The 288,358-nt window shown below is 43.2% G+C and overlaps 6 protein-coding genes across 16 annotated transcripts in view; 3 read left to right on the plus strand and 3 right to left on the minus strand.

Moving 5' to 3' along the window:
* Positions 1 to 1,889: 1,889 nt before the first annotated feature.
* Positions 1,890 to 38,037, minus strand: PARP11 (poly(ADP-ribose) polymerase family member 11). Of its 6 annotated transcripts, XM_075002887.1 has the most exons (12): positions 37,950 to 38,037; positions 35,944 to 36,121; positions 22,394 to 22,522; positions 22,173 to 22,293; positions 20,744 to 20,819; positions 17,888 to 17,960; positions 17,673 to 17,803; positions 10,531 to 10,682; positions 9,077 to 10,025; positions 7,161 to 7,253; positions 4,626 to 4,970; positions 1,890 to 3,005 (listed from the first exon to the last, which is right to left on the minus strand). In XM_075002887.1, the coding sequence occupies exons 2-9, from the start codon at positions 35,956 to 35,958 to the stop codon at positions 9,712 to 9,714; spliced, it is 1,011 nt and encodes a 336-aa protein (XP_074858988.1). In that variant the 5' UTR covers positions 35,959 to 36,121; positions 37,950 to 38,037; the 3' UTR covers positions 1,890 to 3,005; positions 4,626 to 4,970; positions 7,161 to 7,253; positions 9,077 to 9,711. The 6 variants fall into 6 exon arrangements, with proteins under 6 accessions (XP_074858988.1, XP_074859007.1, XP_074858979.1 ...); XM_075002906.1 differs by lacking the exon at positions 22,173 to 22,293; XM_075002878.1 differs by lacking the exon at positions 35,944 to 36,121 and having other exon boundaries at positions 37,950 to 38,018.
* A 9,057-nt stretch (positions 38,038 to 47,094) lies between these two features.
* Positions 47,095 to 116,155, minus strand: DYRK4 (dual specificity tyrosine phosphorylation regulated kinase 4). Its single transcript, XM_075002864.1, is given in 16 exon segments — positions 47,095 to 47,347; positions 47,349 to 47,409; positions 47,940 to 48,112; positions 49,819 to 49,948; positions 53,715 to 53,775; positions 54,928 to 55,100; positions 59,705 to 59,786; positions 63,098 to 63,236; positions 66,048 to 66,188; positions 68,023 to 68,159; positions 69,275 to 69,438; positions 72,545 to 72,686; positions 75,918 to 76,064; positions 79,833 to 79,916; positions 102,706 to 102,800; positions 116,095 to 116,155. Coding segments are annotated over 16 exon segments (1,986 nt in total). The 3' UTR covers positions 47,095 to 47,151.
* A 15,412-nt stretch (positions 116,156 to 131,567) lies between these two features.
* On the minus strand, positions 131,568 to 153,451 carry RAD51AP1 (RAD51 associated protein 1). 2 transcript variants are annotated; one of them, XR_012646586.1, is made up of 10 exons: positions 153,407 to 153,451; positions 144,923 to 144,972; positions 143,356 to 143,497; positions 140,777 to 140,886; positions 139,184 to 139,267; positions 137,740 to 137,892; positions 137,012 to 137,170; positions 134,196 to 134,351; positions 132,855 to 133,035; positions 131,568 to 132,765 (listed from the first exon to the last, which is right to left on the minus strand). XR_012646586.1 is itself a non-coding variant. In XM_075002982.1 (9 exons), the coding sequence occupies exons 1-9, from the start codon at positions 153,424 to 153,426 to the stop codon at positions 132,908 to 132,910; spliced, it is 1,002 nt and encodes a 333-aa protein (XP_074859083.1). In that variant the 5' UTR covers positions 153,427 to 153,451; the 3' UTR covers positions 131,568 to 132,907. The 2 variants fall into 2 exon arrangements, 1 of the variants encoding a protein (XP_074859083.1); XM_075002982.1 differs by having other exon boundaries at positions 131,568 to 133,035.
* A 133-nt stretch (positions 153,452 to 153,584) lies between these two features.
* On the plus strand, positions 153,585 to 194,840 carry FERRY3 (FERRY endosomal RAB5 effector complex subunit 3). Of its 5 annotated transcripts, none has more exons than XM_075002944.1 (15): positions 153,585 to 153,718; positions 155,556 to 155,815; positions 157,009 to 157,203; positions 157,480 to 157,625; positions 158,776 to 158,957; positions 162,869 to 162,968; positions 163,058 to 163,179; positions 169,570 to 169,676; positions 170,565 to 170,762; positions 174,014 to 174,142; positions 176,526 to 176,600; positions 182,246 to 182,448; positions 189,616 to 189,673; positions 192,412 to 192,479; positions 194,057 to 194,838. In XM_075002944.1, the coding sequence occupies exons 3-15, from the start codon at positions 157,026 to 157,028 to the stop codon at positions 194,147 to 194,149; spliced, it is 1,659 nt and encodes a 552-aa protein (XP_074859045.1). In that variant the 5' UTR covers positions 153,585 to 153,718; positions 155,556 to 155,815; positions 157,009 to 157,025; the 3' UTR covers positions 194,150 to 194,838. The 5 variants fall into 5 exon arrangements, with proteins under 5 accessions (XP_074859045.1, XP_074859062.1, XP_074859035.1 ...); XM_075002953.1 differs by having other exon boundaries at positions 153,633 to 153,718; positions 155,600 to 155,815; XM_075002961.1 differs by lacking the exon at positions 155,556 to 155,815 and having other exon boundaries at positions 153,614 to 153,718; positions 174,014 to 174,121; positions 194,057 to 194,840.
* A 37,226-nt stretch (positions 194,841 to 232,066) lies between these two features.
* Positions 232,067 to 241,103, plus strand: FGF6 (fibroblast growth factor 6). Its single transcript, XM_074983653.1, has 3 exons — positions 232,067 to 232,406; positions 233,283 to 233,386; positions 236,338 to 241,103. Exons 1-3 carry the CDS (start codon positions 232,067 to 232,069, stop codon positions 236,512 to 236,514), a joined length of 621 nt encoding a protein of 206 aa, XP_074839754.1. The 3' UTR covers positions 236,515 to 241,103.
* Positions 241,104 to 282,792: 41,689 nt separating this feature from the next.
* Positions 282,793 to 288,358, plus strand: part of FGF23 (fibroblast growth factor 23) — a 5,663-nt gene continuing 97 nt past the window's right edge. Inside the window, exons 1-3 of the mRNA XM_074983654.1 lie at positions 282,793 to 283,015; positions 285,626 to 285,729; positions 288,039 to 288,358. The exon at positions 288,039 to 288,358 is cut by the window's right edge and continues 97 nt beyond it. Coding sequence (XP_074839755.1) covers positions 282,793 to 283,015; positions 285,626 to 285,729; positions 288,039 to 288,358 — 647 coding nt within the window. The remainder of the gene's footprint in view (positions 283,016 to 285,625; positions 285,730 to 288,038) is intronic.

Genomic DNA, 288,358 nt, shown 5'->3' on the forward strand with positions numbered 1-288,358 from the left:
AGGAAGGTAGGTCTGACTCAGATCTGACTCCACCATATCACAATTCACCTACCCTGGTAAAACCACTTTTCTCCCTAGCTGAGTCTCCAGGAGCATCACTTCTCCACGAATGCAGGCCCTACCCATCCCATTATCCTAGGAAGGGCTTTTTTACATGGCAAAAAGCCTGCAGTAGTTTCTGTACACTAGCTGCTCACATGGTTACACTGACTGTATGCAAACAGGTACATGGACATAGCACAAAACAAAACAAAAAAGACAGACAGACAGATGACATGGAAGCAAGTCTCAGAGCCTGGGTCAATTGACTTGGGCTTGTACTATGCAGCTAAAAAGAGCTTCCTGCTTGAGATTTGGTGTCTGCCTCTCATGTCTTTCAGAAAAATAATATAGCAATATTAAAAAATGAATAACTACTATGAATATATACACACAAACACACACGCAATGCATATGATGAGGTGGCACAATTTTACATGCTTGCTTCAGGTGCAAAATTAGCTAGTCATGGCACTGTGCTGGAGCCTCACATTTTCCTGCTCCTCCCCTCCCACTCCAGCCCTTTCAGAGAGCTGCAAATTGTCCGATTTGTGCACAACCCCTGCTCCTCTCCCTCCCCCGCAAAGCTGGAACTGCTACTAACAGCCAACATGGTGTACCCTCTGCCATTTGGTACATGGGGCCTTGTAGGTTCACCGTGTTATTAGTAACACTAAAGGAATTCAGTGGATGGGAGTTCTGTAATGAGAGTCCCCTTATGCTTTTCAGCATATAATTGGAACCACTGGTGATCACCCCGGTCCAAAATAAAAACCCTCTCAGAATCCATTTTGATTTGTTGGGTAAGTAACAGATTATGAATACTAGTAAGTACTTATACTGGCCAAGGTTTTTCAAAAGTGAGTCGTGCGGAGGGCTCACCTTCTGAAAAATCATGCCTCTGCAGGATTGCTAAGGTGAAGACATCAGAATTGGGGTATCCAAAATCACTGGTTACATTTTAAAATCTTGGCCATCTTCTACTTTATTCTGATAAAACTCAGTGCATGCAGTACAAAAAAATAACAGCTCAAGATCCTGAATGTCACAATATCGGCATATAAGCAGAGTAGAGAACACCCTATTGCACACGTACAAGTAACTAGTATCCCTTTCATATCCCATTGCATTTTTGCTTTTGATTACTGAAAAGTTAAACAAGCCAGCCCTGTTTTTCAGAAATAGTGAGTGCTGTCAGTTCCCATCAACCAACTAGCACTGTGAGAGCTAGTTCTTCTGAAAATGGGGTGAGATGTGCCAATGCTTCAGCACTACTGAAGAAGGTAAGAGGGCTAGGGCTTAGAAAGACATACAAGATATGACCACGAGTTGTGCACCAGAAATTAAAGGGCCAAATTTGGAGGCGAGGATGAGTGTAAGTAGCCTATTGGTAATAGTGTAAGAGTCCACGGTAGTAAGCCTGAAGCAGCCTAAGCAGGCATGACACACTTGGTCCTTTCAGCCCATATAAGGTGTATGTTACATTAAATTTGATTTCCTCTAGCCTCACCTGAGAATCTGGCTCATAGTTTTTAGAGTTTTGTAGAAACAAGGTATTCTCCAGTGAAATCATGCCACCTAGTGCTTAAGTACATTTAATCAATTGCATAGAACAGCTGCAATCTTCTGAACATCTTGATAGATACTGGCAAAAATGGGTGGAAAAAGAGAGCTGTCACCATGCAGCAAAGTGGTCGTGCTCTAGGGATCAAACATCTGTAAACACATCTGACAAGCTGATACATGAGCAAGTTGGAACAAAATGTTTAATTTCTAATCTATGTAAAATTTTTGACTGAAAAAAAATGTTGATGAGAAAACAACTCATGAAAAAATGGGACAAGGTTTGGATAAATAAATTAATCTGAATTAGTCAGTCTATATACAGGAAAGGGGATACACATCTTCAATCTGTGTAACTTGTACAGAAAACTTTTATAAATTGCTGTACTGATGACATCTGATTCAATAAGAGCAATCATTTTGATACTGGGTAGTTCCTCTCTTGGAAGCGTTGCAGGAAGAGGTCAAAAGACTTACACATGTGATAGATGAGTCCATGCATTAGCCTGCTTGGCAGAAAATTATTATCACAAAAGTCCAGATTCCTAGAAATCCCTTGACCAGCTTATTTAATGCTCCAGTAAAGGATCTACATTTTAAACATGACAAATTAACTTTAATTTTTCACAGCTGTTGCTATTGCCTATTAGGGAAAAAAACACAGCATATGAAATCATGGTAAAGTATGAACTATCCCTGCAATGGAAAACTCTTCATGCCACGTGAATTAACAAGAGAAGCACAAGAAAAGATAGTCACCTAGAAATCTGAACACTGTTTTTAGCATACTTAGGACTTTCTAGTCAGTGAGCCAGAATCTTCAGCCAGGGTCTCTGAATATGAACTTGAACCTGAAAAAGTAATATGTAGTGCAATGTTAATATTTTATTATAACTTTGCTTTTAGGGTTTTTTTTTTAAATAAGATGTGATTTGGAAGATTCTGGAGTATCTTTGTTTAACTAGGCAGCACTGGAACTATTAAATAATATCAGAAGCACTCTTAAATCAGTCTTTAATGTAGGAAAACAACAATGAAAATATTTAATAAACTGATTTGGATTACAAAATGTTTTAAAAACCCCTAAAACCTTTTGTACAGTAATTAGTTAAAAATGGTACAAGACTGTGAAGTTAATTCAGACTGTTGCATAAACTGCTATTTCTTTTAGAGTCATAAAGAACATGGATTAACATACCCAGTAAATTTGTGTAAATCAACAGCTTAAAATCAAGACTTTTAAAATGTGCTTTACTTTGTGTCCTCTCCTGAAGTTATGGACTTTTTTTTTTTTCATCTTCTTTTATCTCCCAGCATTTCACGCTCAGTGTCCCCAGAGCTGTTCCTCAAAATACATGTATGCTTCTGAGTGCTCAAAAACACAGCTTGGTCCCATCCGAGTTCTTCAAAGCAAAATTACATAAACCACAGTAGATTAGACGGTTAATTTATTCCCCCTCTTAAAACTCAAAAAAGCAACATGTTCTCTCTTTCTGTGTCACCTACATTGTTACTTTCACATGGCTCAGATCCCCTTCCCTTGATGCCCAATCAGAGCATCTCAAGTTAGTGAAAAAACTCCCATTGGGAGCTGAGCTTATATACTTTTTCTTATTCATGTCTCAATTTGCATCTATACCCCTACAGATTCTTCCAACTAAACTAGACTAGCATTTGGTACAGTAGGTGTTATCAGTCATCCAGTAAGTGGTACTCTTCCCTCAAGGCCTGTACTGAACCCCAGATTCATTTTAGCAAACTATGAACTGCTAGCAGTGAGGTCCTTTTGCTAAAACATAAGCCTAAGGTCTTGCTGATGTATTATAATTAAGGATCTTGGAAGACTTTCCATAAGAAAAGAGGCATTTTGCACAAAATTTGATTTAAATAATTACGTATCACCTAGCTAAACTCCCCCTGAAGTTGGCATTGAAAACAGTATTGTTGCCTACATCAGTTTGCTGTAAAATACTGCAATGCAGGATTATTTGGCTGCTGTATTCTATTCCAGAAATGGAGGCAGGGCAGAGATAATAGAAGGTTCTCTCTGTTACTCGTCTATCTTACAGGACTTTACAAACGTTTACTGACAGCCTCACTAAAGTGGTATGGGACTTTTAAATGAGAGGTACTATACACTATATCAGGGAAATACTTTCTTTACAATGCATTGTGTTTGTAAAAGGACTTATGGGTCAGAGCAAAACTGACAATCTCACAAATGTCTTTGGTAGAGACTTTTTCAAACAGCCGCAAGAAGTTAATTAGATGGGTGTCTGTTATTGATAACATTACACGAGTGCCTAAGGACCAACCTCACCCATTGCACTACACAATATACATAACACAACATAATCTCATACAATATGTTCTCCAAACAATGTAATTCACAGATAGAAGAATTGGCCCTTCCAAAGACAGAAACATTTGGAATAGTAGCATCATGATTTTTCTGACTTCCCTAACATGGAACATGTTTTCTTCTCAGCAACTTTGATCGGTCAGTTATGACACAGTGCTAAAACAGGTATTATTAGTGAGAAGTCCTGTGGCACCTTGAAGACTGACATTTATTTGACCATAAGCTTTCATGGGAAAAATCTCACTTCATCAAAAGTGGGGTTTTGCCCCCAAAAGCTTATGCCCCAAAAAATCTTAGCCTTTAAGGTGCCACAGGACTCTTCATTTTTGCGCCTACTACCACAGCTCTGAGACTTGTCAATATCAGTACTGTAATTTTGCTTTAGGTGTGTTGCCCAGTACAGAACTCACAACAGAGGGTGAATGGGGGATGACAGCCTTCAATGCTCCCAGTTTTGGACTGCTGCAGAGGCCCAACAGGCACACAGTATAATTTAGACAACCCAGCATGGGAAGTTTACACCACTGCTGTTCAGAAGCTACACATTGTATTTTGGCCCTGCCTGCAGCACAGCTCTGACAGGAGGGCTTGCAAAGTTCCTGCCATGGGGGGATTCTCTGCTGGTGAAATCAGTCTCTTTACACTGCGCTGAACTCTTTACCTGACATGTAGAGGCCAGAGAAGAGGTGAGACCCACATCAGGCATCCTGCCTCTCAGTGCAGTGCTCCATCTCTACCACAGCATATTGGGTAGGAGGTGAGCATTCAGGAAGCCAGCACAGAAGGTGGCCTTGGAACAATGGAAAGGAGGGCTTTGTCGCACTTTTTTTTTCCTTTGTACTCCCTCCCCCGACATCTTCAGTTTACTTTCACATCAACTATTCCGAGCTTTGTTTCTTCAGTTTCTTCTATTAATCTTCCCCTCTGTCGTTCCCCCACACTTGTTGCTTTAGGTCACTTTTCTTTTACTAAACTTTCTTGTGTGTCACAACTCACACTGGAGCCCCTAATTAAAGGGGGAAAAAAAGGAATTATGTTGACAGGTAAACAGGAATTTAGATCTTCAGAGTGCTACATATTAATTTTTTTTCACTTGTAAAAATGTAAGACAGCCACATTGCATGACAAAGCTTTTAAGAAGTCAGTCTCACAGGTTAATAAGTATCGACCTGATATCAAAACATACCCAATGTTCTCTTTCTGAGACATAGCTAGTTGATTCTCCAAACTCTATTGGGGACTCAGATACTTCCTGAGACACATTCTAGTTGATCATCAAAAGTAGATAACTCCTGAGAAAATGGCCAGTTGTTAAATTATTGCCAAGATCACCTAAATAGTTAACACCCTTTTCACAATAACACAGTCTGTAACTGTACAGTAAACCCTTGAAATATGTGGCTTCAAGTTGTGCGTAACTCACTTTAACATGAGTTAAGCACAACTTGAAGCTGCTCTTCAGCAGTCAGCCTACCTAGCTCCCCACAGCTGCAGGCAGCTAAGAGCCCCTTCTCCTTGCCTTCCCCCAGCTGCATGGCTCTCAGCCTGGCAGTGGCACCACTGGGGGAAGGCAGGGCGAGGGCTTTTTGTGAATGAACTCCACTCATGAAGATTGATGAAGATCCCTTAAGCCAACCACCTGGCATGTGGTTTACTGGTATCTGCTAAAAAGGGACAGACAACTTTCCTCAAAACGGAATCTGTTCTGGCCCTGCCGTGAAATGTAACACTGGATTTAAAACACTATCTAGTTCCATAGTAACAGAGAGATAGCCGTACTAGTCTATATACTATTAAAACAAAAAGCAGTCCAATAGCACTTTAAAGACTAACAAAATAATTTATTAGGTGATGAGCTTTTGTGGGACAGACTCACTTCTTCAGACCAGTCAGAGCTCAGTAAATGGCTCACTCAGACACATTCTGGCAAACTGTAGAAGCTGCCACAATCCCCTGCAACATGGGATTTAAGGCCTTTGTCTACCAGAATGCCTTCTTGCAAGCAACCAGTCTGAAAACTAAGGAGAATTCATATAGACCTCTGGAATGAGATGGTGCCCCATTGATCTTTTTCTCGCATAGAATGACTGAGTTCTGATATTGGAGAACATAGCCATTTTGCAGGGCACCCCTGCTACAGGAGGCTGTCAGGTCTGGAGAAGAAAGTCAGCAGCAAGATGGAATGGACCATACTAACATCAGAAATTAGGAGCAAGAATATCCAAAAAGGCCCTAGAATCTCTGGCTGAATCCTTCAAACCATCACCTATAAAAGCTTCTCTGCTTTGGTCTTCAACTAAGATAGTGAACAGCTTGTGGGATGTCTCTTGGTAAGTCAAAAATTGGGCACCTAGTTAAAATACAAGACATTGGAAAGGCAAATGCTGGCAAACCAGTTGTCCCTGCTAAAGAGAGAATGAATACCTCCTCCTTTTTTAGTCTCTTTAGACCAACTACTGCTGCAGTCTCTTCTCTCTACCCTTCTTGGTTCTAATACTGGTTCCTTTTGCAATCATAGCTGGGTGCCTCCCAAGAATAAGAACTATGATCTTTCTCTCCCTCTCCACCCCTTCGTTCTTTTTCCAGAAAGGGGTAATCTTAGTAATTAGATTTTTGAACAAAGGCTACTAAATTGGAAAGAGTAGGAGTGTTGGCTTGAGTGAAGTTGATATTTTGTGAAAGCTTGGGAAAAAAGAGAGGGGTTTTACATCTTACCTCTGAATGACATGAGCTCAACTGTCATTTTTATTTGATCTGGAAGTAAGCCCCATCAGCCTAGATACAGGTTTCTTGCAAGGAGTTAGGCATCATGATTGTAGCCAGCATGATTATAAACGAGGGGAAGAACCACGGAAGTCAGAGCAGAGCAAGAAGTCTGACAAATGGTCCAGATGACTATGTTCCCAACACCAAACAGCCCCAAAGGCTCCCATACAAGAATTAATATATGGGACATGCTGTACCACACTGTTTCAATACCTAAGTGTTAGTTGTTAAGAGTCCAAGTACCATAATACCCTGCCAGCAGTGTTCCCTCTAAGCTGAGCGCTTCAGCAACCACCCGAGAGAGATCTGAATGCAACCCCAACGATTAGCAGAGTGCCCACAGCAGGCAGCATTTGTTTCTACTGGTGATGCACACCCACACATTCTTCGGTATACATAACAAAATTTATTAAGCATATGGGAATACTACCTGCCAGAGGAGCTACAGTATAAGTCTCTAAATGTCACCTCTGCAAAACAATGGCTAGCATCGGACAACGAAAGTCTGGATCTGAAGGACAGTCTGTATGAAAATACACAAGATAGAATGGGTCAGTGGTTACAGTTATTTCAGGCAAATGACAAATACGCCAACTTCTTTCTTGTAATTTATTTGATTTAGAACTAAGAACTAGCATGATTCAACATTGCTAGTGCTCGACACATTGCACAGTAGCTTTCTACATGAAGTTAACAGCCTCAGGATCAAGAGTTATCAATGCAGATGAAAAAGATTGTCCCAAGAAAGCTGGTAAGTATGGACACTGATGGAAAAGCTGAAACCTCCTTCAATGGCACTCTGGATTGGTGAGATTCAGATTTTTCCTACTCACTTTCCTTAAGTCTAAGTATAAAACAAGACATACAAGCTGCATCTCAACTACCTCTCCCTTTCAGAAGGGGCATGTAAACGCAGTGGATCAAAACTGCTAATGAGGCACTGATAAGAATAGCTAGTGCCTCATTTGTATAATGGCAGCCACTCGCCACGTCAAAAGTGCTGCTTTCAAAATGCAAACTAACCGCGTAGACGGGGTTCTTTTGAAAGGCAGCCCCGCTTTCGAAACCGCCCTTCTTCCTGAAAAAAATCAGGACGAAGGGTGCTTACGAAAGTGGAGTTTCCTTTCAAAGGAAACCCATCTACATGGCTAGTTTGCATTTCAAAAGCAGCACTTTTGACGTGGCGAGTGGCTGCCATTATACAAATGAGGCACTGGATATTTTTATCAGCACCTCATTAGCATTTTCAACCCACTGCATTTACATGCCCTTTCTGAAAGGGAGGAGTAGTGTAGACACAGCCACAGTGAATTAGATAAGCATAACTTAGCCAAAGGAGGGTAAACATAAATCATGTTGACCTTTTCAAGGTACTGTATGATGCCAATCAAATGCCTTCTAAAACCCAATATTTTGGTTACTGTTAGCCTAAAGGCCCCTAAACAATTCTGGGTTTTGCAAATGAGTGCGTGAACAAACACCAGGGTACAATTTTTTTAAAAATGTTGACTTGTTACAATTTTACAATGCCCAAACACATGTATTGTGGAATACTTTATAATAAGGACACCATACAATATTTGCCAGTAACTCTCTTTGATGAGAAGTTGGGAGGGATCAATACAATCTAACGATGATTTCTTCCGCTCATGAACATGCACTCACATTGGCATGGCTTAGCCGTTCCTCCACTGCTGCAACCCGTGCTACCACAGCTGAGCTATTATACTCCTGCTTGCTCAGGAATGTAAAGAAGAGCTTGGGATGCTCTCCCCGAGCTCACTGTACAGATGGAGCACTCATGTGTATGTGACCAAATCTGTGGATTAGTGAAGATCCACTGTTCTACATCATCAGCCATGTGTTGTTTTTGTGGTAACATCCAGTGATCATACTCTGAACACCTACTGTGTTAGGCACTGTAGAAGCACAAAGGGAGGGAATATGCTGAACAGCTGAAGATAAGTTGAGGATAAGTTTCCAAGAAACTTAAAAGAACACACCCAACTCACATACAGTGTGACTGCAAGAGTTCATGAACAGGCACTGATAAAGAACGCAGGGAGGAAAGGACACATATCTCTACTAGATGGGTCACAGTGCCAGGATATGCATGTGTAGCAGTGAGCCAGACCAGTAAGTCTGGTAGGGATGTGCAAAATCAACGTCTCAGGGGGTCACAGTCAACCCCCATACTCACGAGACGTGAGGAATAAGGTAGGTTGATGGGAGCAACTGTCCCGTCACCCTCGTTCAGTAGGGACAGCCAGGTAAACCATGCACAGACAGGTTGATTTTTGCTATGCAATTGCCAAAGCTAAAATTGCATATTGAAAGTCGACTTACTTTGCCTAGCATAGACATAGCTTTAGGTATGTGTGACAAGGCAAGAATCCAAGAGCAAGGATCCAAAGATGCAATCTCAGGAGGGAAGGGGGGGACAAAAACACAGCTGGTTGAGACTGATTCTAGACCTCTGCTTTCCCTAGGCAGATTGTTTTGTAGATCGAAACTCCACTCTAGAAGTAATGCATACTGCCGCATACAAATAACTACTAAACCCCCACATTTGTAAAAATATAAATAAAATCTTTATAAAAGATTATTTACCTGTACACATTGTATCATATGCATAAATATATTTTAGACATGGATAAACACATATTTATAAAATATATAGCAGTAAGAACTCTTTGGAGACATTAAAAGTCCAGATTAGTTAAGGCTCAACTCAGCCATATTAAAATTTGTTATAAGCCCTACATGTGAAAATCATCAAAGTTTATTTTCATGAACAATAAATGGACAACCAACCTCAAGTCAAAAGGATTTTACAGACATAAGCCAGATTTTCCTTCACATTTCCATCTCTGTTCACCACTGTGTACTTACTCAATTTTTTAGTTTTTATTTCCCTTGCAAAGATATACTGACCATCCATCACAACCACCCAAATATTCAGGTTTCTCTCCTGTCAAAATTTAACAGAACTCTATTAAGTATTCAGGGTAGATTTGGTTGCTGTCAAAGATAACAAAGATCTTTGGATTCCATGTACTATCCACACAGCTGTCAAATAAGTTCACAAAGCTCCCATCCTTTGAAGGTGGTCTCATATATTTGGAATCTCCAATGACGTAGTCTCCAGTCAAAACACGAGCAAGAAACATGACTTTATATGTTCTGAACACATGGTGTTGTAGATTGACACCATGGATTTGAAAAGTATCTCCATGCTTCATATCATCTTTGCAGAAACGACTAGAGTATGATGCATCTCTTGCAAAATAGGTCCCTTAAAAACAAACAGCAAAAATTATACCCAATGACAACAGTTGAAATCTAGAAGACCTGATTCTGATTCCATATTACATCAACATGGTCTAAGATCAGAATCAGGCCATATAACTCAGTTTTATATTCATAATCTATATTACTTATAAGAATTATACTAGTGCATTACTTCTCAAGCTTTTTTACTGTGAACCACATCTTAGTAGGGAGATAACTCCATGAACACTGGTCATAAGACTACCATTTTTCCCATCCTGCTGCATAACATCCAGCTGTGACGACTACAGGAATAGCTTACTTAATATATTTTAGCTATCTTTTTATCGCATTCAGCAGAAAGAAGAAAGCCAGATTAAACAGGTCTTCACAGACCATCAGCAAATGCCCAACAAATCTAAATGCATTTGTGAGATATTAATGATGCATTTAGAGAGAGAAGAGCAAAAAAAAAAATGCATTAGTCAAAAATTACTTAGACCGGGAATCAAGGAATTATTACCTCTTACCTTTTCCGTACACGGCAGCATGCATACCATTTATTCTCCAGTCAAAATTATGAATGCATATTGCATCTACAAATTCATTGCTGGTGCCATGAAACAGCATGTGTTCATTAATGGTAGGGACACCTCTTCTCTTCTTTAATTGAGCTTTCTTCCTACAGAAATGACCATAGTATTACAAAAGCTTTTGTAATTGAACTGGAGTGACACAGAAACTGAAAGGAAAAATGAAATTGCAACATCTGAATTTGAGATAAGAAACAGAATCAACTTTGGTTACTTAACAGTTTCTCACAGTTCTACCATCTAATATGACTTAAAAGGGAAGCCATCAGCTTTTTTTCTTTATTAAATCAAACATAAAACACGCTTTCTGAATATCTTGGACCTATCATTGTTGCAGGGAAAGCCTAACTCTACTCTAAATGAATAACACAAGAAAAAAAAATTACTTTGTTTCCACTGTGTTCATGTGACAGCATTTTCAACACAGTCAGCTTCCTTAATTGTCATTCATGCAGTAACAGGGAGGAAAACCTTTTGTTAAAACCATTAGGAAAATAAGGTTGTAAAACCACAAAAATTGCCAGTATGACTCAAAGGAATACACAGCTTCTAGACCAGTTAATGCATGTAATTAATGCAAAAGAAATTGATAAGATTAAAAAAGCCATGATTCAGCATATCTTTAATTGAACTGTTATAATAAATTAAATATATATTACTTTGTACCTATTTTGGATTATTTCTATATTTTCAACTATATTGATTTCAATTAGAATTCAGAATATGAAGTGTACAGTGCTCATTGTATTATAAATATGTGCACCGTAAAAAAGATAAACGGTATTGTTCAATTCACATCATAATAGTCCACTCAGTCCTACTTCTTGTTCAGACAACTGCTCAGACAAAGAAGTCTGTTTACAGGTGATAATGCTTCCCGCTTACAAAATCAAGGAAAGCAACAACAGGCTTTCAATGATACTGCTGCAGCCAACGCATGTGCCAGATATGCAAACATTTGTATGCCTCTTCATGCTTGGCCTTGTAGGCACTACGGTTTTACATTACTGTGTTTTTGAGTACAGTCAGGAAATAAAAATTCTACGTATGTAAGTTGTACTTTTCACAATAAGGAAACTGTACGACTGTACAGGTGAACTGAAAAATACTGCTTCTTTTTAGAGCAAATGTTTGTAATAAACAATAATATTAAAGTGAGCACTGTACAGTTTGTATTCTGTGTTGTAACTGAGATTAATATATTAGAAAATGTAGAAAATCATCAAAAATATTTAAAATACACTTAAATTGGTATTCTATTATTGTTTAACAGTGCAATTAAAACTAAGACTGTGACTATTTCTAATCATTTGACAGTCCTAGTAGCACCGAACAATTCTTTTTCCTTATTTTTAGTAGACTAGATTTCACACTGGCACTATGCCGGAAGGGAAAAAAAGCAAAGATCAAGATCACAGGGGTCACTGTGTTCCATTCTGAATATTGAAGACTATGAACAGCATTTTTTAAAACAAGGAAGTTTAATATTCAGTAACAAGCCCCTTTAGTTTAAAAATTCAAAGTTGCACACATCTAGAAGAAGCACGTTTACAATTTATGGAAGTTTATGTTAAAAAACTGATGAAAATTCTTCACAAATAACAAGCAGTCCTGTGGCACCTTGGAGAAGCTCATGACCTAATAAATTTGTTAGATCTCTAAAGCGCCATAGGACTGCTTGCTATTTGTGAAGTGACAGACTAACATAGTTACCTTCTGAGATTGATTAAAATACTATACCTTAAATAGAGTTTTGAAAACTATATTAAAATGTATGTTTGTATTTGACCATATAAAAAGATTAGTCAAGAAATTTTTCATACAAACAGCAACGAAGGGTCCTGTGGCACCTTATAGACTAACAGAAAAGCTTTGAGCATGAGCTTTCGTGAGCACAGACTCACTTCATCAGATGCTGGTCTTGGAAATCTGCAGGGCCAGGTATAACTATGCCAGAGCAAGGGTGGGGATAACAAGGTTAGCTCAGTCAGCAAGGGTGAGGCTTACTACCAGCACTTGATCTGGAGGTGTGAACACCAAGGGAGGGGAAGCTGCTTCTGTATTTAGCCAGCCATTCGCAGTCTTTGTTTAAGCCAGAGCTGAGGGCGTTGAACTTGCAGATGAATTGTAGCTCAGAAATTTCTCTTTGGAGTTTGGTCCTGAAATTTCTTTGCTGTAGGATAGCTACTTTTAAGTCTGCTACTGTGTGGCCTGGGAGATTGAAGTGCTCTCCTACAGGTTTTTGTATATTGCCATTTCTGATATCTGATTTGTGTGCGTTTATTCTTTTACGTAGAGACTGTCCAGTTTGTCCGATGTATATAGCAGAGGGGCATTGCTGGCACATGATTGCATAAATTATATTGGTAGATGTGCAGCTGAATGAACCCACGGTGGTGTGGCTGATCTGGTTAGGTCCTGTAATGGTGTTGCTGGTCTAGATATGTGGGCAGAGCTGGCAACAAGGTTTGTTGCATGGATGGGTCCCTGAGTTAGAGTGACTGTGGTGCAGTGCTGGCTTATTTATACCTGGCCCTGCAGATTTCCAAGACCAGCATCTGATGAAGTGAGTCTGTGCTCACAAAAGCTCATGCTCAAAACTTTTCTGTTAGTCTATAAGGTGCCACAGGACCCTTCGTTGCTGTTACAGATCCAGACTAACACGGCCACCCCTCCGATACTTTTCATACAAAGTACACCTCAGCTAATTTAGGCCATTAATTCTAAACTATTAGATCACTCCATATAATAATTTGTTTCCTAGGCCTGATCTACACAACAGATGGATTCCCCAGAGCCTGAGATGAAATAACATCTGTGTACCTGCCAGGAATGTCAATTTCCTGGATGTTAGGTTCCCTGCTGTGAAACTGAACAGTGTGCTGCACTCACATCTTGTCATGAGCCCCTGGACAGAGGTGAGGACACCAAGAGCCAATTTAATTACTTTGGTGGCTATTGGTCACCCTAACTTTAGTTGACCTAATTTTGTAGTCTAGATAAGACCATACACTGATTCTTCAAGTCAATAGGAGTTGTTTAGAAGACCTAAGACTGAGGTGCTTTATGATGCAGACCAGGCATTAAATGAGCAGAAAGAAAAAAAAAAGGTGAAAAACCATTACAATAACCTAGGGAAATAGGAAACTACCATAGTGATGTGGTGTTTAGTAGAAGCTAAGCAGGAGCTAAGCAATTAACTGAACAACTTCTTAGGATTTGATGTATGGATGCAAATCATTCAAGACCAAAATGTAGGTTTTCAGGTGGACTTCTGAAAAAAAAAATTTAAGTGTTTTGTATAGATATACTTAAACAATGCTTTTAAAAAAATCTAGGAGACATTGATGCAATTTAAGAATTACTGCCTCTCCAACATATAAAAGCAATTTATTTTGCTAAGAAATTTTCAGTACATACGACATCGTCAGAAAGTAGGTTTTTTTGTATTTTTTTTTTAAAAAGTCTGGGAGTGATAGGCCACACCACACCATCAGAAACTCAGTGCCAGTCTTAAAATTTGATGTTTGGCAGATGGCCAAGTAGACACCCTCTCTTAAAGGACAGATGTCACTGCCCCTCATTCTCCCAATCTATCTGCACTACCCACTGTCTTCTCTGGATTGAGTTTCAGCCTGCTAAGATTTCCACTGAAGATCCACTCTCAGCTAGACACTGTGAAAACCAGTTAATCATTCCAGCTGGGTCTGATGAAACGTATAAAGAACTAAGATTCATCAGAAGGCTGATGACTCTACATCCAAATGCACTGTCACCCTGATGGATTTATGAGTACATTTACAAGATGAATGACAGAACAGAACATTGCAGCATATGGCCTGAAAGGCATTTTAATAGTATATTTCAAACTGCACAAAAATTTAAAATTATCAATCACCTTAATCACTCTCAGCAGAGTGGGGATGTTAGACTGAAAAGGCAGAATAGAGCTATTGCAATTTACACACTGAATAATCTATGGTCTAAAAAGTTTCTGGATAGTACTTCTCAACAAGCTGCTAATCAATAGTCTTCACACATATAATTTTAATTGCCTACAACCAAATTTGGAGTTATGATGAAGTGAGCAACATTATGCAGGGGAAAATAAATAACTATCCAATTACATCCTCTCAAGAACAGGAGCTTCATTTAAACTACTTACATATTCAGTGAAACAGTGTATCTTGAAAAAGGGAAAGAAAATAAGATGTAATTCTTGTTCTCAAAAGACAAAAGCATAGGGCTGCAGATCATGGAGAAAGTGTCATGATGTGGAAAAAAAAAACTCACCAGACAGGTTTTTGGTTGAATAAACCCCTCCAAAAGCATGCAACCTTAACTCCACACATCTTCTATTTGCTCTACTCCTATGGAACATGAACCTTCATAACCCCAGCTCAAATACTGAAAAGAACCTTGCTGATTCTAAGATAATTCTTCCTATATACTATGCCCGCATAACTGTAACTCTGCTCATATGGATGCCACATGGACTCTGGCATTCCAAATTCTATTTTCTCTCCATTACAGATGTCACTGGATAATAATCCCTTGTTTGCAGTGATACTCCCACAGACTGGATCAGAAAGCCAAATACATTATTGCATCTGGGAAAGCAGCTGAGCCTCTAAGACCAAGGGCAGTATTATATATCCGCCCTCATGACTTTCAAACAAATCTTTAGATTCCCCCCCCACTAAAAAAATTAGGGCAATAATTTCTGGACTAAGATAATTTTCCTCATGCCCTTTACACTTCATTGTGTACAAAATTTTATGCTGTACATTACTTTGCGATTGAAACACAAAGTAATACTGCAATATGGTAATAATCAAACTGCATGCAATAACAGATTCCCATTCCTGAGTTCATGTTTCCAAAAGCAGGATAGTGGGAACTGCATAGCTTCAGAGTTCTCAAAGCATGCACTTTACTATACAGCGGTCCCTTACGCCTATCAATTCCTTTTTTCAGCTAAGAGGTAGAAAATCTAAGAGAAATCAAATCTGCATTGCAGACTCAGAAGTCATTGTGGATCCAGTATTGTTGTCTGACATTTTTATTCATATATGTACACCATAAACTGAAAAGCTTCAGTGACTCCTCTATAGAAATCCAGCTTAAAGGAATAAATTGTTACAAGAGGGAAACTGTTAGCTATACAAGCTTCAAAGCAGCAAGAATGGTACAAAAACACCAATCAAAGCAAGAAGTTTTTAATTGTAAATGTATTTGTATTCTTAAATACATTTCAAAACAATACATTAAGAGAAGATTAATGTTGCAAAAACTAATCCTTCAAAAGCCATGAAATGAGAAAATTAAGGCTAAAAATGCAACATTAAGACAGTTCTCTGTAAATATTCAATATAATTGGGCAATTATATGATCACAAGGTATTTCACAAACACAATACCATGCAATTTCATGTATTATCACTGTATGTTATAAGCCCATGTAGCAACTTAATTTTTTGTATTGCTTACTTACTGATTTCATTGCCACAATGCTCCAGTATACATTCATCCCAACATTTTTGTCAGTTCCCTCTCTAGAAAATTATGTTTGCCTTTGGCAATGCCAACACATGTCATACATGTTTGTAAAGTGCAAATATTAAAGAATGATCAAGGAGGTGGTGAGAGAAAAATCAGGCTCTCCTAATTCTTCCACCTCTCTACAGTACCTCATGTGAAAGAAAACAGGAACACTCAAGACAGCAACAGCTTCTCTAATATTGACAGTCAAAACTTAGATATGCTGCATAAAGCTGAATTTAAAAGGATACTTCACCCTACACTAAGATTCATAAAGAGAAGATGCTAAAGTAAAAACATCTCCTGATTTGTAAAATTTCTCATGCCACTACAAAAATCAACAAATATAAATCTGTGAATGCTCATTTTTACAAGGAGTCAGTTGTGTCAGGTTCACCTCATATACTTTCTGTAAATAATGGCTCTAGTCATTTCTACTAGCCAAATCACAACGAAAAGATTATAAGAGAACCTAATGTCACCCTTAAGAGCAAAGTATTTGCTTGTGATTGTACTCTTACTTTTCATATTACGCTGAAGGAGCTGGCTGGTGTGGCCATTCATTACCAGTTGGATGAGTAGTTGCTCTTTGAAGATTTGGTATATTAAAAATGATAATGAAAAACTTATGCAATACAGTACCAGCTTTTACCTATCAGGAAAAATGATCTTTCCAGCAACTTGGGATAGGGACATTCAACTACTATAATAATGAAGACGTTCACATCAAACCATTCATACAGTCACTCAAAACAAAAATATTTTTCAATGTCATTTTCCCTAAGACTTACAACTCCTTCAAAGTTCAAAGGCATTTGGACCCATCTCTAGAAAAAAAAACTGATACATTCCAAGAATGTTGAGCCTACACAAGTAAATGGCAAAGGCTGTGAACGCCAATCTACAATTTGTGCCATAGTGCTTTTCTGCGTACTTCAAAGCCAGTATCTTTCACAACTGGTACATCTGGAAATTAAAACATTGCTGAAGTAGCTTAAAGTCCACTTCTGGTCTCAAAAGGGATTTTTAAAAATGGCACCTTCTTACCCACACACCTTCTCCATGGAACTCCACTGAGTCATACCTACTGACTTCAATGACCAAAATAAAAATTGTATTGGAAACAAAGATTGCTTTGCATGCTTTTAGAAAAATTTGTTTAAATTTAAAATACTAAAAACATTGAAACTGTACCCCTAAATTCAGCTGAAATGCAATTTTTGTTGCAACATTGCTTTTCAGTTTTCTCCTGGCTTTTCAGGTTTTAAGCATTATATGATATTTTAGCTGACAGTTGTTACAGAAGTATCTTTAAATTCCAAACCCGTAAAAATTAGGAATGATGATACAGGACTATAAATACAAGATCAGGACAAATTAGGCAAAAGAAGAAAGATCATCTGTGAAAGGATGCAGCCACTACATAAGAATTCCAATAATTTTATAATTAGATGCATTTAAATATTTCTGCTGCATGCCTTTAAAATAGATGTTCTATTAGCAGACCTAGTACAATGTTTGTTTTAGAAACAATCTCACCTGCAGAAAAACTCCCACAAGTCTAGATTTTGAATTCTCTGAATTCTTTTAATTCGGTTGCTATCCATTGTTTTCCCAAAGAGACTAGAAACTTCATTATATTCATTTGTTTGTTTTTGCAAAGGAATAAGCTGGAAAAAGAGAGGTTCGTATAGTTTCACTGATTTCCATTGGGTTTTCATCATGTGCATATTCCATGTCATAACAGATCTTACCTGATATGGTTCCTCTGCATTTACATTCTCCCAGTGTGAAGGCATTGGAATAGCCTCATTTTCACAGATATAACTTCAAACACAAAAACAAACATTAAAACAATCACACCCAACAGTTTCTCTTCGTGAAAGAGGAGACCTATTCTGTACAGAGTTTGGTACTAATGAATTATTTGAAAAAGCACTTGAGGTTCTGAATGGAGATTCAAACTGTGGACAGGTATTTTTAATTGGCAAGGGGAAGTAAGCGGTCAGATTCCAGGTGGATCATTACTATATGAAAATCATGAAATAAATTTCTGTAGAAATAAATGCTTTTACTATGTCCAAACTAGTGGAATATTGGAAGGCATGTTATACTACAATTATTTAAACAAAAAAGCAGTCAAGTAGCACTTTAAAGACTAACAAAATAATTCATAAGGTGAGTTTTCATGGGACAGACCCACTTCTTCAGACCACAGCCAAATCAGAACAGACTCACTATTTAAGGCACAGAGAACCAAAAACAGTAATCAAGGTGGACAAATCAGAAAAAAAAAAAAAAAGATCAAGGTGAGCAAATCAGAGAGTAGAGGGGCAGAAGGATGGGGGGGGAAGTCAAGAATCAGATTAAGCCAAGTATGCTCGTTTGCATACTTGGCTTAATCTAATTCTTGACACCCCCCCCCCTTCTGCTCCTCTACTGTCTGATTTGCTCACCTTGATCTTTTTTTTTTTTTTCTGATTTGTCCACCTTGATTACTGTTTTTGGTTCTCTGTGCCTTAAATATTGAGTCTGTTCTGGTATGGCTGTGGTCTGAAGAAGTGGGTCTGTCCCACGAAAGCTCACCTAGTAAATTATTTTGTTGGTTTTTAAATTGCTACTTGACTGCTTTTTTGTTTTGATAGTATATAGACTAGCACAGCTCCCTCTCTGTTACTATTCAATATGCAAGGCACTACAATTATTTAGTAAAGCTCAGCAATATCAAGGATAACTCTTACTTAGTTGCTAAAATTAAGGGATCTAAATTTATATTTATGGGGAGCTTAAGTGGTCTGAAGTCAACAGGTTTGGAAAGCGGTCAGGATCCCAGAAACCATGACTAAACATGGATATAGATGCAAAATTTAGGTAAGCACATTTTAAAATTGAGGCCTGAACCTATTACTGTATGGTGAGTTGTAGTTTAAACAGTTAAACCATATATGAACATGTTAATACCAAACAACAGAAACTAGATTAGGCAATCTAATGAAAACTGAAGTGGTATAATAGCACAATAATAGAAGAAGACCAGTGTAACACATAGCATACTGTATACAATTATATCTTGGACCAAGAAATATAAAATATGCAACATGCATATGTGCAGTTCTACTAATAGCTGTGCTGCTCTATTATCCATAATATTTGAATATCCAGCAGCCTCTCTGTCCTGGGGCTGCCGGATATGCAAGAGTTTACTGTAACAGCACAGAACACTGAGAGCAAGGACTGGTGGCTGGAAACAAAGTTTATGGGACTGCAGGAAACTTGGCCACACCCATGATATGTGGTTGTCTAGCTAACTAAAATCATGCTGGATTAGAGCAGTTCAACCTGTACTACAGAATGTGAGCCAAAGACATACACACATAAAAGGGAAATGCTTCAGAGTTTCACACATGCACTCAATGACTGAACTGTATTGCTTAAAGGACAGTTGAACAATTAAAAACAGAAGCTTTTCTGGAATTTCTATGGACAAAGACTACTGTGTCTATATTACAGTTCCTAATGCTGGACACCTTCTGTCTGACACTGAACCTGGATTAAAATTTTGAGCTTCAAAGTTCAGAAAACATATTGGAAAACCATACATTTCTGCTAGTCACAACTGCGGAAATAGCACTGCATATGTCTGCTATTCTGTTTACTGAATAACCTCAGACACCAATATATCTCCGCAGTTTATGGCTAAAAACTGGCCAAAATGCAAGACCACAAGTGCTCAGAATTCAAGTTGACTGCACTCACAGGTCCAGATTCATGTTTGGATTCTGATTTGATGGTGATTTACATATACTTCAATGTAAAATACCAACTACAAAAGAAGCAGGTCAATAGTTAAAATTAGCCCTTAGTCTAGGTTGATTTATACAAATAATTTAATCTCGCACATAAATTTGTAAAATCAGTTACAACAGGAAATTAAAAGTAATGACCAACTTCCTCTTTCTTGCCACGTCTGGTTTTTCATGCTTCTCCAGTTTTAGGCTTTGATGCGGCAAGGTACAAGCATGTCAAGAGGATTAGTCACAGGATTGAAGTTCGGTGTATGCTTAAGAAGCTTATGGAATCATGGTCTTACTGTTTAATATATTTGGCACATTATTCTTTTTCCCAGATTACTAAATTTCTCTAAGACTATGTCTATACTAGACACAAAAGTTGACTGCAGATACACAATTTTAGCTCCGCCAATTGCGTAACTAAAATAAGACGTATCTACACTCAGTTAACTTGTCTGTCTTAACAGGGGAAAGTCAATGGGAGTGTTTCTTCCTTTGAACTTCTTTACTCTTCACCCCTTGCAAGGACCATAGGGGTTGACTGACTCCTCAGAGCTTCCTTTTGTGCACACACAAAATCAAACTCCAGAACATCAACCCAAAGATGTTCAATCTTCTGCAGTAATGTACAATAAGCCTAAAACACAGTGCCTTTTTACCACTCTTCCTCTCTCAGATCTCCTTGTTCAGTTACTTGCTCTAATGTGCCTCTGCATACTTAATTTGGGAGGGGTAAAGATGAAGAAATTTGTAAATGTTGGCTCATTTTACTAGAGGAATGAGGAATTAAACCACCAATGAACCACCTTTAGCTCTTACCTGAAAGCACTAATTGAAAAAGAAGCTCGTTTTATTGGCCGCTGTTTACCAGTAGTCAGATTGGTTTGTTTCATTGCTGTACATAAAATAAAAATCATGTGAGTTCCAAAAACATTCAATCTACAGAAATGAAGTATTTAAACATCATACTTTGTCCAGAAATTTTTTTTGAGGTGGGGGGGTGGTCGCTGATAGGAACTACTGTCTAACTAGTTAAGATTTAAGAGCAACCTTTCTAAACCCTATAGTCCAACACTACTTACTAATATATTAGCAGAGTTCCGACATACCATGGGAATCACTACTTAGTAAATACTTATGACAAACAACACATATTCACTAGTGCTGAAATCCTAGCACATTTAAGCCAATAGGAAAACTCACATTGATTTTAATAAGGCCAAGATTATGCTCTAGACTTCTACATCTAAATGTTAATTTTAATGGAGTACAGAAGCTAACATCTTTGTACCACATTTAAATATAAAAGTGATACTACATTAACACTAGGGTGAAAATTATCTTATATTTAATGACTGTGTTTAACATTTTAAATCAAGGTTTCAAGATTTAAACAGTTTATAAAATCTGTTTTTTGAAACGTAACCTCTAAGGAAGCTATTACAAAACGCACTTTATAAAATACAAAATTATGGATGAATGTACATGTTTTCATACAGTCCACCATTACAAAACTATGGACTGCTACCTGCAAAACTGAGGACCCACTTCACCGGAGCATAATGACAGGTCTTTGCTTAGTTTCATATGAAAATACAGATGAAATAGTAAGTGTGACATTTGAAATATTTTAAAATGAGACACTATTATATCACAGCTTTTTGCACAAGTAAAATGTATTTAAAATTAACTACACAGTGATTACACTGGAAACTAATAGTAACTTGCAAATAAGGCTTCCATACAATATGAATAAATGAGAGCTTTACCCAAGGTAATTTTCTAGTAAATTAGATTTGATATTTGGATGAATATAAAATAACAGGTTTGTTGAAGTACTTCTCAGTGAATTATATTATCACTGTATCAACATATCTTATATGGAGTTTGTGCAGAAAACAACTCTCTCTCTTCTGCAATACTTGCTGCTTGTATATTTGGAAGTGAAAAACTGTAAGTGTCCACATTTCTCTGAGCATATGGTACACAACCACTTAAATCTCAAGTGAGAAGAGACAGGGCAAATATCATTGTTACTGAACGGCGTATGCTACTTACGGTAACAAAGCTAGAAGACTGTAACTATCTCCATAAAATATTCAATGTACATTCATATACAGAAGGCCTTCCCAAGCATGCTTTTTTGGTATTACAATACTCGAGCTGATTGGAGGTCAACAGCATGCAAAATGTACTTGTCAATTCTCATCAAGAGACTCCTACAAATAAATCATTGTTAGAAACATACCTGAAAAGTCTAACTTGTAGTTAAATTTTGCAGTAGTAAACGAAAGAGATCCTTCGGGGTTCATTTTGAAGCTCCTTTCAATGTCTTCACTGCTAACTGAACACTGATTGTTTGAATCAGTCTTCAAAACAAACCAGAAATAATATTTAAAACCTGTTTAAATAGAATATATTTGATGCTGTGGAAGTGGTCATAGATAACATGATCCCCTATTTAGATACCTGAAACATATGCCATTTGCCACATTCAGCCAAGTAAAACCAGCCCCACTGGGTATCAGACGTATCCATCTCCTCCTCAGGAATCTCCATCTTTGGAGAGAATTCTTCTGATGTTCTTTGAAGCATTTCCTGAAATAGCCACAAAAACATCTTCTGTGAAAATCCATTATTTCTATTTACCTGTTATTTCAGAAACAACAGTTTCTCTTGATATTTTTAGTTCACATACAACTCTCATTTAAAAATGAAAGTTGATATTTGAAACTTATTGCATAGGACAAGAAAGGCATGTAACATGTAACCTTGGAGATCATTCTCACTTAGCTATCTAACTTAAATACTGCTCCATAAACAGACTTAAACCTTTCCCATCCATGCCCTTCTTACATTCCTGAAAAAAAACATACAGACCTTCAGAATGCCTGAAAAGTCTTAAGCAAAATAAGCAGTCATGTCATAAAAGGGAAGGTCTGGTTAAAAGATAGGAAACAAGGGATAGAAATAAATGGTCAGGTTTCAGAACGGAGAGAGGTATCCTCTCTAATTTAGAACTCTCTCATCCAGCAACATCCATAATTTGGTATGACCTTCCTTAGCTGGATGACCACTTATCATGGGTGTTGCCAAGTTTCCCTTAATTCTATAAAGTTGGTTTACAGCCACCAGTCCTGGCTCTCAGTGTTCTGTGCTGTTATTTATTGTAATTTACATCTAAATGCCTTCTAAGAGCCCAGTAAGCCGTGGAAGCATTTGTAATGCTTCTAGACAATACTGACCTCCTGCGGTCTCACAATTTCTCTTGTTCGGCCCTGGTCAGATCCTGAGGGTGCCAGATAAGAGAGGTTCAACCTGTAATGGTGTACTGGAGGGGTCTGTACCGCGGCCAACCCTATTCGACATATTTATAAGGAAGAGCGAGTTTGATGGTGATGGACAAGATGTGGAAAAACAAAGCGATTAGCTTAGGAACGAAGCTGAGTGTCTTGAAAATGTGTTTATTCAGCAACATGTTATACCGATGTGAGACATGGGTGATATGAAAGATTCAAAGAGACGGATATTGGCATTCGAGATGAGTTGTTATAGAAAGATCCTGAGAATAGGATGGATGCAGAAGGTCACCAATGAGGAATTATACAGGAAAATACAGCCAAAAGAAAACCTACTGCAGAACGTTGTACAACAGAAGTTACAGCTATTTGGGCATGTCTGCAGAATGAACGACGAATGAAAAATCAAGACCCTGGTATTTTCAGCATAATGGACGTTCAAATAGGAGAGGCAGACCCCACAGAGAATGGGTAGATGATATAGTACATTAACGCAGAGCCAGTCTACAGAAACTAAGGCACTCCATGCTGGACAGGGAAAGATGGAAGGAAATAGTGAGGGAGGCATCGGACGCCAACTGGCGTTGAGCCTATGATTGTTGATAAGGTAAAAACTGAGGTCTCAAAATTTGCAGATGATACTAAACTGCTCAAGATAATCAAGTCCAAAGCAGACTGTGAAGAGCTTCAAAAGGATTTCACAACACTAGAAGACTGGGAAACAAAACAGCAGATGAGATTTAATGTTGATAAATACATAGTAATGCATACTGCAAATATAATCCTAAATATATGTATAAAATGAAGGGGACAAAATTTTCTCTTATTACTCAAGAGAGAGATCTTAGAGTCATTGTGGATAGCTCTTGAAAATGTCCACTCAATGTGCAGCAGCACTCTAAAAAGCAAACAATGTTAGGAATCACTTAAAAAGGGTTTGAGAATAAAACAAAGACTATCTCATTGCTTCAATATAAATCCATGGTAGGCCCATATCTTGAATATTCCATGAAGATGTGGTCACCTTGTCACAAAATATATCCTGGCATGAGAAAAAGTTGAAAATAGGGCAATAAAAATCTTAGGGGTACGGAACAGCTCCCATATGAGAAGAGATTTTTAAGACAGACTTTTCCTCTTAAAAAAAGATTAGAATAAGTGGGGGGACATTATAGAGGTGTATAAAATCATGACTTGGTGGAGAAAGTAAATAAGGAAAAGTTATTTACTTGTACCCATAAAAAGAACTAGAGGTCACCAAATGATATTAATAAGTAGCAGGTTTAAAACAAACAAAAGGAAGTATTTATTCATACAACACACAGCTAACCTGTGGAACTCTTTGCCACAGGATGTTGTGAAGGCCAGGACTTTAACAAGGTTCAAAAGAGAGCTAGATAAATTCATGGAGGACAAGTCCATCAATTGCTATTAGTCAGGATGGGAAGTACAGTAAACTCTTTCATACCTAGCATTCTATCACCTGGAATGCTAAAATAGCCAGCATTTTAACTGTAAGTAAATTTTAGATAAATTTTTCATAAGTACTGTATAGCGAACAAATACAAATAAATGCAACAAACACAGTATACATTTATCATATACAATACTACTGTTGTTGGTAAATAAAGTACTCTGCATACATTTTTGTTTGTTTCTTAATATCTAATCTTGTTTTTCTTTAGTGCTATGCACTGCTAGGTATATCTCTCTATTATCCAGAATATTAGATTATCTGGCAACCTCCCAGTTCCGGAGCTGCCAGAGATAAAAGAATTTACTGTAAGAGCGCCCCAGCTTCTCTCAGAAGCTGGCAATGGGTGGCAGGGGCTGGGTCACTTAATTATCACCTCTTCTGTTCATTCCCTCTGAGGAACCCTGGAGTTTGCCACTGTCAGAAGACAGGATACTGGGAAGATGGACTTTTGGTCTGACGACACGGCCATTCTTATGCCAATAAACTCAAGCTTGGTGCAACCAAGGAGACAGAGCAAGTCCTGGAGTTGAAGATTCTAATTGAAACCCCATTCCAGTTATATTTGGATATTGCTAGCTCAAATGCCTCCAAAGGTCTTACCTGTTTCCCTATCAGACAAGAAAAGGGAAAGTTTCTTCAGTAGTCCCAACCACATAAGGTGCATCTACACTAGCAAGTACATTCGAAACCGAGATCGAAAGAGCGAGTTCTTTCAAAAGAACCCATGGAACGTCTACACATACATGGCGCTCTTTTGAAATTAACTTTGAAAGAACTCCTACCTTCTTTCAAAGTCAGTCCTCCCTTCCCGGGATGGGAAGAGCGCCCTCCTTCGACAGATTATTTCGGAAGTGCACATGTAGATGGTCTGCAGCCCACTCTTTTGAAAGAGCAGGTCCTCCATGGCTGCGATCAGCTGGCCAGGCAGCGCCGCTCCCAGCACAAGTGGAGCTCTATGGCTCCAGCATCTGGCCGCATTTCAGAACGCAGGCTCCCAGAAACCCTCAGGCAGGAAGCTGAGAGCATGCAGGCAGCAGGGAGCACACGCTACTGCACAGCCACTCCCTGACACAATGCTCCAGCCAGCGCCGAGCCCTCATCGGCACCATGGCCAGCGCCCCCAACCTCCGCCCACTCTAGGGACCCCCCCCCAAAGAAACCAAGCACTGGGCCCCCTCCCGGACCAACGCTGAGGTATGGGGACCTCCTTGCCCTCTGGGCAGATTAAGACATCCTGCACCAGACGGGGGCCCGGCCCAGGAATGCGGCAGCGTTCCAGAGCCTTGCCACAGGCCTCACCGACTAGGGTCACCCCACCTGGACGCCGGACTAGGTGAGGTCTAAGGTGAAGGAGCTGCGCCAGGGATACTGTAGGGCCCGGGACACAGATGGGCGGTCAGGAGCAGTGCCCACCAGCTGCCCCTACTGTAAAGACCAGGACCACCTCCTTGGACCCAAGGAGGCGGGACCCCTGGCCGTGCTGCTGAACACAACGGATCTGGCCTCAGAGCAGGAGACAGGGACAGAGGAGGACCATCCTGAATTTGCTTCTGGCACCAGGAGCCCAGGGAGACTGGACACCACCTCCAATGACGAGAGCTCAAAGGAGGGGGCCCTTGTCATTGACATCCCATCCAGGCCATCCAGCCGGGCCCCATCCATCCATACCTTGCCCGACTTCCTGAAGGGACCCACAGGTAGGTGGCCCACACACCAGCCACCCTGGGACTGAGAAGGGGGCATCCGCTCTTGCCCAGGGTTGCTGCAGCCCCCACCGCCGCTATGCCTGCCACCCTGGGGCCTGTGGACTCCAGACAGCCATGTTCCCCAGGCCCGGACGGGGCGGCGGGGGGGCAACCTGCGACGCTCAGCACCACGTGGGTGGGACAGCACCACAGACTGGTGGCTGTGGAGGGACCCAGGGGGGCAGCCTGTGCCCTTGGCACCCACGCAGGGAACCCCGGCACATGGGCATCACAGGGTACCCTGTGGTGGGGGGCACAAGGTTCAGTGCTTGGGATTCATGGCACCCCCACTCTCCCCTTTATTCTCCACAGCTCTCGTAGCCAGCGGCCGGACCAGCCCCACCTCCGAGAGCGAGGGGGAGCTACCTGGATCCCATGCTGTCCCCCCAAGGGCCCACCGCCGAGCTGTCCACCGGCGCCACCTGGGTGGGAAGGAGGATACAGGGGAGGCTGCCCACACTGCAGCACTGCGGAACCTTTCCAGCATGCTGAGGGAGTGGCTGGAGATGGAGCGACGGGCCTGGGACTGGGTGGTGGCCAACCTTGACACCCTGACCCTGGCCGTGGCCAGCCACCTGGCCCTGACCACTGCCCCATCTCCACCCACTCCCAAAGCCACCCCTCCTGCCCCCACCTCACCATCACCCCATCATCCACCTGCTCCCCCACTCCTACCTCCCCTGTCCCCTGCTCAGCCTCCCCCCTTCCAACCTCCCCTCACTCCCCAGTCTGCCCTCCGACCCCACCACCCGCAGTGAACCCCCCCCCCCCAAATGCCCAGCCTCGCTGCCCTGATCCCGACCCACCTGCCCCCAGCCGACCTTGTCCAGCTGGCCCACATGCTGCTGGCGAGGGCCAGGCAGGGGGAGGCCGCGGCTCCCACCCCCCAGCTCTCCCTGCACCGACTCTGCACAGCCCACAAAGGCCTCACCCCAGGTGTGCCCCTACCTGCCCATGGCACCAGCCCCAGCCCAGCCGATGGGATCCCCGGACATGGCGGGGGGTGAGGACGGGCGGGGGGTGGGGATCACGCCTGTTGAGCCCCCTGGAACACTAGACTGCCCCCATCCTGGAAGCCCGCCCGGGGCCTCTCCACCCCTGTAAATAGTTACCCCGTCCCCATCACCCATTCTGCCCCCTGTAAATAGTTACCCCCTGCCCCATCACCCATTCCGCTCCCCTGTGAATATTAATCAAGAAGACTTGGCTTTGTTATTTATATAAAATGTTTATTTTTGTGTTCCACCCCATGTCGCCTGTGCAGCATGTGTGGTGGTGGGTGTGCAGTGTGATGGTGTGTGTGTGTGCATGTGGGTGCGCATGTGCAGGATGGCGTGTGTGCGTGCGCGCACACGCATGCAGGGTGGGGGGGCTCACCATGCGCCCCACTCAAAAACCTGGCGCAGGAGCTCCCGGATCTGCACCTCGTCCTGCTGGGCCAGGCGGCGTGGGGCAGCAGGGGGCTGCTCGTACCCGTGTCCCGGCGGGTGGCCCACACCTGCATGTAGGGCTCATTCGTGGCCTCAACAAGGTTACGCAGGGTGCAGCAGGCCCCGACCACAGCTGGGGCGTTGGCCAGGCTCACCTTCAGCCTCGTGTGGAGGCAACTGAAACACCTCTTGAGGCAGCAGAATGCCTGCTCCATGGTATTGCAGCCCCAGTTCAGCTGCTCATTAAAACAGTCCTGCCTCAGCTGGGTGTGCCCCATGTATGGCCTCATGAGCCAGGGCTTCAAGGGGTTGGCCGCATCCACCATGATACATGGCGGCATTGCTGTGACCCCAACAGACAGCTCCTGCCAGGGGAGGAAGGACCCCTCGGCCATGCTGCGTCCCAGTCCCGAGTTCCTGAAAACCCTGGCATCATGGGCGTGCCCAGCCCAGCCCACACAGATGTCCTGGAACCGGCCATTGGCATCGACGAGCACCTACAGGACCACAGAATGGAAGCTCTTCCAGTTCACATAAGCTCCGTGACTGTGCTCCAGGGCCCTGAGGTGACGTGGGTGCCATCCAGGGCCCTGAAGCAGTTGGGGAAGCCCAGGTCCTGGAAGCCCCGCATGGCGCTGTCAAGGTCCCCAACGCAGAGTAGCTGCCGCAAGAGCACCCTGTTGATGGCACAGACGACCTTCAGGGCAGAGAGGGGGTGCACTTATGAGTGTGGTCTGGGCTGCATCCTGCACACCCCCCCACCACCACTCCCCACCCCTGCCCCGGCTGGGGATGCCCCCTGCCCCCCACATGCTGAGAGAGAGACCTGGCCATAGCTTACCTCGATGAGGACGGCCCCCACGGTGGCCTTGCCCACCCCAAGCTGGCAGCCGACAAATCGGTAACTGTCCGGGGTGACCAGCTTCCATAGGGCAATGGCCGCCCTTTTCTGCAGGGGGAGCGCCGGCCTCATGCAGGTGTCCCAGTGCTGGAGGACTGGGACAAGCCAGTTGCACAGCCCCAGGAATGTCCCCTTGATCATTCTGAAGTTCTGTAGCCACCAGTTGTCACCCCAGTCCTCCAGCACCAGCCGGTCCCACCAGTCGCTGCTTGTGGGGAAGCTTCACAGGCGGCGGGTGATCCAGGGGACCAGCTGGGGACATTGCACCCTGAGGACAGCCTCTGGGAGGGCGGCTAGCAGAGTGGTCACCTGGAGCCACTGGAGCACAGCTGCCAGGACTGTGGCCAGCCTCAATGCTGGGGTGCTGCTGCTTGGGGTCCATGAGGGCCCCGGATTCCTGCTCTGTGCTCTCTCTTTTCTCTGCCTGGAGACAGGCCTAGGGGGGCCCCTTTAAGGAGACGGTGAGCAGGAGCCCCAAAAAGGGCTCGCCCACCACGTGATCGTGCCCATGGCACTTCCTGCCCCTGCTCTTTCAAAAGAGCGCCCTGTGTGTGTGGACGCTCTGTTTCGAAATTGCGCTGGGGGGGCTTTCGAAATAACAGATCAAAACTTCGGTCCCCACTGACATCTGTGGACGCTTCATTTTAAAAGAGGATCTTTCGATGTTCTCTTTTGAAAGATGTTCTTTCGAAACAGAGCTGTAGTGTAGATGCACCCATTGAGCATTTCAACTAAAACCAGTCCCTTACACTGGGCAACAGATAGAATCGTAGAATCATAGAAGAGTAGGACTGGAAGGGACCTCGAGAGGCCATCGAGTCCAGCCCCCTGCCCTCATGGCAGGACCAAGCACTTTCTAGACCATGCCTGAAAGCCATCTATCTAACCTCTTCTTAAATAGCTCCAGTGATGGAGATTCTACCACCTCCCTTGGCAATTCGTTCCAGTGTTTGATCACCCTGACAGTTAGGAACTTTGTCCTAATGTCCAACCTGAACCTCCCCTGCTGCAATTTAAGTCCATTGCCTCTTGTTCTATCCTCAGAGGCAAGGAAGAGCAAGTTCCCTCCCTCTGCCTTATGACACCCTTTTAGATACCTGAAAACTGTCCCCCCTCAATCTTCTCTATTCCAAACTAAACAAGCCCAATTCTTCCAGCCTTTCTTCATAGGTCACGTTCTCTAGAACTTTGATCATTCTCGTTGCTCCCCTCTGGACCCTCTCCAACTTCTCCACATCATTCCTGAATTGCAGTGCCCAGAACTGGACACAATACTCCAGCTGAGGCCAAACCAGTGCAGAGTAGAGCAGGAGAATAACTTCTCGTGTCTTGTTCACAACACACCTGTTAATGCATCCTAGAATCATGCTTGCTTTTTTTTTGCAACAGCATCACACTGTTGACTCATATTTAGCTTGTGGTCCACTATAACCCCTAGATCCCTTTCTGCTGTACTCATTCCTAGGCAGTCCTTTCCCATTCTGTATGTGTGATACTGATTGTTCCTTCCTAAGTGGAGCACTTTGCATTTGTCCTTATTAAACTTCATCCTGTTTACCTCAGCTCATTTCTCCAGTTTATCCAGATCCTTTGGAATCTAACCCAAACCATATGGCACAAATATAACACATTCCCCTGAAAAAGTACTGCTGAACAAACAAATGGATGAATATATACCCAGGGTTTTAAAGAAAAAGGTTTTTTCAATATTTATATATATATTTTTACTGATTTTAAAAAAAATAAACCTATATTAAATCCACAATTATGACAACTTATGTTCAGGCATAAACTTCAAATTTACTATAATCTACTAAACTACTATTTTTATACAATTTAAATTAAGTAGTACACACCAGCTGCCAAGTTTTCAAGCAAGAAATTTGTGTTCAGTTGCCTACTGAACTAGTAGAACTCACTAGCTAAGTATCTGGAACCAGGGTCTGTTGAAGTGCTAAATCAACATTTGGCAGCAGTAAACTCTTCTGCAGGTACACAAAAATTATTTTCTTTCTGTTTATTCAACCAATTCAGTTCAATTGTTAGCTCATTGACAATTTAGGAGCCAGTGGATGTTGACAAACAAGGAAACCTTGTCCTCACCCCTTCTCATGAACAAAAATTAGGTGTGAGAGGATGAAATCCACTAGCTCTAAAATCCTGAAAGCCATGGTGACCAGACACAATATAATCAATCCACTAATGACAGGTAATATAGCCCTTTTTTTAAGTTTTAAATGAAAACGTGCTTTGATGAACTCTCTCCCTCATTTATCCAGAACACTATGGTAGTTTTATTTAATTTATAAATTGTATCAAAATGATGCTTTTGTGCATTTTCATTGACTCAATTTCCATTCAAACAAAGCTTGAAACAAAATCAATCAACAAGTAACAACTAATGCATCACTTACCATTTTCTAACAAAGAAAAAAATAGAGAATCTGAATACATGTAAATTGAGCCTTATAAATTGCCTAAGTAAATACGTATTGATACAACTTATCCTCCAATTTCACAAAAAGCAGCCAGATTTAGTGTAAAGGGTGTACATAGTTGAAGTAGTCAATAAATGTGATTAAATCTTTCTTTAAGAAAATAACTAAAAAGTACAAATACAAATCAAGACTAAAATTGTTAATTGAAATCAAGATTTCCGATTCGCTGACATAAATCAATCCACATAGTCAAGCAAGGTGAAAATTTTGACTAGTATCCAAAATTTAGTCCCATAAGGAGGCTAGTCAAAGTAATCTAAGCTTGACGCAGTTATCTCTGCCTTAGACTGCATCTACACTACAAGATAAATTTGAATTTATTAATATCAATTTTGCAATTCTGGAAATTTTAAGTTCGAATTTGACCATCCTCATCTCCCCATGTGCTCCTCAAAGTCAATTTATTGCTGTCACACTCAATTCATAAACATCCACTGTAGCAGCAGCTAATTGTGGGAACCTATCCCACAGTTCCCTCATCCCTGTAGCATTCTGGGTACACTTGCTGGTCTTTGAGATCATCTTCCCACATTGCATTTTCCTCATTCCCCTTCCATGGTAAGCAGATATCCATTCTTCCCGTTGGAAGGAAAGAAAAGTAGGGCATCCACAGAGATGACAAAAATGTTTACAGACACATCTTTTTTCTGCAGCTGAATTCTCAACTGGTCATCCACTGAGTGTCCCCTCTCCTGTGATTGCATCCGATCCCTGGAAATAACACAGGGATCCTGACTGTATTGTCAAAGTTAGAAGAAAAAGGATAGAATAGTCTAGGGAAAAAATTTTTGACTTCCCCTTTCATTACAAAGGCATTGCCACCATGGGAGATGGCGGTGAAATATCCCTGAAAAGCTTGAAGAGTGAGAAGATAGGAAAGATTTTCAAAAACCAGAGCCAGCTGGAATGTTGAAGTAGCTGAAGTAGTCCCCCCTAGTATCTTAGCCACCAGGAGAGATTTCCCCCCAGCGGTAGCAACTCCCCAAGTATTTTTCCCATCCTTGGAGCCCTAAAGCATGCAAACTAGGACATGGTGCTGCCTGGCAGCATGGTCAGCACCGAACAGCAGGTGTCCCCTTTTATTGGGATGGGGGCTACCCACGTGAGGTGGCTGAGCCTGGGAAAGACCCCAACTGCATGGCACCTGTGGTGGGGGAAAGGTTCACGCACAAATGTAAACCACTGAGAAGTTTCTCAGTGTCTTATGCAAGCACCCCCCACAACAGCCTTGCTGCCATGTGGGGAATGGCTGATGCGAGGCAGCACAGAAAAAAATAACTAGTGTAGGGATAGAACCACAAACTCCCTGATGTGGCTATTTGTAATGGATAGATGCACTCACAGCACTAATAGCAAAGAAAGACAGACATTTCTCATGCTCTCATACAAACATGAGCCCGCAGCCACAGGCCTGCTGCTCCCACTTTGAAATCCACCATCGTTCTGTTACCTAATTCCTGTGCACCTGTCGACCCGCGGGCAGAGCGAAGCACTGGGGGCATTGTGGATTACATACAGGACCTTCTGGAGGCTAATAAATATGATTTTAAGACACAGCACTTCCACACTGGCCTTCAACCAAACTTCTGAATTCAAGCTTGATGCTACACCCCTCAGGTAACAGCAATATTGTAATCTCAACATTAGTGCTCCCAGAATTGAGCTAGTGGTAATTAAAGTGAAGACAGTCACGTGGTAATATTGAGTTAACTGCCTTAAATTCAAATTTATCTTGCAATATAGACAAAGCCTTAGGGTCCAAAGAAAAGGTCAGAATCTTCCAGCCAAGCGCAAACAAAAAAATGCTGCCTCCAGCCATTGCTGCTACTTGGACACACAAAAGTGGATTGGATTCTTTCTGTTCCCCCAATCACTGGACTGTAAGCCAGTTATCACAAATAATAAGCACATTCATCGCTAAATCTTTGCATTGCAATGAAAGGCAACAGTTTAATAAAGCCTCAATAGCTTACACTGTTGACCACAGAGTGCTCCTAATCTGTGTATATGCGTAGAATAGGTGGAAATGGCTCCATCCTCTCCTTGAGAACTCTCACTTAGAGAGCCACTCAATGAATCCACCTTCCCACCCTCCCTCAATAGATACACAGGGCCTCTAGACAACTGGTAAGATGGCATGTATCAGCTACAAATAGGACACTAATGAACCCCAATTGTGTACCTCATTTTCTAAGATATATCCAGCACCATCACAAGGATGTTACAATGCTTTCAAGATGAGGTACAAATGACTTGGAGCAAGATCAAGAAATACTGGTTGAAAATGGAATATCCTCCAAGGAACTCACTGTCCTCCTGTTTCACAGGGTATATTTACACTACAGTATAAGGCTGTGCTGGTGCCTGTGCTCAAGGATAATCCCCTTGTGTCTTCACTGCATTAGTACTAACTCAAGATTTGGACTCATGGTCCCAGGACCCTGCAGCACTAGAGGGGACAACCCTGAAACAAGAAAGGACCCATATTCCAAGTTGGAGCCAAGTTGAGGATTCAAGCCCTCCTGCTTTGCAGCATAGATGCAGCCTTGCTTGACTCAGGTCCTGGGAGTCATCCAAAAGTATTCCACAACTCCAGTGGAAAACTTCCTTAGTCTTCTCTATCCCAACAATGTGCAATCCACTCTAATGAAAATAGAAGTCAAACTCCAATGCTAAATACAGCAGCTCAGGATTATATTAATCCATTTTGATCACTGATCTGTAAGTACACTATCAGACAGCCTCCTCAGTTTTCAACGGAGAGAGAACTAATCAAGACTTTTGTAATAATGTTTTCCGCTGGTGCATCATAGTCCTATAGTTAAAGCAGCCACTTTTCAGTGTGTAGCGCTAAGGACTGTGGGATATGATTGCTCTGATTCAGGTCCAGGCATTGCAGCATGGATGGCAGAGCAGTAACTAAAATAGCAAGAGCAGCCATTTTTTCCCCCAAAAAACTCAATCCAAGAGCCACGTTGCATGTGAATACACGACGGTCCTTAATAAATAAAGTCAAACCACACTTTTTGTAACCGCTGTTTTTAGTACAGTGCACACACAGATTTGTAATATGATACATGTTTACTGCAGGACATTCAAACTTTTTACATATTCTATTTCTTCACCCATTACATGGGTGTGTTTGTACCCCTAACTTCCTGACTTTTACTGCCAAACCTTCTCTCCCTCTGGATGACACTAGATTCTGAACAATTTTGTTTTTGAAATCACTGTACCACCTGCTCAGATACTATGAAAAAACACTTTCATATATTCATCATCCATGAACAGCTTTCGTTATTTCAGGATCTCTTGAGTTGCCACAAACCTAGCCACAGTTGGGCTACTTGGTAATTTCACCCATTTAGTCAATGTGTTCTTACATTACTCTGCTTTTTGTATCAGTTCCTCCAGAGCCTTTTTTCTGGCATCTCCAGCTAGCTACTGCTCAGAAAAAATACTGTGTTATTTGAGAAAATGCCTCTCAAGGTTGCATTTTTTCTTGTTGGCAAATTTCTCACTGCAAATGAGACATAGAGAGAACCTAGCCAAACTCAATATAAATGTGAAGGATTGGGACCATTCAGTTTGAAATTCCATTTTCATCTTTGATTTTCATCTTTTTGAAGCCACTGCTACCCCACTTCAATTATGCCTATTTTACTTTACATTTAATTTCAGTTTTTTTTCTTAAAATGCATGTTGCCCTTCACAGTGGGAATGTCACAAGCTTCCTTTTCCTTTTAAAAAAAAAAGACTTCATTAGCAACGCAATCAAAACACAGATACAGTATCATATCCCACAATGCACTGCATATCTTAAAGGGGGAATTATCCAACATGTTGAGATCATATATTGTTTGCTATTTAGACATGAGTTGTTCACTATTGGGCTTTTAGACATTCACCATTTACCATAAATAACCAGGAGGTTTCTTTTTGTTTGTTTTTTTAAAAACACTTTACAGTTATAGTGTTGGGAGCCATAAAGAAGTCCTTAAAGTGCTGCATGTGGCTCCAGAGCTGTAAATTGCAGACCTCTAACCTAGGTGCAACCATGGGTCAAAAAAATTCTTAATCCAGGGTAAAATTCTATGTAGGTATTCAAAACCAGGCTTCGCTAACACAGATCAGCTGATTTGAGTCCCACTAACCCTGTGTTTACATCTCATTGTAGATACAGCCACAGGGGACATCTTCATAGCCCTCTTATTTATCAGCTTGGTATGAAATGTCAAGGACCTGTATAATTCATCATTATGTTAAATCATCAAGTAGTATTGGTGGTAAAGACAACTTTTCTCTTACTTTCAGTTTGCTTCTTTGTCTCTGACAAATATTTGTTCCTTACAGACTGGATTAGGTAATTCCCTTTATCTGGGAGCTAACACGAGAAGAATGCTTTCTCCCAAAGTTCTTTACAATGTCCACCTCCTCACTGGGATGGACAACCAGGAGTACTTTGCCCCTGTCCTCCCAGCACCTTTCCATATCCATTTAAGGCCATTATTGGACTAGAAAGCCACAATAGGGAACACATCTTCATCCAGGCCCCAGACATGATGTGTACATCTGGGACAATGCAGATCACAAGACAAACTGCAAAAATAAAACACTCTCATGAAAGAGGAGAGTTACAGAAAGACCTCCAAGAGGAATTCACACTAACCTGGAGCTTAACCATCTAGATCTGCTTCTTTGTGAAAGCTTTCCTATCAAATTCTATATAACCAAGTCAAGAATCCAGCTGTTGTTTCCAGTCACCATGGTACAGAGACTGTCTTTTGGGTTTGTAGTTGTACAGCACCGAGCACAATGAGGGGGATCATGTCTGGGGTTCCTGGAACCTAACAAAATACAAATAAATAACAATAGCAGTTGATCTTTCCTCAGAAAATGGAGTAAGAGTGGGAGAACATAGTGTGAAGGAGGGTTTTTTTAATTTGTATAAGTGGTTTTGAATTGAGGTAAGGTATTTTGCTCAGTACACTGGAAATGTCTATGGTACATGAGCTGAAGTGAGAAGATTTTAAAAATCCCTTGGAAAGACACACTTCCTCCTCCACGAAAAAATAAACAAACAAACAGGTAAATAAAACCACACAAATGACTCAAAAACTAATAGCAAAAAATGTTTAAGTATATTAGAAGCAGAAAGTCTGCCTAAATCAGGTGGGCCACTGGAAGAAAGAAGTGCTAAAGAGGCGCTCAAGGATTGACATCACAGAGGTGCTACGTTAATTCTTTGCACTGACCTTTACTGCAGAGGATGTGAAGATTTCCACACCTGAACCTTTCTTTTTAGGAGACAAATCTGAGGAACTGTCTGAGATTGAGGTGTCAACAGAGGACGTTTCTGAACTGATACATTTAATTTAACCGTACTAGGTCACCGGGATCAGATGGTGTTCACCAAAGAGTTCTGAAAGAACTCAAATGTGAAATACACTATACACCACAGTCTTGCTATGACTTACATCACCTTTAATACTAGGAGAAAGGAGCTGTGTGACAATTTTTTTTAAAGGTTGCAGAGGCGATCCTAGAAATTACAGGATGTGAAGTTGAACTTCAGTTTCAACGAGTTTGTCTGGCACTATGGTTAGGAACAGAATTATCAGACACATAAATAAATGTGACTTGAAGAAGTCAACACAGCCTTTTATAAAGAGAAATCATGCCTTGCCAATCTAATTAGAATTGTTCAAGAGGTGATTTAGTCAAATAAAAGCTTACAATCTTGGAAATAACTAGGAAAGGGACAGATAAGACACAAAATAGCATAAAGCCTCTATAGAAATACAACGGATTCTGTGTGCAGTTCTCCTCATGCTGTCTCAAAATATAGAAGAATTGGAAAAGATATGGAGGACGACAACAAAAAAAGATTGGGGGTATGGAACAGTTGTCATAAAAGAGAAGGCTAAAAAGACAAGGACTGTTCAACTTGGACTAAGAGGAAATATGACACAGGTATGTAAAATCACGACCGGCATGGAGAAAATAAGGAAGCATTGCTTTAGAACCCCCCCCCCCCATAAAACAAGACGGGGGCTGAGGGAACTGTCACCCACTGAAGTTAATAAGTAGCAGCATTAAAAGGAACTATTGCTTCACACCATTCACAACCAACTTGTGGAACTGGCTGCCAGGCAATGCTGGGAGGACCACATTTACACCAAGGTCAGAAGCTTATGAAAAACAGGGCCAACAAGGACTCCTAGGACAAGAGGCTCAGGGACACAACCCCACGCTCTGGGCGCCCCCTAAGCTCCTGAGCGCCACATCCCAGGCCTGGCGTACCAACGCCGCTACTGCCTGCTACGCCTGGCGGAGGCAGGCTGCGGGGCTACCCGAGCCATTGCTCTGCAGAGTAGCCCTGGCGAGGCTTCCCCCGGCAGCTCTCCCTGCTTGCGGCGAGCGTCACTTCCGCCCTTTGCTGGCGTGGCACCGCGGGCGGGAGTGGTGGGGATAACTCCTGCCTCAGCTACCCCGCGGGCAGCACCGCCCCCACCGCGGCAAGCTACACTCGGCTCGGCTCTGCCCCGCCCCGCCGGGAGGGCGGAAACCCAGCGGCTGGTGAGAGGGACGTTTCTCGGGGGGGAGGGGGCGGTCCTGGAGCTGGGCCGGGAACAGGCGCTCGAGGGCGAGGGAGGACACCCCCATCGCACTCACCGCGTCCTCCGCTGCCCCCCACATGCCGCCGGCGCCGGCCGCTCCACCACGTCAGTCCCCAGGCTGGCCGCTTCCGTCAACGTCGGCGGCGCCGGGGGGCGGAGCTACAGCTGTGGGTAGGGAGGGCAGGGAGAGAGGCGAGGTCACAATACGGAGGGGGCGGGTCACATGCAAATATGAGTTCGGTAGGCGGGGCATTGTGGTGAAGGCCCCTCCTTCCACCCACATTGCCGCCGACCAGCCGGGTCCCCACCATCATTCCTCCATTCACCGCCTTCTGTCCCCACCGTCATTCCTCACCCTGGGGCTGTCCCCTCTTCCCATGGCCCCCTGTCCCCCTCACCCTGGGGCCGTTGCCCCTGCCCACAGCCCCTGCTTTTTGCTCACCCTATGGCTCTCCCCTTTCCCCACAACACCCTCTGGCCCACTTGCCCCTGCCCACAAGCCATCCTAACCTTATCCCTCTCACCTTGGGCTGGTTGCCCCGTCCTAAAGCTGCCCCCTGTCCGTCTCACCCTGAGCCAGCCACCCCTGCCCTCCAACACCCAGTCCCTCTCTCCTAAGCTGGTTGCCCTGCCTCACGACACCCTCCTTTCCCCAGCCCTCTCACACTGGGTTTGTCACTTCCGCCAAATATCCCTCCATACCTCTTACCCTGGGCTGGTCATCCCTGACCTATAACTTCCCCCACTGTTCTCACCCTGTGTCTGTCACTGCTGTCCTACAACCTGCCGTGCCTCGCATCCCTCTCACCCTGGACCAATCACCACTTTACCAAGACCCCCCATCCTTCTCACCCTGGGGCCTTCTGCCCTTGCCACATAACTCTCACTCCATCCCTCACTCAGGCCCATTCCCCTGCCCGCCTCATCCATCTCACTCTGGGGCCCACTGGCTTTGGCTCCACACCTTGGAGCCAGCCCGGAGCTCCTGTCCAGGCTCCAGAGACTGGTACTGGAGTTTTTCTGGCCAGGATGGCACTGGGTCCCTGCAGAGGTCCCTGGAGGAAGGGGGCCAGGGCCCGGTCTGCATCTGCAGCCAGGTCCACGCCTTCCGCCTCCAGGTTCTGCACAGACTCTTGTATGGTGCAGGTAGTCCAGCATGTAGTGGGTTGGCACACATCTCCCTCCAGCGCCTCCAAGGGTTCCAGTACAACTGTCAGCTTTTTTTCTCCAGCAAGAGGCCTTTCGCGAGACCTCTCAGAGCTGCTGGAATTCTACCAGGATCTCCTCCAGACCTGGAAGCTTTTCTTGGTGACCAGATCCTTTATGGCCACTGACGGGGGTGGACCTCCTCGCAGAGCGCCTTGCATGTGCCGGCGGTGAAGTCTCCCTCAGTGAGCTGAAGCCTGGTCCTGGCAGCAACCAGTCTGGTCAGAGACCTAGGGGACTATGAGAGCTGGGAGGATCCCCAAGCGCTCAGTTGCTGCATGGGGTTCTCCACCCTTCACATCCTGCCTGCGGATACTCCAGGAAGAATGGGAAGCTTTGCTGCCCCCTTTCTCACCTTCCTGCAGTGAAGCCTATGAGAGGGTATGCCTTGCTCCCCCCATCACTGCAACCCCTCTGGCCTGTGATTTGGGGCCCCTGTTGTATGAGACCCCTGGCCTCTTCCCCCTTTTAATAGCAGCCAGCCGCATGACTTGCAGCTGGTCTGCTTCTGAACCACACCCAGGAACCACGTGTACATGCTCATGCATCACACGCTCCACCTCCTCACCCTCAACTCTCACCTCAACACCAAGTGGCAGGACTATCTGTCCCTTCAAGAGGGCAAGGGACCCCGGTGGGCCAGCTTCTTCTCCATTCTGGTCGCGAGGCCCACCGGGGGCATCAGTTAGTGGCTCCTTCATGGAGCCGGGAGCGTGGGCATGTATGTGGTGCAGTTCACTCCCATTCCTGATGCCTGCCTCTCCTGTGGCATGAGGGGAAAACTTGGCACACACCTACCTTGAGTGTGTGAGGGTGCAGTCCCTGTTCCGGATCCTCCAGAACCTCCTCCTGACGTTTTGGCTGCACTTTTCCCCTCACCTGTTTATTTATGCACACTCCACTCATGGTCTACGAAGTCGTGAGACCTCCTCATCAACCTCTCCCTGTCCCTTGCTAAAGTGGCTATCTACAGCTCCAGGAAGAGGATGCTAGATGAGGGGGTGCTGTAGAACTGTGGGGCCTACTTCCGCTCCTCCCGCATGCCACGCATGCAGGTGGAGTTCCTCTGGCAGCATCCACTAGGTACCTGGATGGCTTTGAGGAGCCGTGGGTGCTGTCAGGCTTTCTGCTCGGTGTCCCCCTCTGGGTCCCTTGTTTTAAACTTGTGAACTGCACTCACACCTGTGTTTTCTCATTAGTTGTCCCAAGAACTCACTTGTGTCCTGGGTCCAGTAGCCTCTCCCACTAGGCTGGAAGAGGGACCTTAGCACTGGCTGGTCTTAATGATCCAAACAGTGGGATCCAAATAGTCACTGGGGCCCATTCTAATCTCTGCCAAAAATGTGCCATTTGCCTCTCACTTCCCACCCTTCCTTTAGGGTAAGCATTCTGTGCACTTTGCCATTTTCTATCCTGAAGGGGTTCCCATGTGTGTGTCTCCTCTGACAAATTTCTGGTACTATTGGAGCCGTTAAGTTGCTTTGCTTGAGCTGTGCTAAAGGGCATTTGTGTGGGATTTGTCTTTCCAAATCAGTATGAGAAAAGAGCTTCGAAGCTGAGCGTCTATACACACCCTACTTTGAACTTAAACTTTGAAGTAGGGCACTACGCCATCCACGAGAATGGAGTAAGGACTTCGAATTTGGGCTCCCTACTCCAAAGTTAACTTCAAAGTAAGGGAAAATGTCTGTAGACTCTCTGCTGGCTACTTTAACGTAGTGCCTAAATCCAAAATTAGCTCCTAGTGTAGACATACCCATAGAGGCAGTATCGGAGTCAGACCCAAGATTACAATGGAGTCCTGATTACTGACTCCCAGCTCATTCTAATTTATTAGACCTACCACCCTCCCAGATCTGGATTCCTGGCTCCTACACCTTTGGCAGTGTGAGTCAGTGCAATGGCATCCCTTCCTGACCAAGCCAGCCACAGCCCCATCTCAGTAGGGCACTCAGTCTAGTCTTGGTGCCCAGGAATCTGCAAAACCCATTCTGTTCTCAGGTCTCTCAGAGGACTGGAAGAAAAACCCAGGCCTAGCCATTCCACTGGGTGCTGGCAAAGGTCCCACCAGCTAGACAAACAGCATCAGGATGTGCTGACTGACAGTGCCTGGCCCAGGCAACTGTACCCTCTCAGTCTGTGAGTCCGTTGATCCCAGCTGGGGTGCTCGGCCCAGGCAGTTCACTAGCAGCTTGCAGGCAGGAGCTCTCTTCTCCAGCCTTCTTCAATTCCTGGCAGACACCTGCGCCTCTGCTTCCCAGCCTTTTGCTCCTTTCAGCTGATGTGAGGCTGCCAATATGCCATGGGTGGCCATGCCTGTATTAATCCTTTCGTTGCTGGACTGGTATGGGTTATGTGTGCCCCAAGAGAGAACCCCCCCCCACACTCCACTTACAAAGTCTTGACACTCATCTCAGTGCTAGGAGGCAGGAGAACATTGCCAAGCAGAAGTGAAAGCGGAAGAGGGGGAGAGCTGATTTTCCTGACTCTTGAAAGTTTTGCACGATTTCCAAACTGTTCCTGCTCCTTGATGGGACAACCCATATCCTAACAAAGTTAGAGGAGGAATGAGAAGGACTCAGATCTCAACCCCATCACTCCTGTGTGACCTACAGCCTGCTAGCTGGGTGGTCCTTGTGCAGACTATGGGAGTCCCGGGCTCAAATCCCTGATCTCCCTGAGTCAACCAGGGGATGTGGTTCTGGGTTTTCCTCCTGCTGGCTGTAGCCATGAATTCCATCCTGACCCCTTCACCTGGTTCCCTGTGCCCAAGAACAACACTCACCTGTGGGCAGAAGAGCAGACAGCAGGCAAAGGAGCAGGGCATCCATATGGTGCCCAGGTGTTTGCTGCCATGAACAGAGCAGTGATGAAAGAGCTGGCTGCGGGTACAGTAGGCAGTTTGGCAAATATTTGCCCTGAAGAGGTCATCTGAGGTTGCCCCTTATGAAGATGGGCGATTTCACAGCCCTGAGCATTGCAAAATCAACCTAGGCCATGTCTACACGAGCCCCAAACTTCGAAATGGCCACGCAAATTGCCATTTTGAAGTTTACTAATGAAGCACTGAAATACATATTCAGCGCTTCATTAGCATGCGGGCGGCCACGGCACTTCGAAATTGATGCGCCTCGCTGCCGCGCGGCTCGTCCCAACGGGGCTCCTTTTCGAAAGGACCCCACCTACTTTGAAGTCCCCTTATTCCCATGAGCAGATAGGAAAAAGGGGACTTCGAAGTAGGCGGGGTCCTTTCGAAAAGGAGCCCCGTTGGGACGAGCCGCGCGGCAGCGAGGCGCATCAATTTCGAAGTGCCGCGGCCGCCCGCATGCTAATGAAGCACTGAATATGCATTTCAGCGCTTCATTAGTAAACTTCGAAATGGCCATTTGCGTGGCCATTTTGCAGTTTGGGGCTAATGTAGACGTAGCCCTAGAGGCACATCTCTCTCCTCCAGTGTGCTCCTGCCTGCCTGCATGGTGGGGTAAGCCACTGTCTCACATATCCACAGCCCTCCGTTCTCAGTGCAAGTTAAGCCAGCCGATGTCTCTCCCTCAGCCACCTGGGCCTTGTCTTGGGGTAGGAGATAGAAACAGCTTTGGAGGGGAGTGAGTCTAATGGGTTAGAGTGGTAGAGTCAGGACTCCTGAGTTTTATCTCCAGCTCAGTGGTCAGGTGGATTAGAGCATGAGGTGCTGGAATTCAGAACTCTTGGATTCTCTTCCTGGAAGTAGTAAGCTTTACCCCTAAAACAGCAAAAGCAACTTTTTTAAAGTCAGGACTAAGCATGCTGCTTATGCAGCACACCTGTTCCTGCTTGCTTGTGGGGTAAGGTGCCAGTTCAAGATACGAACAGAGATTGTCCCCGTGTTACTTACTGCTCAGATTACTAGGCTGGCTAGAATAGAGTCATACCCCGAGATACACCCATTCAAGTTATGAGAATTCGACTTTACAAGGAGTTTCGTTTAATACCCCTACTTCAGCTTACGAGGCATTTCTTCGCACTTACGAGGACCGATTTGGAGGCTGGCAGCTCTGGTAGCCAAGCACCAAGGGGATGGAGTCAGCTGCATTGGTCTTGATGAAGAGGCTGTGCAGGGGGGTGGCGGCGCCCTGCGAGAGGGCGGCAGTCTGGTGCGGGGAGGTAGACTCGTCCGAGTCCCATCAGTAGATCACGCCACTCTGCAAAATGCAGATGCTGGGCGCGCAACCCATCCCAGCCCCGCTGCTGCCGCTCACCCCCCGGGCAGCTAGGGGGCCGCCACTGCCTGCCCTGTGCAGCTGTGCCTCAGGCTCCGTTCGCCGTCTGTGGTGCTCCCTCCCATTTAGCGTCTGGCTCGGTCGCCGCTGCCGCTGGCGGGACCTCTCCGCTGTGCAGCCCCACATGACAGAGGCATCACCCCTCGCCAGCTGGGGGCCCCCTGTGCCTGCCTAGCTCCCCACGTGGCCAGCCCCTGGCAGAGCCCCCTCCCCACTTAACCTAAGCTGCGCTCAAGCCGGGCCGCCTCCCCGTGACCTGCTTTGCCCTGCCTGCCCCTTGCACCAGATTTAATGGGATTTGGTGTTGCATTAGCGTAAATGGGTGTACATTTTGGCGCTCAGGAATGCATAACATTTTTTCCCATTGAAATTAATGGTAATTACATTTTTGACTTACGAGAATTCACCCTAAGAGAGGTTTTTCAGGAACGAATTACCCTTGTAAGGCCAGGGAAGACTGTAATACTTTACTGGTGGGTGGGACAGGGGAGGTACTGGTATAATATGGTTAAACAGAGAACATGAATAATTGCATTAAATTTTGCACCCCTCAAAATTCAAATGTGTAATCATTTCCAACACTAGATGGCCTCAGAGTATTAAATGAGGATCTAACAACCAGGGTGTAAAGGCATAAATAACTGCTGCTTTGTTTTATATGTAATAAGAGTTTAATGTTTTTAAATGATTTTGTGAGTAACATGACAATATATTCAGCAACATTAAGCAAATAATACATACTTTAATTTAAGATCAAATAGGAGAGAGAACAGGAGATCAGAACGCGGATTTCTAAGTTCTTTTCTTGGCTGTGGCATTGACTTTGCTGCGTGACTTTGGATAATAATACTTATGTAACCTAATGCAGATATTGTGGTGCTTAATTTGTAGCTGCAAAATGCCTTTGGTTCTTCAGTACAAGGTGCTACAGAAGGGCACAATACTAATATTACTCTAGACTGCAATTTTCATAATGCATTTTAAAGAAAAACTATAAAAAGACCAGATAATATAAGCTCTTTTGCATGAAGAATAGGAGGGCTACATGTTCATGACAGTCCATGCCCCCCGTTTTCTGTTCTTCAGGAGAACTTGTGGGCAGTAGCAGCGCCAGAAGGAAAGAGTTGTCTGTCTGCCTCTCCAGGAATTTATACCAAATGCTCATCACTGTGTTCTCGGAGCACTGATCTGATAGTTAACTAAAGGAAACACTGTCAGGAAAGAGTGATGGAGGTGGCCATGTTTGAAATGGGCTTGGAGGTTGATGACTTAACATGAAATATGTGGCAACAAGGAAGGGAAAATAAAAAAAACAAAAATGGAGCCATGCAACTGTGGTCATGTAGTCTCAACAAACACTCTTCCTTTGATGGGTGAGAAGATGGTAATATTGAATTCCAGTGTCAGATAGCTTTGTATGACACATTACCCTGGGCACTAAGAATGCTCCCGAGATATTCAACAGCAGGTGTACAGAGAAGATGTGATATACTAGTCTACATGCTTGAGAATATAATAAAGCTACTAGAAGATATTCTCTGCAAAATAGATTGTCTAAAGAATTCAGTTGTAGCAGTGACACCATGGGCCAAACTGTGTTTCTAGTTTCATTCTGGGAACTCAAGTGCAATCAAGAATGGCTGCATTCCCAATTTGCTTTGAATTGGAAGAAATACACAAATGTTTAACTCGGGGGGGGGGCAATATTTTAGATGAAAGTAATCTAAGCAACTAATTCACTAAGCACAATAGCCAGGGAGATAGGTTAATGACTGGGTGTAAATCTGATTTTGCCATGAAGTAAGTCAGCCTCTCTTTGAGGGCTCATTTACCTCGGTATTAACTTTGTCTTTCATCTAGTCTTCTGGTTTGGTATAAAAATGGAATGAATGAAATCAAATCCAAACAGCCTGAATTCCCCTTCTGCCATTGTGATAGTCTGTTTTTCAGTGTTTGATTGCAGACGTCTTGTGTAATAGTATTATAAGAGCTATCAGCACTGTCGAACAGGTATTCAGCTGAATACTCCTGGGCTTCTTATAGCTTCCAGTGTGAAGCAGGTACCGGATGGTAAACAGATAGTACTTTAAGTGGTTGCAGCAGTGAACTCTGTGTTTTCTCAGTCTCTGACATTCAATTTATTGTCATGCCTTTGGCGCCTGTTAGCAGTTCCTTGCACCTTTACACTTAGCATAAATGTTTTATAAGACACATCATATAGTCATACTATATCTTTCAGGACATTCTACTTGTCCTATACCTCTGTATTCAGTAGGACTGCTCACCTGATGTGGGGCCTACATAAATACACTAACACAGTCATCCTGTATTCTACAGAACGCTTTGCCTGGCATGGGCCTTTGTGAGGTCATTGATATGATCATTCCCATGTCCTGCAGGATTGTTTCCCTGCCTGTAAAGCCTTTGTGAGGTCACTGATAGTGTGACTGCAGCAGCCCACCCAATTGGTCTTGAGGCGGTTGGTACTCCCGGTATCCTGTGGGGCAGCGCTCCTATTATTCTTATTTGTATTTTACTAGCACCGATATCCCCAGGCAGGGAGAAGATCCCCATTGTGGTGGGTGCTGTACAGGCATGTCAAAAGATAGGTTAATGACTGGGTGTAAATCTGATTTTGCCATGAAGTAAGTCAGCCTCTCTTTGAGGGCTCATTTACCTCGGTATTAACTTTGTCTTTCATCTAGTCTTCTGGTTTGGTATAAAAATGGAATGGGGTCCCTGCAGAAGGGTGTAATGCACACCCTGGCTTGTTAGTCCTCTCTCCTGTTGCCCTCAATACAGAACTTTGATTTCTAATTCTGTTCAAAGGTGCTGCCCATGATATGTATTTGACACTCCCATCTAAGGCTATGTCTACACTGGAGAGTTTTGTTGACAAGACCCCGCAAAGTGTCCACATTTCCAAGGCATTCTGTTGACAGTAAATTGACAGTACGTGGCACTTCTGTCAGTAGTGTTCCGCTGCTTCCCCTTGAGGCAGAATGCCTCTGTCGACAGATTCTGTCAATAGGAAGCCGGTCTGGATATTCTGGGGGGCCCTCTCTTGACAGACAGAGCTTCTGGGACACCAGCCAGACCTGTCTGCTGTGCTTCTGTTTGGCCATTGTGTTGAGAGAGTGTCTGGACAATCTGACCACTGTCAACATAGCAGATCACTCTTTTGACCCACTTGGCAGTCTGGCCACGATCTGTCAACAGAAGTTTTGTCAGAAGATATCTTCCAAGAGAAACATCTGTCAACAGATCGTTCTAGTGTAGACATAGCCTAAGAGAGGAAGACACAATGGTTTTGATTCTCCTCTCATTTACACTAATATAAATCCACTAATATCTGCAGAATTAGTTCTGGTTTATATTGGTGTAAGAGAGGTGAGATTCAGACCCTGATCAGACCTTCAGATGTTTGTGGTTCTTCCAGGCTTTTAACTCTCAAGAAGCTGGAATCCTTGTGTGTCCAGTGTAACACCAAGAATAAGTCTCTATCCACCTCTAGAGTCTCCATTTTATTAAAAAATATTGTTGAGGGTTGTGAATCATCTCTGATCACAAGAACGCTGGTAATGTTCAATGTGTTTCCGCACACATTCTGCTTTGGTTAACTGGACTAATATGGGTTAAAAAGAGCACTTAAAAGGTCTACAGATGTGAACAGTCCATTTGTGGAGAGTTACAATTTAAGACAACGTTCTTGAAAATTGTATAGTTAAATGGTTACCTACAACACATACCAGGCAGGTATAGAAACTGAACCAATAACTGCTGTGTAGAATGTTACTTAATAGGTGGTAAGAACATTGAACTTTTGTGAAGAGCTGTTTCAGTGCTATGATCTGCTTTGTCGGTTTTGAAAGCTTTTTCCACAGGGTTTTCCAGTTCTTTCTCTGGACTAACTTGTTTGGTTGGGTTCTGCACTTTATTTTCCACTGTATCTGAGGAAGGCGCATAAAGGTTTAGTCTGTCATTTGCAGGTAGGATTTTAAGTCAGTTCACTTTTTACTTTATCAGCCATATCTTGACAGGTGTTTTCTTCTGTAAAAAATATAAAATAAAATGACTTTGTGCAATTGAAGTGTCTCAGCAGCTGACATGAAATCATCAAAGGGCCAACTGATTGTTTCCTCAGTATTCCAGAGGAGCAGAACCACCCAACCCCAAAACTTATTTTTCAGCCCTAAGAACTAAAGTGCTTTGTGAATGAATGGCAGATAACTGTCTCTAATTATTTTCCTATTAAGATAACTGTATGAAGGCTCTTTCTGCATGATCCTATTGGACTTTATTGTTACCATGGCGGCTTCAAATAAACCACAGGACCCCCGGGATAACTCTGTTTCTACAGAAGAAGCAGGGAGAAGGTGGTGTGGCCAATGAAGGATGCTGTGGCTTTGGTATGGCCAATGCATCTATAAACCATTCCGTTATTTTTCATTACTTCATCCTTTCTTTTTAACAAAGCCATTTGCTCATACATAAAGGCATCTAGAAATCATAACTGTCAACATGTTCAAAAGATGCATATTATTAAGACTAAAGAACTTAAAGCATTCAGACTATAGCACCTCCTTGTCCCGGCAGTGGGTGTTTATGTACATTCTCCTTCTTCTTCTCTGGTGTGAAGAAGGAGCTTTCACTTGCAGAGTGGGAGTTTTGCTTTGATTTCTGTAGTCTTGGTTCCTGGATCCATGCATGCTGCATTGCTTCATCTGGAGTCATGCGAAGGGTGGGTTCCCACCTTCGGATATATAAACAATAGGTAAGTATTGAACAAGATTAACAGAATTGGTTTGCTGTTTACATTCACCAGCAATAAAACAACTTGCAGCTGATCAGTGTCAGCTAACAAAGCAACCAGAGTCAATGACAAAACTCCCACTGATTTCAGTAAAGTCAGGATTTCAGCCCACAACACTTTGGGAAATGTTCGGACCTTGAATTGTATTCCGGATTACCTCTGGTGATGGGAATCTACTCCAACAACTAGCAAAAAATGCTGTAGAATAATTTTTGAAACCTCCCCATTTACAATGGCCCTGAACAATGTTTAGTTTTTCATACGTAGTAAATAGAAATAGTATAAAGAAAAAAATACCCAAGGTGCAAAAGGCAAAGACTGGTCAGAGGATAAAAAATTGCTGGGCAAATGGAACAAGAGTTACATTAAATGACTGATTTTCCTAACAGAGAGAGGTTACTAGGTGGTTGCCTCTGTAGTGGGATACAGACCAGCACGATTAACCATAATTAAGCAAATTTGTTACAACAGTGCCTAAGGATCAACCAAGAATGCAACCCTATTTTGCTAGGCATTGTGCCAAACAGAATAATAGATAGGCCCTGCCCCAAAGAGCTTACAATCTAACTAGACAAGACAGACACAGGGGGTAGAGTTTTATAAACATTTACTAACTAATCCTTTTGTCACCCAAATGAGTTATGAAAGTTTTATTATATCCAATTTAAAGTCAGGAAGACTAATGTGCAAAGAGATTGTGTTTAGGGATCTACTTAAACTGGGGAGAAATCACATTTTTTTGTGGGTTGGTACAGCATAAATAGCACATTTTGCAGATGCAGTCATATGTAATATTCTGTACCACCCTTACTTCTACGCTGCTCTAAGTGGTGTTGCTGCCTTTGAATCTGGACATCCGGCCAGCAGCTGCTACACTCTGGCCATCCAGCTCTGAAGGCAGCATAGAAGTTAGGGTGGCAATATTGTGATCCCTCCCCCCACAATAAGCTTATAACCCACTTTTGGGTCAGGACCCCCAATTTGAGAAATGCTACATACATTTATATATGCTTACCTTATACTATAGGATAAAAACACATGAATCTCTCTGGATTTCATGGGAGAGAACAGATTTCTCAGTCCATGATAAATTTTTATGGCTGCAAATTTGATAGACCTCTAGATATGTGTCCTGCCTAATCTTTAATGTACTCCATACTAAATAACTTTGCTGTGTAGACCTGCCCTGAGAGACTAACAAATGTTTTAGGTCATGAACTTTTGTGGGTAGCTAATAATTTTGTTAATCTCTAACGTGCCAGAGGACTGCTTGTTGTTCATATTGAGATGATTAGTTGCTGGGGCTTTTGTAAGTGGGGAAGGATGCTTTATGTGATTGTCATGAGGTTCATAAGCAGGAGACCTTATTTCTGTCTCTGCTACAGATTTCCTGTGTGACCTTGGGGAAATCAGTTAAATCTCTGCTTTGTCAGTTTCTCCTGTAAACTGTGAATAATACTTTCTTGTTGTGAGGCTAGTTCATTAATGTCTGTCAGGCACTCAAATGCTATAAGGATGGGCCTATAAAATATTTATAATGTGAAAAAACCTAAGATACAAAAATCTTTAAAGGCATAAGGGAAAAAAAACCCAGGAACTTAATGTCAGAAAGTCTGCAGAAAATGTAGAAGTAAAAAGGAACTTACATTAGGCAGCCTCTCAGAAAATCCAGGAATGCAGCATCATGGGTTTTTAATACCGTACTTAGATCCTTTGAATCTGGATGTCTCTTTTTCCCCCTGCTATTTGTTATAGTTCGAGGAAGCCCCCTGGAATCTTGAAAAATAAAATGTTTTTTAAAGTCATGTAAACATTTTGCACATCAATGGGTTAGTAGTAGTCAAAATATTACCCTCCGTGAGTGTAACCTTTATAGAGTTCTGCAAGGAGATTTAACTCTATAAAGAAAATAACTTACATATACATAAAAACTTTCATCCAAAAAGACCTCAAAGTTCTTCGCAAACCTCCATTTAAGAAATATCTACCTACCACAGAACTGCCTCAGGTGAAATATGACAACTGTTAAACAACACAGAAACACACTACACAGCTGCTTAAGACAGGAAATGAGAAATGCCATGTCCCACTGAAGCTCACTGAATCTTAGGTAGGTTGAATATATTTTCCCAATTGGTATTTAGCTAGAGAATCCTGAACCCTAGTCAGGGACAGGACTTGGAGGTAGCACAGAGAATTTGCTCTTTCACCAGGGCTTGGCAGGCTGGTTCTTGCTCACATGCTCAGGATCTAAGGAAGTGCAATAGGTGGGGATGAGAAGAAATTTTCTTGCTGGTCAGATTGGCAATGACTTTGGGGTTTCTCTGCTTCTTCTGCAACAGACAAGTGCAGGTCACTTGCCAGATTATTCAGTACATCTCCCTGAATCATTTCTCTGCCATCAGAAAGACCTCAGCCCTTCCTAGTCAGCGCCTGTGGTACAGAAGAGTCTAGTCTCTTGTGTGTGGTAATACTTTGGCCCCATTTTGGTTGTTTGGTTTAGAGTGCAGGTGCAGGGTTGGGGTGGAGACCTGTGATAAACAGGAGGTCAGACTAGCAGATCTGGTGATCTCTTCAGGCCTTAAACTCTATACTTCCTCCTTACTTAGGCCATGTCTACAATAGCAAGTCCTTTTGAAAGAAGGGGCTCTTTTCGAAACAGACTGCGAAGTGTCTACAGATAAAATTCGGTCTTCGAAAGTACTTTAGAAAGAACACGGTGCTCCTTTTGAAAGCACTCTTCTATTCCCGTTTGAAAGCACTCTTCTATTCCCGTTTGAAAGCACTCTTCTGTTCCCGTTTGAAAGCACTCTTCTATTCCCGTTTGAAAGCACTCTTCTATTCCCTTTCCAGGAAGAACGCCTTCTTTCGAAAGTCGCTTTCAAAAGAAAATGTGTTTAGACGCTCTGCAAGACACTCTTTCAAAGGAGCAGTCCTCCATGGCGCTGGCCAGCTGGAGCGTGGAGACGCCCCTGCCAGCACCATCGGTACTCTATGGTCTCTGTGTCTGGTCGCGTTTAAAGCCGCAGGGCCCCAGAAACCCAACAGTAGGAAGCTCAGAGTGCACTAGCAGCAGGGTGGAGAAGAGCCTCCTGCAGCACACCCTCCTGCCAACGCTGCAGCATGACAAGCCAACCCACTGCCCCCATGTCCAGCGGCCAGGAGCCTCATGCCCCCCAGGGCTCCCCTCCCGAGCCAGTGGAGGGCTCCTAGGAGCCCAGCCAGGGCTCCAAAAAGAGGGCCCTGTTGTGGACCTCCTCTGCCTCTATGGAGATGAAGAAGTCCTCCTCCAGACCAACAGCCAGCATAGGAATGCCACAGTTTTTGGACATCTCTCAATTGGCCTGACCATTCGGGGCCCCCCCGCATGCATGCCAGACGAAGTGTGGTAAAGATGAAAGAACGTAGGCAGGCCTTCTACAGGTCCAGAGATACAGCCATCCATCTGGGGGCACTGCACATCAGCTGCCCCCACTACAAGGAGCTAGACTGCCTCCTTGAGCCAAAGGAGGCAGTCCCATGGCAGTGGTGCTGGACACCACGGGGTCCAACTCACAGCCCAAGCGGGAGCCAGAGGACCAGTCGGGACTCTCGGGCCACACCACTGCCGAGGAGCCACAGCTGACATCCGAAGACGACAGACTGAAGGATGGGACCCTAATGGTAGCCATGTCATCTGGGCCATCGAGTGTCACACCCTCCAGCAGGGCCTCCCCTGTGCTCCTTGAGGGACCCTCAGGTAGGTACTGAGCATGTTGGACACCTCGGGGCATTGGGAGGGGTCATCTCCTGCCACAGCTGGTGATGGGCCAGCCATATGGCTGCCAGCCACTATCCAGATGCATTCTGGATGGATGCGCCCCCCAGGCTGCGCATGGCACTCAGCACCCACTCCCTTGAACAGCACCACAAGCCGTACACCCAGGGAGGGAGTGCAGGCAGGGCAGTTGGCACCCAGCATGTGCCCCACCCATGCAGGGGCACCTTAGTGCCCAGGATCGCCCAGGGCTGCCAGGCCATCAGATGGGGGGGTTGGGTGGGGCTGGCCATAGGGGGTGGGGGGCACAGCCCTTGGGGCCAGGTTGTGGGACTGCTGGATTTTCCCTCTCCCCTTCTGTCTCCACAGTTCCATCACCCGAAGCCCCTGCCCCTGGTGCCTGAAGGACTGGAGCATGCCTTACCTCCATGAGGATAGCCCCAACAGTCACCTTGCCCACCCTGAACTGGTGTCGCATGAGCCGGTGGCTATCCAGGTGGCCAGCTTGCATATTGCGATTGTGACCCTCTTCTCCGGGGGAGTGTGGGCCTTATACAGGTGTCCTGCTGCTGGAGGACGGGGGGCGAGCCAGTGACATAGCTCCAGAAATGACCCCTTGGTCACGCAGAAGTTCTGGAACCAGCGATCGTCCCACTCTCCCATCACAAGACAGTCCCACCACTCAGGGCTCATGGGATAGCTCCACAGGTGCTGAATCGCCCGGGGGATGGGGCACGGATGGTGCCCCATGGAGGGGGCCTGCATGACTGTAGTGAGAGGGGTTGGCTGCCAGATGAGGTAGAAGGTAGCAACAACCACACTGGCCAGCAGGCGGACCACAGCCTCAAGGATTTCCCTGTTGGGGGGCTGCTGGGGATCCTTGGCAGTTTCCACAATGGCTCCACTCCATGCATGGGGTCTGCTGTGCTGCGGACAGCCTGGCCCTCAGCGTCTGCAGGACAAGGGTGTTGGGGGCAGGGACATTTAAGAGAGTGGCTGGCTGCAGCCCCCAGAAGTGCTTGTCAGCCACGTGACCCCATTTGTGGGGTTTCCTGTTCCATTCTTTCGAAAGCGCCCCCCCATGCTATGTGGATACTGTCTTTCGAAAGAGCAGATCAGACTTTTGAAAGTGCAGATCAAAGGCTCGATCCGCATCTGGTGGATGTAAATAACTTCTGGAAGATCGCCTTTCGAAGGAACACTTTAGTGTAGACATAGCCTTCGGGAAACTCCTTGTTTATGTCAATGGGAGAAAGGTATGAATAAGAACTCCTGAACAAGGTCTTAAGAGAGAAATCCTCTTGGCATGTGGTTTGCCCTGCTGTGTGAATAATCTCTCTGCCATAGCTATTTGAAATTATACAGACTGTGATGCTATCAGTTTACACGGTATATTTTTCAAGAGCAAAGTGTAATCAGTTCTACTAACATACACTTTACACATATTTGTCTCCTAAGTGGTGTTACCTCCTTTTATGGCTTTAGTAATGAGAAAACAATTGTTTCAAAACAATTAAAACAAACACGACTGTCTCAGTCTCTCCTCTGTTATCTCTGCAGCGATATTTCTAGAGCACATCACTGGATTTTTGTATAGTCCTCAAATAATTTATTTCTCATGGATATTTGTTCCTAAAAGCAGTTTGAACTAAGTGGTGACCCAGGTAAGAAGGATCTGAGGTTCTTCTAACCCCATTCTCTGTCTGAACATCAAAGGCAATAGTGGAGAGCAGATTTAAAAATACAGAGAATGCTACACGAAGAAAGATAATAATGGGCACTTACCAAAGAATGTTCGTCTTCTTGATGCAGTCTGGATAAAATCAGATGGTGGGAGACCCAATACCTTCAAGACAGAAAATTAATACGAGGAGTTTCTTGAGCATCTGTAACAGCCTGGGCTAAAGATGGATGTGCTGTTCCTTCCCCTATATAAATGTGGTAATTTCAATGTGCCTCTCGCTGTAATACAGCATTTAAGGTCCGTGTACAAAGCTAAGAGATCAATTATTATTGGTTGAAAGTAGAATTAACCTTCTCCATTTTAAGCTGTCTTTTCACAGTAAATAAATTTTAGTGCTTGTTGTCTTCCATAAGGAATGCGTCAAAACAAAGTTGCTCTGTTTTTAATGGAGGCCTGACCTAACCAGATTTTTTTTCACAGTTGGGCTCATTCTGATCTAATAGCATCTGCAACACCTAGAACCCACTCTGAGACAGCTCTTGCCCCTGCACTGGAGGTTTCACCTGGGGACTCTAGAAACAGCACTGTCGATGGCAATTGCTATGAGAGACTGCAGAGAGGGACAGTAGAGCAGCTTTGCACCCGCTAATTCGCAGATTGCCTTGGGTCGGAAATCAGAAAGGGAGCTAGCATAGGATGCTGGACAGCAAAGTGAGATGCTCTCAATTGTCAGGCTCGTCTAGAAGACTTACTGCAACTCATTTTACCAGTTGTAACTTTTGTATCACATTTGCAGCTGGCCCCAAATAAAGTATGCTGTAGTACAAACAAAACCCACAAATGCATTAGGAAATTGGGAGAATATAAAATATTGTATATTGCTTTACTTCCCCGTAGACTCACAGGTACTTCTTTTGCCAGCGCCGCTCTGTACATTTCTGACAGAAATAGGGTAATGACTGAACAAACCAAAGATGTTCACCACCGGGAAATGATTTGCACGCAAAAAGGAAGCACAGCTTCACATGCTGCTTCTTCCTTCTCCCTGGGGAGCCTGGCTGTGACAAGCTTCCCTCTCACAGCCAGCCCACTTTGAAAATATTTTTCGGAGTCGCTTGATGTATCGTGCTGTTGCTAGGAGTGTAGGTTAGCAGACAGCTAGCCTGTCATTCAAAACCTCGTGTCAATGAAGCCCTGAGGAAGGAGCTGTTCAAACCATTCATCAAATTACAAAATGCTTTGTTTTGAAAAGCTGAAAGGATGGGGGAAACCGCACCTTGATATCATGACTGAAAAAAAAATCCCAGAAGCTACCTCCATGATGCAGGCAAGTTGTTCTACTTCATTCTCTCCTGGAAAAAGGGGATAGCCCGTATAAAGTTCAGCCATAATGCATCCCAGGCTCCACATATCAATAGGAGTAGCATAAGGATGGCCAAGGATCACTTCGGGGGAGCGATAAAATCGGCTCTGAACATACGTATACACTGCATCAGAAAAGAAAACCAAACACTAAGGAACATAGTGTTGTTAGGGCAGCAATTCATGTTACAGATTCATATATTTCAAATACTTCATCCAGTCCCATTTTAAATTGCATGTGATGGGTCTTTTCCCACATCTTTTGGGGACTATTTCACATGGCTATAATCTTGCTCTTATGAAATGTTTCCTGATAAAAATATTCAGCCAAATATCCTTATTTCCTTCCCTCCCATGCAATTATACCTGTTGAATCAGCCCAAATGATTCTTCCCCATCTATAGGCCCAGTTCTGCAATGGAATTTGCTAGCAAAAAGCATTCCCCACCTTCAGAGACTGGTGAATTCTGGTCTCACAAAAGCCAATGGCAAAACATGCATTGACTTCAATAAGGTCAGAATTTCATCCACTGTCTTAATTAAGTATCAGAGAGGTAGTTGTGTTGTCTGTAGTTTCGAGAACAACAAGAAGTCTTGTGGCACCTTATAGACTAACAGATATTTTGGAGCATAAGCTTTCATGGGCAAAGACCCACTTCATCAGATGCATGAGTTGGAGAAGTAGTTTCGAGGGGTATTTAAAGAATGGGGTCCCAGTAAAAGGGAGGGCCAGAGCTGACAAGGTCTATTCAGCAAGGTGGAAATGGCCCAGTGTCAAGAGTACTTATCAAAAGAGGAAAAAAAATAGTCAGATCAGACAGGGGGATATGAGCCATTGTCAGAGTCGAATTGGGAGATATTAACACCCAGAGCAGAGAAGCTGTTTTTGTAAGCTGCAGGCCACTCGCAGTCTCTGTTTAATCCTTGGTTAATGGAGTCAAATTTGCAGATAAATTGCAGCTCAGAGATTTCTCTCTCCATTTGATTTTTGAAATTTTGTTTCAGGACTGTCACCCTTAAATCTGCTACTGAGTGTCCAGGGAGATTTAAGTGTTCACCCACAGGCTTCTGTACATTACCGTTCCTGATGTCTGATTTATGTCCATTTATTCATTTACATAGAGACTGTCCAGTCTGGCCAGTGTAAATTGCAGTGGGGCATTGCTGGCTCATGATGGCATATATTATATTAGTAGATGTGCAGGTAAAGGAGCCCCTGATGGTATGGTTGATGTTAGGTCCTGTGATGATGTCACTGGCGTAGATGTGTGAGCAGAGTTGGCAGTGAGGACCATTGCAGGGGCTGGTTCCAGGCCTAGAGCCACTGGTTTGTGATTTGTAGTTGCTGGTGAGGATTTGTTTAAGGTTGGCAGGCTGTCTGTAGGCGAGGACAGGCCTGCCTCCCAAGGTCTGTGAGAGTGAAAGATCATTGTTCAGGATGGGTTGCAGATCACTGATGATGTGCTGGAGAGGTCTTAGATGGGGGGCTGTATGTGATGGTCAGTGGTGTTCTCTTGTTTTCCTTGTGAGGCCTGTCTTGTAGCAAGTGGCGTCTGGGTACCTGTCTGGCTCTGTCAATCTGTTTCCTCACTTCCTTAGGTGACTATTGTAGTTTGAGGAAAGCCTGGTAAAGGTCTTGTAGATCTTTGTCTCTGTCTGATGGATCAGAGCAAATATGGTTGTACCTCAGTGCCCGGCTGTAAACAATGGATCATGTAGTATGCCCTGGATGGAAGCTGGAGGCATGTAGATGAGCATAACTGTCCATGGGTTTTTGGTATAGGGTGGTATTTATGCGACCGTCACTTATCTGCACAGTAGTGTCCAGGAAGTGAATCTCTTGTGTGGACTGGTCCAGGCTTGTCAGCTCTGGCCCTCCCTTTTATTGGGACCCCATTCTTTAAATACCCCTCTGAAACTACCCCCCACACTCATGCATCTGATGAAGTGGGTCTTTGTCCCCGAAAGCTTATGCTCCAAAGTATCTGTTAGTCTATAAGGTGCCACAAGACTTCTCGTTGTTTTAATTAACACTCCACACACATACAGGGGCCTATGTTGTTCCTGCAGGCACACTAAATCACATTCCAGGATTGGGACCATAGTGAGTACACTAACCCTTTTAATTGGTTTTCAGCCAAACCAAATATAATTATGGTACATTAGCTCTGTCACCTTTCTCTCCTATATCAATTCCACTAGCCTGTTGGCCTTTTTATTAACTCTTTGCTCTTTCTTTGGCTCTTCGTTTAACTCCCTCCAGTTCAACACCTTACTGGGAACAAAATGCTTAAAAAACTTGTGCAGCATTATAGGTGCACTTTCCCACAACTACATAGGGAGCAATTGTCCATCATGTTTCTTTGTGTTCATGGCCAACATTACCCTGTTGGGCAGAATGTTTTTGTGTTTGGGAGGTGTTTTTGTGCCATATCATACTATGAACTAATGTCTAACTTTGCCTTGTACTACCTGTACTTAGGTGTCTTTCAGTACTGCTTCCTAAGAGTCTAAAAAATCTCTCATTTAAGCTAATAGGAAACAAATCATGCTCTACATTTCTTCCACTGAATAGTTATGTGAATTTCTTGTTATCTTGTACCCACATGGGGGACAAGCCTAAAATAACTAACCTCTCTTACAAAAGCAGATTGTGTAAATTTTAGGCCTGGTCCACACTGGGAGGAAAAATTGATTTTAGATACACAAATCCAGCTACGAGAATTGCATAGCTGCAATCAACTTATCTAAAATTTATTTTTGCCACCATCAAACAGTGGCAGGTCAATGGAAGAAACTCTCCCGTTGATGTCTCTTACCACTCACCACCACCAGGAGCGCTGGGGTCCATGGCAGTGCCATGACAGTTCAATTTAGCATGTCCCCTCAAGCACACTAAATTGAACCCCCAGAAAATCAACAGCCAGCACATCGATCTTCCCAAAAGTGTAGATGTAGCCTTATTGATTTAAACCTACCAATTCCAAATTTAGAGTAGGGTAGTTTGCTGAACTTACATATATTGTCTAAGTGGTGAATCATATTTAGTGGGAGGAAGAGAAGAACATAGAACATAATGACTATGTCTACACTAGCCCCAGAACTTCAAAAGGGGCATAATAATGAACTTAATCAAAAGATGCTAATGAGGTGCTGCCATGGATATGCAGTGTCTCATTAGCATAATGGCGGCTGTGGCACTTCGAATGTGCCACATTCAATCCCACGTAGCTTGTCTACATAGGGTAGGAATAAGGGGATTTCAAAGTGTGCAGGGTCCTTTCAAAAAGGACCCCATGTAGATAAGCAGCACACAATCAAAAATGGCACTTTCAAAGTGCTGTGGCTGCCATTATGCTAAGGAGGCGCAGCATTTAATGGAAGTGCCTCATTAGCATCTTTTGATTAGGTTCATTATCGTGCCCCTTTCGAAGTTCTGGGGCTAGTGTAGAAATAGCCAATTTGTTTTTTCCATGCTTACTGAAAAGGTTGTATATATTTCTGCCCCTTAACAAATGTTCCAGCCTTCCTTACATTTATATCTCTCTTCAATGACATGTTTATTCTTAGTGCTGTGAGTTCTTTGTCATCAATTCAGCTATAAGACACGTTTTATATTCAATTTCTTTTTAAGGAAAGGAAAGTTTTGTTGGTTTATTCTTTGTACATCCTTTTAAAACATGATCAAGAAAAATATTTAAAAAATCTCTTTAAAATGGCTATATGATCTCCAGCGCCCTGAACTATTTTCACTCTACTACATCTCAGGGAAAGGCTGGTTTTGGATCCAAAATGCATGAATTGTAACTGACACATAAAAAAGGATATCTGGGTTTGATTCTGTCAACCCCCTTGAAGTGGGTAAGCTCTGCTGAAGCCAGTGGGGATATTCACTTGGATCCATTTCAACTTTCTATACCTGCTAAGAGCAATTTCTGTATCGTTATCAATCATCAGCACCATAATTGGTAAATGAGACTCAGCAATGCAGGTGAAAGTGCTTATAGGTAACGTGATGAACTCCATTAACTTACTAGTTTAATAGATGCAGGTGTCATTGTCTTGGCTCAAACAATGAGAAGTCCTGTAGCACCTTGTAGACTAACAGATATATTGGAGCATAAGCTTTTATGGGCAAAGACCCACTTCACCAGATGGATTGCCCACGAAAGCTTGTGCTCCAAGGCTGTCTACACTTGCATTCCTCCTTCCAAAGAGGCTTGCAAATGAGGGAAACTGAAAATGCAAATGAACTACAGATTTACATATCTGATATCTCATTTGCATATTCTCTTCTGAAGGAAGAAAAGCAGTGTAGATGCAGCTCTTTTGAAAGTAAACCCCATCTTTAAAAGAACGTTTCTTCCCTTTTTTTAAATTCCTTTTTTGAAAGAGCTGCGTCCACACAGCTTTTCTTCTTTTGAAAGCAGCTCTTTTAAAAGAAGAATATGCATATGAGGTGCCAGATATGTAAATCTGCACCTCATTTGCATTTTCAGTTTTCTTCATTTGCATGCCTCTTTCGAAAGAGGAATGCAAGTGTAGACACAGCCCAATATATATATTATCCTATAAGGTGCCACAGGACTTCTTTTTGTTTTTGCAGATACTGTACAAACTAACATGGCTACCCCTCTGTCATAACTCAATGAAAGAAACCTTTCTTCTAATTATTAAAAATTAAGAAGTCTAATTAAGAAAATTACATCAACTTGACTTTACTGCAAACCTCTTTGGTGTTCGTAGCAGCTTGATCCAAAGTCAATAACTTTAACTGAATTTTGGCCTTTGTGGTATAGCAATATATTCTCCTAAAGAGAGGGGGGAGGGGAAAAGACAACACCCCAGTAGGTTAGTGATCTCTCTATAAACACTATAGTAAACACTATATATAATACAATGAGGTTGTGCTTAACTCTGTAATATTCATATAAAGCATTTTTGCTTGACTATTCATACACTTTACCGATACTAGAGGGCTATTTTGCCCATTTATTTGAAATAAGACAAAACTCTAAAAGAAAGTTATGAGATAGAGTAAGGGTTGAAAATAGGGATCCTGTTGGGGACAGGGGCCCTGGGGTTCTAGGTTCTGCAGCTCTGGGGCAGCCCCACCTTGCCAGGGCTTCAAGCTTCTCTGCTATGGAGCTGAGAGTCCCATAATTTCAGAAGTCCCCTTTCCAATCAGGGTTTGGCTTCTGGATTCACAATGAGCACTTGGAATTCCTGAGGACCCTCACTCAAGCTAAGGCTCTCAGAGCTTTCTGGATTTCTGCTGCAGTGATGGGATCCTGGAAACCGGAGAACAGGTTTCTGTGGGCTGGGGCTCTGGCAGCGTGAAACTGACAAGAATGTCAGTTTCAGTCAACAGCTGTTGGGGTCCCAAGGAAGAGATTTTGTTTCAGAAAATGCATGTACTGGTGTTTCCAAAAATATTTCTTTTTTCAGAAATTCCAGTTTGAAGGAAATTTTTTTAAAGTGCTGAAATCAATCAAAACATTGACATTTCTCATGAACAAGAATCTGCAGGTTTGACCAGCTCTGGTGCTATTCCAGGCCCACTGATGAGGCAGGGCAAAGGGGGTTGGCAATTTAAAGGAGCCCAGAGCCCTCTGGCTGCTGCAGCAGGAACTGTGGCTGGGGACAGCTTTGCCATTTTACATTGCCCGAGCAGGCTGAGGGGCTCCTGGTTACCCACTTCCAAATTACTGCATATGCTACAGGCTGCAGAGCAGCTCCGCCAGGCTGGTGGTGCACCCTGCTGGATGGTGCCAGGGCAGAAGGGGCCCCAGGCAGCCAAAGGGCAAGTTGGAACAGCAGTCCCCAGCTGCGTTGGGAAGGAAGAGCCAGGAGCAAGAGCTGGCCCACCTTGGGCAGCAATCGCTGCAGCTTTGTAACCACATGAGTAGGGGTGGGAGAGCTGGGCTGGGAATGGGAGGAAAGGAGCCAGGCTGGGCAGAAAAGGAGAAAGACAAGCTGGGCAGGGGGCCATTGGGAGGCAGAGCTACACAGGGAGTGGCTGGGGGTCAGGGAGGAAGGAGGCTGAGAGGAAAACCTCCAGACAGGTGGAGGTTGGGACTGCAAATGATCAGGGAGTCCTGTGACTGAGGAGTGGTCTGCAGGGTTTCTCTAGGTGTGTGTGGGAGGCATGGGTGGCTTCTGGCTTTGTCAGAGTGAAGGAAGCCCGTTGATAGCATTGTCCTGGTGCCTGGAATTCCTGTTGGTGGACCTGTGCTAATCTACCAAAAGTCATTTTTCTTACAGCTGCAGCATCCCACTTACTCATCATTCAAAACAATTACTACCCTGATTGCCCCCCATCACCACAAACAACCTGCCCATGTCTGTCTACTACAGAGCTGGATTTTACCATGGAAAGAGATTTGCTGAAACCAAAACCTTCCCTTTGAATTCTCTTCTGTTTAGTTACTGTTTTTCACTTCTCCTTGGAGAGATGGCTAAATTCTCCAGCTAGTTGTGTACTAATTTGACTTTTAACCTTTAGAAGACTGAACAGTTCGCAAACGGATATCTGCTGACGATAAACTAGTTTTCTGGGCCATTTCTACAGCCACTAGGATGCACTGTGCCTAGGAAGAAGGGTCTGACACTGTTGGATGTTAACAAAACTTTTGCTGCTTCTGGTTCTCCTTCAGCAGGAAATGGGCTTTCTAGGCAGCTAGCTAATTCTTCCACACTCACTAGCTGCTGCCTCCCTCATGCTGTGTCCTACCTCCTCACGCATCTACTGTGCCACATACAGAGAGACATGCAAATGCCATTGAGTTGTCAATAAAGTCTCTACAAGCTTGTCCTATTAGTAGGGCCCTACTAAATTCATAGTCAATTTTAATCAATTTCATGGTCACAGGATTACAAACATAACACACTCCATTATTTCAAATTTTTAAATCTGCTATTTCCTGGTGTTGTAACTGGGCCTAACCAGACCTAAAGGCTGATATGGAGGGGTCACAAGGTAATTGCAGGGAGATTTTAGAATAGCCACCCTTCCTTCTGCACTACTTCCTTGAGACCTGGGACCCCATCCAGCAGCTGCCACCCTCCAGCTGTCCAGCTCAGAAGGCAGCAGTGCAGAAGTAAGGCTGGCATGGTATCATACTGCCACCTTTCTGTGCTGCTGCTGGCAGAGTTCTGCCTTCAGACCTGGGCCTCTGGCCAGCAGCTGTTGCTCTCTGGCTACTCAGTTCTGAAGGCAATGCAAAAGTAAGGGTGGAAATACTGCAGCCCCCCCTACAACTGTGAGTTGCCTCCCAGCATAATCCTGTTGTGGACTGAGACCACCAGTTTGATAAATGCTGATCTCCCCCATGAAATCTACATAGTAGGGTAAAAGGACACAGAAGACTGCTTTTCATGAGAGAGATCTGATTTCACAATCAGAGATGCATTTTTCACAGCCATGACTTTGGCAGGGTCCTACCTATTGAGATAAAACTCTCATCTCAGGTCAGCAAAACAGACCTTCAACGATATTTTCTTCCCCATAAATATGCAACTATAGGTCCATTTTGTATTTTTGATAGCAGAATCTCATCCTCAGACCTTGTCTACACAGGCAGTTCATACATAGTAAGCTAGGTCATAAATCAACAGCATGGATTGCTAGGCTTGAACTGACCACGTAGACCCCTTTTAACAATGATGCAGCAAAGCACACCACAGAACTGTATTGTACAGAAACACGGGCCACCCTATGACTTTGCACAGCAGGTTGCTGCAGTGTACATTCACATCCTTGCTTGCCGCACAGTAAGTCTCTATAAATATAAAACCAGTTGGTTACGCTACTCTCTTAGGGAATGCCTGTCTGCACTTGAAAGCAGGGTATGCTTACCAGCTTGAGTGGACAAATATATCTGGACCAGCCTCTCTGAATACAAAAACCTCACGTGTCTGTAGTCCACACAGCTATGCTTCAATTTTTAGTATATCTGCTTGAGCTAGGAACCACGCACCCAGCTCCAAGTGTAGTTATACTATTAGAGGAATGTCAGGTTCTACCTGTGGCTATTGACTTTCAAAGATCCCTTCTGTGAAAGAGAATATGTATCTTACAAGAACTATACAAGGTGGCTTATAATGAGGTGACAGTACTTACAGGTTTCAGGTCACAGTGGATAATTTTTTCCCGGTAGAGCATTTGTAAACATTTCAGCACACACTGAGTGAATCGTCGAATCAGAGACAAACTAAAACCTTGGAACTTGTTCTTTTTGATCAGCTGATACAAATTTATTCTGTGGGGCAAGACACAGAAAGACCAGAGCACTTTGGATTTATGGTGTGAATAACACATTAGAAAGCCTCTTGGGGTTCCCCCCACATGAGAGAAGGAATCACCAAGAATAAAACAACCTGTATGTTTTCCTTCTTGGGAATGTTATAGTATATATAATAAGCATAAATATCTCCTTAATCCTCCAGCTCTAATGTATGTGTTTATTTATTGAACCATGTGTCACACATCCATGGATTTTCACCATGAACAATCATGGGCTCATTGGAAGAACAAGAAATAGACAAGTTTGGCCCAGTTCTCATTCTTTTAATTGACCTTGGCACCCTCCAAAAATTCTTTTGCATGTCAGTGCCTGTAGTCAGCAGTTGAAGAGAAAGCATCCTTGATAAAAATACCTGTATGGATTCTATTTTTCTTGTACTGTCCTCATCACCTTAGTATGAGGATGAGGACCTTTCAGTAGTGCATTAAGAGGTGTGACTAACTTCTGCCATATGTGGTGTGAAAGGAGCAGGAAGGGGAAAGCAAGATCACCACTAGGCAATGCTATGGCAAGAAAGAAGGTGGGAAGAGAATACCTTTGCAATGGTACTTCTGCACTAGGGCTGATGAGCAGATTTGTAATGAAGCAGTGATAAGCTCAGTTGTGTCAGTGTGCATTGGTCATGCAAAAAAACATTTCTCCCACTTCACTCTGCACAGGCTTGTAGTCTGTGTGCTTCACTTGGAGTTATGGATTCATACAACTCAAAGCAGCCCTCTCATAAAAGTATCATGGCTTATTTTTAGCAAAAACACACCAAATTCCCCAGTATTTCCTGAAATCATGTACTGCTCCAGGGTTGCTGGAAGATCAACCCAGGTTTACTCAGCATTTTGTCCAGAATCACTCAAAACATTGTGTACAAACTTGGGTCAGCTTCCAGGTTTGCAATTAAATTTCCTTTACCTGGTTGTAGTTTTGCATTTCCCTAGTTTGCATGTATGTAATTTTTTCATTGCTGGATATCAAGAATCATGTCTCCTGTTACCACGGTATCTGAGCACTTCACAATCTAAAATTTATCTTCATAATACCAGCGCAAGATAGGCCAGGGAAGTGTTATTGTCTCAGTTTTGCAGATGGGAACTGAAGTACTGAGATGCAAAGCGACTTGTCTATGGTCATGACAGATCATTCATGAAGCTATTTTTAAGTGTCCCTGACTGCTGCTGCCTCTGCATGGTAATTGGTGAATAGCTGTGTAGACGGCTGCGAGTAAGCCCTGCTCAGGGCCTTAGCCTCAGAATTCCAGGCGGACAGGAAATTTTCCCACCAGGATTCACGAACGTTATGCAACATAACGTACACTGTAATCACGGTGGGGACATTAGTTTCAGAAAGGTCCAAACTAGGCATCTGAATCTCACTTTTACACGACCAAAGCACATTTCACCAGGATTCTGCCTTGCTGAGTCTGTGATTGAAGTTTTCCTTGCTGCAGTCCAGGGCTCTTGTGTAGGGCTTCATAAGACAAGGGAGCAGAGGGTAAACATTTCCATGTCGCCAATCTTGATTTTCCAGTCTGGGAAAAAAGTCCAATGCAGGAGTTTTCTGTACAGACCAGAATTTCTGAAGAGGTGCATGAACCCTCCCCGGCCATCTCACGTTGATGTTGATGAAATAGCATTTGTGATCTACCAATTCCTGCAAAAGCATTGGGAAGCGTTCCTTTTGGTTTACATACTGAGAGGTCAGATGGTCCAGAGCCATGATGGGGATGTGCACGCCATCTCTTGCCCCACCACAGTTTGGAAACCCCGTGGCAACAAAGCCTTCCACTATGGCCTGTACATCTCCCAGGGTCATGGTCTTCCTTAGGAGAGTTCTTGATGTTTGGGGTAGGGGAATGATGTGTCAATTAATGCAGATATTGGTAAACTAAACACCACATGGTGGCTACGTCTACATGTGCATGCTACATCGAAGTAGCTTATTTCGATGTAGCGACATTGAAATAGTCTATTTCGATGAATAACGTCTACACGTCCTCCAGGGCTGGCAACGTCGACGTTCAACTTCGATGTTGGGCAGCACCACATAGAAATAGGTGCTGCGAGGGAACGTCTACACGCCAAAGTAGCACACATTGAAATAAGGGGGCCAGGAACAGCTGCAGACAGGGTCACAGTGCGGACTCAACAGCAAGCCGCTCCCTTAAAGGGCCCCTCCCAGACACAGTTGCACTAAACAACACAAGATCCACAGAGCTGACAACTGGTTGCAGACCCTGTGCATGCAGCATGGATCCCCAGCTGCAGCAGCAGCAGCCAGAAGCCCTGGGTTAAGGGTTGCTGCACATGGTGACCATAGAGCCACGCAGGGGCTGGAGAGAGAGTGTCTCTCAGCCCCTCAGCTGATGGCCACCATGGCAGACCCCGCTATTTTGATGTTGCGAGACGCGGATTGTCTACACGTGCCCTACTTCGACGTTCAACTTCGAAGTAGGGCGCTATTCCCATCCCCTCATGGGGTTAGCGACTTCAACGTCTCGCCGCCTAACGTCGATTTTAACTTCGAAATAGCGCCCAACACGTGTAGCCGTGACGGGCGCTATTTCGAAGTTGGCGCCGCTACTTCGAAGTAGCGTGCACGTGTAGACACGGCCGGTGTCAACCAGAAAAAAAACCCACAACCAACCAACTCAAAAACCTTACAAAGTTCTAGGGTTAGCTTGTTAGTTATCTTCAAGTTATCTTCATAACATACATGTATCTGTGATCCTATATCATTTGGTCCCTAACATATGTAGAAGAATATATGCCTTACCCGAGCAGTTCAAACGAAATGCAAAAGTGATTGCGAAAGTAAAAGAATTCCTTCATATGGACAACGTTGTGAGTATTGTCTTTGTCCTTCTTCCGAAGAGCATCAAGAATCTTCACTTCTACCAAAGCTTGGTTGTGAAACCTACATGCATGGGAAAAAATCACTTGATATGGCAAGAACCTGATTCATTCAGTCTAATTCTAAAAGGATTGCAACAACCAACAAGCTCTTGTTGCAGATACAAAACAAATGACTGTCATTAAAGAATCAGTAGTTACTGGTAATTACCATAAAGGGGAATCTGAACTATAAGAGTTATCTCCTAGGGTAAGTAGAGAGAAAAATGGTGTGGTAATTACTGGCAAATGCTGACTTCATAATGCTGACCACTGTCTAGCATGATTATTTTGAACTTGGATGGCAAAACAATATAATGAAAAAATGAGTAAAGTTTTTCAAATGATACATGTTTGAGCATCAAGGATGAAATCGTCGCCCCAGTGAAATCAATGGGTATCTTTCCATTTATTTGAACAGAGCCAGGATTTCACTCCAAGTCTAGCCAGGTCTTCAGTTTTATATAGTATCTTCACAAGACACTGAGGCAAGACGAAAGCATACAATGAAAGGGCCTAATTCAGCTCCCACGGAAGATAACAACTCTCATTGATTTCAATATTGCTGGCTCAAGCCCAAAGAATTTTAGTAGTAAAATTCTCTGGACCTGATTCAACATCACTGTTTAGTAGAACAAGCCTGGTCATTAGCAAGAAGGGAGGGAAAATTTGTAGGACCATGCCATATATAGAATTTCCTGTTCTATAGCCATATACCTTCCTTCTAAGTCCATATGCTGTCTCTGGCACTGAGAAGCTAGATGCTTCATAGAAAGGTAAAGCCCCCTCCCAACCTATTTTCTACTATGCAATGTTATATCAGTCAGAAGGTTTTCTGCATATCATTCCTTCTATCACATGTTCCTCTTATTCTCCTTTCCTAAAAACTTCTATCTTTTTGCTGAACAAGCTTGCCATTCCTTTGCTATTTTCCATTATTTTTTGCACTTCTGGATTTTTTCCAGAATGAAAGTGCCAATCTATGCTGCAAAGTCTTTGCCAGTCTAGCTACACTCATTTAGCTACACAGGCAGAGCCCCAAATACAACTCAGCTTATGCATGCAAAAGGAGCACTATTATTGATATAGCAACCACCCTACCCAAATTACATAAACATACGGACCAAAGGAGTCTTTTGTCAGTAGAGCTAAATCTACATGGGGGGGGGGAGGTTTGTCAGCATCACTATGGCAATCACATGTGTTTCTTTAATGCTGCTCGTATAGCTATGCTGACAAAACTTTGTAGTGCAGACCTCATCTAAGGGCTTGTCTACCTGAAGAAAACACCTGTAATGGGTACTGTGAAACAGCTATTCTGCACTAGTTCCTTGTGTGGACACTTTTATTCCATACTACAAATGCCTTTGCGTGGATTAAGATAATTCACGAAATTGTGTTGTTAGCACAGAAAAAGAATGCCCACATGGGGAGGTGATGTGGAATAGCTATTGTACTTTAAATTCTCACCCTTTCATACTAACTTCTCCATGTAAACAAGGCCTAAGCATTGGACAACTCTATAACAAAACTATTTGGGAGACCAATACTGGAACAGAATTCCATTTAGAAGTGTTACGAATTGGGATACAGCAGGAATTGTGGGGGATGCAGCAGGTCAGTATGTCTGTGAAGACGTAGTGGTCTTCCAATTTTATTGCCAACAAACTCATGCAAAATTTTTACAAGTGCATATATAAAATTGAATAAGCAAGTGTTCCATTTCTTACAGCATATGGAGATCATTATGTCTGAATTATCCATAATAAAGCAGGGGCTAATTACGCTCATGAATAGAATAGACTAGTATCAGCATATCAAGCATCTCTTTGACCTCTTGAAGTTATGCCATGCCATACCTTTTCTTGTTCCTTATTATTTTCACTGCTACTAGTTCATTGGTTTTATGATCCAAACATTTTGCTACTTGTCCAAATGACCCTTTTCCAATGACCTCCAGCACTTCATAGCGGTATGCAATATGGTCATGTAGGACCTGCAGTAGACAAGAAAACAAAATGCGAAGTTTTAGTGGAGATTGGTGTCTGTTTGTGAATTTATGGCTCATAAAATTGGTGGACTGGCAAAACCTGATGTCATATGCCCACAAGATAAGTTGAGAGGCCAAAGAATTGCAGTTTCCGATGTGGCACAGACATCTTGGGTGCATCTACACTAGCCAGCTCTTTTGAAGTAGCTGCCACAACGTCAAAATGGTACCCATCGCGTCTACCATGCCGTGCGCTATTTCAACATTGAAATTGACGTTAGGCAGTAAGACGTCAAAATTGCTATTCCTATCTGGAGATGGGAATAGCGCCCTACTTCGATGTTCAATGTCGAAGCAGGGCGTGTGTAGATGACCTGTGTCCCACTACATCAAAATAGCGGGGTCCTGCATGGCAGCCATCAGCTGAGGGGTTGAGAGATGCTCTGTCCAGCCCCTGCAGGGCTCTATGTCTAGCTGCATGTGGCAGCCCTTAGCCCAGGGCTTGTGGCTGCTGCTGCTGCTGCTGCAGCTGGGGGTCCATGCTGTGTGCTCAGGGTCCGCAACAGGTTGTTGGCTCTGTGGACCTCGTGCTGTGCAGGCCGAGCGTGTCTGGGAGGGGCCCTTTAAGGGAGTGGCTTGCTCTTGCCCCAGAAGGGCTAGTACAGCCTGTGACCCCGTCTGCAGGCTTTGCTGGCCCCTTATTTCGACGGAGAGCGCTTGTGTGTGTGGACGCTCCGCATTTCCTTCCAGGGCGGCTCCTTTCGACATTCCCCATCGCTGCTTCGACGTTGAATGTCAATGGCACCAGCCCTGGAGGACGTGTAGATGATACGCGTTGAAGTAGCCTATTTCGATGTTCTTACTTCGAAATAGGCTACTTTGATGTAGTGTGCTAGTGTAGATGTAGCCCTTGTGTCAAGGGAAGGTGAGTCTCCATTCAGAACTTCTCTTTTCAAATTCAGACAGGTTGTCTATAGTGATGCGCTTGCAATGTGGACATTAAATTGCTAACAAGTCATCTGAGATCATCCTTTATCTCCTACAGACTAGCTTAGCAGTGGACAGGTTGTCACTATAAATACTGTTGCACAGAATACCAGTACTATGATCTGTCCCCTTACCTTTATGTAAGTGCCATGTTCGTCATCATAACAATTATTATTCTGTGTTTCAGGTAACCCTTCAATCTTTTCAGCTTCCAGCCCAAGAAACCACAGCTCTTCATAGTTTAGAATTTCTTCGTGCTCATACACTGTTAACTTATTTCTAAAATATTTCAAGGCTTCTAAATTGAAAAAAAAATCCACAGTGAAAATGTGGAACACTTTGATCAAGCAGTTCAACTGTAATTTATACACTGAAAGTTGTCTTTAAACGTAAAGTGCTTAATTTGTTATTTTTATTCTCCTCCTCAACTGTCTTTTTTTTACTCTGCCCTGCTGTGTGACACTTCACACATCATTTATTCTCTTAAGCTAAGGCTACACGTGGCCAAAACCACACTTGAAATAGCGGGGGTATTTCGAGCACGTTATTTCATTCCTGCTATCCCTGGTTGTCAGAGGGATAGGGGGAAGTTTGAAGTAGCCTTTTATTTCAAACTCCAGTGCTGTGCACCCAGCACCGAGTTCAAAATAAGTTCCCCCCAAAATAACTCACACAATTTGCACAATGCAATGAAAGTTATTTTGAGATAGGGCTACAGTGTAGCCCTGGCTCAGGGGTTGGCAACCTGTGGCTGTGGAGGTGCGTGCGTCTCTTTAACAAGTCATTTGTGGCTCCAGACACTGATGCTGCTGGCTCCTCTGTGGCTTTTATGAGCCCCCCCCAGGCAAGAGCTGCCTGGGGAAGGCCTGGCCACAGTGCTGCCTCAGGTAGGCTCCTTGCTCCACTGGCAGGTTGCTAAGCCCGGGCTGTGAGAGAAGTCCGGAGGGTACGTGCTCCCGAGCTGCATATGGCTCTTTGAGTAATCAGATGCTCTGAGCTGCGGGAGTGCTATGTGCCACTCTGTGCATGAGTCCTTCCCGAGTGCTTCAAAGGAGAAGTGCGTAGCAGTGTCTATGGCATTGGTGGCTCTGGAGAGACAGCTACATTGGATTACAGTGGGGGAGGGGGTCGAGAAAGGGCTGGCAGTGCCTGGCTCTGGAGAAGGGGAGAGGGAACTGAGTTAAAGCAGGGGATTGGGCTGCTTATAAATTTTTTTTAAAGGGTACTTTATAAAAAAAAAGGTTGAGAAACCCTGGTGCGGAAGGTTGATGTGAACATTGCTCCTTCCCAGTTAATTAAGAGCCTATTCCCAGCCACAGCATTTTCCTTTTCCTCCTTTGCTCTCCAACCCAGGGTTGAAAGAAACTTAAAGTTTTTAATTGGTACAAATCGTTGTGTGTGCGCTGTTCTTAAAACAGCCATTACCAAAAGTTCAGTCTGACATTACTTATTAAGGATGTCTCGTATTCATGGGCATTGAGGCTCTTGAAGGATTGATTTTGGAACTGAATTTGAAAAAATGGCTCTTCTCGCTATTTTGCTTGCAGATATGAGCCATACGCTAAAGAATATCTAAAAAAAAGCATCTATCATAGTGGTCCTTAGGCCTGTTTACCATAACAGATCAATGTAGTTCAGTGGTTTTAGCATTGGCCTTGTAATCCCAGTGTTGTGAGCTCAATCATCGAGGAGGCTATTTAGGGGGTCTGGGACAAATAGATTAAAAAATAAAATCTGTCACTGATGGTTCTTGGGCCCGCTGGAATGTGGGATCTGATGAGCTCTAGAGGTCCCTCTCAGCTCTATGAGATATGTATGTCTTCATCTGTATGTTTAAAGTCAGATGTGCTCACCTCCTAAAATTAGCTTAATGCTTCCAGCCCAACAGCCGTTCATCTCTCAGGCAAAGGTCTCAGAAAACAAATGGACTTAGTCCTGACAGTGGCTCAACTTAGCATTAGTCCTCTACTGCTAATGCAGGATCTCTGGTGAGCTGTCAAATCAGTGAGCTGGTTTAGATGACTTAATTTTGCCTGGATATTGGTCTGAAGCCAGCCCTATTAGTTAAAGTAAAACCTCTCAGCTCTGAGGAACCCAGATTTGTTCCGGTCACCAAAGTGTCACAGTGTGTCCCTGTGTCAAGTCACTTCTTCAGCAAGTCCAACCTTAGAGAAAGCAAAAGGTCAAAGACTATGCAGCTTAGTTTTTCTAAAAGGGAATACAGCTTCAGATTTTTCTATGGACAGGTGCACATGGAATTATTCTGTAAGGAGGTTGAATTTCTCCTTGAAAGAACGTGGCAATTTTAGTTCCAAATGTCTCTTTTGTTTAGGTGCCACGTATGGCAGACTTCCTGAACATGAAGCGATCCGAATGTCAAAGCTGAATCTGTCCTTCTGATCAGAAGGGAGAATTTACTCCTAGTCATCAGATCCTGGACAATTGTTTTTTGTTTACGGCTATTTGTACATTTTTAATTATTTCAATTATTGTCTAGTAGTATCTACACACTGTTCATATAATGATGGCTCAGCAGTGAGTTTAGTTTGATGTGGGGATATATTTACTCTATTCTCTTACTTTCAATCAATGTTCATTGATTTACAGAAGAATAATGCCAGGTCTTTCTGCTACTCCTTGGTTAAGAGGAATATTTTTGCAAAGAAAGGAGACTAGCAATTACAGCTAGGTGATTTTTTTCTTTTTGGTAAATAGGTTGTTTACCATAAAATGCATTTGTCACTCAGACAGAATTATTTGAAATCTTGTGTGTATTTAGTGAATGATTTTAGCAAAATAAAAATGTAAAATATATTTTTAGAACGAGTTGGCAGTGATTGTTTTGACATTTTCAAAATGAAACATTTTAAAGCTTTTCATTTTGAAATGACATTCCTCTTGGAAATATAGCTGGATTTGTTTAAGAAACATTAATGGGTAATGAACACCTGGAATAAATAATGAAGTGAAACAACAGGAAAAACCCTGTTCATTTTGTTCAATACAATTCTAGCCCATGAGAGACCCTGGGCAAAAACTCAGAGAGGCTGTACTGACCTGTAGCTCACACTGCCATGGTTACATTTCTATTTTTAGTGTGTTCAATGAGAGCAGTGCAAACACAACCCCAGCTCCAAGTGTCAGCTTACCCTTACTGACTTGCCTATGGTCACACCACAGGGTCATACATCCTTTTGTCCCTTACGTATTGCATGTGTCTACTTCTTCCACAATTTTGCATAAGACAACTGTTAAATGATAATTAAAAATTCCTCTAACACATCCCTTCCTTCACACCGCCAAGAAAGACATTTTGGTGAACACTGACAGCAGGTCCCCTTCTCAGGGCGTTCTGTGTGTTACATCATTCCCTCCGACACACACGATTTTTGCTCAGACTGTACCTGGAGCTGTCAGTGGCAGCTTGAGACTGGTGTTGATTTCTTCTATTTCTGACTTATTGGGCTGGACTCTGGTAGTACTTTCAGGCAGGTTTTCTGCAAGGTTAAATCGGGAAAAATGGGGCTGACCTCGGGATCTGTTTTCCTGCCAAACAACAAAGATTTTCATTTTATTTTTTTGTATTTGAACTCATTCCCCACTCATCCCTGCCATTACAGAAAAAACTGCTGACGGCAGCCTGTGATGGAGTGGGGGGGTGCATGGGTGAGACTCAGGCTGGATGTGTGTGAGACAAGCAGAGCAGCTCTCAGCGGTTAAGGATGACCCTGGGGCTATAACCTGGGCTGGCAGGTAACACCTCTGCCCTGAACAAAGAGGAGGGAGGACCCGAGCGGCTTTGAATCAGAAGCAGCAGTTAGAGGCTGGAGGGGAGAGGGAGCTGGAAGGCAGCCAGCCTGGCCGGGGGGGAAACTACACTCCAGAGGGGCACCCCTCGGGCTCCTCTCTTCAGGACGGGTTGGAATGACTGCCTCTGACTGCTGCGCTGACTCTTCTGTAAGAAACCGGGCCTCTGTCACCTAATAAACTTCCTGTTCTACCTGCTGAGTGAGAGTCACTCCTGCCTGCGGACGGGGTACAGTGCATGGGGACCCCTGAACCCCATCACACAGCCCACTCAGAAGTAAGTTCTGGAGGCTTTGCACTTTTTTTTATCAATGTCAAAGTTAATATAACGCTCAAAGGAGGCCTGGAAGCCTTGAGACCCTAGTCCTCTATTTATCCACAAAACAGGTACTTCAGGGGCAACAACAGTGGAAACTTCCCTGACAATGTGCCTTCATTCTGACTTGGAGAGAGACACTTTTAGAGGAAAAGGGGTAATTCAGTTTCCAGGTCTATTCAGTATATAGGGTGCAGCTGCTGTGAACTGTCATAGCTTCACTGACGTCAATTAAGCTATGACAGTTTTGGAAGTTGAGGATCTGGTCCTGAGGAGATATTCAAGATGTTGGGAGGGATAGTTCAGTGGTTTCCTCATTGGCCTGTTAAACCCAGGGCTGTGAGTCCAATCCTTGAGGGGGCCATTTAGGGATCTAGAGTAAATAGGTTTAAGTCAATGAAAGGGGTGGTGCTTGGTCCTGCCAAGAGAGCAGGGGACTGGACTCAATAACCTCCTGAGGTCCCTTCCAGCTCTATGAGATGTATATGCCCACATATATTATATGTTCCATTTCTGACTTCTGTGATTCCAGGAGCCAAAGGGCACCTCTTCAGCTCTAAGCTTGAGCAAAAAGGTTTAGAAAAAAACCAGAAGAAAACTGATTTGAACCTCCATCCTAATGGGGCCCTGATTTACCAAAGCACTTAAAGGTTGATGGCACACTGGGAGCTTTATACCCCTGTAGAATTTCTAAGCCTTGCTTCAGAAGGGAGCCTGGTAGGGCTGCTGATGGTGGGGGCAGAAGGGCTAGCTGGCCCAGGGTCCAGCATTTCAAAGGGACTCAAAGCTCTGGCTGCTGCCAAAGTAGTAGTGGCAGCAGCTGGAGTGCCAAGGCTCCTTGAAGTGCTGCGGCAGTGCTGCTGTGCCACTCTGAGGGGCAGATGGGGAGGACAGTGACACAATATGAGCAGCAGTAAGAACTGACAGCTCTAGGCACTGCCCCTTCCACCCTTGACCCGGCCCCTTCTGGGGGTACAGAACTAGTCCCCCCCAGCCCCACTTTGCCCCAGGGCCTGCAGTGGCTGTCAGCCCCGCTGGAGTCTGATGCCTATGCATCTTCTTATAACACTGGCTTTTAGGTTTTTTTCTTAAAAGACCATCTCCCCAAAACCTTAGGTTAACAAATTAACCTGTGCACAGAAGGTGCCAAAAAAGAGACTGTAAATTCATAGAGTTGAAAGTCAAGCACTGACTGCAGTGGGACTCGAGCACATGTTGATATATGAACCGTTGGCTGCATCAGGCCACAGAATTTATTCTTTTTGATACTTCAAAGCATTTCAGGCAAGCAGCTGCTCTACCCCATTCTGTGTGCTGTTCCGTGCCCTCGAGTTCCACCCAACCCTTACACACACCTTTTGAACCAGGTAATCCATGGCAGTGGGCTGAGTAACCATTGCCTGGCAAGCTGCTTTGTAAAACTTGCATTTTCCCATCATTCCAGGGCATCACAGGCAAAATGCATTCTGGGGTAATTCTGATTCAGATCTGAAAATAGACCTTAACAGGGCTCAGCAGAACCTGCCAGATCTGCTGAGGCTCCACCATAGATTTGATATAGTAGCATCACAGATAGGAAGGAAAAAGGATCGACATTGTGGAGATCAGCAATGTCTGTGACCACTTTTAGATAACAGATCTGATTTACTGAAAATAAAAAAGAGAGACAAGACTTCAGAGAGCAGGTATCAAAGGAGGACAGGGGAGTTAGGAAAAATCAGGAAGAGAGAAGGAACTGATTGGATTTTTAAATGCCTACATTTGAGAAGACTTCAAGAGGTTGACGTAACTTTAGGTATTCATCAGAACTTACGGAGCGATCTCAAATTAACTGCTACACCTTTTAGTTATTCACCCATCTCTAATTCTTTTTTTAAATGGAACTGTTCTAATGAAAATGGAAACTTTTTTAAAACCCCCCTCAATAAATTATATTTACATACACACATTCAAACATCTACAGAGCTCACTAATTAGATTCACTAAAATGTAATACCTTTATGAGGAACAAATTGGTTAACACCAGACTAAAGTGTCCAACAATCAGACACACAAAGGCTACATCTACACTTGTGCTGGGCATGGTAGTCAGAGTGATGGGAGATTACTCATGAAGTGCTGCAGTGAATATGCAGCACTTCATTAGGCTAATTCTCCCCCACGGCAACTTCAAAGTGTCAGATATCAAAGTGCCAGCATGCCATGTAGCCACAGGCACTTCGAAGTGCCCGCAGTACTTCAAAGTGCCTTTACTCCCGAGATTTTGAGAAGTAAAGGCACTTCAAAGCAGTGCAGGCACTTCAAAGTGCCCGCGGCTACATGGCACGCTGGCACTTCGAAGTCTGACACTTTGAAGTTGCCATGGAGGAGAATTAGCCTGATGAAGTGCTGCATATGCATAGTAATCTCCCATCACCCTGATTACCATACCCCCTATAAAGAAGGGCGCAAGTGTAGACATAGCCGGAGTGGGCGAAGTAATATCTTCAGGACCTGAAGAAGAGTTCTGTGTGGCTCAAAAGCTTGTTTTTCTCACCAGCAGAAACTGGTCCAATAAAAGATATTACCTCAACCACCTTGTCTCGCTCATATCCTGAGACAGACATGGTTGCAACGACACACTGCATAAAGCAACGAGGTGTCCTTTAGCTCACCTGAAGCAATGGGTGCACATTCTGCAAGTTCTTTGTTATATGAGGAAGGCTGCTGTCTTGTGGATGAGGTCTGGCAGCATTTACAACAAATTTCTGCTTTGTTTGGCCTTCCAGATGAGGGAGTGAACTAACACTGCTATTGAATTTCTAAAGTCAAATAAATAAAAATTACATGGCAAACTAGCAAACACTTTAAAAAAGCTTCATTTGAAGGAGTAACTACAATAGCTTTTCTATGCTTTTAAAACTGATTTGTTGACATGTAAAATGTACGAGAACACAATTGTTAATAGATGAAGAGATATATTAAAGCAGCAGCCATAGCTTCCACTATAAGTTCATGGCATGTGTTCTCTTAGAACTACTTAGTTTTATTTTCTTGCAATGTATTTTTTTTTACTTTATTTTCTGTGTTGAAATTTTGCTACATGTAGGCTGTGTCTAGACTAGCCCCGAACTTGGAAGGACGCATGGTAATTAGGGTGTCGGGAGATTACTAATGAAGTGCTGTGGTGCATATGCAGCACTTCATTAGTCAAAATCTCCCCCACGGCAATTCAAAGCATGAAACTTCGAAGTGCTGGCTTGTGTGTAGCCGCGGGTCAGCCGCAGGTACTTTGAAGTGCCCGCACTCCTTCAAAGTCCCTTTACTCCTCAAAATTTTGCAAGAGTTCACGCTGCGAAGTTGCTGCAGGGGAGAATTTGACTAATGAAGTGCTGCCTATGCACCGCAGCACTTCATTAGCAATCTCCCAACACCCTAATTACCATGCCCACTTCAAAGTTTGGGGCTAGTCTAGACACAGCCATCCTCAGCCCCAAGATCATGTTTGTCTAGAAAACTGGAGCAAAATTCATTTAGCAATTTCTGAGTTAAAGAAAAAAAAAAAGTCCTGGCTCTAACCACCAGGAGGGAGAGAGGAGGTTTAGGGGAGAAGAGAGTGAGAGACAGAGAGAGAGAGACAGAAATGGAGACAGAGGGAACACATGCACATTAGGATATGAGAATGTGTCTATTATACTTCAGTGGTTAAAGCATTTACCGGGGAGGTGGGAGGATCTAGCCTCCCCACTCAAACGTCTCTTTCATTATTTGTCCAGAGTGCACTCTCTTCAACAGGAAAGACTGAGGGAGCCAAACATTAGGCTATCCCAGTGACTGGAGTAACCACTCAATATCTGGCTCATCTCTGTTCATATTCCCAGTTTTATGTGAACTCGCCTGAGGAGCCTGAGCCAATAGACAGCCTAGGAGAATACTTACAGGATTGAATCCCATATGCAACTCAAACAGTTGAATGCCTATTTTCCCCTACTGTGGGAATTGCTATGAGTTTTAGGTGGAAGATGGATGTCTGGAATCCCAGAAGGTGGCAGCAGAGCAAATGTTCAGCAGCCAAAATATAGGCATGTAATGTTATTGGATTGTAATATGAATGTACTAATAATTGGTATATGTTTGTACCAAATCTTGGACAGAGTGGGCCAAGTACAATGTCTATGAAAAGCTTATGATTTACTGATTCTGCTTATATGATTCAAATGTGTGTGTCATTTTTGTATTTGAAGATATCAGCATTGGCTATTGCTTCTGGGAGACACCAGCAGGAGGCTGGGTCAGTCTATTGTAAAAGGACTATTTGTTAAGTGAATATAAGTACTTGACTGACAATGCTCCTTGGATGGTACCAGTCACATCTGATGAGATCTTCTATGAGCATTCAGTTCAGCATGGCAGCAATGGCCGCTGCCTAAAAAGGACTAAGTCATGTATAGACAAGTAACTTTCTCATGTGACAAACTTCGGGTATATCTCTACTTACCAGAAGATTGAGCTGGTCAGGGTTCATCTTCTGGGGATTAATGTCACATGCGTAGTGGGGACATGTGAAATTGAACTATCAGGGCTTGACAGTCAACCCTTTGCTCCTCATTATCATGAGGAGTAAGGGAAGTTGACATGTGAGTTTCTCCCTTTAACCTCCCTCTGGGAGGATGGCCAGATAAGTCACTTCTAGATACATCAATTCCAGCTACACAATTGTCACAGCTACAATTGTGTATCTAAGGTTGGTTTTCAGGTCTAGTGTGGACCAGGCCTCCATCTTGGAACATATATTACACAGTGAGAACAATGGTAGTCCCTGTACATGGTTGACATTATAAAAAGGGCCCTGGAGGTTCTTCCATTTGTCTTCAATCCAGCTCATATCTCTGGAGCATCTTTGCTATGAACTGAAGCTTGAAAGGACTGATGACCTATCCTAACAGCGGACATATTCTAGAGGCTTGATTTAAGACAGCAGATTATTCCACCTCTGCTAAAAGCCTGTGCCAATAACTTTGCAATTGGTATATGTATTTGATTCCTTTAACAGCTTTCTTTCTTTCAATAAATAAATCAATCTTTAGATGTTAACTTCTAACAGATTGGCTAACAGTGTATTTTTGGGTACGGCCTGAATTATATATTAACCTGGGAATGTGGCAGATCCTTTGGGTCCTTTTACTTGATTTGATGAGATTGGTTTCCATAGCTTCTCATCTGTACAGAGTGTGGTATTGATGGTGACATGGGAAAACTAGAGTGTCTGAAGGGAATTGCTTGTATGACTTTTTGCTAGCCAGTGTGGTGAAAGAAGTGCTCTTCGTGACTAGTGTGGTGTTGCTTATAGAAGAGGACTCCCAGGGTACATCTTCACTAAGTGGAAGATAGATGCTGCCACAGTCAGTCTTATGGAATTCAATTTAGTGCATCTGGTAGGAACACAATCAAATCCACAGGGTGCTCCCACTGGCACCGATACTCCTGCTCCTTGTGAGCAGTAACGGATGTCAACCTGAGTGTTCACTTGTGTCAACCTTCCACAGTGGAGGCAGCATGGAAGCTTGGATCAAGGTACGTCGACTCCAGCTGCATATTTAACATAGCTGGAGTTGAGTACCTTAATTTGATCTTTCACATGAGTGTAGACTTGCCTCCAGTCTTGGGCTGTAAGTAGCCCTGACTCTAAGCAGTTCACCCTGATTTGATCCTCTCAGCAGTGGCCCAAGATACCTCATGTATTACAATGCACGGAGTGTGCGTAAGTGCTTACAGGAGTTCATGAGAATTTTGGGTATCACAGTGGAACCTAATACTGGGATTTCAGTGCCTAAAAAGGACTTAGGTGCCTAACAACTTTTATACATCAACATCTAGGCCCTTTTGTTATTGCATCACAAGAGCTCTAAACTCAGTTATTGATATCTGTGCAGCAATAACTTCTGTGGCTAGTAAAGACTACCACATTTGATATCCAAGTGCTTTGCATCCCTTCTATTATCTAAGTTTTCAGCACTGAAAACTTCTTCTTGTAGGTAGATTTCAGTGCTAAAATAAGCTCAGATCCTGTAAGAAATTGCCTCTGTGCTATCAGTTGCTGGAGCAGGACTATAGATTCTGCAATGAAATTTGTATGCTCCTGTAGAATGTCAAAGCCCTGAAGGAGGGAATCTTGTTCCAATGGAGCTTATAACTATGAGGGGGTTTTCCTGTATTTTCTTATAAAAAACAATGCAAGCTCCATAAATGGCTAAGTTGTCTCTTTCACAGGAACTATGACGGAAGAGAATGGAAAATCCCAAAGTAGAAACTCATGGAGTTACCCATGAGAACATCCCAGGGGAGGGCAGGAGTGTTTGTCCCTCAGTGCGCAGCAGGCAGACCTCAAAATAACACTGAATGACTAGTGAGAGCACAAATGTGCTAGACACTCCCTCAGCTGCAAAGGAAAGGAAGGTGGGGAGCAAAAGGAATATTCCTGTCCCCCACTGCTTGTGGAATCCCATCTGCTTAGATTTTTTGTATGTGAGGTGTTCTCCTGGACAACAAGCAGCTGAATGTTCTTTAATGTTGGTGGAAGATTGACATACCTGGTGGAAGACTCTGCTGGATCCCAGACAATTGTTCTCTTGAGCTGGCAGTTGAGACTGAGATAATGAATCTACTTGAGAAGACTGAAAAAGATTATTTGAAATTGTGTTCAATAAAAAGATTCTGAAAGGTTATGTTACAGTATTTTTAGTATCGTCAGCACAAGTAGCAATTTAATCCACAATAATAATACAAGGAGATGCATCTCTCCATTTATTCAGAATTATAAAATATCTTTCAGAAAATGGCACAGCCATTCAGATTAAGACTCACTGCTGTTAAAAATATAGCTCTGGAAGGTAGAAAGCAGCAAATAGTTTTTCATATACTGATGGGACTTTCACCTATCTTTGTAACAAAACAACATTAGATACTTTTGTTGAAAACATCTGTGTAACAACAGAAGTCAAATGTTGGTCAGATTCTGCCATTGGTTACACTGATGTAAAGCAGGACTCATTCTTTTGATAGAAGTAGAGCTTCTCGTGTAAATGAGGCAAGTTTCTGTCCCATGGCCTCCCTGTGATGGAAAGCCTATGAAAACTGGAAATGCAGCGACAACATGCCTCTTACTGGATTCAGCTATAACTTATGTCCATCTGGGCGGCTGATGCCAGGAGAGGGGCAGCCGAATCATTCCCTTTATACTATCTCCTTCCTTCTCCTCTCTCTTAAAAACTTTCTGCTATCTTTCTCTTCATTTTGTGTAACGGCAGGTTGATCCCATGTGACAGAAGTGAGACAGGGAATCTGAATACATGTTTATAGGCTGAATCCCCAATTTCCACTTGTCCCTGCTTGCACAAGGGCACCTTCTTCATACACATATTTTTCATTTGTGTGTCCAAGAAATAGGTGCAACCTTCCCTCAGCTCCACACAAAACACTCAGATTGCTGCACACTCAGTGAAATTATCTCGGGGGGAAAAGGAGAAAACAACCCAAGGAAATGACCTTTGTGCAAGCTCAGTGAGGGGGTCACAGACAGCAGTTGCAGCAGCTGGAGCTCCAGGCCCCTTTGAAGTGCTGGTAGTGCTGCTCTGCCACTCTGTGCAGCTGTGAGGGGCTCAACACTGAGGTCCCGGTGGCACTAAGGCCAACTGCCGTGGCCCAACCCCTTCTATCCTCAGCTCTGTCCCTTCCAGGGGCAAAAAGCCAGGCCTCCTCCCACTTTGCCTAGGGCCCACAGTGGCTGTCAGCTCCACTGCCTTTGTGTGGTGGTGCTACATAGGAAGGGGAGGAATGGAATCCACCAGATGGGCTTAAATGGGATCCATGCACCTCAGCCCCTCCCCTGCCCACCCTCCACCTGCAAACCATTGATTATTTGCCAACAGCAGACTCATCAACCACATCCCTGCTCTTGTCCCAGCTTTCTCCTCTTGCTCGGATCTTACAGTCACTTCTCTCCCCACGGAGAAGATAAGAGAATGAACATCGCGTGGGATTAACATGACATATACATAATGAAGTGAAAGAAGATAGTGCTATGTGGATATAAATTTCAAAGGCCAAAGAGGTTAAAGGTGTTCATGGATTTTCACTGGTAATATTACACATTGATAGAAGATTCTGGATAAGATTAAATAGACCATGGCTTTACTTGATTATTTAGCAAACTCCTGAAGGCATCTGCTCATATTGAAAGTTTATTGATTAAATACATCCACACAAACCCAGAAGAAATTAAAACAAGCATTTATACTGACACTGCAATTGAGTGATTATGTAAAACAAACCTCAGATGTTATTAAAGGCTCTTTTCTTTTGGACGTAAAGTGTCAGAGTCTCTGGCTGGGGCTACACGGAGATCTCCTGCTGGCAGCTTCATGCTAATGAGCAGTCTCGCAATTGCAAATGGCTAATCATTAGCACATTCCCACAGCTCATTATTATAGCTGCGTGAAATCTCACTGCCAGCAGAGGGTGCTGCCGACAGTAAATAGGCCATGTAGACGTGCCTCTGCTGGCAAATATCCCCTCTAGCACCAGCCCCATATGCCTGAAAAAAGAGGAATAAGATTTTTTCCTCAAGTAGGTTGATACTTTTTGTGTCTTTGTCCTTAAGGGTACTCTTGTTTGCTTTATAATTGTCTTTTACTGCTGAAATGACTGAAAAGCCTATGTTGGGATGGTCACAGATGTACTTGAGCCCTGAGGGACCTGGTACTTCTCTCTACCCATTCTGTACTTAGTGTTATCATGGCTGGCATCTGCCACAGGCTCTCATCTGCATCAAGGAGCCCTTCATTTATAAGGAGCATAATTATAGTTAGATCAAGAGCTGTCAGAGTGCCAAACAACTTATAAGATTTCTCTGATATGACCCGTGCCTTTATGTCCAGAGTTTCAGAAATTCTGTTAAATAAGAACATAAGAACGGCCATACTGGGTCAGACCAAAGGTCCATCGAGCTCAGTAGCCTGTCTGCTGACAGTCGCCAGTGCCAAGTGCCCCAGAGGGGGTGGACCGAATACAATAATCAAGCGATTTGTCTCCTGCCATCCATCTCCAGCCCCTGACAATCAGAGGCCAGGGACACCATTCCTACCCTTGGCTAATAGTCTTTTATGGACCTCACCTCCATGAATTTATCTAGCTCTTTCTTAAATTCTGTTATAGGCCTAGCCTTCACAGTCTCCTCTGGCAAGGAGTTCCACAGGTTAACTATGCACTGAGTGAAGAAGAACTTTCTTTTATTAGTGTTAAACCTCCTACCCATTAATTTCATTTGGTGTCCTCTAGTTCTTGTATTATGGGCACAAGTAAATAACTTCTCCTTATTCACTCTCTCCACACCTATCATAATTTTATATACCTCTATCATGTCCCCCCTCAGCCTCCTCTTTTCTAAACTGAAAAGTCCCGATCTTTTTAGCCTCTCCTCATATGGGACCTGTTCCAAGCCCCTAATCATTCTAGTTGTCATTTTCTGAACCTTTTAAATACACCTTGGAATGCTCAAAATAACCTCATGCTGATCTCAGGGCCAAGGACACTGCCTTGTGTGGTAATAAAGAGAAAAGGCCTTTGGTAGTGAAAGATGACGTTGTTCTGCCTCCAGATCTAGCTCTTCCTGCTAGTCTAGCATAGGCAGTCTGACCAGAGAAACTGGTGGGGAAAGCCATCTCCTCCTCTTCCTTAAATGCAGTATCAAAAGTCTCCTAGAGTCCTGTAAGACTGGAGGATAAGGTCATGGAGGATTAGCCTGGATGAATAGGAATGGTGTCTGTAGGCTCTATTTATCGGAAGCTGGAAATGGATAACAGGAGGGATCACTTGATGATTACCTGGTCTGTTCTTTGGGGGATCTGGCATTGGCCGCTGTCAGTAGACAGGGCACTGGACTAGGTGGACCTTTGGTCTGACCCAGTATGGCTATTCTTATAGGTACATATGATTCTATATTTCATTTTAAGTTGTTTCAAAACAGACTGTTTAAGTCCTAACCCTTATTTAGCCCCATTTACTTGAGGTGTTTTAAGCATATTGCAAAAACAAACAAGCAAACAAAATACCTACTAAATCACCACAATGAAGTGGGTTAATATCTTCTTCTTCTACAGATGGAGAAATTAAGGCACACAAGGGTCTGGTGCTTGCACAAGGCCACACAGCAATTCCACTGGAAGAGCCAGGGTTTGAATTTGGTGTTCTTGAAAGTAAGATAGCGTGCTCATCAGCTATTAGTTAGTACTGGCACTTGCACTTTAAAACCAGCTTGCAGGAACCATTATTACAGGTTGAACCTCTCTCATAATGAACTCTCTTGTCAGGCAATGTCTGTAATCCAGTATTAATTTTAGTTAGCTGAGCAATCACTTACCATGGGTGTGGCCAAGTTTCCCGCAGTCCCATAAAGTTTGTTCACTGCCACCAGTCCTGGGCTCTCAGTGTTCTGTGCGGTTATTTAGTTCTAATTTACCTCTTAAATGTCTTCTAAGAGCCCAGTGACTAGTGGAAGTGTTGGTAATGCTGCTAGATGATTTTGCTCTCCCTTAAGTCTGGCATATTTGCTTGTCTGGCACTGGATTAGAGAGGTTCCACCTCTATACATAGAGGCTGGGTCTACACTAGCAGCTGCCTTTCGAAAGGGGGATGCTAATGAGACACTTTGGGATATGCTAATGAGGCACTGAAATGAATATGTAGTGACTCATTAGCATACTGGCAGCTGTGGCACTTCATAAGTGCCACTTTCGATCACGCGCGGCTCATCTACACAGGATCCTTTTCGAAAGGACCCTGCACACTTCGAAAGCCCCTTATTCCTATTTGGTTATTCCTCTCATCAGCTGAGAGGAATAAGGAGACTTTGCAATGTGTGGTGTCCTTTTGAAAAGGACCCCCGTGTAGCCGCGCTGTGCTGTGGGTGTTCTAAAGCAGCGCTTTCGAAGCGCCAAAGCCGGAAGCATACTAATGCTGATGAGGCACTGAATATTCAATTTAGCACCTCATTAGTAATCTCGAAATGGCCATTAACATGGCTATTTTGAAGATCTGTGCCGGTGTAGACACAGCCCTACAGTTAGAAAGTTTTTTCTAATAGCTAACCGAAATCTTCCTTGCTGCACATTGTCAATATTGTCCCTACCTTCTGTGGACACAGAATACAATTAATCTATGTTCTCTTTGAAACAGGCTTTAATATATCTGAAAACTCTTATCAGTTCCCCCCTTCGATCTTCTTTTTCCAGGACTTAGCATGCCCATTTTGTTTGACCTTTCCTTAATAGGTCATGATTTTAAAGCTTTTATGATTTTTGTCGCTCCCTTCCTGATTCTCTCCAATCTGTCCATATCTTCCCTAATGTGTGGTGCCCAGAACTGAGCATAGCAGTCCAGCTGAGGCCTCAGCCATGCTGAGTAGAGCTGGCCAATAATTTCCTCCCATACCACATTACACTCACCTCATGATATTAGTCTTTTTCATAACTGCATCACATTACTGATTCATTCAATTTATGATCCATTATAACTGCCAGATCCTGTTTACCAAGACTACTACCTCACCAATTATTTCCCATTTTTAGTTGTGCATTTCATTTTTCCTTCCTAAGTGTAGTACTTTCCCACTAGTCTTTATTGAATTTCCCTGTGCTGAATTCAGACCAAATCTCCAATTTTTCACAGTTGTTTTGAAGTCTAATACTGTCCTCCAAAGTGCTTACAACACCTCCCAACTTGGTTTCATCTGTAAATTTTATAATCACACTATTCACTCCATTATCCAAGTCATTAATGAAAATAACAAATATTTCCAGACCAAGGACTGATACCTGCACAAGGCCAATGGACCTGGGACATAGACAGGAGGGAATGAAATTGCAACCTTTGGAGCTAAAGCCAGGTGTTCTACCACATGAGCTAAAAGCCAACTGGCTCTCAGCTAAGGCTACAGAGCAGAGACTTCACTCTCCGTTCTCAGTGGACTCAGTGCCTCTGGGGATACCTGCAAGACCCCATTAGATACATCCTCACAGCTTGATAGCAAAGCACTGATAAATCCTCTTTTAGTATGGTCTGTGCATTCACCTCATAATTTATTCAGTTTGCTTATGAAAAAATCATGTAAGACTGTTAAAAACCTTACTAAAACCATGATATAACACATCTACTGATTCCATACACCCACTAGGACAGTAATTCTGTCATAGAAGGAAATTAGGTTAGTTTGGGGTGATTTGTTCTTGACAAATCCATGCTGGCTATTCCTTATGCCATTATCTGCTAGGTGGTCACAAATTGATTGTTTAATTTGTTCCAATATGTTTCTAAGTATTGAAGTAAGGCATGCTGGTCTATAATTCCCCAGGTCCCCTTTTATTTTCCTTTTTGAAGATAAGTATTATGTTTGCGTTTCTCCGGTCCTCTGGGACATATGGGTACTCCATGAATCCTTGGAGATAATTGCCAAGGGTTTTGGGTAGTTCCTTAGGTACTGTAGGCTGAATTTTACCAGGCCCTCATGACTTGGTTACTTCTAAGTTATCTAAATATTTTAACATGTATTTTCACTGTTTTGGCTTGCACTCCTTCCACTGTATATTAAATAATAATCATGTGTTGTATCTTGACACCTTAACCTACGCAGCTAAGCCACAATAAAACTCTATTTTTGTACTTTAGCCTTACTGTATACTCCGCCTGCTATTCCTGCTGTTTCAAATAAAATCACATTGGTTTTCATCTAGCCACATTCAGTTATCTAAAGAGTGTCCTGGTGCTGTCCATCATTTCCTACATACTTTGTTATGGTCCTGAGACTTTTGTACTGGGTACTTAGATAAAAAGTGAAGAATAATTGCAAAATAATTGTACACAGTCTAAACAACAGGCTTCTTTTCTTTAGCCAACTTAATTTAGTAACTATGTTTTAAGCAGAATAATGAAATTTCTGCAAATGCAACAATTAAAATGTGATTCAATTCTAGTATAACCCTACCTCAACGTATTAGAATTACACAGCTCATATAAAATATACAGGTGTATTTAATATAAAATCCATTTTCTCCTCTTTTAAATGGGTGTTTTATTCACTAACACCTCTATCAAAACCAAATGGAGACTGTAAGAAGAAACAAAATATCAGAAAATAACAGACCCAGCAACGTATTTAAGAGCAGCAGCAAATGCCCTATCACTCAGTCACACAGAATGCATCAGGAATACAACTATTAAAATACAATTATTAAAATACAACTATTCTCCTCCACCTCATCAGTTATTTGGGGCAGCATAACTGCTAGAGCTGCTAAATGCATGATCGGCTTTTCATTACATTTCAAAAGGGATTTTCGAAACTTCATCTAGTCAGGGCACATAAAGATCTATTTCCTCTACGCTGCATCCCAGTCTGAAAAATGGATAAGCCTTCTGCTTAGATTCAGACTTAAATTCTCTTTCTAAAGCAGGTCAACAACTATTACTAGCTGCAGCAGAATTCTTTCAGGGGATACCCACTCCATTTCTTCACCTACCACTAGACCAACACAATTCTCCATATTTCTCATGGCAAATCAGTAACAAGGAAAGGCAAGTAGAACAGAGTTAACTGTTATATTTGCTGTCCACTTTTGTTTTTCACTGAAAATTCATCTAGGGCCTGTGGAACTGAAAGAAGCTTGTACCGGTGTTATTTATTTATAAAAGAAAAAAAATCATACACAGAGCACTTGTGAACCTGTCAATGTAGTTTCCTCACCAAGACTGCCTACCTGGAAAATGATTGTCAGTTAGTACATTCAGAATGGGCTTTCCAATTCAGTATTGTACTTTGTTTACTGAGACCATGTTATGGTATTGAATTAGTGGTCCAAGCTGGGGATTGCACAGCCTGCTATTTCAAGAGCAAGATGGGAATGGCTAAGTTATGGTCCCATCTCCTCTCTGCCTCCTTGGTGTGACATAAATCCTTGTGGGTTCACCAAGGGAGGAGTTCCTGTACTCCCTGAGAGAAAGGGTTGTAATTGCCAATGGTCTTTTATGTGCTGCAAAAATGGGGAAGGATCCTGGTACATTCCCCTCCTCTAATACACCCCAGTAATGGCTTGCCCCAGTATGCCTCTGATACTGTAAACAAAATAGAATGGCCTGGCTTTTGCTTAGAAACCAATTAATAAGAAAACATACATAAAATGCAATATTTCATTCATAGGGAGTATAGTTAAAAACTCCTGCCAACGATGCTAATGACGACCCCATTCTACTAACACCAACTGGGAATTTTCAAAATCCTAAACTCCAACTTTTTGTTTCTAATAATCCATTCACAAAAGTATACACTGCATATGTGTAATTATGTATTATCTTCAGTTGTTTAAAAACTCACACCTACTTTCTCTGCACCCTATTTTGAGGCTTGTCATTACTGTCTGCCTACTTCAGGCACCAACCTAAATCTCACTGACTTCCATGGGAGTTACACCTGTCCCTTGGGTTGTATTCTATGGGGCAGAGATCATAATGTCATTCTTTTTGGAAAGTGCTGTGCATATTTATGATGCTGTGTAATAAAATCATTAATAACAATCCTTTTCCAGTTGAAGGTTCTTGACATTGTCTGCTGGGCATCTGGATTACTGGGAATGGCAGAGGCACAATACAGAACTAAATGGCCATGAATGATTCAAAGAGAGCATTGCTTCTAGTACCAAAAGCAGCCATCATTCCCTTTCGGCTCCTGTTTTCAAAGAATGCACAAATTCCACTCCAGCCCATTATTCCTTATGTTGCTGATATACCACCTACCCTGTGTCTGCATGTGCCCCTTCCTTTCAAAAGAGGCATGTTAAAGACCAGGTTCGAAAGATGCTAATGAGGCGCTGCTATGAATATGCAGCACCTTATTAGCATAATTGTGGCCATGGAGATTCAAAAGTGTTGCTTTTTGAATTGTGCGCCGCCCGTGGAGTCGGGACCTTCTGAAAGGACACCCCAGTTTTCGAAAGCCCTTCTTCCGATTACCAGATAGGAAGAAGGGCTTTTGAAAAGTGGGGGGGTCCTTTTGGAAGGTCCCGTCTCCACGGGTGGGGCGCAATTTGAAAAGCTGCACTTTCAAATCGCTGTGGCCGCCATTATGCTAATAAGGTGCTGCATATTCATTGCAGCGCCTCATTAGCATCTTTCGAACTCGCTCATTAACATGCCCCTTTCAAAAGGAAGATGCATGTGTAGACCCAGAACTTGTGTCAGCCCTGAAGATCACAGGAACGGCCAGATATCACCTGTAATATCAAGCACTGGGCTTCTAAACCTAAAATATGCAGTCATCCTCTACAACTACTCTCCTGAACAGCTCTTATCTTTACCAATCTGCCCAGAATTATTTTCTAACATTACAGACAGAGAATAAGCAGGTGTCTCTCCACATCCTCAGAGGTCTAAGTAATCCCCATGGCTGGTACTATCCCCAATGTTTATTGTTGCATCCAAAGCTCCATCAGGTGTCTCCCGGGAATGTCACTCTCACACTACAGTGTAGGCATACCTCTCTTCTGTTTCTTCCACATCTCCTGTCAACAAAACCCCTACCAACATAACATTTTCATGTAAAAGGGAAACATCTCTCTAATTTATAATCCCAGTAGAACATGTGCTGTCATTATAGTAATCCATTGTTAATACCAGTGAGAACACACAGAAACTAGAAATAGCAGGTTTCAAAGAAATTGATAGAAAGACACAACAGGTGGGTTTAACTTAACATCTGCACACACAAATGTGTGCACAAAAACAAGCAGGCTTGTGCGTACACTAACATACTAAGTCTTTAGACTCCAGCTCTCATCTCTCCTTTGTGTACCAGTGATTTGTATGAGTAACTTCCATTAAGGCTACTCAGTAAAGAAATTGGCTGTTAATAAACAAATTCAGCATATATTTTAATGGTAAAAAATGAAGCGTGGATACTGGCTGCTCCCTGATGTAAAATATGTTGTGAGCCTATGTATGATTAAGATTGTGGTAAGTAATCACCTCACTGATATTATCTGCTAGAACATTTTTTTATGAACCACAATTTTGTGTATGGTATGTCATACCATAGACATCAGGCAGGGCAAGTGATCAAAAATATCACACGTTGATTTCCTCCCAATTTGTTTGGAACACATTAATTAGTTTCATTAGAATGATTTATAATACATCTCTACAGCCTTCTACAGAATCAAGAGCCTCGGCTTCCCTTCCAAAATTTTGACCCTTAACAGGTCTAGACATTGACAGTTCTCTCAAGGCGCTGTGTAGGAAATGAGCAATAAAGGCTCTGGAGATGTCTTTCAACTGTCTCTTATTACAAGGGATGTCTCTGTTCTATTAGCTTGATTTGTCACATAGACCATCCTGTTTTGCACATTTTATTATTTGAGATTATTCTTGATAGAACACACAATTTCCTTGTGTATATGCAATATTTCTCCAGTGGACTAGATAGATGTTTCAATCAAACTTGAAAAGACACAAATAACCAAATGCACAGGAGATTTTTGACTACCATATGGGTCATGTCAAGGCTTCTCTTCACTTCTGCAGCTGCAAATGTCATGACACCTACTATGAGAAGCAATACTGAAAAGAGGTCAGGTGACAGGAACCTGTTTGGAATAAAACTGAGTCTCACTCAAGCTTCATTACCATAGAAATAGTTTCCAGAAAGAACAAGCTATAAATGACCAACAGATTTTTAAATAAATATTTTACTGATACGTCAATGGGGTTCTTCACTATAATATCAGCACTGCACAGATATTAGGTTCTCTATTTTTCCCCATTTACTGAACAGTAAACTGAGGATGAGACAGGTCACATCACTTGCCTAGATAGCAGAAGGAATCTGCGAGATAATCCAAATAAAGCAAAGTTTCCTGACTATTTGAACTGTGCCTTAACACGATCATCCTTCATCTCCTGAGACTGTCCTCAAAAGATACATGCCAGAAACCGGACGGTAGCGAGAAAACAACCTTACTAATGCAACGACAGTAACACAGTCTATAACATAAGATGAAGGTGTAAGAAAGCCATCACTGCCATCAGAGAAATGTTATCTATAGGGGTACAAATAATGGCCTGTCCTCCAAGTGGAGGACATCTATTGGATGTCTATTACATGTTTGCAGTGTTGGTGTAACAGAATTGGTCCCAGGATACTAGAGAGACATAGGCCGTGTCTACACTAGCCCCAAACTTTGAAATGGCCATACAAATGGCCATTTCAAAGTTTACTAATGAAGCGCTGAAATACACATTCAGCGCCTCATTAGCATGCGGGCGGCCGCGGTACTTCGAAATTGACGTGGCTCGCCGCCGCATGGCTCATCCTGACGGGGCTCCTTTTTGAAAGCACCCCACCTACCTCGAAGTCCCCTTATTCTCATCTGCTCATAGGAATAAGGGGACTTCGAAGTAGGCGGGGTCCTTTCAAAAAGGAGCCCCGTCGGGACGAGCCGCACGGCGGCGAGCCGCGTCAATTTCGAAGTGCTGTGGCCGCCCGCATGCTAATGAGGCACTGAATATGTATTTCAGTGCTTCATTAGTAAACTTAGAAATGGCCATTTGCATGGCCATTTCGAAGTTTGGGGCTAGTGTAGACATAGCCATAGTGAGTGAGGTAATATCTTTTACTGGACGCACTTCTGTTGGTGAAAGAGGCAAACTTTCCAGCTAGAACTGAGGTTAGATAGATAGATAGATAGTCTTTGTGAAAGCCATAAGATCAATTTGAAATCATGTTGATGGATCCTAGACAATTTGGGAACCTGAAAAATCAATAATTTACCAGCAGCTTAAGCAGAACCCTTTTGAATTAATTTTAGTTAAAGATGTGGTACCTTTTTTTATTATTTGCCTCTTCCCAAATCCTTCTTCACAAACAATATGAAATAGATGCAATGATTAGCCCTTTAAAAAAGGCATACAAAACTGACTGAATACATGAAAAATGATGAAACTGTCTTCTTTCTCTCTTCTGTCATTTATTGTCTATGCCATACAATAGCTAGAGCAAAACATAATGCAAACGTGCATTGTAGAATAAAAGCTAAACAAAGGCCACTGCTGTTACCTTAGGCTGGATTCTTCTGTCTCTTCTCATTTGTAAACAACACTTATTGAAGAAACTCAGATCACAACAGTGTTTGTCACTCCTTTCTCCCCCCATGCTGGCAATTCTCCATGCTTTAAATCATGCTTCTCCATGATGTTTTTCACTTTTAATATTTAAATCCCATACTGATGTTGGTCTAATCCAAACCTGTCGAGCAGGCCCATCTTTACAAACAACAGTTTGACCACTTTAACAGTGGAGTTCCTTGGTATCAATTATATATTGCTTTACTACAGCACCTCAGCATTGCCACGTACAAAACATCCAGCCCAACTGCGAACCTTAGTATTTTTTGCTGATGTGCTAGGAAGTCTTTGAGGACTTATTGCCAGCACAACATGTTCATCAATTAGGCTCAGCATGATTGCAAGGCTGTCCCTTGGGATGCAAGGTGTATCATTTTCTTTCTTTCTTCCTTTCTTTCTTTCTTTCTTTCTAATAAAGGAAACATCCCTGGCTTTGGCTCTACTGCTGTAAACAAAAACTCTTAGATTCATAGTTTCAGATAAAATAATAAACTTCCTGCAGTAACCCATCTATCGCTTCCCACTTTTTCTTAAAACAGAAAATTGAAAAGACTGCTTTTCAGTTAGCTTCCATGTGCTTATGGTTTAATCTTCAACCAGCTCTGACAGCCTTTTAGGTTTTCCATTAGTAAAACAAATGCTCGCAGAGAGCACAAAGCTTAGGTTTGGAATACTTAAGAAACAGACTTCAGTTATCTTTTATTCAGTACTTATTGCAAATCTCTGTGATCTATTTTTATATTCTCAGCAGGACCCAGCAGGGAATAACTATCAACCTCTGTTCTTATTCTCCTTCTATTTTCCTTCTGAAGATAACAGAAAATTCTATAAGGCAATAACGCATGGACAAGATCTTTTAATAAAACAAAATAAGGATGCCAGCACACAAAGAATGTGACATTGAACTCTTTGCTGAGTTAGATTAAAAATAAAACATCCAAGTAATATTGGCAGTCTTTGTGAAATGTTGAACTTGGAACTGTCAAAATATTCCATTCAAAACTTATTTTTTAAAGAAATGGCTTTTTGTCAAAAATGAAAATGTTCTTAGATTTTTTTCCCAAAGGCTACATCTACATTACAGTGCACTTTTGAAAGGCACGAACCCGCCATAGGGAGCGGGGAGAGAGTCCGGAGAACAGGACAAGGGGATGGAGTCTGGAGGAGGGGGTCTGGGGTGGGAGTCCAGGGGAGGGGGGCTTAGGAGGGGGTCGACAGAGGGGGCTGGGCACACCCCATCACACCCTAACAAGAGTGCTTGCCCTTCCTCCCATGAAGGTCTTGTGCGCCATCAATGCCATGCTGCTGCACAGGGTGTTCCACATAGGGAACATAGATGCGGCAGTCATGGGATTTGCAATGCTTAGCTTTCTGAATTGCTTTGGTGCCTTGAACTAGATGCACATCCCCATCCACGCCCCAAAACACAGTGCCAGCACCTGCATAAATCAGAAGGGCAATTACTCGGTGCTGCTCCAGGCACTGGTGGACCCAAGGGGATACTTCTGTGATATTTATGGGGGCTGGGTCAGCCAGACACATGATGCCTGGATGTTCCAGAATTCTGGCCTCTGACACTGAATGGAGGCCGGGACATACATCCCACTGTGGGAGCAGCAGGTTGGGGACCTGCCCCAGAGTGGCTGGCAGAGTACTGGGCCTGGGCACATCCCTGGCTGAGCTCCTTCACCTTGCTGCATACTTGCTTAGGGGAGCAGGCAAGGGGTCTTTGGGCACATAGCCCTTTGTCCAAGGTGGGTGAATGCAGTTGCATTCCACCTCTTCACCTCCATTTCCTTCAGAACCTCCTCTTCTTTCCAGAGCCCGAGTAGGTATCTCAGCTCAAGCTCAGTTCAAGAGGGTGTCCTTTTTGTGGGGGGGCTGCCCAGGGCCCTGTGACGGCTCTAAGGAGGGGGCCCTAGGGCTCCTGGGGTGGCTGGCTGCTGGCCCTGGGTCACAATTGCTGCTCTGCAGCCACAGTGAGGGCATGTTGAGGGAGCTCGTGAGTTTGCTGCTCCTAGCACTATCTCAGCTTCCTGCCTTGGGGCTTCTGGGTCTCTGTGGCTTTAAACATGATCAGACGCAGCTACCATAGAGCCCCGTTGCCGCTAGCCAGGGTGTCTCCACGTGCCAGCTGGCCGGTGCCATGGAGAACTGCTCTTTCAAAAGAGTGGCCTGCAGAGCGTCTACACATTTCCTTTTAAAAGACTCTTTTAAAAGGGGTCACTCTTCCTATTACAAGATCGGAGGAATGCTTTAGAAAACGGCACCATGTTCTTTCAATTTCAGATCGAAAGAGCTCATTTTGTGTGTAGACACTCTGCTCACCCTTTCAAAAGAGGGCCAGATTTTCCAAATGTACTTGAAAGTGTAGATGCATCTAAAATGTTCTGATTTTCTGAAATTCAACACTCAAAACAGGAAAATTATTTGTTTAATTCCCCTGACGCTTTTCTTTTCTCTTCTTCCTCCCCACTTTTGCAATGGAAAACAATCCAAGAAAGGGGATTGGGGAAGGGTAAAAAAAAGAAAAATGGTGAGAATAGAGAGAGAAATGAAGGAAAATCCAAAATCAGAAATCCAAAAAATGACTATTTACTATTATAGAAACTGAAGTCCTCCAAAAATGATTTTTCAAGATTTTTTTACAGAACAAATTTATCATTTTTTTACAAGTGGAATCTCAAATCATAAGAAACAATTTAGAGCCTTAGAATCTAGTTACTTTGCATCACTCAAGAGTTACCAGTGAAAAATAACTAATGCAGAGACACATGCTTATTCCACATATCAATGCACATGCTGGTCCAGCTAAAGTCAATGGCTGCTCTGTGCCTCCAAAAGTAGTGTGTGGGGTTTGGAGATGGACAAGGAAAGTTCTTGGAAAAATGGTAAAAACCCAAATAATCCTAAACAATACAGTGTCTGTCCCAATACGGAGCTAAGTATTTCATCATAAAGACACAATTCAAATAAGTAGTTGAATTGATGGGCATTTTGATAGAATTTTTTGCTTTCCAGATTGTTGCAAGCTTGTGACTACCTTGAGCTTGAGAACAATCTGACCCTGTGCTGGTTGTGGAGGGAAGACAAAATGTTGGCTGGCCCAGAAGTTTTTGAGACTGCCTGTTAAAGAAAGTTGTTGTCCAGCAAGACTGAGCTAGTGACATCTGTGTCACAGAGGCAGCAATACACACGTCTTCAGATGAAAGAAAGAAAGCTTTCAAAAACCAGAACAGAATAATGTAAAATTTTCTTTTGCCTATTTGCTGTCAGAACTTGACAGCTGAAACTAGCTGAAACTGCTCTGTCTCTGCCAGAAAGAGCTGTGATATAATCCTCTAATTGCAGGCCCACACGGCACGGAAGAACATATCTGTATGTTAAAGTCCTCCTTAGCTTATTCCAGATGGAACAGTGATGATTCTCCAGAGCTGAGTATAAAAAAGAAGTAATCTAGGATGCATATATCATTGTGGAAAGAACCTTGGCAGAACAACACACTCACTAAATTGGAGAAGAAACTTGGTGTAATTTAGTGTAAGGTGGACCAATCACTAGGGCTTGAAGCAAACTGTCTCTATGGCCTTAATTCATGAATACCAGATTAAAGCTCTGTCTACACTGGTATGCTACATCGAAATAGCTTATTTCGATGTAGCAAAATCGAAATAAGCTATTTCGATGAATAGCGTCTACACATCCTCCAAGGCTGGTGCCGTCGATGTTGGACAGCACTACATCGAAGTAGGCGCTGCAGGGGAGCGTCTACACACCAAAGCGGACCAAATCGAAATAAGGGTGCCAGAAACAGCTGCAGACAGGGTCACAGGGTGAACTAGCACTTCCGGGGCAACAGCTAGCCGCTCCCTTAAGGGGCCCCTCCCAGACACACTCAGCCTGCACAGCACACGGTCTGCAGAGCCACAGGCACGCACACCCCGTGGAAGCAGCAGGGACCCCCAGCAGCAGCAGCAGCAGCAGCAGCAGCAGCCAGAGGCCCATACACCCTCCCCTGGAGGAGCAGTGGTTGCCCTGCTCAGTGCCATGCAGGAGGGAGCTGACCATCTTTTATTTGAGGAAGATGAGCTGTCCTCGGGGGATGAGGAAGCAGCCCCAGACCTTGCTGCCCTCCCAGCCCCCTCCCCCCCCCCCCCCCCCGCCACACACGCCGCCAGCTGTGGAGATACCGCACGAGCACGGACTGGTGGGAGCGGCTGGTGCTCGGCGAGTGGGACAATGACCGCTGGCTCCGGAACTTCCGAATGAGCCGGCAGAGATTCCTGGAGCTCTGCCAGTGGCTTACCCCTGCCTTACGGCACCAGGACACCCCCATGCAACGTGCCCTCACTGTAGAGAAAAGGGTCGGCATCACTGTCTGGAAGCTGGCCACTCCAGACAGCTACCGATCCATAGGGCAGCAGTTCGGCATGGGCAAGGCCACCGTCGGGGCTATCCTCATGGAGGTAAGAGGACCCACGGGGTGGAGGGAGCCTGGGGGGGGAGCCCTGGGGGCAGCCCGGGGCGGAGGGCCAGACACACCCTACACACCCCTCACCGGTGCTCTCTGATGTCCTTCCTCTGCAGGTTGTCCGTGAAAGCAATGCCCTGCTCCTCCACAGGCTCGTGCGGCTTGGGGACCCGGATGCTGCCATCATGGGGTTTGCCAGCCTGGGCTTCCCAAATTGCTTTGGGGCTCTGGATGGGACCCATATCCCCATCCATGCCCCGGAGCACAGCAGAGGACGCTTCCTCAATAGGAAGGGCTACCGTTCTGTGGTCCTCCAGGCCTTGGTGGACAGCAGGGGCCGCCTCTTGGACATTTATGTGGGCTGGCCTGGCAGCACCCATGACTCCCGGGTGTTCAGAAATTTGGGCCTGTGCCACCGGCTGGAGGTGGGGACCTACATCCCCCAGTGGGAGATCCCTGTGGGGGACACCACCATGCCCCTCTGCCTCGTCGCAGACGCGGCATACCCCCTCTGGCCCTGGCTCATGGACCCTTACACGGGCCATGTCACAGCCAGCCAGGAGCGGTTCCACACCCGCTTGAACCATGTGCGCCAGGTGGTCGAGTGCGGCCACCTCAAAGGGCGCTGGAGGTGTCTCCTCACCCGCCTGGATGCAGGCCTCACCAACATCCCCCAGGTTGTGGGCGCGTGCAGCACACTCCACAACCTGGTGGAGAGCAAGGGAGAGGCCTTTTTCCAGGGCTGGGCTGTGGAGGCTGGCAGGGCCGATGTCCAGCCACCCGCTGGCCCCAGTCGCCAGGTCGACCCTGAGGGGATCCGGGTCCGGGAGGCCCTGCGGGCCCATTCTGACCAGGCTGCAGGGTGAACGCTGGCAGGGCCAGCTGCAGGTGAGCCACCCACTACACCCCCCCATCCTCCACAACACACCCTGCCCCCACGCCCACACTACAGAGAACCCGAGAGCACCCCCCCAACTTCTGTACAATAAAAAAATGGAATTTTTTTAAACAAAACCTGCAATCCTTTGTATTATTAATAATATGAAAAACAGAAGAATAAGGGGGGAACTATGTACCTGGGGGGGGCAGTTACAAAACAGGGGTAGAACAAAAACTATTTACATCAACATGGGGGGAATGAGTCCAAAGGAGGGGGCCTTGGGGGGCAACGTCCTCGGCCACGCACCCCTATTGTCCTGCGCCTGGTGCTGGGGGGCGCAACCCACGTCTCGGCCGGAGGCCTGGTCGAGGCTGCGTGGGGGCCAGGAGAACCGGCAGGTACAGCTGGGCGGTGTTCAGAGGCCCATGGTCCCCTTCGGTGGCAGGCCCCAGGACAGCCAATGGTGGAGGGATGGCAGGCGGAGCGGCGGGTGGAGCAGCGGGCAGAATGGCAGGCAGAGCAGCAGGGGGGGCCAAGTGCTGCGCGATGGCATCGAACGTGCGCATGAAGGTCCCCCAAGCCTCCTGGCACCAGGCCAGCGCTCGCTCCTGGAGGTGGAGCCGCCGTCCTCCACCTGCAGGCGCCGCCTGGACACCTCCAGCTGACGCCGGAGGGTGGCGAGCAGCTGGGGGTCTGTGAGTGCCCGCAGATTGCCCTGATGCTGTCGGGCTCGTCCTGGGGCTGGTCTGTACTCCACTGAGGGGCTGGCCTGCTGCGATGGCCCCGGTGGGCTGTCCGGGACCACAGGTGGCGCGCCGGTGCTCTCCGGGCCCTCCGACGGTGCAGCTGTGGAACACAGGGGGGAAGAAGAGTGGAGACAGCCGTTAGTCTGGGCCCTGACCCATGGCCCTTGTCCCCCCACCCCTCTGCTGCTGGTTCCTCATCCCCATCCCCCGGAGATGCTGCTGCTGATGATGATGAGTGTCCAACCCCCCTCCCCCAGGGGACCCTAGGTTCCGCTCCCCCCATCCCCAGGGATGGGGCATGGCACTGTCGTGCTGGGGAGCAGGGGCTGATGCACTCTTCTGAGGGACATGCCACTGCTGTCCTTGGGGCCATGGTCATCTGGGTGTGTGGAGGGCCCTGGTCATGTCTCTTGTCCCCGCCCCTTAACCCCGTGGGTGTGCACCAGGGGGGTACATACCTGACGCTCCACTCCCATGGTCGGGGGACACCCATCGGGCGGACGCCCTGCTGGAGCTGCGGGAGGGGAGGGCGATCTGGAGCCCGCCGTCACTGGAGGACCCCTCCTCCTCCTCCTCCGGTGTCCCAGGGGTGGGCTCCTGGGGGGGCCACTGGGGTGCAGGGCTGGCCTCCGGGGTGGACTCCGTCTCCGGGGCCTGCTGAGGCTCGTCGGCCGATGTGTCAAGGGTGGCTGGGGGAGGAGGAGGTGTACCAGGGGCCCAGGATGGACCTGAGCTCCCTGTGAAAGGGGCAAGGTGGGGGGGGCGGCCCCAGATCGGCTGGCCGTGTCCCAGGCCCGGGCGTAACCCTGCTGCAGCTCCTTCACCTTACTCCTGACGTGGTCAGGAGTGCGGGCAGGGTGACCCCAGGCAGCCAGGCCCTTGGCCAGCCGAGCGAACGCATCCGCATTTCGCCTCTTGCTCCCCACTACCTGGAGCACCTCCTCCTCGCCCCAGAGCCCCAGCAGGTCTTGGATCTTGGCCTCCGTCCAGGAGAGGCCTCGCTGCCTCTTCCCCCTCTGGCTGGCAGGCTGGGAGCCCTGGCTCCCCTTTGGGGGGTGCTTTGTGGGCGCTTGGGGGGCTGGCTGGCTGCCATGGGGTGCAGCATGGTGGGTTGGGGCTGCAGAGAGACGTGCAGGCTGTGCATGTGGCTGTGCTGCTGCCTGCACGAGCTCTCAGCTTCCTGCACAGGAAATAGGGGGCGGGGAGCTTTAAGGGGCTGCTGCACGCAGCGACCATAGAGCTCGGGGCTGGAGAGAGCATCTCTCAACCCCTCAGCTGATGGCCGCCACGGAGGACCCCGCTATTTTGATGTTGCAGGACGCGGATCGTCTACATGTACCCTACTTCAACGTTCAAAGTCGAAGTAGGGCGCTATTCCCATCTCCTCATGAGAATAGCGACTTCAACGTCTCGCCGCCTTACGTCGATGTTAACTTCGAAATAGCGCTCGCCACGTGTAGACGCGGCGGGCGCTATTTCGAAGTTGGCATGGCTACTTTGAAATAGCTGGCTAGTGTAGACGCGGCTTAACAGTTCAAAAAGAAATCTAAACTCAAAACTATTAGGTGGTTCAAAAGGAGCTTTCCACAGTCTGGATAAGCTCACATTAACTTTTTGTGACACAAAACATTTTTAATGGGGTATTTTTAAAGTGTCAAGTCCTTCATGATTCTGACAGCAAGATTCTGTAGAGATCTTGGTGTACCTTTGACTGGCTCTTGTTAGGTTGCAACATCTGTGGAATGGATCCAGATGCAATTAATCTATAGTTTGAAAGATGAAAGTGATGAAAGTAGTTAAATAGATTTTCTGAGGGGCAACCCAAAGAGTTCGTTTGGACTTGCTTGTACCATACCACAAACTCCACCATTTGACAATGACCAAACACCATATATTGTTGTAACTGAAATCCAGTGCCAACAGGAAGATAATGGAAGCTTCTGAATAAGCACATCTGAAAATCCTATTACTTCATTGCCTAAATGTGAACTGAGCTCTTTTGAAAACCTAACTCTGTGTGACTTACCCACAGTCATACAGCAGCTTAGAGTCAGAGTTAGGAACAGAATCAAGAGCTCCTGATTCCCGGCCATCTCCATCCCTAAGGCCACTGTTTTCCAAACTTTTGAAAGCTGAGCTTACCCTTCATGAAGAACCTGGCAACCTTAATTTGTGTTGTTAAATTCCTGCCATCTTAATTTATACAGCTTCTGCACCCTGAGCAAGTCCAACAGACTCACTTGCACTTTGGGGAACACTGTCCTAAACAATCCTCTTCTGAGAAATTTCTCAAGAGATATTCTCTCTTGTACAGCACTCTCTAGCAGTCACAGTGTTGGTTCTGCAGATCATTTAGTATAGTGTTTCATAACAAAACAAAAAAGCAGTCATGTGGCACTTTATAGGCTAAGAAAATTGTTTTGTTAGTCTTTAAAGTGCCACATGACTGCTCTTTTGTTTTGTTAAGATACAGACTAACATGGCTACCTCTCTGTTACTATTTATAGCGTTTTATGTAATCAGAGTTCTCCGAATGCACTCTGCTTAACGGAGCGGCACTCATTTGCTTTCCTCCTCACCATTAGCCAGCTCATTCCACCATTAAAGATATGGCTAATAAAATGAAACTGCAGGTTTATTAACGATGCGTGTATAATACCTGAAGCCCACATTTTAGTAATTCATGGTTTATATAGCTAAGTATGCCTTGCTGTTTCATGTTTAGATAGTTTTCAAATATTCACGCAATGAGCAGCACAAAGTGTCAGGGCAAAATGCTCCTCACAGTTCTATGTAGATCTTTGCTTATATTCTGCAGTCTCTTTCTACTGGATGTCCCAGAGGTGAAATTGTGGTGCTGAGATACACCCTGCAGCTACAAAGAGAAAATTTTCTCATTAGATATAGAGAGAAAATGTTTGTACTAATCAAGCTAGGAATCACGCCCTTGATATCATATCTAATATTTAGTACAGATACATAAAAACATATAATTTTACAAAACTGTCTACCTCCTCCAAGCCATGAGACTTCTCTAAGTACAACTCCTCCAGTCATCACTCCAAAATCTCATATGTAGAGTTAGTGTAATTACAAATGACATATAATGTACATATTTTGGCAAACAGCTCAAAAGATGGGTAGACTTTGATCTGAGGGATACCAAGACCATGTTCCCACTTTCCAGTGACTGTATTACCGGACAAAAATATCTACTGCTGAAAAGCAGACAAGACCCATTGTCTACAGGTGGATGCTGAAGGTGTTCCTTTATTCTGAAAGCAAAGTTACTGCCAAAGCCTGGTAAATCACAAAGAAGATGGTGTCAATAGATACAGTCATATTTTGAGTGGGCTTCAAATCATACAAGTTGTATTGGTGCAGTGTTTCTTGTTACATGCTAAACATTGATTGCATAATGCTGCACTGGCCCCAAAGAGATAGTCTGAATGACCTAATTGGTATCTTCCATGCATACCTTCAATGACTCTGTTTCTCCTGTGAGTCAGGCCTGGAATGCTACGGTTTGCAGAGAGTAAGGCTTACATGGATTGCTTCTGTCTCAGAGAACCCAGCATAACTTAAAGCTTGTGACAAATTTCCTGTTATATTTTATGGCCACCTTGTGTTAAAGGCATTCCTCTTAGCACAACTGGCCTGCATCAGCTGGGCTGACTGATATTAACTTTATTTTTACTAATGATTTATTTTACAGTGCAATTGAGATCAGGGCCTCATAGTACCAGATGCTTACATATGCACAGTAAGACAATATTTACTAAATAGACAAAACAGGAAGCAAAGAAAGGCTACTGAGGCCCAGTAACTCCATGTTTTAAGTATTGCAGAGGATTTGGTACTAAGATAACTAGTCTTGAGGTACAGCCAGGGTGGGACTGAACGATTAAAAGGTTAACCGGTAGCAGTCTAAAATCAAGCAAATTGTTCACAGGAGTACTCTGTTCTGGTGTCACCATCTGCCTAATGTCACCTGGAAGAGCACAAACAAGGCATCTTTCAATTCCCACCACTTTGTTCCTTCAAACTGCTACCGTTCAATAATTCAGGAAATTTATGCAGTTTATCACTCTGTAACCAAATATTGGTAGGACAAACCATGCCCTAGTAGGCCTCAAAAAGTGTGGCTCTACTGTGGATCTCAGGAACTCTGCTGCTTTTAAACTTAGGGTATATATATTATGCCCAGCCAGAATATGGGAGGTTTTAAAGGGGTGCTGTCAATTTAAATATTACATAATTTAAACAAACATGTTTATATTAATATCACCTTAGTTTGTTAAAATAATTGTAAATAAATTGTGTATCACTATTTATTTTCTATTTCTTTTTACATTTGCCTCTGGCTGGAAAATAAAAAGAATTAAGTCAGTGCCATGTTTTCTCTGGTCAATTTAACTTGCAAGTTCTTAAAAATCCAGTTGATAACTCACTGAAACCAATGGAAGAACTCCCACCAACTTCAATAGATTTGGATCAGGACTTCAGTACTGGTGGGTTTCAAATACTAGAAAAGACAGCCTATTTCATCAGATTGAAAATGATACACAATTTCTATTTGTCTTTGGTTTTATAAAAATATTGGATTAAGACTGTGTAAAATCTTGGGCAAACTTGAGCTGCCAATGTCCTTCTAAACTCTGTATACTCCCAGAGAATCAGATTTTGCTCTAAATCACACCTGTTTAAATCCACAATAACTTCACTAAAGCCAAATGAGTTACTCTGGATTTAAACCAATGTAACTGAGAGTAGAACTGGCACACTGATCTCTCATTCTCTCTAGCCTTCTCAAGTAGGTACTTCTGATTTGTCTGCAGCAATATTCCTTTTTTAATTTTGTATATCTGGTAATTGTCTTCATTGACATAAGACTTTATCTGATTCTGTCTTTGTACTGCAGGGGTCTGGTATAGCAGAGACTGTAATGAGAACAGATCACAGTATTTTGTATCTGCATCTCTATGCATATATTTCAAAGTTGAACAAAATGAACAAAAATGTGCTGTTCTACTTTTGAGGCAATGTGCTTCTTCTGTATGGATAAGCAATAGAAGTAAGGCTCTTATAGCTGGTCATGTATCCCGTGAACTATCATGAATAGCTGTTATAATTCCATTGCTTACCAAAGATACTTGAATACCGTCTGTCTCATTTGATGGGTTTTGGTCTGCTTTTCCTTTGCATACTGAATGACACACATCTCCCTTAGGAGTCCTTCCTGTTGGATGGAACATCATGTGTAGGATAAATCCAACAACAATACAGAGGATAATAAATTCATTAGGACAATGTAAAATATTAGTGTACTCAAGTTACACAGAGAATTATATCAACCTCATTTCTCTGGTATGCCCTCATGTCTAAGAGGAGTTACCAGGGGATTTTATTACTGTAAATTTATTCTTCTACGCTCCAATCCCTCATTACTGTCTGCTAGTCCCTCTTGTCAAGTCCTGTCTCAAATGAGGTTGTAAGTTCTTCAGAGCCGACACAACATGTTTTTATTTATACTGGTTGAACCCTTCTAGTCCCGCATTCGCCAGTCTGGCAATGTCTGTGGTCTGGCACGATTTTAGTTAGCCAGACCACATTTGCATGTGCATGGCCAAGCTTCCTACCATAAAATTTTTTTTGGCAAATGTCATTGTAAAGCCTTTGGCCATTATCTTCGAAAACTCATGGCAATCAGGAGAGATCCCGGATGACTGGAAAAAGGCAAATACAGCACCCTTCTTTAAAAAGGAAAGGAATATCTGGGGAACTATAGACCAGTCAGCCTTACCTCAGTCCCTGGAAAAATAATGGAGGGGATCCTCAAGGAATCCATTTTTAAGCACTTGAGTGATGGGAAAGTGATGAAGAGTAGTCAATATGGATTCACTAAGGGCAATCATGCGTGACCAATCTGATTAGCTTCTATGATGAGGTGGCTAGCTCTGTGGACATGGGGAAATCAATGCATGTGATATACCTTGATTTTAGCAAAGCTTTTGATACAGTTTTCCGTAACATTCTTGCCCATAAGTTAAGGAAGTATGGATTGGATATACAGACTGCAAGATGGATAGAAAGCTGGCTAGATGGACAGACCTTGCAGGTAGTGGTCAATGGCTCAATGTCTGGTTGGCGGTCAGTTTCAAGTGGAGTGCCCCAAGGATCGGTTCTAGGGACAGTATTGTTCAATATCTTTATTAATGACCTGGAGGAGGGGGTGGATGTACCCTCAGCAAACTTGCAGATGACACTAAGCTAGGAGACAGGTAGATACGTTGGAGGGTAGGTATAGGGTCAAGAGTGACCTAGATAAATTTCAGGGTTGGGACAAAAGAATGAGGTTCACCAAGGAGAAGTGCAGAGTTCTGGACTTGGGATGGAAGAATTCCAAGCATTGTTATAGGCTGGGGACCCGTAGCAGTGCAGCAGAAAAGATCTGGGGATTACAGTGGAAGAGAGGCTGGATATAAGTCTACAGTGTGCCCTGGTAGCCAAGAAGGCTAACGGCATATTAAGGTGCATTAGGAGAAGCATTTCCAGCAGATCTAGAGAAGTTATTATTCCCCTCTATTTGGCACAGGTCAGACCTCATCTAGAGTATTGCATCCAGTTCTGGACCCCCCAGTACAGAAAAGATGTGGACGCACTGAGGTGGGTTCAGTGAAGGGCAACGAAGATGATTAGGGGGCTGGAGCACATGACCTATGAGGAGAGGCTCAGAGATCTGGGCTTATTTAATTTGCAGAAAAGAAGACTGGGGGACAATTTGATAGCAGTGTTCAGCTTCCTGAAGGGGGGCTCTAAAGAAGATGGAGAGAGGCTGTTCTCAGTAGTGATGGATGGCAGAACAAGGAGCAATGGTCTGAAGTTACAGAGGGCGAGGGAGAGGTGTAAGTTGGAGAGTAGGAAAAAACTATTTCACCAGGAGGTTTGTGAAGCACCGGAATGTGTTACCAAGACAGGTGGTGGAATCTCCATGCCTAGAGGTTTTTAAGTCCTGGCTTGACTTAGTCATGGGTGAGATGATTTAGTTGGGGTTGATCTTGCTTTAAGCAGGGGGCTGGACTAGATGACCTCCTGAGGTCCCTTTCTGCCCTAGAATTCTATGATTTGTTTGTTTACAGACACCAGTCCTGGATCTTGGTGTGCTGTGCTGTTTGTTAGCTCTGAATTACCCTTAAATATCTTCCAAGAGACCAGCAAGCAGTGGAAGTGTTGGTAATGCTGTTAAGTATAAACTTGTTTTTTTATACTCTTATTTACTTCCTTCTCTGTGCCAGGACAGTAAAATTGTGTAACAACACTAACTTTGTTATGAAGAGAGCTGATAAGCCTTGTCTAGGTGTAGGTTTATATAGGACATATCAGTACAGTCACATATTATTAAGCAGCAGTGCAACAGTTGTTCCATTTATTTGTGTAATTGAAATAAAAATGAAGAGAGACAGTCACTATACAATATTGACCTCCTGTGTTTCAGCAAATTCTCTGGTTTGGTATTACTCAGGTTGTGAGGGTGCCAGATTAGAGAGGTTCATCCAGGAGGAGGTAATAGTGAAACAATTAAGTTTTTAATAGTAAAAAGCAATCACAACTAACCAGTTGCTGAGCCATGGTTAGGGGTCAGCAACCAAACTACAGAGAAGAGCCATTTTTTTTTCAAAGTTGGTAAAAATTCAATAATTCAAGAGCTGCAATGCATGTGAATAGAGACTGTCTGTAATAAAAGTTAAACCATACTTTTTGTAACCCCTATTTTAAGAACAGCGCGTACACAATGATTTGCAATGCGATACATGTTTACTGCAGGACGTTCACAAACTTTTTACATATTCTATTTCCTCACACTTTCTACCACTGTCTTCCTGACTTTCACTCCCAAACCCACTTTAATTATGTTAATTTTACTTCATGTTTAATTTCAATTTTCTTTCTTAAAATGCATGTTTTCCTTTGCAGCAGAAATGCCCCAAGCTTCCTTTTCCTTTTTGAAATCAAGATTTTATTAGTAGCGTGATCAAAACACAGATACAGTATCATATCCCACAATGCACTGCACATATTAAATGGGGAGCTATCCAATAGTTTGAGATCAGATATTGTTTGCTATTTAGATATGAGTTATTCCTTGTTGGGCTTTTAGATGTTCACCATTTATTGAAAATAATGAGGGAGCTTTTTTTTTTTTTCACTTTACAGTTACAGTGTCTGGAGCTACAAAGAAATCCTTAAAGAGCCACATGTGGCTCTGGAGCCACATGTTGCAGACCCCTGACCAGAGCTGAGTGGTGGGGTTTTGTAGCGAGAAGCATTTTGAAAAAGTTACTGAATGAAGGTCAGATTTAACACTAGGAATGATATTTTCAAAAGAGTCTGGCTAAGTTACAAATCTAAAGCATGTGCAAAGCAGATAATTACATACTACTTCATAGTGAAAAGTGGGAAACTGCAAAGTGCACCTGCAAATACAGGAAAATGTTAATCCTTCATAGTCTATTAAAACTGCAGAACTGGGGGAAATTACAGTTCAGCTGACCAAATAAAACAAGAATTGCGTTTCTTGGAAATAATGTCATGGCTGGCATGCCATATGAGACCTGAGACATATGTCAAATGTAGTTTAAATTAATGGCTAGATACAATAATCAGATTTGAATATCCAGTTGGACTAATTATTACTAGGACATAGAATATATATGTACAGAAAAAGAAAGACATGCTATTCTCAGATGTTTTTTGTTTATAGCTAAAAATGAATTAATTGGGGAAACTAACATGCTTCTGTAATGTACGTTCAATATAAACAAATGTAGAGCAACACAGGCAATGGTTACACTGCAAGTTTTGCTGGCAAAACCCAGGTTTTGTCAACTAAGCTTGTGGAGCACGCACACACAAAAAGGGGTTTGTCAGCCATATCCAGACAAAATACAGCCCTTTTGCCTTCAGTGTTCTGTCTCAAAGCTTTGGCATAATGCAGCTGTCGACCAATTCTATTGACAAAAAAGCTGTGTGGATGCTCGGTGGGGGAACGGGCAGGGGCTTCTCTCGACAGACAGGGCATCCAGAACAATGGCAGCCCTGTCTGCTGTGATTCCAGATGCCTGTTTTGTTGAGAGAGCAGCCGGGGAGTCTGGCTGCTTTGTCGACAGAGCAGGGCGCTCTCTCAATTGGCTTTTGTGTGTGGTCACACGCTGTCAACAGAAGTTTTGTCAGGAAATCTCTCCCGACAGTGACTTCTGTTGACAGAGTGCTGTAGTGTTACCGGAGCCACAGTAAGGACCATGAGGACTTTGCAATTATGGATTCATTCAGTAATTTAAACAGGTAAGCAAAGTGGTGGAGGAAACAAAGGAAAAATAATTTGGGATATTTTCACCTACATTTAGTTTTGTAAAATATTTCTGATGCATTAAAAATTATGTCAAAAGCATTGACTGATCTAGGATCCAGCCCTTCAGTGATTTTTGAATCTAGCACTTTCAGCTTCAGCTTCATCCATAGCTTCTGTGTCTAAGGGCATGTCTCCACCTAAACCAGACCAGTTAAATCAACTGCTGATCATTCTCTCATTGACTCTGGTACTCCACCAGAACAAGAGGCGTAAGGGGAGTCAGCAGGAGAGTTTCTTCTGTTGATCCAGCCTGGTGTGGACCCTGCAGTAAGTAGATTTAAGCTATGTCAATTTGAGTTATGCTACTAATATAACTCAGATAGCATAGCTGAGATCTACTTGTCCCCATAGTTGGAGTTCATATTCAAATTCAACACATTAACACATGGTATGAACAAAGACAACAATTACCTCACGCATTACAAGGACTGCTTCCCTTCCTTTGATGCTCGTAATTATCTCAGGCCAGGTGCTTAACATCCCCCTCTTTCAGTGCCATGTACTCAATTTGTCAGTTTTTACTGCAATTTGTCTTGGACCTTTGTACTTATAGATGTCAGTCTGTACTGGAAATGCTATTAATCTGATGAAGTGGGTCTGTCCCATGAAAACTCATCACCGAATAAATCATTTTGTCTGTCTTTAAAGTGCTACATTTCTGCTGTTTTGTTTTGTTAGAACACAGACTAATACAGCTACCTCTCTGTTACTTGTCCCCACAGTGTAGATCTCCCCGAAGACATAAGAACATAAGAACGGCCATACTGGGTCAGACCAAAGGTCCATCCAGCCCAGTATCCCGTCTGCCGACAGTGGCCAATGCCAGGTGCCCCAGAGAAGGAGAACAGAAGACAATGATCAAGTGATTTATCTCCTGCCATCCATCTCCTGCCCTTGTACTGAAGGCTAGGGCACCATACTTTACCCTTGGCTAATAGCCATTTATGGACCTAACCTGCAAAAATTTATCGAGCTCTTTTTTAAACCCTAATAGAGTCCTGGCCTTCACAGTCTCCTCCGGCAAGGAGTTCCACAGGTTGACTGTGCACTGTGTGAAGAAAAATTTCCTTTTATTAGTTTTGAACCTACTACCCATCAATTTCATTTGGTGTCCCCTAGTTCTTGTATTATGGGAAAAGGTAAATAATTTTTCTATGTTCACTTTCTCCACACCATTCATGATTTTATATACCTCTATCATATCGCCCCTCAATCGCCTCTCTTCCAGACTGAAAAGTCCCAGTCTCTCTAGCCTCTCCCCATATGGGACCCTTTCCAAACCCCTAATCATCTTAGTCGCCCTTTTCTGTACCTTTTCTAATGCCAATATATCTTTTTTGAGGTGAGGAGACCACATCTGCACACAGTACTCAAGATGTGGGCGTACCATAGTTTTATATAGGGGAAGTATGATATCTTTTGTCTTATTATCTATCCCTTTTTTAAGACTTCTAATCTTGGGCTGAACCCATTGTCAGCTCCAAGCTAAATGACAATGAATAGCAAAGGAGAGACACTGGGGAAGTTTGGAGGCTATATCTTTTGCCTGACCAACTTCTGTTGGTGAGAGAGACAAGCTTTCAAGCCACTCAGAGCTCTTCTTCCTGTTTGGGAAAGATACTCAGGACTTGCCTATGGTTTATTCCCTACGGTGGCACAGGTGCACTATGGTAGATGTTGGTTGTGGACATTACCTATGTTGATGGGAGGTGTTCTTCTGCCAGTGTGGGTAATCAACCACCCCAAGAGTTGGTAGCTAGGGCCATCTAATGCTAACTACACAGGGATGTTGGTCAGTTTAAGCATGCCACTCAGAGGTGTGGATTTTTCACACCCCTGACTGACATACTTAAAACAACCTGATTTCCTAGTGTAGACCAGGTCTCAGCATGTGACAGCTAAATAAAAGGTGGAACAGATTGTTTAGCATAAATAGTTAACACATGTTCTAAGGAATGATTCAAGGTGAAGTGGCCTGTTAATGCCTCTACAATCATAAGACAAAAAAAGCAGGATCGGGGGTGAGGGGAGGTGTATGCAGTAGATCTGAGTAGCTCAAAATGTTGTCTTTTTTTGCCAACAGAATTCAGTCCAGTAAAGATATTACCTCATCCATCTTGCTGCCATAATATCCTGGAACCAGCTCAGCTTTTACAAAACTGCAAACAACAAATCATAGAGGTCCTTAATGATGCTGTGTTCTGTGCCCATTTCCTCATGAGCCTCACCCTTTAAAATAATATCATTTAGTTAAGGAGCAATATAATTAAAAACCAAACAGAAAGCTTCAACTGTAATAAAAGCACCATAATAGATATACTAAGGCATAAAATTACTAGGCGCACATAGGGCCTTTTCTTCATTGTGTATCTTTTCCATGAGGGTGGATGTGCACTCTGATTCTTATACTGCTGTCTCTTTTTCAAGGAGCATGTTAGTCTGGACTGGGATCGGGAAACTATCAGCCACTTGGGATGGTCTCTTGAGGAGCCTCAGCTTCTCCTGACTGACTTTTCTTGGTTTGCTCTCCAGCAAGTTGGTTCCTAGACTCTCACCTCCAATTAAGCCTGCCAGCCTTTCACCTTGTGGGCTGGCAGTCTGTTTCAGTCTCCTGGCAGCCCAGTGCCATGCCATGGCCACCTTGCTAGCCGAGGCCCTTCCCCTTCCCTTTTCTCACTGTACTCTTGCCTTTGTAGTTTTTTGCCTTGCTTGGCAGATCTGGATGGGGTGAAGCTGCTTGTTTGTAAACAAGAGATACTTTCCTCCCTGCCTCTCTGTTCTGTTTGAGATTTGTTGACCCCGTTACAGTAACATTCTAATAAGTACCCAACAAAGTTTCTTATTTTGACCATGCAAAAGAAAAAGTCACAAAAATGAGCAGTGCAATGGAATGTATGATGGAGGTGAGCCTGCCCCCCTGAATGGGAAAATAAAAAAGGAATTTGACTTCCCCATTGTGTCTTTCTTTCTCTGCCTTGGAAATCACCCAGGGAAAGTCTGGTGCCATAGCCAAATAACTTGGCTTGGTTTTAAAGACATGGAAAATTTTGTGACCAAAATTCTGTGGCAATACAAGCTAAATCTGAGCACATGGAGGGTCCCACACCTCCAGGATTACACATGGGGGAGATAGTAACAGAGAGGAAGCCGTGCTAGTCTATACACTATCAAAACAAAAAGCAGTCAAGTAGCACTTTAAAGACTAGCAAAATGGTTTATTAGGTGAGCTTTCGTGGGACAGACCCACTTCTTCAGACCACAGCCAGACCAGAACAGAGTCAATATTTAAGGCACAGAGAACCAAAAACAGTAAGCAAGGAGGACACTCTTTTTGGTTCTCTGTGCCTTAAATATTGAGTCTGTTCTGGTCTGGCTGTGGTCTGAAGAAGTGGGTCTGTCCCACGAAAGCTCACCTAATAAACCATTTTGCCAGTCTTTACAGTGCAATTTGACTGCTTTTTGTTTTGACATGGGGGAGATGTTCACCTTCCTTGCAAGTGCCAGGGTATAAAGCAGACCAGATGAACTAGTGATCTGATATGGCAAAGTCTATGTTTCTAACTGTTCTTGTCTAGAAGAATATGTTTACATTAAAGAACACTTTTACACAGGGAGTTACATTCCCCTGTCACTATGAAACTACTTCCCCTGAGAGAAAAACTGAAGTAAGCAAGGGACCGAATTTTCTCAGTCAATGTTGCACTATGAAACTCACTTGCAGAGATTTGAAATTCCACAAATCTGACTATTTGCAGAACAAAAACATAAAACTCTTTCTTTCCACAAGGCTGTTTCAGGGGAAGAAGGAATTAAACTGCACTGCCCCGGGCCTTTGTATTATGGTGCTAGCTGTTAGAGTCTCCAGCACTATGGTGAGGACAGCAAATACAAGCACTTAGATAGATTTAGACTCTTGCAAAAATTGATGGCATTTTTACAAAATGTGCAAATAAGCAGTAAATTAAAAAGCTTCCCAAAGTTTTAATATTTCCTTGAAATTGAAAAGTTTTTGTTTATCAAGTATTCCCTATCCATTGGCTGCTTTGTGGATTGCTAGATTAGTAAGGCTGCACATAACAACTAGTCTATTGATATTAAACCAGACTCTTATCACATGTACACTGTTTTATTCAATTGTAATGCCCGTGGAGTTACTCGTTATCTACACCAGTAGAAAAGAGAGGAGAATAAGACCTAGTGACTGGTTTTTTGCTTAGAATGAAAAATATATTGAGAAATTTGAAATGGGGGCAAAAGTAGAATTTCACATGAAGTGGACTCTGCAAAGAAATAAAAGAAAATAAAAAAGTGAATTTTGTTTCTCTAAGCCTTGATCTATATGCATTGAGAGAAAAACTCAGTGACAGAAGAAAGACAACAGACAGTTAATCCTGACCCACTTCTCTCCCCTCCCACCATTCACACAAAAGAGAATGAAGAGGCACATGGAAACTCTTGGTAAATTGCACATGACAGTGGCTCAAAACTGACAAGGAAGGCTATAAGCAAATGGCATTATTGGAGACGTACACCTAAAGGACTGCACCTTTCACATAGCAATCAATCACTTTTAAGGAGGATTTTGTATTGTTTGTAAACATACATTTTGTTTTGTTTTGTTTTATTACCTGCAAAGCATGTGAAGCCAAGGTACCGAAGAAGTAGCAGAAGTGCAAATTTCTAATCTCATTTACACTGATGAGATCATTTACATTGGTGGAGCAGTGTGTTTTAATCCTGATTGGAAACTACCACTTGTAAGGATGGGAGGGTACATCAGTCTGCATAGCGTCATTTCTTATGTTTGCTTCTGAGATTGCCACCAGTCAGGCTAGTTGTCTTATTGGAACAGAACTGAGACCACTAATTCACGTCACACAGTCATTGGCTTCAAAACAGCCATCAGTAGGAAACAACTTTGAATTATTACAGACCTGGGGCAAGTTTAAACCAGTTGCATGCAACTAAGAGGAGCCCTATCTGATTACCAGTTCCCTGAGGCATTCAATCCCACTATATCTACTCTGAGTGAGCTCTTTTCTGCAGCTTTATGAGGAACAAAGATATTCTCACAGTTTCTTTTCCTTCAGCTATTTTGTATGGAAAAGATCAAAAATATTAGGTCTATTTACTGTACTTATATATATTTTGCTGTATCCATCCGTCTGTCTGCGTAAGTTTCTATCATGTTTCTCCTGACACTGTGTGAGCCCCAGACGCCCCCCAACCCAGAGTGAGGCCCAGCTCAGCCTCCCAGTGGAGCCCCCTCCACACTGTGCCAGCCCCAACCCCTCCCTGGCCAGCATGGGGCTTGACCCAGCCCCCCCAATACAGCTCCCCTACCCTGCAAGCCCCGGTCCCTCCCCTGGCCAGCATGGGATCTGGCCCACACACTGTGGATGCACATTACAACAGTTTCTGTGTAGAACATTCTTCCAGCCCAACTTCTGCTTGCGAGCAGAACTGCAACCAGGCCTGTAGTATTTCCTAATAAACACTATAGAGTGCACCTTGTGGTCCCCAAACATTTTAAGTCATGTTCTCTCTTGCCACTAATAAATCTGCTTATGTCCTTGTGGTCAGGAGCCAGGGGTCAGGAGCTAGGGCCAGAAATAGGAATCTGGTTGTGACCAAAGCTGTGGCCAGAGCTGGAGCAGAGGTGGGACCAGAGCTGGACCATGGTTGGGAATGGAAGCGAGGGCCAGGGCTGGGAGCAGAGCCAGATTGTAACTGGGAGCCAGGGGGCACGACTAGAGGAGGGAGATGAAGGCTGAGGTCAGAACCAGGAGTAAGACCATGGTCAGGGCTGGGGATGAACGTAGACAGAGCTGGAGACAGAGGGGAGCTGGGTGGTGCCACCTCCCTGCCCCCTGTGGGACACACCTCTCTAGAGGGGTTACTTTATATTGTATAAGGAAGTGCACCCCACAGTTTCAGTGGATTTCAGTGGAAGTTAGGAATCTAAATTTCTTTGAGGATCTGGGCCTTAGGACCAACTTTTCAAATTACTTCAGTACTTTGGTGCCTAATAGAATTCTCAGATGGGCCTTGGCTTCTAACTGGCACCTGGACACATTTGAAAATTCCTCTAAGTGCCTGTCTGCACCTAAATAACTTTAAAAAAATGGTATTTAGGAGCTTAAGTCTCACTGAATGTCAATTGGATTAAGGTATGTGCTGCCATAGCGCCATAAGTGGGACACCTCTTACAGCAATGGAAGGGGTTTTTCCATCAGTGTAGCTCATCCATCTCTCCTAGAGGTGGTAGCTATGTCAATGGAAGAATTTTTCCATTGGCCCAAGTGCACCTGCCATGGGAGTTAGGTTGACCTAACTGCTACACTTAGGCTGCAAAATTTATCACAGCTCTGAGCAAGATAGCTAGGTCCATTTAATTTTTAAGTGCAGAACAGATCATAGACCATAGATTGTGTTGCAGGTCTTGTTATCAAACTGAACGCTCAAATGTGACTTGAACAAATATATATCAGGTACAAAATCCATTAAGAGGCAACATCTCAGCGTGATCAAAGCACTTAAGCATCTGCTTAAGTTTAAGCATGTGAATAATCCCACTCATTTAAATAGGATTACTAATGTGTTTCACAGTGATGCAGGTTTTTATATGCTGTGCTAAATTAAGTGCAGTTTCAGTTTACAGTATGTTGCACATGTGAATTTAATTGACTAGCGATAACTACTAAAATAGTAAATAAATGAACTATGCTTTTGAGGAGGAGGCATCTAAGACCTTCTTAAATTAGCACAGGAAATAAATGTCCTTTATCAAAAATATATCTCAGCATCACCAAAGAATTTATAACAGCATGGAAAGGTGTTAGAGGATTGAAGCCAGTGGACATTCTCACTTCAGGGAAACCATCAACTACATAAACAAAGGAGGAATGGACACAAACTAGACATTAGGAATCTGAATACACAAAGGTTGTGTCTACACTTGCATTCTTCTTTCGAAAGAGGCATGCAAATGAGGGAAATTGAAAATGCAAATGAGGTGCAGATTTACATCTGGCACCTCATTTGCATATTCTTCTTTCAAAAGAGCTTCTTTTGAAAGAAGAAAAACAGTTTAGACACTGCTCTTTCAAAAGTAAACCCCATCTCCAAAAAAACCCTTTTTCCCTTTTTTATGAGAAGAAGGATTCTTTTCAAGATGGGGTTTACGTTTGAGAGAGTAGTCTACACTGCTTTTCTTCTTTCGAAAGAAGAATACGCATATGAGGTGCCAGATATGTACATTTGCACCTCATTTGCATTTTCAATTTCCTTCATTTGCATACCTCTTTCAAAAAGAGGAATGCAAATGTAGACACAGCCAAACTGGTAAGTGAACTTTTCCATTTGGCAGGACACACTACTGACCAGCTTAATGGTGTGTGTTTTAAAACAAACAGATTTTAACTCCAGATTACAAAGGGAGACATCTGAATTGCAATTCATTTTCAAGTTTGATACCTATCACCATGGACTCAATAAAGATCTCAACTATCTTACGCATTACAAGGACAATTTCCCCACCATTGATATTTGTGATGATAGCAGGCATCCCACTTAACTTAATAGACACTTAGGCTGTGCCTACACTGGTACAAATCTTTGAAATAGCCATGCTAATGGCCATTTCGAAAATTACTAATGAGGCTCTGAACTCAATATTCAGCTTCTCATTAGCATTAGCACGCTTCTGGCCGTGGTGCTTTGAAAGTGCTGCTTTCGAATGCCCGCGGCTCGGCGCGGCTACACAGGTGTCCTTTTCAAAAGGACCCTGCACATTTCGAAATTCTCTTATTTCCTTCAGCTGGGGGGAATAAGAGGATTTCAAAATGTGCAGAGTCCTTTTGAAAAGGACCCCTGTGTAGCCGCACAGAGCCGCGGGTGTTTGAAAGCGGTGCTTTTGAAGCACTGAGGCCAGAAGCGTACTAATGCTAAAGAGACACTGAATATTCAGTTCAGAGCCTCATTAGTAATTTTCAAAATGGCCGTTAGCATAGCTATTTTGAAGATTTGTACCAGTGTAGACATGGTCTTATAGATCTGATATAGATCTAAAGAAGTGGGTCTGGCCCAGGAAAATTCATCACCTATAAATTATTTTGTTAGTCTTTAAAGTGCTACATGGCTGCGGCTTTGTTTTGTTTGAATACAGACTAACACGGCTACTTCTCCATTACTAATAGACACTTGTAGAGGATTTTTTGCTCTTCCCCCTTTCTTTCCCCCACATCTAGCTGATTCATCAGGTTTTTTCTATCAGGTTTTTTTTCAATCAATTCTATTTCTTTCACTTATCGAAACAAACCAGCATTCTTGTAGCACTTTAAAGACTAACAAAATAATATATTAGGTGATGAGCTTTCATGGGGCAGACCCACTTCTTCAGATTTGACAAAGTGGGTCTGTGCCACTAAAGCTCATCACCTAATAAATTATTTTGTTAGTCTTTAAAGTGCTACAGGACTGTTGCTTGTTTTGTTAGAATACAGACTAACATGGGTACCTCTCTGTTACCTCTCAGTTACCAGTTCTTTTCCAGATCTGAAGAAGTGGGTCTGTCCCACGACAGCCTAATAAATAACATTGTTAGTCTTTAAGGTGCTACAGGACTGCCTTTTTTGTTGCGGGGAAACAGGATTTGGCCAAGAGTGATGAAGCAGAGCCCTGCAAATCTGCAGATATACACTTTCATCCTCAGATATCCATGGACCATATTTGCAGATTGTGTATTGGATGTGGACACAATTTTTTGTGTCTGTGAAGGATTCTGTATATAAGTATGTAAGAGAAGGAAAGAAATAACGTTTTTAATCAATGCTGTGAAACCTCACTTAGAAAAGTTATTCATAGTAATTTAAATAAAACATTACATATGTAAAGTTTACTTTATTTGGCTCCAAATGAAAAATGAAAGGGAGGTTTGTATCAGCAGTTATGCTCCAGTTTTGCTAATTCTACTAAAATAGATCTTTTATAAATGGATTTTTTTATGACTTGAGGGAACCATAGTAATAAAACTCTCTCATGTATTTTTATATGGATAACAATTTCAGTGAGGATACTTTCTTATTTAAATATAAGGAAAGATGATTGTAATTTCAATGCTTACCATATGCACAGGAATTAATCTGACTCAAGTTGATATTGGTTTTTTCACAGTCTTGTTTCATATTGTGTACTACAGTCCTTGCTTCCTTTTCCTGTGTGAAGGGATGCCATGAGTGAGCTAAATTCTGCTACACTGCACAGGGTAATAATGTTAGCACAACAAGCAATAATGCTATATTTAAGATGTAGAACATTTGATCAGAAATTATCTCCTGGCAGACAGAAGCACACAGGCAGAATCGGAAATGTACCTAGAAGTCATTTAAAGGTACAATAGGCATGTCTGTTTACTGATGTGCAGGTCTGAATTTGGGTACGAAGCACTGCCATCTAGTGTTTCAATAGATGGGGAAGCTTGACTGGATTGGTAGGGTGCGGACAGATTTAGAATGAAAGAAGGAGCATACACAAAGGTAGGCCCTCTTTCCCAGCCTACTGGCTGGCCCAGGAAGGTGACTTGTTGGCCCAGGGTTTCTTGAACACCTCCCATTACCTTAATGACACTCTAACTAATCCAGGAGTGGCACCGAAGAGTTCTGAAGGGAGATGGCTTTCAAAGCTCTTTGGCTGGAAGGATATGTTAAAATTAAAGGAATTAAAACGGAGAAATGTGAGCAGGCCTCAGAGGAGATTCACACACATACTTTTCTCAAAATACATTCATTTCAGTAGAGGATATGCACCCGATTCTCATTTTGCACCAGTTCATATAATAAATTCAGAGAAGTTACTGGAGTTAGTAGATAGTACAAAACTGATAAAAGTGGATAGGAAGGTGTGGGCTTCCCTACCAACCACCCTTATCACAGAGGGACATACCCCTCCTGTTCACCCCTCCTCTCAGAACTGAGCAGAGGATAGAGACATTGAGAGCCCCAGGGTGAGTGTGAGTCAACCTTATGGCGAAAGCGGTGGCTCTGGAGGGAGCATAAAGTTGCAGGCTACAAAAAGAATCTCTGTTATGCTATATTATTGTAGCTATTACTTAACAGCGTAGTGCCTAAAATGTAACAACCAGCTCGCTGCAATACAGGCATGAAATCATCTTCAGTCCCTGCCCCAGAGACTAAAAAACAAATCTAAAATACAAGACTTACCAGATGAACACAAAACAGGTTAGGGCAAGAGACAAGAGATAACCAATATAACAGGATATGCACAATTCTGATCCAATAATTTTGTGTCTTCTTAATTTTTATTTCTTTTAAACTGTAGTTGCCTTTGGCTCAATCATTCCTGAAATGAGGCTGTAACATCCACAATCTGAGCCTCAGGAACCCACTGTTAGCTGTATATTGAAATATTGTTGAATCTTTCATCATTGCAGATGGAGGAAAGTTTTTCTCCTCAGCATGGCAGTTAAATCCAGTTTGTGCTAGCCAAGCTAATTTTACCACTTCTAACTCACACATTTACCTGAAACTGGTAAACTCAAAATATAGCACACTAGCTAAGAGCCACAGCTCTAGCCTTTACAGTTTGTGAGCCATGTTCAGTACAGTCCTGAGAGTTTAATGCTGGCTGTATAATCAGCAAGCCCCATTCTGGTATTAATAGCTAGGCAGGTAGCCCGAATGCACATTTGATTTCCAGCATCCTCTTCTTTTCTGTAGGATCACTGAATCCCTCTGTTGGCCAGGCGTAGAAATGACTGACCAACCATTTGGACCAACACAGACATCGGGACCTTGACACAACCGCAGCAACAAAGCAATCAGTTTCAGCTGTGAAATCCAGTAACGTGCAAGCAAAATTTGGAAAGTGAAAGGCACATACACCAACAGTGGCAAGAGATAGCTAAGTCACTTGAGTACTGGTACAATAGAGTCCACTGGGAAGTCAGAGAATGGAAACCAACTTTATATGATTACGGAGGAAAAGGTGGCATTCCCTGATCACTCAAGAAAATTCAAAGAAGAGAAAGAAAGCCTTGCAAGGTGCTTTGCTAAATTCTATGTAAGTTCAGTGGCTCAGACACCAGCAGAACTAATCAGTTTAGTGAAACTGTTAGATGCAACTGGAATCAATTCTTAAAACACATTTATTTTCTAGTGTTCCACTCTCACCTCTGTAAATCTTTCATCTACTCTCTCTCCCCATGATGCTACCATTTTTCCCAACTTGTCCACACAAAGTCATTGAACCCTTCTACTGAGCCTTAGGCAAAACACATTACAAGAATAATCAATAGCAGTAAAATGAGCAGTGTAACATGGCTAATAGCTACCAAAATAGGTTAAACATTTGTAAGTAGCCATGTGGATTGACAACGTTAATTTATTTCCAGATTTTTTTTTTGAAAGAGGGTGCTTCTATACATTTGTGTGAGAATGACTCTTCAGCCCATTGGGTAGAGCACTTAGCCAGGTGGAAAATCAAGTCTTCCTGGTCCAATGACTCATGATTTATTCGGAGTGCAATGGCTTTAGGGAGGAAGGACTGAGTCCACCCCACACGGGACTATCCCATAGCTCAGCGATTTGAGCAGTCACCAAAGGGCATGCCTACACTGCAACTGAAAACCTGTGATTGGCCTGTGCCAGTTGACTCAGGCTTGCAGGGATCAGGCTCGCAGCTAATTATTGTAGCACAGATATCTGGGATTAGGTTGGAGCTTGGGCTGTAGGACCATGTGACGTTTGGGGAGATGGGGAAGGATGTCCCAAGGCACAGGCTGCAGCACATACCAGAATATCTGCCCATGCAGTTAAACAACCCTACACCTGAGTCAGCCACAGGTGTCTAATTGCAGTGCAAACAGACTCCAAGAGGCAGCCAAGCCCTACTCAGATCCATTTTCCCTCTCAAGCAGAGGTAGAATTTGAACAAGAATCTCCCACTACTCAGGTGAGTTTCTTAACCACTGGGCTAAAAGTTTTGAGGGAAGTCCTCTTTTTTCCCTCCTCTCCCAGTTGTTATTTTGTGAAGTCATGAGGTAAAAAAGAGAAGGGGCAACATGGTATGTGCTGCCTGAGCGTGAATCACTGTTGGAGCTAGGCATTTGGATGCCTAGAGGGAGGCAATTGTGTGCATATAAAGAGGCTGTAACATTAACCTGGCTGTGTCTACACCACAGGATGAAGAATTTAAGGCAGTTAGCTCAATATTGCGCCATGATTGTCTTCACTTTAACTACCATTAGCTCAATTTTGAGGGCACTAATATTGAGATTACAATATTGCTGTTACCTGACTGGTGTAGCGTCAAGCTTGAATTCAGAAATTCAATTAAAGGCCAGTGTGGAAGCGCCACATCTTAAAATCAAATTTATTAGCCTCCACGAGTGTCTCATACGTATCCCACAAACCTATGCGATGCATGTGGTTCCCAGCTCCCTGCTACGAGCGGGAGCCGGGAAACTGACCAGGGCTGCTGCACTGTCAGTTTCTCTGGTCTCCCAAACTGCAGGGACCTGGAAAACTGACAGCACTGCTGCACCTGACTCCCAGGTCCTGACTACTAGCGGGAGCCAGGAAACTGACCAGGGCTGCTGCTCTGTCAGTTTCCCAGGACCCCCAAGCTGCAAGGACCTGGAAAACAGACGGCGCTGCTGCACCTGGCTCCCAGCTCAGAATGTAGGCAAGGCTGAGGGAACTGTGGGACTGGTTCCCACAATGTACTGCTGAAACAGTTGATGGTTGGTGATTTCAGTGGGGAATCAGTATGTTGAATTTGCTGGGAGCCTGTGGGAAGTGAGGGTACTCAAAATTGAACAAAAAAATCCAGCATTATATAACTGATATGAAAAAATTTGAATTTATCTTGTAGTGTAGATGTTGCCCATGTTGGCAAAGGCCCATCCACTTTTTGGCATTGTCCCAGACTTCTGCCCTGCTGCTTCTGACTCCTGGCCAGGCTGGAAGCTTGGCCCAAGTAAGGGCAACCTGGGTAATGGGGCAGCTATGGGAAGCTGTGGACCCTCCACCTGCCCAGGATGGGGGTCAGGGACTAAGAGCAGATGTTGGCCTGTGTCCCCACCCTCTGCCCAGAGCAGATGGAGCGTCTGCAGCTCTCCACAGCTGCCTGGGTGCCTTTTGCCATGGCTTGGCTGCAGCTCTTCAGCCATTTGGCCAAGTCAGAAGCCTTAGCGGCATCGGAGTATGAGCCACGTGGGCAGCTGTGAGGAACCACAGACACTCCATTTGCACTGGGCAGGGAGCTTAGGGGACAGGGACACAGGATGGGGGCTACTCTTGACTCCCTGACCTTTAAGAGGTGTAGGGGACCTAGGCTCGCTGTCCTACCTCTAGCTTGGCTGGGAGGTGAGGTCTTGGAGGGAAGTGGAGTGGCAAGTGTGGGACCAAAGAGAGGATGGGCTTCATGCCCCCTCCTTTCAGGAAGAATCTAGTGCCCCTGAACCAAGACATCTTTTGTTCTGTAAAATTTAATTGATAGTGAAATTAGGCATCTAGAGAGTTCAGCTGGGCTTTTGTGGATTGCAGAAGTCCAAACAACGGGACATGAGTGCCTAAAATGAGACTTAGGCACCTAACTCCTTCTGTGCAGGCAGGTCGGAGGGGCCAACATGCAGGAAGACTAAGCAAGTTAAGATGGTACATTCTGCACCACTGATGAACATGACCTGTTCTGTGGATTGGGATAAGTGTGACCATTACCCCTCCTGTCTCTCTCTAGAAGAATGTGTACCCCAGGATATGTGCACTGAGAAGTCCCTGAATTCCGTCAAATGCAGTGTCTGTGACCATGACTGGCTCTTAGATGGGAGGTTCACAGAAGACTAAAAAAATCTTCTTGCGTTATTCAACTTTGCATTCAGTCCGGCTTTTGGTTGTAGCTGCCAATTAATTTCTAGTTCTGGCACAGGAAAAGTAACATCACATTCAGATATAAAAGCAAATCAAACCTTCCTCTCTGAGACTGGCAAAAGACTGAAAATCAAGTGTTCTTACCTTTGCCTGTGTTAATTGTGTTTTTTTCCCTGATTTAATGATGACAGGGAGGACGCTAGATCTGCCTACTCTTAGTTTTTCAGGCTTGGAGGCAATTTTCTTCCTATCAAGTCATGAGAAAGAAAATTAATCAGTGGGACAGCACAATTAAATGTATTTTATGTTATGTCTGTGCTTAGGGGAAAACTATTTGAACACTCTGAAAAAAATGTTCTGTAGGGAAGCTACTCAGTTCACTGAAATATCGCAAGCATTATCTATTCACATATAATTTCACTGGAATTCGAATATAATTTTGTTCTTGCTATGCTTTGATGAAAAATAAGATGACTAATACGCCTGGCTAGTAAGTATTCATTCATGGAATGATTAAAAAGGATTTTTCCTGTAGGGAACAAAATTTCATTACAGAAAAAATGAGTGAAGGTGCATGGGATGGAGAGTGTTAGTGATATGTTATCATCAATGCTCTACAGCAATTTATTTGTAAGGAGGAAGTCAGGGAAACTCTCCATTGCCAAGAACCAGATTCTGATACCTTTACTTATGTAGTAACAGAGAGAAAGCCGTGCTAGTCTATATACTATCAAAACAAAAAAGCAGTAAAGTAGTAATTTAAAGACTAACAAAATAATTTATTAGGTGAGCTTTCGTGGGACAGACCCACTTCTATGTAGAATACACTCTGACTCCGGCTATTTCTACACTAGAAGCATCTGTCAACAGAAGTCATAAGTTGACAGGGAAACCTTGACAGAACTTCTGTCAACAGATTGCATCTATACACAACTTGCTCTGTCGACAGAGAACTGCCAGACTGTACTGCCCTCTGGTGCCAGAAAGCAGAATGGCAACTCTGCGAAAAGGGCTGCCTGACAACTGGAAGTCCTCTCTGTCGACAGAAGTGTCTACACTGCACTTCTGTTGCTAGTACCTTGTGGACAGATTGTTATGCCTCTGTAGTGCAGACCCAGCCTCCATGAATAGCACCAGCAAAGTTAATAAAATTATTTATGGAGCAAAGTGCTTTATCAGAATTTGATTATAAACATCTATTTTTGGATCTAAATGTTCTAACAAACCATCCAGGCAGGCTGATGCTTTCTGTTTCCTTTTAATGTGTTTCTACATCTTGCATTATCCTTTTGCTCTCACTCTGGCTACGTCTACACGTGCCCCAAACTTCGAAATGGCCATGCAAATGGCCATTTCGAAGTTTACTAACGAAGCGCTGAAATACATATTCAGCGCTTCATTAGCATGCGGGCGGCAGCGGCGCTTCGAAATTGAGGCGCCTTGCCGCTGCGCGGCGCGTCCAGACGGGGCTCCTTTTCGAAAGGGCCCCGCCTACTTCGAAGTCCCCTTGTTCCCATGAGCTCATGGGAATAAGGGGACTTCGAAGAAGGTGGCGTCCTTTCGAAAAGGAGCCCCGTCTGGATGCGCCGCGCGGGGGCAAGGCGCCTCAATTTCGAAGCGCCGCTGCCGCCCGCATGCTAATGAAGCGCTGAATATGCATTTCAGCACTTCATTAGTAAACTTCGAAATGGCCATGCAAATGGCCATTTCGAAGTTTGGGGCACGTGTAGACACGGCCTCTGTCTCTCTCTCTCAATCTCTGTCTATATCTCTATCTACATCATACCCTTCTGACTGACAACCTCCACCCAGGCCAACCAGGAGGTCCATAGAGGTTTTGGACTCAAGCACAAAGGGGCCTCAACTTTTGACACTTGTGAATTTTTTGCACATCCTTATCAGACAAAAATGTGACACTCTCTCTAAACTGAAATCTGCAAATTTAAGCAAATAAGGGATGTGATTTGGGAAAAGACATATTTTTAACTGATAAAGATTTTATCATATTAAAGGGTTAGGCATGTTCATAAATATTAATAAAAGTCTATTGGTTCTGAGGGCACAAGATTAGACCATGATGAATGTGTCCTCTCAGATCAGTTGATTATATAAACAAACCACTAATAGTGGCTGGTGCTGGATCAAGTACATGTTGAAAGGTAGATAACAGTTATATTTTAATGTTGTTATTATAACTATGGGCCTCGAAAGCTGCAAGTTGCCCAGGCCTCCCTGCTTCTCTGAGAAGACCTACTTCTATAGCATTCCAAGACCTCTTCTGGCTCATCCACAACTTCTAAAAGATTCGCGAAGAAAAAAACTGAGAGAGAGAGGGAGAGAGGGAGAGAGGGAGAGATCCTCTTTTTTCATAATGAGGCTATTTGCTATTGTGTTACCTAATTTGGTAATAAAAGTTACCAGGAAAAAGAAAGACTTGACAAATAATAGTATCATCTTTGGATCTAATAACAGTTAGAATGTTTCCCAGATTATTCTACAGTAAACTCTTTCATATCTGGCATTCTACTGTCCGGAGCTCTCAAATAATTGGCATTTTACCCATAAGTAAATTTTAGTTACATTTTCCATAAATACCGTATAGTGAAAGTAAATACTAATAAATACAGATAATACAGTATGTTTGCAGTGTACATTACTACTGTAGCTGGTAAATAAAGTACTCTGTGTACATTTTTGTTTCTTAATATCTAATCTTGTATTTGTTTAGTGTTATGCATTGCCAGATCTACCTCTCTGTTATCCACAATATTTGAATATTCAGAAACCTCCTGGTCCTGGGGCTTCTGGATATGAAAGAGCTTACTGTAATCATGAGCCTGATTTTGATTATAGACCATCAGGCAGAACTGAGGGACTAAGGTGCAAAATTGGTAGCAAATTCTGAGTCTTGTTTAAAGTGTATGTTAGGGACAGAATCCTGTAGTCGTTTAGTTCAGTAGTCCTACAACAGTGGACTGCAGGAATGGATCCTTATTCTGTATGAATTGCTGACCACTTTTTCTTCCTTGTTTAGTGACTTTAAGACTCAGAAAATCCAAAGCTGTAAAAATAGAGGTCTGGAACAGGTGTTGCTTTTCTGACCAGCTTAGTTTCTTCAGAGATGCCATTTAAAATGTCAGGGTATGCATCTTCTTCAAATATGAGAATGCCTCAGCTGAGTCAAGTGCATTACGTACATATTGACTGAGGAATGAATGATCTGAAATATACTGCTGTACTTATAAAATGTGATTTTAAAATTAAAGATTAAGAACACATTCTCTTTTCAGAAAGTAATATTTGTGGTGGCGGTCATGGCAGTTGTTCAAAGAATCATAAAAATGAAAGATGGAAAAGCCAATAATATCCTTTGTCCATCACTGTTGAACTAATATGTTTGTTTCCTACAGGAAATTATCTACAAGTTTTGGCCAATCTATGTGCCACAAATGGAAATCTGAACACTTCTTTTGGAAAATTATTACACGGTCTCATTTTTTTTTCCACCTGAGGTCACGGGGGGAAAGAATAGATGGCATGCTCTTCAAAATGGCTTTCCTTGTCCTATACCAGAAAACAAAACATCCAGTTTTGTCTCAGTACCAGAGAGGGAAGAAATCCTAAAAAGACTGAAAAAATAATGGTGCTTGAACACATTGGGGGTCTCTTACATGGGGTTCATATCATAACGATGTCATCACAGTTCAGCGGAACTGCACCTGTATTATCCCCTAGTAGTTCAGCAAGGGCACCCCTTTCCATTTCCAGCTCCCCTGTTGTTGTCTTTCTGGGAGGAGACCCATGCCTCCGTCCCTTCTGACCGTGCAGTCCCAGGCACCACAGTTGCCTACTTTCCCTGCCTTTTTGGTGGCAGATGTAAAATTGGTGCCTGGAACATTAGAACATAGTCCAAAACTGCTAAAGCTGCCTTCCTCACCTAGCAGTTGAAAAGCCTTAATGCTAATATCTATGCTTCAGCTGAAGTGTGCTGGCCAGGAAGCAGTGAGGAGACAGCTGTGGACTACTTGTTATAATTCACAACAGGTTTCTCCAGAAAGTAGTGGCCATTGCACATTTGACACGTTGTAGGATTGGGGTGGGGGAGGGGCTTGGTATGGAACTGCAGGATATTTTCAGATCCTTTCAGGTCTCCACATGAGAGACCATCTTTCTATGTATTGCCCAAATGAGGACAAAATAACTGACCTCCCTGTACATAGAGAGGTGAGGGCCATTAACTGGATGCTTTGAAAACATGTGTGCCCCGTTAAGGTCTCAAAAACCAGGGAGCCTCTTTCCACTGCAGCTGCAGACCAAGTCAGGGTGGAGGTGCTGACCTATCACCCCCCGCAGGCAACTGGAAGGGGGATATGAGAGTCCCTGCTGGTGCAGGAGAATGTGGACAAAGCAGAGCAGCTCTCACCTTCCCACTCCCAGCTGTGGTGAAATGCTGAGTTTGTCAGTGTCCCCTCTGGGCATTGCAGGCTGGGAATTAATTTTTCCCTCACCACTAGCTTGGTCAAGGCAAAGTGTGTGTTGAGGTGGTGGTGGTGAAGTCTCCTTTCCCACAGCGGGTTCCAGGGGAGGAGGGGAGGAGCTCAGACTATGATGTCGCTGCTCATTATGTCATTGTGGAGCCAATGTCTAGAGCAGGTAAGAGATGCAGTATTCAGATTAAATGGATTAGTAACAGATTTAAAGCAGATATTCTTTACGTTGGTGGAAACAGGAAGGACTTGGGGCTTTTATGACTGGTACAGCAGGGAGCAAACCCACTCTTCTTCATAGTCCCTCCCACCCAGTGGGTTGGCTGGGGACAGAGGTCAGAGGGAGGGCTGACAGAAGCCTCCTGGCTATACATTGGAATGGTTATGAGAAGTACCTGCCATGTACACTGGGGACTCCCCAACAGTTAAGAAGAAAGTTGTAGCCTAATTCAACCACATCTAATGCCTCCTGTCCCCCTTTCAGCAGAGGGAGATAATGAGGCTGCTAGAAACTTATAGCAAATTGCTGAATATTGTGGGTCAGGAGGGCAAAGACGTAGCATGTCAGAGATGGACTTGATTCAAATAGGGTTTTATTTTTCACTGCATTGATTTCTGCACAGTGCTGCCCTACACCAGCTGCAGTCCACTAATGCTACTTTGGAATTTCTGGACAGATTGTGGTCAAATGCAATAGACAGTTTGCTGCATAGATAATCAGAGAATTAATTGGCACACAATCTAATTTCTGTATGCTTGGGGTCTCCAGCGGCAGTTAGTACGCTGAGCCAAAGTACAACAAAGACAATAGAATTAATCAAACACAGAAACGAGATAAATACTGATGTGCTAGGAGAAACTGGTCAGTATTCTCCAGTTCTGAAGAAATGGGTCTGTCCCACAGAAGCTCGTCCTGTAATAAATAATATTGTTAGTCTTTAAGGTGCTACAGGACTGCTTGCTTTGTTTTGTGAAGACACAAACTAACATAGCTACCTCTCTGAGATTGGTCTTATTAAGGGATATTCTATAAAGCCCAGGATAGAGTATATCTGTTTCACTATGGGCAAAAGTGAAAGTGGAGTTCGAATGAGGGAGAATAATGTGATTATTGTGCCATTGTTTTAAAACGAATAAAAAGGTAGGATTTGTATTTACCTTATTAAATTGAGCAACACCGAAATTAAAGTAAATTATGCCTTTACTACTTACCACACCAATACAAAGAGAGGGTGCATAATAATGCAGTATGTTAAAGAGGGTGGCTAAATATACTACTGATACAGGCTGAAGCTCAGACCTCTTCACATTACTTATTGGATTGAGCATTACTGCACTGACAAACCAAGAGCCACTGAACTGAGAATAAATTCAGTCTTCCCAGAAATATTGAAAGATGAGGGAGTGATCCACATTATTGAAACTCACGTTGGATTAAGCATACATTGAGAACAAACACACAAGCCATCTGGTACCTAGAAATCAGGTTAGCTATTTAAATAAAGGAACATCCCACAACAAACATTTAAATAGTTACGGCTATGTTTGATTATAATGACCAATTTGTGGTCATGAACTATTTATGTTTCACAGAGACATCTATGTGATCTACTTTCAGCAAGATAGTGATAAACAAAAGTGTCTGGTCTCTATGGAAACTATAAACAGCTGATTTCCAAAATTTTTTGCATCTGCAAATGTCAAGGAATTCTGAAACTCTTAAGTCCATACTAATCTCAAGTGACTGGCAATGCAGAGAGAAGTACAGACTGTCAAAAGTATTCTGAAGCAGAATAATCTATTTGCAATTTTACAGAGCAAACCATTTGAACAGTGCTACATAGACAACCAGTTACTAGATAATCAAATTTGCATGAATATACTGTAATTTCCCTGAAACTAGAGCCTTATTGACCAAATTCCAAAAAAAATAAGGTATTGCTTGAAACAGATTCATGTAAAATATTTCACATGACCAAAGACATTTCATAGGGCCCTCACCAGACTTAAACATGACAGCTAAAATGGTAAGAAATAACGCAGTGAGCCTACAGGATAAATAAAATATCTCATCAACGCTAAGGAAAAAAATGTTACAAATTATTTCTGTCTGCTCAGGTTTCCTGGATAGGTTTCACTGACATTTCACAAACAAACAATTCATTCAGGGCTGAGATCACACATAAACATTAAGCTTTTTAGGATCATTTTGATAAAGCTATGAGCAAATGTAAACAAAGTTTTCTAATGTACATCCCAATATAATATTAAACAATGGCTATGTAAGTATTTATAGAGCTTGTTTTAATTGCTTATTATGTACCTATCACTGTAGCAGTTTATATGACCATTCAGCTTTATCTGTACTAATGTGTGTATAGGTATTGGTCTGTTTCTATTTATTTTTTATTAGTTATTTCATATTGCTACCTCTTGTTTATTTAAGCTAATCCTTTATTCAGCTTCTTAAAGAACACTAGAAAATAGGATAAGAACAAAAATCACAGCAGTGCTCATAAAGTATTGATAAATCCTAGTTCTCACTTCCTTTTAGGAACCCTCAGTTGTGATTGCAAGTCATAATTGCTGTTAACTATGTGTCAGCTCTCTTAGCACATCCATCTCTGTAGCATTTTAGCATCTTAGAAAAATAAACTTGCAGCAGAGTTTTGAATGCACTCAAACATTTGAATACATAACACACTTTTCAAATATTGAGGAGCTTGAATTTAGCCTAAATTCCTGTTCTCAGCTGCTCACTGCAGATCTCTTTTGCATATTTTGCACATGACCAGTGTGCAACTCCCACTGAAGTTAATCAGCGTTATCTGTGGGTGTGAATGGAGACTACGCAACAAAGTTCTGCAGCATAAGTAAGAATTAAGGAACATGGATAGTTACATCCAATGGAATTGTTTTAATTCTAGTGCCACAGACATTTTCCAGAAGCATTTGGATGCTACCAGCCACTCTCATGCTGCCTTCTGATACTTTCTGAGCATCCTATGAAGACCCAACACTGCTACTACCTTCCTGTCAATTTTTAAAAATAATCTATTTCTTTAATATACCAGCCACATTACTCTCTTTAATCTCCATTTTCAAATGTCCTAGATCTTGCTATACAAATTATGTCATTATTAAAATATTAGTAAGCATCTGCAAATTTTCCCACCATGATTCAATAGACGTTTCAGTTTTTAACAACTGTGGAGCCAAGCCATCAATCTTAATCTCCAACCTCTCCTCCATGGATCTTAATGCAGAAAGAAACGTCTTCCATGAGATCCCCAGAGAAACACCATTTTCAAAAATGGGGTCCCTGGGACTTGCCAAGCATGAAGGAGAATACGGAGTTGCACTGGGTGTACCCAGACATGCATCTCCATCCCACCAATCACCAGTACTTAACCTCAAATTGTGTTCAGTAGGCCTCTGCCGATTTTTCTCATCTGGTGATTTTCTCTTTTTCTGTGGCATTATCACTACACTCAAAGAGAGTTCAAAGTGAGAAATGTACAAGCCGATGACAAAGAAGAACTCCTGCAGGTAAGAAAACCCGCCGCATGGACAGTCACAGCACCACTGTCCTGCACTGTCCCCAAGATTTTGCCATTTTGAATCTAGTTTTTATAAGCATGCCTGGGATCAAGGCTAGTGCAGGGCCAGAGCAGATGCATGGTGTCGGTGGCAGTGGAATTCTGCAGCTTGTATCTATGATGTAGCAACATTCTATATGACCAATTGACATTCCTGTGGTCATAGTGACCAAACTACCTCCAGTGTTATGCAAATAGTTTCCAATTATATTGCTTTTATTTCACTTTCGGGAGATGGTAGCCAGATTTGCATATAGTTCTGAATGGAAGTGTTTTGCTGTGGGGAGGAATGGCTTACTGGTTTGGGCACTGGCCTGCTAAATCCCAGTTGTGAGCTCAGCCCTTGAGGGGCCCTTTTAGGGATGTGGGGCAAACAGATTTAAAAACTCTTTTCCCTTTGTCTCATTCATGCACTGAGACCCTAAGCTTTGCCTGTCTAATTGGCTCTACACATGGAACTGAACGCATTTCAGAGAATGCTACCATGGAGGCCCTGGACTTCAATCTTTAAGTTATGTAAGTTGCAGGATATTAAAGTGAAGTAATATCTTTTACTGGACCAACTTCTCTTCGGCTATGCCTAGACTGCAGGGTATTGTCAAAAGCTTTTCTCAAAAGAAATCTTCCAAAACAACTTCTGTTGACAGACTGCATCCAGACACCAAAGCACATCTGAAGAGCGATCTGCCCGAGTGAGCCTCTGTGCCCACCTCCCACTCCCTGGGTGTGTGATGAACAGGAGACTCACCCAAGGAACCCTCCTCAGTGTCTGACCAAGCCCAGGAGGTGTCCTTGCTGGCTGGGACCAGCTCCAGAAGGAAGGGGAGTCTCCCCGGCTCCTGCAACTGCAACTGCCCCCTACCCAGTTCGCCCTCCTCCTCTGTCATGTCCTTGCCTTGGCTGACAAGCAGGGGGGTGTTGAGACCCAAGTCCAGCATCAGGCTGGGAGGTGATGTGTGTCCCCTTCCCCAGGATGTGGTGCAGCTCGTTATAGTATGGGCAGGATGGGGGTTCTGAGCCCGAGCAGTCCAAAGTGTCCTGGGCCTGCATGCAGCCCTGGCGCAGCTCCTTTAATTTTGTGCAGACCTGCTCCAAGGTGCAGCGGGGGTCCCCTCGTTCCACCAGGGCCTTGGCCATGCAGATGTAGATGTCTGCATTTCTTCTCCTGGCCCAGGGGTCCTTTGACCAGGAGGGTGCCCGCTTCTTTGACAGTCTGGGTGGGTCCTGGGACCTCAGGGGCTGCTCCCTAGAAGTGCCAGGGGGGTCTTGAGAGGCCTGTGGCTCAGCCAAGGCTGCTCGTGCCAAGGCTGTGGAGAGCCATGCAGCATGCTGCTGCTCTCCTGACCAGCTTCTTGCCACAGGGCTTCTCCAGCCTCCACAGAACAACAGAATCCTAGGACTGGAAGGGACTTTAGGAGGTCTATTCCAGCCTCCTGCCTAGAGCAGGATCAACCCCTAACTAAATCATCCCTCCCAGGACTTTGTCAAGTTGGGACTTAAAACCTCTAGGGATGGAGATTCCACCTCCTCTCTAGGTAAAGCATTCCAGTGCTTCAGCACCCTCCTGGTGAAATAGTTCTTCCCAATATCCAACCTACACCACCCCCTTTGTAACTTTAGACCATTGCTCCTTGTTTTGCCATCTGTCACCACTGAGAACAGCCTCTCTCCAACCCCTTTAAAGCCCCCCTTCAGGAAATTGAAGGGTGCTATCAAATCACCCCTCACTCTTCTCTTCTGCAAACTAAATAAGCCCAAGTCCCTCAGCCTCTCCTCATAGGTCATGTGCTTTGTGCAGCTTTAAGAGGGCCCAGAGGCAGGAACCACAGAGCACTAACTGCTGTGGACAGGGTGTCCACTGGGACACCTGTGTGGTATGTATGCTGGAGGCCTCTTCTGTTGACAGAAGGCCCTCCATTACATCCACATATGCCTTCTGCTGAGACCGCTCTCTCGGAAGAGGCGTTCTTCCTCATGGTGAGCAGGGCATGGCTGTTGATGAAACCCCTTTGTTCTATTGACTTACTGTTGACAGAAAATGCTTGCAATGTGGCCACGGCCCAGGATTTGTCAAACAAATGGCCATTTTATTGACAAAACCCTGCAATCTAGACATAGGTTTTGTGAGAGACAATCTTTTGAGATTATAGGGCTGTGTAAGATTGAAAGCTTTTTTCCTCTTACCAGCAGAACTTTGGCCAACGTTGTCTGTGAGGATTAGTGTCAGTAATCAGAGGTTCTCTTGGTCTGTTTATAATAATGTGGATAGGGCTTTCAAACTATAGGAAACTGAACACTATTCTCCATTTATGCCCTCACCCCTTGCTTTTAATTAAAAAATTGGCATTAACGTTGAAAATCAAACTATATAAGTACTGGTATTTTTGTCAAAAACCAAACCACAGGATGTACAGAGCATCTATTGCAAATGAATCTAGAACACAAATAAACTGCATAAAACAAATGAAAGGAACTGAGGTTCCAGCTTCTACCTAACATTGCCAGTGGAATGACTGAGGCACAGAGATGTCAAATGACTTGCCTAAAAATTGAGTCCATTATTTCAAACCAAAAATTCCTCTTAGTCATTCCAAGGAAAAAATAAACAGACTCAGCTTCTTAAATCCATCAAAAAATCTTTTTTATTTTTATAAACAAATTTTACTGTAAAAGTATAATTGTATAAGTGAACAATTACAATTAAGTTATATTTTATTTCAAACAGCAACATACTTCACATAATTATATTATTTAAATAACATTCTGAACAATGGGTTCACCCTTTTAATGCGTTTACTCTCTATCTCATCCTGAAGAGAATGAAGAAGTTAAAAACTATCATCTATTTGCAACTGGTTTACTGATTCATTACCCAATCCTTTGAATTATTAGGTCAAATTTATCCCTGGTGTAAACTGGTACTGCTGTCTTTTGTGAGACTGTACCTGGGGAGACAAGAACTGATTCTGGTACAGGGAATCACTGCGTCGAAATGAAGGTCCAGTCTGTGTGGTTCAGTAATTATTATTCCAAAATTTTGTGAAAATCTATTTACTGTGAAAAAACCCCATAAACCCTTGATCTCGCAAACATTTAAGAATGCACTTAACTTCAGTGGGTTTTTAGATTTGTTTCATAAATAGTTCCACTGACTTCAAGAGACTAATCACAATTATAAGGTGATGCTTAACACATTTACAGAACTAGTGCCTAAGTTTGTAAGAAATTTTCAAAACGTACAAAAGCAGCCACTGCTACAAGCTTCAGCTGTTGACAAAATATATTTTATTTTAGGTTTATACAAATGCAGCTAAGCAGCACAATATACATTCTTAGCAATAAAATCCATAAAAATACAAATATTGGTAAGTTTTAACAATGATTTGAGAGTGAACTTTTCTGGGCTGGGAGGAACAATGATTTCGCTTTACTAAAGGGATTCTTTAACTGAACTATTAACAGAATGAATCTAAAAATTGGGAATACAAAACTGGAGCTTTAAGGTTACATTATGAAACCATTCTCTATATATTTAGATCCATATATGATATAAGACTTTTAGATTCTGTTTTTAATGCAATTTTAAAATTTTAGACTTATTTCATTTAAAAACAGGCTAGATCTCAAAAGTGTTTCAATTTTAAACATGCAATCCCTTTCTTTGTGCCCAATCCATTAAGGTGCTGAGCAATCTGAGGTCTTCTTGATTAAGCAAAATTACGCAACAGCAGCTGAAGATGCTCAGCATTTCACTGGTGGTCCATTGTAACTTGAAGGAGAAGGCAACAAACAGATGCACAACATCAACAGCATTTTTGCTCTGTGAATGAACAGTTTAATGAATAGTTTACTGTTCATTTGTTTGCAACCTCAATTAAAAAAAAAAACAAAAAAAACCCATCCACATACCAAATTCTTTCAAAGCTGTAGTCCTTCATGTGAGAGACACTTTCATAGACCATTCAACTGCTGGCAGCAGCCGGGTGGAGTGGTTTGACCCGTGCTAATCTGGACAGGCCAAGCCTGAGACCCTGAGTAGGTGATCTGACTGAAATTCCTCCCAGTGGGTTACTACTGAATCCTGAGGCAGCTGAAAGCATTCAAAATAAAACATTTATTATAAATTAACAGAAAAATTGTCACTAACTTACAATCACAACATTGCAGAAGAGCTAGGAAATAACCTCCTATAGACACTGCAGAGAAGCCTGAACAACACTGCAAGAAAGCACATATAGATCAGGTACACAGCTGGTGAGGACAAACTCAAGAGCCACAGCACAAAATTTGTGGGAGGCACTTTTAAACCCCTCCCTCACTTCACCTAACCTCAGAGTGACACTGACACATTTCACACTGCTACCACAGCATAGCATTTCTCAATATTTGAGCTGCTGTACACCTGCTAGCACTCTGCAGAGAATCAGCAGGACCCATGCTACTATATTCCTTCACCTTATTAACAACACTTTTACAACTCTCCTTCCTTAATTGCCATAAAGAGGCTAGGTACATGTAAAAACTGAGACCAAAGAGTCCATGGCCTAGCAATTTCCACTAGAGGCTGCTGCAATGCAAGAGGGCATCTTTAAGTCTTCCTGCATGGTCTGCTTTTCCTAAAACTGTAAGATACCATTCAGGGGCACCAACAGGCCAGGGTCAGGAGGTAAAAGCAGAAGATAAATATCCAGATGAGCACAGAAATAAGCAGTTAGGCAGAATAAGTAGTGAAAAAGGACCTGAGCAGCATGTGCAAGAAAAGCAAACCAAGCCGAAAGGATCCACTTGGAGAAGAAGTAAACTGATGACAAAGGTGAAATGAAAAGCAAGAGTCAGCAACAGTATGGTCTAACTTTCAAAAATGACAAATGCTTGTTATACTTAAAGCAGCTACCAACATACCAATACTTTTCCACTGTTATTCTGTAAAGAAGCGAACAGTGCAATGCAACAGAGCTGGACAACTGTTAAAAGATGTCCACAAGACAATTTCTTTATTGGCTTTTGGCCTGCTTTCTGGGAAAAAGTGTTAGCACTTTTGACCAATCAAGAGAAAAATTACTTGATCAGCTGGGAAGTGGGCAGGTTAAGTCTCTGAGAGAATGGTGACTTGAGGACACAGATGAGTGGGGTAGCTTATGTTTTGATGAGGTAACATTCATTCAGAAATACAAATACTTTAGAGAACACCTTTGAAAAAAAAAACATTTAAATCAGTATATTTGTCTGCAGCTACAGTACTGCACATACCTGGAGGTATCCATTTGGGCTTCTTCTTGTCTCTTGAAGGACTTGATGTATATAAAGGTGTTCCGACAGGTTCTGGAGAACTTGATGACTTCTGCATAGTTGACTGAGATTTTGCTTGAACTATCAGCGGAGAAGAAACTACTGGAGTCGCCTTAGCTGGAAAACAAAACAAACAAAAAAAGCTTTGAAACAAATGCTCTTTAATAACAAAATCACGCTGCATAAAATTACTGTGCAAGTGAGGATCATTCAATTCACAGAAATACAGAAGAATGTATTTTGAGAATCACATATTCCAATCAATTCAGATATATTTATTTGAATATGTTACAGCTTTATATTTATTTCCTAATTTGTAAACAGGCACTACTACTACTACTTTAACCTGTTACTGGCTTGGGACATATTGTTAGAACTGCATGAAGGGATAAGTTAAAACAAGTCTGCCATAAACTCTACAAAGGGAAGATATTTCCACACCACAACTAAAATGGTGTTGTAATATATGATTTAGCTTAAACACTGAAATTCAGTCACACTAGCAGAGCTGATGTATAGTTATTAAAAAATAGTTTTTTAAAAGGTTGTGCAGGTACAAATTGTGTTAGAGACACAAGCCGTGTCTACACATGCACGCTACTTCGAAGTATCGGCACTAACTTCGAAATAGCGCCCGTCACGGCTACACGTGTTGGGTGCTATTTCGAAGTTGAAATCGACATTAGGCGGCGAGACGTCGAAGCCGCTAACCCCATGAGGGGATGGGAATAGCGCCCTACTTCGAAGTTGAACGTCGAAGTAGGGCACGTGTAGACAATCCGCGTCCCACAACATCGAAATAGCGGGGTCCGCCATGGTGGCCATCAGCTGAGGGGTTGAGAGACGCTCTCTTTCCAGCCCCTGCGGGGCTCTATGGTCACCGTGTGCAGCAGCCCTTAGCCCAGGGCTTCTGGCTGCTGCTGCGGCAGCTGGGGATCCATGCTGCATGCACAGGGTCTGCAACCAGTTGTCGGCTCTGTGGATCTTGTGTTGTTTAGTGCAACTGTGTCTGGGAGGGGCCCTTTAAGGGAGCGGCTTGCTGTTGAGTCTGCCCTGTGATCCTGTCTGCAGCTGTGCCTGGCACCCTTATTTCGATGTGTGCTACTTTGGCGTGTAGATGTTCCCTCGCAGCGCCTATTTCAATGTGGTGCTGCGCAACGTCGATGTTGAACGTCGACGTTGCCAGCCCTGGCGGACGTGTAGACGTTATTCATCGAAATAGCCTATTTCGATGTCGCTACATCGAAATAAGCTACTTCGATGTAGGCTTCACGTGTAGACATAGCTTCAATGACTCAGTAAGTCAAGTATCAGAGGGGTAGCCGTGTTAGTCTGGATCTGTAGAGCAACGAAGGGTCCTGTGGCACCTTATAGACTAACAGAAAAGTTTAGAGCATGAGCTTTCGTGAGTTAACTCACTTCTTCAGACCAGCATCTTCGTTGCTCAGTAAGTCAAGCGTGATAAATGTCTAACTATGCCATGAATAACACTGGAGATAATTAAGACCTTGATTTACTGCAAGCAATCCATGTAGGTGCAGAGATGTGATCAAAGGTAAGGACCTAAACGTAAAATAATGTAAAAGCCTGAATTAATCATTGCTAAACTTGCTTGGGTTTTTTTCTTACAGGACAAAGTCAACTGAAAAAATAAATCACACTGTCTATTCATTTTTATTTTTCTCGTTTTACCTAACACTGAAATTTATTCTACCCAAAGATTAAATAATTATTTCTCATTTTTATGTTGTCCATTTGACAGCAGTGTGTGTACAGGCAGTTTTGTTATTACTCAAGATCAGGAAAACTGCCTGGCAAACTGACTATTTCTGCAAGTGTCTCAGAGAATGGTGAAGATTTAAAGGAAAAAAAAAAAGAAAAAGTGAATGTAAAACCACAAAAATCAGCAGGGTGATTCAAGCACAGGGATAGCACCTGAAATCTGTTTTCACTCACTTTTTGAAAATGACTTCTTTAGAATGTGACTAGGTCAGTGTGCAGTAGGAAACTTTTAGTATGTGGTAGCAGGGTATAGAAGGGTAGTTAACATTTGCACAATTGCATGTTGCAGATACAGACCCTGACTGCCTAATTGCTAAGGCTATGTCTACATGAGAAGCAAACAAGGCTGCCTGCTGAACTGGAAGTCCTGTCTGTTGACAAAAGGGCCCCAGAGTGTCTACATGGCTATTTTATTGACAGAACACTGTCGAGACAGGCATTGTACCTGAACAGGGAGCATTATAACAGTGCTGATGGATGTGCCAGGTTTTGCTGACAAATTGTCGACAAAGTGCATTTTGCATGTAGATGCTGCATGGTTTGTCCTGACAAAAGCCCAGTTTTGCCAGGAAAAGCATCTCATGTAGATGTAGCCTAAATGTTTGTGTAGACCAGCATTTATTAAACTTTCTGAGACCATGGAACACCAAAACATCTTTTAAGCTGAATTACTATGAAAATTTTCTTCAAACAGTAAATAAATAAATAAATAAAATTGACAGACGAAAAAACCAGACAAAACAAATCCCAAACAGCAACATACACAGCAAAAACAAAATGAAATAATTTAATCAGCTATCATAGCAATGAAGACATAACATTGTATCTGGCTTTAAAAACAGAAAATACATACCATTTGTGTATATCACAAAGGTGTCAGATACTCATGGCCTACCTGCGAGTTGTTCACCAAACACCAGTGTTCCGCAGAACATAGTTTAAGAAACACTGCTCTGGACAAGCCTTGTATTTGTTATAAACAATATGAAGCTTACCTGTAGCATTATTTCTGGATTTGGGGGCTCTCTTTTCTTTTTCTGTTTGGACTTTTAACTTATGTTGTTTCCTTTTATTTTTGTCAGTTTTCTTTTTCTTTGCAGCAAAGTCTTCATCATCTTCCTCACTGAAATCTGAATCGCCTTCTGATTCCTCATCTAAACAGAGAAAAAAAGATATGAGATTTAACTTCTCTCTATGCACATTCTGAACAGAAGGAAAACATGTTTGGAGCCCGTGGCTAAAACACACTGAAGGATGAATAAACTCAACTGACCACAACAAAAACCAACATTTAGCTTGGTCTCTTGATATGCATTTAAGTCATATAGTTAATGACCAATTTTAATGTTCCATCAAACAACCCATGTATAGAAGGCTGAAAATTAATACTTTCATGAATGTGTGTACTTCTCACATTATAATTAGACATACAGTAGACCCCCCCGACTTACATGGAGGTTGCATTCCTTCGCAACCCTGGATAAGTCAAATTTCACGTTTCTTTGGGGAGCCAGGAAACTGACCAGTTTCCTGTCTCTTGTGAGCTGCATGTTCAGTTTTACCGGCTTCCCTGAGTGGTGGGCAGCCCTGGAGCCAGGCATCAGCTCCCCACCTCCCTGAGTCGTGTTAAACCAAGATATGTGCAACTTGAGTACATGTATCTTGAGGTTCTATTGTACTCAAAATTTTCTCAATAGGAGAAAAGTTATAGCAGAAAATTTACCAGATGCAAACGCTGGCTCATAATTATCAGCATGGTCACCCTCATCACTGTCATCTGTCAATAACTTCTGTTGTGATACACCTTTAGATACGGCTCTTCTTTGCCTACTGCATTCTGTGGCAATGTCATTGCCTTCTGTGACCTGACTGGGGCCTGCAAGATAAACATTGGCCTTATTAACACAAGTTAATAAAGGGCCTGGTCGCATGCTTAATAAAAGTAAGAACTAAGTGTTTTGATGACCTGGATTTTTAATCTCCAGAACTGATTCTGAATATTTCTGATGATCATCACCAATTGCACACCACCTGAGCTTCAAATGTTTGTAATTCTCAATTTATATTATTTTTTTTTTTAAAAATCCTCTGATGAGTCTTCTGGGCTAGTAAAGTTACCAATGTTATTCTGGAATCAAACATACAGATGACAAAGGCTTACAACCATTCATACATATCTATGACACAGACAGACAGACACGCACTCTTCCATTCTACGATCAGTCCACTTTTCAAGCTTATTTTAGAATGCATAGCAAATGTTTTGAACACATTTGCACAACATTTCTGTCTTAAAAGTACCACTTGCTCCTAAGGGACTTGATTCTTGAGTGGGCTTAGTGCTGTAAGATGAGAAAAGAGAAGAGTCAAGGAACTGAAAGTTCTCAGATTTTCCAAGTAGATACACAGTGCCTTAAAACATTTGTGTGTGCACATGTAAGCATGTGGTTTATTTAATTTTCACTTCTTGGTGACAAATGGCTGGTTTAAAAAGATTATTTGGAAATCTGAACTTATTTCCTACCAATTTTAAGCCAGGATCCAAATTTAGGTCTAAACAAACTGAATATATCCTTCCGACCAATGCATATTTACACAACTTAGGCTATGTCTATACTAGCCCCAAACTTCGAAATGGCCATGCAAATGGCCATTTCGAAGTTTAAGTATGAAGCGCTGAAATACATATTCAGCGCCTCATTAGCATGCGGGCGGCTGCGGCACTTCAAAATTGACACGGCTCGTCGCCGTGCGGCTCGTTCAGACGGGGCTCCTTTTCGAAAGGACCCCGCCTACTTCGAAGTCCCCTTATTCCTATCTGCTCACAGGAATAAGGGGACTTCGAAGTAGGTGGGGTCCTTTCGAAAAGGAGCCCCATCAGGATGAGCCGCACGGCGGCGAGCCGCATCTATTTCGAAGTGCCGCAGCCGCCCGCATGCTAATGAGGCGCTGAATATGTATTTCAGCGCTTCATTAGTAAACTTAGAAATGGCCATTTGCATGGCCATTTCGAAGTTTGGGGCTAATGTAGACACAGCCTTAAAATAAATATAATTTTTATTTTTTTAATTCCATTTCTTCACTTTCCTAAAGAGAAATGTTTCAGAAACACTTCTTGCACGTAATAAATATGTTTGCACATAAAGACAGACACAAAAATAACTTACCTAAGAGACCACTATCTTCACTGCCACTGAAGAGAAGGGAACTATCTATATTTTCTAATTCAACAGCTACACATTTTTTAGTATCTATAGAAAAACAAAAAGCATAAAATATATGTTTAAAAATGAGCACTATGAAGAGTCAGGATATCAAGAAATTAAAATAATTTAGTCAAAATAATTTAAACTCTAGCAATTTCCTGATAAAACTCTTTTCAGTGAACCCTTCCATTATTCTTCCAATCACAGAAAAATGTCAATATATTCACTTTGACCAGAATTACAGTTGTCACACTGAGGGGTGCTGATACAGTTTATTATTTTTTTCTACTTTGCACTAATTTGAGCTGCTTTATGTTATATTCTCTATAAGGAAACATTAATAGGATAGTACAGTACAGTATAACAAGGACGATAGCAATATGGAGCATAAATGTAATTAAAACATTTTCTCAAACTTTTTTTTTTCATGTTAACTATATTTCACTCTGTCCACAAATTTTGGAAGTAGAGAAAATGCATTTAATGTTTAATAATAGTTCTTTGTAATTACAGACCTACAATGATATAGATTTTACTGTACACAACAGAGATTAAATTTGCAATTGTGAAATCAAGTCTCGAATTTATTTCCTTGCAAAGATTATCGTCTCATGTTAAGCATGGTCAGTGCACTCAACAATATCTATGACGCCCCATTAAAACAGCTTCTGCCCCATATTTTTCCAAAGTCTAAATCTGTAGATTTTGAGGACTGTGAAGCTCAAATGATTGAAGCCATCTGCCTGGGCCCAATTCTATTTTCATTTAAATTAATGGAAATTTTTCCACCGGAGTTGAATCAGATCCTATAAGAGAAAGTTAATACCGTGTCCGGAAAATGTAATCAACCCTAAGGCTTTATATTTAGGACTAGCACATTTACTGAGTGTTGCTCTGATCCTTAACTCAATTAAGTTTGTGTACTCTCACCTCACCTGCCGAAAGTATCAAAGAACAGCCAGCAATGTCCTCATATGGTGTTTGTGCGTGGGGACCTTCAGTTCCCCCTGCTCCTCCTAAAGGCCCTGGGAGATGGGAGGCTCAGGGCTGTGGTAGCCCCACATGGAGGGGGCATGTCCCCAAACAGCCCCTTTTACCTGTCTGGTGATTCTGTCTGTTTTCTGTTTGGTTTTATGAGAAGCAATACCATTCCAAGTACATCCAAACAAACACTTATGCTGCTTTAAGTTATAATAACAGGAAGCGGTATACCAAATTTGGTGTTCCTAGCTCTTACCATTTCGGAGGTGTTCAGACAAACAGACAAACACTCTAAAATACATAATAGATATTGGAAAACTAAAACCTAGTCTATATTACAAAGAAGTGATTATATTAGTTTTTTTTTTCAAAATAGCGAAGTTCTTCGCAATAGCACTATTTTGTAGGATAAAACTCTTCTCATCAAAGAAAAGTTCAAATCTCCTCAATTAATCTACTAAAAGAAAGGATACGATACTAGCAGTTAAAATGCAACTACAAAGGATGCAAAATACAAACAAAGAACAGCTTCAAATAGGAAAAGTTGAAATTCATTTTAACTCTAAAGATAACCTTTTTCCTGTGAATCTTGCTCTTCTGGGATGTCTGCAGATGGATCTGTCACTGACAATGCTAACGCAACTTCTAAATCTCTCTGGTAAAGTTTGTCATCTAAGGCTATCCTGGAACAAGTAAAAATGTTATCGGAAAAAAAAATCCTGTAAATTGGGTGATTATTATTTGTGAAACTGGAAGCATTGCAAAGCTACTTCTGAACAACTACTCATTAATGTAGTTGTACATCAGGATTTATGCAGGAAATAATAAAAATGGTACAATACATAATCTGTAATTTATTGTACAGCAGACCCTCAATTTACGCAAGGGTTACAGTCCCAGATACCCTCGCGTAACCCCAATTTTGTGTAAGTAGGGGTCGGCTTTTTCCATGGCAGAATGCGTGTCCTGCAGCTGGGGAAGCAGCAGGAGCACCTGGAGCTCCTTTTTGAACGGGTTGAGGTTGAGGGGGCAGTTGGGAAGTGTTAAGGGAGTCGGGACTGTGCGAGTGGTGCAGGGGAGTTAAGCCTCGGGTTAGGGCTGCAGGTGGAGGTTGAACTGGAGCCCTTGTGAGGAGGGTTTGAACTGGGGCCGGAAGCGCCACAGCTGCCGCTCCCCTGGGGCTCCAAGGCTGGGAGCGCCTGTGGCCGCCGTTTCCACAGGGCTCCAGGAGCGGAGTGCCCACAGCCACCACTTCCCTGGAGCTCCAGGCGGGGAGCACCCACAGCCACCACTTCTATGGGGCTCTGGGAGGGAAGCGCCCATGGCCACTGCTTCCCCAGGTTTGGCTGCAGCCGGGAGGAGACGTCCCCCTGGTTGGGGGTGAGCCGGAGCTGTGCACCGGTGGTGAGTGGGGAAGAGGGGGGCTGAGCCTGGGCCACATGGGGCTGGGGGTGTTGAGACAGGTCCAGAGGGGAGCGGGATTTTGAGTTGTGCTTAACTCAACTCATCTTGAAATTGTGCATTTCGAGGGTTTACTGTACAACAAATGATTTGCTAAAGCAGTGGCTTATGAATGCGGATGATACAACAGTAGCACTTCACACTTTTCAATACAGAATGCTTTATACCTTCGAATTGTTGTACATACATTAATTGTCAGTAACAGACTGGAAAAACTACACACTGTCGGAAATATCCTACTGGCATAGAATTCCAAAATGTTGTTTAAAGTAAGTATAATTAAGTTTTATCTGACTTTTATTAAGATTTACTTCTGAATTTCTGTCAAATAGGAGATGAACTTTTGTTGAAGCCCAAAGTTAGTTAACTGAACCTTCCACTGCCCTGCATCTTTAAGTTGTGGGGGAGAGTCTGTTGTCCAGCTTCCGAGGGAGAGGGACTGGCCCTGGCAGGGAGTGATGCGAGGCTCAGAAATTACTCCAAAAGCAACAGTGAGCCAGCAAGCCAACGGTGACTCATCTCCAGTGACCAGAAGAACTCGGGAGTTCAAAAGGGACAAGTCCAGCGGAGAAAGACCGTTTTCTCTAGACCAAATGGAGAAGTACCTAACCTCCTTTCCCTCGATATGGCAAAATGCCAGATTTGGTCAGGACCTGCTATGGGCACTGGCTACCTGCTCTTGTCTAGGAGGGCAGAGATGGAAAGTTTCCCTCAACACTCAATGGACCTAGGTGGGCAGGGGATTTTTTTCACCTTTCTTTCACAGCTGGATTGGCCTATGTGGAATGGGTTTTTCCCTCCCCTCCCCCACATTAAGTTGAAAGAGGGTTTTGTTATGGTGAGTAGAGAAAGGTGTTAGGCTATTATGTCACAACACATTGTGTAAATGTGGGGCAGATGTCCAGTGCAGATACTCCACAGGGAGGTATGGAATGATCAGATAAACAGCTGGGTAGAAAATTTAGAAAATGGTATTGATTAAAGGAGCAAAATGGGCAATGAGAGGTGTTTGAGGCTCCTATGACTGGCATGTCAGGAAGCAACTCCCCTTTTCTTATAGTCTACCATAACCCTTATTCAGCAGGAAGGGAGAATAGCAATGTTGCAGCAATGGCTTATCTAGGAGACCCAGATGAAAAAGTGGGGGGATGGCAGAAGCCACCACCCAGCAGATACTGAATGAATGTGGAGCGATGTGCACTGTACTCTTTCATGTGCCAGGCAGTCCCCGTTCATCTAATAATGACGTTGCAGCCTGATTAAAACTACATCAAGTGTCTCCCTTCCTCTTTGTATACTAAGATTATGGACCACACAGTGTTTTCATGTCCTGTATGGATGGGTGCCCTTGTACTACCTATATTAGTGACAAGTTTAACTAATTTAGGCCCCACACCTGCACTGAGACTATGTGGGCAGATCTATGCACCAGCATATACTTTCACTGAAATCAAAAGTGCTTCATTTGGGAGAAAGACTCCACCTACTCATATATGACTGAAGGATTGAAGTGCAAGCACTATTAGATTATCCTTCAGTCATTAACGAGCAAAAGAATTTCATAGTAAATCTCAGACTAATAGGCTGGACATTTTTGTAGTTACTGAAAACTAGGAACACTAAGAAATTGAGCGTTCTTGAGATGTAGCTCTCCTATTGCATACCGTTCACTACACATCAATACCTCTCACCTTTTGCCTGGTGTTTTCTTTGGCACTGTAGTCACCTCTTTGTGTGGCTTTCTCTGCTTTTCCCTTTTCTCTCTCTTTGTCTCTTTAACTACTACTCTAGATTTCTTGTTTGAAGGTGCAGGTATACATGCAAAGTCTTCATCTGTTTACCAAAACACGCACAAGTTAGAAGCCATTTTGCCCATACTGTGTTTCTATAATCACCAGGATAAAAGTCTCTCCTCAGAAAACTTATTTAAATCACAAATATAAAATATCCTAAAACATTTTCATTCTCATGGCCCTCATGTGAAAATACTAACCATTTTGCAGTCTTATAATCAGAAGAAAAAGAGATATAGTTGTAATGTGTTTTAGGACACTGTTGAACCAAAGGTAGTAGCTAGACATAGATCCTAACCATAGTGAGACCTTATCACAGTATTACAACATAATTTACTTGAACATCTATGTCAATTATCAATCTGGGGATAAAGTTTCAATGTGCTCTCAGAGTTGTAATTCACTCGAGAGCCAAGTTCTCTTGATAATTGAATATCATTCCATGTATCTCATTCTTACAGTTCCTGGTCTTTTGAAACCTTTTTCTTTTAATGATTCCCATTCTTAAATAAATCTCTTGTCCATGCATCGCACTGCTTTTTTACCAAGTATGTTTCTACAGTCCTCCAAGGAGCAAACTGGGAGGAAAGTCTGAATAGCAGGGATCTCAGAACAAAAGCAGTCCAAGAATTTTAAAATTCTGTCTTTAGCTCAAATGTTTCTAATTTTGATGCAAACAAGTTGCATTAAAATAAGCAGTATGAAATCTGAATGTGATAGAGGTGGAGAGATTTACTCAGTTAGTAGACAAAAAAAACCATGCCTTCCTGTCTGTTTTATATTATTGAAAAGTCTTGTTAATTAATGTTCTTCTTCCAAAAGGGGCCTCTTAAGTCATTGTTTTCTCCTAAATTCTAATGTTCTTGCAGGAAGGGTTTCTGCATAATTTTGAGATAACTCAGAACTGTTCCCATCTCCCTTGTTTTTCATTTTGACCCTCAGTACTTTGAATTACATCCACCATTCTTCTGGCTTATTGATTAGTTTTAAAGACTGATCTGCATAAGCATGCCAACCTTTAGCGGAAAGCATTTGTTTGAACTCTGTTCTTAAATGTAAGTGAACATTTCCCTTTGGCTGCAGGAAGAATTTCATGCTTGTATTCAAGGGCAGAATTTTGTTATCTTTTATGTATCCTTGATGATAGAGATTAAAGATTTTGTCATATTGGAACAACTTTGAGGGTGGATGGTTTGCACAATGTATGAGTCCAGGGAAACATAGAGAGGAGCAGGGGGGCTGAACTATCTTAATAATATGAACGGTGCAAAATATCACTGTAAACGTGAAATAGCCTTAAAAGATGAACTGTTCGCTAACGGGGCCTGAATTTGCTTCCAATGAAGCCAATAAGAGTTTTTTCACTGAATTCAAAGGAGGATAGGGCCAATATTCATTCAACATTTTAGATAAAGTTGTTGCAGAACCTGACACTTTTTGGTGTGGATAATAGTAGACCACTTACCATCATTTTCAAAATCCCCAAACTGTGAATAATCAACAATTTTCTTATTCCTGTGACAAATCAAAATAAATTATTAGTCAATCAACTAAAAAAATTAATTTTAGTTTGTCAACATTTCATATCAGCTTCTATTCAAATACGTAGTTAGTCATTGGTATTACATAAACTGTAAGCTCATTTCAACATGCTCAACCCTCCCCTCCGTACTACAGATTTAAAGTTCCATTTAAATTGGTTAACCGGTTAAACAATAGGCTAATCCACCACTTAACTAGTTAACCAAATAAAGTGTGTGTGTGTGGGGAGGGGCAGATTGGGATGCCAGCCCGTCCAGCCACCCCCACCACCCACAGCATGCCAGGGCCTGGGGCTGCTCCAGGTAGGCCGGCGCTTTCCTGCACGCTCAAGCTGTAAGTGCTTTGCCATCTACGGACAGATTGCTTGTGGCATGCAGGAGAAAGGACACAAAAGGGATAAGCAGCAGTGCCATATTAAGATCAAGGTGTTAACACAGGCATACCAGAAGGCACGCTGTTGTTCTGGTGCGATACCAAAGACACATCACTTCTACCTGGAGGTGGATGCCATCCTCGGCAGCAACCCCACATCCACCACTAAAAAGCCTACACACATTTTGGGGGACTGGAGACAGAAGCCAGCAGAGTTCACCCCAAGGATGAATCAGTGGATGAGGAAGCAGAGTTGGAGAAGGATGTGGGACATGCAACAAAATTTTCTGGTGGCATGGCAAGTCAGAACTTATTTTTGATTCCAGAGGGGTCTTGCCAGTCCTAGCACTCCAGCTCTGATGGCCCATGAAGTAGGAGATGCATACTAAAGGAAGCACACATTTTGCTTTGAAACTGCACAGTGCTACGAAATGGAGATCCCATTTACTTTTTTATAAGGTAATACAATGTGGGAACATTTACTCACTACAATTTACTATGTGGGAACATTTGCTCACTACAATTAAAGCTCAGGAGGGAAAAAGGCAAACATTGTCCCGCCAAGTGCATCACACATTACTAGGGCTCTTTGTCAAACTGCTTTTTAAAAATCACCCAAATTTAAATTGTCCTGAGATTTCCCTAATCATAATCAGCCAGCCAGCTAGCCAATGTACCGCAGTGCTCCATCGCGGGGGAGACTTCTTCCCTCCCTCCTTCACAAATATTATGAAGAACACAGCAGGTTGCTATGTCCGTCAGAATATTGTCCTCATAGAGATCTAACCTGCCAAAGGCACATTCAACAGCCATTAGGCATCTACTCAGCCAGTTGTTGAAAAGTTCCTTTTTGCTGTCTAGGTTCCTGGTGTAAAACTTCATGAGCTAGGGAAGTAAGTGGCAGGCAGGTCTCCCAGAATTCCTATGGACATATGCACATCCTCCATTGGAATCTTCTGCTTGGCAAGAAAAATCCCAGTGCTCAGCTTTCTATACAGTCCAGTGTGCCTAAAGATGAATGCATCATGAGCAAGAAAAATGTCTTGAACACAACCAAGCTACATATACTACTTTCATCAACCTGACCAAAGCATTTGACTCAGTCAATCGTAGCACCCTGTGGACCATCCTCTCAAAGATCAGCTGCCCCAAAAAATTCATTAGCATTTTAAGGTTGCTTCACAACAACATGACTGCCACAATATTGAGCAACAACTGATTGCAAAGTGACCCCTTTGAAGTCAAAACTGGTGTCAAGCAAGGCTGAATCATTGCCCCACCACTGTTCTGCATCTTCATCGCCATGACCCTTCACCTCTTTGATGGCAAGCTTCCAGATGGTGTGAAGATTGTCTATGGAATGAACGGGAAGCTTTCCAGTCTCAGGAGATTGAAGGGTAAAAGCAAGATCTCTACAACCTTGATTATGGAGCTCCAGTAAGGAGACGACAATATGTTTGTTACTCTTTCTCCCACAGCCATTTGGACCATCTTAAGTGCCTTCACTGAAGCACAGGAGAATCTTGGCCACACACTGAACATCAAAAAGACTAAAGTGCTCCACCAAACATCACCAATGGGACAATATCATGCACCTTTCATTGAAGTCAATGGAGAACTGCTGGAAAATGTGGAGCACTTCCCATACCTTGGAAGTCATCTCTCTGCTAAAGTCAACATTGATGTGGAAATCCAGCATTGTCTGAGCCATGCAAGCTCAGCTTTCACCCGCCTGAGATAAGGGTCTTTGAGAACCGGGACATCTATCCCAAAACAAAGCTCCTTGTATACCGTGCAGCGGTTGTTCCAACACTACTGTATGCATGTAAAACCTGGACAACATACAAGCCTCATTTGAAAGCACTTGAACAATATCATTAATGCTGCCTCAGGAGAGTCCTAAATATCTCTTGGGAGGACAGTCACACAAACAGTAGCATCCTGGAAGAGTCAAACACAATCAGCATTGAACCCATGATCATTCATCAACAACTTCATTGGACTTCTCATATGGTTGAGATGTCTGATCAATGCCTCTCAAAACAGATTCTGTTTCTGAATTGGAGAAAGGACTGACAAGCGCTGAGGGACAGCGGAAGCGATGTAAATGACGTGCTGAAGGCACACATGAAAAAGCGCTGCATCAGTGTCAACACTTGGGAGAACCTTGCCCAAGTCCATCCACAGTGGAGAACATTAATCCATGAGACGGTGGCACAATTTGAGAGGTCCTGCCGCAGTGCAGATGAGGAGAGGCAGAGAAGAAGAAAAGAGTGTCAGAACTGCCCTACGCCCCTCCAACAGCTACTAACAACTGCCTCTTCTGTGATAAGATCTGCAACTCCAAAACTGGGCTGATCAGCCATCAACTGACTCACAAATAGGAGGGTGACATAAAGACCTCCTACTTGTTATCGAGTGACTGCCAAAAAGCATCGTGAGCTTTCCCTAACCAGCCCACAAGGATGTCAGCGAAATAGCCCCACTATTCCACCAGCACCTGCAAGAGCATAGCAAAGTATGCAAGACCATGGAGAAATAGCTTTTTCAGTTGATATACTCTGTTGCAAGATAGTCTGGGCCCAAACTTGGGATGTATCATTTATTACCCACTGCAATTAAGGCCATCCATTGCTGCATATCCACCACATATTTCCTGCACATTATCCTGTGTCACAGACTTTCATTAAAGGAGGTAAGAAAGGGCCCTGTGCACTTACATCACAACCCCCCCGGATGGTCTTTCCAACTGCAAACTGAGTCAACTTCCACATGGCAATTTCCACTTGTTTTTCTTCTGTGAAATCAGCTTTCATTCTGGTGACCTTATGCCACAGACTGGGGACAAACTCTGTGCACAGTTCCAGGAAGATGGCTTTGCACAATTCTGCTGGCCACAACTTGTCATCTCAGACGTAAGTAACAATGTGGTGCCACAACTTAGTGCTTGTTTTCTGAGCCTGGTACTGACAATCTCTGCTCTCTCAGCGTCAGCAACAATCCTGAAATGTTTCTACAGCAAACTGCAGGGCAGGCATCAGAGATTCCTTTCAGATCTGCAGCTTATAAAATGCTGCAGCACCAGCTGCAGTGAGTTCATAATACTCATCACCAGACTGATCACCTGTTCGCGATGCATGATTTCGGGAAGAGATGTCAAGTGAACAGTTTACAGGGACTGTTAAAAACAAGTCTTGCAATGAAGTTGGAAGTGCATGAAACGATGGGATGGAAAAAACTACATCATGGGACAGTAAGCACAACTCCATGATTATGGCTAAGATTTTGTCACAGATATTTTTAGTCAAAGTCAGGGAGAGATTACAGAAGACCATGACTTGACCCTGACAAAAACATCTTTGAAAAAATGGGCCGGAAGAAGGGATTCCTGTCCCTCGTCACCTGGGCAGAGAGGGAGAGAATGTGTGTGTGTCAGCAGAGTCAGCCTAAATAAATGAACTAGGTAGCTGCTTAGGGTGACAGGCTTTAAGGGGTATCAAACTAGATAAAAATGATTTTTTTTCTGTTAAAAATATTAATGTTATCTCTTTTAGACAAAAGTATCAAATACTGTACTTGTAAAACAGTACGTCATTGCCATTCCAGAAGTTGAGTTATATTATTTGTTTCACATTCTGGAGCACAGCTCTGTATGTAAACACAGTTAAAATGTGTCACACCACAGTTTCCCAGGAATTGGGTCTGGAAGTTCAGTCACTCTTGTAGCTTAGTATTGGCCAGCCACAGTTGAGTCAGTAATTCTTGCCGCTTAGTGAAGGCCAGTCAGTGATCCAAAATACCTGTTATGCTGTGCTAGGAACTGTGATCCTCAAGATTATATGCCCCAAAAATTTGTATTGTGTTAGAATTGAAAAATTTGGTAACAGGTTTTAAGATACAAAAGGGGAATAATGGGTACCTGTAAGATTAAGATTGTATATTTATTATAAATTATTGGTAAAGTAACAGTAAAGCCCTGATTTTTGAACACATTACTGCTCAATGTTAACAACTATCACTAAAGCTGGGTCTAGGCTTGCCCCCAACTTTGAAGGGGACATGTTAATCAGAGCGACAGGAGATTACTAATGAAGTGCTGCGGTGAATACACAGCACTTCGTTAGGCTAATTCTTCCCCGCGGCAACTTCAAAGCATCAAACTTCGCAGTGCCGGCATGCGTGTTGCATCCCAAAGGGAGTAAAGGCACTTCGAAGTAGCGTGGGCACTTTGAAGTGCCCGTGGCTACACACGTGCCAGAACTTTGAAGTTTGACGCTTAGTAGTTGCAGCAGGGGAGAATTAGCCTAATGAAGTGCTGCATATTCACTGCAGCACTTCATTAGTAATCTCCTGTCGCCCTGATTAACATGCACCCTTCAAAGGTGGGGGCAGGTGTTGACAAGCTCTTAATGTGTACAATCGTCTCTAACTGCAATGATGTTTGATAATAATAGATCTTAATAATATGTTATAGATCTGGCCTTCTGTTTGATTTTTAAGCAGTTTTAAGTCAAAATGATAAAATTTACCAGATTCATGTTACTACTACGACATCATTGCATGCACACTAACTCACTCAGGCTACGTCTACACTAGCCCCAAACTTCGAAATGGCCATTCAAATGGCCATTTCGAAGTTTACTAATGAAGCGCTGAAATGCATATTCAGCGCTTCATTAGCATGCGGGCGGCAGCGGCGCTTTGAAATTGACGCGGCTCGCTGCTGCGCAGCTCGTCCAGACGGGGCTCCTTTTTGAAAGGACCCCACCTACTTCGAAGTCCCCTTATTCCCATGAGCTGATGGGAATAAGGGGACTTCGAAGTAGGCGGGGTCCTTTTGAAAAGGAGCCCCATTGGGATGAGCCGTGTGGCGGTGAGCCGCGTCAATTTCGAAGCGCCGCGGCCGCCCGCATACTAATGAAGCGCTGAATATGCCTTTCAGTGCTTCATTAGTAAACTTCGAAATGGCCATTTACATGGCCATTTCGAAGTTTGGGGCTAGTGTAGAGACGGACTAAGAAAGATTTCAATAGGTAGAGAGCTACATGCTCAATTGTCCTGTGGCACTGCAAATTCATGATTTTTCTCTTTCCATGCGCTTACTCCACTCTAATCATTTTTACAAATGATGTGTTTGTAACACACTAATAGATGCTTGCTGAGAAATGTGCACTACCAACAGACTTTGAACCAGAATCAGTATATATTCAGAGTTAGAAGCAACAGTTCATATGAGGCAAAAGACGAAAAAGTTCAGTGTCCAAAACAAAAATTCAGAGTAAACTTCTACTTTTCAGTCCGAGATACTGCAATCCGGACAGTTTAAGAATGATTTGAGCAGACAGAGCAGTTTCATTCAATATTTGGTTTCCTCAACGATATGCAGCTTGCAAAATAAGACTTCAAAACAGGCATTTGACCATGCTTGAAGCTGGAGTTGGCATCACAATGTGGAAAATCAGAAGACATTGATGCAGTAGATTTCTGCAGTGAACTGAAGGCTGTTTCACAATGGCCTCCAAGATGCCTTACATCTCAAGATGTAATGAAGTTTATTTCAGAACACAGACAGCTTTCACAAACACCTTCATTGCTCTTCGAAATCTCACGACTCTTTCAGATTCTGTTGCTAGTGATGGGCATAGATTTTCAAAGTTAAATAACAATATAAAGATATACCTTCATTCTTTCATGCTGAAAGAGACTTGTTGGATTGTCCACCATCTCACTAGAAGATGAAATGAATTCAAAACATTGTCTCAAATAACTTATTGCCAAATTTGCAAAAGAAAGAGCATGAAAAACAAAGTTTTAAATGTTTACACAAATCAATGGCCCAGTGCAAAAGGGTTATAATTTAAAACCAGACTGCATTCAGGATCAAAAATCAATTCCTTTGAAATGCAACTTGAAATTCAACTGTTTAAAATGCTGACTAGAAATGTGTAAAACTGAAAATAGCTAAAACTTTAAAGTGTCAGCTTCTGGGCAGTTTACTCTACGTGGTACAGTGAGGTCTCAGAGTACGTGAATCCAGAGTACACGACCCCACACTTAAGGGACTGACATCCAATTCATTTTTATACAGTAAACCCTCCAGATACGCCCAGATGCAGGGCGAGGATGTGATCCCCCTATCAAAGGGAAACAGAGTGCCGCTGGTGTGGGATGGAGTGGGGTGAGGTGGGGAGGTTCCAGCCACTGCCATGCACCCCAACTCCAGCCTCCATCGCAGCCCTGTCTCCAGCCTCAGCTACACGCCCTGTCTCCAGCTGCCACCATGTGCCTTGTCTCCAGCCTCCATTGTAACCCCCGGGCTCCAGCCTCTGCCGTGCAGCCCAGCTCCAGCTTCTACAGCAGCCCCATCTTCAGCCTCCACCATGCGCCTTGGCTCCAGCTGCTGCCACAGCCCCCGGCTTCAACTACTGCCACATGCCCTGGCTCCAGCCTTCGCTGCAGCCCCCACCTCCAATTACCGCCACATGCCCCAGCTCCTGTCACGTGCCCCACCTCCTGTTGCAGTCCCCGGCTCCAGCCACCGCCATGCGCCCCAGCCCCCACAGACCCAGCTCCAACCCCTGCGAACCCAGCTCAACTCCATCCCCCTGTCCCTACCTGCAGCCCAAAACCCATGCCAGGATTAACCCACCTCGCCCCTGTCCCACATCCCAACCCACTGCCCAAGCCACTGATTTATGTGAATTTTGGGGTACACAAGGGTTGCGTGGAACACAACCCTCGCATATCTTGCGCTATTACTTTATAGCTGTGTTAGGATTAGTGAGAAGTTGAAAGAAATCAATAAAATATTTTTATTTTTACATTGCTCATTTCAAAAGCCAGATAACTAAGGGGAAGATTTCACTCTAGAATTCTTATTTGTCTTCTCTATTGAATGAAGAGCAGGGTGCCAAAGTCATAGTTCACCCTAGGGTGCCAAAACCCTTGGGCCAGCTCTGTGTGGCGGGGCGTAGGGTGTGGGAAAAAGCTAACAGCTCTTCACCTTAGGAGGTGAAGTGGAAATTGTCACTGAGGTCTCTGGCACTCACTGATCCAGTGACCTGCATCATGTAATCATGAGCTTACCCTTGATGTGCGTGATCCATTCTTAAAGCTCCTAGTGGCAGAATGATCAGATAGCTACCAATTATGCAATACTAACTGCACAGCAAGATAGCAATCAAATAACACAGTACTCTCTGTCCATGCAAGAACACCAATGGTGGGCATGCTCTGCCAACATAAAGAGTGTTGTACAAACATGCATAAATTATTTAATTGAAATGGTTTTTGATCATCAATGTTGACAGAGGTAGCCCTGTTAGTCTGTATTCTAGCAAAACAACAAAGCAGTCATGTAGCACTTTACAGGCTAACAAAATGGTTTATTACATGACGAGCTTTCGTGGGACAGACCTCAGCTATAGATCTGAAGAAGTGGGTCCGTCCGACAAAACCTCATCACCTAATAAACCATTTTGTTAGTCTTTAAAGTGCTACTGGACTGCTAGTTTGTTTCGTTTTGATCATTAAGGTAACTTAAGTCAACTTAGCTCTACCGTGTAGACGTAGCCTTAGGAACAGACCCCTTCCTGAAGAGGCACAGGTCACAGCCAAGACAGCACAAACGCTGACAACCCACACAATCTCTCCCCAGGAGGACCGGACCCGCACTACCTGAATAAGGAGCTACTGTTGAGCGCACCCCAGTGATGCAATGGCGGGCTTACGCCAACAGCGGCTGGACCGACATAGGCGCGGTATGGACATGCCGATTCTCCCGTAACCCCCTGGGCCTTGGGCACTGCAAGGGAGCCGCCACCGGCGCAGGCCAAATGCTCCACTACAGAGGGGTCCGTTCCCGCCTCCCAGGTCGATGATCCTTCCCACCCCGGGAGACCGAGCCGTCCCGGCTCACGCATGCCCTGGCAGGCGCCCCCGCCTCCCCCACCCCTGTAACGGTCCGCGCTGGGGCAGCGCCACTGGCCCCTGCGCGCGATACTGGCTGGGGGAGTGTGGGGGAGGGAGCACCCACCGCCTCACCGGCCTCTCCATCGCGAGCTCCCCGGTCGGGCCGCCCTTTTCCCCGCGCGTGCGCGCGCCTCCCCAGCACATTCGCCACCTCCACGGGAAAAAAAAAAAAAAAAAAAGGCGGCGAATCTGCGGCGCCGGATCTGAAGGTGCGGTATCGTCCCGCTCCAGCGGCCGAGAAAGCGGATTGGCTGCTTAGGCCGCCTGCTGGGGCTGAGGTGCGGGAGGGGGCCGCAGCGCGCGCTGGGAGAGATCTGCGTCCCGTCACTCGCGCTGCCGGGGCTGCGGCCGTTGGCGAGACTGGCTTAAAGCTCGGGTGGGTAAGAGAGCCGGGGCCAATGGTGAGGGGGCACGCGGGGCCCCGAGCCAAGTGACACCCCCGCCCCCAGCCTGGGGAAGGGCCAGGACAGGCCCCGCCCCCTCCTCTTCTCCCCCGCCCATGGGCCCGATTGCCGGCAGCGGCGGGGGACGCAGCAAAGGGGCCCGGTCTCGCTGCGCATCCCCAGCCGCCTTTCCCGCAGTGCATGCGGGGCGGTGCCTGCGGCTGTGGCCGCCTGGTTCCGCTTCCCCGCCGCTACCAGGGAGTGCGGGGGCTGCAGCCCCGCTGCTGCTCGTTTCCTTTCCCGCCACCCCAGTTCCTCTGCTGGCCAGTCCTTCGCCCCACCCACTAGTGGCTCTTGGGGGGCAGGTGCACCCCCCGATGCGTGACACCTGCCGCCCAGGCACTGCAGGCTGCTGTGCCGCTTGCTTGGGTGCCAGTAGACGCTGGTCCTCCCCAAAGCCTCATGCTGCGGAGGTGTGCCGTGATCTCCTGTGGGTAGCGGCTGCCGGGCTAGGCATGGGTCTCCCACTTGCTACCTTGGGGCAGCACATAGCACCTGCGTTAACATTGTTTCGGCGTCAGGTTAAAGCTATCATTATACTCGGGCTTTTAGTGGTGTGTGTGTGTGTGCGTGATCCTTCTTTTGAGATGTTTCAGTAGGTCTTATGTCCTTACTGCGTTTTATATTTTTAAATCTCTTATATATGTTTAAAAATTTTTGTAAGGCGCTTTGAATATTTGAAATGGGGTGAGTAAAAATTTTAAATACATAAATAAATAAATAAATAGCACAGGTCATACTGGCCGGAGTATCTAGAAAATGAGGCACTCAGAACTAAACACTCATCATGATCCTTATGAACTAACTCAGGTTGACAAGGGCTCCTGGGAACAATGTTTTAAGGGTGAACCCTCAGACATCATTGACTCTGACTGTGGAGGAGTAATGGGGAGATTTTGTCCACTCCATCTCCTCTGCCCCCCAAAATGCCAGGGTGCAGCTTCCCACTGATACCAGGTTGGTGTCTGGTAGGTGATACACCAATTTTACTGCAGCCAGAGAAGTTCTCTCTTCGAGAGGTCCTTTCTATTCAGAGGGCTTGTCTACATTAGCTCCTTCCCTCAAAGGGGGCATGTAAATGAGAATAGCAGTGAGGTGCTGCACTGCATATGCAGTGCCTCATTAGCTTAATTCTTGCCATGTGAACTATGGAGTTGCAGACTTTGAAGCCATCAGCAAGCCATGTAGCCACAGGCTCTTTGAAGTACCTGTGCAACTTCAAAGTGCCCGTACTCACACAACGTTTTGGCGTGGCACTTCATTGCTATTCTCTGCTCGGGCTTGTTTACATGCCCCCTTCAAAGGTGGGGGCTAGTGTAGAAAAGCCCATAGAATTGCCAACCTTCTAATTGCAAAAAACCAAACATCTTTACTGCCCCCCATCCCTGAGGCCCTGCCCCTACTGGCTCCACACTGCACTCCCCCTCCCCCATTTGGTCACTATTTTCTGCTCCTACATTCTCATTCCTTTTCACTGAGGTGGGGCAGGAGGTTGCTGTGTGGGAGGTGTTGGGGTGTCTGACTGGGGCTGTGGCCTCTGGGGTGGGACTGGGGATCAGAGGTTTCATGTACAAGAGGTTGGAGTGTAGGCTGCTGGCTCTGTGAAGGAGTTTGTGTGCAGGAGGGAGCCTAGTGCGGTCATTGGAGTGTTGGAGGAGACTCAGGACTGGACGGGGTTGGCTGCAGGAGGAGGTTCAACGGATGGGCTCCAGGCAGTACTTGGGCATGGGCAGCTCCCAGGAGGCAGTGACATGTCCCTCTCCCTTATAGGCTGTAAGGTGGCTGGGGGATCTGCATGCTGTCCCCATCTGCAGGTGCTGCCTCTGCAGTTTCCATTGGCTGTGTTTCCTAGCCAATGAGTGCCGTGGAGCTGACACTGTGGGCACGCAGCGTGTGGAGTCCCCATGACTGATCCTGAGCCATATAAACATCAATTTTCATTCTAAAATTGATGCTTAACCCAAAAGATTCTGTCCACATTTTAAAATGAACATATCTGCATTAAGAGGCAGTGACATCCCAATTAAAAGGTATGTTCTTTTTCTACTTAAACCTACTAATGTATAGTATTGGAAGCAGTGTTTGCAACATGCCACTCATGGTAGATTGTACTATCCCAAGAGCATGTTTGCATTTAGGGGCCTACTGCAAGATTTTTTTAAAGTGGGTACTAAATCCATATTTAGTCACTAAAATCTGTAGAAGCCTCCAGGTGCCCAACACTTCTGAAAATCCAGGCACTTATTTAAGTACAGGTTGAACCTCTCAAGTTCGGGACCATCAAGACCTGACTGGTGCCAAACAAGAGAATTTGCTGGGTCACAGGAGGTCAATATTGTCTAGTATTATTACCAACACTTCAGCTGGGTTTACACTTGCCCCCAACTTCGAAGGGGGCCGTAGTAGTCAGGGTAATGGGAGATTGCTAATGAAGTGCTGTGGTAAATATGCAGCACTTCATTAGGCTAATTCTCCCCTGTGGCAACTTCAAAGTGTTAAAATTAGTAGTACCAGTATGTGTATACCCGGGGAGTAAAGGCACTTCGAAGTGCCCATGGCTACATGCATGCTGGCACTTTGAAGCTGCCGTGGGGGAGAATTAGCCTGATGAAGTGCTGCATATTCACCACAGCACTTCATTAGTAATCTCCCATCACCCTGATTACCATGACCCCTTCGAAGATGGGGGCAAGTGCAGACAAGCCCTTCTACTGCTTATTGGGCTCTTAGAAGGCATTTAGGAGTAAATTACAGCTAAATGACAGCACAGAATGGTGAGAGCCAGGACTGGTGGCTGGAAACAAACTTTATGAGATCTTAGGAAACTTGGCAACACCCAGGAAAGCAATTGTGTGGCTAACTAAAATTCTGTCAGATTACAGATGTTGCTGGACAAGAAAGTGCCAGACTAGAGAGGTTCAACCTGTACAGAAATGTGATTTTTTTTTTAAGGAGTCTAAGGGCAAATCTCCACTAAGGTGCTACATGAGCACAGCGCATCAATTAAGCTTTGCCAGTGTAACTCCTCTAGTGAAGACATGCTATGCTGATTTGAAGAGCGCTGTCCCATTGGCATAATGACTCCACCTCAGCAAAACGTAGAAGCTATGTCAGCAGAAATGCTTGAATATTTTAATTTTTGCTGAAATTATGTTTTGTATTTAATATTGTGAACACTGGGAATATATAAAAGATAAAACAAGCTGTTTTGCTGATTATGCAGAAAATTGACAGAAGAAGATGAAGACCAATAAAGGAAATACCTGCACTAGAGAGAGAGAGTTTTTGTATAAATTCAATGCTGGAAATCAGCGCTTTGTGCTTACAGTGCCTCTCAAATTTCCTGTGCAAGACAACGCTAGTCACTTGCATGGACGTCTAATGCTCCTGCACGATTTACCATGCTTCATAGAAAATGGTGAGCATTAAGTTTGTAAATTATCAGTGTCATATGTATTACGATGCTGTGACAGACTAAGCAAAAGGGTATTGAAAGATTATTAAAGAATTTTTAATAGTATTTAGCTATTTTTATGCTTTAACAACATATTAATGTATGTGGGAAAATGTGGTCAAGTAAACTTAGCTGTTTCAAAATATACAAAATATGCATACAGTTGTTGAAATTTTCCTTTATTCTTAATTACTCATAGTAAATTCTGGTTGATGGCACATTGTTTTCTTATTACAATAGACTTAAAGCAATCTCTTAGTCAGTTCATAGAGGAAGAGTGCATAAAAGATTATGATAGAGAAGCAGAGGTGGCACTGGAAGCTGTGAAATCAGGAGAAGTGGATATGCACCTGTTGGCAAATGCATGGGCTAAAGCTTACACAGAGGTGAGTCAGAGTCATGAATTTTCAGAGGTTTGCTGTGTGTGTTATCTTCAAAGTGTATGTAAACAGGATTGGAAGTTACACTGAAATTCAGTTTCACTGAGCAATCCATGTGGTAATAATTTGGCTCAGAACTCATTGTTCAAATTTTTAATTGTGTCAGTGGAGCTATCTGTGAAAAGACAATTTCCGTAAGGGCATGGCTATGCAGCCTGCTGGTTCAACAGGCAGTGATCAATCCAGTGGACGTCGGTTTGTCATGTCTAATATAGACTAGTATGGACATGATAAATTAACTGCTAAGTGCTCTCCCGTTGACTCTAATATTTCATCAGAATGAGAAGCTTAGGCAGAGTTGATGAGAGGGTGTCAGCTGTTAACTTAGCACATTGAAAACACCCCAGTAAGTAAATCTGAGATGTCAACTTCAGCTAACTGACTCCCACTGGATTGATCACTGCCTGTTGAACCAGTGAATTGGGTAGCCATGCCATTACTGAAGTTGTGTACATGTCAATGGCCCAGGGTAGTGTAGACAAGGTCTGAGTTTTCATAAATAGCTCTTTTGGCCAAATCCTGCCCATCATTTAAAGGTATAACCCTCATTGAAATCTATTGGATTGAACACACACAAACAGGGGCAGAATCATCGTAGTTCTTTGCCTAAGACTTTTTCTATCAGTGCTAATAAATTGACTCCTTTTTTACACGGCTAAGTAAAAGAAGAGACCTAATAGGAAATTTAACTTTTCTTTTTAAAGTGTTCTCACAGATAGGGAATGATAAATAATTTTTATTTTTTAGTTCTTCCTCATTTTCAGGTACAGAATGTTAGGTAAGTTTATTAGTTATACACATTTGAAGGGTGAGCAGTCCCTGTTCTGTTACCTCCATCATAGGGTTCTGGGGAGGAGAGTGGCTTTGATAGAAAGGAAGGAAAAACAGATGGCTGGAATGGGAAGATGGAGAAGAAAGAGAAAACATTGAAAATGAAAGTAGATGGAGAGAAGTCAAATGAGAGAATGAAAATGCTGTGTTGAGAATTGCACAAAATGACAAGCAGTATTCACTCTGTTACGGACTTTGGTTCCATATGCTAGTTTAAAAAATTCCACATCATACTTTAAAATATTTGTACTTTATTACTTTGTAGACAACATTAGAACATGCAACACCAGAAGAACCTAGCTGGGATGAAGATTTTGCAGATGTGTACCACGATCTGATCCATTCTCCAGCTTCTGAAACTCTGTTAAACCTGGAACACAACTATTTTGTTAGTATCTCAGAATTAATAAGCGAAAGAGATGTGGAACTCAAAAAATTACGCGAAAGGTATTTTTTTATTTTAGCTTTTTTATTCCTTTAAAAACTGTGCAGAATCAGCTAAAATACAAAAATGCAACTTTGAGTCTAATCAAAACCTAGAAAATGCTAAAGCAAAGGTAATCGGAATCACATTGATATGTTTGTTTCGCATACATTGTGGTGTACGTAATTTTTTATAGTTGCCAAATAGTCAGTGGGGCCACCGGATGATCATAGTGCTAAAGGAACAGTCAAGGAAGACAAGGACAGTGCATAGAAGCTAAATGAATACTTTTGCGTAGGTCTTCACTTCAGAGGGTATGTGGGAGATTCCCATACCTGCGCTGTTCTTTTTAAGTGACTGATCTGATGAATTGGCCCAGATTGAGCTGCTAGTAAATGAGGTTTTAGAACAAATTGATACATTTAACAGTAATAGGTTATTGGGAGCTGATGGTATTCACTCTAGAGTTCTGTAGGGACTCAAATAGGGTAAACCCATTCGATATGTGCTTATCTCATATTAGCGTGATTAGAGGGGGACCCAGGAAGCTCCAGCCAGAGGCAGCAACTGCTGTTGCACAGGTGAGTACGGAGGACATCCCTCTGTCAAAAGGAAACAGAGCTGGCACAGCCCACTGCTCCTCTGAGTGCTGGTGCCAGGGGGCAGGGTTGGGGGAACCCCTTGTTAACAGGGATCACCCTGTTAAAAGGCACCTGGCTAGTGGAGCAAAGCTCCCCTAGTTCAGCCACAGGCAGAAGCCACCACACGGGTGAGGGACGAGGAGATCCCCTTGTCAAGGGGGATCAGATTTTCCCCTGCATGCCATCTGCGGGAGGGTCAGGGAGCCCAACCACTGTCCCCAGCAGTGGCACTCGGGGGAAGAGCTGGCTGTGCCAGCTCTCTTCCCCTTTGACGGGGATCTCCTCCCTCCTTGCCTGTGTAGTGGCAGCTGCTGCCTGTGGCTGAGCTGGGGGAGCTGTGCTCCAGCAGCTTTTTAACATGGTGGTGGGGGGAAACGCTATTAACAAGGGACTCTCTGACCTCCACCCCAGCAATGGCACTCAGGGGAAGATCTGTTTCCCTGTGACAGGGGGATCTTCTCCCCTCTTGCCTGTGCAGCGCAGCTGCCTCTGGCTGAGCTGATGGAGCTTTGCTCCAGCAGCCCTTTTAACAGTTAGGATCCCGGTTTATCAAGGGGCCCCACCGAGCCCCCCTCCGCCCCCATGATGGCACTGAGTGTACCCCAGGCCAGCTGCGATCCCCCTTCACAGGGGAGTGCCTCCCCCATTCTGCTCTGGTGCCAGTGGCTGCTGCGATTGAGCTGGATCGCAGCCAGCCAGCCAGCAGCCTTTTAACACAAGGATCCCTCTTAACAAGGGTATCCCCACCCCCTGCCTCCTCAGCCGTAGCACCCAAGGGCAGAGCTGGCTGAGCAAAGTGCTCTGCCAGCTCTCTTCCCCCTTAACGGGGCAGCAGCAGCTGCTGGTGCTGAGCTTGTGGCCCCGACCCCTCAACTTGCGCAAATTTCAAGTTATGCCTGGCTTTTCAGGAACGTAATTCTCACGCAAGTTGAGGGTCTACTGTATACAATTGCAGAACCACTAACTTTAGTATATAACTGATTTGTTAAATAAGATTCTATACCAGATGGCTGGAAGATAGCTAATTTGATGCCAATATTTTAAAATGCTGCAGAGCTGAACTGAGTTATTACAGGCAATAAGTCTGTATTTAGCTCTAGAGAAGTTAGTTAAAACTATAATAAATAACAGAATTACTATACACAGATGAATATGCTATGTTGGGGAAGTGTTAGCATGGCTTTTCTAAAGGGAAATCATACCTCACCAATCTATTCGAGGTCTCTGGGCTCAGCAAACATTGGCAAGAGTGATCGTGTGTACAGCAAAGTTACGACATTTGCTTGTGCGACATTTGCAAATTCAATAATTTGTGAGCAGCCGCTGTTTCCCCGGGGCTCCATGCGGAGAGTGCTGGTGGCCGCCGCTTGCTCGGGGCTCTGAGCCTGCTGTATTTGTGAAATTCAACATTCACAAGAGTTCTCAACACCGAACCCTCGTGAATGTTGCGACCCTACTGTATATACTAAACTTGAACTTTCAGAAAGCCTTTCAAAAAGATCCCTTATCCAAGGCTCCCAAGCTAAGTTAAGTAGTCAGGGATAAGAAGGAAGGTCCTCTCATGAATCAGCATCTGGTTAAGACAAAGGATAGAAACAAATATTTAGTTTTCGCAGCAGTGTGCGTTAAATAGTGATGTCCCCAAAGATACTGCAGAGGGAGCAGTGCTGTTCATCATATTTATAAAGGGTCTAGCAGAAAAAAGGTAGCAAAGTTTGCAGATAATACAAAAGTACTTAGCATAGTTAAGTCCAAAGATGGCTGCAAAAAGTTACAACAGGATCTCACAGAATTGGGATCTGACTGGGAAAAATGGAAGATGAAATTCAGTGTTGGTAAATGCAAAGTAATACACGTTGGAAAATATGATCCCAACTTGCCATACAAAATGATGAGATCTGAATTAAACTTACTACTCAAGGAAGAGATCGCAAACTCATGTTAATAGTTCTCTGAAAAACATCTTTTCATTGTGCAATGACAGTCCAAACAGCAGAATGTTAAGGAATCATTAGGAAAGGGGTGGATAAGACAAAATATTATATAATGCCAATATAGAAATACATGGTATGCCCATACCTTAAAAACTGTGTGCAGTGCCGGTTGCCCCATCTAGAAAGATTAAAATTGGAAAAAGTACAGAGAAGGACATTAAAGATGATCAGTACTAGAGAACAGCTTCCATACAAGGAGAAATTAAAAAGACCAAGTCTGGTCAGTTTAGAAGAGAGACGACTAAGGGGCGATATGATGGCTATAAAATAGTGAATGGTGTGGAGAAGGAGAATTGAAATCCATTCATGTAGCCTCTGGTACTCATGCTACCTAGTGAAATGAATTGGTGGCAGATATAAAACTATAGGAAGACTTCTTCACACAATGCACAGCCAACTAGTGGAATTCATTGCCAGAGGATGTTGTGAAGGTCAAAATATAAATGGGTTTAGAAAAGAATTACAACAGGAGATAAGTTCATGGAGTGTGGGTCTGTGAGTAACTACTAGTCAACGTGGTTAGGAATGCAGCTCTGTAGTCTGAATATCCTTACATCTCTGGCTGCCAGAAGCTGGGAATGGAGGAAATGGGATAGATCACTCAGTCCTGTTCTGTTAATTTCCTCTGAAGTATCTGGAACTGCTGTTTGTCAGAAGATGGAATGCGGAAGTTGGTGGGCCATTGATGTGACTAAGTATGGCTGTCTTTATGGTCTTATATTTTTAAAAAGAATGCAGTACATCGACAGTGAGACATCTATTTATTTAGATTCTAGAAAACTCAAAGTTGACTCCTATACTAAAGCCCCAGTACCATTTAACATGCCTTAAGAATGCAAACCAACCACTTCCTCACATCAGAAGTGGGAGAAAAGACCTTCACTTCATTATAGTTTAGAATACATATTATTGGTACGTTGGAGTCTAAAAATTAGATGGCTGAAAAACTGCAAAAATTTTCTTTATCCACTAGGGAAAATATATGCAATGCTTTCTTTATAGCAAAAATAAAAGCTAAAGATTAAATACCAAGATGAATTAAAATCTGCTTGCTTTACACAAGTATTCCCAGTGAAGTTCCTTGCACTACTCGTATGGACATGTTATGTAGGTTTGGCTCTGGTTTTCGGATTTTTTTCCCTTCAAGTTTAATTTTATATTTAAACCTATCTTAAGTATGAAAATATTGATATTGTAGTTGATATCTGTAAGTAACTAAGCTTTCAACATTGGCAGAGATATCTAGAAAGTTTATTTAATGTGATATACATTGATCTAAATAATTGGCTTCTGTTTTAGACAGGGAGCAGAAATGGATAAGGTCATGCAAGAACTAGGAAAGTCACTAACAGATCAAGATGTGAATGCATTGGCTGCTCAGCATTTTGAATCTCAACAGGTAAATTAAATTGAGTGAATGGGAGTAAATCATGTAAAGAATTGTCTTAAAGGAACATGAATTGGTTGGAATGATATCTACTTTTTTAGGTTTTGGAGAATAAATGGACCAGTGAACTAAAACAATCCACAGCCATCCAAAAGCAGGAGTATCAGGAATGGGTGATAAAACTTTATGAAGATCTAAAAAATCCCAACAACAGCTCAATCAGGTATTTATCTCTGCTGGAAAGTTCCCACTCTAAATATTCTTTCTGTTGAACTACAGTATTTACAGGAGCTTTTTAGTAATTTTTTATCTAATAGTCATTTAAATTGAAACTATGTTTTGGAAGTCTGAATACTGCTGAAAGGGGAACCATCACACATTCTTTTTAGAAGACAGAAAATGTAAAACGCTTCCTATTGGGATTAAATGTGTTTAAGCTGTGTCCTCCTACTTTTCTTTTACTATTAAAAAAGTGTATTTCTAATATAATGCATTCTGAGGTCATTTATAGATGATTTGCAGTATTACAGAATGTGTAAGATTTATAAACACTTAATTCATACTACAGGTTTTGATTTAATATACTTTTAAGGAAATGAACTCCTTCTTGGATGGCTGTTACCTGGTAACTGGAAAAATTCCTAGTTCTTTGTGACTGCTGGTGTGCTAAGGTTGAAGAAACACTTTTCTGACTACAGGCTAGAATGTGCACTAGAGGCAAATTATTGCTCACCATCTTGCGGGAATTGGCTTCTATACCCCATGTGCAGTATACATGTTTGCAGGTTCATAACTGCTCCCTCAGCCAGGTACCAGAAAGGAGAATACAGTTTCAGGGATAGGTTAGTCTGGGGTAGGGAGGAACCAGCATGGAGTCACAAGTATTTGTATGCAAATAGGCATGGGCAGAAAGAAGAGGGGACTGTTGTGGAACATGAACTGTTGCTGCGCTTGAAAGATTATAGGGAATGTGATGTTCACTGAGATAACATGGCAGCATCTAACTGTTTCTAGCAAAGAAAGGAGAATGGAGATTGCATCCATTGGAGTGGAAGGGAAGACGACAGATAATGAAAACCAGAATACTTTATTATATCTCAATTTTTTTATTCCAAATTGACATGCAGAATATTGGAATACATGTTTAAAGTTTGTTCAGCAGTACTTGTCAGTTGTCAGGTCATTTCTATAATACATATTCGGGAATTTATTATTAAAAAAGCAAAGCTGAGCTACTATCTATTGTAGTGAGCAGAGATCAAAAAGGAAAAAATTGCAATGTTCTTATCAAGTTCTACCCTCCATCCTAGAATGTGTCTCACTACGTTGTCAGTATAAAATTAAGAAAGTTGACATCTAAACCCTCATAGGCTAAATTCACAGTTAACAGCTTGCTAAGGTAAATAGGCAGTTCATGATTTTCAGAGATAAAGTAAACCCTTGATTTAACGGAGTAATGGGGAGAGGGTTGTCTATTAAAGCCAAATGTCCATTAAATCCAAAGAGTTTAATTTATTCACCATAGCAACATCCCCAGCCAGGCTTCTCCCCCCACAGCTGCAGCTGCAGCTAGGACCACAGGAGTGGCTGGGACTAGTGCTGCAGCCTCTGGAGCTGCCACACGCTTTTCCCACCAGGGGTGGGGCACATATGTGGGCAAGTGGCACTCACATACACACCCCACCCCTCGTGGGAGGAGCATGTGGCAGCCCTTCCAGCCGTGGCTACAGTAGCTTCGTTATTACCAAAGACTGTTAAATCAGGGTCCATTGAATTGAGGGTTGACTGTACTGGGCCTGACTTGCCTCCTACATTGCTTTTACACCAGTAAAACTATAGAGACTTAGCAGAGTGTGATGGGTTGTTCAAACCATGCACTGGAACGGAGGGGGTTAAAGGGTAATAATGGTCTCTGATAACCCATCCCTCCACCCTGCAGAACCAGGGTTGAAAATACAGCAACCCAGCTCAGAAGGGGCAGGAGTAGTGCAGAGCAAATTGTTCTAGGTTTTTCCTAGAAAAAGGGCTAGAGATGCCTCCCTGAAAACACCAGGACTGTATGCTCAGCCTCATTGGGGCTGACAGTTGTTTTCCTTTCTGTTTTTCCTGATCTGCGACCAGAAATGTTGAGAGTGGTAGTAGGAAACACAACACAGAGGGCCCATACCCTTCCGACGGTTCACTGCTGACCTTCCTAGAGCCCTAGCTTACAGCTCAGTGAAGTGAGTGGGCCTGGGCTCCCATACCACTACCTCCCATGATGTCTGACTTTATGCTAACTACTAGGCCATCCAGCCCACCATGGACTTTACTACAACCAGTTTCTTCCAATCTAAAGTTGTGTAAGGTGACATGAAAATCATCTTGTGTGTAGGTCCTGTTTGCCAGTTCAGTAATTCCCCCCCATCCCACAACCATAAGTGTTAGACACAGTTTTTAAGATGCATTTGTTATTTTGACGTCTCAGTTTTGGGTACTCTGTTTCATAAAATCCTAGGGATGGAAGGGACCTTAGGAGGTCATCTAGTCCAGTTCCTTGCCTAAAGCAGGATCAACCCTAAGTAAATCATCCCAGCCAGGAAAAGCCACAGGACTGAGAAACCTCTAGGGGTGGAGATTCCACCACCTCTCTAGGTAAAGCATTCCAGTGCTTCACTGCCCTCCTGGTGAAATAGTTTTTCGTAATATCCAGCCTACATCTCTCCCTCTGTAATTTCAGACCACTACTCTTTGTTCTGCCATCCATCACTAATGAGAACAGTCTCTCTCAATCATCTTTAGAGCCCTCCTTCAGGAAGTTGAAGGCTGCTGTTAAATCACCCCTCACTCTTCTCTTCAGCAAACTAAGAAAGCCCAGATCCCTCAGCCTTTCCTCAGAGGTCATGTGCTCCTGCCCCCTAATCATTTTAGTTTCCCTCTGCTGAACCCACTCTAATGCATCCACATCCTTTCTGTACTGGGGTTGGGGGGCAGAACTGGACACAATACTCCAGATATGGCGTCACCAATGGCGAACAGAGGGAAATAATAACTTCTCTAGATCTGCTGGACATGCTTCTCCCGATGCACCACAATATGCCATTAGTCTTCTCGGCTGCAAGGGCACACTGTTGACTTGTATCCAGCCTCTTGTCCAGCAGAATGTTGTTGGAAATGGTATCAAAAGCATTGCTAAAGTCAAGTTATATCATATCCATTGACTTTCCCCATGTCCACGGAGCCAGCTATCTCATCAGAGAAGCTAATCAGATTGGTTAGGCATGACTTGTCCTTAGTGAATCCATTTTGACTACTCTTGATCACTTTCCACTCTTCCAAGTATTTCAAAGTGGATTCCTTGAAGATCCCCTCCATGATTTTTCTGGGTACTGAGTTAATGCTGACTGATCTAAAGTTCCCTGAATTGTTCTCTTTTCCTTTTTCAAAGATGGACATTACACTTGCCTTTTCCCAACCATCTAGGACCTCTCCTGATCTTCACAAGTTTTCAAAGGTAATAGCTAAAGGCTCTGCAGTGACATCTACAAATATCTTCAGTACCCTTGGATGTATTAAATCCAGACCCAGGGGTTTATGTGCGTCTAGTTTTTCTAAATAGCTCTTAATCTGTTCTTAACCCACTGAGGGCTGCCCACCTTCTTTCCATACTGCATTGCCTAATGCCATAGTCTGGGAGCTAACCTTGTTCGTGAAGAAAGAAGCAAAAAAAAATTGAGTACTTCAGGTTTGCCCACATCATATGTCACCAGGTTACCTCCCTGATCCTGTAATGGCCCCACATGCTCCCTGATAACTCTTATAGTTAAAATGTCTGTAAAAAACCTTCTTGTTACCCTTCACATCCCTTGCTAGCTGCAGTTCCAGTTGTGCTTTTGCCTTTCTGATTTACTTCCCTGCATTCTCCAGCCATATATTTATACTTCTCCTTAGTCATCTGTCCACATTTCCATTTCTTATATGCCTCCCTTTTGAGTTTAAGTTCACGAAGGATTTCCCTTGTAAGCCAAGCTGGTTGCCAACCATATTTGCTTTTCTCACTGCACATCAAGATGGTTTGTTCCTGTGCCTTCAATAAAACTTCTTTAAAATACTGCCAGTTGTCCTAAACTCCTTTCCTCTTCATACTAATTTCCCTGGGGATCCTGCTCATCAGTTCTCTCAGAGAGCTGGTTTGCTCTCCTGCAATCAAGGGTCTGTATTTTATTGCTTACCTTTCTTCCTTTTGTCAGGATGTTGAAATCTACCATCTCATAGTTGCTGCAGCCCAGGCTGCCCACCTACTTCTATTTTACCCCCTAGTTCTTCCCTGTTGGTGAGTAGCAGGTCAAGCTGAATATGTCCCCTGGTCATTTTCTTCAGCACCTGTACCAGGAAGTTATCCCCAACATTCTCCAAAATCTTCCTGGATTGTCTGTGTGCTGCTGTATTGGTCTCCTAACAAATGTCCAGATGCTTAAGTGTCCCATGAGAACCAGGGCCTATGATCTAGAAGCTTCTCTTGGTTGTCTGAAGAAATCCTCATCTACCTGATCTGGTGGTCTACAGCAGACACCAACTACGTCATCGCTTCTGTTGCTTGCGCCTCTAAGCTTAACCCAAAGACTCTCAGCTGACTTTTCTTCCTCCATATACTGGAGCTTTGAGCAATCATACTTCCCTCTCACATACATCTCAACTCCTCCTCCTCCTCCTTTTCTCCCCGCCTGTCCTTTCTGAACAGTTTATACCCTTCCATGACAGTGCTCTAGTTATGCGAGTCTCAGAGAGCTAGCCAAGTTAGTCTGTATCTGCAAAAACAACAAGAAGTCCTGTGGCACCTTATAAACTAACAGGTATTTTGGAGCATAAGCTTTCGTGGGCAAAGATCCGCTTCATCAGATGCAACGTGATATGCGAGTCATCCCACCAAGTCTTCATTATTCCAATCACTTCATACTTCTTTGACTGTGCCCGGGCCTCTAATTCTTCCTGTTTGTTTCCCAGGCTTCTTGCATTTGTGTACAAACACCTTAGATAGTTAGCTGATTGGCATACTTTCTCCTTTTGAACCAGGGGTGCTCCTTTGATGTTCCTTTCTCCTTCCCACTTACCTTGGCTCGTGTCATCAACCTCCAACAAACCCAGTTTAAAGCCCTCCTCGCTAGGTTTGCAAGCCTGCCTACAGACATGCTCTCTCTTCTCTTTGTTAGGTGGATCCTGTCCCTTCCTAGTAGCCTTGTTCCTGAAATAGAATCCCATGGTCGAAGAAACCAAATCCTTCTCTCCCCCAACTGTGCAACCCCATATTACTTTCGTAATTTGACAATCTCTACTTGGACCCCTTCCTTCAACAGGGAGGATGGACAAGAGCACCACTTGCACTCCATATTCCTTGTCTTTCTTCCCAAAGTTACATAATCTGCAGTTGTCCGCTCAAGGTTGTTCTTTGCTGTGTGATTTTTTTTTTTAAAAGACACTTCAGTTCTGTTTTCACCAAATGTTAGCTGCTGTAGTTGCAGAGTTGTCAGTTTATACTAGCTGAGTTTCTGACCCTTGTTCCTGTTTTTCAGAATGCCAAGGATTGTAGGCCCTTAGCAGTTCTGGAAATCAAGCACATCTCAAGTCAGGTTGTACCCAACTTAGTCCCCACTTTTGCAAATGCTTATGGATGGAGTAGTCATGTTGAGTTTGGTAGGATTACTCACAAGAGCTTTCAAAATTGAGATCTTTACTTACTTCCAAATACTTACAATGCTTACAAAAATTGTGATTTTTTTTTTAATTAAAAATTTAATTATGCTGAAACTTGTGGGGTTGCCTAGGAAGTACTAATACAGAATGCTGTCTTTTACTGGTTCAGCACCTTCCGACTGTGAGAGGAGAATATTTACTTATTAATATTTAATAATAAAGTTTAATAACTAACCTTAATTGATCTGGAAGATGTTTAAAAATTGAGAGAACACAAATTAAATCTGTTTAAAATAGTATGCACTGTTCAGTTTGATAATCAGATTACTTCTTTATCTTTCCTTTTTGAGAAGTTTGTCTTCATCTTCATCTAACATTACAGAAGCAAATATGGTTTGTTTATTTGTGGCTGAGTTGCACTGAGCCTGATGGATGACAACAGTGTTTGCAATTTGCTGGGGAATCCAGAAGGGGAGTTTAGGATTCTTAACGTCCCGCAAAAGAAATAGGGACTTTCATGTTATTCATTATGAATGAACTGTAGTGTATTTTTCTCTTTTAAAGGCACGATCAGAAGCTCTCCCACCAGATTGTAATTATTTTAAAGTAGGTCTAATTTGAAGCTCAGGTTCATTTTGATATCCCATTTTAAAATATCTACAAATGGATTTTTATAAAATCCAGAAACTTAAGGATTATTCACAAGATGCTCTGAACAGCTAGCTAGGTTAAGAAGAGAGATTCAACAATTATTTTTCTCAAATCTCTGCTCTTTATAGTGGAGTCTTTTCTGTCTGCTCAGATCAGGATAGGCCTATGATTTTTGGAATCTCTGGGTCTCGGCTCCATTGGATGAAGTTTTGGATGCCCTGACAAAAAGTTTTGGGAAAAAAAAATAATGCAAAACTACTAGAGCTTTTAAATTTATTTTCATTGATTTCAGTGAGGAAATTAAAGTTCAACCCAGTCAGCTGAGAGAATCTGTAGAAGGAAATGGAAGAATTTATGAAGAGCAGAGACAGTTAGAAGAAAGTTTTACGATTCATTTGGGTACGTATACTTTCATTATCCTATAGATGATCGTGTACTGAATTCTCAAGAAGACATTACGCTGAAGTATTACTCTACAAAATGATTTGTTGCTCCTACTTAAAACTGAGAATAAGTGATGAAACATTAAAATCCTTAGAATAAGGCATCATGAGCTGAACTGTTTAAACAATACTCTTGCATGTAGTTAACTAAGCAACTTTTTCTAGGAAAGATTTCATGGTGCAGTTGAAATGTTTTCTTTTATGTAGAGCCTGTTTCAGCTTCTGTTAAAGTCAGTGACAAAAGCTGAGAATTAGATCAAGTTCCAAAACAGAATTACCAAGACTGAAGTATTTAAAATGAACAGTTGTCGTTTGTTTATGTGATTTGTAGTTTTTTAATAGAATCTTTTTAATAGAATCTTAGGACTGGAAGGGACCTTGAAAGGTCATCTAGTCCAGTTCCTTGCATTTATGGCAGGACTAGTATTATCTAGGCCAGAGGTTCCCAACCTTTTCACTAGTGTGGACTCTGTCACCCCCCAAAAAACTGTTCAGATGCCCAATTGCCTCCCAAACTGTTTGCAGACCCCTCATCAAAGCCAATTGTAGCCACTATGTACCTTCATTAAATGAAAAAGAAAACCACAACATAGATTTTTTTGGACAGCAATTAGTAACATTATTGGAAGATATTTAATTTAAAAATAATAATAGATTGTAATTTTGCATTTATTTCAAACTTAAATAAAATGATCACAGAAAAATATATTTTAAATAAATTGCAACATTACAATATATATCTGAGCACTGGAAGGTTGACATCAGTGAATGCTCTAGGTATTATATAGTAACATATCTGAAGTTGTTAGTATTTGGTTCTCTTTGTGTTTTGCTTTTTACACAGGTGCCCAGTTGAAAACCATGCATAATTTGAGGTTATTGAGAGCTGATATACTGGACTTCTGTAAACACAAACGCAATCATCGAAGTGGAGTAAAACTTCACAGACTTCAAACTGCATTATCCCTCTACTCAACTTCTCTTTGTGGCCTGGTTTTATTAGTAGATAACCGAATCAGTTCATACAGTGGCATTAAAAGAGGTAAGTCATATCATTTGGTGCATCGTGAAAGTGAAAACCAAAGTTACCCTTGCAATCTTTACTCTTGCCCTCTAAACCTTCTCAGAAAGAAGCAGTTCGTATAAAATTTGATTGTAACACAAGTCCTCCATTTTTTTTTCTGACAGATCTCAATTTTTGTAGCTCAAATCTTGAATTTGCTTTATTTTATCTCTGTCCTCCATCATAGTACTAAAATAATCTTGTGTGTGTAGATCCCTCTCTCACTTGCCCATCACTCTGGAACTTTTTAGTAATAATACAGGTTGAACCTCTCTCATCCACACCATTGGGATCAGACTGGTGCCGAACAGAGAATTTGCCAGACCACAGGAGGTCAATATTGTCTAGCACATTACCAATGCTTAGGCTACTTACTGGGTTCCTTGAAGACATTTAGGGGTAAATTACAACTAAATAACAGCACAGAACACTGAGAGCCAGGACTGGTGGCTGTAAATAAACTTAATGAGACAACAGGAACCTTGGTCACACCCATGATAAGTGGTAGTCCAACTAACTAAAATCCTGCCGGATTATGGACGTTGAGAGTGTTTTGTATTAAACAGGCTCAGTCTGTACTTCGAGTGTGCTGAATGGCATATATCTTTACCAAGACCAAGGTTTTCACAGCTTGGTGCCTAAAGCTAGGCTTTAAAATCCATATTTAGTATCTCAAATAAATAGGCCTGACTTTCAGACATGTTGCATACGCCGAGTTAAAGTGAAAATCAGTTAAAGCTCTATGTACTTTCTACTCTAGCAAACAGTTGTGAGAGCACTCCTTTTAAATAGCTAACCTTGTATAGATGGTTAGCCACTGTGGGCAAGGCTACTGAAATTTTATTTGCCCTTGTTCCAATCTTGGCCACATGGGCTTCCTCTCAACCACATTACAGACCTCTCCCAGCTTCCTCCTGAAATTCAGTGCAAAATGTTTACATTTCAGATGTTTGTTTTGGCTGGAGCCACTTGTTACTGATTGGGTCTTCTGTCCCTGACATCCTGCCATAGCTTCTCTTTAAAAAAAATACTTCCAGTGAGAAGTAGAGTATTCCAAGAGAATAAAAACACAGTAGCAGCAGAAATTGCAGCATGATATCATTGACATTACTTATTTCTAAGCTTCTTGAGTTCTGAAAAGTGTGTTATCAATAATTATCTTTATTTTTTACATATTTGTTTATTGAAACAGACAAAAAATTGCCTAGTCTCATCCCTAGATATTTTTGACAACTAATAGAGTCCTAGCAAACAAAGCAGTTTCCACCATATACAACAGCAACTTATTAGACCTTAGAGAGAAGTGGGGTGGGGTGTAAGGGGGAAAATGTCTTCTGCTTGAAAACTGCTACTAAGAAAAATTCTTTCCCAAAAGCCCTCATAAAAGATTACCTGGTTGCATATTATGGAGGTCAACAAGATGTATAAAACAGATGAAAATGTTTATTACTGGGCTTTGCTTCCTTATTAGGCTGACAATATCAAGAGTGAACTCCACACATTTTGAAGATGTGTCCCCTTCAGTTTGCTTTTAATAATAAATAAAAATTCTGAACTTAGTGACTTTTATTTAGAGACAGATTAGAAGAAAATGCATGGGCACCAATCTTGCAACATAAATATGCAAGTGACCGGCAGAAGGACATTGAAGATAATGAGGCTTCATAGGTACCAGTCTGCCCATGCACTAAATATTATCGGATCAGGGCCATGTTATTTTTTAAGCCTTGTAACTTATTTGGATAACTTTGCTTATTTAGTCCCAGTATTGTAAGTATTTTATACATATGCTTCATAGGAACATATTGTGCCCTGCAAAAATTTCCAAATCCTTATCTGTGCTCATGTGAATTGCTGCAGTGGGACTACTTGTGTAAGTAAAGTTAAAGATTTTTGACTGGTTCTGAAAGACCAGCTATCTTTGATCCCACTCAGAAGAACTTACTATTAGTCTCTTACTCTGTGTTTGTGTCCATAGCAGCAGTTCTCAACAAGGGGTATGTGTAACCTGGGAGTACCCAGAGAACTTCTAGGGGCTGTATCAACTCATGTAAATATTTACCTAAAGTCTACTACAGGCTACAGGAAAAAGCACTTATGAAGTCAGTCCAAACTAAAATTTCATATAGAATATTTTGTTTGTTCTAATCTGTGTACTATACATACAATTTTAATTCAATTGAAATATAAATATGGTATGGTAAAAATGTGAAAGTCAACAATTTTTCCAGTAATAGTATGCTGTGACACTTTTTTCTATTTTTATGTCTGATTTTGTAAGGCTATGTCTTCGCTTCCAGGAAGATCGACGTGCTGTGGTTGATCTTTCAGAGTTCACTTTTCTGCTCTTGGTAGGGACGCATTAAATCAAACTAACAGGGTGCCTACATTGGCACCGGTACTCCTGCCCTTCATTGGGAGTAAAGGAAGCTGATAGGACCTTCTGCTTTAGTGTAGACCTGCCCTAAAGCTTTAAAGTGAAGTGAACCTTAGGAGTACATAGAACAAATCAGATTCTTGGAAGGGATACAATGGTCTGTAAAGGTTGAAAGTCACTGGTGTATAGCACCAAACAAAATGGGACCTTGATCTTGATTGCAGCCTTTGGGCACCTCTGGAAATTTTAATGTTAATTTTGAACACAAAATTGAACATTCATGTAGGGAGGTGCTTAATTTTATTCTGTTGCTCACAGAGAGACTCCTACCAACAGGGGTGCTTTTCTGTGATTATAAGGTCTGTATCTTTAGTGTCGGAGAACTAGGATGCTGATTCTGGCTTCCTAGATATCTTGTATATGAGATTTATCTCTGAATTCATTAATTCTGAAGCACATAATTTTTACACTAGTGGTTTATAACAGTTATTGGAAACTAACATTCCGATATATTTAAATATTTGCAGTAGGTACCAACAAAGAGGTCACAGCATTCAAATTTGTGTCTTACAAAATAAGAGGGAAAAAAACTACCTTATGCACACAGTATTTGTTGAGTTCAGGCAAGGTCTTTTAGGATTTCTTTGTATTCAGTATACAGAATCAGCCTTTGAAGACTTTCCTTTGTAAATAATCTGTTTAGTTCAAAAATGTTCTCTCCCTCCCTTTTAAAGCGGAGCATTGTAAATACAATGTTTGCTATTCTCTCTCACCAGCTGTCTAGAGTACTAGCACAAAATTATATAATAATCACAATAGCTGCAATTTATGTTTCAAATTTACTTTCTTTTAGATTTTGCAACAGTTTGCCAAGAATGCACAGATTTTCATTTTCCTGGGATTCAAGAGCAGCTTGAAATTGTGCAGCAAGTTGTACTTTATGCTAGAGCACAACGCAGCAGTAAGTCCAAAAGACAGCATGGTCAGTGGCAATCAAAATTATTTTTCTTGAAATAGAATACCCCTGTGACTAAATGCTTTGTGTATGTGTCTGTAAGGGCAAGTCATTTTTCTATGGATAGAATGGGAATGCACTGCCATAAAGCACCTTGGGATTAGGGGTTAGAGGGAAGGAGAAGAGTACTATATAAATAAATGATCACTTCTGTATCTTGAAACATAAAGGGTCTGCCAAGCTACAGTTTTCTTAACCTAAAACCTACAAAGTTTGGAATAAGGGTAAGAGATCTCAGAGAAGACAGAAGTATTAGGGGTTTCTGTGGTCTCTAATATGTTTACTTTGTCTCAGCGCTCTCTCTCCCTTTAATTCACGTTTTAGACACTCGTATGTAGGCAGAAAAACACTCACTTAACTAGATCCTTTCTCTTTTTGACACTTCAGAGATCTCTGAAAGACAGAATTAAATATCCACGTTCTAGGCAGAGAATAATTGTTTTCTTTGACATTTGTTTACTCTCTTGAACTGAATTAGTTTTAAAGGCATTGGCCCCAGTGTGGCACACTTATCTAACTATTATCAGTCCACCTGTTAATGTGTGGAGTAACGTTAATGTTCTCTTCCGGGGAGAATTGCTTTCTTATTTTCTAAGCTACTGATGAGCAAAGGTCAGGAGTTCAAATGTGCACTTTAATATAGTGCACATTGCCATATATCCTAAGCTTCTTACACTCATGATGTGTATCCTTTAGCTTTTAACAGCATTGTGTGTGTCCTCTTAGAGGGTAGGCTTGTGCCCTAAAAGAAAACACTAAAACAGTTAATATTTCCTCAGTGGTGTTCAGAAGCACACATAGGTTCTGCTAGATGCTTTGGCTCCATATTATTTTCTCCCCTCCAGTCAAGTGGAGGTATCTCCACGTTCATGAAGCCAAAATGAGAGGTTGGTTATACTTGAAATGCACCAGTAATTAATATGCTGTGTAATGAATAGGTCCATTCACCCCTCTTAAAGCTAAAGCTCCATTGTGTCTGTAAACTTTGGACAAACAATGTGGCATCAGGTAACAGAAAAAGACTTTAAAAAAAATCTTGTGATTCTGATGCCTAAAATGGCAGCTTGAGAGATAATGTGGTATGCCGTACTTTGTCCTTCTGTCCAGTTTAAGGCCTGACTATAGAAATAGATGTATTCTAGTCTGGTTTTGTTTGATTGTCTCTATCTGAAGTTTTAGAAGTTTTAGTTGGGGGTAGGAAATGACGAATATTTTGCTCACCATCACTGCGTAGTAAAAAAGAAAATTCCTTGACTGACCTAAGGACTGTGGGGGAGCACATCATTCACTCCTCTTCTTTGTATTTACAAGCAGCTAAGAGAGTTCATAAAATGACAGGAAATCTTCAACCACATGCTGTTGAAGCAGTAGTCATTCTTCTGTTTTCATTCAGAGAAGTACTTTTGTGGTTTAAGTGAGTCAGAAACGTGAGTAGGCTCACAAAAGTATATAGAGAAAGTATTTTTCTTTAGGAACCAGTATGTTGTAATGGACAATCTTATGAAAATAGTTGCCAGTATTTTCTTCGCATCCGGTTTCATGTGAACATCTCCATAGCTTTATGATATAAAGAAGTGACTTATTTCATTTAGTAAATCATTATATTGTTTTTTTATTTTTTTTACTCACCTTCACTGTTTTGTAGGAAATAATGGTAAATTGTTGGTTATGTATTAAGGGGCTGCTATAAAATTTTCATGTTTGCAAATTTAAAAAAAAATCAAATTATTGCTTTCCTTTTATCTGTAAGACTAATTAAGACAATAGGGAAATAATATAAAAAGGGTGAAGAGGGCAGCTTTAAGAACGTAGAGCAGTGGTTCTCAACCTATTTACCTTTATCTATGCAACTCTCTTTCTGTTATGTGGGCCACATCCACCCAGTGTACATACTATCTGTATGGGTCCAAAGATGTCACATGGGCCATAGTTGTGTACAGATTTGGCCACAGACAGGCCATGAGTTAAGAACTACCGGTCTAGAATGACTATATGGTCCTATCATGATGCTATGTGAGCTCCTTGCAAGTACAGTGAAATTATAATCTGCCTTCCTTACAAGGCTGTTGGGGAAAATAGTTTTAAGTTTATAGAATTCTGTTTCTACTATATTTGTGGTGCGTTTGATTTTTGGAGTGTGCCTAAATAAAGGACTGCTGCATGAAAGCTGAGTCAAAGGTATGATTTTGCATTTAGGGACTGATAGAGGGCTTACTTAAGTCCATTAACAGTTATTAATTTCACAGGGTTTTGGATTATAAAATGTCATGTGAAAACATTCAATCTCGTTTACCAAGAGTAATATAATAAATAGCTTACACAATATATTTAATGGTTATGTCACCTACAGATTCAGTAAACAGAAGTGGTGGAAATGAAGATAAGTCCAAGAATATTGAACGAAATCAATCAAATATTTTGCCTGGTGAGTACTGTTAGTGGGATTTCTATTTTTTTTAAGTGAGCTGTGCACCATAGATACATATTTTTAGTTCTGAATTCTGAGCATAAATTTGAAACTAGTCAACACTTGTCTTGAATTTGAGAGGAGGGATGTTCTTGTGGTTAAGGCACACGTCTTGTTCTCAGGATATCTGGTTTCTATTCTCAGGTTTGTTACTGACGCTGTGTCTACACTACAAAAATAATTTCGAAGTTGCTTGTCTACACACCCTACTTCGAATTTAAACTTTGAAGTAGGGCACTGCTCCATTCCTGGGAATGGAGTAAGGACTTTGAAGTTGGGCTCCCTACTTCAAAGTAAATTTGAAGTAAAGGAAAATGTGCATAGACTCTTTGCTGGCTACTTTAATGTAGTGCCTAACTTTGAAGTTAACTAGTGTAGATGCACCCTGAGAAAGTCACTTAACTTTATGCCTAAGGTTTGCTTTTCAAATTAAAAAACAAAACATCTTACAATATTTAAAGGAGTATTGCAGTATTTTCAGAAAACCATTTTCTTTTAAAATAGTTGGTTTTAACATTATTGATGTGGTTCAGAACAGCACTTAAGCATGTGCTTAACTTTACGCATGTGAGTAGTTCTTTGAGTGCTTGTTCATGTTGATTTTAATCAAGTGTATGGGCATGCATATGGTAGTTAAAAGTTTTTCCCCCAGCATCATCAATCTGGTCGGTCTGGGTGCCCTGTGGAATCACACCTTTGTGGTGCCTGTGATAGAATGTTGCCAACCCATTAACTCAGTTCCTCCTTAGCACCAGTGACCGTTGTGTGGGACTTACTTGTGTCATCAGAAGAGCCATTGTGCCATCTGTAAGAGCTTTCAGTACAGTCCTTAAAGGACAGATAGCAATGCCTGAAGGTACTGTTGCTAGGTAGAATGCAACCTCAAAGGCCAACCAGCATTGTCAGCCTGAGCATCAGTGCTGGATAATGACATGGATTGACTCGTGGTTCACATGCTGCATGCAGACACCACCCACAATCTCCAGTGCCACAGAAGAGACTACAGAGGGCTCACTCTCCCCTTGCCAGGCCTAAAGAGACGATTGTGAGACCCAAGTTAGGCCACACTAGTTTCGCTCCACTGGTGACAGTTGCACTGACTCCTCTCCACAGGGAAGGGTAGTTGACTCAGACCCTCCTTTCTCTCTGAGGCTGAGCTAGGAGCTGCGCCTCTGTTCAACAATTGAGGTGTTCAAGGTGGCTCCAGAACTGCTTCCTATCCCAACCATTCTCTCTTTCCAAGGTCATGTCACTGGCACCAGTGGCTCCCCGGTCTGCTTCAAGGAGAAAGTCCAGTATGATGGCCTATTGATCTCTGACTTTGGTGCACCATTCCTGGGCACCAGGACAGTCTGAGCAGCCATGCTGTTCCCTGAGCCCTTGGGATAAACCATGCCTAGAAGTACCACTCTTCTTTCATCATCTTTTGCAGACATGTTAACGGTCATAGTTGAACTCCTTATCACTCACAGATGAGCAGATGGTCCAATGTCTACTTGAAACTGGCACCCTTAGCTGGCACCGTGGCCTGCACATTGGCAGCTCCTTGTGCAATGGCCCTTTTGGGCTCCCTGGGCTTTCCCTCGAAGCCAAGGTTGCAGCTATGGGTTGCATTCCAAGGATGCCAGACATTCAAGCTTACTTTAAAGGGACAATATGTGTTATTGCTGACAGACAATTAGATAGTAATGTTCTATATCAACAAGTAGGGATGGGTACACTCCTCTCTCCTGTGCCAAAAAGCCCTTAAGCTGTGGTACTTCTGTGTAGAACATTTAATACACCTGAAAGCATTGTACCTCCTTGTGATACAGAATGAGCTGGTACACGACCCCAGCAGATTGCTTACACCCATGAGTGGACCCTGGGCTCAGACATCATGATTTCACTCTTCCAGAGATGAGGCTTTTCCCGGAAAAACCTATTTACCACATGGCACATCTTGTTGTGTCAGTAGTTCTGCTTCTTCCAAAATTACAGGTTGGGCTCCAGCACAGACATGTTCCTTCTCAGTTGGAGAGGTTTTCTTATACACCTATCTGCCCATACCGTTCATTCACAACATCCAGAGGGAATGAGGTAGACCATATTGGCAGCAAAAGACTGTCCCCATCAGCCGTGGCATGCATCCCTCTTGAATATGCTCATGGAAGCTTAGGTCATCCTGCCATTCTTCCTGGACCTTCTGGTGCAAGATCACAGCCATCTTTAACATCCAATGTCAAATTGCTTGATTTCACTGTGTGGAAGCTCCACAGATGGAACTTTGCTATTAGAACCAGGTTAGACAAGTCCTATTTAGCTGCAGAAAACTCTCTATGAGAATCACATACTTCACCAATGGGAGGAAATTTTCAATCTGTTTGGCACAGCACTGTTCGTGCTGGTCATGGGCCTCATTGTCACTTATTCTGGGCTGCCTCCTACATCTGAAGGATCAGGGGCTTTTGTTGCCATCATCAATAAGTGCGTACTTGACTGTCATCTTGGTCTTCTATCTGGGTGTGGAGGACAACTCACTGTTCACTAGCTCTGTGGTTATCCAGTTCATGAGAGGCTATAAATGCCCATCACCTGTCTCTGCTTGTGACTGATCCTCTCTAGGGTCAGGGAACCATCCTTTGTACCATTGGTGATATGTTCTCTGCTTTGCCTCTCTTACAAGGTGGTGTTCCTTGGCTAGGAGGATGTCTGAGCTCAGAGCCCTAATGTCAGAGCCTCCCTACACCATGTTTTATATGGATAAGGTTCATCTCAGACCTCATCTTTTCCTTCCAAAGGCTGTGTCACAATTTCACATTAACCAGGACAGCTTTCTTCTGGTGTTCTACCCTAACCCTCAGGTAGCTGACTCTCTGGATGTCCACAGAGTGCTTTATTCGTGAGTGATACAACCTGGCAGGGCTTCCTGAACTTCCACTCACTACACAATCCAGCAGGGCACTGGCTTCATCAACAGCATTCCTGACTAAGATTCCCACTCAAAATATCTGCAGAGCAGCAGTGTGGTCCTCCACCCATTGCTTTCACCACTCACTGTGCAATTCCCCAGCAGACCAAAGGTGATGCAGTCTTCTAACAAGCAGCGCTTCAATCAGTAGAAGGTTCTGACCACATTACCTGAGCTTGTGAGTCACCTGATTGAAATCAACACGATCAAGCACTTGAAGAAAATATAGTCATGCACCTTTTTGTAATTGTTCTTTGAGATCTGGTGTTCATGTCCATTCCAGTACTCACCCTTCTATCCAAGTAAGGGGCAAGAAGGAATTGAGGGGGTGGCAGAGCTTTTGGCCTTTATATTGGGCACCATGAATAGGCGACTCCAAAGGGCACCCAGACCAAACTGGTTGATAGTGCTATGGGAAGAATCTTCCAGCTACCACACACACATGCATGCACACACCTTAATGAAAAGGACATGAACAACACCTTTCAAACAACAACAGCAGTTAGAAGAAGGTGAGTAACTTCTACTGAAGTCAATAGGATTACTCTTAGTCCTAAAATTAAACATATACTTAAATGCTTTATTGAGCCAGGACTCTAGGGAAAAATATCTCTCATTGCTTCTCTGTGTTGTCCCATTAAAACAAAAAGTTTCAGGAGAAATGATTGAACTGTCTACATACAACTTGTGCACTGTTTAGACACAAATTTAGTTTAATCAGGGCAGTCCCTAATGTGGACGCTTTTTAAAATCAGTCAGTGGGTATCTTAAATTTGATTAGTTAAATTACAAGTGAAGTTAAGTTAATAGACATCCAAACTGATGTAAAGGTATCCATCCTGAGGATGTGACAAGTGCACTGATTTCTAAGCCAGTGCAATTAAGTGAATGTACAAAGCTCTGTAGATCTGCCCTATAGGGAGAATAGTATTTCTCCCTTTTTTTGTATAAGTGGTGTTGAAATTAGCCTACCAGAACCAAAGGGGGGCAGCTAAAAGCTTTGTTTCCCTTACCATGTCCGATCACAAGCATTTTTTTTTCTTTTTCATCCTTTATATCTGCATTTTGACACACACATACCACATTTCCCTTTGTGTTGCTCCACTTTTACTCTTCTATTCCAGTCTGTCTGCATACAATTCCTTCAACCACTTCTAAACATCTTTTGTGTTTTGTGTGAGCAGTGGTAGGAGAGGAACATTTAAGAGCTCCCCTCTTTTCTCTCTCCACTTTCCAGCTGGTGTACCATCTACATTTACACTTCCTACAGTATTCTTTTATATCAAAAGTATTTTGTTCATGAAAATCCCTGTCTTAATGAAGCTGTTTCTATATTAAACAGTTCTGCAACGAGACTCTCTCCTGAGATATCCCTCAACAACAATGGGACTTTACTGGATTGATATCTTAATTGGTGGTGGCTGTCCCCTGCATTTCCTAACACCTTCATCCCTGTTTTTTTGTGAGCTAATATCAGATCCAAAACACTATTGCCACTCAGTGCTTCCTCCAGTTTTGAGCTTAAATCCAAGTCTAAAAATACCTTTTGACATGTTGTTTTTAGGCACTCGTTAACGAAATCCCAGTATTTTAAAATCCCCCATTACGACACATTGTTTTTAATTTTGATGTGCTCTGATAACCTGCTTCATCTTCCTGTGCATTCCTCAGTTAGATAACCCACTATCCTTTCCCACAGACTTTTTGTAGCCTTTATTTTAACTCATCCATTTTGGGTACTTCCGCCTCCCACATCTGTCTGCACTTCACTGCTTGCGTATGTTTTTCACTGTTACACCTCCTCTTTATTTTTTTTTCCCCTCTGACGTTTTCTACCACATATAGATTGTATCTGTCTATATTGGCACTGGCATGCCTTATTACACCAGATCTCTGTGATGCCAACTAAATACAGTGGTAAAACATGGAAATGCGTCTTGGGTCAGTGTGAACAAGGAATGGGTGTCGCTGTTCTGCAGGCTTTTACATCTGTTAGTGTCTTTTTTTTTTTCTTATTTAGGACTTCTGATCTAGGTTTAAAGCACATATGTTGGCTTGTGTCTTTTAAAATAACTAAGGAAGTACAATAGTTGATCGTATTTGATAAAGGAGCATTACATACCACATCAGATTCAGGCCATTGGTACATGTTGTACCTCTGTGGTCTGGCAAGATTTGGACCCCGGGGACTGCTAGACCAGCGAGCCCCTGGACCACAGACACCCAGCAGCAGAGGTTGCCAGAGTCTGGGAGCGGAGCCAGTCCAGTGAGCGGACATGTAGGGCCACCAGCAGCTGGGTGTGGAGCTGGTCCGACTGGACTGGCAACCCACAGGGGGCAGTGGCAGCCAGCAAAGGCAGCAGGGCCCTGTGGCTGCAGAGGGGAGCTCAACAGGGAGGCAGCACTGGGTCCAGGCTGGAGCCCTTGCCTGTCCTGAGGCAGCATGAGCCAAAGCCCTAGGGGAGCAGGTGTTTGGAGCATTGGCAGTCATCAGGAGCGTGGGCCGCCTGAGGGCAGAAGCCTTGGACCTCCCCTCGTCTGGCAAATTCTCTCTCTTGGGACAAAGCTGGACCAGGGAGATGCAACCTGTATTTAGTCTAGATTACTAGCATGAACGAGATATTGTCTGTCTGTCTCTTTCATTATCCTGCAGGAGAATTTTACATCACACGCCATTCAAATCTATCTGAAATTCATGTTGCTTTTCATCTGTGTGTGGATGATAATGTACGATCTGGTAACATTACTGCTCGGGATCCTGCAATAATGGGCCTCAGAAATATTCTCAAAGTTTGCTGTACACATGATATTACTACAATTAGCATCCCTCTTCTACTGGTACATGATATGTCAGAGGTAAGTAAAACAGTAACAAGGCCACTCAGTAATTTACCTCTGTACTTGCACTCAGAAAGGTAATATGTAGCTCTGCTGGTTGTACTGAGAAAGCTCTATGGTAGCTGTGCCATATACTCAGTTTTCATGGGTGCTGGTTGAAAAAGAGCAGAGATGAAATGTTTAGAACAGTGTTTGTTAAACTTTTGAGACCAACAAACACCAAACAATAGTATTTTCAATAACAGAAAATATGTACTATCAATGTATTTTTCCGAACTCTCACAGTAGACCTGCAAGGAGTTGTTCTCTGGAACACAGTTTAAGAAACACTGGTTTAGAATATACTAGCACTGTTGACATCTGGGTTCTGTTTGTAGATAGTACAGGATGTTCTCCATCTTAATAAAAAGAAAGAAGAGGGAAAGCAACTTAACTTAAAACACCACTTTCAGCATTTCCTATTCTTTCTTCAGAAACTAATAATAAATGTGACTCTAGTCCTGCAAGGAATCACCAATAGGGATTCTTATATGTATGCAAAGGATTTGTGACTTCAGTGGCACTCCACACAGACATAGGATCTATGCAGATTCCTTTGTAGGACTGAGATCTATTACATTAGAAGATTTAATTGTGCAAAAGTTAGGAAATTGTCTGTTAATGTTGTACATACTTCAGCCTAAAAGTTTAGACCAAGACAGTTAACGCTGTTGAAAATTAAACTTTATGTCTGTCTAATAGAAATATTTTTTTCACTCTACAAACCTTAGGTGATCTATGCAAGCATAAGTCTATTCATGTGGATTTGTTAACAGAATTTGAATATTCAGTTTTAATTAGGGAGGAAGAGCTTCAGTTAATTACTGTGTTATGTTATGGATTTTCTTCTTCCACCGTTATTTAAAAACCCCTCTGTGATTTTACTCTAACCATAGATGTACACTACAGCTCCAGTTGACATTATTTGCATCACTCAGAGGTGTGGAAAAGTCCTCTCCCCTTTCAAGTGTGGCAGGTTTTATACTGTCCACACCAACACTATGTCAGCAAGGGAAACTTGCCAAAATCGAGTAATTATGTTGATAAGAAAGCCCTGTACCATTGGCATAGCATGTCTTCACCAGACGTGCTGCAGCAATGCATGTGCTTCAGTGTAGCTGTGCCAATGTAGCCTGTAGTATAGACTTGGTCCTTGTTTTCTAATGAGATCTTGGTTAAAACACGTTCTAAAGTGTGAAACTGAAGAATAAAAAGCTCTTTAGATTCTTAAATACTAATTTTTAATCTCCCTTTTTGTATTGGTTTTTTGGTCTAAGCATTTGCCAACTATGATATGACAAGCATAGTATATGTATATTTAGGTAAAATTATATATTCATCCTTGATATGCTTTTGTGAATTGAATTGGAACTGTTGGTAACAAACAATTTACTGCAGCTGGCTGATCTAATTTAAAACATGCGACTTCTGTAATACATTGTAGACGGAAAAGTGGAAAAATATCAGATTTCTGAAAGCTAATCTGAACTCCGTGCCTTTGGAAACCTTGTTTTTTAAAGTTGTGTTTACCACCTACGTATAAAATTTTTTGTAAAGCGGTTAACCAGGAGCACAGCTGCAGAGATGTTGAGATGTTTCATTGTGGCAGGCATTCATCAGGCGTTTTTTGTTGTTCTGCAAACAAATTTTTCCTCTTACAGATGGATTTTTATAGCTTAGCAATGGCATGAAGTTTATGAAAGTGAATGAAGGGTGACCATCTTTTTTTTACTGATATTGGGTCTGTGTAGAAAGCAAATATGACAAATGTTGGTTTTAGTGTTTTCACTTCTCTAATGGTTCTGGTCTATAACTAGTGCCAGTTGGCATAATGGCAATACAAATGTTGTTGTTGTTGTTGTTGTTTAAAAAGTACATAGTGTAGCTGTTGATGCATATACAACCATACTTGTTCTATATTCGATATAAATTGAGCTTTCTTCATACTACTCTCTGATGGCTAGGGGTTTACATTTCATTTCTAAAACCAACACAATATATATCTTCGTTTGGCAGCCTGACCGGAGGGGGCATTGCTGCTGTTTGTATCACAGTTCCGTAGAAAACTCCTCAGGAGTGACATCTGTGCACCTTTTGTGACCATTTCAGGAATACAAAACACCTGAAAAGTCCAAAAAGTGAAAATAGAAACTTGCAGTATGTAGCATAAACTGACTGTATAATTTTTGTACAACAGCAGATTATTTTGGGTATGTGTCATTGTACTGCCATATACATGAGGAGTGAAATTGTTATCATATAACTGCTACCAAATTGGCATTTAGTCAGAATATACTTATTATAGCCAAACCTACTGACCTTACTAAGGCAAGTTTATGGAGATTTCTTGGACTTTTGCCTGACTTAGAACTCTTCGAGACTTGAAGACTTGACCCTCTTTTTTTCAGCTCTTGTCGTGCCTCATATAAAAACTGGACCCCCATGTGAGATTCCCTACAGTGCAACTTGAACTGATGGGCAACTCATCCCATCAGTTCTTCAGTCTGGGATCCCCTTTACGCTGCTTTATTGGGACAGCAACTAGGGATGCTAACAGTTAATCAGAAAGCCTCATCTTAAATGCATGAGGCTTACCAGTTACAGTTAACCAGTGGGGGCTGGAGCAGCCCCCAGCTCTTGCGGGGGCAGCTGCACCAGCCCCTGGGTGAGGGAGAGGGAGAGTGCCGTGGCCAGAGCAGTTCTGGTATGTGGTGACCCCAGGAGCACTGCAGATGGAGGTGTACTCTAGCCTAGCTGGAGCAGCCACCCCGGCCCCTCTGCATTTAATCAGTTAACTGGTTAAACTTAAGGTTTAACCAGTAAACTAATTAAATGGGATGTTACATTCCTCCCTGGCCTTGCTCACACACAACCCCTCACATGTCAATTACTACCAGCTGAGTTACATGAATGCTCTTATTCATCCACTCCTGAAATATATGGCAGAGTGACACCAACAAAGGTGCATCTTGTATTGCTCCGTACCCTCCCAGAGAACAGAAGCTCATGGAAAGTTCATTTCATTAACTGAAAATATGCAAATCTTGTTATCTCAGATGGAGCTTCCCAAACACTTTACCTGAAACACACACTGGTTTAGACTTTAAAAAAAGATCAATAAAACAAGTTTATTAACTACAGAAATCTAAATTAAATGATTACAGGCAATGAAGCATAAAGTCAGACTTAGATATTAGTTTACCTTTTCTTTCTTTTTAACTAACTTATGAAGCATAGTAAATTCAAAACAGACTTCTCTTGGTAGTGTTACTAGCTGAACTCTTTCAGCTAGTTGCTTTGTTTCTCAGGTATTGTGGTTGGTCTGGTCAGCAACCTTTCTGAGGCGGAGTGCTGAAATTTGATCTTTTGTCCTTTTGTGCACAGCCTGAGTGCCGGTGCTGCTCTTTTCTGTGGATGCAGCAAGACAGGTTATTACTGTGCAGGCATTCACATTCTTAATACACTGCAGCACCTGCTGCCAGAATTCTTGTGGCATATTGTTCCATTTCTGAGCTGATACAAATATCTTGCCTTTATTCCTTCTGTGTCCAGGTTCCACAAACAGGAATTGCCTTACCCGCTGCCACTGAAATGCAGCCGCCTTGGGGGTGGAAGGCTGTAGTAAATGAGCAACACACACATCAAGGGCATGCAAGACTTTTCAGAGGGAAGTGAAGAGTACCACTTCCAGCTGAAATTGTTGTCAGGTTTTAGGGTGGCAGTTGCTCTAATTGAAATTCAGCCAGGGCATGGAGTCTGTGCACAGACACTTCCCACCCTTGCGCAGCCTCCAGGTTCTCATGGTTGCTCTGGGGCTGCCCAGATGGCTGTTGCAGAGACACCCCCCCCACACACCAGCCTGCGGTCAGGCTCCTCCCTCTAGCCATCTGCTAAATCCAGGCTGCCACTTCTCTCTGCCCCACTGAGAGACCCCCCACTATCCCACCTGGAAGACCTGTCCCAGACCCAGAACAGGCAGCCCTGCCTAATTCGCAAAGCTGCAGCCCCCCCAGCTGTGTCCCCTGCTCGGCTGCCTGGATGCTCTGGGCTGGGCATAGGCGGTCCCAGCTGTGAAGGAATTTGCTTGCTTGCCCTGCTGCTGCTGGATGGAGAAGGGGAGGGGGAGAGAGGTCAGGAACAAGGTTCCCACCTTCCCGCACACACACCACACCTTCCCCTCCTGCCATTGGCTCAACCGCCTCCAGCCTATCCCTTAGAGGTGAAGAACATGGAAGAGAGAGTCTGGGGGGAGGTGGGGTGGGGCTGATCTCCCTGCATGCAAGGGAAGAATCTGCTCACGTGCTAGTCTTGGCATGCATGCCAGTGTTTGCTGACCCCCTGCTCTGGGTAGAAAGAGAGAGTCTATTTAATGGCCTCTGCTCTTATTTCTTATAGCTCTCTCTTTCTTTGAAAATAATTTCTAGCTGAGGTTCAGGAGACACAGAGTTTGATTATTTGGGAACTTCCTGCTGTTCCATTGCCAAAATGCAAATTTTTCATTTATACCCTTTCTGCCAAAAATTGGCCTTTTAATCAGGTCATAGTTCAGCTGGTCTTGTTGACAGTTGGCTGAGATGTCACTTTGCCTTTGTCTCTGAAGAACTGTTTTGTGCCAGCCTTTTCTAAGCTTGAAGCATGTCTCAGGTAATATGTATACTAGCACTTATGTCGGCAAAACTGTTGTCTCTCAGGGACATGAAAAAACCTTTCTGAGCGACACAAGTTTTTTGGCATAAGTGCTCATTCGTCTAGCACTATGTAGGCAGGAGACCCTCACCTGCCAACGTAGATGCCATCACTCATTGAGCTGCTTTTATTATACAAGTGGGAGAGCTGTCTCCTGTGAACATAAGTCGGCTACATGAGCACTCTTATAGCAGTACAGCTGTATTGAATGCTTGTAAGTATAGACATAGGCACAGAAGAGTCTTACAACTGTATGTAAGTTGCCCCGCATTTTACCAGAAAAACAGTGTTCAGAAGATTATGAGCTTTCCAATGATACCTTACTAGGTATAGTTTGTACAAAATTTGGTGGTCTCTAAAAGCAGGGAACATAAGAGTACCAGCTGTTGCAACCTGCTTATCTTTACACGTGTGACTAATCCCACTAACATTTGTCTCTTTCTGCTGGAAACTTATGCGTATAGATAATGTTTGTAGCGTATTCTATAGGACAACAAAATTCAGTTGTCTTTGACCAGCAAGGGAAACAAATTCCTAGACAATGAGCATCCTATTAACAAATCCAGGGGGAATTTTGGTAGATTTTAGAGGACAAGACAAGGATTGGATCATTGGTTAATGACTGCAGGCCATAGTTCCCTAAAAAGTTCTTGTACCTCACTAAAGTGAGATATGTCCAAAACTCAGTCCAGAATTATAGTATCATTTTTACATCATATACACATAACACCTTGCCCCTCTGGTCTGAACAACCTAATGAACAGTAGAGGAATAGGTTGCATGTAAAAATACTCTGATAACATAGTGAAATCATGAGTAAATCTAGCTTTAAAATAACACTTTCAGGTTCTAATCCATATTTCAGTTTTGTGGGTTTAATTCATTGGCATTCTGCTCAATTATCTATTTCTGTGAGTGCCCCCAGGGCTTAACCTCTGTGCTCCTCTGACTCCATCCAAGAACTGGTGTTATATCCTGCTTCTTCCGTAGTCCTTTTTAAGATATCAACTGTTTTTGACCTTACTGGCTGCAGACCTACTGCTAATTTGCCTTCAGAGCAAAAAGGACTTTTCATTTTAGACACTAGTTTTTAACCCAGGACAAAAAACAGGGATCAAAACCACTAACAAATGCCTACTTTACATGTCATAGACAGCTGGTGTAGGCAGATAAATTACAATGAAGACCCAGTATTTCTTCCGGAAAGCTTGAAAAAAAAATATATTCTGTTGTCCAGCATTGTGCTATCTGATTCATATGTTGCGTAACCAAGGGCAAAGCAAACATGCTAAGGATTTGCATCACGAGGCGATTATTTTCAAATGTTTCAGTTTTACGTTCTTGATTCTCCTGTAAAGATGCTTTTTTGTCTGGTATTTGACAATCTGTCACTTACAGTCTGCAGAGTTTTCTAAGGGTGTATCACCCATAGGAATCATAAGAATTATTTTTAAATAATAAAATTAACACTTAATATTCTCCATCAGTGGCTGATAACAATTTTTAATCTCATTTGTAATCCATTCCTTGGATTAGATGCCAGGGTATGTCCTAAACTCATGTAATGTTCCCAATTTAGATTTCAAATGTATTTGACAAGTCCCTAACAACCACACCTCTTGGGAAATTTCATAGGTGCAATGTACCATACCTAATATCAGTATTTAGCAGAAACTCTCCATTTCCTCTCACATTTGTGTCACTTGAATTTACTGAATTTATTTTGTGATACGCATCCAACCACAGCACAAGACCTATCTGTCTTAGTATTCCAATGGCCGTAGTATAAGGTCCACAGCTAGAGGCTCTCAAAAAGAATACCACTAAATTATCAGTTACTGCACTTAGAGTAAGTATGTGTTCAACATCCTGACAATCCAAAGCAGTTTAATTGGACCCAAAACACAAAAACTGTGATTTTTTTTCAAAGCTGCTTATGATAACGGTGTCCATTGAGATGGAGAGCTGAGCATCCATCTTTTGAAAATTTCCATGTAAAAATGTATATTGTGCTGTTCACCCAGTCACCTCTTTTAGCATTTTAAATAAAGCAGTAGATAAGTTTTATGGTAATTCATAACAATAAACATTTCCAGAATACTTTGGAAAGCTAACTATTCTTTAAGACATTATTTGAAAAGAACAAGCCAGATCGTTAAACAGATTTAGCAAATGTGGTCGATAACTTGAGACATTCCAGAGAGAAAAGAGGACTTTCTGCTTTCTAGCAGAGAAAGTTGTGTTCAGAAAATGAGCGGACATGGAAGCTTATAATGCTAGAGACTGTAAAGACAACATGAAAGGAGTAAAAACTTTGGAATAAGATAAGCGCAAAAACATTAAAGACCTGATAGATAAACATTATCTTGCAAAAACTACAATTTGTTGTCTTGAGCCACTTGTTGCTGCTTTTGTTATATTTTATAAACTTCAACCAATTTAATTATTTTCTCTTTTAAGGAAATGACTATACCGTGGTGTTTAAGGAGAGCAGAGCTTGTGTTTAAGTGTGTCAAAGGTTAGTGCATGCTTTATTATTCTCTGTCACATTCACCATCATCAGAAATCGCTTAAAATTACATATTGCAAAAGAGATGGAAATTATAAGAACTCAAAATAATATTAGAAATAATTTTGAATCTTCTGGCACAACTTTAACATTAATCTACATGCTTTCTATGTTCTTTCCAGCTTAAAAGTGACAAAGACATGATGCTCTGTTAGAACAGAAGGGAAAAAAGTAATACTAACACACACTTGGCATATGAGGGCTTGGCTACACTTCAGCACTACAGCTGCCCTGCTGTAAGTGCTTCAGCATAGACGTGACCTGTGCTGACAGAATTCTCCCATTGACATCAGTAATCCAACTTCCCCAAGAGGTGGTAGCTAGCATGATAGAGTTCTCCTGGCCAAACAGTGCCAGCTGCACAAAGGATTAGTTTGATATACATATGTCTCAAGGATGTGGATTTTTTAATACCCCAAGAGACATAGTTTTACTGCTTTAAATTTCTAGCATAGGCCAGTTCTAACACTAGAAGATAGAGGTGAAAAAAGACATCAAGGCATCTGTCAGCCAGGGCGGGATTGTTCTTTCCCAGTATGTCTTTCAGTTTACTTTTTAAATGACCCACACTTCTTTTTGAAGGTGCAGCTACACTAGGAGATTAGGTTGTATTTGGTACTTTTGATTTTTAGCACCCGATTTTGGAAAGTCAAGGGTGAATGTCCATATTGGCACATGAATTCAATGGAGTGCATCCCCAGTAGAGTGGCAACTTGGACTTTGTCAGCAATGCACTGTAGGTACCTATCCCACAGTTCCTGCTGCCCGCTTTCATTGTGAGTTAAGCTCCCAGTGTCTGATGGGACAAAAAGTGCCACAGGTGGTGGTGAGTATGTATTGTCAGCCTCTCACAGTGCACTTCTCTCCTCCCTCTCCTTTTGGGAAGCAACAGCAAAAAGTGTTTTTGTGCCCTTTTTTCACTGGGTATCCATGCATACGCCATTGCAAGGCTAGCATAGAGCCCATCCAGCTACAAGCATTATGAGCACCTCACATATTGTGCTGTGGTATGTGCAGAGCCTAAGTAGCTTTCAAAGTGATGAAGACTCCGAGGGGGATATGGATATATATGAAAAGGAGACCCTGGAAAGGGGGAATGGGGAGATGCTGGCTGCACTCAGTGCTCTGTAGACCCTGGAGCACTGATTCTGGTGTCATGAAGTAAGTGGCAATAGTTCTGTGGAAGCTTGCAACACCCAACGGCAACAAGTCAGTGCACAATCAATTCAGAGTGGGCAAATCTACGGTGGGTTCTGCTGTCATCCAGGTAGCCAAGGCAATCAATACCCATCTGCTACAAAGTGACTCTGGGAGATGTGCAGGACATAGTGGATGGTTTTGCTATGATAGGATTCCCTAGCTGCCGTGGAATGATAGATGGAATGCACATCCCATCCAGCAGCAGAGCACCTTGTCACAGAGTACATACACTGCAAGGAGTACTTCTCCAGGGTGTTACAGGCATTAGTGGATGACAAGGGTCATTTCACTGACATCATGGTGGTATGGTGGGGAAAGGTGCATGATGTGTGCATCTTTAGGAACTCTGGTCTCTTCAGAAAGCTGCAGAATGGAAATATTTCCCCAGACCAGAAAATCACCATTGAAGATGCCAGTAGTGATCCTGGGAGATCCAGCTTTCCCCTTGCTCGTTTGGTTCATGAAGCCGTATACATGCAGCCTGGACCACAGTAAGGAACATTTCACCTACAGGCTAAGCAAGAATGGTAATAGAATGTGAATTTGTCCATTCAAAAGCCAGGTTCAGGAGCCTCGTGACTCACACCTCAGTGAAAGCAACAGTTCCCTCATGGTGGCAGCCTGCTGTGTGCTCCATAACTTCTGTAAGGTTGCGCCTATATGTGCTACTTCTTCTGGAAATGACATGGTAATGAGCAGCCTGGAGGATGCTCATGAGACATGGATGTAAATTTCCTGTGCCTCATGAGCGTATGGCCACGTGATTCAGAATCCAGAGGAAGATCATCTGAGCTCCAAAATACACATGCAGACGCGTGGCCCATGGGGATCTTCCAAAAGGAAGCCCTCCTTCCAGAAGCCCCGCTTCCTCAAAATTTTTCTTCGGGAAGATGACCGCAGGCCGCGCATCTGCACGTGTATTTTGGAGTCTGGAAGAGCTTTTTCTGGACTCTGAATCATGTGGCCCTATGCTCATGAGGCACTGGAAATTTACATCCACGCCTCATTAGAATCTTTTGGGCTGCTCATTACCATGCCGCTTCCAGAAGAAGTGGCATGTGTAGATGCAGCCTGGGAGTTGGGGGAAAATTTCATGCCAGGCTGGAGGGCCATCTGGCCACTAATTATGAGCAGTCAGACACCAGACCGAAAAGGAGGGCACAGTGAGGGGCACTGCTAATTAGGGAGGCTTTGAAAAACAGCTTTATGAGTGACCAGACAGCAGTATTCCAGGTGTGATCACACAAGAGTTATACAGAAAGGATAACCAGTTGTTGAAAGCAAGCTGTCAAAATAATACAGATCCTGTTAGTCTCTTCTAATGCCTACTACAACTCCACGTTGATCAACACTAGATTGTAATTTGTGCGACTCCACCAGATGGCTGAAATCAAACTATGTATGTAAACTTGCACTACACTCCAGTGAATGTTATTAAAAGGAAAACCTAATGCCTATAATGTATAAATGTGAATGTTCTCTGTTAGGTTTCATGATGGAAATGGCTTCATGGGATGGTGGAATTTCTCGGACCGTACAATTTCTGGTACCACAGGTAGGCTAAATTGAGAAATTAGCTTCTGATTATGACCTAGGAGATGAAAATAGAAGAGGGACCTGGGGATTCTGTTCCATGCTTTCCCTTGCCCTTCTATATAATCTTTAGAAAAATCAGTTAACCCTTCTCTGTCTTAGTCTAATCTATAAACTGGCAATAATACATACTTTAGAGGTGTTGTGACACAGTGTTTGGACTACTTTTTTTGCCAGCCTGAGACAGATGGTGTTATAGGTTGTCGTCATTATCTCTCTGTAATAACAGACATCAGATGACTGGAATCATAGAATTCACTGTTGTTTTTTTAGAGGCTCTACCTTTATCATGAATATAAAGATATGTTTTACCGCTAGTTTCTTTGGAAAGCATGGAGTATAATCTTAAATGACTTAATTTCAAACTTACAGTTGGTCTTCTCCAGAGTCTTTGAAAGTTCATGTATTAAGAGCCCAATCATGCTCCCACTGAATCAGTGGCATGGGATCAGGCCCCAAGAGGCTTGTGCTAGACCTACAAAGTGTGTTTGGTTATTACTACCAAAGTGTTTAGAATTCTGGATTATCTTCTGAAGCAGGAAGTGATCTAAAAGTTGTGATCATTGCTAAGTTTTGTTCATTTGTTCTGGCCCTGAAAGTTTATATTCATTCCAAATTTAACTGGCACATGGAGTATTAACTGGAAGCATATTCTTAAATTTGAAAAATTACTTGTCATGCACGCTAAGCTGTAAACCTGTAGACAGCAAGAACAACTACTAGGAAAATCCAATCTATTTCTGGAATTCAGAGTAAGAAACTTATCTGAAATGATGCAGAGCACTGTTCCAAGTCTACATGTGAAAGGCCCGTGAGTGGAGGTAGAAATCCTCTTTATTTATATTAGCAACATTATCTATTTAAAGGGCAGTATTCCCAAGTAGATCTTGTCCTACTAATTACTAGTATTAGGTTATAGCTAAGGCCTACTTCATTTGCAATATTGTGGAAATTATGGATACGGAAATATATTAAGCTTCCACCAGTTTTTATTTTAATTAGCTTATTGTGCACAGGCCACACTTTTGCATATACTTTGAGCACGCACTTGATACTGCAACAACATTCAATACCCGAAATTATGAAAGGTTAAAGTGATTAGATTGATTTCTGTATGAATTATATTCACACTTCTAGTTTTCTGAATGTTGCACTGATGACTTAAAAAATGAATTTAATATAGTTGCAGCAAAATGTCTGGTTACAAAAAATTACCAGGTATAATATAATACTCGAATGTTTATATCATTCCGGCAAGATTTTTTTAAACATGTCTGCCCTATCTTTTCCAAATTACTGCTGTTAACAAAGATCTAGTATTACTTTTGTATGATTTTTCCATGTCTTGTCAGCAACACAGACACAAGATCATCCCATGATCCAAGTAAAGGCCTAGTCATATCATGGGTGGCTGAAAACCTCATCTGAATAGTAGACCTGCTGCTACTGAGTAAAGTACTGGGGGGAGAGGCGAAATGATTTGACTTATTCAAATTGTAACAGACAGATCAATGTTTTCTGATGTCTTCATTTTTACAGACTATATCTGAGGAAATGTTTTATCAGCTGAGTAATATGCTCCCCCAGATCTTCCGAGTGTCCTCTACGCTGACTCTGACATCTAAGCACTAACCCCTCTGGAGTAATAAGATGTGTGCCACTGGAAGAAATGAGAGTACTGATTTAAATACTTAGAATTTCTCCTATATTTTTCACAAAATTTGATTATTTGAAAGTTGAATTTAATTGTAAGTTGCAAACAATAATTTATATGCATTTAGAAATTCATGTCAGGTTAATAAGAAAAATCAATGTTCTATCTTGATTAGATGGTTGCAAAAAAATTAAATATAGTCCATATCTTTCAGCAAGATTAAAATTAAAATATTTTACCTTTTTACACCTACAGGTACTGTAAATGTTTGTGTGTGAACTATATGTTATCTATAGAAACATAAAAATTGTCATACCTAAGCATTTGCAGTAGCGGGAGTAGATATCTATACATTTTGGAAACATTTTTGTTTTCTGAATTTGCCTAGTGCAAATTGGAAGAGTATGAATTTTGTCAGGCAAGCCTTAGAATAACTTAAATAATCTGGAAACACTGTAAAAGCAACTGTAATAAGGTCACCCTGACCGTGAGAATAAAATTAACACACACCCCCATAACAGTTACAAAATTAAAGGTAAAATAAAAAGAAAAATAACCATTAAACTTGCTGTATTGTGCAAATCATTCAGTAGATAATATACTCTTGTGACAGTGATTATAGGGTTCAAGTTCTGTTAAAACACAGAGTAAAGTAATTTCCATTTTCACAATGGGTTTTTTCTTTTTCATGTTCTGGTATTTTTAGTATGGCATCTCTTGTTGTTTAGTAAGAAGATTTGGCATTGGTGGGACTTCCACATAGGCAATTCAGTAACAGTGTCAGAGCTATACATAGCAGGTGGCAAAATACACCAGTATGGCAGATCTGCAATGAACTCTTCAGATTTCATTATCTTAGTTGGTAGTTCGCAGACTGTGGATCAGGTCCCCATTTTAGTGGGGTTGCCAGGGCTAGCTTAGATTTGCAACAGCCTGGCCCTGAAGGTGGAGCACAAGTAACAGACCTCTACCTGGAACTAAAACCATTTGGCTTTGCTCCCCACTGCCACAGTAAAGGGACTTGGATAGGCTCAGACTTCAGTCACCTATCTTGGAGTCATTTTTTTTTTTTTGTTGTAAGAGGGGCTCACAGTGCAGTGAAGATTGAGAACCCCTGAGCTAAGTAAATAAAAGGGAGAGGAGAGGCGTGGAAGATCACAGAACAAGAACATTAATTGAAGTAGTTTTTACCTCTGTAAAGATTATTCCTCTTCACTGAAAAGAGGTCTGCTCCCTCTATCCCAAATGGCAGAAGTTAGTGCCTGTTCAAGAATCAGTAACACTAAGATGTATGAAGGCAGAGGAGGCACTGATACTTATCCCTTTTGTACCCCGACACAAAAGCTGTACAAAAGAAAATAGTCACAGATTGTATAGATCGTGCTAACCTCAAAGAGGCTTGAATTTGCCTGATAAATATGAAGAACATAAATCTCTTCTTTTGGCAGGGAGGCGAAGTCACACCTGGATACACAAAAGAAGTTAGACACTCTTATGCTTATGTCACAATGCCTAATTTTTAGGTACCTAGAAAATCAGTGTGATTCACAAACTGAGGAGGAGGGAGCCTGGGGTCCCTATACAATGAATGGGAGAGAGAAGCATCTTGTGTTGTTCATGGTATTGGGCATGCAAGGCAGAGAGCTACCTATTTTAGACAAAGGGCAACATGGACATGAAAGATGTGCAAATCCAGGCTGCAAGGAAATTGCTCTCTGTGCTTGTCATTCTCAGCAAAGCACCCTCTCTGGGGCTACAGCTGCACAATGAACTTCAGGTGCAAGTCTTCTGCTTGCATGCACATATGCTAGCTTTCTTTTACTAGCAGTAGTATCAATAGCATCTTAGCCACAGTAGCAAGGGCAGAAGTGATGGAGGCACGGCTGAATTGGGCCAAATACATAGACGGATTTGAGGTGGACTTGTGAGCCTCTGCTGCAGCTACGCTGCTATTTATGCCTCTGCTAGCTCAATGATGGCTAATGCAAGTACGACTATATGAGCAGGACAATTACAGTCCCAGGCACGTACTATCAACAGTCTAGAAGTTAGGTGCCTACTATGCCATTTTTACAAGAGATCTTGAGTGCGTGAATGAGAGAGAGAGAGAGAGAGAGAGAGAGAGGACTAGCCTCAGAATACTTTTAGCCCTGTGGTTTGCATACTCATGTGGGATAGAAAAGATCTCCAGTTCCAGTTTCTCCCACCCCGTCTCCTGAGGAGAAGGGGTCATGGGGGATGTGAAAGATTCTCAGTTCAAGTTTCCCCCTCGCCCAAGGAGGAGAAGGGATTTGAACAAGGCTCTGCCACTTTGCGCATGCGTGCTCTAACCATCAGGCAATGTGCTATTCCATTGTGATGGTCCCGCAAGCTCAACTAGGGCATTTGTAGAGAAGGGGTGAAGGGAGAGCACTAGCACAAGAGTAACACTACAGTCCAGTAGTTATAGGACCCCGCCCCCTAGGATGTGGAGTATCCAGTTCCCCATTTCCAGTGACTATTTATCTGGCATGCAGCAGTATCCACAGATGAAACTGAGGGAGTCCCCACAGTAGAACATTCCATAGCCCTCTGCTTCTGAGCACTGCTCTTAGAGGTGACAGATCCTTCTTCACATCCATGCTGTCCTTCAGAGGGAGGGAGAAGCTCAAACCAGCAGCCTTCCACAGTCCTAATTACTGGGGTAAAAGTTGCAAGGAAGATGGTTCTCTTCCTCTCCTAGCTGTTTTGTGTGAATTCATCTTAGGTGTCCAATTTGATAGTCATGCTCAGAGGATACCTACCAGATCAGGCCCTGCATGTGCTTGAGGTGGTGGAACACCTGCTTTCCCATTTGTGAATCATTCTGGAGCTTAGGCAAGAGCTAGGTGTCTGCATGTCTAGCAGGAGGCAGCAGCGCACATATCCGGAGGCAGTAATGGAGGCACTGAGGGAACTTTTAGGTGCCTTTCGGGTTCAGCAGAAGGTTTGTCGATCACAGAGTTTAAAACTAGGACTCCTTTTGTGCACCAGGCCACACTGACTAATAGGCTTTTGCCTAGGTAGAAGCATTTCATAATCATTTTATGAGGCATTTTACCAAGGAGCTAAATAAAAGTACTGTGTGACATAAAAACAAGAACCAACAAATGGGTTTCCATAGCACTGTCATTCTCTCAGAGCTACAAAACCCCAGCACAGGGGAGCCAGTGGACATCTCCCTCAGAGGTGCTGAGTGCCATTTGTTCCATGCCAGCAATTTTTAAATCGGTTGTAAGTATTGCCCCTTAATTCAGTGTGCAAGATGTAAATTCATCCAGAAGAAGCTGGAATAATCCTGCTGGAGCTCATTTTACATTGCTGGCCTTAGCTGAAATCAAACTCAAGTCTCAGAAAAGCAAGTTCTCTAAACACTATCCCATTTAATAAAGATGCAGTATCGCAAGTATTCCCCTTAGGAGTTGTAAAGGATCCATCTGTACACTGTGTACTTTGTCAGTTTTTGCAGCCAAGGTATCCATTAACTAGAATTTAGAAGCACTATGAAAATCCTCGGGCATTTGCAGAGTCTGGCTTATCTTTGTGGGTGTCTGTAATCCTATAAAATGTCTGTCCAAACACTGCTCTGTTGCTATGCTGTACACCCAGAGTAATGCCACTGACCATAGTAGTTGCTCAGAACTTTTACAGCTGTAACTGAGCATGGCCTTCCTTTTAATCCTGGGCCCCCTTTCCCACCCTTGATTTTTACAAATCCCCTTTCCTTCAACAGGAACGCATAAAATAAAACCTGAAGCACTACCCCAGGATGTGTAGAAACATTTGGGCATAATTCATTGGTTGCTGATGGGTCTTCAGTACAAAGGTATAACTTGAAGGTTACTGACATTTAAGAGACAGTAATTTGTAGGACAATTACTATTTCTAATGCAAATTACAGTAAAGATTTTAAGTGGGCTTTTAATATAAACTACATTCACTGTACATTTTTTTTCCACTGAAACTCTAAGTTTGTCAAATGCTATTGACACTATATTGCCATTTTTCTTGCTGTTTTTCCTGCAATACAGCTGAAAAGAGAGCTGTTGATCAACAGTTTTTGCTGCCACTTTTCCTATTACATACAGCAAGAGTATAGAGCAAGAAAATACCGTTTGGGCCACCTTTTTGAGTCCACACGTTACAGACTTGTATTTCATTATGAGACAATCAGCAATAGACACAACCACAGCCTACAGACTGCAGTTGTCATTTGAGAGATCTTGTATGGGTTGGGAGAAGTTATCTAAGAATGAGAGGAAAATGACAATACTCATGAGGTTTGCTATTTGTATGTGCAATGCAACAATCCTTGGAAGGATGACAGTGCTGTTTTCTGTCTTTATGGCCTTAAAAACACTTTTTTAAATTGTGAGTTGGCAGGGAATGGCTGTGCTCTGCCTGAGTAATTACTAGTAGGTGAAACAAGTAAGGAATGTGACACTGCATGCTATTACTAGTTAAATTACAAGCGGTTTTATGGAAACAGAATTCAGGTTATTAAATTAATTTAAAAAAAAGTCTGTTTATTCTAGATGTAACTGACCTTCATCAGGAGAAGGAAAATAGTCTGTTGTCTTGAGTTACATGATCTGTAGCAGGTTGCTTGGACGATAACTGACACACAGGAAGAGAAGAATCATGCAGACTGTTGATACAACTTTTCTGATCCCGAAGAGGAGAACCTACAGTAAGAACAAAAGGCCAAAACAGAATACCATCACTAGGCTGGAAGTTGAGTCAAAGTATTCAAATATGCGCCCTTCTTCTGTTTGCTGACCTGTTTTACACTGGAGTAGTTCCAATGATTTCACTAGAGTTACTTTTGATTTATACTACCAGGAGAAGCATCAACCTGTAAATTTCTTTCGGTAACAGAATATGGTTGGCGAAGCATTTTTTCACGTATTTTTCACATGACTTATTACTTTGCCCTTTACATGACAGGTTGGCAGGACCAACCTAAAGGAAAACTGCTGAGAGACAGTATAGCCTAAATGAAGGCACTGGGGTTGAGAATTAAGATGTCCCAAGCTCTAATGACAGTACCATTAACACTTGTGTAAAATTGGACAAGTTACTAAAGCTCTGTCCCCCCAGCTTTTTCCTTGTGCACAATGAGGATATTAAAGTTTGTTCAGAATTTTGATTATATAAATTATGCAGGGTTACTATAGTTTCCTGCCTGTGACAGCCCACAACTCCTGGGCTTCAGTCTGACACTTTAAACATAAGAGGATGCCCCTTGTCTTGTGTCTCCCTCTGTGCCTCATTCATTGTTCATCTTGTGCACTAAATGTGGCCTCGTAATTAAAATACATACCACAATGCATATACATGAGTAAACGTAATTCTGACATTTTCTGACTTCTGAGAACTTGACTACAACCTTAATGCTCTTCTAAAATTTTTAATGAAGTTCTCATGTTGCTTTTTTTTTTTTAGCAGTGAACAGAATAAAGCAGAAATTTCATTACTGATAATGGTATTGTCCACTCACATAGGACATCAGCAGCATTGAAATCCTGGACCTTTAGATGCACAGCACAGACTGCTACATTGGAGATACAGGAGTGGTTGGTAGCACTAGTAAGCTGTTCTCCAAACTCTCAACAAGCTGTAGCAGAAACGAACTCAGCTGAAAAAAGGAAGAAACTGGATGACAAATGCAGGTGAACTTTGGCCAGAAGAAGCATGTGCTCTTTGTGATCACCTTCCCCAGCACCAAGCTGAGTGTCCTTTGGAAAATACATTTTATCAGGTTACAGTATTTGTCTAGTGTGTGCACATGCTCTCACTCTGAATCAGAGCCTGAAATCTCTTCTTGGCTCATACAGTCATATCTCTCAGAAGGCTCCACAAACATAGTGATTATAGGGCATAGCCTCCGATTTGTCTGTTATGTGTTGAGCTGGAAAGTGACTGAGAATTTTTTTTAGGCAACCACCCATATTCAAGGTTAAAAATGATGACCTCACAAAGCAGATGGCAATTTCTGTCATTAGGACTAAGCACCTGGTCCCAACTAATCTATTATTAAAAACATATGTGGGCACTTTATGCTAATAAATACAGGAAAGACTGAGTTTTGCTTTATGTAACAATTTTATGTAATCAAAAATAAGAGGATTGTGATGTCATTTCAGACTTTCCCACTAGGTCTAGCCTTTATTTAATAGTATGAACTTTTGCTCTCAGTTACATGTGCATAAATCCTAGGGAAAGCTACTGAACTAAAGTCTGAAGTTCATGGAGTTGTTCCAGAATTATTCAGATGAAGCCAAGATCAGAATTTGGAGTTATGTGCCATTTATGTGCTAAGTAGGAAAGGGTACAGAGTAACACTGGCTATCTGTCAGCTGAAAAGGACCATCAAAGCTATCTTGAAATCCCGGAACTGTTTAAAATTGAAAGAAGAGAAGGCTTATTTACACTGCTCCAAATTATGTTAAATAACTGCCAGTGATAGGTTTGAACAGAGGAAATTAAATTATGATAAATTAGAGGGAAAATAATTTACCACTGAAGAATATGGAACAGTATCCCAGTATGAAGTGATATCCATTATGTAATTTACAAATAAACTGGGGGGAAAAAAGCAGTCAAGACTCTGCATTAGGGAGAAAGCCTAATCTCTCTGGGAGGTCACAAGATAAGATCTATTTTTATCTTTATGATGTGTTCAACTCAAGTTAAATCACTCTCCTAGTGTTCACAAGGCCAATACTTGGGAGCTATGAAGAAAATGTTATGTGACTCAAAACCAACCCTGGCTTTTGTCTTATCTGTATAATAAATTGACATGGAATTGAACTCCTTTTTGGGTAGAATCTGTTGGATATTCTGTCTTTACACAACTGAACTGTTTTCATTCTATTTTGCCATTATTGTGCGTGTGAAACACTGCAGGTCAGATAGATACTAATAGCATTGCTCATTTTCTCACTTGGCTTCAGCTCACTACCCTGAGTCTTTTTACGTTTTTATGGCTTGTGTTCCCATGTGATTTATGCTAATTATGGCAGTACATTCTGTACTTTAACCACATGGCTGCAATTGGATGTCCAGGGTTAAGGGTGCTTTATGAGCTCTAATGAGATAGAAGAACAGCCATGTATTTGTCCCCACCAATAATGATGAAAACCAGGGGCTGGTAAAAATAGTAACAGGGCTTCAAGCCAAGCTACAGTTTTACTCAGCTGTTTCACCCCCCGACAAAATGTTTGGTTTCACTATGTTTTGATGTCCAACTTGGTGTCTTAAAAGGTCCTGTCTTTCAGAAAGTGCTGAGCACCCACTTATTTGATTTTTAAAGGGCAGCCTGCTTTGTGGTGTGGAATCAGACTAATCCATTCATCTTTACAGAACGGTACTAATACAGTCCATAGCTGTTACAGAGTGCTTTTTCTACCTAGATATCAAAGCGCTTTATAAAGGAGTTCAAAACAAAAAGGCAGTCCAGTAGCACTTTAAAGACTAACAAAATAATTTATTAGGTGAGCTTTTGTGGGACAGACCCACTTCTTCAGACCATAGCCAGACCAGAACAGACTCAATATTTGAGGCACAGAGAAACAAAAATTGTTATCAAGGTAGACAAATCAGAAAAAGTGTAATCAGGGTGGGCAAATCAGAACAGCAGGGGGCGGTGGAGGTGGGGAGTCAAGAGACAGATAAAGCAAAGTATGTAAAAGAGTCCTTATAATGGCTCACGTGTTAATGTGTCGAATTTGAATATAAAAGAGAGTTCCACACTTTCTCTCTGCAAGCGGTCATTAAAGTTCCTTTTCAGTAAAACACAGACTTTCAGGTCATTAACAGAATGGCCCACTCCATTAAAGTGCTGGCTGACAGGCTTGTGAATTAAGAGTTTTCTGATGTCTGTTTTGTGTCCATTTATTCTTTGTCAAACAGAGTGTACCATTTGTCCTATGTACATAGTATGTGGACATTGTTGGCACATGATGGCATATATGATGTTAGTTGAGGAACATGAGAATGTACCCATAATTCTGTGAGTTACCTGGTTAGGTCCAGTGATGATATCACCAGAATAGATATGTGGACAAAGCCACCCATGCCACCATGGATGTAGAGGCTCTGTACACTAATATTCTGCATGAAGATGGATTACAAGTGATCAGGAATATCATCCCTGACATCACCACAGCCAGTCTGGTGTCTGACCTCTGTAACTTTGTTCTCACCCACAATTAACATTAACAGGTGTGTTGTGAACAAGACACAAGAAGTCATTCTCCCACTCTACTCTGTGCTGGTTAGGCCTCAGCTGGAGTATTGTGTCCAGTTGTGGGCACCGCAGTTCAGGAAGGATGTGGAGAAATTGGAGAGGGTCCAGAGGAGAGCAACGAGAATGATCAAAGGTCTAGAGAACATGACCTATGAAGACAGGCTGAAAGAACTGGGCTTATTTAGTTTGGAAAAGAGGAGATTGAGGGGGGACATGATAGCAGTTTTCAGGTATCTAAAAGGGTGTCATAAGGCAGAGGGAGGGAGCTTGTTCTTCCTTGCCTCTGAGGATAGAACAAGAGGCAATGGACTTAAATTGCAGCAGGGGAGGTTCAGGTTGGACATTAGGAAAAAGTTCCTAACCGTCAGGGTGATCAAACACTGGAACGAATTGCCAAGGGAGGTGGTGGAATCTCCATCACTGGAGATATTTAAGAAGATGTTAGATAGATGGCTTTCAGGGATGGTCTAGAAAGTGCTTGGTCCTGCCATGAGGGCAGGGGGCTGGACTTGATGGCCTCTCAAGGTCCCTTCCAGTCCTACTCTTCTATGATTCTATGAATTATTTCCAATTTGGGGACAACTTATACCTCCAGATTAGTGGAACTTCTATGGGCACCCGCATGGCCCCACAATATGCTAATATATTTATGGCTGACCTGGAACAATGATTCCTCGGCTCTTGTCCCCTATTACCCCTCCTTTACTTACGATGCATCGATGACGTCGTTATGATTTGGACCCATAGTATAGAGACTCTAGAAGAATTCCACAGAGACTTGAGCAATGTGCACTCCACCATCAACTTATGCCTCGACCTCTCCACGCGAGAAGTACATTTCCTGGACACTACAGTACAAATCAATGATGGCCTGATCAGTACCATACTCTGCCAGAAACCCACTAACCGCTATACTTAACCTACATGCTTCTTGATTCCATCCTGCGCACACAACAAGATCTGTCGTTTACAGTGAAGCCCTTAGGTACAATCACATTTGCTCTGATTCTACTGACAGAGACCAAAAACTACAAGATCCCTACCAAATATTCATAAACCGGAAGTACCCACCAGCAGAAGTTAAAAAACAAATCGACAGGACCAGATGAATACCCAGAGACCAGCTACTTCAAGATAGGCTCAAAAAAAACAACAACAGGACACCACTGGTCATTACCTACAGCCCCCACATCAAACCACTGCAATACATTAAAGACCTACAACCTATCCTTAATCAGGATGCCACACTCCAGAAGGCCCTAGGTGACAGACCTGTTCTCTCCTACAGACAACCTCCCAACCTTATGAGGATTCTTACCAGCAACCACAGGCTATACCACAATAATACCAATCCTGGAACTTTTCCTTGCAACAAGCCTGTTGCCAACTTTGTCCACACATCTGTTCTGGAGATACCATCACTGGACCTAATCAGGTTAGTCACAGACTTATGGGCACATTCTCATGTTCCTCAGCTAACATCATATATGCCATCATGTGCCAACAATGCCCACATACTATGTACATAAGACAAATGGTAAACACTCTATGTACATAAGACAAATGGCAAACACTCTTCGACAAAGAATAAATGGACACAAAACGGCCATCAGAAAACTCTTAATTCACAAGCCTGTCAGCCAGCACTTTAATGGGGTGGGCCATTCTGTTAATGACCTGAAAGTCTGTGTTTTACTGAAAAGGAACTTTAACGACCGCTTGCAGAGAGAAAGTGCAGAACTCTCTTTTATATTCAAATTCAATACATTAACATGTGAGCCATTATAAGGACTCTTTTACACACTTTGCTTTGTCTGTCTCTTAACTCCCCCCAACCGCTCCCTGCTGTTCTGATTTGCCCACCCTGATTACACTTTTTCTGATTTGTCTACCTTGATAACAATTTTTGTTTCTCTGTGCCTTAAATATTGAGTCTGTTGTGATATGGCTGTGGTGTGAAGAAGTGGGTCTGTCCCACAAAAGCTCACCGCCTAATAAGTTATTTTGTTAGTCTTTAAAATGCTACTGGACTGCCTTTTTGTTTTGGTAGAATATAGACTAACACGGCTATCTCTCAGTTACTTTAAAGGACTTCAGTATCATTGGCCTAATTTTCACAAAAGGGAAAACTGGGGCATGAGGAGGAAAGTAACGTGGCATGGCAGAGCTAGGTATTGAAGTCACTTCATAGTTCGATGCCCCATGCAGTAGGGGACTGCTGCTGTACTTCCTCACTCTTCCCATGCACTGGGACCTGTAACTCCTCTGCCAGGTCCCACTTGCTCTGGTGTTTTCCGATGGACTTCTTGGGGTGCACCATGTGCATACAGACTTTCTCTGCATTCCTGCAGGAAACGTTCCGCCCCTGGGAAGGAGGGATGGGGTCATTAACAGAACGTATTTAAGTATGAAGCAAGGCATGCAGGTAGAGCTTGAGGGCAGAGGTTTTTCTAGGTGAATTGGTTAGCTCTTCCCTGCTAGGGTAGTCTCACCTGACACTCTAGAATAGAACTTGTGCATTGGTGGGCAATCTGTGGCCTACTTGAGCTCCACCAGTGTCCCCTCCCTTCCCTACTCCCTTCCTCCATGCACCTCTTGCACACTAGGGCCCTGCACTTCCTACATTTCCCCCTCCCTCGCTGCACTTCTGGAGTGTGAATCACCAGATTCATGTTCCATCCCCACTCCTCCCCCTGCCTCCCTGATCTGCAATGCCATGAATGAGATGTTCGTGTTTGTCCCAGCTCTGGGAGGGAGGGAAGCATGGATAGAGCATGAATCAGGTGATTTTTCTCATTCCAAAAGTGCTGGGACGTAGGGGGAGGAGTAGGAAGTGTGGGACTCCAGTGCCCCAGTGTGCAAGAGGCACATGGGGGAAAGGGGCAGACAGGGAGTCTGTGGGCCATAGGTGGGACCCAGTGGGCCATGGGCTGCTGCAGACCACTGAGATGAAGGAGGTCACTCATGCGGCCCACTCACTGTTTGTGGTTGCCCATCACTAAACTATGGGCTTGATCTCAAGACCATTTGTGATCTCTGTCTGTAACTTCAATGCGAGTTCAGGAATGGGCCCTTTAAGTATAAATTTAAGTGCCTTGAACTGGAAAGTTAGCAGACTTGAAGTGGGTTTGGTTGTCTCCCACATATCTTATTTTAAGTGGCTTGAATTGAACCATAATGGCTTTTGCCTGGCAAAAATTATAATCCTTCAAAGTGCTCTGTACTCTCTCACAAGGCGTATATAGTGATCACTTGCAGCTTGTTCCGAAGACAACTTTTAAAGCCAAGCAGAAATAGTAGCACTCAACCAAGAAGATGGCTTGCTTCCCTCTCACACTTATTGCACTTTACAAGTCAGGAAGATTCAGATTATTTCTGAAGCGGAAATCCTACCAGTACAAGCAGGCTAAATCTCCTTTTCGAGACATGGATCTTTCGGCACTCACCACAGACTGAGAAGTGAAAATTGCAGTGGGTCACTGGCACGTGTTTTCCTTCAAGCTTGACCAGCCTCACAAAAGGATGTGGATAGCTACTGTAGACTAGTTGTGGTTAAACCACTGTCTGACCACCGGTTTTTATCTTGGATGTGTTTTTATCCGTTTCAGGCCATTCTCCCTGCCCTTGGAAATGGTTCTTCCTTTCAAGCAGTGCCTTAATTATGGACATGTCTTTAAAGTTGATGTTACTACATGCAAAACAGCACACTCCACTGTCATGTAGATAACTAACCTTGCTAAGTGCTATTTATGAATCCTTCCTGTAAGTGATTTGAGCTGCAGATAAAAATACACTCTTGGAAATTGCTGTATCTTTTTTCTTAGGTTTACATATGTGCCAATTTTGCTGGATTTATAAACCTTAAATACAACTTAGAGAACATTGATGCTGCGCAAAGGAAAAGGGCATTTTGTTTACCCCAAGGACAACACATTTCCTGATTTTTACTTTTTAAATAAATTCTGGAATATGGTATTTTGCCATGCGGATTGGACCATTTATCCTTCATTTTTGCCTCCAGGCATGCACCGTATACGATACTTTGCAGGAAAGTGAAATTTTCCTCCCTGTTACTTGATACATGTATACTACTCTTCATCTGTAGAGAAGGGCTATCATTACCCCCTTTGGGAAACTGAGGCACAGATAGGTTACATGTCCAAGGACACAGAGCACAAACTATCAAAGAACTCCTACCTCCCGCTACAGCGTCCTATCCAATTTGTCATAGTGCACCTGGTCGGCTACATTCCAGAAGATTGGAAAAGGGTAAATATAGTACCTATCTCTAAAAAGGGAAATAAGGACGACTTAGGAAACTACAGACCAGTCAGCTTAATATCTGTGCCAGGAAACATAATGGAGCAAATGCTTAAGGAATCCATCTGCAAATATCGAGAAAATAATAAGATAAGTAGCAGTCAGTGTGGATTTGTAAAGAGCAAATCATGCCAATCCAATCTGATAGCTTTCTTTGATAGGAGAACAAGCCTTGTAGATAAGGGGGAAGTGGTAGATGTGGTATACCTAAAATTTAGTAAACCATTTGATACAGTCTTGTATGACCTTATCAGTAAGCTAGGGAAATACAATGTAGATGAGGCTACTGTAAGGGTGAGCGCATAACTAGTGGAATAACCATTCTCAGAGAGTACTTATCAGCAGTTCACAGTCATGCTGGAAGGGCACAACAAATGGGGTTATTTAGGGATCAGTTTTTGACCCGTTCTGTTTAATATCTTCAACACCAATGTAGATAATAGCATAGAGAGTACACTTATAAAGTTTGCTAAGGAGACCAAGCTGGGAGGGGTTGCAACTGCTTTGGAAGATAGAGTTATAATTCAAAATGATCTGGACAAACTGGAGAAAACTGAGGTAAATAGGATGAAGTTCAATAAGGACAAATGCAAAGTACTTTGCATAAGGAGAAACAAACAGTTTCACACATACAGAATAGGAAGTAACTGCCTGGAAGGCAGTACTACAGAAAGGGATCTTGGGGTTACAATGGACCACAAGCTAAATATGTCAACAGTGTGACGCTGTAGCAAACAAAGCAAACATCATTCTGGGATGCATTTACAAGAGTATTATAAATAAGAAACTGGAAGTAATTCTCGCATTCTACTCTGCTGACTAGATCTCACCTGGAGTATAATATCCATTTCTGGGCACCCCATTTCAGGAAAGATGTGGAGAAACTGGAGAAGGTTTAGAAAAGAGCAACAAGAATGATTAAAGGTCTGGAGAACATGACCTATGAGGGAAGACTGAAAGAACTGACTTTGTTTAGTCTGGAAAAGACTCAGAAGGGAAATTATAACATTTTTCAAGTACAAGATTGCCACAAGGGGGAGGGAGAAAAAGTATTCTCCTTAACCTCTGAGGACAGGACAAGAAGCAATGGGTTTAAATTGCAGCAAGGGAGGTTTAAGGTTGGGTATCAGGAAAAACTTCCTATCAGGATGGTTAAGCACTGGAATAAAATGCCTAGAGAAGTTGTGGAATTGTCATCATTGGATATATTTAAAGGCATGTTGGATAAACACCTATCAGGGATGATCTAGATCGTGCTTTATCCTGCTGTGAGTGCATGGGACTAGACTTGATGACCTCTTGCTGTCCCTTCCAATTTTAGTATTCTGTGATTCTATAATGCTACTGTACATCAGGGAATATTTCCTTCCTGACCAGTGCAGCCACCAATTAATGTCCTGAAGCATAAACAGTGATTGCCACTATTTAGGCATATTATTATGGGGAGGGATTTTCAATGCCACACAGGAGAGCTAGGCAAGTAATTTCCCTAGTCATAAAGTTCTCCATCCTTTTCTAAAACTTCTTTCACAATATTTGACTTTTTAACATCCTGAAATTCCTCAGGTTGACAAATGTTGTGTAAAATATCTCTGATATTTAGTATTTGTCCTGTATTTATCTATCATTCACGGCAAATTATTTTCCCTCAAATTAAGGAGCAGTGTAAAAAAGAGGAATAATTAAATTTCACTGCACCGATCATTATGTTAATTATTATTATTCCTTTATCTTGTAGTAGCACCTAGGGTGGTGAACTAGACACTGTGCAAGCATGTGGCAAGTGACATGTGCTGTACCAGAGCTTACATGTTCCAAAGTAATAGCAACTGGAATATTGAAAGGAAAGCCAACAGCCAAGAAAATGTTTCCTTCTTGTCTTCCCACCGTGGTCAGGTCTCAGTCCAAAGTTAACTCTCTCTGGTAACTAAACAAAATGTGGTTTTGAGTCTGAAGGGGAAGATTGCTTTACACATTTTTGCACATGGGCTGAGAAAACTTTAAAAGTGTTGAGATTTAGAGTGTCGAAGGCTGCCCATTGCGAGCATGTAATTATGAGCAAATGCTCTGCTACATTTGCAAGCATTCACTTAGCAGCTACAAAATCACATAACATTGACCTTGGCCTTGGTTCTGCAATTGGATCTGTACAGGACCCCTTTGACTTCAACGGGTTGGATTGCAGAATTGGCCCCAACATGTCAGGTGTGCAATAGATGTTAAGGGATATTTAGTTTTGAAGTCTTCAGTTGTGCAATTTATGGTGCTACAGATGCCAATGGATAACATTAAGGAAGAGGAAAAAATAGGCTGTATGTCAAACCAACCTTTCTGTGTGGGAGAGATATTAGGCGGTAAAATAGCCTCTCTATGAGGTGATCATCCTTTGGCTGGAATATTTAAAATCGGACTGGACAAAGCACTGAAAAAATGCATTGTAGGGAATAGTCCTGCCCATGGCAGGGCTGGATGGAGTTACAGTGTGACTTTCACCTCGGTCTTCTGTGTCTGTAGAAGCACGCTCTGAAACCACTCACTGATTTCACTTCAGTTCTGCTTCCAGACTTATAGTCACCATCTCCAACCATACAGTAGCCCACACTACTCTTTAATTTCCTCCCCTTTCTAGAAGGTTAGAATATGTGATCATTAGATGCAGTCAGAGCGCTCAGTGGCTCAGTCCACTCCTGTCAAGGGCCAGACCCAGTGAAGTTAATGGAAATGAAAAACTCCCACTGACTCCAGTGGGCTTTAGATCAGGCCCCAGGAGAAGAACACTGCATCCAGTTCACAGGAGGAGAGAATTTCAAGTCAGTAGTAACTCTTCCTAGAGTCTCTGTACAACACCAACACAGTTGCAAAGATTTCCACGGGAATTCGAATAATCACAATTGTTCAGGATCTCTTGCATCAGCCGCGCCAGTACTGTGGTGAATAGTATGCTTCATTTTTTCCAGTGCACAGAATGACCTTGGAGGGGAAAGTGCCACCTACTGAACCTGAGGCATCTACATCTTTTTGGAAGGGTGCCTAGTGAAATACTTCACCAGTCTGGCCATTCTTCTCTCAGAGCCTTCAGTTTGGTGGCTGTGACGTGTGGTGAGTTTTTAATCCACCCATGTGTGTCTCTACTGCAAGTACACAGTACACAGAGCATTTTTAAAATATGTGTTAAAAGGAGCTTACTATGGCTAAGTAAAAGGCAGCTGGAAATAACCTCTGTTTATCACGCAATAAATTTTAAAAGAAAAGATCAAAACACAGAACTGATATCAGTCTGAGTGCTGTCTCACAACCTCCATCAGGAGAACTAAAGGGAGTAGGCTAAGTTCATTAGGGTAAGGTCTGTCTTCTTCTCATAGATCGTACAGCAGGTTTCACAGCTCAGCCCTCAATCCCTTCTAAGTTCTGCCACAACAGTTAATAATAATTGTCATTATTATTATAGCACACTTGGGTACAACTGCCAAATGATAAATACCACAGCAAATATAAGAGAGTTCATGTTTTTTCAGAAAAAAAAGAATACATAGATTTTCAAAGCAAAATTAAAGGGCCCTTATTTTCACTCCCAGAGCCAGGGATCTGAGGCATCTCCAGCCCTGTCAACAAGAGCCCAACTGCGAGGCCACCAACCACACCACTAAATGAATTCTAGTCTGTGCATCTCTAACAACCCCCCTGCCAATCACACACCAGCATCAGGGTCTGACCATGTACAAGACTTGAATCTGCCACTACTTGAGCTACAGGACTGTAAAACTACCTCGAGTCCTCTGTCATAAACATTAATACAAAATGGAATATGACATTTAACACAATTTTGCTCCAAACTATATACATGTATGGGGGGGAGGGGTTGTCAACTGTTTCAATTGATTCAAATGGTAATGAAAGAGTCTGTTCGGGAGAATGCTTTAAATAAGTATCAAGAGCAATATTTTAGCAACCTTTATTTCATGTGGGGTGAATGAGCACAGTGGGCAGAGCAGGACCTTTTCAGACTGTTTCCAGAAAGTCTGTGTATGTATGTACTGTCCCCAGTTTGTTCTGTAAAGAGAAGCTCTGAGCAGGCTGCTGTGTTTCCACCTAGAGTGGAGACTCTGAAAAGCCAATGCACAAAATCTCACACACAATACATCTCTGCTGAATGCCACTAATCTGGCTGACTTCACTTTACAGTTAGACTCCTGCTCAAGTTCAGAGCTGTGTGTTTTAAACACGTAGTAGGGTGTAATTCAAGCCCTGCTGAAGTCAATGGGAGTTTTCTCATTGGCTGTGTCTACACTAGCATTCCTCTTTTAAAAGAGGCGTGCAAATGAGAGAAATCATAAAACGCAAATGAAGTGCAGATTTACATATCTGGCACCTCGCTTGCATATTCTTTCAAAAGAGCTTCTTTGAAAAGAAGAAAAGCAGTGTAGTTGCAGCTCTTTCGAAAGTAAGCCCGTCTTCGAAAGAACCCGTCTTCCTAAAAAAAAAGGGAAGAAGGTTCTTTCCAAGATAGGGATTATTTTCAAAAGAGCCACATCTACACTGCTTTTCTTCTTTTGAAAGAAGAATATGCAAATGAGGTGCCAGATATGTAAATCTACACCTCACTCGCATGCCTCTTTCAAAAGAGGAATGCTAGTGTAGAGGTAACCATTGACTTTACTAAAGCTGGGATTTCACTCATAGTATTTATCTTGGGTTACGTGGAGTTCAAATAAGAAAATAAGTGTGTATAAAATATGTAGGAATTATCAAATCTCTGCAACTCCCCCCCTTCATACAATACATTTAGCAGCACGGTTCAGTGACTAATGAGAATGTTTGGGTTTGATTCCTGGTGTTATCAGTAGCCTTGTGCGATCTTGGGAAAAATCAGCTCTCTGTGCATCTGTTTCCTTATTTGCAAAATAGGAGGAATGATTGTCATTTTGATAAAATGATTTGAGATCATTGGATGAAAAGAGTGATATGTGTGTACAGAATTACCATTTACACCATGGACTTACACTAGTGTAACCCAGAGGCACTGAGAAAGGGAGAGTGAAGTCTGCTCTGCAGCCACAGCTAAGAGGGGCAGTTGGCTATTAGTTTGTGCCATAGAGTCACACGACTTTCGCCTCTAAAGTTCCCATATTCAATCCCACGTTTCAGTGATCAGGGTCCATTGGCTTTACACTAGCATTGGGAAGATGGGTTTCCAAAGACCTTATCAATCACACCCCTTTTCTGGTAAACCGTATATACCCAAAGTCCCACTCCAGCAAAAGTATATGTGGGTAGCCATATGCAGATGAGTAACCCCATTGGTTTCTATGGGATTGCTCACATGGATAAAGTTACTCAATTGCTTCTGTTTTTACAGGATTTGAGCCTAAGTAGGAAGATGGGAAAGCTCTGACATGGATAAATATGGTGCAGTTTAAAAAAAAATCAATCTACTGCAGAAGGACTATACAACTAAACCGAATCAGATATTGTCCACTGCAGCAGCTGGAGTGCTCTACTTAGAGTATTATTCTTAGAGGAACAGTAATAAGTATCATACCTAAAGTTAGACACTTGTCTCTCAAGTCCATATTGCAATTAAAGGTATATAGTCTGTTTAGAAGTCTGTTAAAAATTCCTTAAAGTACTCGTTAGGTTATTAATGAGAAAAGCAATTAAAAGTAAGCATAACTGATGCCGTTTGTTTATCTATTGCATTTGCACACTCACTCCACCCCCCGAGCTTGGACTATGAAAACAAGTTTTACTTTTAATAATGAGTTTCTAGTCCACTTAACTTTCAGATTTTTCATGCAGCAACATTTGGTTGGCAAATATTACAGGGGGAATGTCTGGTTATTTAAAAAAATACTGTTCCATCTGGATTTATTTTTAAATTATGGAAGTTTTTTTGCACAAAACCGATTTTTAAGTAAATTTGACCTGAGTGAAGTTTTTGAATTGTTCCTAGTATGTTAACAGCTCTGTCTCAGAATCATCCAATTGCAAATGTTCAAAAATCATGACTATAATAATGTAATTTTAAATCCAATCTCGAGATTTCACGAGTAAATCTGGAAAGCAGTAAAGTAGCACTTTAAAGACTAACAACATAATTTATTAGGTGAGCTTTCATGGGACAGACCCACTTTTGTTAGTCTTTAAAGTGCTACTTTATTGCTTTTTTGTTTTGATAGTACATGGACTAGCAGGGCTTTCTCTCTGTTACTATTCAAGTAAATCTGGGTTCTTTTTATTGCTTTCTGTTTTCTCAGGCTTTAGAATTAATGATTTCAAGTTTTTGTCCACAACTATAAGGGCTAGAAACTTATTTACATGACAGGGGAGATTCTGAAGTAATGTGTGGTATGACTCTGAGCCTAGGCTTTAAGGAATTTACATAATATTGTAAGACTGACTATACAAATGTAAGCGATAACAGCATAGATTTTTAGAAGTTAGATTTGCTTTCATTTTTAAGACAAGGTAATTCTGTCAATGTGGAAGGAATAGCCACAGTGGATCAGATCCTTAGTGGCTATAAACGGATGTAGCTCCATTTAATTCAATGAAGCTATGCTGGTTTACAACTGAAGATCCAATAAACTTCACACACTGGGTAGGATGTTCAATAAATAGTGTTGAAAAATTATACCTAACAGAAAATTGTCAACATTCTGCATAAACTGTATACAAAATAACATCCTTCTGAGCAAGGGAGCTGTCAAAGAGCTTTTTACAACTGCAAATTCAATGTAAAAATATGCTGGGATACATCAAACAGTCATCCCAGATTTGCAGCCCAGTTTTGTTCTGAACAGAGATTTGGTAAAAGTAGTGTGGTACAAGCTTTATTATTAGGCATCTCCAGTTCCCTGGGAATGCCTGATAATAAAAAGTGCTGGTTATTTTAGCTGGGGCCAGCAGCCAGCACCGCTCTGCATCCCTGACCAGGCAAACAGGCACCTGGCCCTGCTCTGCTCCAGCCCCCACTAGCAGCAGGCCCCTGGCCCCACTCTGCCCTTCTGGCCAGCAGCCTGCCTGCTCCAAAGGCCCCATCTGGGCAGCTGGCTTGCTCTGCTGGCCCCAATCAGGTAACCAACTCCACAGCAGCCACAGCAGTTCTGCAGCTGCTGGCCCTGTGGCATGCCAGTTAACTGACTGTGGCTACGTCTACACGTGAAGCCAACATCGAAATAGCTTATTTCGATGTAGCAACATCAAAATAGGCTATTTCGATGAATAACGTCTACACGTCCTCCAGGGCTGGCAACGTCGATGTTCAACTTCGACGTTGCTCAGCCCAACATCGAAATAGGTGCTGCGAGGGTACGTCTACACGCCAAAGTAGCACACATCGAAATAAGGGTGCCAGGCACAGCTGCAGACAGGGTCACAGGGCGGACTCAACAGCAAGCCGCTCCCTTAAAGGGCCCCTCCCAGACACAGTTGCACTAAACACCACAAGATCCACAGAGCCGACAACTGGTTGTAGACCCTGTGCCTGCAGCATGGATCCCCAGCTGCCGCAGCAGCAGCCAGAAGCCCTGGGCTAAGGGCTGCTGCCCACAGTGACCATAGAGCCCCGCAGGGGCTGGAGAGAGAGCATCTCTCAACCCCCCAGCTGATGGCCGCCATGGAGGACCCGGCAATTTCGACGTTGCGGGACGCGGATCGTCTACACGGTCCCTACTTCGACGTTCAACGTCGAAGTAGGGCGCTATTCCGATCCCCTCATGAGGTTAGCGACTTCGACGTCTCGCCGCCTAACGTCGAAGTTAACTTCGAAATAGCGCCCGACGCGTGTAGCCGCGACGGGCGCTATTTCAAAGTTAGTGCCGCTACTTCGAAGTAGCGTGCATGTGTAGACACAGCTTGTGCCAATTATTCGGGTGCGGGATGACTGGGTTTTTACTGTATGCACTTGTTTTTGTTGGTTTATGCAAAAACATTCTCTGATTTTTCCTCTTCCTATTTGACAAAAAATTAAATAATACTTGCATTCCTGAGCCACCTTTGTGTGAGGGTCTCCAAAGGGAACCGAAACACTATCATGATTATACTCCTGTCTCTCTACCAATACGTCTGACCTACTGTTTACAGAAATCACTTCAGCCAGCACTGAAGTGCATCCACCTCTCAGGTGGAACAAGAGAGTTGACTGACTGCTTACAACACCACCACAAAACTGTTTAGGGGCCCACTTCAGGAAACTACTTAGGCACATACCTAACTGTAAGCACATGAGACTCCTCAGATTAAAGCCAGGCAGATCGTCAAGCACCTTCTTGAATCAGGCTTACAACTGCAAAGTCCTGTGTTCATTGCAGAGTTGACCCAGGCTCTTCTTGGGAATTGCCCTTAACCAGCTCCTGACCACACATAAAACCCTGAGTTTTCTGGTGCTTTCAGTCAGAGCTTAGTTTGCTTTGCTGGGGCTATAGGGTAAAGGCGGGCTAAGGTTTTCACTTGGCCTGATAACCAACCTATTTCACAGCGAGAAGATAGGTTAAATCACTTGAGCGCTGTTTATGGTCTTCCTCTGCCTTCCCACTATTCCCCATGCCCAGGTGAACAGAAAAGTTCTCCCATAATTTACCAGAAAAGCACAATAAAACCGCTCATCTCTGCACAGCAGAAAGGTCTGTGATATGTGCTCCTGTAAGTCCTAGTGACACACACAACTGCATGCAGCACCAGTGAAGACACAGCAAGTCAGCTCTGGGTTTTCACCAGGGCTGATCACACCAAGGTGAGGATCACCTACATGCCAATCAATTTACTTCACTTTGCCATGAAGATATACCGTGAGCATATAAAGCACAAGCAACAGAAGTTGGGAAGGGAATTTAGTGAAATAGAAAGCAATTGGTAGTTTTAATTAGGCCAGAACTCTGGGGAGTAGTCAGGACCTTGGTTTTGCATGTCATCCAAAAGACAGCGGTGTTTTGACAGAGGTCAGAAGAAGTGCAGCAGATGTATGAATTCACAGCAACTACCTTTTGCATTTGTAAAGAGGACAAGGTACTTGCAGCACAGTATAAAATGTCAGCACAAAAGTACCATGGCTCAAATTTTCAAAGCAATCTAAGAGATTGGGCTGCCTAATTCCACTGAAATAAATGGGAATTGGGCGTCAATATCCCCTTGTGGCTGCAGAAATTGCCATTTTCATATTGAAATGAAAACTCTGTACTCTGAGACCAAGATTTCCAGAAAAGGGCCAGTGGTTTCTAAATACTTAATCTGAGGCTCCTTGAAGCAGCTTGGTTTTCAGATAATGGGACTAATGGATCTGAAATGGAACACCCCAAATCACTATTCACTTTGAAGATCTTGGCCAGCATTGTGTCATGTCATAACAGAAGGCTACAGCTCTATTATTCCCGTATGTAGTGCTTACTATACAGCCACATCTGCGTTACCCAGAAGATTGATCCACTCAGGGTCAATTTTCTGGGGTTCCATTTCACAGGTCTGGTAGGAAAGTGCAAAATCAACCTACCAGGAGTCAGCAGTTGACCCCTGTACTCCTCACTATCATCAGGAGTAAAGAAGGTTTAAGTGAGAAATTCTCCCATCAACCTTCCTCAGTGAGGGCGGTCAGGTAAGTTGATTTCAGATAAATCAATTCTAGCTATGCAATTGCTGTGGCTAGAAGTGCATGTCTGAAATTGACTTATTTCCCTAGTGTAGACCTGGCTTTAGTTGGAGTGCTTGTTTTCATGAACAGTGCCACGAGTTGGCCTGCAGTGGAACTAATCTTTGTGGCAAAAATAAGTAAGACTTGCAGAATTGTAAGAGAATAATTGCATAATCATATTTTGTTAGTGAAAAGATATGCAAAACAGATTAGCCAGCAGCACAGAAAATTAAAACCGAGCAGCCAAAAAGACAATATAAAAAGTGCAAAGCAAATTAGGAAAACTAGGGATGAAGTAGTAACAGAGGGATAGCCATGCTAGTCTATATACTATAAAAACATAAAAGTAGTCCAGTAGCACTTTAAAGACTAACAAAATAATTTATTAGGTGATGAGCTTTCGTGGGGAAGACCCACTTCTTCAGATCATAGCCACACCAGAACAGACTCAATATTTAAGGCACAGAGAACCAAAGATAGTAATCAAGCTTGACACATCAGAAAAATTATTATGAAGGTGAGCAAATCAGAGAGCGGAGGGGTAGAGGGTGGGGGTGGGAGGAGTCAAGAATTAAATAAAGCAAAGTATGTAAAAGAGCCCCTGTAATGAGCGAGAAAATTGTCATCTCGGCCCAGCAAGAACTCCACAGGAAAAAGTTAAATAAGCGCAGGTCACATCCCAAAGAGAAACACAGTACAGAAAATAGCAACAGATGGTCAGAAAGTTCTTTCCAGATTGATCAGCCCTATGGATTTTATTTTGCCATGACATGATCATTTTTCATGCCATTATTTTTATTAATGCTTAGGAAAAGTTATGAATTGCAGCAGGTTTCCCCTCCGTTGCATTTGGCAAAGAAAGAAAAATGGCAGAGTGGAGAGGACAGCTGAGATTGCATATGGTGTATGTCAGTTTACTTCTGTGTAACCATTTTACTGCTGTAGGGGAATGCAGTAAAAGGTCAGTGTTGAGACCTTAGTGAAGCAAGTTCGGTGCACATTCCGGCTGTGAACATATGGGCACTCGGGCTGATCAAAAAGGGAGTTTCAGTGCTCTGCTGCATGCTTACCTTGACCCTGCTCCATACCACCCATCTTACGTGCATCAGACGAACTATTCTTGAATCCCACAAGGAATATACTTTCTGTCTAGGAGATACTTGAAATAACTGCATTTCGTCATCAGTGCTGCAGCCGGGAACTGGCCTAACCCTAGGGAGCCGTGTGCAATGGACACCATGGTAAACCACACTCAAAAAGTAGGGATGACAGATACCACGCCGGGAGATGCCTTATGAATGCATAAAATAGATAAGTGATAATATTTCTTAGTACTTAAACAGCAAATTCCACCATAGATCTCCAAGTGCTCTACAATGAAAGAAAGGCCGTATCACTGACCCCTTTCTGGAGACAGGGAAACTGAGACCCACATAGGTTAAGGTCACATAGCTAGTTAGCAACAGAGCCAGGAATAGAACAGCCAGGACTTCTATGCCATGCCCTGTCCCCTAGATTGCACTAAGGGTATATAGGAAAGATTAAAGGGAGGACAGCAAAGCGCTCTGCCAGAATGTCTCTAGGAGCTGGAGCAGAGCACACGTCAGGGCAGGAGCTGTCATCATTTTGCAGCATGGCTTGCACTTCTTACTCAGACGTAGGCCACCCTGAATACAGAAGTGCAAAGAGCCCCATTGCACTCTTCCCTTGCACGCTCATTCACACATGCCTGCCAAAATGTAGCCCTGTCTGAATTTAGATACTGAACGCACAAGGAAAGTAATGTAATATTATGTAGCCTTTAGAAAATATTATTTTCTGCCACTTCTTTAATCTCCTAGACCTGGTGAGGAGCATTCAAGGCAGAATTCTGTGCTAATAAAACAAGCAGCACCAGTTGTTAACTCTATTAGGCCTTTCAAAACTACAAATGAGGAGTGCCTGTCGCTTCAAGAGCTTTCAGCTGATTTAGAACATGCCCTCATAACATCACCTGATAAAAATAAGACACTGACTTTTTAATAGAACGAATTACTAAAGTTTTATATTTAACCAGAGTCAGAGTTGAGGCTATTACTGGTTTTCATAATATTTTAGGAATCTGATCCTGATCTTGCATATGCTAAAAGCCACCTCCAAAATACTTTGTGAATAGCTCCTGGGAAAGAAACAGCAAAATGGCTGTAGCCTTCAGCACAATGTGCTTCCTTTCTTTTCCACTGAGATTTGCTGCTGTCATGTCACTATAAGCATTTGAAATAGTAATTTAATTGCAGGCAGGAGCAGGGAGGCTCCTAGGTGGCTCATGTGCCACCTAGACGTATACGTCTGGCTCTTTATTCAACTGAAACACAATGGTATTTAGACTCTAAACCGGGGTGGGGAACCCCTGACCTGCAGTCCAGATCTGGACCACAGCTTGTCTGGATCTAGACCCTGGGTTTCAGGGGTGCAGAGCCGTGTGTGTCCTGGAGTGCTGCAAAGGTAATCTGAAACTCCTTCACTCACACCCCATAGCCCGACAGCTCCTGTGCCCTCTCTCATCCAGACCTCCATCTCACCCCATATCCCAAGCCCTCCACCCCCTCCCACCCAGCCTCCGTGCTCCTGCCCTCTCCCTCCCAGTCCCCTGTGCCCCACCCTGATCTCTTCCTTCCAGATCCCATACCCCAAACCCTCCTGCAGCCTCTCTCCCTCCTAGACTCACATCACCAGCCTGATCTGGGTCCTCCTCCCACCCAGACCCCCAAGCCACAACCCACTCCTACACCCCACTTCAGCCCAGGTCATTCACTCCCACCCCACTCCTGCATCATACCTTCCTACCAGATCCCCACTATTTCCAGCCTGCTCCTGCACCCTCCCTCTCACTCCTTACTTCTATGGCTCCAGACTGACTTGTCGACAGGTCAGTAGCCCCCAGCCTGTAAAAAGTTCATCACCCCTGCTCTAAAGTACCTATGTCATTTCTTAAAAGGGACCATAGGCTTCTAACTTGCTGAGGTGCTTCTGAAAATTTTACCCTCTATATATTGCAACTGATCTAGATGACAAGATGATCTACTCTGGGGCTGATCACTTCTTGCTTTAGGGCTTGTTTTGGGGGTGGAATTAGCAGAGAGCTTAATTGTATAGTACAGCTATACAAGGGTAACAACACAAAAATCACGTATCAGTTCAGATCATTACGTTTTTAGCAATAGGTTAAAATCAATACCCCTTTTGTATTTCTATTAAGCTTTTGCCTCATTTGAATGCATTGCTCTGCATTAGTTAATGTGTTTGATTCCATGCTCTTTCTGCCAGGTGGGAAGATCAAATGTTAATAGTTTGCATCATGGCAATAATGTGATGCCATAAACATTGGATATTTGGGATAGAATGGACATATTAAATTGCTGTGTTATATTTCCCCACCCTCACCACTCCACTAGTATGTTAGTGGTCTCTGTTTTATAGGCCCGGTTCAGTGTTGCCTGCTCTAATTTTCCATAAACCTAGCAAGTTACCTCAGGGCTTGATCCTGGAATACGAAGCACCTTTTGTGCATGAGCACTTCATAGAGACATACGCAACAGGAGCATGCTGGTAAGACACTAAATTTTACTTGCTGGCTCCAGTTTCTTGCCTTGCAAGAAGAGTGAAAACTAATGGAACATTAATGTTGGATTATCCACTTTTAAAACCTTCCTCAAAACCTCTGCCATGGGGCCTGCAAAAATGTAATGGCTAGGCCACCTATGTGCTGAGCTCACTGCCCGCGGTTCTCCCCAGTAGTCTCTCATTGCCTCCTTGTACTTCTCAGTCTGTCTGTATCCATCTATCACCTCTTGACAGATGCTTAGGTAGTATACACTTAACTCTTTTGCAGCAAAGATTCTCCTTCCATTCTGTGTTCATACAGCACCTATCACAACAGATTCTTGGCCACTGACAAGGCATCCCAAGCACTATGAAAATGCAAATAAATGAATAGCTGAAGTCAGCGTATGCTTAAATTAAATTTGCAACTTGAAATTTGTCCACGTGTGTACTTACTGCATGACAGCCTTAACTACCTATCCAAATCTAATAGTATGCATTTGGTTTTCTGCAGCCTTTGGTCCACTCCTGAACATCCTGGTCAAGCAATTTTATTGGCCTATATCATTTCACAAGTGGTTTTAACTTCTGCGTTTCTCAATGCTTAAATTTTCACTTGAGCAAAGGTTCTGTAACCCTAGTATTTTGGGCAGATATGCACAGAGTTTGTGAAGTATGGTGGAATGAAAGATGCTAAAGAAATTGCAAATATAAAACATCGTTGATTTGGTGTACAATCCAGTGAAGTGCCAAAATTCCCTCAGTTCCCATTAAAGGTTCCCATTTAACAAAGTCTTAGAGCACACAACTTTCAGCATGGTCAAAATCCCATTGAAGTCAATGCTTATGTTTTGCTGAATCAGGGTCAACATTAGAGACACGAGCTCAGAATTGTATGGAAATGAGCTCTTTTGTTTATTTTTTTACCAGTCTGTCAGTCAGTCTCCTTCCATATTTCAACAGGCATTTAGATAACCAGTCACATTGTCATTACTCTGTTAAGTACGTATGTGTTACCATGTCAAGAACTTAACTGAAGAAGAGAAAGGACATGACTGGCACATTTCCTTCATTCCCTAAGGCCCCAGTTCTGAAAGTTACCGAGCATGGACAGAACCCTGCTCACACACATAGCCCCACTAACTTTTTAAGTGCATCGGAAGGTGCTGCAAGATTTATCTTCTTATTTCTCATTAAAGTGTTCCCAGCTGAGAACATACTATTTGTTTATAAGGCTGTGTCTACACTTGCATTCTTCTTTTGAAATAGGTATGCAAATGAGGGAAATAAAAATGCAAATGAGATGCAGATTTGCATATCTGGCACCTCATTTGCATACTCTTGTTTCAAAATAGCTTCTTTTGAAAGAAGAAAACCACTGTAGACACTGCTGTTTTGAAAGCAAACCCCATCTTCAAAAGAATCCTTCTTCCCATAAAAAAAGGGAAGGATTCTTTCGAAGATAGGGTTTACTTTTGAAAGAGCAGTATCTACAATGGTTTTCCCTTTCGAAAGAAGCTATTTCAAAATAACAATATGCAAATGAGGCACCCAATATGCAAATCTGCACCTCATTTGCATTTTTGATTTCTCTCATTTGCATACCTCTTTCGAAAGAGGAATGCAAATATAGACACAGTCTCAGTGTTTCCTGAATTTCCCACAATTGCTATGTCTACACTGCCCCCGCCGCCCCCCCACTTTCGGAAGGCACATGTAAATGCAGCTGATCAAAAATGCTAATAAGGCACAGCTATGAATATTCAGTGCCTCATTTGCATAATGACAGCCACTCACCACGTCAAAAGTGCTGCTTTTGAAATGGAAATTAGTCATGTAGTCAGGGTTCCTTCAAAAGGAAGCCCTGCTTTTGACAGCACCCTTCTTCCTGTGTTTGCAGAATGCATAAGCTTTCTCCCTTTGTTCTTTTCATCAAAGATTGATGCAAAGCACAGTACATTAAGTGACTGTTGTTCAGTTGGCTCCCCCACCTCATTTGGGCCCTGAACCTGCACACACTGCATCTGCTTAAGTTGACCACTGAGAGTATTATGGTTAAAATTAAGAAAGTGTGTAAGCATTTGCAGGACTGAGGCTTTAGGCCCAAGTTCAGCCAGGTGCATAAGTACATGCCTAACTTTATGTGCATTGTGGGAGATGGCAATTTTCCACTACGTCTGAATACATTTTACTGATTTAAGTTAAATCTTATTGACTTTGTTTAACTTTTCTGCGGGGGGGGGCACTATATTCAAATACAATTGTTATGGAACTTTTCCAGGAGACTCACTAACATAAATGGGGAGAGAGAGAAAAATGTTAGGAACTTCAAAGAATTGTTTGGGACAACACACATGAAGTGCATTTCTCAGGAGGTACATAGGGGGCCTTTTGAAACTATGCCTTATGGGGAAAAAACATATCTACTGATTACCTCATCCTGGAAATTCCAGGTCAAAGACGCCTAAACTGTGTAAAGGAGAGACTAAACTTTTCCTGACTCTGCTAGTTCAGAACTGAGGCTGTTATAAACTTGTGACCATTTACGTTAAAGCCCCTGCTGGAAACGGTTGGGAGATCTCTGATAAGCTTATTAGCATGTGTGTAGCTTATTTTTTTGGTTTGAATGCTTTCTCTGTGATGCTTAAACCCTAGGATCAAACAAGGTTGCATATTGGTTTATGACAGTGGCACCTGCACTGATAGCCGTCTCTGAGGAGGAAGGCCAACAGACCCTGCTGGTGAATTCACAGTATAATCAGGGAGTTGTACTGCCTGAAAATGGCCTGGTCAAGAAGCTGGGAAACATGTGTCCTCAGCAAAGAGAGGTCATAGCCAGAGGAGATGGAAACATAAGCATGGGTGCCTGCTGGACTATATGGGGGAATACAGTTTGGGTGCCCTGAGCTGAGACACACCATGACCCACACATGCGCAAAATTACATAGCATTAGTTATGTTCAGGGGAACTTATCAGCTGCTTAACCACCTTCCTGTATTGGGGCCTTAGGTGATGTACTATCTTGAACGTAGCTTTCATCCGTGACTGATTCCACAACTTATATTGTTTTAATTAATCGGTGATCTGTAGTTTGCCTTCTACATGCCCTGCTCTTTCCTCTGCATCATATCGTAGACCTATTTAATTCCCACTTTATTTCCAGGATCAATTGTTCTCTCCTTACCGTATTTGAATATCCCCCTACCCTTTTGTCTATTAGTATCAGAAGGGTAGTCATGTTAGTTTGTAGCTTCACAATAACAAGCAATCCTGTAGCACCTTAGGCCACGGCCACACAGCAAAGTTATTTCAAGATAACCGCTGTTATTTCAAAATAGCTTTGCTGTCGACTACACTATGCACATGCTATTTCAAAATAAATTCCAAATAGTGGGTGCATTATTTTAAATTTTCTAAACCTATTGCAAGAGGAATAATTCCTATTTCAAAAGAACTAATTCGAAATAGGCACTGTTAAAACACAGGGGCTACGTCTTCACTAGCACACTACTTTGAAGTAGTGTATGTTGAAGCAGCGACATCGAAATATGCACCCTGCATGCCCTCACGGGTGCTCTTGTCCCCTCCCCACAGGTGGTGCGGAAGTTCAATGCCCTGCTGCTCCAGACAATCATCCAAGTCAGAGACCTGGACCCGGTCCTGGCGAGCTTCGCCACAATGGGGTTCCTGAACTGCTTCATGGCCCTCAGTGGGACCCACATCCCCATCCGCGCCCCGGACCACAGCAGAGAACAATATGTTAACTGGAAGGGCTACCACTCGGTGGTCCTTCAGGCCATGGTGGACAGCCAGGGCCAGTTCCAGGACATGTATGTGGGCTGGGCTAGCAGCACCCACGACACCCACGTGTTCTGGAACTTGGGCCTGTGTTGCCGGCTTGAGGCCGTGACCTACATTTCCCAGAGGGGATGAAGCAGCCTCGCCTGCCTGGACATGGGCCTTCCAAATATCCCCCAGTTTGTGACTACCTGCTGCATTCTCCACAATGGAGTGGAAAGCAAGGGGTAGGCCTTCATGCAGGGGTGGGCAGCTGAGGCCAGCACAGGCTACCCCTAGCCAGCCACCACCCTAGCTGTCAGGCTCACCAGAAGTGGGTCCGGGTCCAGGAGTCCCTGAGGCAATATTCTGATCAGGGGGCCCAGTGAGTGCCACCCTGGTGGGCTTCCTGCACACCACCCCCACCACCTGCACACTGTCACCCCCCCACCCACCCATGAGCACACGTGACACAGGGGTTTGGGAACAATAAAACTAAGTATGTTGGTAACTATTCAAACTGGTTGTGTATGATTCTGCAAAACAATGACTACAACTCTCTACATGAGGGGGGATAACTATATACATGGGAGGGCATGTGGATGGCCCAACCATTGGCCCATCACTCTGGGGTGGGGGTGGATAGGCACAACCCCTGCCGGGTTTGGGTCACAGGCCCCCCCTTGTCCTGGGTCCATGGCAAGGCCAGCTGGGAGTCAGGAGGACCAGAAGGTATGGCTGAGATGGGTCCTTGGCTTGGCAATTGGCCCCAGCAGGCTCCTGACCTAAGGGGCTGGCAGGAGGGCAGCAAGAGGTGGCAGCTGGGCCACCAACTCCTTGAAGGAGGCAGCCATCCTATTGAAGGTGGCCATGAAGTTCCCCCAGGACTCCTGGTGCCAGGCAGCCTCCCCTGCCTCCAAATGGAGGTGTCACTCTGAGATCTCCACCCGGTGCCAGAGGGTGGCGAAGAGGTGGGGGGCTCGACAGCCATTCATGCCTGGCTCCAGCAGGGGCAAGCCGGTCCCAGCACAGGTGGTGGGCCCAGTGGGCTGGCGCAGTCCAACGTCCCCAGGGGGCTGTCCAGCACCATGGATGTGGAGAGACTATCCTGTCCTGTCCTGTCCTGTCCCTCGGATGGTGCGGCTGCGGAAACAAAGGGGGAAGGGGAGGAGGGCCATGAGTACCGAGCGCAGCCCCGTGGCCCAGATCCCCCACGGGCACCGGGTCCCCCTCGCTTGTCTCCCATCTGTGGGTGCAGTGTCCCTGTGGGGGACCCTTTTGTGTGTTCTGCCATCTGACCCCCCGCAGGGGGAAGGGTGTGGCACTGTCCATGGCAGCAGGTGCTCACGGGCATTGGCAGCTGTGCCACTGTGCTGGGTCCATGGTCCAGCTGGGCCCTGGCAGGCCGGGGTCTGGCAGGGGTCAGGACCCCCTGGCTGTGTATGGTGTCCATGCCCCATGCCCCGAGGGTGTGCATCCTGTGGGGTACGTACCTGACAGTCCACCCCGTGGACACGGGACACCCATTGGGAGATGCCCAGCTGGAGCTACGAGAGGGGAGATCAATACAAGCTCCCCCTCCTCACTCAACCTCTCCACCTCAGGGGCTGGCTCCGGCTGCAGGCTTGTGGGGTGTGGGGCTGGCCTCCGGACTGGGTTCCTCCTCTGAGACCTGCTGAGGCTCCTCGGCCTCGGTGTCAGGGGTGGCTGTGGGAGACGAGGTGCCCCAGGGGCCCAGGATAGCCCTGAGCTCCAGGTAACAGGGGCAAGTGGTGGGAGCAGCCCCCAACTGGCTGGCCAAGTCCTGCGCCCAGGCGTAACCCTGCCGCAGCTCCTTCACCTTACTTCTGATGTGGTCAGGAGTGTGGGCAGAGTGACCCCGGATGGCCAGGCACTTGGCCAGCCATGTGAAGGCAGCCACATTGTGCTGCTTGCTTCTGATTACATGGAGCACCTCGTCCTTGCCCCAGAGCCCCAGCAGGTCCTTGAGCTCAGCCTTGGTCCATGAGGGACCCTGCTTCCTGCCGCCCTGGCTGGAGGCCTATGAACAATGGGGGCAGTCAGAGGGGGAGCCCGGGGACTGGTCGCCTGGCTGCTGGCTGGCCATAGTGTTTGGAAGCTGCAGGGGGTGTCAGTGGTGCATGCAGAGAGGCCCCATGTGATGTCTGCTGCCTGCACGCTCTCAGCTTCTTGCCACGGGGTTTCTTGATCCGTGTGGCTTTAAGAGCCAGAGCACAGAGATCACAGAGCCCTGCAGGGGCTGGACCGCACATCTCCACCTAACAGCTGATTGCCGCCATGGTGGAGCCCACTGTTTGGAAGTAGTGAGACGTGGATCATCTACACACATCCTACTTCGATGTTAGATGTCGACATAGGGCACTATTCCCATCTTCTCTAGGAACAGTGCTTTCGCTGTCTCCACGCCTAATGTTGATTTCAACTTCGAAGCAGGGCATGGTGTGTGTGGACGTGACGTGCGCTACTTCGAAGCTGGCCCTGCTACTTTGCAATAGCCGGCTAGCGTAGGCACAGCCGCAATACTGCTATTTTGAAATAAACCATAATGGCGTCCTATGGCACTATTTTGAAATAGGCAGTATGTGCTCTTTCCAGACGTTCTTATGTGTAGCTCTGTTATTTCAAAATAAGCTTATTTTGAAATTATGCTGATGTGTAAACGTAGCCTTAGAGACTAACGAATGTGTTAGGTCATGAGTTTTCATGTGCAAAACCTACTTTCTCAGATGAGAAATTAATAGGAAATACATAATCCAGAGGAGGCTACAGCATATAGCGGGGGTAGGGGAGGGGGAAAAGGGTTACCTGGCATTAGTAGGACCAGTTAATGAAGCAAATTAAGTAGGTTGTGCCTCATTCCTGCAAATATCAAAAAAATTCCCCACCTTTAATATGCCTTGTGAAACTACACTAGCCCTTCTTCTTGTTTGCAGTTTTATCAGTGCAAGCTCCCGTTCCCTCCTTCCAGATTCATGAAATTCAATACTTCCTCTTATTGCAACAGGATCACTGTTTTGTAATTCCCACAATTCTGCTTTTTCAAAATGCAGTAGCTCACTGCTGCTGAATTCTAGGGACGCATTCTTTATGATACTGAATATTTAATAGCCTGTGGGTACTTGCACCAAACTTACCTATTCATCTTTTTAGTTCTCTGTTATTTTGCAGCTTGCTTTTGATGAGATGCAGATGAAAAGGTAATTTCTAATCTTGTCCTCTGATTAAATGAAGAACCCATTTGTCCTCCCTGATTTATTTCCTTTGTTGTCCCCACAAACTAGGAAAAAGCCCCAGGAGAAATAATCCTGCAGTGTGTAGCAACTTGATAATAAATCAAGAATATTTTTATTCTGACTCTTCCTCAATGCTCGGGGAAGGCAGATCTGTCCAAATACTGCCTCTTTGTTATTGTATCCCAACCTACAGTGTGTAACTTCTACTATCCTTGGCAACCTGGCTGACAGGGTGTTGGAAGGTGGGAGGCAGCTGCCCTGGGGCCTTGCATTTCAAAGGGACATGGAGCTCCGGTTGCTGCTGCTGTTACTTTGGCTGTGGCAGCAGCCAGAGCTCTAGGACTCTTTGAAAGGCCACAGCTTGATGTGTGTGTGTGGGGGGGGGTAGTGTGGCTGACTGCCCCAAGCCCCATCCCTTCCACCTTTGGCCTCCCATCACCTTGCCGCCAGGATAACATTGGTTGTCGGCCCCACTGGACCTTGGTATGAGATTGTCACTCATTGGCTACAAATATTTTGTGTCAGTGTCACCATACGTCTTTCCTCCTTTGTAGGCATGGTACAGAACATCAATACAGACATGTGAAGTGCTGCTGCTGGTCTTAGTTATTCTCTCTAGACATTAGCTAAACTATATCTTCATTGTCTTTTTAGCTTAACATTGAGCTGGGAAGTATGGTCAGAGCAGGGGGAGTTAGGTGAATTTGAAGCTTTCATTTAACAAACTTCCTGCTCAGGACTCAAGAGGATGTTAACCTACCTGTTCCATCTGATCCAAAGTGCGCCCTGCTCTCCACAGATTGCGTTCCCGTGCTGTGCCAATCCACACGGTTCTTCTCTGTGCTCTCAGCCCTATCCAGGAGCTGAGGTCCTGCATTAGTTTTCCTCTTCCTTCACTCCTGCATGGCACTTCACACATCATAGGAAGCCCACCTGCCACAGTCTGAGCTGTATTCGTCTCCTCAGCTCCCTGAACTTGGGCTTCTCTCCCACCTCTCACACGTATGTCTCTGACTCCCATGGGAGTCCTATAATCCTGAACTCCCATAGTGATCCTCGGGTTAGCCTCTGCCCTGCTCGTTACATCTCTTGTCCTGGTGCACAGGAGTTACACACTATCCCTGTCCTCCAGTTCACAAAAGGAAGAGAAGCCAGTCAAACAGTGCAATGGTTGCTGTCACCACGGGAAGCTCAAGCTCATTGCTCTAGCCAACAGAGCTGACAAAAACACACACCTTTTTTTGAATAGCCCCGTGTCATCATCAGTTGGTGCTTTTTCTGTTTTCCTGGATGTATTTCTGGTGGTAGAAGAAAATGGTTTTTCAGATCATATCCTGGAGCTGACTAGTTCTCTGGTAACAAACCTACACTCTAGTTCATATACTTGTTGAAAAGGAACTCAGAAGTCAGCATTTACTCATGTAGATGCAGCTTCAGTACATTAATGAACTGTCTTCAAATTCCACTGGAGTAAATATTATCAGGAGATTTACACAAAGAACGAAGGAAAAGGAAAAAAAGGCAGATGCGCCTTTGGCCTAACCTGGCCTATTTTGATCAGCTGGGCCCTCCTTAGGTTTGTATCCCAAAGGTTTAGAAGTAGGGCATGCACACTGATGGTCCCTTCTGTCAGGAATTTGTTTCCCCTTGGACATTGAACTTTAGGACATGTTTAGCAAACTCTGTTTGTTCAGGCTCTCATTAAGAGGGTGGTTTGAGTGAATGTTTTCACGCATAAGCACACATGAAATGGTTAAAAAAAAATAGAAAAAAAAATCAAAAAAGGCACCCAAGGAACAGCTATGGTGTTATCCAGACACTGCCATTGACAGCATAAGCACCTGGGTGAGTCTGAGCTACATACTACAGAATCATATCAGGAGGACATGGAAGTTTCACATTTGCTGTAATTTAAGGAAAGAAAATTGGGATGTGTACATTTTTGCACAGCAGGTGCAACCTAACTGGAACAGAGGCTCATTTGTATTCAACTGGAAACTAACAGAAATGGTAAATGTTGGTGGAGTCTTGTTTTTTCTATTTCTCACTACGTTCCCAGTTCTGTTCTAGTTCTCCAGCTCTTCAGATACACACACTTGAGAGAGTTGGCAGATTTTATGTAAGGTGTGAAATCTTAGCTCTATTGTGCCTCTTGCCCTGGCAAAATTCATTGTGGGTTTTTAACATAGAAATGTATTTAGCTTTAACAAGAAACCCAATGCTTCAGAAACCTTCGTGTATGGCAGCAGTTCTCAAACTGTGGGTGGGGACTCCAAAGTGGATCACAATCCAATTTTAGTGAGGTTCCCAAGGCTGGCGCTAGATTTGCTGGGGTGCAGGCCCCAAGCCCAATCACAAGTGCTCTGGCTCCAGCACAAGAGTTAGGTCCGTAAAAGGCTATTAGCCAAGGGTCGGAATGGTGTCCTGGTGTCTGATTGTCAGAGGCTGGAGATGGATGGCAGGAGACAAATTGCTTCATCATTGTCTTTTGTCCACCCCCTCTGGGGCACCTGGCACTGGCCACTGTCAGCAGACAGGCTACTGGGCTGGATGGACCTTTGTTCTGACCCAGTATGGCTGTTCTTATGTTTTATGTGGTGGAATCTCCATCCTTCGAAGTTTTTAAATCCCAGCTTGACCAAGTCCTGGCTGGGATGATTCAGTTAGGGTTGATCCTGCTTTAGGCTGGGGACTGGACTCGATGGACTCCTGAGGTCTCTTCCAGCCCTAGAATTCTATGATATTAGCGATTGGGTTATAGAATGGAGTGTCCAGATTTTTTAGCAAAGCCATTGGAGTCCTGCTTTTTCTATGAATAATTCTCCCAGGAGCACAATTGTTCCTGCTGTGATTGGAAAGTGGAGACCAGCGTTCACTGTAAGCTGAGTATTTACCTGGGCACCCAGGAGAAAATCGACTGTGGCCCAGCTGATTAGCAGAGCACCCCCAGCCAGCATGTGTAACTATTGATGGTGCTCATCTACACATGCCTCAGGGCACATAACAACATGTGTTCTGTCCCTGGATGGAAAAAAGCTAGAGGGGACACTGGTGGAGATGTATCAAAAAACACTCCCAAATAAAGTTTCTTCCCGATCACTCTAACTCCTGTCTGCTTGGTCATATTACCACACGGGTGCTTACACAGTGTGGGTGCAATTCCTGCTGCTGGCTACTCTCTCTCCCTTTTCTGGGACGTTCGGTGTTTCGTTCTCATACTGTGTGAGTCCTTTCAAAATGGGCAAACCTAAGAGACAAGAAGAGGAGCAGAGTGGTGGAGTGATTTAGTGAACAAAGCAGTAGCCTGGGCGTCAGGAGATGTGGGTTGTGCCGTTGTGCTAGTGCATTGCCCTGGACAAAGAACTTCAACTCCATGTGCCTCTGTGTGGCAAAGAAAAGACTAGCTGTACTCTCTGTGCAAAGAGCTCTGAGGTGCTCAGGGGAGCTGTACCAAGTATAAGAAAGAGGGGTGTTAGCAGACCAGATGCACTAAAGATGCAACAAGCCAGTGAAAATGCACCTCCCTCCCTTTGACAGCCTTACACTGGCAAACAGATTCACCCTTCACAATTTCCTCTAGTATCCTCCTTTGGGTCTCATTCAAGCTCTGTTGCCGTTGAGATGAATCACTGAGTCAGTGTGCCTGCCAAGATGGCTATTCCCCCTTCCTGAGCTCCATTGACTGTCTTTGCCTCCCAGGCCCCAGGCTGCAGACACCTGCACCATACTAGCAATCTCTCCTGGAGAACTTCCCACCATCAGGTTCCTGTGCCAACCTCCCCTTTCATGCTTGGTTCGCTGCAAGTCACCTACACAACAGTTACTCAGTCAAGGGACCTAGACGAGCTGGACTACCTTAAGATTCCTTTGTGTTACTGGACTGAAAACAGATTTAATGGAGAACCTCAGAATCCCCCAAGTGAGGAGGAATCCTCCTCTGGCATAACCAGTCCTACGCAATCTGCTCCTGCCCCAGCTCTGTGGCAGGGAGCCTTCTGGGGTGGGCTGAGGCTGAGAGCTGAAGATTAGCACAGTGCACTCTGGGAATTCTCTGCCCATGCAAACTGGAGATACCCTGAGGGTACTCCAGCTGGTTGCAGGGGACAGTTCAGCCCATCAGCCAGCCTCCAGAACTGGGGCGGGGGCAGAAAGTTGGTGGAAAACCAACCATGTTTTCCCCCCTACAATAAGTGCATTGAGTGTTTCCCTGAAGCTCTTGAGGATTTGGATATGGAGAAGAAACAGCCAAGAGCAAAATCCACTTCAGACTTTAAGATCCCCAGGCACAAAGATAGGTTCATAAGTAAATATAATCAGCTGTATTTTAGAGATAATACAATGGAGCCTCAGGGACATTCAGTGATGTGGTGGGAGTCATAGTAAACCCATCCCCAGAAATGGAAGCTGCCTTACAGAGGCAGGTCTGCTGTTTGCTCTCAGGTGGTTCAGAGTGCAGTTCTTTGTGTTTGTTCCATCCTTAAAAATGAAACACAGATTCAGCCCTTATAAATCTTATTTTCTTCAAAAATTGCCTTGACCTGCCTGAACTATCCTACTGGCAAGTGAACATCCTGTGGAGAAAGTGGCCAGCAAGGTTGCCATTACTCCCTGGTCCATAGCTGGATTTGCACCTTCTTCTCTAAATAAGGCAGCTTGCATTATCCAACCAATTTGCTTCCCTTGCATTCAGCAACCCCTGCTGACCATCCAATGAAACTTCGTTCCAGTCTCTAACGGATGACAGCGTTCATCAAGCTTCAGCCAGCTGTAGCGAGCTGTTGTGACACACTGGTGCGCCGCAGGGTGGAACAGCTATAAAGATAGGTCCATCAAGTATATCGAGGCTGCCCACTAGACAGTGGGAGCTACAAAACATGGTCCCCACCACTAAGAGTTCTGCTGGCCTGTCTGTGTTCCCAACCCAACTGCTCTCAGGCTTTAGTTTCATGTCAGCAGTCTTCATCTGCCTTCCAAAAATAAGCCTCTGCCACCATGTGGAAGGGAGAAAAACAAGAAGGGCGGTATTTTTAGGGCCATTAATTCTGACCACGTGCCCGGGAGGTGAACCGGATGGCCATTGCACAAAGACTTCTCATCACTATGTCCTGCGAAGCCAGCATTCACAGGACGTTGCCTGCTTTTCTTCTCTTGGGTTTTCTGATTGGGATTGTTTCATCGTATCCAGCTGTAAGCAGAACTAATGGCACATTGCTGGAGAGAGGATGGGAATCTCTGTTGTCCAGGTCCATTGCTGGGATGTCAGGAGAGAAATCAGATGTGAACTGGGAGAGTGACTATTTGCTAGGAATCAAGAGGCAGCGGAGGCTTTACTGCAATGTGGGCATCGGGTTTCACCTTCAAATCCTCCCAGATGGAAGGATAAGCGGTGTTCATAATGAAAACCAATACAGTGAGTTGCATCCAGAAATGAAATAGAATAGATGTCACTTAATTGCAGCAATCTCTAGTAATTACCCTGCGTAGGACACAAATGTTACTGCTTGATATTATTAGTCTAAACTGTATCTGTTGCTTTTTAGAAGTCTCCAGGATTAATCAGTGCTAGAAACCTCCGGACTGAAACATGTCATGAATGCTTGGACAAAATTAGATGCAACTTATTTTTACTCTGTTTTACTTTACAGTGTAGAAAAAAAAAAACTAACCAATTTGCACATTTTTATGATGTATTTTTTTCAACTCATGCATTTTTGTTTAAACATGTGAATCTTGAGGTTTTCAATTCACTCAGCATACTAGCATGACTTCTGCATAGCAGTTTGCTAGCAGTTCAGGGACATGAAGGATTTGAAAGGGCACAACTAATCTGAATTTATTAGCACTGCTACTGTGTTTAATCTGCAAGACTAAGAAATGTATTTTATTTATTTGATTTTCTTGTAAAGTTCAATTTATAAAGCCATCCCCAGTGAAGAAATTATCGCAAGCTTCATGATGCAAACATTTCTTTTGGCAAGACTGAGAATGTTGACCAGTCCATAGCTATGATTTACCAATCAGAAATTATTCCCAAATTCTGCAGGACTTTGTAGTACAACAGGCATGAAACCAATAGGATTCTATAGCAAGTGAACAGGGTTTTATAAAAATTATTCTAAAAACCTACAGAATTTAATAAAGAATGTGATGCCCTATATATTTTGGGAATTCCACGCAGGGGTAATAGGGAGATTTAAAGTTCTGTAGGACATTCTCTTAAGGGTTTTAATAATTGTGTTTTTAATTTCTTTTGATTATGAAGAGTAAACTTTTTCTGTTTGTTTAGGTCTTTTAGAAATCTCAACTGTGGAACGAGGTGTTGTTAGCCTGTTTGGGGTGAGAAGTGCCCTCTTTATAGCAATGAATAACAAAGGAAGGTTATATGGAACGGTGAGTACAAGTGCAAGTTTATTTTTCAAGTCTTAAACAATGGCCATGATATTGTTATTAAGTAGCCTTGGGTATTTTTTCTCCATTTGAAAATGGAGATCACAAGTGGAGAAAACAATTTTTCAATTATTACAGCAAGTCTTCTGGGTATAAGGTCATCTGTGAGTGTGGCAATTGGCATGATGTCAATATATTGTTACCGAAAAGCATTCCAGCACGACGGTACAAGGGGCCCCTCAGAAATATGAACTTGTCAAAAAAGGGCCAATGATCAATAAAAGGCTTTTCTGCTTACATGTCTTGCAAACCCCTTCTAGCAAAGGAAAGCCCTGCTCACGAAAGAGCTCTGGTAGCAGGCAGGAGAGGGGAACACCTTCTTCTGGGTAGAAATCCCATTGTGGAGGACAGGCACCACTGATGGTTAAGATAAATCCCCATGAGATTCCTCTAGTGGAGTTGTCTTCAAATTACTTTACATAGAGAAAACCCAGGTGGCCTCAAGGAATAAGCAGGAAGTTTGTTCATCAGAATCCACAAATACTGACTGCCCCATGCACATTGGGAACTCTCCTAGAAACCTGGTTCATAGCACAACGCCCAAAGAAGGAAAGAAAAAAAAAACAACGCTCATTTCCACAACCAACATTGTTCTAACACTGTGGTTCCCAACCTGGGATCTGCAGACCCCTGGGGGTCCACATGGGTATTGCAGGGGATCTGTGAAAAAAATAAAAGTGATTATAGAGAATAAGTTTTAAATAAATCGCAAAATTACAATCAATTTTTAAATTAAATATCTTCCACTAATGTTATGAATTACTGTATGAAAATCTATGCTGTGGTTTCCTTTTTCATGTCATGAAAAGCTAAGATTGGCTTTAATGGGGGTCCGTGAGCAGTTGGGAGGGGGGATTGGGGCCGCTCAAGTGAAAAGGTTTAGAGCCACTGGTCTAACATCAATACACCACCCAAGAGTTGTGAAAAGTGTTAGTGATTGCTCAAAGCAGTTTAACTTTCACATCACCACCAGAAATGATCACTTTAAAGTGGCTGGCCCTGCAAGAAAATTGGGTAGTACAGAGCTGGGTGGTAATTTATCAAAAATGCTGATTCAGTAAAACCTAGATGTTTTGTGGGAGAGAGTCACTTCTGAGCAATTTTTCAACTCAAGGGTTTTTTTTGGAAGAAGGTTCAAGGTTGTCTAAAAAGTTTTGTTTAGACACTTATTATTCCAGTTTTCCCTTCTGAAAGCACTTTGTTTTGAAATGTAAGATAATTATAGATAAAAATATGATGAAATTGGAAACAAAATATTCCAGCTGACCTAAACCAAAGGGTTTTTTTCATTTCCAGTTTGTGAATATTTTTCAAATTTCAACTCCTTCTTCTGATCCAGAAACTGTTCTGAGATCTGAAAAATTTGGAGGTGAAGTGATGAGAAAACACTTCTCATGAAAGGTCCATCTCCAAATAAAGATAATTTGCTAGAAATGTTTTTTGTTCATAAACAACTAAGTTGTTTCCCTGGAAAAACTGTAATTTTAAGAACGCGTTTTTGGTTCTTTAATAAAATATCAAACAACGGCCAGATCCTGAAACCTTTACTGATATGAACGATTTTTATTTTTGTAAATAATCCCAGTAGGACAACTGGCGTCCACAAAGCAGCAGCTTACATCCAAACATGCATATCTTTAAGCATACAAACAGCAAATATGCTGGATTCAACCCTATTTAGGAATAGCTAAAACAGGTCTGCCCCCAGAGTCCTGTCTGCTTGTCCGCTTCACCCTTTTAAAACTGTTCCATTTTAACACACCTAAAAGCACCTTTTAAAAGACATTTTAGAAAATAATAATAGTTGTGTACTTTACAATTCAAAATGTACCATCTACGGCTAATAATTTGTTACAGAAATACATGCTCTTCTGATCAGAAACTCAAATCATGATTACAGCATCAGTGTTAGTGACGTTACATATGTAGGACACAATCTCAGAATCATTTTTGTTTGTCCTTCCGTACAATAACGCAGCCCCCTTTGCCAACAGAACATTTATATGCCATTTCACATATGTACTTACTACAGTGTGACTGTGTCTACGCTAGCTCCCTACTTCGAAGGCAGGATGGTAAGTAGGGTTACAGGAGATTATTAATGAAGTGCTGCACTGCATATACAGCACTTCATTAAGCTAATTCTCCCGCTGCAGCAACTTCAAAGTGTTAAACTTCAAAGTGCCAGCTTGCGTGTAGCCATGGCTCACCTGCTGGTACTTCCAAGTTGCCATATGCACTGCAGCACTTCATTACTAAACTCCCGACACTCTACTTATCATCCTCCCTTTGAAGTAGGGAGCTAGTGTAGACACAGCCTGTGTGAAGTAACAAAATGTTCCCCATATGAATATATAGGAGACAGTTCCTCAGATTTAAGTGATCCTGTCTGCAACCATATGACCACCTTAGAAAAATCGCACATTTAGAACCAGTTTGGGGTCTGATCCTGCAAAATGCTTATTAAAGCAAATAGTTCTCACACGGGGGTGGGGTGTTCATGTGAAGAAGGGTTGCAGAATTTCCACCAGGTAATGTTATTCCTCTGTTAATGTCAAAACTTTTGCAAAGGGATAGAAACAAATCCATGCCCTGTGCACAACAAATTAGTGTGAGGATGGTGTAAATCATTCTTGGCAGAGGGACTTCAGAAAGCAAGGATTTATTATGAATTAACTAGTTACTGGGTGACAAGAAGTAGATAGACCACTGTCTGAACAGGTGGCGTCAGCATGTACATGACACTGAAGAGGGCTAGAGGAGTTTGATTGTTGAACACAGACGCTATGGCACCACCTGTTGCATGCCGTAACAGGTTCTTCTGCTCTACGAGCAATGAGAACAAAAGTATTTCTGGTGACTTTGTTTTTTTTGCTTTTCCTCCTTTCCCCTAGGCAATTTTTCAAGATGAATGCAAATTCAAAGAAACACTGCTGCCCAATAACTATAATGCATATGAATCTAACGCTTACCAAGGAGCTTACATAGCACTCAGCAAACACGGGAGAGTGAAAAAAGGAAACAAAGTCTCTCCTGCAATGACAGTGACACATTTTTTGCCCAGAATATGAAAACAAATGCAACAGTTAAACCACAGGAGAAAAAAAAATCTATTTCATTTTGCACATGTGAATAAGCTCCCAGGTAAAGTAATTGATACTGTTTGTGGATATATGTATATTTGAGTAGAGAAGTTTGTGTAGATCCATTACACAATATATGCTGCTTCTCTTGTACTTAGAGTGCACTAATCTGTATAGGTGTGCACGCTTCAACTGGTGCTGTACAGGAAAAAATTACAACCCTGACTGAAGGGCAAGTGTCTGGACCTTGTAGAACAGTCACAGATACCTTTTTTGTTGTTATTTGATGTAAAGTTACCTCATATAGTAGCCTTTTGATTGAGCGTTCTTATTAAAACCTGTAATGGGCCAAATCCTCAGCTGGATGGATTTCAATGGAGCTACACCAGTTTACAAATTCAGAGGATCTGCCCCTGCACATATAAATAGGTCTGAATCCCAAAGTCTTCAGTCAGTTTAACTCATTAGGGTCTCAGTCCCACAAATGGTTCCACGTAAGCAAAGTTTTTGTGCCTAAAGAATCCCATGAAGTCAGTGGTGATCCAGTGAGGGTCTACGACTGCCCACGTGGACATCTCTGCAGGATCAGGAACAAAGTCAGTTTGCCTGAGCCCTGCTCTACACTTACATTTTTGATTGACCTCGTTATATTGCTCAAGGGACGTGAAAATTTCATTCCCCTGGGTGCCATGGTTTACCCAGCCTAGCCCCTGGTGAAGATGTGGCTAGGTTGATAGAAGATTTCTTCCATCACTTTACAATTGCCACTCAGAGAGGCGGATTCCGTACTGTGACAGAAAACCTTCTATCAGCACAGGAGGTGTGTATACTATAGTGCTTCAGCAACATAACTGCAGTTATGGCACTGCAGCACTCATGATATAGCCATGCCCTGAGTAAGGACTGATTTGTCCCACCCGCTGCCCTCCATAGGAGAGATCCTGAACAGTAAAATATATGTCTTGAGTTCAAGATTTTGAACGCTTCAGCAGTTAGGATTGTTCACATCACGACTCCTCATGCCCTCTTGTAGACACATGTTTGTGTTCACATCTAATTTATCCACACAAAGTGTGTATTACACACACTCACATACATGCACATTACGTCTCTGTAACTATATGTTTTGAATGCACCTGTCACAATGGCATCTGGGGGCCAAGATGCCCACACAGAGAGATACGGACATGCCAGGAGGTAAATATTTAAAGGCCGTTTAATTTCACCTTCACTAAAGTGATCTCAGAGTGCTGGAATTAGGCTGCAGTATTTAGCTTGTAAAATGTATGGTGTAGACAGTAGCTTTCCGCAAAGGGATATTTCAGAGAACATCTTTGTTTAAAACACTGACTGCCCCATCATTCTGGGGAGTTGTTCTTAATGTTCTTTTGTGTGATAGTTTTGGACAACGGGAAGGCTGCTGTGTTTGTGTGAGATCAGGGTAAGCAGAATAGCGCACTAGGTTATGCCTGAACTTTCTCTTATGGTAATGCCGTTTGGAGGGAGTTACATCATAATTCCAATTGGTAAAGATAAACATTTATTTACTTACAGGGACTCTTTGCAAATTTCATGTGTTGTGCCCCAAATCTCTCCTAAAATACACATGAAGGACAGACAACCCTGCCCAACTGTTTAGATAACCTTTTTTTCCAGAATACCAGTCATGCCACATTCTCTCTGCCTTTAAGGAGTATTTTAAGAGGCCTTAAGTCAATAGTTGCTATAAATGTAAGTTGCCAGAAGTCTTGAGATGCCTGTGCTGATGGGATGCTCCTAAATTTGAAACTAGACTCAGTGCAGCATCAGATTATGGGCATTTTCCACATAGAACCACCAGCTTGCTGCAGAAGAGTATGTCCAAGTGCAAGATAATCTCCCACCTGCAACCAAGATGCTGAATATCATCAGTTTGACATGCCATTCTATTTGCAGTGGGTGTATATTTGTGATGAATTTTGGCCTTTTGACCTCCTAAGTACACTGTAACAGCCAGGTCCTTGACTGATATAAATCAGCACCGCTCCATTACCAGTTATACCAATTTACACCAGTAGAGGATTTGGTCCAATGTGTGTCTCCATATGCATATGTAGATGCACACTTTTCAAGTTATCGTGAAAATAATTTTAATATCAAGAAACGTTTTCCAGTTACTTATGGGTGTTATACTTGAATTTTACTCCAAATGTAGACTTTCTCAAGTGCTCAAACATCTTTTGATCACAGTGTAAACAAAGAGATGAAAAGGAATGACATGATTTATACATTCATAACAAGGCAAGGGAAAAGAATGATTGAGTTGTTGAGTGCAGCAGCATGGAAAGAGAAATGAGGTTGCCATACTGTAGATATCTACCATGTTTGAAGCTATTTGCGTTGCATTTTTAAGAGGGAAGGAGCAGGATGTTTGAAGACGGGTCTGAACACTGCTTAGAGAACAGCGGGTAAGTTCCCCAGCTGGTGTAAATAGGCAGAGCGCCATTGAAGCCAGTGGATTTATAATGGGACACCAGCAGTGGAGCCAGTCTATTATGTTCCTGGCTGTCTTGAAAGTACATTTAAAGAGGGATAGAAGAGTTAGAGAGAAAAGAAATAATGTTTTGAATGTTGATACATTGGCAATATTTGATTACACTTTGGCTCAAATGTTAATACGCTGGGAACAAATTCTGTTCACAGTCACAGTAATATAAACCTAGAGTAACACCACTGAAGTCAGTGGTGTTAGATGAGTATACAACTGGCATACAAGACCAGATTCAGCCCCATTAATGGTGTGTCATCGGTGACATTACGGTACACACTTGGGCATGGAGTCTGTTCAAAATACATCAAAAAAGTTAGGGATGTGCTGACTTGGTCTGTGTAACAGACCCCCCTGCAGGAACAGTCCAGGTGGGTATTTGGTTTTCTGGGCCATTAAAGCTACTGAGAAGTGTGAACACTGCCTCTCTTTTGTAGAGTCAGTGCCAGTGAAAGCAGAACGTGTAGCAAAGATACTGCAGCAGAGGGAACGAAGATCAGTGTGAATGTGGTGGATTATGTCTCTTTCAGAAGAGCTGTCTTCTGCAGATGATGCCATAGCATGATGGGGTTGCATATTCCTCAGATAAGCAGACATTTGGAGGGATGTGTTGACTGTGATCCCTCTCTAATGTGTGGTTAAATTCATAGGAGCGGCTGTCTCAAATGATACATGCTTACTTGACATCTTCACATGTACCTTCAAGTCATGGTATTTTACATTACAACCAAAGCCAAGTTTCACTGTTAGCTCTGTAGAGCCAAAACAGCTGCAAGAGTGTGGGCCTCATTTCATTCTGCCTCATGCACTGCTTGCAAAATTGTCAGCTGAATTCCAATGGATTCCTCCTACTTCACTGATGATAATGAGTCAGAAAGTACAGCTTACTGTGCAGATCTCAGGGGAGTTTGCAGAGAAGGCAATTAGAGAAGCAAGCTATAAGTGATACACATGGCTATGTCTACAAAAGAGGGTTTTTCCAGAAAAATTAAGCTTTTGTTGGAAAAAACCCGTAGAGTGTCTACATGCAACATGTGCTTTGTCGACAGTTTGTCCAAAAAATAGGCACATCTGCTGGCAGTATTATATCCCTCTCTGTTCAGGTATAATGCTTTAGTTGACAGTTTTCTGTTGACAAAACAGCTGTGTATACATTCTGGGGCCCCTGCTGTCGACAGGCAGGGCTTCAGGTTCACCAAGCAGCCCTGTTTGCAGAGCTTCCAATCAGCTGTTCTGCCAGGAGAGGTCTGGGCCGTCTGTCTGCTCTTTGTCAACAAAGCGGCTTGCTCTTTCAATCCGCCTTTATGTACGGGCGCAATCTGTCGACAGAACTTTTGCTGGGAAATTCCTTCTGACAGTCACTTCTATGCGAAATGGCTATGTCTATACCCTAATTCCCTCAGTAACTTCTCATACAGTCTTACAAACCCTCCCTTGCATGAACAAGTCTTCATGGAAGCGAGTAGCACAATGAGCTAATTCCCTAAGTAAAACACTTAGAGGAATGATAGTATTTGCAACATGAGGGAAAATACAGAACCCCTTTTGTCATTATCAGAACATATCCACACATCAGCCCCTCTTAGCAAGTTATTTGTGACGTCAAAATACCCTGTGCATACGGGTGATTGGCCTACATGGCTCTTCCTTTGTACGTAGGTAACATATCTGTAGAAGAATCACATTACAAGGATTGCTTTGCTCCCATGGGCAAACCCCATAATAATTTTAGGAGCTGATCCAACATCCACAGATGTCAGGATCTCTCTCTCTTGGAGCTGGATCAGGACCTTTCTTATGTGAATAAGATGGCTCACATATATCCCAGAAAAGCAGAATCATCTTTGAATACCTCATTTCAATTCAATTCCAATATTCTATTTTGCACAGTAAAATGGTGCCAAAGTTCTAGCATTGTTTTCCTGCCACCAAAATATACCTCATCTTCTGACTCAGTGTGGACTTACAAATAAGATTGTACGTTTGTGGGAAACACGAAACTGTCCATCATTTATAAAATGCAATTGCTTCTATTTTTATATGTATGTGCTGTGCACAACAACATAATGTATTCATAAAATAAATTCTTTTGATACATGTCTTGTGTTTGGACTCCAACTCCCTATTAAACTGCTTTGTACTTATTTCAGAACTGCTCTAGTCAGAAGAAATGATGCCTACTGCTGGTTTCTAGTCACAGCTACAAACAGAGGCCAGGTCATTAGAGTTAATGCGGAGCTGTGGGCTTTTGCGTGGTTCATGTTTCCTCTCTGGGGAGCCAAGAGCAAATCCTATTTAGCAGCTGAGAAACTGGGAGCTTTGAGGGAAGAGTGGGACTCAGACCTCTCAAAAAAGGAAAAGGTGGAGTTTGGTCAAAGCTGTGCTGTCCTGGACAGGTGTGTAGATCCACAGAAAACTTTGGCTTAGGGGCTCTTCGTATAGGGAAATTCTGGTATGATTTGTCTATCCTTTATGCTCTTATATAATTTCATACAAACATTAATTTATTTCTTAATAGGAATGGCTAAAACCCCACAGTTTCTTTACATGCAATTAATCTAATTGGGAAGGCATTTTTTAAAAGAGAGTTACTTATTTTTAACTGACTCGGGAGGGGACAAAAGCACATGGCCACTGCTAAAGATTTTTAGCTGCAGGCTTTAGCTAAATGTAGCCCTGAGTCAGCTCAGGCTGTGACCTTCTCAGTCCTTACAAGTAAACAGTCAGACCAGGTGGGCATTGGCATAGGACACCTCCAAGGAAAAACCAGTATGCTGCAGGCAATAGTGGCTGGGATTTTAGCGGGGTTACAGGTACTTTTGAAAATCCTTCTCTCTCTCATTGATTTGGTAAGTGATGCCTCTTCTCCAGAGTCAGTATTAAATTACTCCTTAAATTAGGTGGGTCAGACACCCTGTCCCCCAGTTTTGAGTCCTGCCATTAAACAGATTGGTGAAAGTCAAGACACCCCATGAAAGGACATGAGTAGCCTAAAGCTGACATACTGTTCTGTGCACTTGGGAAGAGTCCTCACTTGAGCCAAAGGGTCGAGGTAATGGAAGAAGTTTGTCAGTAGAGGATGGTTGAGAGGGGCAAGGAAAAGGCTGGCAGGAAGGGCAAAGTAGCCTGACATCTCAGAAGGATGAACTCTTTTTCCCATCTCTCATCCCCACCTCCCTAGTGCCTTAGCAGCAGGTAAAGGCTTGGGGTAAAACCTTATGCTGTAATGAACAAATACTCCCAAAGCATATTGTAAATGAAGCACAAGGAGTTATTTTGCCATTGGTGCCCAGGAGGGTTGTTTGCAGCAAGGAATCCAGGGGGAGGGAAATCTGCCCCGTGACACCCCTCCCTGGAGGATGGCTTGTGGCCAACCAGTGAGCACGCCGTGGGAAGAAGATCCGAAACAGATCCTTTGGGATGAAAAGTGCTAAATGAAAACCAGATTGTTGTCACAGGCAGCAGAAAAATCATGGGTGAACCATGCACTTGATCTCTTTAGAGTCCTTCTACACCTCCAAATACCAGTTCTAAACAAGCATTTCAATTTCCACAACTCCCTGCACCTTGTTAACCTTAAATGCCTCCCACCAGCACTCTCAGCAATTTGACTCAACTTCGTACCTCAGCAGTGCTCTTCTGTACACCTTTCTTGGTCCTCTCCCAGCCCTGTAAAGCTGTGGGAAATTTGCTGAGGAAGGGGAGACTTTCACATGTCCAGTAGACCTCTCAAGTAAAATTGAATTAAAAAATAAACTCTAATAACCTAGAAGTGTCACCTTTTCTGATTTCCTACCTACACCCATTCTCTCCTGTGCCTTCATGCATTTCCAGCCTTTTTCCCTTTTATTGGCGTTCCACCTTTAAAATTTCCTTGTCCCCATCTGGAGCAAAGTAGCACACAATATCCCAGGTAAGTCTCTTCTAGCCTTCTGCCTTCCTCACCTCTTTTGTACTGCCCTCTGTGTTTCCTGGACTGAGTCCATTGGCCATAATCCATTCATTTACTCAGTCTCTAGCTTCTTTAATATCCTCTCACCCTTATGTGACAGCAGGTGGCATTCTCATTAGCTGTTTATTTTTGCATTCCCACGTGTCCCATGATGCTACTGAATTACATGAGGAACCTCCATTTTTAGAGTCTGGCTTATACATAGGGTTTTCCGTTGGGATTCCTGCAACATGTAGCAATTGGCTATGTTCATGGACCTTCTATATCTCAGGTTTCATCTTTGGGGCATACAGGTAGATTGTCCTTCTGTTGGCACACAAAATTAAGGTCTGGAGCGTACCTCATGGCCAACAGACCGAACTAGCACATGCAAACTAGACTGAGTTTCCTTTTTTTATTTCTTTTAATCCTAAACCAGAAGTTTCTGGCATTTTTAGACACCCATACCAATGCACCACTCTGACCCCAGGACCACGCCATCCAGTGCTCGTCACCTCTCCTACGACAGGGCATTCTCCAGCGCCCAGAATTTGGACTATGTTCACCATGGTGAAGCAAGGGTCTGGTTCGAGCTCTACAGCAGGTTGCAGTGCACACAACTGCCTGGGAAGGAGGTAGTGGTGGTGCACATGGACCCACAATGGTGGCACTGGGAACCTGCAGTCCCACTCACAAAGAGCTCTAGGACCAGCAGCTGGGGGATCTCTGGCCCAACCAACAGAACCAAGTTAATGCTGTGATGTCAGACTAAAGACAAACACCACGTTGAACTTCAAGTGAGTGTTACGATGCACAATGCCCATTTATACAGTCGAAACAAGAGCATTCTCAGCATGCTTCAGTGTAAGATACACATACCTGCACAGGTGGTCAAGCTAACCACATGCATGGTGGTATGTCGTGCACAGAGTACACTCTTCTTGCTGAAAACAGGGAAGCCAGATCACTTCTCACCCACAGAGAAATCATTTACAAATTGAAGTCACACAGCTGAAGAAGTTTGCAGCTAGACAGGGCACAGCACTGATGGAATCTACAAGGAAGCAAGACTACATTAGCTTGCCAGTTGGAATCTGATATGTGTTTTCTAGCAGCAGGGCCTGGGAACCCCAGTCCTGGACCAGGACCCCACTGTGACAGGTTCTGTACAAAGAGAACAAAATAAGTTCCTGTCCCCAGAAAGCTTCCAATCCAAGTATGAGAGAATTGGGTGGATGCAGGTGGACCAAAGGGGGAGCACAAGGAAACAATGAGTGTACCAGTCAGAATGACAGGCGGTATTTCTGTGAATACTGATAACGTCCAAAAAGATCTTAGTCTGGATTTTTGGACAGACTCTCACATGTTTCTGCCTAAGCCCACTGATGGAAAGAATGCAAAGGGGGTAGTTGACCCGAGCCCGAGGTCTGCAACCTGTGACTCGTTAAGGACTTCTTTTTGCCTCCAAATGCTATAACTGCAAAGTTAAAAAAAACCACACACCCGGATTATTTATTATTTTCAATAAATGGTGAACGTCTAAAAGCCCAAAAATGAACAACTCATATCTAAAACAGTAAACCATGTGATCTCAAAACATTGGATAACTCCCCCTTTAATATGTGCAGTGCATTGTGAGATATGATACTGGATCTGTGTTTTGAGCATGTCACTTATAAAAGGTCTTGATTTTGAAAAGGAAAAAGAAGCTTGGGGCATTCCCGCTGTGAAGAGCAACACGTATTTTAAGAAAGAAAACTGAAATTAAACATGAAGTAAAATTGGCATCATTAAAGTGGGGTTGGAATGGCTTCAAAATAGAGGAAAATTGAAGATGAAAACAGAATTTCAAACTGAATGGACCCAACCCTACACATTAATATTGAGTTTGGCTGGGCTCCCTTTATGTCTTATTTGCAATGAGAAATTCACCACCAACAAAAACATGCAACCTCAAGAGGCATTTTCTCATTAAACACATTATTTGTGCTGAACAGTAGCTAGCTGGAGATGCCAGAAAAAAGGCTGTGGAGGAGCTGCTATGAAAAGCAGAGCAAAGTAAGACCACGTTCACTAAATGGGTGAAATCATCAAGTAGTGTCACTGTGGCTAGGTTTGTGGCAAGTCAAGAGACTGTGAAACAAGGAAAGCTGCTCGCAGATGGGAGAATATATGAAAGAGTGCTTTATCAAAAGTATTGGAGCACATGTACCGTGATTTCAAAACCAAAGCTGTTCAGAATCTAGCGTTCTCGAGAGAGGCATAGGGCTCAGGATGGAGAGTCAGGAAGACAGTGGTACAAACACACACACAGAAAGTGTGAGGAAATAGAACATGTAAAAAATTTGTGAACATCCTGCAGTAAACATGTATCGCATTGCAAATCATTGTCTATGCGCTGCTCATAAAATAGGGGTTACAAAAAGGAGGGTTTGATGTTATTTATTAAGAAGCATCTTGTATTTACAGGCATCGCGGCTCCTGAATTAATTTATTTTTTTTGCTGAATTTAAAAAAATGGCTTTTTGCTATTTTGATTGCCAACCCCTGCCCTGGGCCTTTTTAAATTACTATCAGCTAACAAAGAGAGGCTAGCTCCCAGCCTTGAGCCTTCAGCCCAATGCTCCACCCTGCCCCTTCTGGGAGCATTGAGCTGGCCCCTTCCTTCCCATCTTGCCCAGGGGCATGGCAATTCTGTGCCCCACCCTCAGTTTCTGACTTGGCTGTACGTTTAGAAAGAGCAGAAGTGCTGAATGACGTTCAGATCAGCAGACTAGGAGCCAGGTGTTCTGAGTTCACAGCTGATTCATCTGGCCTTGGAGAATTCACTTTGGTGTATTTGTAGATTAACTTCTCTGATTAAAATCCTCTCTAAGTTTAGGCATAGATCAAAGGAAAAGCTTGTTGCTTTAGCAAATTGCCAGTGCCAATGCCCACGGGGGTCCAGGAGTTGAAGCATTTGTGCAGCACTGTGTTAGTTTTTCACTCTTTGAAAAACTGTCCTACTACCGTGTCTGGATCTTGTAATTCAAAAACTACCTGTCAAAATAACCATAAATTCACAGCAAACACTAAGCTGGTTCCTTTGGCAGAGGCTGAGGAGAAATTTTCTGTGGAAAGAAACTTCTTTTTCCTTCACAAAGTGTTAAGTCATGGATGTTTCCAAACCTGCCTTTATAATGGACACTTCATAAACCATAACTTCTGAGTCTCTCTCTTGAATATTTTCCTTTCCTCAATCTCTTCTGCAGTTACAATAGCAATTTGAATACAGACCATCACTCTCAGGACTACTGAGGAAGCGAGTAATATCCTAGCAGACTTCCTCCACTGTCAGTTGCTATTACAGAAAGATGCTGAATGAGAACTTTTGCATTGCTGGTGTCTAGAATTTGGTCACAGAACAAGAAGAGAGGCAGCTGACACTGGTGTGAAACACTGCGTCTCTGCTCTCTTACTTCCCTCGGCTCATCTTGAAAAGGTACAGAGTGTCCATTAGACATTTGCATACATCCTAGCAGCTATGAGGTTACTGAGGTCTAATCTTAGTTGGCATAGAAACAATCTTATAAAACATCGTGCATTAATATAGCAACTTTCATCTCAGGAGATCAAAACACTTTACAACTGATTAGGTGTCATGCTACAGTGACCCAAGGACCTCCTGATGCCGACTAATAGAGGGCAGAGAGGTACATAAGGGTTATGGAGATTCCTGGGTCTGATATTTGTATTTTAGTTCACCAAAACATATCATGTGAGTTCAATAAAGGAAGCCTACATCACACTGGTCATCATAATCCTTGTGAAATGTACGAGGGGGTAATCTAGAAGAAGAGGTATCTATGAAGATGTCTAGGTATAGGAAGTTACTTAGGTTAGAAGCAGGTCACCCGGAGGTACCAGGCCGTAACCTGGCAAGGGATGGGTTGACCGGTAGGAGGCACTTCACTACCACCTGCTTTCTCTCCTTGGTTGACCATTGTGTTTATCTTCATAATGAGTCGGATGTGAATTACGAGATTGCCTTCAGGAAGGAGAATTAACAGGAAGAGGTGAACAGCAGGGAAGCAGGAAGGAGACCCTGGTTTAGTGGTGAAGTACAAAGGGATTGGATTATCTCCAGTATGTCTCAGGATGCGGAAGGATCCTTCACGGGGGAGGCAAGCTGCCACGGGGCCTGGGTTTGGGAAAGGGCCTCATTCTGGTTGAAAAACACTGTAAGAAGGACTTTATTTTATATGCAACCCTTTGCGTCCAATATTTCTGTTTGCCACCATCTGACTCTCTGTGCTTTTTTAAGGAGATGTGTACTCGCTGTCTCAATGTATCTAAATGCCATGTGTTAAGTGGGGCTGCATTCTGAAGCATAACTAGGAAGATGTGTTCCTTTAGGAACAGCAGGCCTGGTAATTCTGAAAAGGGCTGGACACAATGAGAGGATGCTCAGAGGCCTGGGAGGTTAGGGTGTTCCTGTTGCTAGGCAAGAACAGAGGCTGCACAGGCTGAGCAGGAACGATTTGCATTGCTTGTGGCTGGCAGTGTCAAGGAACTGATTCCTGGCAAGTACAGACAAGGCTCCCTCGTGCAAAAGGCAGGTGGTAGTGAGGTGCCTCTCAGTGCTAGGCACCTACTGGAACCATCACAATAACCCTGCAATTTAGGTATTATCATGAACATTTCACAAGTGTGGAAACTGAGGCACAGAAAAGTAACTTGACTTGCTCCAGCCATGAAACAGACTCAGTGGCAGAGTCAGAAATAAAGCCCAGGAATCCTGGCTCCTGGTCCCCATTCTATATTCAAATAAAATGAAGGACTGAAGCAACAGAGAAAATCTCATGTGGTCAGGATTCAGAAAAGCACTCAACCTTGTGCTTAAACTACCCCATTCTTAGTTAGGTCCATAGCCAGTGATAAGCTTGCTGGACAAACCAGAAATACCACGTGGGATCAGAGGGAGAGTGTCTGACTGTTAAACAAATTAATCCCTCCTGTGTTTCAAGCTCCTCTCCTTAGTTCATGCTGGCTCCCGCACCTTGTACCTTTGCCTCTTCATTATGCATTCCACCTTTGGGTCCTGTTAAGTTGAAAGAAATGAGGTGGATGTTCCAAACCCAATTCTGAACACTACTAATTTCCATGTACAGAAAGAGTTATGAGCATCAGGCCACTTTCATCCTTTCCTCACTGGTCATGTCACACTCAAAAAAGAAGCCAGAAATCAACCCGGAGTAATTTCTTTCCCACACAGAGCACCCGAGAAGAATCTGTGGTATAGCCAAGTGAGTAAGGATTGAATAACCTGGCCTGAGGCTCCCAACATGGTGCGAGGACTTGCACTGAACTTTAGGACTATTACTTCAATAGATCAGACTCTGATCATTGTTTTAGCAGAATTCGATAGGTGGGGGGGAGGAGATGAGGGTCGGTTTGCATTTTTACGTAAGGCAGCATCAGTCCAGTAGCTCGCAAACTACCCTAACAAACCAGCGTTGGCTCACATGACCCTATGACAAATTGGTAGGCCCCATGATATGCCGTAAATGGAGTAGAAATCTGAAATGTGTACGTGCAGTGGCTGACCTGTTGTCCCACACTTACTCGACTCTCAAAACAGATATGCCCTCATCATAAAATTACATCGAAATGAAAGAAACTGGGTCCACATTAAAATGATTTTGCTAAAATATGCCACTGTTCCTACCACCGGGTCAGATCCGTGGTGTCGTAAGTCTAGCTGGCCCCTAATCTTCCTGTCAAAGCTGGTTTCCTCCAGAAAATGTGATTTTCGACTAAAGTACATTTTTGTGAAAAAAGCAGGTTTTCCATGGAAAATTCAGTGCATCAATAACAACTTAAATCATCCCAAACTAAAGACAGAAAAAGATTTTGGCTGAGAACCTAAATAACTCAGCTACAAATGGAGAGTGTTGTTGCTGGCTGGGCTCATGGGAGTTGTGGTCCCGATGCCTCATGTTCCCGTTCTTCTCTATCAACCAGGCTCCATATTGGAATTCAACTGCTGTGATGCACTGCAGCCATGACACTACCATGCGTCACCTCCCCTCACTGAGTGGGGAGACAGTGGTGCATCATAGGTGATATGGTACATGCAGCCAAGGGAGGAGAATAAGCAGGAGGCACCACAATGTCATTTCTGATTCAAAATATTTCCCATCTTCATGAAAATATTTTGGTTTTCACTCTTCTTCTGAAAACTTGACATTTTCCGACAAAGAAAACTCCTTTTTCTAAACCAGCTATAGGTGTGAGTAGCATACAGACTAATCATGTTTTACGGCTAATGTCTCTGACATGGTGGTTAAAAGGTTGGAAACCACTGGCCTCTTGGCTTCATCAACACGCCTGTCATGGGTGAAAACCAGAGAGAAGAGCGAAAAAATTCTGGACAAATAATCCTAATGTAGATAAGTCCAGTAAGAGAAATTTCAGCATTTAGGCTCCAATGCCACAGCATAAAATCATACATATAAGCAGGGCCACTGACCTCAGTGAAACAGATCAGGTGTAAAGTGTTAATCACATAAGTTAGCCTTTATTGGATTGAGTCCTAGGATACTAGAATGATCGATACCATGAACAAGATTTTTAAAAACGGATTTATGGAAGTTAGGCTAGCAAATCTACTTAAGCACCTAAATAAGTGACTTGATTTCCAAAAGAAAACAGAAAGATATGATCTGTACATTATTATTCCAGTAAAGTACATTATTTTATATATCCTTTCTATCCATTTATTTTATGCAATGGGGTTTAGATGACGTATTTTCAGTATAACAGATCAGAATTAGTAAGTTTTGCTTTTATTATAGCTTGAATTTCTGTAGAGAGCAAGGCTAATTACTGTGCACCCTTTATTGCTATTATCATTGCCCTCTGGTGGTTAGTTTGTTATTTAACAACTAGATGTCAGAGATTTAAATGTCTTTGATGCTACTGACTTGTAAAGAAAAGGAAAAGGAAACTGTGGGGAAAGGCTGGGAAAGAGAGGATGTCTAAGAAAATAATGTCAAATGGGAGATTATGATAACAAGTGTTTTGACCCTGTACCAAAAGGGACTGTCTTACTGTAAAGATAGCTGAAACAACCTTCAAGCCATTAGTGGTTATCTTTGAGACTTATAGATTTCCATCAAAATATATACAAAGAAATAATATATTCCACATAAAGAGAAAAGAGAGAACCTGAAGAAGGAGAGAATGGTCAATTTAACTTTGATACTGAGAGGAAATACCAGAACAAATTAAACAGTTTGTTCAAACACTCATATGCTGCCCTGTGACTAACACACATCACGACTAAACCAGTCAACTTTATGGATGCAGTTTCTGTTCTGTGTTCTGGAATTCTCCTGGACACAGATGAAACCTAAAAATCTGAGGCATGAACACATCTGAAACTCATAGGAGACTCTCTCATTCCTTCCTTTGCTCGAACTCAGAACAAAAAAGACAAAACAAAATGGTTTTCAGTTAAAGGTAACACTGCACAGCAGCCATCACTCTACACAACCCAGCATGAGGCAAAACCTGCCACACGTGAGCTACGTCTACACGGGGATGCTACATCGAAATAGCTTTTTTCGATGTAGCAAAATCGAAATAAGCTATTTCGATGACTAGCGTCTACACGTCCTCCAGGGCTGGTGCCGTCGACGTTCAACGTCAACGTTGGGCAGCACTACATCGAAGTAGGTGCTGCAGGGGAGCGTCTACACGCCAAAGCGGCCCACATCGAAATAAGGGTGCCAGGCACAGCTGCAGACAGGGTCACAGGGCAGACTCAACAGCAAGCCGCTCCCTTAAAGGGCCCCTCCCAGACACACTTGCACTAAACAGCACAAGATCCACAGAGCCGACAACTGGTTGCAGACCCTGTGCATGCAGCATGGATCCCCAGCCGCAGCAGCAGCAGCCAGAAGCCCTGGGCTAAGGGCTGCTGCGCACGGTGACCACAGAGCCCCGCAGGGGCTGGAGAGAGAGTGTCTCTCAACCCCTCAGCTGATGGTCGCCATGGCGGACCCCGCTATTTCGATGTTGCAGGATGCGGATTGTCTACATGTGCCCTACTTCGATGTTCAACGTCGAAGTAGGGCGCTATTCCCATCTCCTGTTGGGGATAGCGACTTCAATGTCTCACCACCTTACATCAATTTCAACTTAAAAATAGCACTTGCCACGTGTAGATGTGGCGGGCACTATTTCGAAGTTGGCATGGCTACGTCGAAGTAGCTGGCTCGTGTAGACACGGCTATTGTGGGTTAAGGGTATGTCTATACTAGACATAGAAGTCGACTGCTGATACACAATTTTAGCTGCACCTACTGAGTAGCTAAAATCAATTTATCTGTGATCACCTTCTATGTCTGTCCACATGGCGGAAGTTGACAGGAATAAGGGGGGTCATCATCGACCCCTGGCAGCATCATTTTGCACAAATCCCAGAAGATCGACCCTCAGGGGGTTGATCTCCCGCTGTAGTGTGGTTGTAGCCAGTGTGATTTCCTTTCATTTTCCTCATGCTTCTTGACCTTCATGTTGCTTTTCCTGTTGTCAATCATGACATTCCTCCCAAATCCCCGGGTCTTCTTGCCTTTGCTCCCATCTATCAGTGTCCTCTTTTTTAAGCTCCCCCAACACAACCTCCACAGACTCCCCCTTTCCTACTTCAGTAACATCCTTTATAGCCTCTCCCACATGACACCCCTTGAGTCCTCCTACCCACCTCATCCTGCCATACAATTTCCATTCTCACATGTGTCCTTCAAGCCAAAAAGTTTGCCCACCACTCATCTAGAATGACAGATGAGAGCCTCAAGGTAATATCTTTTATTGGACTATCTTCAGTTGGTGAGAGAGACATGCTTTCAAGCCTAAGGAGAGGTCCTCCATGGTGGGAAATGTGACATGTAAGGAGACCCTCATCTGACAAAGCATATGGGATTGCTCATATGATTGAAATTGAGCTTTTGCTCATGTACGTTGCTGCATAGGAAGCTGAATCACCAGCAAAACTTGTTACCTCATATAGATGTTGGAAGTCTCGCAACCAAAATAGTGTTCTAGTCCAATGCCAAATTTCCACCATTGTTACGTACCCTTTGGGGAAAAATATACTTTTCCTAATAGGAAAAAGTTTGTTCTCCCTACAACTCCTAACTCAAAAGAGAGCCAAAGGGATTTTGTTCAAATCTATTAAGCAAACACAAGGCCAGATCCTCATCTGGCTTGAAGTTGATCATCCAGGAGAAGCAGCTACCTGTCTCATTTCTCACGGGCCAGACAGTGACTGGGCACCCCCAGCCTCCCGCTCTAACCCAACGCCCTCCTTCCCCCTTCCCCAGAGCCAGGTACCTCCAGCTCCCTGCTGTAACCCAATCCTCCTTCCCTCCTCAAGAGCCTGGCACCCCCATCTCCCCACTTTAAACCAATCCCCTCTCCCATTCCCCAGAGCCAGGCACCCCCCCAAAGCCCTGCTCTAAATCAATGCCCTCCCCCTCCCCCACAGCTAGGCACCCTCCGCACAGGCTGAATGCAGCAACTTTATTAAAGCTGCTGGCACCTCAGGAGCAGGAGGAGCTGTGCAAGCCAGGACCTGAGCGAGGTGCACCAGTCGGAGCCTCACCCCGCACTGGCCAGAGCCACGAGCTGCAATGGTCGGAGCCACACCAGCTGGAGCAGCACCCCACATGAGCCGTACTGGCAGGAACTGCACTGGCCAGAGCTTAGGCCTGTGCGAGCCACACTGGGAAAACGGCAGCACTGCCAGAACTGCGGCCCAGATAAAAAGTCTCCGTGGGCCAGATTCTGGCCTGTGGGCTGGACACTTCTGCCCTAGCCCCACACCATGCAGGGCTGCAGCCCCAGCCCCATAGTGGGGACTCTGGGGGGGGTGGGGTGCTCCAGTCCCATGGGAGGTCCTGGGGGCCCCAGCCCCACACCTTACAGGGATCCGGCCCTGGTCCCATGACATGGTGGGGGTGTGGGGACAGGAGAGCTCTGCCCCCACACTGCATGAGGCTCTGGGCCCTGCCTTGCAGGGCTCTGGCCTCAGCAAATCTGGGGAGGTGGGGTCCAGACTCACCAGAGGTCTGGGGCAGGGCTCAGTCCCACACCATACAGGACTCTGGGCCCACTCTAGCCCCTCCTTTCCCACCTCAAGCTCTGACTCCAGCCCAGTCGTGCACCTGAGAGAGGCCAGGACTGGTGGTGGCGTCCCAGGTGGCTCAGAGCTGCATTTTAAAAATAGCAGTGGTGACGGTGGGTGAAAAAGGTAGCAGAATGCTGTTCCCTGGTGTTCCACCAGAAAAAAAAGCCCCGGAGAGAACCCAAACTTGACTCTCAGATCTCAGACTCAGTTAACAAGTCAAACCTAGCTCACTGATCTGGAAACACAAATAAATGCAGACGCTCATAGACAATTGATTGTGACAAGTATGAGTGTGGTAGCCGTGTTAGTCTGTATCTTCAAAAACAACAAGAAGTCCTGTGGCACCTTATAGACTAACAGATATTTTGGAGGATAAGCTTTCGTGGGCAAAGACCCGCTTCATCTGACGAAGTGGGTCTTTGCCCACAAAAGCTTATGCTCCCAAATATCTGTTTGTCTATAAGGTGTCACAGGACTTCCTGTTTTTCATATGCCATTGTTACTTTTCAGAGCAGAACTGCAATTTTAGATAACCATTGCGTGCCTTTGCCTCTTGATCAAATAGAGCGCATCTGCAGCTGTCTCTCTGCCAGATTGGAAAGGATATTGAGAAATAAAGACCTTTATGCCAGTCATAGGCTCCCTCAAATAATAATATATGCCAAAAGCCCACAAAGTAAAATCTCCTGTCATGCATTACAGTAAAAATGGAGTTGGACCCAAGAACTGTTTTTCTTATGGGGTCAGTATATTAAGATCTCCCTAAGTAATTCCTGCTGAACTATATGTAACACTCACTTTATTAAAATAGAGAGATTGCACCTCACTAGAAATGGGAAGTGCTACCGGCAGAACACTCCTGTATTTGATATTATGATGGGCAAACAGTAACATTCAAATATCAAAGCTACTACTATACTGTGACCTGCTCTCTGGTCTGAGCTCACTGGAAAACCACCATGTGCAAGGAAAGAAATGAATGCAGCAGGGATCAGGAGCAACTGGCTATAAAACTTGATTTAATTTCTATATACTTGGGTTTACTTTATTGGCAGATTTGATTAAAAGAATAAAGATTAACCATTAATCATCCACTCCAGGACAACAGTGCATGCATATCAGCTGTTACAAGGATGCTTACCAAGGCACACTACTGCTGGGAAGCCTGGGCAGTGTATCAGCATATATGAGGAGGACATGTACTGACCCTGCCTCCAAGAACCCCATCCCTCATTGTTAGTTAGAGTGAGTGCAGAGCTAACAACAGGCACCCCAGCAGCAGTACAAGCTTAAGACCGGAAAGAAACTCTGCCTGAGAAAGATACACATGAAAGATCAGAGATACACATCTCATAGAGCTGGAAAGGACCTCAGGAGGTCATTGAGTCCAGTCCCCTGCCCTCTTGGGAGGACCAAGCACCCTCCCATCCCCCACTTTTTTTTTTAAATAAATCTATTTGCACCAGATCACTAAATGGCCCCCTCTAGCTTGAGCTCACTATCCTAAGTTTAGCCTCTCAATGCTCAAACCACTGAGCTACCCTTCTGGGTCTGCAGCTTAGATTCCTATTTTGCAGCAGTCATGCTGAAAATTGACCATGGATTAGCGTTAGAAAGTTAACAGTGATTCAAAACCAGGCCCAATGCTCAGCTGGGGTGAGGCAGCACTTATTTCAACACAGCTACATAGAAGCTGGTTGGATATTTTGTTTAAAACAATTTTAAACCAAAATAAATGTTTGAATTACAAATCCCTTTTAACAAAATAGACTTTTGTTTTGCCATCCCAAAAGGAAAGACTAATGTTTGTAGAACAAAACCGCTGCTTTTCAAAAACTTTAAAAAATATTTCAAACGGGAACAAAAATTGTGGATTTTAGTTTGATTAAAGCTCAAAATATTTCAAGGAAAATGAAAACTATTTTTTTGTTCTGTGAAATGTAATACATGTCCCCAATCAGCTCTAGAAGCACACATATTTAAACCTCCTGTAGTTGTTATGGGAGAAACCAGGTGCTGAATCAGTACACCCATGATCAGGGGTCTGCAACCAAAATAGCAAGAAGAGCCATTTTTAAAAATTCACTTACAAAATCAAATACTTCAAGAGCCACAATGCATGTGAATACCAGTCAGTCCTTAATAAATAACATCAAACAGTACTTTTTGTCACCCTTCTTCTAAGAACAGCGCAGGCACAGTGATTTGTACCTGTAGAAAGTTTAAGTTGCTTTCATCCCTGGATTGGAAAGCAAATGAGGACAAGGAAAACACTGCGCCTGGGGACAGGCTCTTATGCAGGAAGGAACAATGTTAGAATCAACTGTACACACACACCCCATTCCAGGTTCCACCCTCCTCAGCCCCCAAACCCTGCCCATCTCCAGGATTTACCTGTTTCAGCCCTCAGCCCCCAAATCCATAGTCTTATCACCAAACTTTGCCCCTGCATCCCACAAACCTGGCCCCCATCTCCAGGCTTAACCCCTCTAAGCCCCAAAGCAACTAACCCACTCACAGCACTGGTGGGGAGCCTGCACAGGGCAGCCACGTGCACCCAGTGGGAAGAAGGCTGGCGTGAAGGTGTTCAGCTGGTGGGGATGAGCTGAGCCATGCCCACCAGAGAGATGTGGCTGCCCAGGTAGTGGGGCAAGTGAGGTTCTCTGCGGCTCCCTGCCCTGCTGCCGCTGAAATAATGGAAATAAATTCAGTTGGTTTAATGGCCGGATCCCTCCTGCTGGCCATTAAACCAATTAAATTTAGTTTTACTGTTTCAGTGGTGGCAGGGCAAAGAGCTGCAGGGGAGTCAGCAGAAGCAACATCCAGAGCTACAAATGACTCCTTGAAGAGCTGCATGTGCTTTGTGACCAGATGTCCCATTTTTAAAGGGACAGTCCTGCATTTGAGATCTCCCGCATGTGTCCTGACTTTTTTCTTAAAATGGGCAAATTGTCCTGTGTTTTCTGTCCCCCCCCATCAGCACTACTGGGTCCTGCTACTGGCAGGATCTCTGCTTGTCAGTTGCCCATCAGTGGTGAGTTCAGGGGTCCAAAGGCTAAAGATGGGGGTGGGTATGCAAGGCTGGTGGCGAAGCATACCAGTGCATGGAGATCCACTCCTCCCCTGGTGGTCCATCCAAAAGGCCCTCACTCCATTCCAGCTTGTGGCACACAAAGTCCCTCCCCTTTCCCCTTTTCAGTCTCCACCAGCTGCGCACGGTGAGCTGTGGTGGCTGGTGAATGCAGGCCAGTGCCAGGCAGCAACCATCTATGTGCCACCTCCACTGCCTCCCCATTGGCCCTTTATGTGCTCCCTTTTCACTGCCCGCAGGATCCTTCCTTCCCCCACTGCCTCTGGCTAGGCTGGCACCCTGAAGAAGCTCCAGACCCTCTGGCCCAGGGACCTGGTTAGGTGGAACAAAGCCCTGCATGTGCCAGAGCTCTGCACAGCACTGGCATGGGGAAGTCTCTCTGCTCCACAGCTAAATTCTGGAATGGCGTGGAGGGGAGAGGAACAGTTTCCGGCCTTTTAGTGCTCCAATCCTGCAGGCAGGTTCACTGGGCCTGGGTGCACAGCGCATCCTTAGAGCTTAACTCCTTCCTGCCTGCAGCCACGAGATGTCTGTGTTATGTCAGTGGCCAGCAGCAACTCAGAGGTGTTAGCTGCCTTTCAGCACTGGGCAGGCAGGAAAAGACAAGCTGCTTCCAGCCATAGGGGACAAGGGGTGAAAAGAAAAGCTCTGCAAGGACCTAGCCAGGTCATCCACTCGCTGCCCCCCCACTCCCAATTTGCTCCTGGAAGCAGCTCCCAGCTCTACCCTCCTACACAATGCCAAAAAGCTGCTGCTGGACACGTTCTGGTGTGAACCCTGGCAGAAATCTGGGGCAGGAGGCATGTGACCCTGTGTGTTCTCCTCTGCCTCTATGTGTTGCCTTAGGAAGATGTGGCACCAGATACCAGGAGAGGCAGGTCCATCACAAGCGCCTAGCCTGGCATGGAGGGCAGAGAGTGCTGGGCAGGTTGATCTTCTTTATGTGAGCAAGCTGTGGTGGGGAGAGAGAGAGAGAGAGAGAGAGAGAGAGACTGTGTGTGTGTGTGTGTGTGTGTGACCTCTCCCTCTGTGAATCTTAAAGCTAAGTAAATATAAAGAATCCAACATTTGCATTGCATAGTTCTGACTGACTGTTGTTGAACTCACCTGAAGATGCATAATTTTACCAGGTGTCACATATTCAGTATAGGGAAATACGGTCACCCTAGGCATGCGGCTCCGGAGCCACAGGTTGTAGACCCCTGCCCATTGTCAACATGCCCATCCAATGGCAACGAGCCTGTATGTCTGAGTTACTGTGCGTAACCCTCACTATCAGAGCAAGCCACGAGCAGCAGAGTACTGAGTGGAGAAATCTGCAGGGGGGCCCTTATTTCAGCCAATGCTTTGCAAATCTGTGCAGAAATCCATTTCTGCAATGGAAAACCTGAAACTGGGTTAAGGGTCACAGTGAACTTTTTCAGCAAACCTCAAGCAAGTTTGCAATGACCCTGGATTGAGTTTTAAGCAAAACTTCGCCAATTTTCTATCAAATCAATCAACTCTGTGCATCCCTTGAGCTTCCATCATAGAGTTATCTACGCAAAAAAGTTCCAGCTTTTGAGCAAAACTGAGCTGGTGATAGGTCTTATGTGGAAAGCCCTTGTAGGTATTGTCCATCCCAGTTTATAGGCCCATTAAGGAGATCATTAAAATTAAGGACACTGAGTGTCACTGAAGACTTTAGTGAAATCGGCTTTGTTTAGGGGTGTGTGCGTGTGTGTGTGTGTGTGTGAGCACACGCGCGTGCTATTCTGTGCCTATGAGGGGCCAGTGAGTGTCATGGATTTACAAGTCTCTTGGTCTATTCATTGTGGTTTTGGGATCACACAACTAGTTTGAGAACCATTTTTTGTGTCATTTAAATCCATCAGTTTTACTCCCAAGAGATCTCATTACAGATAAATAAAGGGTATCGCTAAAGGTCAGGTATGTGTGTCGGATAGAAAAAACCCTAAGCACGTGTGGCTGCCTTATTGGCTGTGCCTCCACTGAAACTAAATAACTGCAGCTGGCCTGAGCCAGCGAACAGGGGCACGTGGGGCTCAGGCTAAGGAGCTATTTGGCTGTAGTGTAGTCATTTGGGCTGGAGCCTTGGACCCGCACTTAGTCAGAGTCCTGTGTGCCCAAGTCAGCTGTTTAGGGCCAGCCCTAGATGTCTACCTGCAGTGCAGACATACTCACTCACTGCATTCAAGTGCTATGTCATTCTATCTCTGCCGCACCAGAATTATGGGACCCCCTCAGAATCTAGATAGACTGGGACGGAGGGTACGTCTGAATGAGTGCATAATTTGTCATTAAAATTCTCATCTGCCCTCCCACCCCCACCCTTTCTGTCACACAATTTTTAAAAGTGTATTTTGTCACTGAAGTTAATCCTCTCGGCATCTTTCCCTCACTCTCTTCCCCCTGCAGGGCACAAGCACAATAATGTTCACATGAAACCCATGAAGCTGGAGTAAGTTTGGAATTAGGTATGACAAGTCCACGGTCTCCTCCCCCCAGACCTGGGCTAGGTAAACCATCCAAGGTTACCGTGTTTGCCCCTGTTAATCATTAGCCCCGTGTGCACTGCCGCACGCTGGCATCTGGTGCTTTGGAAGATGACGGTAAAAGGAATGTGTTTACAGTCAGGCCTGGGCCTGTGCCCCAAGGTTGTCCGTACTACATGCAAGAGCCGATGAGGTGGAATACTTAAAACTGACCTGGAGGGAGAAGAGGAAATGGAAACAAAGATAGTGGCAAAGAAGTGGTGGCCTCATTGAAGGCAGAATGAGAGAACATTTATACCAGTACACACACCAGCCTTGAAATTATCCTAAGGTTACCACAGTTGACCTTTCAGGAAAAGAGGACACCCCTGAAAGGGAGCGTATCTGTGTCAGTATCTACCCCCTGACATCCTGTAGATACTATAGCACATTAACACAATACGAGTTGGCAGACACTGATGTAGATACACTTCCTCTCAAGGGTGACCTCTTTTTTGAAAGGTCATATATGGTAATTCTTTATTATGCTAGTACTCATGCACAGGTGTTGCTGAGGTCACAATTAGCACATGGGGTAAACAAGAACCACTTAGAAGAGAACTTGGTCAAAGGAAACTTTAATCCTGACGACAACGCACAGGGTGGAAAGAATCCTGTTTGTTTCCGAGTACGATGCTGAGTTTATGGAGCAAGCAGTTAGAAACTTGGGGTCACTTGCTTTGTAACTTCTGTGGGCTGAGCTCACATTGCACATAACAGGGGTTCCTTGTGTTCCTCCATTTCCCCCTTTCCTCTTCTCCCAAGCTCTGTGTGTACCGCCTTCCCACCCGCTCTTCTTTCAAGGGACTTCCACCCATACCTTCCATTCTATTCTTCCCACAGTTCCAGGTGCATGGTGGGTCCTACAAAGCAGGGTCTCCCAAATGCCTCTTCCCCCAGTCGTCTTGTGGGCCCTCATTCCAAGGTCGGCTAGCCTCCATCCACATATCCAGGATTTGTATGTGTCCTCTTTCCTTTTTCCCCCCCACCCAGTGTCCTCCCTGGAAGTTTTCTGTGTCCTTTATTCCCTCTCCTACAAACCCGGGCTTCCCATTTCTCCTCCCCACCCACCCCGCACCCCATGGGGTTGTATGCATCCTGTCCCCTTAGCACTCATAATTTGTCTGTGAGCTAAATCTGTCATGGATTTAGGATGTTAACACATTATATCCCTTGGCAGGATGAGCAGGGTTATTGCTATTTTGGAAGGCACTAATAATGAGTGTCATCAACCCTTTATTCGATCTATAGATGATTGCTGAGGGGCTTGAAGCTATGACTGGCCTAAACAGATGGCAGGGGCTCCATTTGTCCCTTATTCTCCTTCCACTCAACTGGTTTCCCCATTTTTCCCAAAAATCAATAGGGTTCTGGCTACCTATGCATTGAACCATCCCTGAAATTTGGGAATTGTTCAGATATGGCTGAGACAGAGATGGCAATTGCCTACCGTATCTTTGGGATATCTATAATCCACTGTTTAAACCCCTCCAGTGTATCCAAAACCTACAACCTATACTGGAACACGATCCCTCACTCTCAGGCTATGTCTAGGTTACAGGGATTTGACAGAAGTTTTTGCCAGAAGATACCTTCCAACAAAACGCCTGTCGACAGATTGCTGCCAAACTGCCAACTGGATCACAAGAGCGATACGCTGTCTTAACAGAGACTGGCCAGACTGCCCAGCTGCTCTATTGGCAAAATGGCCAGCTGGAAACACAGCGGACAGGGCTGCCTGGTGTCCTAGAAGCCCTGTCTGTTGACAGAGGGCCCCTGGAACATCCAGACCAGCTTTCTGTTGACAGACTTCTGTTGACAGAGGCATAATTCCTTGTGGGGAGCAGGGTACAGCTGTTGATGAAAGTGCTGCGTTCTGTCCATTTACTGTTGACAGAACGCCCTTGGGAATCTGAATGCCCTATGGGTTTTGTTGGCAAAATGGCTGTTTTGCTGACAAAAGCCACTAGTATAGACATAGCTTCACAGATCTTGGGTGAGGAGCCAGTCCTTTCCTACAGAGAGCAGCCCAACTTCAAGAAAATACTAGCCAGCAGCCACACACCATACTACAGAAACACTAACCTATCCCTGCAACAGACTCCATTGCCAACTCTGCCCACAAGCAATACAATCACAGGACATAACCACATCAGCCAGACTGTCAGATGCTCCTACACCGGCACATCCTCTAATGTGATACATACCATTGGCTGCCAGCAATGCCCCTGTGCCATGTACATCAGAGAAACTGGACATTCTCTGCACCAAGGGATGAATGGACATAAATCCAACATCAGGAACTGGAACACACATAAACTGTAGGGGAACACGTTAAGCTCCCTGGACATTCAATAATAGATTTTAAAAGTAGCCACTCTTCTACAAAATAATTTTACCACAAGAGTATAGAGGGAGACATAGGAGTTGGAATTCATTTGCAAATGTGATACATTTAACCTTGGCCCGAATGGAGAGCTCAACCATCTTATGCATTACAAAGGCAGTTTTCCCACCTTTGATATTTGCAGGAATGGAACACATCCTACTTAATTTGCTACATCAATTGGTCCTACTAGTGATAAGTATCCCTTTTACCCACTTCCTTCCACCCACTCTCCCTGCTATATAAACCATTTATTCTATTTTTTCCTACTTCAGTCATCTGAAGAAGTGGGTCTTACCCATGAAAGCTCATGACATAATAAATGTGTTAGTCTCTATGGTGCCATAGGACTGCTTGGCTACGTCTACACATGAAGCCAACATCGAAATAGCTTATTTCGATGTAGCAACATTGAAATAGGCTATTTCGATGAATAACGTCTACACGTCCTCCAGGGCTGGCAACGTCGATGTTCAACTTCGACGTTGCGCGGCACCACATCGAAATAGGCGCTGCGAGGGTACGTCTACACGCCAAAGTAGCACACATCGAAATAAGGGTGCCAGGCACAGCTGCAGACAGGGTCACAGGGCGGACTCAACAGCAAGCCGCTCCCTTAAAGGGCCCCTCCCAGACACAGTTGCACTAAACAACACAAGACACACAGAGCCTACAACTGGTTGCAGACCCTGTGCCTGCAGCATGGATCCCCAGCTGCCGCAGCAGCAGCCAGAAGCCCTGGGCTAAGGGCTGCTGCCCACGGTGACCATAGAGCCCCGCAGGGGCTGGAGAGAGAGCATCTCTCAACCCCCCAGCTGATGGCCGCCATGGAGGACCCGGCAATTTCGACGTTGTGGGATGCGGATCGTCTACACGGTCCCTACTTCGACGTTGAACGTCGAAGTAGGGCGCTATTCCGATCCCCTCATGAGGTTAGCGACTTCGATGTCTCGCCGCCTAACATCGAAGTTAACTTCGAAATAGCGCCCGATGCGTGTAGCCATGACGGGCGCTATTTCGAAGTTAGTGCCGCTACTTCGAAGTAGCGTGCACGTGTAGACACAGCTCTTATTTGTGAAGCTAAAGACTGACAAAACTATCCTGAGACTATTTATTTATCACTGTGGGCCCAGGCTCATGTGTAATTCCATGAGGGTGGGTAATCACAGCTTCACCAGGAACCAAGAACATTGGAGAGGGATGGGGATTAGGCAAATTCAGTCCAATCGTAAGACCTCCAGAGTGGTAGCAACACCTTGAAAGGTTCACATGTACTAGTTCAAGTGATAGTTCAAAGAAAGACTGTCTGGATAAACAGTCTGAGTTTAAACTGACCCAGAGCCTTCATTCTAATTCTGCATAAGGCAGGACTCCAGGCTAAGGCTAGAGCCACACTACCACAGAAAATCGACCTGCTCAGGGTTGATCTTCTGGAGTTTTGTTTCAGGCATGCACAAAATGGTGCTTTCCAGGATCAGTCAATCCCAGAACTCCTCATGAGCAGCGACAATTAAGGAAGGTTAACAGGAGAAACACTCCCATTAACCTTATTCTGTGTAGGCAGACACTGAAGTGGGCTGCAATTGGCATAGCTAAAATTGCATGTTGGCAGTCAGCTTCTGCATTGAGTGTAGACATAGCCTGAGGGGAACTCCCCACCCCTCAGAGGAGGTATACATATATATCTTAGAGCTAGAAGGGATCCTGGGAGGTCATCTAGTCCAGTCCCCTGCCCTCTTGGCAGGATCAAGCACTGTCCCTGACATCTGTTTCCCCAAATTGGCCTTCACAGGGATTGATCTTACGGCCCTGGTTTAAGCAGGTCAATGCTCAAACCACTAAGCCATCCCTCCTCCTTGTGAACAAGTGCTCTACTCACCATAGGATGGATGGTGCCTCCTGCAAATTTTGGGGAAGAGCTCTCTGGCAGTTGTCTCTCAGTCTGTGGCTTTTGTCTCTCTCCATGAACTGCAGCTTCTTCTCTGTGACTTGGCCCTCTAGCCAGATTACCAGGCTATCAAAGTCCTCAGCACAACCACTACTCTCCACAGCCTGGTCTGTGCTAGTTCCCCAGTGGCTGAAAGGGGAAGCCAAGCTCACCCTCTGCTCCAGATTCCAGCTCAGGTGCCCCTTCTTCAGCAGCCAAGGTCCATGCTATCCCAGACATTGTTGCTTCTCCCCTGAGCCCAAATATCCTCCTCCCAAGTACTAACAGTAGGCTACCCTCAATAGCCCCATCATACCTCCCTTCACCCAGCAAGTAAATGCAGATTACTTCCCTACAGCCTCTAGCAGCTCTTGGGCTTTACCTGTTCCTGTCTGAGTCTAGTCTGATTAATCTCTGCTCCCTCACTCCTTTGCCAGGTGCAGCCTGGCCAGTTAATTGGCCTGCTTGCCACTTCAGGCCCTGGTGGGGTAGCTAGCCCCTCACAGAAGGGTTGGAACAGTGTTTGCTTATGGAGGCCCCATATAAAGGGTTTAGCATGTGTATAGGTATGTCTACGTGCTTTCTCTATAATGATTTTGCCCGAAGAATAAATGCTTGGTTAGAAAGAGCAGGGTGGTAGCTTATAAGCTGCCAAGTCCTGCCAATGCTGGGGGAGGGGGCTATTTAGACCTGTGCAAAATGAGTGCAACACAAAAAAATGCAACCCCCACTTTGCCTTGGTAACATTTAACATTCCCTTTGTCCACAGCCAAATGGCTACACGAGATACAAGACAATGGTATATTTGACTGGTAACTTCACTGAGAGGACATAAACATGGAACCCTTGCACACAGCCATTGCTATGAGAGACTTCACAGGCTAGACCAGCACATTAAGGGGAGTGAGAATAAGTAGTCCTAGTAGACCCAGCTGATCTCCAGCCAGCTCATGTTGATTGGATGTCCTAACTGTGCATTTCCAAGACTTCGGCCTGGTAATAACTCTGACATTTCCTGGGTACATAACACTTGACCTGGGGATACTTACAGCCTCTGCATAATGTGCTTTTCCCTACACCTACACACTCTCAATCTTAACTCCATTTTAACGCAGATTTTGCTTATTGATTTATTCATTACAGACACAAGCAAATGTTCACCATCATTTTATATATTGAAAGACTTTAAAAATTTACTTTACTTGAAATTGTTTGTGCTGCTTACTTTGTGCAGTTCTTTTACTTTTGGCGAAAAGGAGCCCACTTCGTATTTTTCCCTTTAGTGTACTTCATTTACAGGGTCCCAGACGTTAGGCTAAAGCTGTCATGTTTGGGTTGCAAACATTACCAGGATACCTTTTAATATTTCTTTCTTTAAAGCTATTTCATCTGGATTGAAAAATTAAAATATTGTTTCTTCCCATACATAACAAGACCATATTTTGGCCTTGCTTTTTGAAAGCCAAATGTGCAGCTCAAATGGTCTTTTTTAAAAGAGTCATCTACCTGTCAGAAGAGAGACAGAAAATTCTTCATCTGCAGCCTCAGGTAGAACATATAATGCTGGGAGTTGGCGGGGGGATGAGGGAAGCTTGTGAGATTACGAAGAGTTTCAAGCATCCATTTGTAACAATCACTTGATCAAATGTCACAGCTGGAACTTGGCAGCTAATATGTGATACTAATTATGGACTCAGGTTTTCAGTGTCAACAAATGAAGGTTACAAAGCAAAACTGTTTTTAAAATGTCTTGATTTTTACAACCTGTGCTTTCAGCTTCAGGGCAGCCATTCTTTGTTGATTACCTCCTAGACACTGGATGTGCTCGGCACTACACAAGACACAAAATGAGGCAGTTCTTTGCTGGAAGTGATCACCACTCTTCCCTTGTAAGGTCATGCATTGTCATTGCTAACATTGTTTCAAAGAAGTACTAGGCTGCAGCAGATGACTGACTCCAGTCTTTTAATCTCTCCTCCCATGAAGCCAATCCAAACTCCTTTGTCTTTTGTGTTGTCCTTTTCTGATTCCAATATATCTCCAATATCACAGAAACCAAGTTGTGGGCATACAATTGATTTGTAGTGGCATTATGATTTTCTTTCATACCACTTTCCTAACGGATCCAAGCATTGCTGGCTATTTTATTTTGACTGCCATTGCATGGTAACAGACGCTCCCTACACTTTTGTCATGTTGTTCGTTTCTGCTCTCCTTCCTTCCTTGTTTTCCCCAGCAGTGTCCCACCACCTTCCTCTGGAGTCAGGCCCCCTGATGGGGTGGGGGGCAAAGGAGGCTCTTTCAAATGGCCCCAGAGCGTCAGCCTCTGCTGCTGTTACTTCAGCAGCAACAGCGGCTTGAGCTCCAGGCCTCTTTGAAATGTCACGGCAGTGCTGTTCTGCTGCTCCATGCGGCTGGGGCTGGGCGGGGGGCAGCACCCCAAACTGAGCAGCACTAAGGGTTAACTGCCCTAAGCTACACCCTGTCTGCCCTTGGCCCCACCCCTTCCACGGACACAAAGGCAGGCCCCCGCCCACTGTGTTCCAGGGCCCATGGTGGCTGTCAGCCCCTTTGTCTACAGTCTCAGACCTTCAGCGGGCCTTTACCACCCCATGAGCAGTAGCCTCTCTTGAGCCAAAGCCTGATTCTTTGTGGCAGAGCCTTTGAGTTCTTTATGCTGCCTGCTCGATCATTCCTTCCTCCTTGCAGACTTCTCTTACCCCGTCCCGCTCTACCTCTGCCTTTGTTTCATCTTCCCACCTCACTCAGCCACCTCTTCAGCTCTTCTGCCAACTTCCCTTCCCCACCAGCTCCTCATTCTCTCCATGCCTCCCTGCTTCACATATATCCTATTCTCCTTTATCCATTCTGTCTTCCTTCCACTCCAATCTTATCCTCTAGTTCCCCAACCTCCCCTGCTTTTATCTGCTGCTCTCTCAAATTAAATCTCATTGCCCCTTTCTCACTTATTGCTGCCTTCCACCAAAGGGGTTTCCCTATATCTCCAGGGGTTTTCCAGTCTCATCTCCTCTGTCATCCCAATCCCATCACATTCAGCTGCAGTTAGACAGTCGTGGCTCATCATCTACTCAGTGCCAAGGAGACACCACCACTGCTTGCCTCAGTGACAGATGGCATTTTCTCATGGATCCTCATTTATGGAAGCCACCTCTCCGGGGCCCCTCTGGGCAGATCAGTTCCGTTGTTTGGGCTGAGAAGGTGACTGCACTGACAATGATAGCCAAGACTGAATTCACATTTTCCACTTTCTTCATCTGAGTATCTTATTTTCCACCTACGCAATCTTAAACTCTTTGGTGTTTCATCACCCCTTGCTGATTGTGGTTCATCACTACCTCCTCTAACTGGTCTCCATGGAAGTACCCACTGAGGCTGGCCTCCCCATGTGCATGTCAATGATCTCCTGCCTTTCCTTTCACTGCTTTAGCCAGACTGCAATTCAGGGCTAAGATCTGGAGCTGAAGAGAAGTGACCCTGTCTCCTTTCTTGCTCATGCATAAACAAGCCATGCTACCTCAACACTTTCTAAGGAGTAACTCAGAGGACAAAGTTACTATATACTGCTCCTTCAACCACCTGGATCCCCAGACTTATTTGTTCTCTTCCTCCTCACAGCCCCTAATGCTGCTACAAACAGTGGTGTTTTGCCCACTGCCTTTAAGTACGTTTCTCTGATTAAAATGTATACCATTCCCCTTTTTGGAAAGATTAGTGACGTACCCCTAAAGTGCAAAATTAGTGGCTTTTGTGAAACAGTGAGAAACATGTCTTATTTCCATATTTGCCATCATATGCCTCTTCATATATTTTTGAGAGACTCCTTCTGCAATCCCATGTCTCATTCCTACTCTTCCCTCCTTTGCAAGCACCTAGACTCTTCTTACTTACACTTCTCCACCCACCTATCTTGGCTTCTTTTTCCAGTCTTTCCTGGCTAGGTGTGTAGCCTTTGCTTCCCTAATTCACCCTACGATGATCTTAATTCATAGCAGCGTCTTTTCCTTGCCACTTTTCATTTTGCTCATTTCTTTTTTTTTTCGCTCATTCCTTGCCCATTCTGTGCCTTGTCGACTTGGACAAGCCCCATAAAAATGGGCACCTCTCTTTCCCAAACACTTGGTCCTGCCTTGCTAGCTCATGCTCCTTTTACGTCCACTAAAAGAAGAAATTCACTGCCATTCTAACTTCACTTCACAACTGCATATGGCAGGCTGTTCAGCAACAGAAAGGTCTTTAGCAGTGGTGGGAAAAATTCTATGTTCAAAAGCTAATATTTACCAAAATGAATAATAAAAGTTGGGAAAACAAAATATTTTGTATGATCATAAAGCTGATTTCCATACTTCAGAGGAGGTGAAACACATGAGAAAAAGCTCTTCCAAAATCTAGCATCTCTGCCGCTTCACTAATGGTTCTATCTGGGAGTCTTAACTCAGTTCAGTAGCCTTAATGGTAACACATTAAATAATCACTGCTGCAGCTAACCACTGTCTCTTGAGATGAAAAGGGGCCATATATATAAGACCGTTAAACAATGAAAGTTTCCTTTAACCCTGAACAACTCACTTAGGATAAATGCAGCTATTTCCAGGCCTGAACATTAGCCAGTGTAGGAGAATTGGGGGACCTATTCATATGGGATTTGTTTGAACGATTGCAATGAAATAAAAGGACCAGGCAGATTTGAGAGGCATTAAGGGATTTGAGCATGCTTTGAAAAGCAGTAAAAATAATTGACGCTACTTGTACTTTGTACCACAGGAACACTTTAGACTGCCATTTTAATTTTTTAACATTACACAAGGTTTATAAAGTACTTGCAGACTTCCCTATGTGGGATATAGAGGATATGATAAATATCCTCATTGTTAAAAGAAGAACAGAATAATTTAAAGGAATTCCTCATATAAGTGCTTATTTGCTACTGTTAACTGCCTTAAAATACAAACACTCTATACATTCCTCTGTCTCCTAAAGTCAGGATGGATAAAAATTGATGGCTTTTAAAAATTAAATCTAATTCTTACATTAGATACAGTGTTTTTTAAAAATGAAACTATTTAAAATTATAATTGACATTGACAACCATATTAAGGTAATTTTAATAGGTTATAATCACTTAAATACAAAGAATATTGAGCAGTACATTTCCTGCCAAGTTGTAAAGAAGGACCACTGAACAGGTGGAAGTCAAGCTGGTCACCTTAGTGAAGTGATAAACCAGCTTTTGACAGCAGTAGCCTCTTCTGCAAGTATAGTGGAAATATTTTCTTGCTTTCCATTTGTTCCATTCAATGACTAGGTAAGTAAGAAACTAACTCAGAGTTGAAATAGCAGAAGAACTTGTTTTCTTCTTCCAGCATATGAATAATACTAGGTGCCAGGATGAGATCTAAGGTGAAATCTGCTAGTTCTAAAATCCTGAAAGACCAGGACCCTGGCTACACTAACCCCCGCCTTTCGAGAAGGGTATGCTAATGAGCCACTTCAGCAGATGCTAATAAGTCACTGCCATGACTAAACAGAGCCTCATTATCATAATGGCAGCCGCACGCATTTCCATGTGTGGGAAGAAGGGGCTTTTGAAGTCCAGGGGGTCCTTTCGAAAGGCCCCTGTCTACACCAGCAGCATGCATTTCGAAAGCCGCACTTTCGAAACGTACATGGCCACCATTATGCTAATGAAGCACTGCATATTCATAGCAGTGCCTCATTGGCATTTGCCCAAGTGGCTCATTTGCATACCCCTTCTGAAAGGCAGAGGCTGGTGTAGCCATTGCCCAGGTGACTAGAAATAATCAGTTCAATTTACTAATTATAGATCGCACTTTTGTTTAATAAGTCAGTTCATTTTTTTTCTTTGTGCATCAAGCACAATGAAGGAAGTTGGATTGAGTAAGAAACTGTTTTACTACAGGTTGAACCTCTCTAATCCAGCAGCGGCTGTAATCTGTCACGATTTTAATTAGCTGGATGACAATTTACCAGGGGTGTGGCCAAGTTTCCCATGGTTCCATAAAGTTTGTTTCCAGCCACCAATCCTGGCTCTCAGTGTTCTGTGCTGTTATTTAGCTGCAATTCACCCCTAAATGTCTTCTAAGAGCCCAGCAAGCAGTGGAAGTGTTGGTAGTGTGCCAGACAATATTGACCTCCCATAATCTGGCAAATTTTCTTATCTGGCACTGGTCAGCTCCTGAGGAGGCTGGATTAGAGAGGTTCAACCTGTACATTAATTTTAATTTCCATCCAAATAAAGATTGACATAATCAGGTAAAAAATGAATTCAATAAATAAGAAATGCATCCACCATTTAAAACATGATAAAAAGCTATATAAAGCTTAAGTAAGTTTTCAGACGTCCAGTGTATCATCCTGGTTGGCAATACAAAATACCAGCTTTAGTGTAAAGGCTATAGTTAGTAGCAAACTATCATTTTTAATAGGTACCTAGCAATGACAATCAACTCCTCTTTAGAAAAATTTAAAAAATACAAATATGCAATAATTAAAATCAGTTATTTAAAGCAAGGTTTCTTGCTTGCTTATTCATATCACTTTAACGTAAATCAATATATTCGGCCCCCAAGACACTGATACATCTAGCTCCTCTACAGCCTACAGCGTCTGCTATTTCATACTGGGATATTACAACCCATAATTCACAAAACAGGCTGCTAGGTAAAAGTGTCTTAGAATGCATTCCTATTATTCTCTCTCTGAAATCACACAAGCCTAACTACCTTTTCCTCTTTGTCCCTCCCTGTTTGCTCTGTTGGGGGGAAAGGGGACAGGTTTCAGTCAAACAATGACTGGCATTAGGAATCATCAAGTAAGCAAGAGAGGTGAAGCTACTGGTACAGAATAAGGGGGTGTAGGAACAGAGCAGAGATCTGGGAGGCAGAAGGATGCATGATGTTCTACAATGAGATGTAGGTGAAGTCATAGTTCTTTACAGCCTTTCATTTTAATGTTCCTGTTTCTATGTAATACAAATCAGAGCCTCAATGAAGCAACAAGCTAGTGGGCAGCCATACCTGAATCTTAGGAAGAGTAAGAATTGTTCAGAGGAGTGCAATGAAAATGATTAGTAGCCTGGAGAGATTTGCCCATGAGAAACTGAATTGTTTGGGACTGTTAGAGGAGAAAAATTAAAAGGAGACCTAACAAGATTTATGGAAAAATAGTGAATAGTAGAGAGGTCAATTGTGACACCATTTACCCTCTCGGCAAGAACAAAAGGACACACACACTTAAATTATATTAAGCAGCAATATATTTAAAACTTAAAGGGGAAAAATAAAAAAGCATCATTAAGCCATGAAGTTCTCCTTCACAAGTTACTGAGTCTCATCTTGAAGACAGTGGGAACCACAAATAAATCAGCACAAGTGACAATTCATGCTACTTCAAAGTTAAGCATGTAACTACTGACACCCTCTAGTCTGAACTCTTTGGCCTTCCTGTTTTAGGGCCTGATCCAGCTCCCTCTGACATCACATGTGAGTTTTGTTAATAAATCCAGCATAAGCGGGACTAAGCCCCTTCCTCCCAACTGGCAGCACACCATACCTGTGCATCACAAAAGTGTGCCTGAGGGATTTATCGCGCAGGTTGGTTGCTTTGTTATCTATTTCCCTTCTCATGTAGTACATTGCTGGCGATGTTCCTTTTTTGGTGGAATTTTGAAAGTGAATGGAAGAGTTTAAAACCACTGGTACAAAGAAACAACCGGGCACAACAGAAAGTTTGTGCAACTGCTCCATCTGACAGCAGCCCCATGACATTAAAAGAAAAGACGAGAAATGCTCAGGAAGCCCTGCCATCCTGCATTATGCAGGCAAAATGGGTCAAGCTGCTTGTTCCCAGCAAAGCGGGCTGTGTGTCTGACTCAGCTGACCCAGCTGATTTACAATTTTTGAAGCCAAAAATAGACTTTCATAGTGGCTACAAGTCCATGGTTAAGGGCAAAAAGGGGAGAAGAACTAAAATGCTAGATAATGCCTTTGGCACCCACATCACAGAAATTACTGGTACATGCAGCTGTCCCAACCCTAGTGGGCTGTGCTTACTTGATTTGCTTCATGTAGGTGAGCCTAGCCAGGATGTTTGCTTTAGTCAAGGGCTGTGTGACAAAGATGGGTCATCCAAATAAGGTCAGGACAGGATGTGTTTAACAATACTTCAGCTGAAAGCTGTGGCAAGAGAGTGCATGTGTACACATACACAAAAATACGGTTCAGTCGTCACGTCGTTATTCTTGGAATAACTGCTGTAGAAATCCCTCAATTTCCACTATCTACCATGTGATCTCCCCAGAGTTAGCTGTTATAAAGCTTGGCGGGGGTGTGGGGGAGGAAGGGGTGGAAATAACAGAGGCTGGAGTCTCTGAACTCTTGGAGACACACAGTGCAGTGGGGACTATTCAAAAGGGCCCAAAAATCTTTTAAACACCTTTTTTTTTGGATATGAACCCAAAACAGCAACACACTATGGGCTCTATGGGGCCCACCTCTCCTATATATGTGCTTGGGATTGGAGGAAAGTGCCTCTTCCCCACCAAAAGGGTGCAGATAATGCTGCTCCCAGAACACAAGGGAACAGGAAAAGTTTAACTAGCACCACCAAAGATGCAGCTCACATGCAACTCCCCTCCCAGACAGGGAGGCCCTTGGGGAAGCACATGCAACACCTCACCCTGCTGCCCAGGAATGCTTTGCTTTGCGTTATGGCCTTTGTTTCTCATGAAACAACACTAGTGCAGATGCTTCCAAACTTCCAAAGATGGCTGGTATCACCTTAATAATCAAGCATATTTTTACTTGCAGAGAGATTCCTGAAAGGTCATTTCATTATATACATTGAAGAGATCTTGTTATGTTCATGTTTATCGGTTATGTGCACAAACAGAGGCAGACAGACCAAATTGCAGTTTCTTACAGTTGTTTGCTAAAAAGCATAAGGGACTTTTTAATCTTCCAGGATCTGAGCTCAGAGTGGCTCACGGCACTGGTGGTTGAAGTTACAATAATGACAGGAGGGAGCTGTTTACACTGGTGGTGGCAGCAACCACCTCCTGAGCAAACCACAAACTGGAGTATTGGCAGGTAACAAGTGAGAAATTCATTGCCAGCTGTATATTACACCCAAACAACCACACTGTGATTGCAAATCTAAACATTCTGTTAGGAAATGCCAAATTAAGAATACCCATGAAATCCATAACTCACCCTCGTGTGTGTGCATTACGATAGTCTTTAACTACATGATTACATTGTTTTCTCCCCAGGACCCTGCCTCATTCAGTACACAGGATGTTGGTGCTCATTTACTGAATAGATACAGTAGGGTTGCTACATTCACAGGGGTTCCGTATTCAGAACCCTCACAAATGTTGATTTTCGTGAATACAGGGCCCTGAAACCCTGAGGAAGCGGCAGCTGCTGGCACTCCCTGCCCAGAGCCCTGGGGAAGTTGCAGCAGTCAGTGCTCCCTACCTGAAGCCCCAGGGAAGTGGTGGCTGCTGGCACTCCCTCGCCAGCCCCAGGGAAGCAGCATTCGCTTATGTCACAACCTTACTGTATTCAGTATTTTGTTTTCTCCTCTTTGGTCAGTGTGTGGCCACAGGTTCATCACTACAGTATCTAAGCATTTCACAAACAATTATCTTCAGCCCACCACTTGATTGAGTGGGAATTATCCCCATTTTACAGCTGTGAAATGGAGGCACAGAAAATTTAAGGTTGAATGTGTCCACTAATTTGGCAGGCCCAACGTGTAGCCTCTGATTTTAAGAGTAGATAGAATTGTATAGCTCTTCCTATGTTCAAAGCCCAGATCCCACTGACTTCAGTTGCAAGTTCTCAGCACTTCCGCTAATTAAATATCAGGGTCTCAGACAGGACACAGGAAAAATTAAGAATGTGATCACGTGTGAAAAATTTTGTTTTAGCTGACTTTCCCAGTATAACATAGGAACTCTGTGGTAAAGGAAAGAATAGAATCCAGTTTTCCAGGGTAGCATTCAACTCTCTTAACCATACAGCCATCCTGTCTCTTTCTGCAATCTCCTGTCTTATTCAGGAGACACCTTCTAGCTTCTGCAACAAATAAATCAGTAATCCTACAGTCAGGTTCACTATACAGCCTTGATTCATTCCCATCATGCTGAAACTTTCAATAAAAATGCAACCCACTGCAGAAACCTGACTTGGACAGTTTCAGTCTGAACAGTTAGTTTGCATATTTTTAAGTAATTGAAAACAGGGTCTTATAATAGGAATTCTAGTACAGAAACCAAATGTTTATATAGAACTATCACCTCTGAATAGAATATTGATTTGTTGGTTGACACTTGTAGTAATCAAACTAACTTTAAACACACTACAGTAATAAACATAAAAGTTTAAACAGCACCAAGCACAATAGGGTTACATCTACACTAGGCAAAGTAAATCAATCACAGATACTCAACTCGAGCTATGACAATTGCGTAGCTAAAATCAACTTATCTGCTCACGGCTAATTTGGCTGTCCATAATGGGGAAGGTCAACGGGAGAATTTCTCACATCAACCTCCCTTACTCCTTGTATCTCGCAAGGAGTACAGGGCTCAACTGCAACCCTGGAAGGTCAATGTTGTACATCCGTACTGGACACACAAAATCAAACCCTGGAAGATTGACCCTGAGCAGTTCGATCTTCCGGGGTAATGTAGACACAGCCTGAGGTACTCCCCTAATTGGCTTGTAGGCATTCCATAGTACGAGTGTTAAATAATAAAAAGCTGCTCTTAACAATACAACACCAATGGAAACCTGCTATAAGAACAGTCAGAAACCCATCTGTGATCACTCAGTCCCTGAACTCTACTCTCTTCCTAAACACTGAAGGAAAATACCTCTGCCTGCAAAATACTACTTAACTCTTTTAATTTATCAGCTTGAAGAGGCCCTTCCCTGTGTATTGTTATTAGTCTAAAATACAAAACAATGAATGACAAGAGACTGTTAGGGGTTTGTACCTAGTTAGGAGGAAGATGCCCATGACAATATTGGGTTCGTTCCTATTTAAAATCATGAGTAGTGAACTACAAAATGAAGGAAAAGGCACATATGAAATTTGTAGATGATCTACCTAATTAAGAGGGGAGGAAATACAAGCAAAGGCTAAAGAACAGCTACAAAGAGTCACAAGCATGGGTGGAAATACTAGCAAACGGGGAAAATCATGCAGCGGTTGGGTCACACAATTGACGTAAAGGTCACTTGGTGATCTAAGAGAAGACCCAATCATCTTTCAGCGAAGAAAGCACCTTGTGTGTGCACCTCACAGGGTCAGAGTGGATATCAAAGTGAGCTTCTGCTGACTGATTGCAACTGAAATACAGAAGAGCTGGCTCTGGGTAAGGTAAGGTAATTTCTTATGACGATATACGCATCTGCACAGCAGAATAGAGTTGGTGGAGCTGATGTGCTTCTTCAGCCTAACAATTCTATATAACGTATTTTCGTAACAAGGAGCCGACTGCCCAGTGGAAAATTTGAGGTGTTTGGTGTAAGAACATTTTTAATAAAGGGTTTTTCCTGCTGTATTAGAATGTTATTCATTGCCTCTTTCATCTGTATCATTGAAGTGTAGCACACTCCAGAGTAACAGGCTTTGCCTTCTGTTAGTTTGTAAACACCGTGAGAACGGCATTTCTCACTACACTTTGGGCAGATCTACACTTGAGGTGGGTGTGTGAGTCATCAAGCCGGAGTGCTAGATATAGTGGTGGAGCTGGGGAAGTACAGGCAGCAGTGAGTGGCAGCACAAGGTAACTGTAATATGTCTTGATATAATTGTCATTGCTACAAAGTCAGGCAGCCAAATTCAGCCTGATGTGCATGAATATAACTCCTACATACTTCGTGGAAGTCCCACTTGTTTATTCCAAGACTAGACTGGGTTTAATTGTGTAGTTTTTTTTTTCCTTAAGTAAGGGAAGATACAATATTGTCCTCTGTCACTTTCTTCATCCACCTTCTGTCTGTGAATTTGAAAGCCACTGTACCGCTCTTCTGTCTCTTTCTTCTTTTAGCTGTGGCATCATGGTTCTATTTTGAGGACCCCTTCCACCACCACCGCTTGCCCTTAGAGGCATATTTACACTATCCCAGTCTCCTGAGTACCTTTGAGTAGATGATGTGTTTATTACTAAAAATACTTCTGTACTCACTTCGGTGTTTCCACCAATCACTTAATGAGTCTTGAAGCTAAGTACCTGTTAGTAGTTAGTAGGCATCCTTCAGTCTGAATAGACTATGGATCGCGCCCTTTAAAGTTTCAATTGAGGACTTCATTTACAGCGTCTATTGTGACTATGAAGACCCACACGAGAGTGACACTCCTTGCTGCATCTCTTGCAGATGTAGTGGGTGTCTGGCAAGTCCTTATTGTGCTTTCTGTGCGCTCGCTTCTCCTCTGCTAGCTGTCTGATCCTCATCTCGCCCTTCTGAAGGCCCTTGTGTAACCCCTGACTCCATCTGCTGCGGTCGTCTGCTAGTTCTTCCCCATTGTCCAGCTGGATGTCTACCTCTCTGAGGTCTCTCTTGCAGACATCTTTGTAGCGCAACTGGGGGCGTCCGGGAGGTCTTTTGCCAGAGGCTAGCTCACCATACAGGATGTCTTTTGGAATCCTTCCATCATTCATCCTGTGGACGTGGCCAAGCCAGTGGAGCCGACGCTGCTTGAGGAGGGTGTGCATAGTTGGGATTCCAGCTTGCTCGAGGACGGCGGTGTTGGTCACTCTGTCCTTCCATGATATTCCAAGGATGCGCCTGAGGCAGCGCAAGTGGAAGACGTTCAGCCTCTTTTCCTGGCGGGCATACAGGGTCCAAGTCTCGCTGCCATAAAGGAGGGTGTTGAGGATGCAGGCTCTGTAGACTTGCATTTTGATGTGAGTGTATAGCTTGTTGTTATTCCACACTCTCTTGCTGAGTCTGGACAGAGTTGTGGCCGCTTTTCCAATCCTCCTATTTAGCTCAGTGTCCAAGGACAGGGTGTCAGTGATGGTGGACCCAAGGTAAACGAACTCGTGGACGACCTCTAACGTATAGTTGTCAATGCTGATTGATAGGGATTCAGCAACATCCTGACCGAGTACGTTTGTCTTCTTTAGGCTGATGGTAAGCCCAAAGTCCTTGCACGCTTTGGAGAACTGATCCAGCACTTTTTGAAGCTGGTCTTCTGTGTGAGACACTACAGCAGCATCGTCTGCAAACAGCATGTCTCTGATGAGGACTTCTCGCACCTTAGACTTAGCTTTCAGCCTTGCAAGGTTAAACAGTTTCCCATCAGATCTTGTGTGCAGCAAGATGCCCTCTGTTGAAGATCCAAAGGCATGCTTCAGGAGGAGTGTGAAGAAGATCCCGAACAGTGTCGGAGCAAGCACGCATCCTTGTTTGACGCCGCTCCTCATTCTGAAAGCATCCAATAATGCGCCGTCATATTGGATGGTTCCTTTCATGTCTTTGTGGAATGACTGGATCATCTTGAGTAACCGTGGAGGACAACCTATCTTGAGGAGCAGTTTGAACAGACCATCCCTGCTGACCAAGTCAAAGGCCTTGGTCAGGTTGATGAAGGCTATGTAGAGTGGCTTTCCCTGCTCCCTGCACTTCTCCTGCAGCTGCCTTAGAGAGAAGACCATGTCAATGGTAGACCTCTCTGTGCGGAATCCGCACTGCGATTCGGGGTACACCCTCTCAGCAATCTTCTGGAGTCTGCCAAGGATGACGTGAGCGAACAGTTTACCAGTGACGCTTAGGAGGGAGATTCCACGGTAGTTGTTGCAGTCGCTTCTGTCTCCTTTTTCTTATACAAAGTTACAATGTTAGCATCACGCATATCCTGTGGAACCTCACCCTCTTTCCAGCACAGGCACAGTAGCTCATGTAGGGGTTCCAGGAGTGTGTCCGCGGCACATTTGATTACCTCTGGTGGTATACCAAACTGACCAGGGGCCTTTCCTGCTGCAATGCTGTCGATGGCTCTCTTCAGTTCATCCACAGTCGGTTCTTGATCCAGTTCGTCCATTACTGGTAGGAGCTCGACGGCATCGAGGGCTGCATCAACCACAACGTTCTCGCGTGAGTACAGCTTGGAGTAGTGCTCAACCCAGCGCTCCATCTGTACGTTCTCGTGTGAGTACAGCTCGGAGTAGTGCTCAACCCAGCGCTCCATCTGTTTGGCTTTGTCAGCGATGACTTCACCAGATTTGGATTTCAGAGGTGCCATCTTGTTCTGGGTGGGTCCTAATGCCTTCCTCATACCCTCGTACATTCCTCTGAGATTACCAAAGTTGGCACAGGTCTGGATGCTGCTGCATAGCTGGAGCCAGTGGTTGTTGGCACAGTGCCTGGCTGTCTGCTGTACAGTTCTTCTGGCCTCTCTAAGTGCTTGCTGGATACTCTGGCTCAGTGAGCGTTTGTACTGCAGGAGTGCAGGGAGCTTCTTTTCAACGACTGGAATCATCGCATCGGAGTTAGCTTTGAACCAGTCGTTTGTGTTTCTAGCTCTTCTTCCAAACACCAACAAGGCCGTGTTGTAAACTGTATCCCTCAGATGTTGCCATTAGGATGTCGCATCGACGCCCCCAGGGCCCCTGCGCAGATTTTCCTGGAGGGTCTCTCTGAGCTTTTCAGCTTTCTCCGAGTTTGCCGTCTTTCTGGCGTAAATGCGGGGCCTTCCAGCAGGTTTAGAGCGGTACAGCTTCTTGGGTCTCAGCTTGAGCTTGGAGCAAACTAGCGAGTGATCTGTATCACAGTCAGCACTATGATAGCTGCGTGTCAGAAGGACGTTTCTGAGGTTATTACGCCTAGTGATGACCACGTCTAGTTGATGCCAGTGCTTCGAGCGTGGGTGTCTCCACGACACTCTGTGCTGGGGCTTCGTTCGGAAGAATGTGTTTGTGATGCACAGATTGTGGCACGTGCACAGTTCAAGGAGATGCTGTCCATTGTCTTTCATTTTTCCCACACAGAAGTGTCCTAAGCAGGAAGGCCATGAGGCCCAATCAGCTCCAACTCTGGCATTGAAGTCACCCAAGATGTACAGTTGTTCACGAGCAGGTATTTGCACTACAGCAGCACTAAGCACGTCATAGAACTTGTCTTTTACTTCTGGTGTGGCGTACAGGGTTGGAGCATAAGCGCTGATCAGGTGGACAGGACCGGCGCACGTTTGAAGCGTGATCCGAAGAAGTCTTTCTGATCCGCCCATGACTAAATCCACCATTTGTAGAAGGGTGTTTCTGACAGCGAAGCCAACTCCATGCTCTCTGGGTTCTTCTTGGGCTTTACCCTGCCAGAAAAAGGTGTAGTCCTTTTCCTTTAGAGATCCCGAATCTGCGAGTTGTGTCTCTTGCAGTGCAGCGATATCAACTCGGAGCCTCTTCAGTTCCTCGTTGATGACAGCGGTCTTCGAGTGTCACTGATGGCCTGAAGATCTTCAGTCAAGCCGGCCAGCATGGTCTGCACATTCCAGCAAGCAAGCTTAAATTGTTGATGTTTCTCATTTCTTGTTGATTTTCTTATTGGTTTGCCTGGTGCCCAAATTTCAGTCACTTGTCAGGTTCAGGAACCTTAAGCCTCATGCACCCAGCGAGGCAGGTGAACTGTGGCGGGACAGTACCCTATTGGCTGGGGGCTGCCCAGCTTGAGGCGGGCGGTGACTGTCCAGTGAGATGTGAGGATCTCTCCCACCGTCGAAGGCGACCCCTGGCGCTCGTTCTCTACGCCAATCGAGCAAGAGCTTATAACCGGTATCTGTTGCCTCCCGTGTTGATGCAACGCTGTTCAGCAATGCCGGAGTACCTCTCCGGGTGCGAGCCTGGGCACTTATTATGGAGACTCTGGGCTGCCCAGACACCAGTGTCCCCCTCTTGGCTTTACTGATATAGTCCAAAGGAGAGGATAACCTCCACGTCTGGTACCAGCTCAGCTGCAGGAGTTGCTGGGACAGTGCCAGAAGTTGACACCGAACCGCCTTCAGACTCCACTCCAGATTTTCTGTCAGGGTTTACTCCCTTAGCCTTTCTCCTTCCCAGGATAACCCACAAGGCAGTGGGGTGTGGAGATGCACTGCAGTCAATCTTCTGGAGTTGGATTTTGCACGTCTGGTGAAGACATGGCAAAATCGACTTGTCTGGACTCGGACGTAGACTCCGTACTCCCTGCTATCATGTGGAGTAAGAGATGTTAATGAGAGACTAATGAGGCCCAGACTACACTAGGGAAGAAAGTAGATTCTGATATGTCGATTCTAGCTGTGCAAATGCCATGTCTAGATTTGCATATCTGAAATTGACTGTAATGCCTAGTGTAGACCTGCCCCTATTCTAGGTAATTTGGAAGGATTAGAAATTACTTTGCCTGGAGGCTTTAAGAAATAAATTTATTTAAGAGACATAGGCCCGCCAATCATTCTAAGAGGACCTCAGCAAGAAGTTTCCAAGTATGTTCACTCCTTAGACAAATGACTGAAGGAGGACAACCTCTGATAAAAGTATATCTAACATCACAGGAAAGCCAGGAAGCTACTTAGCTACATTTTACCCCATCGGGTAGGAGAAAGAAACAAGTAAATAGATATTCAAAGCTAACCTGAGTTTTTGCCTGTATGTTTTGCTACTGTTTTTTTCCCCCTCTTCTCTAGTTCAGAAGTTTAAATCCCAGAAAAAAGAGAACTGAAAGTGAACCAGAGGAACAAGTAGATGAGGGAAAAAAAACCAAAACCAAAACCAAATAAATCACACAATGAACCAACTTATAAGATTGTACCTATTCAATCAAAGAAGAACCACAGCCTTAAATACCCCTCTTCTTCTTGAAAGCTACAAGAGCTTTCCTGGTACTCACCTCACAATGGGAGAAAAATAAAACATAAGAAAATAGGAAATGCATTTTTAAAAGTAAGAAATCCTGTGGCACCTTATAAACTAACAGATATTTTGGAGAATAAGCTTTCCTGGGCAAAGACCTGCTTCTTATGCTCCAAAATATCTGTTAGTCTATAAGATGCCACATAACTTATTTTTGTTCTTGAAGATATAGACTAACGTGGCTACCTCTGTGATATTTTTAAAAGTAGTAATTTTGTTATTCCAGTAAATATTGAAATTAACTAGCAATATTTAAGGCAAGTCTTCCTATTGGACAAATTACAAAAAAGATAGAGGAAGCATAATCCTGCTCTTAAAATGCCAGCTGGGGTCTTAGATGATCTTGGGTCAATTCTGGTCTTTGTTACAGACTTACTGGATGACCTTGGGCAAGTCACTTAATCTATGTGTGCCTCTGCTTCCCATCTGCAAAACAGTGGCAATAACACTTCTTTTGTCTCTCTTGTATATTTAGACTGTAGGCACTCCAAGGAAGATACTGTCCCTTACTATCTGCCTGCAAACTACCTAGAACTATGGGGTCTAGATCTCAACTGGGACCTCTAAATACTATCTTAATACAAATAAATACACCAATAATATTGGGTTCAGAAATTGTTGATTCCAGACTTTAAAAAGAAAAACTCAGTTATTTTTTTCTCCCCAAAAACCATTCAACACCTATCACTTTCCCTTTACAGGACGCTGAAGCTCATGCTTTACATTTTGTAGTAATTCATTCTTCTTGCCATCATCTCTGTCAAATGCACCAAACCTACTTAGAGCTCAAATAGTCAGAGAAATTGATGTACAGAATTCAGTGTGTTGGGCAAGCAAGTAAATGACCAAAGTACAAAGTAACAAATGGTTCATACTGAAAGAAAACAAAAAAGCAATAAACTATATTTTAACCCCCCCATACATTAATTTTTAAAACAATATAAATGACTTTAAAAGCAAAAACCTTAAAAAGCAAAATCTACATTAACAATACGACAGATAAAACTTTAAACAAATTTGCTTTGGCCTTTGAGCTTAAACAAATACAGCTCAGTAAAATTAGTGGCAGTGCTGATCTTATGAGAACCTTTCTCAAACTAACTGGTTCTGCACATAACATAGAAAGAATGTAACATCTGACGACAGGCAGAAATGCAGCCTGGACAGAGTTTCTTCAAAAAAGTAGTTTCATTCGCATTAAAACTAAAATATGAAGAGAGATTTGGTATTTATGTGGATTACAAAATATAGAGTAAATACTGTAGAAAGTTTTATGACAGTTATAAATTTGTAGGCTTTGGGAGATAAGTCACTCTTTAAGTAGCAGAGATTATGAGAAAATTTTCCAGGGCATAGACTATTCTACATTTGTGTACTATGGGGTTTCTTGCACTTTCCTCTGATGCTTCCTACCCCCTCATAGAGGTCTGGAGTAGATATAGATTAGACCAAGTATGATAATTTCTGTGATGCAATATTAGACTGAAATAGCTAAATTTATATTTTCCCAACTATGTATTAAAGTGATGAGTACTTCACTTCAATATAGCTTCAATTAAAATGCTTTATTTAAAATGTAGTGAGAGTATATAAACCCTTACAGTTATTGTAGCATAACACTTTCCTAGTATAAAGTACTTATGAGCTGGGATCTTCATATGACATAAACAAGTCCAGTTTTACTAAAGCACTGAAGCATTTTTGATTTACACCAATCTCAGTTCTCACCCCACACACTTTGGGCCACATTTTGTTCTTATTTACAAAGGTGTGTATCCATTGACGTCAGCCTGGATGTGTAATAGAGCTTAGCTTTTAATTTTTTTTTTTATGTGCTAGGTTTTATGTTGACAACATCCTCTACATGTGATTTGGAACATGCTTGCTATATTTGCAATACTACAAAAAGCTCACAGGTTAAATATTTTCAGTTCACAAGGGTTATTCTGGATGGTAAACCTAGAATCTGTGAAGTGAGTGTTCCCTAAACACATACACAAGAAATGAACACCCAGAATCTCTCAGCCATAGTTTTATAGAAAGTTTCCGGGTACTTCAAAATCAAATCATTTAAGTGCCTCAAAGTGAATAACTCACACAGGAAAGATAAAAAGAATAGCTAGTGTCACTGGCCTGGATTTGCCCCCTCCCCTGTCCTTTAGTGCCTGCCGCAGCAGTTCCATCAATGTTATTTTCATGGAGTTAAACCAACATGAAAATCAGGCCCATGCATTTGCAAAATAGGCTTTTAATAGATCTGGGCACAGATTATAGGTCTGTGCCTACAAAAGTGTAACATGCCCTTGAGTCCCTTTGATTTGAAATGTAAGGGATTTTTTTCCCAAAACAATATCCGTGTGATGGTCTGTTTTATTTATTGGTAGGGAAGTGAAATCTTTCAGATGTCAAAGTTTGGTAACTAACATTTGAAGACGTGATTAGTTTCTGGGAGCTGTCTTTAGAAATCTTACATTTCCTCCAGAGATCCTATGCGCATTCCTTTTCCCTGGATCTTTTGAGGTCTCAGGACAGTCCTAAAAATGTTACTTTCACAAAACCAAGGATGTGGACAAGTTTTTCCTGTGTGATGTCATTCAGCTGCCCTTTATAAGCCACTGCAAAAAAGTAGGGAACCCATCTGAAGATTCATGCTCCAAATATTTGCAGAGAAGGCAAAGGGACACACAGGCACATAGGAGGAGTGAAAAGTATCAAGTTTCAGATAACTTCACTAGCCACTAAGGAAGGAGCACCATGTCACAGCCCAGCCAGTGCAGCTGCCTGGACTTCATGCTGTTTGTGCTATGCTGCTTCAAGTCTATTGCCGCATTTCCCTACTTCTCTCCACTGCTGAATCCTAGCTGGGGAAACACAGACAGCCTGATGCACCTGTACACATCTACTGAGAAGAACAGTGTCCATCTGCAAATCAATCCCGATGGGCATGTTGACGGCACACCTCACCAAAGCATTTACAGTAAGTAGCATACTATCCACAGCGCCCCCTCACAAATAGGGGAAAGAGTCCGTGACTTTTTATTGTACAGAGTCCATGGGAAGAACATACAATTTCATGTTAGATGGGACAATGGATACCTGTAAAAGCAGGAGCCAGAAAGTACACTGAGCTAATATTAAGACCATATGCTGGAACTTATTCAGACAATAATAGTTATGGCTAATGAACAGTTGCATTGTTTCCAAGTAACAAATATAATTTATTTAAAATCTCTTTGTTTAAAAAACTTAAAGCTCTTAAAAATGTACACATTTTAATAGTGATAATGTATGACAGGTCCTAGTACCTGTAGCAATCTCCAATCAAAAACCATCAGAAACATCTCTCCAAGACACATCCTTAACATACTCTGGTGGAGTCCAAATTTCAGTCAGATGGTGGCATGCTCGGTGAAGCCACTTATGCCTCTAATAGCAATATTTTTCAAAGAAAAGCCTAATGAGTAAACTCACAAAAATGGATGCACACTAGTTGTGCCCACAAACCTGTATTGGTGGGCACAGAAGGAGAATTGCATCTATGCAAATGCCTGCCTAACTGCTCATTTGAAAGGGCACACATGATTCCTTTCTCTGAAAATCTGCTCAAGAGCCAAATTTTAAAGTGTGCATCTAATATCTCTATGTGTAAAGCACATCTGTGCACCTTGGATGTGCAGCTGCACATATGACCGCAAATTAAATAATGGGGATTTGAAAATGGCCAGATGGCGATTGGCGAGCAGTTAAGTCATATGAATTTGCCATACTAACTTCAGTGATAAAACAAACCTGCAGCCATGTAGCACTATGAAGACTAACAAAATAATTTATTGGGCGATGAGCTTTCATGGGGCAGACCTACTTCTTCAGAGGTGGAGGTAGTGGGTCTGTCCCATGAAAGCTCATCACCTAATAAATGATTTTGTCAGTCTTTAAAGTGCTACAGGACTGCTGGTTTGTTTTGTTTGAATACAGACTAACACGGCTCCCTCTCTGTTACTATTTGATCTCAGTGATGTTACTTGTGTAAATAACTGATCTCTGTTGGGACTAAAAGGTTCACAAGTTTGCCCAAGGAGATCCTTTTTGTGCGTAATATAAGCATGTCTTTGGTTGTTGAAAGGTTAGCCCTAACACCATAGCTTGTAGAAACCCAGGCTCTCTATTCAGGTATCTTTAATGCTCTTTATAAAGTGCTTTGCTCTTTTCTAAACAAACTACGGTCAATAGTGAAGACTGGTTAACACATTGAACCCATTGTAATTCTACTCATCACGAAAAAAGTCTTCCCATTGACAGGGAAGTCAGGGGGATGGGTAAGAAAGAGAAAAGTTTGTTTTCTGTTTATATAAAAGGTATTATTGCATAAATTATAATTGCTTTGATCAAACAAGAAGCAGCATGTTTGTATAGTCTTATACAAAAGGGCCTGTATCTTCTCTCTGTTATGCCAGTTTTACATTACTATTATTCCATAAACTTCATTTAGTTATATGGCCATAATACCTGTGTGACTAAGTGGAGAATAAGCCCCAGTCAGATTACAGTAGACCCTCGCTTTTCACAGACTCGATTTACGTGTTTCTGTATTAACACAAACCGAGTTTGGGGGGATCCTGCTTTCTTGAACCTTGCCTTGCTGCTTATCCCTGCACTGCCAGCCAGCTCAGGGGCTCCTTAGGAGGCAACTCCTGCCTTGAGGCTGTCCAGCACTGCAACACCAGGGGTGCAATGGGGTGGGCATGGCTGGAATCACCCAGGGCTCCACTGCCACATCTGGAGCTGCCGTTGCCTGAGCAGCCCTAGGGCCAAACAGTGCTGCAGCTGGGGGGCAGCAGGGGTGCCATGGCTGCTCCGCACAGCCAGCGGCTGGAGCAGGAGGTGCCCTGCCCACCCCATAACCCTGCCCCTGTCCACCTGCAGCGGGGGCTAAAGCCGCCAGCTGGAGCAGAGGCTCCAGCTGCTGGCTTCCTCCAGCCAGGACGCAACCTCTGCATAAATCTAGGGTTTACTGTATACCCATTGTTAATCATTCAATAGTAAAATGCACCTGTAGCAATGAGGTGAGCAGGCTGGAAAGTGGCAATAAATATTCAGTATGCTGCAGCATTGCTAAGATATAATGATCTCCCCTGGGACGAAGTGCAAGATGTACAGAGTAACTCTGCAGCTGTCTTGCGTGCATTCAGCCAGCGTATCCATTGCTGCTACACATTCCTTGTCATCATGGCATAAAAGAATGCTGCATCCTCCAGGGAAAAAGAGAGGCTTCAGCAAGGTTTCTCACTAATGGTAAAATACTGAACAGCTGAATTACAGAGGGAATTTGCTCAAAAAAGAGTTCAAGAAGTATTTCCAAAGTTAAAGCCAGAACAAAAATGTGGAAAATGTTCTGTATATTGGGCTTAAATATTTAAAGAATAGGAGGATATTCTGCAAAACTGTAGTTAAATTCCAAACACAAAAAATGGATGCTAAGAAACTTGTTAATAAAATTTATTTTAATTTTAATCTATGTTCATTTTATTAAAACTAATAAAAGGAGCACCTGTGCCCAAGCTTTATACAGCTTCATTTTCCTATACAGGTGCCCTAATGATCAAATCAGAGGATGCTGGCTATGTGGTGATAACTGGTGTAAAGAGTGGGCGCTACCTATGTATGGACGTAAAAGGAAATATATTTGGATCGGTGAGTACCCCTAACTTTACTAAGATTAAACTGAAATGCAGAGCAGGTCTTTTTATTATGGGGAATGCTCCTTACCTGGTATAAAGTTATATACCTCAGGTAAAGTGAGCTGTGCAGATATACAACAGTTAAGGACCTGCCCTTGGTTTAGGTTAAACTTGTTCTTTTTAGTCAGTTATGTTGAGCTTCATTCTACTAAACTGGTGCAAGGGAGATCTCCACAAAAGCCAGCATATTACAGTGGAGTAAGCAAGGTCAATAGTGCTCAGCCAGAATTTTTGCTGTCTGAATCTGAGGCTGGGAAATGGCTCCGACATTAGAACCTTCACAGAGAGAGTTTTATCGGAATAAGGATCTTTGCAGAAAACCTCTCAGGAGCTCTCAGATGCAAGGGGAATGGTAGATGAACATTAAGTTGTTACTTAGTCTCAGTCAGAGACTGGTGAAAGGTAAAGGTTGGATCCTGCAATGCACTGAGCATGTCATAGAAGGTACTAAACACTTCAGCTCCCACTGGAATCAAGGAGCTATGCCTACACTACACGGTGTTGCTTTCAAAACAGGTGTTTTGTCAACAAACTCCCTGGAGCATCCATGCATAAAAAGCATTCCGCCGACAGTTACTCAACAGAATGCGGCACTTTTGCCAACAGACTTCTGCCTATCCCCAACAAGACAGAACACCTTTCTCAACAGATGCTGTCAACAAAAAAGCTGTGTGGATGGTCTGGGAGGCCCTCTGTCGACAGAGGGGGCTTCTGGTTCACTAGGCAGTCCTGTTTGCTGAGCTTCTGGTTGGCTGTTCTGTCGAGAGGGTGGCCGAGCAGTCTGGCTGCTCTCTGTTGACAGAGCAGATCAACAGAGTGATCTGCTTTGTTGTGCGACCAGGATCTGTTGACAGAGCATTTGTCAGACAATATCTTCCGCCAGTGATTTCTGTTGACAGATCGCTATAGTGTAGACATAGCCAATGGGTACGTCTACACAGCCAGGTTATTCTGGAGTTATTATTCCAAAATAAGCTATTCCAAAATAATAGGTCTACACTATAAGGAAGCCCTGGAATAAGCAAAACTTATTCTCACACAACAAGAAGTTCTGTTGCATCTTATAGACTAACAGATATTTTGGAGCATAAGCTTTCGTGGGCAATGACCCACTTTGTCTGATGAAGCGGGTCTTTGCCCACGAAAGCTTATGCTCCAAATTATCTGTTAGTCTATAAGGTGCCAAAGGACATCTTGTTGTTCTTGAAGATACAGACTAACACAGCTACCTCTCTGATACTTATTCTGAAACAATGTGTCCACTGAGCCTATTTTGGAGGAAATACCATGTCTATGGCCGTGTCTACCCTAGCCCCGAACTTCGAAATGGCCATGCAAATGGCCATTTCGAAGTTTACTAATGAAGTGCTGAAATGCATATTCAGCACTTCATTAGCATGCAGGCGGCCGCAGCACTTTGAAATTGACGCTCTTCACCGCTGTGCGGCTCGTCCCGACGGGGCTCCTTTTCGAAAGGACCCCGGCTACTTTGAAGTCCCCTTATTCCCATAAACTGATGGGAATAAGGGGACTTTGAAGTAGCCGGGGTCCTTTTGAAAAGAAGCCCTGTCGGGACGAGACGTGCGGCGGCGAGGCTCATCAATTTCAAAGTGCCGCGGCCGCCTGCATGCTAATGAAGCGCTGAATATGCATTTCAGCGCTTCATTAGTAAACTTCAAAATGGCCATTTGCGTGGCCATTTCAAAGTTTGGGGCTAGTGTAGACGTAGCCACCTAGTGCGAGCTATTCAAAACTTTATTGGTGGTGCTCCAAAACAGGGCCTTAAGAACAGAGCTCAGCTCAGGTCAAAGCAATTTGACCTGAATTTGGATGAAATGAATCTTCAGTTTCAGGATGATCCACATTCAGATCAGGTCAAATTGTTTTTTGGTGGTTTATTTTTTTTGGAGGGGGGTGAGGAAGTTAGTGGAAGTGGGCGAGATATTTTTTTAAATCAAAATATTTGATTTTTGACATTTTCTAAATTAAGGGTTTAAATTTGAAGTACCCTTTAAATTTTTAAATTTAATGCTTAAAGTTTTAAAGAGTTAAAAACACAATTCTTTAAACTGACAAATCAGTTATTTGCACAACTCTTCCCCTGAGGTGCCTGCCAAATTGAAAGGTGCAATCCTGTGCTCCTTTCTCACACAAAATAGCCAGTTGAAGCCAGTGGGACTACTTCTTTGACTAATGACTGCAGGATCTGGCCCATAGCATTAAATCCTTCCATTAATGATGGTTCTATTTTTGTTTTCCAAGCATTACTTCAATCAAGAGGACTGCATGTTTAAACAGAGAACACTAGAAAATGGATATGACGTGTACCAATCGCCCACGCACAACTTTCTGGTCAGCCTGGGCAGGGCTAAACAAGCTTTCTTCCCTGGTATGAATCCACCACCGTACTCCCAGTTCTTGCCCAGGAGAAATGAAATCCCTCTGATCCAATTCAACACACCTGAACCCCACAGGCACACTAGAAATGCAGATGTTGATCCCCTCCAGATTTTGATCTCTCGGGGAGACATAGGATCTCAGAGGTTGCAGACTCACTTTGCTCACCTGCCTAGAGAACCCAT

The sequence above is a fragment of the Carettochelys insculpta genome, chromosome 1, assembly GCF_033958435.1.
Source record: "Carettochelys insculpta isolate YL-2023 chromosome 1, ASM3395843v1, whole genome shotgun sequence".
In the NCBI taxonomy this organism is placed as follows: Eukaryota; Metazoa; Chordata; order Testudines; family Carettochelyidae; genus Carettochelys; species Carettochelys insculpta.

What these genes read in the sequence shown, in the direction of transcription:
- RAD51AP1 (XM_075002982.1), bottom strand. Translation starts at nt 153,426, where the DNA reads ATGGAGAGGCCGGTGAGGCG. An exon ending in ATGGAGAGGCCGGTGAGGCG is followed by an intron (nt 144,973 to 153,406) that starts GTGGGTGCTCCC and finishes GATTTGTCACAG; the next exon opens with GAATAAGAAAATTGTTGATT. An exon ending in TGAAGATAGTGGTCTCTTAG is followed by an intron (nt 137,893 to 139,183) that starts GTAAGTTATTTT and finishes TTTATCTTGCAG; the next exon opens with GCCCCAGTCAGGTCACAGAA.
- FGF6 (XM_074983653.1), top strand. Translation starts at nt 232,067, where the DNA reads ATGGCCATTGCACAAAGACTTCTCATCACTATGTCCTGCGAAGCCAGC. An exon ending in TCATAATGAAAACCAATACA is followed by an intron (nt 232,407 to 233,282) that starts GTGAGTTGCATC and finishes CTGTTTGTTTAG; the next exon opens with GTCTTTTAGAAATCTCAACT. An exon ending in AAGGAAGGTTATATGGAACG is followed by an intron (nt 233,387 to 236,337) that starts GTGAGTACAAGT and finishes CCTTTCCCCTAG; the next exon opens with GCAATTTTTCAAGATGAATG.
- FERRY3 (XM_075002944.1), top strand. Translation starts at nt 157,026, where the DNA reads ATGAAGACCAATAAAGGAAATACCTGCACTAGAGAGAGAGAGTTTTTG. An exon ending in CCCAACAACAGCTCAATCAG is followed by an intron (nt 163,180 to 169,569) that starts GTATTTATCTCT and finishes CATTGATTTCAG; the next exon opens with TGAGGAAATTAAAGTTCAAC. An exon ending in TAAGTCCAAAAGACAGCATG is followed by an intron (nt 174,143 to 176,525) that starts GTCAGTGGCAAT and finishes TGTCACCTACAG; the next exon opens with ATTCAGTAAACAGAAGTGGT.
- PARP11 (XM_075002878.1), bottom strand. Translation starts at nt 37,973, where the DNA reads ATGTGGGGGGCAGCGGAGGACGCG. An exon ending in CTACAAGTTAGACTTTTCAG is followed by an intron (nt 20,820 to 22,172) that starts GTATGTTTCTAA and finishes TTTTATGTACAG; the next exon opens with CAATGAAACAAACCAATCTG. An exon ending in ATGCAGAGGAACCATATCAG is followed by an intron (nt 17,804 to 17,887) that starts GTAAGATCTGTT and finishes CTCTTTTTCCAG; the next exon opens with CTTATTCCTTTGCAAAAACA.